Source organism: Lissotriton vulgaris, chromosome 12 (assembly GCF_964263255.1).
Source record: "Lissotriton vulgaris chromosome 12, aLisVul1.2, whole genome shotgun sequence".
In the NCBI taxonomy this organism is placed as follows: Eukaryota; Metazoa; Chordata; class Amphibia; order Caudata; family Salamandridae; genus Lissotriton; species Lissotriton vulgaris.
In genome coordinates this window covers 770198813-770487170 of record NC_141700.1, presented here as the reverse complement: position 1 = coordinate 770487170, position 288358 = coordinate 770198813, and the positions used below count along the sequence as shown (strand labels likewise).

At 47.5% G+C, this 288358-nt stretch overlaps 2 protein-coding genes across 3 annotated transcripts in view; one reads left to right on the top strand and one right to left on the bottom strand.

Moving 5' to 3' along the window:
* Positions 1–80909: 80909 nt before the first annotated feature.
* On the top strand, positions 80910–217917 carry ACADVL (acyl-CoA dehydrogenase very long chain). 2 transcript variants are annotated; one of them, XM_086946103.1, is made up of 20 exons: positions 80919–81121; positions 85288–85360; positions 116001–116075; positions 118354–118426; positions 125466–125530; positions 125980–126114; positions 136917–137061; positions 137542–137671; positions 146419–146544; positions 147872–148070; positions 188043–188147; positions 188444–188530; positions 189777–189839; positions 190241–190342; positions 196079–196176; positions 196498–196570; positions 197924–197996; positions 214416–214488; positions 214737–214812; positions 216589–217917. In XM_086946103.1, the coding sequence occupies exons 1-20, from the start codon at positions 81057–81059 to the stop codon at positions 216724–216726; spliced, it is 1974 nt and encodes a 657-aa protein (XP_086802229.1). In that variant the 5' UTR covers positions 80919–81056; the 3' UTR covers positions 216727–217917. The 2 variants fall into 2 exon arrangements, with proteins under 2 accessions (XP_086802230.1, XP_086802229.1); XM_086946104.1 differs by lacking the exon at positions 116001–116075 and having other exon boundaries at positions 80910–81121.
* Positions 217918–243645: 25728 nt separating this feature from the next.
* The window catches only part of DVL2 (dishevelled segment polarity protein 2), a 203316-nt gene continuing 158603 nt past the window's right edge, over positions 243646–288358 (bottom strand). The window contains exons 7-15 of the mRNA XM_086946102.1: positions 287709–287778; positions 287202–287341; positions 279334–279410; positions 269217–269284; positions 268901–269035; positions 266739–266870; positions 266274–266450; positions 265219–265443; positions 243646–249127 (exon numbers count right to left, since the gene is read on the bottom strand). Coding sequence (XP_086802228.1) covers positions 248676–249127; positions 265219–265443; positions 266274–266450; positions 266739–266870; positions 268901–269035; positions 269217–269284; positions 279334–279410; positions 287202–287341; positions 287709–287778 — 1476 coding nt within the window. The 3' untranslated portion in view covers positions 243646–248675. The remainder of the gene's footprint in view (positions 249128–265218; positions 265444–266273; positions 266451–266738; positions 266871–268900; positions 269036–269216; positions 269285–279333; positions 279411–287201; positions 287342–287708; positions 287779–288358) is intronic.

Here is a 288358-nt window from a genome sequence, read left to right as displayed (position 1 = left end):
GTCCATGGGTGTCGGCTGGTGATGCTAGCTTGCAGTTGTTGTTGCAGCCTGGGTTGAGTGCGTGGAGTGCTGCTGGGTCGTAGTGTTGGCGGGCGGAGGTCCAGGGTTCCTGGTGCTGGTCACGGACGGGTCGCGGACGGGCGCAGACGTGCTTGCCTTTGACGCGCCTTCGGTGCACCAGCGGCGCGCCCGCAGCCCACGGCCGCGTAGGGTTCGGGGAGGGGTGGACAGCTGGGAGGCGGGAGCGGGGAGAGGGGCTGGATTGGGCCGGTCGCGCTGGGGGTGGAGGGGCCGCGGTAGCAGCAGCGGCGGGGAAAGGTAAAGGGAGGAAAGAAGGGATAAAGAAAAAAGGGAAAATAAGCAGAAATAAGGCACAAAAGAGCAGAGATGCAGAAAAGGGCAGAAAGGTGAAAGATGGAAAGGGTAGAAAACTAGTGAAGGAGCAGAGTGAGAGAAAGGAGACAGAGGTCCACTGGACCACCAGGGATGAGGAGCAGGGAAACCTGCGGGTGGAGGAGGGCCTCAATCATTAACACTCAAGAGTGCAGGGGCAGGGGCACCTCACTTAATGGTGGAGCTGCGAGGGTGGGAGAGCAATTTCACTGACAATGAGTCAGTGGTCTTGCTCGCCTGTCCCCGCAGTGGCCGTCATTAAGTAGGAGTCGGGGAGGGCTGGAAAGCTGGGAGGCGGGAGCAGGGAGAGGAGCTGGATTGGGCCGGTCGCGCTGGGGGGGGGGGGAAGGGGCCGCAGGGGCAGCAGCGGCAGGGAAAGGTAAAGGGAGGAAAGAAGGGATAAAGAAAAAAGGGAAAATAAGAAGAAATAAGACACAAAAGAGCAGAGATGCAGAAAAGGGCAGAAAGGTGAAAGATGGAAAGGGTAGAAAAACGAGTGAAAACGAGTGAAGGAGCAGAGGGAGAGAAAGGGAAAATGGGCAGAAATAAGGCACAAAAGAGCAGAGATGCAGAAAGGTGCAGAAGGGTGAAAGATAGAAAGGGTAGAAAAACGAGTGAAGGAGCAGAGTGAGAGAAAGGAGACAGAGGTCCACTGGACCACCAGGGATGAGGCGCAGGGAAACCTGCGGGTGGAGGAGGGCCTCGATCACTAACACTCAAGAGCGCAGGGGCAGGGGCACCTCACTTAATGGTGGAGCTGCGAGGGTGGGAGAGCAATTTCACTGACAATGAGTCAGTGGTCTTGCTTTTATGACTACCAAATAGCTGGTTCTGCACCTGCAAGCCATTCACAAAAGGTGACAGTGCATGCGTAAATCCACATGCTGCAGTGCAGTATTATCCTACTGTTGCATGACATGATGCATTAACATATCCCAAACAAGCAGTGGGGATTGGACTGCCCACCAGACACCTCCTGAAGGGTGTATGGTGGGCCTCATAGCTGCACTTGAGGTGGACATAGTTGTGTGGTGTCACAGCTGCTCAGACGGGGAGCATGAACCAGAAACTCACCATCCACAGTAAGGCGGACAAAATCAATGACCATAAGGAGTCCTGCCGCACAGCCATGGAAGAGATCACGGTGCTGGAGGGCTCCCCCAAGATTCTACCGACCCTGCCTCCACTGCCTCCTCGGCCTGCTCCACAAACGATAAATTCAATTTGACACTGGTAGAGAACTGCAAGTCCCATTCCACACTGGAGAAAAAAATTAACACCCTGGCCCTCGATTTGGGGGTCCTTAGAGAATATCAAAGCAAGCTACGGGAGAAGCTCCTCCAACATACTTCTCACCTACAGGTTATCACCCCGGGCAAGGAGGCTGAGGGTTGGGCCTGGAGTATTAACATCCGGTTGGTGGGGTTTCCAAAGAGAGTGGAAGGCTCAGATGCTACGATCTATGTCAAACCTTGGCTCCGGACCTGGTTGACTGAGCCAGCCTATCGGCAATGTATACAGTAGAACTAGTCTACAGGATACCAACCTGGCAAATACCACACTGCACCCTCCCTGATGAGAAGACATGCCTGGCAGATATACAACACCTCAGACATTGACCTACAGGCTCCTGACATGGAATGTTAAGGGCATGGGTACTACAACCAATAGGTATAACCTCTACTCTCAAATTAGAGGCACAGGGGCTCACATAGTATTCCAGAAGGAAATCACTTGGATAGGACCGAAGAGCAAACAACTGCATCAAAATTGACATGGTCAACTTTTCTGCACCAGTAGTCCTCTTACTCTAGAGGTGCAGAGATCTGGATCAGCCCTGGAGTCCACCTGCGGGTCTCAGACTTTTGTCATTGACAAAGACACCAAATTCAGGGCCCCCTTAATGGATAGCCATTGATCTTGGGAAGCCTCTACGCCCCAAATCCCAACCAACCCCAATGTTTTCCAAAGTGTAACCAATTTAATTTGTTCGTATCTCTTGAAATGCAGTATCCAGGTCTCTCCGTTTCACGTTTCAACGTCTCACGCCGCTCGCGTCGTCCACCGAGTACGGCAATGGAAAGACCTGGATACTGCATTTGGATACTGCATTTCAAGAGATACGAACAAAGTAAATTGGTTACACCTTTGACACGCCGCTCAGACCAGAAACCCATTGTGGTCCGGAATTATCACCAAAATTCAAAGATTGACTATTTGGAAGATCTAGCCTTGATGAAGTCGCGGGACAACACCCCATACGCGACAAAACACGTGTTGGCTGTTGAGAGCTGATGTGAAAGCCTACAAGAATAAAACTTGAAAAAGAAAAGACGAAACGTTTACAATTCATACTGTGTGATTACATTATTATTTGTTTGGTTTTGTTACAATAGGGAAACCATATTGAAAGTTGACGTGTGCTGGGGAGTGAATTGTATTTTGTGTGAAGCTGAGGCTTTGATTTGTGGAGTTTGTCGGTTCTCCATACTATGCAGCACCGTCTGAACAAATAGACAGATCCTAAATTAGCTGTGTGATTCTACCCAGTGGCACCATACACCTATACTTAATACCACGTTTCAGAGAATTCAACCCCAGTGTTTCATTTACCTCTCCCCACACCTGGTGACCTGAGTAGACTCTACCTGCCTCCTGGGTAGAGACTTTAACTGTGTGATGAACACTGCCCTCAGCCGCTCGCATCTCCCCTCCTGGGCATAGTACACACTCAATAGTGATTATTCATTTTTCTCCCCACCCTCCCGCCTACGTGCCCACCTCAACTATTTACTCTGCTCCACGGACCTTGCCACACACACCGAAAACATGACATACCTCGGTAAGACTGCCTCAGACCATAATTTGCTCTACGTGGACGTGTGCTGGAGGAGAGTGCCTAGCCCTATCCCCATGTAGAGGCTGTAACCCCAATAGTTAGATCTGACACTCAAATACACCATTTATGATACCATCACCTCCTATTTCACACACGATGAGGGCTCGGCCTCCTCCCCCTCATGGAGTGGGAGGCCTTCAAAGCTGTACTACAAAGGGCATGCATTAGGATCATAGAGGAGGCCTGTTGGACACTGGACCACCAACTGGCGGACAAAGAGGGAAACCTGAACCCCCTGTGAATGAAAGGTGAGAATGGACCCAGCACATGCGGAGGGAGCTGGCCAAGGTGAGAAAGGCACATGCCGTCCTGCTAGAGCGCCTCCGATGTCTAGACTGTCCAGACTACACAGCCCACACCCATGCGGAGGCGGACCACCATGGCAGACCCCAGCCCGCTTGGCAGCGCCTGTCCCCCAGAGACCCCAATATACAGGATATGCAAACCTACAGCCACAATGCAAAACCCTGAGGAGGGGATCAGTGTGGCTTTCTGTGCATACTACTCCTCCCTCTAAAGCTCAAATACTGCTCTGGCGCCGGTCTGTGGTATAATGAAAGTTTAGGGGGCCCCCTGCAAGGTACAAAGAGGGACCCCCACTCCTGATTTAATCTGGCGCTCTCATTCCTGAGTACTTGCTGGGGAAGCCCCTTGCAGCTCAGCCCCCCCGCACTGCGGGGGCTGCAGCAGCCTGTGTTACGCCCCTGCCGGCAGATTCCTGAGCACTGGCAGACTTCCCACTGCCACAAATCTCCAGAGACCTCCGAGAAACCCTTGAGGGCCCATCACATAACAAGAGATCAAGGAATCGATCAGAGCCCTTCCTAGGGGCCGATCGCCATGCCCTGATGGCCTACCCCTCAAATTCTATGCAACATATGCGGCCTCCTTGCCACAGTGACTAATGTGGATGTTTAGGGTGGCGAGGGAAACGGGCAACCTTCCCCCCTCTCTAAGAGCGGCACAAGTTGTGGCGATACCAAAACCAGGCGTGGAACCTTCACCCACTTCCTCCTCATATAGACCGATCTACCTCCGCTCATCAGACTATAAGATCCTCAGCAATATTCTGGGGACCCTCATCCTCCTCCTCTTCCCTGACTTGGTGTACAGGGACCAGAACAGCTTCATCCCCCGGCGCAACATTTTGCTGAACATCCAACGCCTTTATGCTAAAATGGGAAGTGCCTCACTGAAAGGCCCAATTCAGCATGTCTATCTTCAGATCTGGAACAAGGCTTCAATATGCTGAGATGGAAATACATGGTCTGGGTCTGTTAAGAAAACCGACACCACAAAGGTTTCTTAACTAGTTTATTCAAGCCAACACGCATGCTCCATACACATGGAGCGAAGCTGCAGTCAGCTTGGCGATCAGCTGGTAACTGTCAACTGTGACAGTTGCCAGCTGGTGACCTCACTGCTGGAACGGTGTCCTCGCAGGGACACTGGGGAGCACACTGAGTAAGGTGTCCTGTGAGGGACACAAGTATAGTAAACACAACACATCCTCCTCCTTTGGGGATAATGGAACCAATGGAACTGGGGGGGGGGGCGCGAGACTGCACTACCCACATACGTAGTCCTTAAGCTTAGCCGGTGGTCTCAACAGTCTGCCAGCCCTGCTAATGTCCACAGGTCGCATCAGGTCACAGGTTGGTATGACGGGTAGTCCGCGCCTTGCACCTGCAAGTCTGGATGGAGGGAAAGTACTGTCCGCAGGTTGGGTGTCTTCATGTATACCTTCATCGCTTCTGACCCCAGGGGTTGCGGGAAACTCAATGTCAGATTCAGTGTCAGAAAAATAAAGTCTTGCAGCACTTCCATTCTGCGTCCTGGATTGTCCCGCAGTGGCATCTAAAGATGTGTTGTCCACTCTATCGTTTCCAGAATGTTTGTGGGCTGACAGTGCAGAAAAGTGCCAGACTTTACCATCACTCAGGCGTGCAGAATTGCAGTACACTTCACGAACGGTAAGAGGTTTGGTGTATCTCTCTTGACCATTGCCGACATGTCCACTCCACCTTACCTTCACCACATCTCCCGCCTTGATCTGCACCTCCTTGCACCCATGTTTTCTGTCATAGTAGTTCTTACTCCTGGTTTGTGCTTGAACCAGTTTTTCTTTAACCATCTCTGAAGACCAGTGTACTCTGCGGGCAGCCTTAATCCAACCCACATTGTCCTTTGTAAATGGGGTCCGTCCGCGCATAAGTTCAAATGGGCTGTGGCCAGTAGACTCACATGGTGTTATTCTGTAGGCCCAAACTGTTTTCATTATCTCTTTCTTCCAGTCCAGCTGGTTTGTGGTTGCAATCTGTATGATACCTTTAAGTACCCTGTTAAATCTCTCTACGGCACCATTTCCTGCTGGGTGGTATATAGATGTAGTCTTGTGTTCTATGTGGTGCCTTTCCATGTAGTCCTTGAACAGGTCTGAGGTGAATTGTGCACCATTGTCACTTACTACTTTCTTCGGTAAACCTTCACGCGTGAAAGTGTCTTCCAAGAATTGGACCAAGTGCTGAGAGTCTGCCTTCCTAGTAATTCTCACTTCAGGCCATTTTGTGTAGTGGTCAATTATTACAATTATGTATAGCAGTTCATTTTCATCAGACACCGGTCCCATAATGTCTACTCCAATTCTTTCCCATGGCATGGTTGGGCTCTGTATTGGCTGCAGGGGAGGCCTGTAAGTCACTTGAGTTTTGTCAGCCTCAACGCATAACTTACAGTTCCTTACGTATCTTTCAACGTCTCGGCTGACACCCGGCCACCAATACATGCTTTTTGCCCTGTTCTTACTTTTCGCGATGCCCAGATGTCCTTCATGGCACACTTCCAGTATTTTCTCCTGGATACTCATCGGCGGTACATATCTTCCGCTTCTCATGAGCAGTTCATCTTCTATGGACAGTTCATCCTTCACTTCCCAGAAGGGTTTCATTTCATCTTTCAGTTTATTCTTGCTGGTCCAACCTTCCTTGACCATCTGGATAACCATGCCCGTGTCTTTGTCCTTCATTTGTCCCTCCAGCCATTCTTTCTTCGTTATCCCGCTGGGATATTCCCATACATTAGCTATGCATGAGTCTTCTATTTTGTTTGTTCCTGTCACTTCGTTGGTCTTGATTGGCATTCTACTAAGAAAATCAGCAACCACATTCCTTACGCCGTGGACATATTGTACGTCGTACATGTAATCAAACAGTCGCACGGAGATTCTTGCTAGGCGTGGTGAGGCTGTTTGTAGGCCTTTTGTAGTAAGCACCTTTGTCAGGGGTTTGTGGTCTGTGCACAGGTGTACTTTTCTTCCCCACAAATACTGTCTAAAATGTTCAAGGGCCCAAACACAGGCCAGTGCTTCTCATTCTATACCCGAATATTTGTCTTCGGCTGGAGTAAGGGAGCGTGAAGCAAACGCGATTGTAAACTCTTTTCCTTTGGCATCCTTCTGTGTCAGGACTGCTCGAATGCCCTTGTTGCTTGCGTCGGTTGTCACATAGTTGTCCAGGGTAGGATCAAATCCCTGCAAAGGTAACGCTTTGCACATATTGCATTTCAAGTCTAGGAATGCTTGTTCACACTCATCCGTCCACTCAAATTTGTTCCTCATTTTTAGCTGTTGCCTTAAGGCGTATGTTTTCGTTGAGAAGTTCTTGATAAACTTTGAGTAATATTCTACTAGTCCGAGGAACGACCTCACCTCATCCCTGTTGGTGGGTACAGGTGCCTCTTTAATTGCTTGGATTAGTTCATTTTTAGGACTGATGCCTTCGCCAGTTATCTGATGTCCCAGATAGTTGACAGCTTTGCGCGCAAACTTGCATTTGGAATGCTCAGCCGTTAGACCCTTTTTGTTCAGTTAGTCCAGTACTTGCTCTACTCTACTGTCGTGTTCCTCCCTTGTCTTGCCCATGACCAGTATGTCATCCTGGAATAACAGTATCCCAGCAACGCCCCCAAAAATGTTAGTCATCAGTCTTTGAAACATTGCGGCGGCTGAAGCTAACCCAAAGGGAACGCGAGTGAACCTGAAACAACCGAATGGTGTGACAAAGGTAGTTAAAGATTTGCTGTCCCGGTGTAGCTGGACCTGATGGTGGGCGGATTTTAGGTCGATGGTGGTAAACCACTTTACTCCCTTGGTGGTGGACAGCATCTCGTTTATTTTGGGGAGTGGGTACTGCTCTACGATGATGTTTTGAGTTTGCCCTGCAGATTCTTGGGTGGATCCACCTCTTATATACAAATCGTACCACCAGAACCAGAACGGGCCGTCATATCTCCGATTCGGACTCCCTCCAAATGGGCACCCAACAGTGCCATCCTTCGTCCTCCCGTTAGAGCTGCTGGCAGCGCAACTACGAGACAGAGGTAATGGCTGGGGTATCCCTTTTGGTGTCCACACACGTTGTCTCCCTCTATGCCGGCGATATGAACTTTTATCTCCAAGATGCCTACAGTGACCTGACGGTCCTATCTGCTATCTTGATCTCCTTCCGAGAGCTCTCGGGCCTAAAAAATCAGTTATACTAAATCTCTTGTGTTCCCTCTTTCAGAGCACCTTCCTGAGAGACCGGTCTTTGTTGGCTCGGGTGCCTGGCGTGGTCCCCGCAAACCTTTAAATATCGGGGTACTTTTCTTTTCACTGCACTTGTTGTAAAGAACTGCGTGGTCAAATGATTTTTTTTTTTTTTTTGAAACCTTTATTAAGCTCTTCGTACAATACAAATACGGGCCCACAACCATCCGGCCGGCCACAACACTTCTGGAGCTTGATAGCAAAGTATACGCCCACTCGGTGGCACGACAGCACAGAACAGCATACGATCCACTTTACATCAAATCTACGTGCACCGAGTGGCAGGAGACATTAAGGTTAATTTTTAAAAATAATTTTGTATGTAAGGAGAAATAAAAGCAATACGGATCAGTGTACAGTACAGACGATCATATGACATATGGGTAACAGCCAACAGGAGAGTCAATTAACAAGAAACACATCTAAAATGGCGGCACGATACTGTAACATCAGGATATAAATACGCAGCGAGATGTGCCTCCCATCCACTACCCTTCTAATACCAGTCCCCACCACTGACCCTGGAAAAGATAGAAGGAAAGGACGAAGAAAGAAAAAGAAGGCCCATAGAAAGAAAAACTTACTGAAGAAGACCCCCCACCCTACACGCATGCCGAGGCTATGGCCTACCCCCCCCCTAGCTACGTGTCTGTCGCCCCAGAAGAACCCGAAATGTAGGAGTAAGAAAAAGGAAGGAAAAAGGACCATAAGATCACGATTGAACCCAGGGAGAAAGAAGAGTACACTACCCTACTACTCCCAGGAAAAGGAAAGGGGAAAAGGGAAAAGCGGGGAGGAGCCCACCCAACAATCGAACTCCCGGACTCCCATGCCGCCCATACATCCTGCGCCAAGCACAATACAGCAACAAGTGACCCCCGTGGACCCGGTGATTCCGAGTCAATACCACCCAACACCTCAGCTCTGCACAGATCCTCGACCCAACAGGAATAGGAAACAGGAGAGGAGATCAGTAACATGTAGTAAAACCCAGGATATCAAAACACTACTCAGCCAATATTGCAAAACGTATGCCAGTCCAATTCTCCGCCAGCCAGTCCAATCACAGCGACACCGGTCATGTCATCACCCCTGTCCGGACCGGCAGATGCGATGCAGGTCCGTCCATCGCTGCGAGCCTCCTCCAGCCAGGACAAAGAGGCAAGATGGCCGCTCTCGAGGGAGGGGGACAAAGAAAACGTGTCGCTCCGCGGGGCCCCAAACACAGCGGTAGCATGCCACAGAAGTTCCACCAGTGGGTACAGCCAGGGCAACGTCGGGCAAGCGGCGTGAAAAGTCAGGTCTCGACAGGTGGTGGAGAGGCAGAGGCACAGCATCCAGAACGAAGGGTGTCTCTGCAACAGTTTCCGTGTCGACAGGGTGACGCGACACAATGTAGCCAAGAGGACTCCGCACCATCATCTCTCCGCTCTGCAACAGTATTTCACCTCCAAAAGAATGCATGGGCGGCAGGGGATCCTCCAGTCGGGGACGGCCCGTTGCAGACAGTGCCTCATCGAGGCTCCGAGTCAGCACCCGGCCAGTACACTGCATCTCCGCTTTTAAGGCCACGAGGGCGGTCAACACATCTCCACAGGTCGGGTCCCGCAGCGCCAAGCTACGATCCGCACGCTCCCTCTGCTCCCTCGATACGGCAAGCAGTTCCAAGGCATAAGGGCGCGCAGGCACTGCGAAACCAGGGGCAGTCCTTGTCCCGGCAGGATGAGCCGGCGCCATTGTCATCTCCGATGCGGGCGAGTAATGGCGAGCGAAAAACCACTTGTTCCGGAGACACTAGAGTGCAGTCCCCAAAAATGTCCGTGTGCCCCTCAAAAGATGTATAGGGCGAGAGCGCCCCCCGGGTACATGGAAGCCAGCAGCGACCGCAAGGGACACCCCAAAATGGAGCCCGCTCGCTGTTCGACGGGGTGGCGGAGGAGAGTGAGCATCAGAGGACTCCAGCGTCGTCTATGCCACCGCCGGCACGGGGGTCCGGCCCGGGTGGTAGGGTGCGAAAGCAATCGTGCAGCAAGCGTGTTCACCCCCGCGATCACCCGCTGTACTTCATCCCAGCGTACCGTCCACAGTCTGCGGCATCCGGTGGCGACTATCTCCGTGGGGACAAAGGAAAGCGTCGGAGGTCGAAATAAACACCGAGTCCGCCACCAATCCAGCCGTTCAAGGTGTCAAAAGAACGCCGGTCGCTTCAGTGCCGGAAATCCACGGCGAGAGGGCGGCGCAGTACAGGAGAATCGTTCAGGATAGACAAGGAAAGCCGGACGGTCCACGGAGCCGGGAGCTCAAACGTCGGTCAAATGATTTTTGATACAAAGAAAAAAGCACAATCAGTTTTTGAAAAATTGATAAAATAAAAAGACGTGAAGTTGAAACACTTGGTGGCACATTGAGTCAGGGATGTGTCCCATTTGAAAAGAGATCAAATAGTGCACAGTATTGGCAACTTCATTGTTGTTTTGTTTAACAGGCCTGGCCGTACTGTTGAATAGGCCGTACCTTCTGCTGCTAGTTGGTGACAGTGGGAGAGCGGCCCATTGTCATTCTGCCTCTGACGATAGGCCGCTGGCCTGACTTCATGTGCATGGGGTCATATTAGTTAACCGCTTCACCGTGGCGCAAATTGCACCGCGGTGCGGTGAATTTGACACGTGCGCATATCGGACGGCCCCCAGCCCTCCGATGCACACGCCCACCAGGGGCGTAACACAGGCCCCTGCAGCCCCCGCGGCGAGGGGGGCCCTAGCTCCAGGGGGCGCCCTCGGCACTGCACTCTGGCCGGAGAGCTCTTGATTGAGCCCGGAGGGGGCCTCTCTAGTACCGTGCAGGGAGGCCCCCTCATTTTTCGTAACGCCAGTGACACCCACAGTTGCATCAGGCGGCCAGGGGCCGTCCGACACATCGAAGAGATTAAGGCTGTAACAAAAACCTTTCACGCCACCAGGGTGGAGTCCTTAATGGAAAAAAAACAGCCCACCAACTGGCCTGCACAAGAGGCCCATTGTGGAGTTTCCAGGGGTTGGAGATCGTTGTTGTTTTTGCTTTTTCTTTGTGTTCAGTTCATTTTTGATTCTCTAAAAAAAACACGCTGCAGTGGACACCGAGCTATCCAGATGTGCGGCGCGTACACGGCTCACCTTTACCCCAAAGTTGTGCGAATTTGCCCTTCTGCCTACTGTCTGCATGCATAACTCTGATTACTGTTGTATCATGTCTGCTTGTCATTAAAAATTGGTTAAAATAAAAAAACGAGTCAGAAATCATTTGATTTCTGTATTTAGGAAATGTATAGAACTAGCTCTCAGGGTTATAATCCAGATGTTTGAACATTATGTACGCTGATATCCTGATTGCGAAATTAGTAATCCAAATGTGTGAAACTTTAAATTTCCAAAAAAGGATTCCTCATTGGTTGCAAACTGACCTATCTTATGAACAATAATGAGGTAAGTCGCAGTTTGTGACCCAAAAGGACTCGCCGCCATCACAGGGATCGTGGGCTGCCGGGGTCTGCAGCCCACCGTGTATGCCTTTATTTTTTAAACCTATGTTTATAGCAACACTGCACAGAGATCACATTCATATTCTCCATATATGGTGCAATGTATCATTGGCAGGCTATTATTAACATGTTGTATCATAGCAATCTATTAGTGCGCACTGTGTCTCACTCAGTTGTTTCATTGCTGGACATATAATGGCTATTTCAGTGTTTAAAGTCCTTCCCACACAGGAGTAATGCGTGCAACAATACTTATCAGAACTATTAAAAAGGAAAAATAATAAAAAGAAGAGAACCTTGGCAGAGACTAGTGGCAGAACCCAGTCCTGTGAGTAAAATATATTTATAGATCATTTCGAGCAGGGCTATCGGGAATCCAATATTATTTTTGCAGGGCGGAGAGGGGGTACCGTCATCTGCCCTCCGATAAAGACTACTGTTACAAGTGGGACTATGGATTTTCTGCATACTCTAGGTTTGGGGTGGTATGATTTGACTTTTGTGTTGAGCCCTCCTCCCTTTCATTCTGGTCTGCTGTTGACTGCAATCCCTCCAGTATGTGCCACCATGGGGAACATCCTTTACAACGGAACCGTTACAACACTGTACCGTTACAACGCAGGATTTACAACGAAAGTCGTTACAACAACTTTCGCTGGAGGGCGCTCTAGGATAGGGAATAGTTTAATTTACTATCCAACACCTTCCCTACTATCCACGGGGACTGGAGTTGGAATAGTAAATTAAACTGTTCACTATCCAGTGCCGCCTAACGCAAGTCGTTGTAAGAACTTGCGTTGTAAAACCTGCGTCGTAACGGTACACGTTGTAACGGTATGCGTTGTACCGTCATACATCCGCCACCATTCATGCATTCTCGTCCCTACGCACCGCTCTCAGGTGGCAGTCCTCAGCCACACCCCACTCTCGCACATCTGCGCTCCGTGTATCTAATCTAGGGGGATAGCATGAACCCAATGTATTGAAATACGACATTTAGCCAGAACTAGGCCTAAGAGTGTTAATTTGTATCTTCTGCGGGTCCCCTTTTTTGGCATCTGTTTGATGGGTGCCTCTACTCGCACTGCCGTAGCTGTAGGGAGTACCTGGATCACTTATTGCCAATATGTTTGTAGGTGGACACAGTTCCAGGTCATATGAATAAATGTGGCGGGGTCCGTGCCACATCTGGGTCATGCCCAGGAGTGCCCAGAAGGGAAGCATGCCAATCTCTGAGGCTTCAGGTATGTGCAGTGTAGGGAGAACTGAGTGAGTTGAACCTTGCATTGCCGGCTACCTCGCGGACCCGTGCAATCGCCATTGCCCATTCAACCATCGGTGAGCGAAGATGGTATGCCCGCTGTCCATCTGTCTTTTACCATGGATATCTCAACCGTGCAAACTTCTTTCAGAGCTTTATATATGCGTGAAATTAGCCCTCAATGCTTATGTGTGGGACTCTTTCCGCTCGTCTGGAAACGAGGTCCATATTTCGTGAACTGTGCGTGATATTTTCGCATATTGTAAGAAGTGACCGTCCGGCACTTGGACCCCTCTCTTGCCTCGTCGAAGGTTAAGAAGGTCCTGTTCATATACATGTCCCCAGCCGTTCTGCATCCCCCTCATACCACTTCATAATATCAATGACTGGCTGGATTTGGTGGAAACCCTGTAGCCACTGAAATGGGAGTGAGTTAGCGTATGTAGCCCTGCTGATAACCAGAGTAACTACTTGCTCCCAGGCCTCTAATACCTGTTGGATTAGATGCCGGCATTCCCCAGGGGTTCGAGGGCCCATCATGAGATATCTTGGCAGTTTTGTCCTGTTGCCCCAGTCCACCAGTAAGGCTTTATCTACATTGCGGCCCTGTGATTTTCTCATCAATAAAGAACTTACTTTTTTGACTAACAGGTGCTCAGAATTATTTGTGAATACCAGAGAGAGGCTGCTAAGGGACTCAAGGCCAAGTCTTTCAATTGCTGGACACCACTAAGAAAACAAGGGGTGGGAAGGAGGTGATGAGCTTAAGTAATGATGAGAAGATAGCACATGCCAGACAGAATGTGTAAGTATTCTCCCTCCACAAACAGGCAGGTACAGCAACATGCAGGCTGTCTCATCCTGTGATGACACAGACAACCTGAAATGTACCCACCCATTGTATGCAACATTTACCCCTCACTGTTTACCCCACCCATGGCCTTCTAGCCACACAACACATGTGGAACTACATTCCATGAGCACAGAGTACAAATACACACACTGGGAAATACTTTCAACCCGTTACGAAGGAGTGAATAGATTTTAGCAGAGGTGGTAAACTCTTCTTCCTAGCTGAAAAACAGGTAAAATGGCCTTTGCCCCCAAATCTAGAACCAGTTGCACCAACCATCAGTCTACCCATAGCTTGGTTTGAGGGGGTATAGCCACCTGTAGGAAATTGTTTTTTTGTTGCAGTAGCCCCCACCCCACTTTTTGTCTGGTATTTGATGCAACTTTGACTGAAGTGTACTGGGTTCCTGCTAGCCAGGTCCCCAGTGCCAGTGTTCTTTCCCTAAAAACTTTAAAATTGTTCCCCCAATTGGCGAAACCTTTAGCACCCTCTGTAAGTCACTAGTAAATGGTACCTCTGGTACCTAGGCCCTGAGGTACTAAAGAGGGTCCCTAAGGGCTGCAGCACGAATGGTGCCATCCTAAGGGACCCCTCACCAAGCACATGCACAATTGGCATTGCAGGCTACACGTCTTGGTGCAAACAAAAGTGAAAACACAGCATGTCACAACCCCCTTTGGCCATCTCCCTAACACTGCAGGTTATATTTGTAAGTTACCCGTACAGCAGGCTTGACAGCCCTAAGACAGGAAGCTGAATACTACATGTGATCGCATACTTGCATGAGCAGATATGCCCCTTTGCTGGTCAGTCCTATTATTGCCAGTACAAGTGACCGGGGAAGCCATTTAAAAACATGTGCTGGGCACTGGTGAAACATGTTTCCCAGCTACATGATGGCTTCACTGAAAACAGGGCATAATTACCTACGACCAGAGGGTGCTAGGAGGCCGTTCAGAAGTTGGTGCCACAAGAAGAATTAATTAACTTGAAGAGTGGCTTGTTCTATACCTCAAGGTAAGTGTATTTGTTCCTGCACATGCTTCGTGTATAGAAGGGTACTAGTGAGTTTTTTCGCCTTCATTTATTATCCGTTGTGGAATAGACGAGAAAGAAGATTGACTAAATCGGAGGAGCCAGATCGCCGCGCACAATAAACTTTTCGTAGTACGACATCACCTTTGTGATGTAGTGTTGGGAGAGATCATATCATTAAGCCTAAAGAAGGTGGGCGGATCAGCTCATACCACCGAAACGCCTCGCTACTCATAAGCACCAAAATCGTATTGGTTCTCATTCGCAAAACAATAACTTATTTTGATGTATTGAACCTGTAAGGATTGTTGGTTTGGTGCTCATTGTGTGTTTTTAATATGTTTTATGTGATTTTTAATTGTATTCTGTTTTGAATGCCGTATTTCACACATGTGAACTATTGATTATTGTGACAATTACTGATTTATTGCTTAAATTGCATTTTTTAATGGTTTTATATTGAACAAAGGATCCATTTAATAAAACATGCATATATTAGCTCTTGGTTTCCGTGACACTGATTGGTGATATTGGATTAATATGTATGGCTTTATTGTGTCATACACTATAAAGTTATACATATCCATCAATATCCATCAAAGATGGCATGCTCTTACAACCCAAAGGGAATTTATTTTTGCCTGTCTGTCATGTTTAACCAACACTGATGCCAGTGTTGGATTTACCAATAGATGAACTGAAAATCTACCAGCCTCTGGTGTTCTTGCTAACTGGTTTTGACAACCTGTCACCCGACACGCTGTTCTGACCTCCTAGGGTGAGAGCCTTTGCTCTCAGGAGACCCAGAACAAAGGCCTGTCCGGGAAGAAGGTGTAACACCCCCTCCAGCAGGATGCCCTGGTGATTAGCCTTCCTTGGGTGGCAAGACCCAAAGAACTGCTGCCTTTGAATTGCAAATCTGGCTCCCCCTCACAAGAGAGGAAGCCAACTCCTTTGTCCAGGACCCCCTTGGCACGTGGACAGGCAGGAAAATTAGCTAGTCACGTAAGAGTGTCACTTCCAGGTTAGTACCACCCCTAAGGTGGGCAACTGTGAGGGGGACACAATATCTCAGAAGTAGCCATCTTTATGATGGCATACTTAGGAATTGTGGGACAGGGCTATGCTCACGTCCCACTGGATTTGGTCATAGAGGGGTATAGTGACCCCAAGGGTCGGTAGCCCATTGGCTAATACCCTACACTCCCCTAACACCCTTAAATTGAAAATTTAGGGGAGCCCCTGGCACCAGAAGAGCAGATCCTGACAACCGAAGAAGAGAGAGAACACCTAAGACCCACAAAATCAAAGAGGAGTGAAGAAGCAGCTGACCCGGTACCAACCCTGCTGGCCTGATTGCAACCCTCGTCGAAAATCGCGCCAAAGTCGACTCGCCATGCGGCTGTTGACTCCAGAATCCTGGGAGGATTGCCTGCCCTTGAAAAGACTCAAGACCTCCCATGAACAGGAGACCTGTTCCGAAGAAACTCAAAAAAGAGAAGACACTGAGGCCTCCGGAACAGCCAACACCCAAAGTCACCACTGCACCCATCCCTTTCGGCCCGAGTTGAAGTGACCACCATTGTCAACTCGGTCCCCAAGCCCTCCAGAGCTCGAGTCCATCGTGGTTTCACCTCTCCTGAACTCCTCGACGTCGCCTGCAGCCTCTGTACAAAGGCTCCTTCAACCGTGACTGCTCCAGTAAGGCAAAACCCGACCCCTAAGGACACCCCTGAACCCGTCACCACTGGGCCTTAGAGAAGAGGACCAGAGGTGTCCCTGCATTCCAGAGCATGGCAAAGCCTAAGCCCTTTTCTGGTTGTGCCCGAGTGGCCTGCTGGCCAGAGCCTGCAGCTGTTTTTCGCAGTGGCGGATTTCCAAGGAAATACTTTGGGCTCTGGATGTTGTTTTGCACACAGATGTCCCTGTGCCGCTAGTGGTGCTGCCTTGGACCTTGCCTACCACTCACCTTAAATCCTGGAGACTGGCCTTGTAAGTCGTTGTACCAAACCTGTTTGCAGAACTTGTTCTTCCTTCGATAGGATAACATTGCAAAACTCAGAAATTGCAATGTCTACTTTTTAAAGTGAAAATAATTTATATTCTCAAACGTACTTACCTGAACGATTTTTCTCAGATGCCTAAACATATATAAAGATACCTGTTATTTTTATAAATTGGTGTTGATGTCCTTCTTGAGACATGTGTGTCCTTTATTGATCATTGTGTGTATTTGAAAATGTCTTACACTCGTCTGTGTTAAGCCTAAGGCTGCTCCACCACACTACCCCATAATAGAGCACTTTGGGATTGCAAAGCAAGCCCCTGTCCACTAAGGGGACCCCTAGACTCCTTACACAGTAGGTCAGATTTTTGATATATCACACTACCTTTGATTGTGGATGGGGGTTGGGTGTGCTTTTAATGCAAACCATAGACAGCAAGGCCTTATGCTATGCTTGGGAATGTCAGTAAAAATTAAACATCTTGTGTATCTCATGTAGAAGCACAGGGCATGGCAGAAAGAGTCAACTGTGTTGGGGGGCACATATTTCCTTGTTCTACTTACCATGCATGGCTGTTGTCCTTAGAACCTATGAGCAGTCACAGGTCTACAAACTGTGCAGCCAGAGCCGGAGAGCTATTAACAGACTGCCACTGCATGCTGAGTCACAGGGAATCCTCTTTTAGGTTTGGCATTAAAGATTCTAATCAGAACTATTCGTATGATGTATGGATGACTATAGTACCAGTGTGAGCCGTCAGCTGTTGAAGGCTTCCTCCGTTGTTTCCAAGGGAACCCAAGTCACTGTTGCTAAGTGCTGGCTCTCTGTGTCTCAGCACATCTGCTGTAGCTTTGCAGAGTGCAAGGGAAGAAAGACTTCATCTGGAAACACTACAAGCCCTACAGCCTTGGTCTAATTTTCTCTTTTACCTGCAAGCACCACTGCCACTAGGATTGCCCCTCTCTACGTCAAAAACACCACAACAAAAAACTACTGGTGCACTACAACTGAAACACTGCACCACATCAACTGCCTATCTACAAGGCAACAAGTAGGCCCCATCCCTCAACCAAAACTGCTACAACACTAGAGCTCGAAGCTATAATAATACAACACAACACCACACTGAGAATTTACAACAGCACAAATCAAAAAGTTACCTCAACAACATACCAGTAGTGTGGAAAAACCTGCCACTACAATTGCAACACAAACACTGTAACTGCAACAGTCCAGCTACACCCACAACACAGCATTGCAACTGTAATATGGCTGTCTTATTAAGAGTATGTCTTTTGGGTACAGAATACGTAATACCTGTTTACACAGATTCTAGATGCGCCTGTGAAGTTGTCACTGATTCTGGACATTAGGGGGCTGACAGAGGTCACATCATTGGGACTCATGTTGGAAGTGGAATGTAGGCGTCACACCTGCTCACTGCCCTTCATTTGCCATGGATGTTGACTGTGCTCTTCAAATGGTTGTCAGAGGAGGGATATTTTGTTCACATGTACCAGAAAGGCCAACATAAACAAGCATTTACAATGCAATGGTCTCGGCATCATTAAAGGAAGAGCTATTGGCATTGCTCATGACATTTCTTTTTTTTCTTTAAATCATAAACAAATGACATTGTCATTTACATTGCCAATACACAGCACTCTGCACTCAACAGCACACAGCACTCTGCACTCAACAGCACACAGCACTCTGCACTCAACAGCACACACCGCTCTGCACCTGAACTTACTGCTCTGCACACTCACTCTGCATTCTGCACTCACTACTCTGCACACTCACTCTGCATTCTGCACTCACTACTCTGCACTCACAACTCTGCATTCTGCACTCACTACTCTGCACTCACATCTCTGCATTCTGCACTCACTACTCTGCACTCACTACTCTGCACTCACTACTCTGCACTCACTACTCTGCACTCACTACCCTGCACTCACTACCCTGCACTCACTACCCTGCACTCACTACCCTGCACTCACTACCCTGCACTCTGCACTCACTACTCTGCACTCACTTCTCTGCACTCTGCACTCACTACTCTGCACTCTGCACTCACTACTCTGCACTCACTACTCTGCACTCACTACTCTGCACTCTCTGCCCTCACTACTATGCACTCACTACTCTGCACTCACTACCCTGCACTCACTACCCTGCACTCTGCACTCACTACTCTGCACTCACTTCTCTGCACTCTGCACTCACTACTCTGCACTCTGCACTCACTACTCTGCACTCACTACCCTGCACTCACTACCCTGCACTCACTACCCTGCACTCACTACTCTGCACTCACTACCCTGCACTCACTACCCTGCACTCACTACTCTGCACTCACTACTCTGCACTCACTACTCTGCACTCACTACTCTGCACTCTGCACTCACTACTCTGCACTCTGCACTCACTACTCTGCACTCACTACTCTGCACTCTGCACTCACTACTCTGCACTCTCTGCACTCACTACTCACTACTCTGCACTCACTACTCTGCACTCACTACTCTGCACTCTGCACTCACTACTCTGCACTCTCTGCACTCACTACTCACTACTCTGCACTCACTACTCTGCACTCTGCACTCACTACTCTGCACTCTCGGCACTCACTACTCACTACTCTGCACTCACTACTCTGCACTCACTACTCTGCACTCTGCACTCACTACTCTGCACTCACTACCCTGCACTCACTACTCTGCACTCACTACCCTGCACTCACTACCCTGCACTCACTACTCTGCACTCACTACTCTGCACTCACTACTCTGCACTCACTACTCTGCACTCTGCACTCACTACTCTGCACTCTGCACTCACTACTCTGCACTCACTACTCTGCACTCTGCACTCACTACTCTGCACTCTGCACTCACTACTCTGCACTCTGCACTCACTACTCTGCACTCACTACTCTGCACTCTGCACTCACTACTCTGCACTCTCTGCACTCACTACTCACTACTCTGCACTCACTACTCTGCACTCTGCACTCACTACTCTGCACTCTCGGCACTCACTACTCACTACTCTGCACTCACTACTCTGCACTCACTACTCTGCACTCTGCACTCACTACCCTGCACTCACTACCCTGCACTCACTACCCTGCACTCACTACCCTGCACTCACTACCCTGCACTCACTACTCTGCACTCACTACTCTGCACTCTGCACTCACTACTCTGCACTCTGCACTCACTACTCTGCACTCACTACTCTGCACTCACTACTCTGCACTCACTACTCTGCACTCTGCACTCACTACTCTGAACTCTCTGCACTCACTACTCACTACTCTGCACTCACTACTCTGCACTCACTACTCACTACTCTGCACTCACTACTCTGCACTCACTACTCACTACTCTGCACTCTGCACTCACTACTCTGCACTCACTACTCTGCACTCGCTACTCTGCACTCGCTACTCTGCACTCACTACTCTGCACTCTGCACTCACTACTCTGCACTTTGCACTCACTACTCTGCACTCTCTGCACTCACTACTCTGCACTCACTACCCTGCACTCACTACCCTGCACTCTGCACTCACTACTCTGCACTCACTTCTCTGCACTCTGCACTCACTACTCTGCACTCACTACTCACTACTCTGCACTCACCACTCACTACTCTGCACTCACCACTCACTACTCTGCACTCACTACTCTGCACTCTGCACTCACTACTCTGCACTCTCGGCACTCACTACTCACTACTCTGCACTCACTACTCTGCACTCACTACTCACTACTCTGCACTCACTACTCTGCACTCTCTGCACTCACTACCCTGCACTCACTACCCTGCACTCACTACCCTGCACTCTGCACTCACTACTCTGCACTCACTACTCTGCACTCACTACCCTGCACTAACTACCCTGCACTCTGCACTCACTACTCTGCACTCACTTCTCTGCACTCTGCACTCACTACTCTGCACTCTGCACTCACTACTCTGCACTCACTACTCTGCACTCACTACTCTGCACTCACTACTCACTACTCTGCACTCACTACTCACTACTCTGCACTCACTACTCACTACTCTGCACTCTCTGCACTCACTACTCTGCACTCACTACTCTGCACTCACTACTCTGCACTCACTACTCTGCACTCACTACTCACTACTCTGCACTCACTACTCACTACTCTGCACTCACTACTTTGCACTCACTACTCTGCACTCACTACTCTGCACTCACTACTCTGCACTCACTACTCTGCACTCACTACTCTGCACTCTCTGCACTCACTACTCTGCACTCTCTGCACTCTCTGTACTCACTACTCTGCACTCACTACTCTGCACTTACTACTCTCTGCACTCACTACTCTGCACTCACTACTCTCTGCACTCACTACTCTGCACTCACTACCCTGCACTCACTACCCTGCACTCACTACCCTGCACTCACTACCCTGCACTCACTACCCTGCACTCTGCACTCACTACTCTGCACTCACTTCTCTGCACTCTGCACTCACTACTCTGCACTCTGCACTCACTACTCTGCACTCTGCACTCACTACTCTGCACTCACTACTCTGCACTCACTACTCTGCACTCACTACTCTGCACTCACTACTCTGCACTCACTACCCTGCACTCACTACCCTGCACTCACTACCCTGCACTCACTACCCTGCACTCTGCACTCACTACTCTGCACTCACTACTCTGCACTCTGCACTCACTACTCTGCACTCTGCACTCACTACTCTGCACTCTGCACTCACTACTCTGCACTCACTACTCTGCACTCACTACTCTGCACTCACTACTCTGCACTCACTACCCTGCACTCACTACCCTGCACTCACTACCCTGCACTCACTACCCTGCACTCACTACCCTGCACTCTGCACTCACTACTCTGCACTCTGCACTCACTACTCTGCACTCTGCACTCACTACTCTGCACTCTGCACTCACTACTCTGCACTCACTACTCTGCACTCACTACTCTGCACTCACTACCCTGCACTCTGCACTCTGCACTCACTACTCTGCACTCACTTCTCTGCACTCTGCACTCACTACTCTGCACTCTGCACTCACTACTCTGCACTCTGCACTCACTACTCTGCACTCACTACTCTGCACTCACTACTCTGCACTCACTACTCTGCACTCACTACCCTGCACTCACTACCCTGCACTCACTACCCTGCACTCACTACCCTGCACTCACTACCCTGCACTCTGCACTCACTACTCTGCACTCTGCACTCACTACTCTGCACTCTGCACTCACTACTCTGCACTCTGCACTCACTACTCTGCACTCACTACTCTGCACTCACTACTCTGCACTCACTACCCTGCACTCTGCACTCTGCACTCACTACTCTGCACTCTGCACTCACTACTCTGCACTCTGCACTCACTACTCTGCACTCACTACTCTGCACTCTCTGCACTCACTACTCTGCACTCACTACTCTGCACTCACTACCCTGCACTCACTACCCTGCACTCTGCACTCACTACTCTGCACTCACTTCTCTGCACTCTGCACTCACTACTCTGCACTCTGCACTCACTACTCTGCACTCACTACCCTGCACTCACTACCCTGCACTCACTACCCTGCACTCACTACTCTGCACTCACTACCCTGCACTCACTACCCTGCACTCACTACTCTGCACTCACTACTCTGCACTCACTACTCTGCACTCACTACTCTGCACTCTGCACTCACTACTCTGCACTCTGCACTCACTACTCTGCACTCACTACTCTGCACTCTGCACTCACTACTCTGCACTCTCTGCACTCACTACTCACTACTCTGCACTCACTACTCTGCACTCTGCACTCACTACTCTGCACTCTCTGCACTCACTACTCACTACTCTGCACTCACTACTCTGCACTCACTACTCTGCCCTCTGCACTCACTACCCTGCACTCACTACCCTGCACTCACTACCCTGCACTCACTACCCTGCACTCACTACCCTGCACTCACTACCCTGCACTCACTACCCTGCACTCTGCACTCACTACTCTGCACTCTGCACTCACTACTCTGCACTCACTACTCTGCACTCACTACTCTGCACTCACTACTCTGCACTCTGCACTCACTACTCTGAACTCTCTGCACTCACTACTCACTACTCTGCACTCACTACTCTGCACTCTGCACTCACTACTCTGCACTCTCTGCACTCACTACTCACTACTCTGCACTCTGCACTCACTACTCTGCACTCACTACTCTGCACTCACTACTCTGCACTCGCTACTCTGCACTCACTACTCTGCACTCTGCACTCACTACTCTGCACTCTCTGCACTCACTACTCTGCACTCTCTGCACTCACTACTCTGCACTCACTACCCTGCACTCACTACCCTGCACTCTGCACTCACTACTCTGCACTCACTACTCTGCACTCTGCACTCACTACTCTGCACTCACTACTCACTACTCTGCACTCACCACTCACTACTCTGCACTCACCACTCACTACTCTGCACTCACTACTCTGCACTCTGCACTCACTACTCTGCACTCTCGGCACTCACTACTCACTACTCTGCACTCACTACTCTGCACTCACTACTCACTACTCTGCACTCACTACTCTGCACTCTCTGCACTCACTACCCTGCACTCACTACCCTGCACTCTGCACTCACTACTCTGCACTCACTACTCTGCACTCACTACCCTGCACTAACTACCCTGCACTCTGCACTCACTACTCTGCACTCACTTCTCTGCACTCTGCACTCACTACTCTGCACTCTGCACTCACTACTCTGCACTCACTACTCTGCACTCACTACTCTGCACTCACTACTCACTACTCTGCACTCACTACTCACTACTCTGCACTCACTACTCACTACTCTGCACTCTCTGCACTCACTACTCTGCACTCACTACTCTGCACTCACTACTCTGCACTCACTACTCTGCACTCACTACTCACTACTCTGCACTCACTACTCACTACTCTGCACTCACTACTTTGCACTCACTACTCTGCACTCACTACTCTGCACTCACTACTCTGCACTCACTACTCTGCACTCACTACTTTGCACTCACTACTCTGCACTCACTACTCTGCACTCACTACTCTGCACTCACTACTCTGCACTCACTACTCTGCACTCTCTGCACTCACTACTCTGCACTCTCTGCACTCCCTGTACTCACTACTCTGCACTCACTACTCTGCACTTACTACTCTCTGCACTCACTACTCTGCACTCACTACTCTCTGCACTCACTACTCTGCACTCACTACTCTCTGCACTCACTATTCTCTGCACTCACTACTCTCTTCACTCACTACTCTCTGCACTCACTACTCTCTGCACTCACTACTCTCTGCACTCACTACTCTCTGCACTCACTACTCTCTGCACTCACTACTCTGCAGTCACTACTCTGCACTCGCTACCCTGCACTCACTACCCTGCACTCACTATTCTGCACTCACTACTCTGCACTCCCTACTCTGCACTCACTACTCTGCACTCACTACTCTACACACTCTGCACTCACTAGTCTGCACACTCAGTAGCCTGCACACTCACTACTCTGCACACTCACTACACTGCACTCACTACTCTGCACACACTACTCTGCACTCACTACTCTGCACTCACTACTCTGCACACTCACTACTCTGCACACTCACTACTCTGCACACTCACTACTCTGCACACTCACTACTCTGCACACTCACTACTCTGCACTCACTACTCTGCACTCACTACTCTGCACTCACTACTCTGCACTCTGCACACTCACTCAGCACACTCACTCTGCACTCACTACTTCGCACTCTGCGCACTCTGCACTCACAATCACCTTCTGCCTCACAGAGGGATGAAGTGAGCGCCGTTCTACTGGGCAGACCTGGGGTAGGGCGGGAGGGTCACCAGGGGCGCGCACGGCTTATAGAGCTATACCGATCAACACAATATTCTCCGGAGTGCCATCCATCTACCGCAGTAGCAGAAATTAGTTTGAAAGCATTGTCGAAGAATGCCAAAAAGCGCCTCATTTAGAAGCGATGAACAGAATTCAATTTTTAGAGCTCCCATGATGTGAAAACAATTTACAATGTACTGTGAACAAACTATTTACGAAGATAAAATATTCGTGAGATGGGTAGTAATCCTTATGCATATTGCCAGATAAGCAGGTGCACCAATGGTCCTCTACACTGGAAAGTCATTTTGAGGATGTAAACATTTCTCAGAAGACAATCTCCTTGACTACAGCGGACCTGCAACAGTGTGCAAAATGTCATGACATTTTGTGTTTATGTACTCTGCTGTATAGATATTTATTGCCCTAATTTCTTTTCAGTATTAGAGGATATCTTTGAAAATACAAGCCTATTATGGAAGTGGATAGAAATGATTATGATCATCGTGGCTAACACAAAGGTGCAGTGAGGAAAGTGAGTGGCAGATATCGCCACCTCATGGTAACTGAGTATAGTGGGTCCAGTGGTAGCTTGCACAGCCACGTTCTTTCACTCCGTGTCCAGACTTTGACACTGTGGAATGGGGTTCAAGTCCCAGCGTCGGCTCTCCCAGAGATTACAAAAAAACATGCTGATCGAAAGAAATAAAATTAAACAATACCGATTGGCGTGACGAGGATAAATCCATGTGCAGTGCACTGCCCCCTTGCCTTGTAGACACCGCAGCCCAAGAAAACATGATTGACGGAGCAAAACGGTGGTCTAATTGTCCATAGCCAAAGTATATAACAAGCTGAGGATCAACGGGCGCGAAAACAGCGTGGTGGGCGCGCACGTGACACAGCGTGGGCGTGCACATCAGCTGAAGGATCGCCGGAGAAGACACCGAGTCTGCCTGCTGCCATGACTGACCCACTGCGGAGGGAAAGAGCCCGGTGAGTGGGGGTAGAGGGGGGGCGGCAGAGAGGGAGTGGGCAGAGAGGGAGGGGGTGTGTGTGCGTGTGTCTGTTTCTGTGTGTGTCTGTGTGTGCACGGTGTATGCCTGCCTGCCTGTGTGTGTGCGCGTTCACAGACCCTGGTCGGCGCGTTCACAGCTCTATCTCCCTTCAGAGCGAACTCCATGACAATAGGTCTCGATGCCGAGACCTAAAAAAGGGGATAATGCTAAGTTTTCAGCCATGTTGCTGTTGTTTCTGTCTCAACTGCCAAGCATACAATGTCGGAAAAACAGTTATAGCAAAACAGGGAGCACAACCTTTAGCCATGTTAACTTTATGCACACTTTTTATTTATTTTCCTCAGGGTAGAGACAGCAAAACATGTTTTTAAAAGAGTTCATCCTTGCTCAGGATCCTTTTGTGGGGCGCGCCAATTGGAAGCATCCTTTGGTAATGGTTGGGTGCGTCCATGGGACGCGCCTGCCAAGACACCAGCAGTGCGCATTTTCCTTCGCGTCTCACCTCCTTTCTCTCTGCGGCGCGTTGTTGGGGTAACACTGAACCAGGGATGCAGTGGGTATCTGGGGCCCACATGTGCTCCTCCTAAGTAGAAGGGGAGCCAAGAAAAAGGAAAAGATATTGCCAAGATGCGGCATAACTTCCTTGTCATCAACCTAATTCATCATGGCTGCCGGCTCATAAGTTATAAAGGAGTTAGCCCAATCCAACATGAAGGATCTACTTCCTGAGGGTCTCAATACTCTCAGGTATTTGTCCGCTTTCTCTCCTGTGCCCGTAGCTTCTTATCCCTAACCCTTGTCTTTTTCTTAATATTTGTATGCTGTAGATGTTGACAAGTTTATGGAGGTTTTGTCTGTCACTGGGTTTTCTTCGATAGTTTCCTTAAAGGGCACATTCCAGCTCTGTGTTCCTATCACTGCCTGGCAAGGTGGCTTCCAGAGGTGATCGCCCTACCTTCAAATCGAGGAGCTTCAGACACAAACAGTTTCCTTGCACCCAGACCTTGCAGGCAGGTCGCTTCACACGCCGCGCAGCTCCACCTTACTGCGCCCGTGCCTCTAGCCCAGCTGCCGCTGCCAGCTCTGCGCCAGTCCGCGCCTGGACCGTGCCCAGCACCAGAACCCCTGAACACAGCGAAAGCCATGAAACCAGACTCGGCTACCACACCAGCACCCTCAATGCACTCAACTCTAGCCGAGACCACCGCTGCTTCCAGGCCGCCCCGAAACACACCCAAGGTCCTTTCTCCTGCCGCACCTGCAGCTTCACTTGCGACAGAGTCACCAGACCAGCAAGGACCGGACCCAAACACCTCCACTGCATACTCCTTAACACACGCTCCGCACGCTAACACGCCGTTGAGAGCTCTGGGACCTGCTCGACACCATCGCCCCAGACGTTGCCTTCCTAACCGAGACCTGGTGGAACGACTCCTCAGCACCCAACATCGCCATAGCCGTCCCGGACAGCTACAAGATCACCCACAGGGACCGCACTAACGGAATCGGAGGAGGAATAGCCATTGTCCACAAGTCCACGCTCAAGGTCTCCACTCACTCAGACAACACCCTCAACTCTGCCGAACACCTGCACTTCCGGATCCACACCAACCCCAACACCACCCTCAGAGGAACACTCGTCTACAGGCCCCCCGGACCTTGGGCACAGTTCAGCGACTCCATCGCCAACCTCATCAGCACGCACGCCCTCGCCTCCACGGACTACATCCTCTTCGGGGCCCAAAACTTCCACCTTGAGAACAACAACACCAACTCCGCCATCCTGATCGACAACCTCGCCAACCTCGGCCTCAAACAACTAGTCACCGCTTCCACCCACGTTGCCGGCCACACGCTCGACCCCATCTTCTCCACAAGCCCCCACGTCTCCTTCAGCCACACCACCGAACTCCACTGGACCGACCACCACTGCATCCATCTCACCTACGATAAACCCACCACGCACCACCACACCCAACTACCCCGCCACTGCTGGAGCAAAGTCACCGAAGATCAGCTGACCACCACCATTGCCCAGAACCCTCCCACCGACCCAGACGCCGCCCCCGCAACCTCAGACAGTGGATCAACGACTGCACCATCACCCTCGCCCCGCTCAAGAAACCCGCCAACAGCCGCACCAGCAGGAAAGTCACCTGGTTCACCGAAGACCTCCAGACCGCCAAACGACTGTGCCGGAAACTGGAGAAGAAATGGCTCCATGAATGAACACCGGACAGGCACGCAGCCCACAAGGACGCCACCCGCAGACATCACCACCTCATCAGACTAGCCAAGAGATCCTCCTTCAAAGCCCGCCTGGACAACAACGCACACAACAGCAAAGAGCTCTTCAGCATCGTGAAGGAACTCTCCAACCCCAGCGCCAACGCCAACGACATCCCGCCCTCACAAGAACTGTGCGACTCGCTGGCCACCTTCTTCCGCCGCAAGATCGCTGACATCCACGACAGCTTCACCACAACGACCACCCGACAACGCCAGACCCCACCTACCTTAAGAACACCACCCGCATCAACGGCCTGACCGCCTGGACCAACATCAACGATGACGAGACAACCAAGGCCATGAACTCCATCCACTCAGGATCACCGTCAGACCCCTGCCCTCACCACATATTCAACAAAGCAGATGCAACCATCGCACCACAACTAAGGAAGGTTATCAACATCTCCTTCGAGACAGCCACATTCCCGGAAAGCTGGAAACAAGCATAGATCAATGCCCTTCTCAAGAAACCCAAGGAGGACCCCAAGAACCTCAAGAATTTCCGGCCCATCTCCCTGCTCCTGTTCCCGGCGAAGGTCACAGAGAAAATCGTCAACACGCAACTGACCCGCTACCTCGAGGACAACATCCTAGACCCGTCCCAGTTCGTATTCCGAAGGAACCACAGCACCGAGACAGCCCTCATCGCCGCCACTGACGACATCAGGCTCCAACTAGACAGCGGCAAAACATCAGCCCTTATCCTCCTGGACCTATCAGCCGCCTTCGACACGGTCTGCCACTGCACACTAAAATCTCGCCTTCAAGAAGCTGGAATCCAAGAGAAGGCCCTGGACTGGACCTCATCCTTCCTCTCCGGCAGAACGCAGAGCGTCCGCCTCCCACCCTTCCGTTCCGAAGCCAACATCATCTGCGGCGTACCCCCTCATCCCTCAGCCCGACGCTGTTCAATGTCTACATGGCCCCCCTCGCACACATCGCCCGCCAGCACAACCTCAACATCATCTCCTACGCTGACGACTCCCATCTCATCCTCTCCCTCACCAAGGACCCCCACACCGCCAAAACCAACGTCCACCAGGGAATGAAGGCCGTCGCAGAATAGATGAGGAGCAGCCGACTGAAGCTGAACTCGGACAAGACGAGGGTCCTCATCCTCGGTCCCACCCCCTCAGCCTGGGACAACTCCTGGTGGCCGACCACGCTGGGAACAGCATTGACACCCACCGACCACGCATGCAACCTAGGAATCATCCTCGACTCCTTCCTCTCCATGTCGAAACAGGTCAGCGCCGTTTCCTCCTCCTGCTACAACACCCTCCGCAGGATCTACAAGTGGATCCCTACCGACACAAGAAGAACAGTGACACAGGCCTTTGTCAGCAGCAGGCTGGACTATGGCAACGCACTCTATGCAGGAATCCCGGCCAAACACCTGCGACGACTGCAAAGCATCCAAAACGCCTCCGCTCAACTGATCCTCAACGTCCCTCGCCGCAACCACATCACCACCTACCTGAGAGATCTAAACTGCCTCCCCGTCGACAAGAGGATCACCTTCAAGCTACTCACTCACATACACAAAGCACTCCACAACACCGGACCAGCCTACCTCAACAGCAGACTCAGCTTCTACACTCCCACCCGCCAGCCTCGCCCTCGCCACTGTCCCCGCATCCAACGAACAACCTCCGGTGGCAGATCCTTCTCCTTCCTCGCCACCAAAACCTGGAACACCCTCCCTACCCACCTACGGCAGTCCCAAGACCTGCTCGTTTTCAGAAAACTCCTCAAGACCTTCCTCTTTGAGCAGTAGCGGCACTCCCCTTCAGCGCCATGAGACCCTCGACGTGTGCACTTTATAAGTAAATTGATTGATTGATTGATTGATTGATTGATTGATTAAAGATTACGATGTCAATGTCACTCATTGGAAATGAGTCCAACTCAAGCTTTATAGGATTCCATTCAGCAGTGGTCCTCAGAGTTTGAGACCCTGTGCAATGGAATTGTGATCTTGTGCCAAGCCTTGTCAGCCAGGGTGTCCTCTAAAATACCACGGGTCCCTGCAGAGGTCAACATTTGGTGGGGACCCAAGTAAACTCAGAGAATTTGTTTTACTCTTTGACAGATCATTTTACCTTCTGCCCAACCCAGCTCTCTCAAGATAGGCCCAAGGTGAGGTATCTTCCTTGCTGTCCTGACACAGCACCTCTTTCCTCTGCCATGTTTGTTGCCACTGCTAAGGCTTGTTAGTGCTCCCGCTCGACACCAACCCCCTTGGCTCTTGACATCTGATGTGGGACAGCTCATGAATGGCTCCTGGCCTCCCACAACATTGCCTGGTTCCCACAGATGCAGCAGCAAGGTCACCGCCAACTCTACTGCATCTTCCGACATCGCTCGGCATTCGTCTTCCGTGCTTCCTGGTCACTCCTAAGTGGCATAGCCTCTGTCCCCTCCGCTTGCAGGTACCTCTCTTCATGAATCCACCCTTGGGTTCCACCGGACTCTTTCACCTTCTTCACCAGCCGCATATTTTAAGAAGTCCTCCATTGTGGTCTATGGCAGTTCCCGAAGTCATTGTGCACCTATGCACCCAGCTTGCCTAGTGTAGGTATCCTGGTTCCCGGGGTATCCACTGGTGGGGTGACTCTCCAACCTTCCATCTTCCACTGGGTTTCTACAGTGTTCTCTATTAAGGGTTCTTATTCTTAAAAACTGCACCCGTGACTTCCCTGTTGAATTGTATTGAGTACGCATCTGTGTATTCACTCTGCCCACAGGCTCTGTGGGGTTCCTGGGTGCTCTCTGTGGGTGGTTCCTTGGGTCCCCAGTGCTTCTAAGTCTTCTGGGTTCAGTCCTGACTTTGGTCACAGTTCGCATTTTATTAGTGCATGGTTTGGTCTGGTGGCCACAGTGTATTTGTGCTACTTATCTGTTCTCGTATTGAAATATTGTGTGTATTGGATTTATATCTCCGGACAGGAGATATTCCAATGTTTTAGTTAGAGTGTATTATAAATAACATTATTTTTTATAACTCCACTGTGTGGTTCTTTTTGTTAAACCTATGCTATATGATTAGTACTGCTAAAACAAGCTACTTCACACTCCTTCTGAACTAAGCCCGAAGGCTGCTCTCCACAGCTACCACTTAGGGAGCTTTCTGAGGTTGTCTAAGACCACTTAAATCACCATAGAGGTTGCCTGGATTAGTGCAAGGTGCTCCAATAAATTAATAAGTATGCACTATATACTAAGCAAGCCTCCTACATTGGTGTGCAGCGGTTGGGATTCAAGCCTGCACTGTTTTATCAGCTATTCTAGGTGTGGATTAAATGAAAACCATCACTAGCATTAGGCACATATAAAATATTTTCATAGACAAGTCAGAGAAGTAAGGCGTGAGCTGATGCTCGAGAGAGAGAACAGACACGCAACTAAGAGTTGGAGCAAGAACAGAGGACAGCGCACTCTTTTTATGAGGGAAGTGTGACCAGGCACAGGGCGCAGTGCTGGGAAGAAGCAGAGGTAGATGAAAGGCTACTAGCAGGGCTCAGAGCCACACCGTCTGGTCCACAAAAGAGAGGGGCTGACCAAGAAATAAGGGACCATGGCATCCTGGTACTTACCCACCCGTGATACGGGAAAAACAAAAAAGCACCTGTGCGTGCACATGAGGGGAGCAGCAACGTGGATATGCACTACTCTGCCCGTGTGCACAACAAAGATAAACAAGGGAGGTAATAGCCAGGAAGGAAGGCAAGACTTTTGTGTACTTGTTTTGCGACCTGTTAACAGATTGGATTGAGGAGAGGGACCTATGTGACAGGTCTTGGTCGAAGGAAGGATCATTTTAGCCAAAGGACATGGCAGAAGCAGATAATTGCATCAAGCATGCAGGAGGAATCTCCAGTTGGGACTTTCTCTACATGCAACAATGCCTCGTAAGATGAGAACGCTAGGTTGGGAGAAATCCACAGAATCACCAAGAGTGAGAATCTACAGGTTACTACAGAAGGGTGCAACGGGGATTATATACGTGTCATTGGCTCGGATGGACAAAGAGGGGTTAACAACTGAGTTTCCGTCATTGCTGGATGGGGCAGGGAAATGGATTACATGCTGCAAGAAAAACACCGCAGGTATCAGCCTAGTGATAGGTGACATTAAGAGCCTGCTAAGCAGCCTACTTGGGGAGTAGACAAATATGGTGTTCATCCAAGCCCGCATCCCAGCAATTACGGTAACAAATTACCAGCATGACTGGCCACGTTCAATATGTACAGGCACCGGATATGGACCACCCTGAGAGAGATAGTCCCTGACCGCCCAGATGTTGGAGGGCTAATGGCAGAGGTCATGAAGCCAGAGTAAAGCATAAAGAATTTCCTAAATAGAATAGGGGAAAGATGGGGACAGAAACCCAGACATCCGTGGGCTAACAAGTTACATTTTTCTATAATATTTTGAGGAAAGGGTTACTTATCGAGATACAGAATGGGCTGGACTGAGTAGTTGGTTTAGATACCAACCCTAGCGGAAAATACAATCTCATATACTCTACTACAATAAGAAAAAGCAAGAATAGGATAGAGAGACGCAGGAGCAGACCCAAAGAGACAGGCCAAAATGAGTGCAGCATAAGCTGAAAAAGACTGCCCTTGAGGGAGGAGTGATGGCCGCAGCCGTACAGATGGGTCCGGTCACAATGGGGTCTACATCGCAAAATCTTAGAGGGTTTCAAACTGCCATGGCAGTAGGGGGCAGTAAGGCTGGCTGCAACCAGACATTATAACAGTGCTTCTATTGCCATAGCCGGGGTCATCTAGCAGAGGCAGGCCAGCTAAAGGCATACCATGAGCAGCAAGCAAAAACAGCAGGTTACAGAATAACGTTCCTCCTCAGTACCAAGCAAAGGGTAATCAGAACATAGCCTATATTCAGTCTCAGGGAGGGCCGCTGTTCGCCACACAACCATAGAAGGGATCAAGCAATTAGGCAAGCATGTGGAAGCAGCAACCACAGATAGGGAACCTATCATAACAGGTACCGGGGCCAAAACCCTGGCAAGAAGTGGTGACAGTGTGGGGAGGCAGCCCCTTCACGCAACCACAAAGCCAAAGTTCGCAGTAAAATAGACCTCCCAGTAAATAAAAACAGGTAATACTCCCAGAGACTTAACCCTCAGAAGTCCACCTCCAATGATAAAGACAACCAGCATCCACCTACTTCTCCCCTTAACCCCTCCCATGCTCGTGACGGAACCGTTCCATCACGAGCCTCGGGTGGGCTGTGCTGGTGACGGAACGGTTCCGTCACGGCCCGCTCGCCGCGCCTGCGCGGCGCAGATTCCGCGCCTGCGCTGATGTTCTAAAGAGCAGGCGGCCCGTGACTGAACCGTTCCGTCACAAGCACAGCTCACCCGCGGGCCGTGACAGAGCGGTTCCGTCACGAGCACGGGAGCGCCGCGCGGCCCCGCCTCCCCCTTAGCGCTGCGGTGGAATAGCTGCTGCATCGAAGGGGTTAAAAACTGTATCAGATTAAAAATGACCAAGAGTCAGCAGTAGGGGTCCACAAATGATTACTTGCTTCTAGGTGTTCAGGGCTGCTCTGAGCTGTGTCAATCATGTGTCCACACTAAGTTCTGCATCAATGGTGATCCCACAGCAGCAAAGAATAAACAGGCCACACTCTGCTGCTGATCCCCCACGGCCTGATTACCTCAACAGCAGACTCAGCTTCTACACTCCCACCCGCCAGCTCCGCTCCGCCAGCCTCGCACTCGCCACTTTCCCCCGCATCCAACGAACGACCTCCGGTGGCAGATCCTTCTCCTTCCTCGCCACCAAAACCTGGAACACCCTCCCTACCCACCTACGGCAGTCCCAAGACCTGCTCATCTTCAGAAAACTCTTCAAGACCTGGCTCTTTGAGCAGTAGCGGCACCCCCCCTCAGCACCATGAGACCCTCGACGTGTGCACTTTACAAGTAAATTGATTGATTGATTGATTAAAGATTACGATGTCAATGTCACTCATTGGAAATGAGTCCAACTCAAGCTTTATAGGATTCCATTCAGCAGTGGTCCTCAGAGTTTGAGACCCTGTGCAATGGAATTGTGATCTTGTGCCAAGCCTTGTCAGCCAAGGTGTCCTCTAAGTTACCACGGGTCCCTGCAGAGGTCAACATTTGGTGGGGACCCAAGTAAACTCAGAGAATTTGTTTAACTCTTTGACAGGCCATTTTACCTTCTGCCCAACCCAGCTCTCTCAATATAGGCCCAAGGTGAGGTATCTACTCAGTTGTCTGTCAGGGGCAGCCCTGGCATAGACTACACCTCCGTTGTCCCAAGCGGGAATGATTATTCCGCACTCCTGTTAGCCTTATGGTTTGAAAGGCCAGATTTGGAGAGTTCCGCAGAGGAAGCCCTTTGCAAGATTCAACAAGAGCCACAGAACGCGCTGTCCTATGTAACACGCATCAAACGTTTGGCAACGGAAACAACTTGGGTGGAGCAAACGTTACAGAGTTTGTAAAAAAGCTTAAGGAACAGATCGAAGCTGAGCTAATCCACATTTCTCGTCCCACACCTTTAAATGAAAAATGTAGGTGAGCACCTCTTATCGAAGAAAAAGAAAGAAAGAAAGTAAGGAAAGGCATTCAGCCTCAATCATTTGCCATTGGGTGCCTTCGCCTCAAAGAGCCAAAGGTTCTGCTCCTGGTTCAGTTCCTGAAGAACCAATAAAGATAGGAATTACTTTAGGTCTTTCACCAGAAGAAGAGAGGCGAAGTTAGAAATTAAAGAGGCTCTCTTTGTACAGTGGGGAAAGTGGTCACTTACTTCGTCAATGCCCCATTAGGTCCATTAAGGAAGCGGGAAGTGTAGAAGTCTATCCATTGAAATGAAGGAAGAGGTGGGTAAAACATTACTTCGTCACGTCATGATCTCTATGCCTAGAAGTCTAGAGAATCTCTATTTGTTTTTGTTTCCGATTGCCATTGGGTGTACTCCTGTCTCAGTATTAGCATTATTAGACTGTGGAGCCACTGTTATGTTTATGGCCAAGGAGTGGGCCTAGAAGAACAACTTCCCCACTCACAGGACAGTGATGGCAGGTTTTATACAGATGGTGGATGGTACTCCTCTAGTCTCGGACAGAGTACCGGACCATTGCAGGGGGTGTTGTTTAATCATTATTAAATCTTTGAATTTGACTTGACAACCTCATCTAATCATCCGGTGATCCTTGGAACACGCTGCTCGGTCCTTCATAACTCATATATTCAATGACCTGGCAGGGTTCTGTCTCTTAGTTTTGAATAGTGTTTCTAAAACTGTGTAAGTTCTAAGCAGAGTGAAGATCAAGGGAAGTTGAGTTCTTCCAGAAAGTCTGTGACAGTTGTTGCCAATCATTCTTCGGTTCCCGCACACTTACATGACTTTTGGGATGTGTTTGAGAAAAGCAAGATTAAGTTGTTGTCACAATATCAAATTTGTGACTGCGCCATTAAGCTGATATCTACAACTGAAATACCTTATGGCTGAATGTATTGCACCATGATCTAGATGAAAACCTTGAGATTTTTTTGTATATAAAAAGTAAAATTAATTAAGACCTTGCATTGACTATAGAGCCATGAACAAAGTTACAATAAAAGATTGCTATCCCGACCCTTACCAGTTAACAGTGATATTGTGGAGTTGTTGAGAGGTACCCAGGTGTAATCCAAGTCGGGGTGGGACTAACTCACATAATTTGCTGGAGCCTAATTATGAGAAATTACAACAAAAGTACACAAGAATATGCAGGATTACTCGAGGAACGTAACCCTGCATTTAGTGCTATTTTCTTAGAGCAAAATGCACCCTTGCATCCAAAATGAACTCGAGGATGCATGCATAAAAGTGTGGTAAATAGAGTTAAAAAGGAAAAGTAGTAGCCAGCAGCCACTCACACTCTGTTTTTGTGCTATTGGTTAGGCATTTTCTGTCCCTAAATTACACAAACAGGCGTAATCGAGTAATTTTCGGTAATTTCAGTCACAAGCGTAACATGAAACAGCCTACACTACTCTATTACTCCAACGTGATTAAATTTCACTGACGCTTAATTCCAAGCTCGATCTTTGGGGGGCATACCATTTGTTGAAGTAAAAGCTGGAAATTAATGAAAAACAGACTTTCAAACTCTACGTGGTCTTTTCAAATATCATGTAATGCCTTTTAGTTTGAGCACTGCCCCCGCAGTTTTCCAACCATGCAGATTTTCAGACCTAATAATTAGTATGTAATAATTTACTTAGACGACATCCTGAAGTGCTTGTTCAGAAATCTAAATTTGAATACCCTGGATATATAATATCACCCAGGGGTCTTGCGATGGATCCAAGAAAGGTTCAAGCAGTGTTCAGCTGGCGTTCTTCCTCTTCTGTTAAAGAAACCCAAAGCTTTCTGGGATTAGCCAATTTTTATAGGCAATTTATTGATAACTTCTCTGATTATTCCTGTAGTATCTCCTGACTGCTAAAGAAGAAACACAAACTCAGGATTTCACTGGGATGATTGGGCTGAAGTGACTGACTTTTCAAGCTTTCAAGAAACCCTTGACTATGGCCCCGGAACATAGGCAGCCAGATCAAATAAAGAAAATTATGGTGGAGACTGATGCCTCCAAAAGAGCTCTTCGGGTGGTACTACTGCAACAGCAAGAGGGTGCTGCTTTAGAACATCCTATATTTTTTTTTTACTATTGAAGAATCTTGTCACCCTGTACACAGAACTATTTTGTGATAGAAAGGAAACTAATAGCAGTGAGAGAAGCATGCATGGAGTAAGGGCTTCTCCGTAAAGGTGGAGGTATCTACTTCAAGGCTCGCATCATCTATTCAAGGTCAGAAGAGATCGTTGAAATCTTCAGGTATTGCAAAAATATCAATGTTGGGACAGTTGATGAGCCAGTTGGGTAAATTTTTTTCTCAGTTAATTTTTGGTGTTGCCTATATTCCTGGGTCCACTTGTGTTCTGGTGGATGACTGACTCACTGAGTGGACTCACTGAGATTCCTCCTATTTAGAGGTTCAGCCACAAACCTTGTTGACTCCAAATATATAATTTCCCACTTTTTTGTGGGGGATAAAGTCAAACTACCGTACCTTTCTATGGGTCTAAGAAAAACTAAATAATTGTGTGAAAACTTCAAAATCAGAGAACAAAATTAATTATACTTATTCAAGTTTGTTTCCACATCCAATTTACAAAGGTCAGTCTTAAACTTGTGCCATGACTCATTGAGTGCAAGTCACCAGGGCAGGAAGAATAGTTTGGGCCTAATTCTTCAGTCTTTTTGCTGACCCATGGTGACAAAAGATGTGGAGCAATATGTGTCTTTCTGCACCACATATGCCCAATTTAAGTCTTCTCACCCTAGATCTAATGGCCTTCCATGTCCAATACCTGTTCCTCCTAAACCATGGGAACGCCCTCTCAACAGATTTTATAGTGAATCTGCCTAACTTGGAAGGTTTTACTGCAATTATGGTGACGGACAACACATTTTTTTAAATGGCCCATTTTTCAACCATTAAGAAAGTTCATACAGCACACGACTTGGCACGACGATTCCTTAAAGATATCTTTTCTCCGCATGGGCTTCCGCCTGTATTTGTGTCAGACAAAGGACTACAATGCATCTCAAACGTTTGGAAGCTATTGGCTCAGCTCTTGCAATTTATAGAGCATTGTCTTCAGCATTTTATCCCCAGACCAATGGACTTACTGAGCGCACCAACCAGACCCTGGGACAGTTTAACAGGTTTTATGGTGTTTTTGCAATGACTCATACAATAACTGGCTTCCTTGTAGCCTTATGTTAAGTTTGCCTACAACAATAGTGAAAGGGAAGTAGCATCTGCTTTAATTTTACATCCACGTTTTGCTGGTGCCATTCTGTTTTCTGACGAGTCTGACTGAGATCCTGCTAATCCAGACCCCAGTCTCTGTGCTTCCTCCCTAAACTGGACCATGGTGAGTACTTCAGAAACCCTCCCCCCACAGAATGCCTACTAGTGTACACTTGTAAGTCCCTAGTATATGGTACAAAGATACCCAGGGCATAGGTACACCAGAGGTCCCCCAGGGGTTGAAGTATGTAGTATGCCACCCATGAGAGACCACTCAAATTGTGAATACAGGCCTGCCATTGCAGCCTGAGTAAGCCAGTGCTAGCACCACTTAGGACAGATATATGTTTTCTTATATCTGAGGTCACTACACTTGAAGCCTATAAGTCACCCCTAAGGCAAGCCTTTCAATACTGAAGGCTGGGTGCTTGGTTATAACTAGTGTGAGGGTGCACCTGCATGAGCAGGACACCCCTACAAACCCCTGAGTCCATTTACCAGGCATTGTACGTGCGTCAGCCATTACGATACATATTGTAGCCATGCGTCATTATGCAATGGCTAACTACAAACTGTCTGTAATGAATCCTGGCATGTTTGGTATCAAACTTGTTGAATCCATACCTCAACACCATAAATGGTGTTGTAGGTATGATTCCATGCACTGTGGGGCTCCTCCGGGAAGCCCCGTGCTCCCAGTACCAGTTTTCCAGAGTCTGTCTGCAAGCTATTGCTGCTGCCGACCCCAGACACAGTTCTGCCCTCCTGCTGCTGAGCCAAGCTCAAGCAGGGGAAGGTAGAACAATAGGTTTGCTGTCACAGGGAGGAGTGAACACATCCTAGACAGGACTTAGTGTATTGGGCTGGGCTGGGGGTGTTTGCCTGGGCCACTAGACTGCTTTGAAGGGCACATTTGGTGCCCTCCGTGCACACTCGGCTGGAACCAGTTAAGGGAGCCATTGGCTCCGGCTCTGGTGCGAAACTGTACAAAGGACGTGGGAGTATCCTCCCCACTGTCCAGCCCTTCCTCTGGGAGAGGCCCCTGAATCGTCCCAACCCTTTCCTTAGGGTACTTAAGGGCTTTCCTATGGGTGGCTCTTCAGATTCGTCGCGGGACAAGATTCAGATCTGAAACTACTTCATTCAACCGTCTGGGCACTGTGGACTTCGTTGGACTCCGCTTAGGGAACCTCGCCTGCAACTGGCAGAATCTTGCTGCTCCTTGTCTCATCGAATTGCCAGTCTTCTGGGCCGTATGTGCCTGTGATCCATCCAGGTTCTTCTGTGGGCATCAAAGACACCAACATTAATCTCCCTTTGAATAAAGGAGTCACCTGCAGGCACCGTAACTGAGCTGACTGGTCTTCTGCTCCTGATGTTCTCCGGACTTTCCACGGTCCAGCAACAAAGGAGGTGGGTTTTCAACCCCCTTCCCGCCCCACCCCCCTCCCCCAAAGCCTGAGCTGTCCTCTTGCAGAGTTTGAAGCCAGTATACCTCGTAGGAACCGCTGTAGCAGCACCCTTGTGCGCTGCGTTGACTTGGTGTTACGAAGGCTTGTTGACTCACTTCACCCGAGATCTTTGGGCATTAAAAAGTTCCAGCCTCCAACATCTTTGGCTACCAAGATCTTCATCCCCACCACATCCTCTGCACCATGGGCCTGCATCATGAGTGAGCTGCTCGAGGTCCTCTTGCGATTCATGTGGCTTTGGCCTGTGGGTTCTCTGGAGGGTCTTCTTTGTCTTCCATGGGCTCCCTGCTTGACCAGGGCCTACTCTGACTTACCTGCTCCTGGTGAGTCCATTGGGCATTGTTGTCCTGGCACAGCACCTCTTTCATCTGCCATGTTTGTTGCCACTGCCAAGGCTTGTTGGTGCTCCCGCTCGACACCGAGCCCCTTGGCTCTTGCCATCTGACGTGGGACAGCTCATGAATGGCTCCTGGCCTCCCACAACATTGCCTGGTTCCCACAGATGCAGCAGCAAGGTCACCGCCAACTCTCCTGCATCTTCCGACATCGCTCGGAATTCGTCTTCCGTGCTTCCTGGTCACTCCTAAGTGGCATAGCCTCTGTCCCCTCTACTTGCAGGTACCTCTCTTCATGAATCCACCCTTGGATTCCACCGGACTCTTTCACCTTCTTCACCAGCCGCATCTTTTCTGAAGTCCTCCATTGTGATCTATGGCAGTTCCCGAAGTCACTGTGCACCTATGCACCCAGCTTGCCTAGTGTAGGTACCCTGGTTCCCGGGGTATCCACCGGTGGGGTGACTCTCCAACCTTCCATCTTCCATTAAGTTTCTTCAGTGTTCTCTATGAAGGGTCCTTCTTCTTAAAAACTGCACCCGTGACTTCCCTGTTGAATTGTATTGAGTATGCGTCTGTTTATTCACTCTGCCCATGGGCTCTGTGGGGTTCCTGTGTACTCTCTGTGGGTGGTTCCTTGGGTCCCCAGTGCTTCTACGTCTTCTGGGTTCAGTCTTGACTTTGGTCACAGTTCGCATTCCATTTTATTAGTGCATGGTATGGTCTGGTGGCCACAGTGTATTTGTGCTACTTACTTGTTCTCGTATTGAAATATTGTGTGTATTGGGTTTATATCTCCGGACAGGAGATATACCAATGTTTTAGTGAGTGTGTATTATAAATAACTTTATTTTTTATAACTACACTGTGTGGTTCTTTTTGTTAAACATATGCTATATGATTAGTACTGCTAAAACAAGCTACTTCACACTCCTTCTGAACTAAGCCCGAAGGCTGCTCTCCACAGCTACCACTTACGGAGCTTTCTGAGGTTGTCTAAGACCACTTAAATCACCATAAGGGCTGTCTGGATTAGTGCAAGGTGCTCCAATAAATTAATAAGTGTGCACTATATACTAAGCAAGCCTCCTACATTGGTCTGCAGCGGTTGGGATTCAAGCCTGCACTGTTTTATCAGCTATTCTAAGTGTGGATTAAATGAAAACCATCACTAGCATTAGGCACATATTAAATATTTTTATAGACAAGTCAGAGAAGTAAGGCGTGAGCTGATGCTTGGGAGAGAACAGACACGCAACTAGGAGTTGGAGCAAGAACACAGGACAGCGCACTCTTTTTATGAGGGAAGTGTGACCAGGCACAGGGCGCAGTGATGGGAAGAAGCAGAGGTAGATGAAAGGCTACTAGCAGGGCTCAGAGCCACACCGTCTGGTCCACAAAAGAGAGGGGCTGACCCAGAAATAAGGGACCAAGGCATCCTGGTACTTACCCACCCGTGATACGGGAAAAACTTTTTTCTACACATTAGAGCGGGCCTCAATTTCCCGAGCGGTCGCCGGGTAAGGTGAGGCTATTACCCACACAAGGCTGGGTAAGTATCACTGAGAGGAAATGCCTCCTTGTGATATAGCTAATATGCTTATCTAGATACAGCTAATATGCTTATCTACAAATGCAGGACGCAAATTGTTCATGCAAGTGGTGGTGATTGTCTCTATTGTGTGTGTGGAGTTATGTGGTTGACTGTGTGGTAATATGGATCTGTTATCTTCTACTTATCCGACAGGTAGAACATCCCTTTCCTGTCTGCAGAGGACACAGAGTCTCCAAGTCTGGGTGATACGTCTCCATTTATACAGTATTTTGATGCAGTCTGTGCTTCCTTATACTTGTACACCCTTCAGTTAATCTGGCAGTAGCGCACTTAATTTGAGGTCCTGATGAAAGCTGGAGCACTACTCTTAACAGCTGAAACTAGTTGACCATTCCACACAACGCCATCATGTAGCTCTACTCTCTCGCTACTAGGCGTGTTTTTAATCATGACACCTATACTTTTGCTGTCAGGCTATCCCCGCAGTCTAGGTAGTCATTTTTAAGTATCACCTTTTCACAGCACTGCTTTTCTTTAATACACATTTCATTTTGGGCACAATGTTGGCAGAACATGGTTGATTTTCTTGCCCGCACTGTTACATTGGCGGTGCAGGAATTACTGCCATCCCCCAAATGATGAAATACCGCCTAGAGGGTGGTCTGATGGGACTTCTCTAGCCCATTGAAATATAGCATCTCCAGCCACATGGTTTTCCGTGTGATTCCTACACACCATTAGGGACAGCACACCACACTTTGACCTGGTCTTCTTTCTTCTGTGTTAGACGTATATTTGGGGCATAAGTTGACAGGTCATTAAATCATATCCCCTTAGACCCTCCCCACTTTTGTTTTTCAGCATTTAGAGCAACTTCCTAGTTGCGGGTCTTTTTCTGAGATGCAAACGGACTTGCTGTTTGCATTATTTAAGCTCACCTAAATTGTACTGTGGGTGACCCCTCTGCCCCCCTTTTCTTGCTACCACACCTGTCTTATTTGAACCCTCCAGTTTAGGCACTTGGAACAGTATCCAGAGCCATGATCCCTAAATTTATCAGTGGTTGTACATTAACAACCTCCTCAGTTAGACCTCGTTTCATGTACAACCATGGTATGCAACACTACTCCCAGCTGCCTGGAATGCTGGTACAGTACACCAACCTTTCTGCCCCTTTTTTTGATACCAGCGATGTCTTTTCCGTGGGACACTTATAAATATAAATGTCCTAAGGTTCTATGACTATTGGCCCACTAAATCCCTATTTCTCAGCATAAACGATGTTTACTGCCGATCTGTGTCGACTGCTATAATACATCTGCCGTGGGGTACCAGCTCAGGTCCACGCATGCGCACTATCATATGGCCACTTTACCCTCTGCGCATGCGCGGCTGGAATAGTGCCGGATACACTAGATCTAGGTCGCTTCCCGACTAACGCGGGAGAGTCTTTCCTTCGGCACCAATTATATCTTGAATTTGGCCCTCACCTCGGCTGGCATTGGCTGATACAACAGGCAGCCTTATTATTTAAACTTAATCAGGCACCTCCTTCGGTCCCTTCACTTCCGCTCGTTTTCGAGCCGAGGCACCGACGGATAGGTGAGTTTTCACAGAGCTGACTAGACAGTTAAGCGGTCAGTGGTGTAGGTATAGTTTTTTACAAGTACTACAGGCAGTGGCTTCCCTGGGAGTGGTTGGGCATACCAATGATTGTTGTGACGGCTACCTTGATATTAGACTTAGACTCAGGGGATGCACTTTAGTTTTTGACACTTCTTGATTTGGCAGCATTCCCTTGCAGCAACTTCATAGAGCTATGCAGAACATCACTCACAGTGCGCTATATGGTCACCATTGGCACTATCTCCAGCCCACCTTGTGTAGGGTCAATGTCTTATGCACCAATGAACTATGGGTGTGGGCAGAACTGACAGAGTTTATTGAGGTCTGGACAGTAAGGGGTTTTCTACATGCTTTTTAGGTTTGTGTATAGAGCTAGTGGGTTGGACACTTTTGAACTGTTGCTTATTGTGTCCTTCCCTCTTTCCTCTTTTTTCTACACATTAGAGCGGGGCCTCAATTTCCCGAGCGGTCGCCGGGTAAGGTGAGGCTATTACCCACACAAGGCTGGGTAAGTATCACTGAGAGGAAATGCCTCCTTGTGATATAGCTAATATGCTTATCTAGATACAGCTAATATGCTTATCTACAAATGCAGGACGCAAATTGTTCATGCAAGTGGTGGTGATTGTCTCTATTGTGTGTGTGGAGTTATGTGGTTGACTGTGTGGTAATATGGATCTGTTATCTTCTACTTATCCGACAGGTAGAACATCCCTTTCCTGTCTGCAGAGGACACAGAGTCTCCAAGTCTGGGTGATACGTCTCCATTTATACAGTACTAGCAGCCCGCCCCAGCGTTGCCTGGGGCAGAAGGGGTCTGGGGGCAGCATTGTAAGCCTCTGTGCACCGCAATCTCCCCCCCCCACCTCCCCCCAACATTGCCCAGTCCGCATCCCTCCCGCATCCCGCCTTCCGCCCCGACATTGGCTGTACCGCCTCCCGCCTCCCGCTTTGAGCCCGCCGCCCCCGCCCCGACATTGAGCATAGCGCCTACCGCCTCCCGCCTCGCGCCTCCCACCTCCCGCCTCGCGTCTCACGCCCGCCTCCCGCCTCCTGCCCCGGCTTTGTAAACCCCCCCCCCCCAGGTCCCGAATTACCTCCCCGCCAGTGCTTAATTTGTAAAATATTAAGTGCAGGTGCTAAACTTTTCGTAGGAGGCCACACCCACTGCCACAGCTTCACCCACTTCTTACACTGGCTCCACCCACTTACTATATTGGCTCCACATTCGTCCTCAACTGGTACCTCTGAAGACATGCGAGGCAGACAGGCATGCATCTGAACAGAAGGAGGCGGTGGAAGGGACAGTAGATATATTATTTGGGCATTCACAAGGAATATACATTCAATAGCCCTGGCCTTGTCAAGTAAGTGCTGATGCTTAGCACTGGAAACCACCTGCACAAATAAGGCCCTGCTCAAAAATGCTGAAAGCCCTGAAGTCTTTCTTTTTTCTCTAAGTATACAGCTTGCACTCTCTATAAAGCGCTGACCTGTAATCTCTTAATTCATAATGCAGTCATGTTATTCACACCCTTCCCTTTCCCTGCTAGGAGCTCTGAAACAGGTGCAAGTACGATATAAAAATATCCAAAGGCAATTAAATTAATAATAATGGCTGCTAGCAGGCGCTGCAACCTCCTTTACCCAGTAAAGCAATGGCTGCCTGGTGTTCATCGTCGTTGGTGTTGCTCGGTCATTTGGTATCGCGATTATGTGGGATGGTTGAACAATGAGAGAAAGCGTTTTGCTTTCAGGTCTGGTTGACTTGATGCTTAAAGTAGACATTTGTAAGACAAAGAACTGTCCTTTGTCCTTGTGCGGGTCCTGCCAGGCAGGCACTGTTGAAACCAGTGGTCTGGCGTTCTCCTGGACCATGTTCCTGATTTTCTTGATTTGAGGTGATATAAAACAGGTCTGTTTTATAATGCAACACCTCGATCAAAACCCAAAAGGGTTTCATTGTGTACTTGGAATTGTAAACACACATGTTTAAACTCCAGCTAAAAACTGCATGGAAAAATTGGTGTAAAAACACCTAGGAACCATCCATTCACATTTTCCCCTCAGTTCTATGTCCACAACTCTATTCTGAACTCTCTCATACGTCCACCTGTCCTCACCATGCATTTCCATACCCCTCCTCGCTGCCATCCCTCATCTCCTTCCTCTATGAGCCAACCCTCCCTCTGTAGCTCCCCTTTGCCTCCAGTGACAACTTCCGTTTCCGCACCCGATGTGAAACCCCTGTGCCCTATATGAAGGGATCCGGAGCCCGGCATGCTCAGACTCACTCAGCAGCATGCGCACACCCTCATGCCCAGTCTCGCCTCGACGCCGGCTGTGGCGAGCCCTGATGCCAGCTGAGCGCACTGTGCACCGACCCCCGCACCTGGCCGCCCTTTAGTACCTGTTGAGATGGCCTTTTTATTGCCAGCAGTATTTATGAATCAGTGAATCTGCGAGACACACGGGGGTGGCGCTAACCTGGAACTCATCACAATCCCCTGCTTTTGTAAATACCAAATTCCATCATGCAGAAAAAGATTGTGGGGAAGTATGATGTTAGCCATTTACAACAAATCTGAGAATTTCCAAATAATTATCGCTCTGTTAGTACAAAAATTGTAATAGAGCTTCCATACCAGACTCAAGTGCTATACATGTATTCAGCCTGGTGAGATTCCATACCAAAGTCTGCAAATACATATTTACATATTGTGCCAAGTCCTCAATGGCTGATCCATTATCCTAAATAATGGACCTACCAGGTGGGGAAGAACCCATCAAGTGCATTTTGGGAACTGTATAAATACATAGGAAACATAATGGGGACAATGAGTATTCATAATCTGATGTTAAACCACATTCCTTCCACTAAGTGAGTTTATTAATTAATGGATGTGGTAATAGATGGCATAGTGTTACCATTCAGTTTTTTTTAACAGCATCCCTCATGTAACTGCCTTGGGATTTCACCCATAAAGTCTGACTTGTTCATAATGACAATAATTCCATCTTTGTCCGTATCACCTATGACATTGTTATCATTCTCCTGCAACTACATCTCTTGTATAGATATTCTATTTATGGTGGCATTTACTCCCCTTAGACTGAGAAATTAGGGGTGGGGGAAAGTCACGGGATTTTACTTTGCTGAATTCAACAGTTACATCATGGGAGTGGGGTCAGGGCCTCACTCCTCAGCTCTCCTCGTCAACTCGGCAATGCGCGAAAGGGAGATAGCTAGGGCTTCCTGGCGCCTGGCAGCTGTGACTGCTATCTACCAGCAGATCTTGTCTTTAAGGCCTCAACCCAAGTTAGTGACAACGTTCACATCTCCTTTTAAAGTGTTTTCACCCCTAATGAGTCACTGAAGTGTCAATACCTCCCCTGTGAGCCCCTCATCCCAGGTCTGTTGTGCAAGCAAGATGTATGTCAGTCTGAGCGAAACTGCAGCGCCCAACTCCCCCCCCCCCACCCCCTGCCCCCTTGCCCCCTCGCCCCCTCCCACACACACACACACACGGCCGCACTGTCAGTCAGGAGGTGCGAAAGGGCAGCCTGAGGCCAAGAAACCAAAGGGAAAGGAAACAAAAAACACACGCACTGGCAAAAACCAATAGGTTTCACCTAACTTAAAAGTGCTTAAATTCTAATCCTACCGTTACTCTTGGCGGGCCTGGGGATACAGTCGACACACACTGCCAGCTGAATTGAATACTGCCTTGTGTCTTTGCTTTCTAAGTACGTACGGTACCGCAATAGATTAGGCTGCGGAGGAGGACTGGAGGTGCTGGCCTGCAGTGATTATGCTTGCTCGTGGCAACTGGTGGAGGCAAAGTGAAAGAAATGTTCGCGCGCTCCCGCGCGCACAGCCCCTACCCCATCAGAACCTCCAGCCCGGCCCCTACTCTCCGCCCAAGGCACCCAAATACCTAGTGCGTCTCGGGCCGATTCCGAACTTCCGCTGCAGGCTGCCTGCTGGCTGCTGCATGCTAAGTCAAGTGACACTCTGCAGTATATCTGTAAAACACACTGCGTGGCTGCGCCGAGTACAACAAAAAGGTACATTTTAGAAAACATCAACATGGGCGTGCACAGCAGATGCGTAGACCTGGCCGTCATAATTAAGTGCCGGCGCTACTCCCCTCACGCATACGTCCCGGCCGGCGCTACTTGCAAGGGACTACTTTATTTTTATTTGTAAATATTTTAAACAACGTTTATTTTTTACTTTTATGTAGCCTATGTCCTTCTGCTTGCCCTGAGGTTTTCTAAGATGGCTTGGGTGTTCAGATTGGTGGTGTAGTTTTCGAGTTTACCTTGCCTAAAGGTGCAAGTTCTCTCTTTATAATAGTAGTATAGATTTTGATGCAGTCTGTGCTTCCTTATACTTGTACACCCTTCAGTTAATCTGGCAGTAGCGCACTTAATTTGAGGTCCTGATGAAAGCTGGAGCACTACTCTTAACAGCTGAAACTAGTTGACCATTCCACACAACGCCACCATGTAGCTCTACTCTCTCGCTACTAGGCGTGTTTTTAATCATGACACCTATACTTTTGCTGTCAGGCTATCCCCGCAGTCTAGGTAGTCATTTTTAAGTATCACCTTTTCACAGCACTGCTTTTCTTTAATACACATTTCATTTTGGGCACAATGTTGGCAGAACATGGTTGATTTTCTTGCCCGCACTGTTACATTGGCGGTGCAGGAATTACTGCCATCCCCCAAATGATGAAATACCGCCTAGAGGGTGGTCTGATGGGACTTCTCTAGCCCATTGAAATATAGCATCTCCAGCCACATGGTTTTCCGTGTGATTCCTACACACCATTAGGGACAGCACACCACACTTTGACCTGGTCTTCTTTCTTCTGTGTTAGAAAAACAAAAAAGCACCTGTGCGTGCACATGAGGCGAGCAGCAACGTGGATATGCACTACTCTGCCCGTGTGCACAACAAAGATAAACTAACCCCAAGGGAGATAATAGCCAGGACAGAAAGCAAGACTTTTGTGTATGTGTTTTGTGACATGTTAATAGATTGGATTGAGGAGAGGGACCTATGTGACAGGTCTTGGTCGAAGGAAGGATCATTTTAGCCAGAGGACATGGCAGTAGCAGATAATTGCATCAAGCATGCAGGAGGAATCTCCAGTTGGGACTTTCTCTACATGCAACAATGCCTCGTAAGATGAGAACGCTAGGTTGGGAGAAATCCACAGAATCACCAAGAGTGAGAATCTACCGGTTACTACAGAAGGGTGCAACGGGGATTATATACGTGTCATTGGCTCGGATGGACAAAGAGGGGTTAACAACTGAGTTTCCGTCATTGCTGGATGGGGCAGGGAAATGGATTTCATGCTTCAAGAAAAAAACCGCAGGTATCAGCCTAGTGATAGGTGACATTAAGAGCCTGCTAAGCAGCCTACTTGGGGAGTAGACAAATATGGTGTTCACCCAAGCCCGCATCCCAGCAATTATGGTAACAAATTACCAGCATGACTGGCCACGTTCAATACGTACAGGCACCGGATATGGACCACCCTGAGAGAGATAGTCCCCGACCGCCCAGATGTTGGAGGGCTAATGGCAGAGGTCATGAAGCCAGAGTAAAGCATAAACAATTTCCTAAATAGAATAGGGGAAAGATGGGGACAGGAACCCAGACATCCGTGGGCTAACAAGTTACATTTTTCTATAATATTTTGAGGAAAGGGTTACTTATCGAGATACAGAATGGGCTGGACTGAGTAGTTGGTTTAGATACCAAACCCTAGCGGAAAATACAACCTCATATACTCCACTACAATAAGAAAAAGCAAGAATAGGATAGAGAAACGCAGGAGCAGACCCAAAGAGACAGGCCAAAATGAGTGCAGCATAAGCTGAAAAAGACTGCCCTTGAGGGAGGAGTCAACCCCTGTGACCCTGCTCCAGATAAAACACAGGATACCTGGTGCCTCCCTGTCAGGCTCAGTTCTATTCCAAGCATAGTCGACTCAAGTTGCTCCAACCTTGGAGGCCCAATTTTGAAAAAGCAGTATTCCCTGACTTTGGACACCAGAGGGGAGAGGGGCCACAGAGCAGCATCTGACCCTCTCCATGCAGAGCAAGGCAAACAGTAGATTATGAGAGAGAAGAAAATGCCCAAATCTAATGGAAAAAATGCCCAAAATTACCACAATAAAATTCCAGATACAAGGCAGGTTCGAGATCAGCCAAAGCCAAGTATCCGATGCCACAAGGAAGGATCACGTAGCATACCATGTGCTGGGAACAGGGTGATGCACAAACATAAAAACGTGAGCCCGGGGCATTTTGCAAGCAACAGCCACACCTAACAGCGGCACACTCCCTCTTCCCACATTTACGCACACATGTAGACTGAAAAACACAACTCACAGCAAGCAAGGTAATATCGAAACAGGTGGACCCCAGCACAAAAATAGTATCGGGAAGGTGCTGCTTAGCAACCGTGCTCTTATGTACCAACCAGGTGAGGCAATTTTCTAAACTAGTCATGCCCATAAAACCCCTGCTAAAGCCACACTCCAATTACCTTCCTGAGCTCATGGGACCACTCCACGACATACCTAACACTAATCTGACCCTTCAGAGCCAAAATCTCGGAATAGGTACAAAGATATTCTAGTAGAAGAGGGCTCAAAAACTTATAAAAAAACAAGGTCTGTCTTTTTAATAAATGCTTATAGTAATTACCTTTACTTCCCTAATCAATAAAAGACTACCCAACAGGGATCACCTTCTGATGCCGCAACAGATCGCGACTTGAAGGTTGCTGGGATCACACCCCAGTGGTAAAAAAATGGGTTCTCGAAAACAAGTGAGAAGGTGGTATGTGTAATAAAATTAAATTAACAGTCAACAAAGTTCTTTCAAAACAGATAGCCGCAAGGACAACTAAGTGCACCAACGCCGACTGTCATCAATGCCCATGACTTCAGGAAAAAGGAGATTTTTGAACTTGCCTCAATGGAAGAAGGAAAAACCCATGGGGCCTCTGCGAGGGGGTCTGCCTTACACCTACAGCCCTCAGAGTGGAGGGAAAATGTATGATAGCGACATTCCAATGTGCGGTCAAGCCCTTCCATTGTGACATCACTCTAGGACTAAAAACTGTGAATTCTACAAACTGGTCAAAACTAACACAGCCACGGGGCGTTGCCAGTAATCGGAGAACATGGCCGCACACTAACGAGGCTCCGGCTTCCTCTGTCGTTTTCCCCCTAAAATGCGGCACTAATTTGCTCAAACTGGACACGCCCTTGATTGTAGGGGCAATGAGTGTGGCGTACTATCGCATCGGCAGACATGAACAACTTTCGGAACCGCCAGAAGCCCACGAAATTTGAGTCCTGATAGACCAGTGAAGCCGCGGAGTGACATTGACTTGGGCCAAACCCGGTGAAGGCAGACCCGGTCACACCACTGAAGCGCCCTCGAAAGCACCGATGCGGGGGGCGACCACAGCTCACCACCACACATGCGAAGAGAACCGGTCCTTGAGGTCGGCAGTGGGATAGCGGTAACGGACCGAAGGCAGATCCTAGCAGGACGAGGCCTGAGACCAGCAAGATCGGGGCTCCATCTAAAATACTGGTGAGGAGTGCGCTGGGACCCCGGGCAGGCGGTGGTGATTTGCATCCATAACTGGAGGCGCTGCAGACCCTAAGAGCAGAGAGACAAGGCATAAACTGGGCACACTGCGGCAAACAGGGGCAGCCCAATCCACTTGCGGCCAGTGTGATCGCTGAAAGGTTCCGGAACACTGCAGCTCCAAACCTTACCTCCCAGCGACAACTCTATTGCGCGAACAAGCAGCACAGGCAAGAGAACCCAGCAGGAAGTGGCCAGGGCCCAGCCAGATTGGGCTCCATCTAAAAGACCAGTGAGGAGTGCTCAGGGAATCCGGGGCAGACGGTGGTGATTTGCATCCATAACGGAAGGCGCTGGAGAGCCGGGAAGCAGAGAGACAAGGCATGAACTGGGAGAATAGCAGCAAACACAGGCAGCCCGATTCAATTGCAGCCGGGGTGATGGCTGAAAAGTCCCAGAACACTGCAGCACTAAAATCTACCTCTCAGCCACAAATTTACTGCATGAGCAAGCAGCACAGGCATGCACTATAGGGGTGTGAGAGATCGTAGGGGAAAGCCGACAGGCCATGTGGGAAATCTCCTGGCAGAAGGCGGTGATTACTCTACAAATACTCAAGTTATGCCATCATCTGCATTACTTCGGGCGCAATAATGTGGGGCAGTAGAGGCCAGCACGGCTTGGATCAACACAAGCTTGAGAGATTTTCATGGCAGAAAGCAGAAGATGGGGCAGCGGTGCAGCCTGATTCCGAACAAGAGACACTGCAGAAACAGGCTGAACAGGGCTCCCCCACGTTGCAGGATATAATGGCGGCCATCACCAGCATGCGTACCTTCTTAGAGGGGTGCTTCGACTCAGTATCTACAGCCATCTCCCTACTACGGGCAGACTTGAGGAAAATGGACTCACGCATCAAAGAAGTGGAATATGTAACCCATGGTCTGGTAGCAGACTCAAAGACTTTGAGAAACAAGTCTCGGATCTGCAAGCCACCAGTAAAATCCCAGCAGCGCAACTGGATGATTAGGAGGGCAGATCTAGGAGAAACAACGTTAGAATACTAGGGGTGCCAGAAAGGGTCGAGGGACCAGCTACAGAACTCTTTGTGGAGGACCTGGTCAAGAAACATCTGCGGCCTCGGAATCTCTCAAACTATTTCTCTATTGAGCAGGCACATTGTGTACCTGGAGGCAGACCCAAACCCGGCGCACCACCCCCCACCCAGGCCTATCCTGGTGCAAGTGTTCAACTACAGAGACTGAGACATTATTCTCTAAGCTGCTCATAGTGCACCGCCTCTTAACCCCTTAAGTGCGGGGAACGTTCAGCGGTCGTCGCGTGCACTACCTCGCTAGTGCTGCGCACGTCCGCTGAACGTTCCATTCCCGTTAGCGCAATCGAACGTCCGCACTGGGGCGGAATTTTCGGCGCGCTAAACGGGTTAAGTTAGAAAATAGTACAATAACATTTTTTCCAGACTTCTCCATAAAGGTGCAAAGACAGAGGCGCAGCTTCCTGGAGGTTAAAAATGCCCTCAGAGAGAAAGAGTTGAAGTATGCAATGCTGTTTCCAGCCAAGCTGAGGATCAAGGCAGAGGGTAAAAGCTGTTTTTTTCACGAGCCGGAGAATGCCTGGGGGTGGCTGGGGGGATGGCAGAGAGTAGGCGAACCAGATAACCCAGATAGAGGAGGGCGGCAACTGGGGAAGACGCAGAAACAACCAGGTCCTAGTCAAGAAGAGAGAAACGCCGCCAATAATAAAGACTAGCTCACCAGCCAACTTAGCAAGATCTGGATTTCGTGGTTCGACTCTATATGGGCCCAAGAGACACTGTGATGTCTTCAAAGGCAAATGAAACATAGTTACCGGGAAAACTTGGGTTGCCTCAGAGATATAAGTTGAACTGTAAATGTGGCATGGTGTTTAAAATCTCGACAAGGACTGGGATAGCTGCCGACATACCACAGAAGAAGAGACGGATGAGTATCTCAATAACTGCCCTCACATACTCATTGTAGTAAACTGTCCAGTAAAGGTTGGGGGGCAGGCGGGGGGGAGGTTTGCCACATGGCTTCTCCGTTACAGGGAATGGTGAGCGACGGGCACTCTGCAAAGTTGGGGAGGCGGGAAGTTCTGAAACTGTCATGCAGGGAGGCGAGGGTATTTTTCTAGGGGGGGTGTTTGTTGTAATTTATGTTACATTGTTCAGTTGCAATAGCATTATAGTTCACTAATGACACTTCAGGGACCACACCTTTTACCACAGATACAAATATTGCATATGCAGCTCATGACACAAGTTAACTGAGTCTACATAGTGGGCGGATTCACATATCGCCTCTCGAGTAGGGATCGCACGAACAGCCACTGACAATACACAGGTGACAGACATGCCCGTGTTGGAGGGGAAGGCTGAAACGTAATTTCAAATACACTCTTGAAACGTTAATGGCCTACGGGACAAACTCAAAAGAGCTATAGTGCTTCAATACATTAAAAGACAGGCTTCAGACGTGATCCTGCTTAAGGAAACCCACCTGGTCGGGAATATCTGTGAGGTACTTAACAGATGGGGTTACAAATTCATTGTCCACTCAGGTTTTACCTCAGGTTCCAGGGGGGCAGGGATAAGGATGTGTAAACAATTCCCTTTCACAGTGTCAGCAGGGCAGGACCGGCTGTAGCGGGCACCAGGCGTTTCCCTGGTGGGCAGCCAAGTCGAGGGCTGGTTTTAGGCCACTGGGGTGCTGTTTTTGTTACCAGGGTCGGCAATATTGGCCCCCTTGTAACAAAATCGGCTGAAACCGGCCCTAGAAAACAATTCGGCCGCACCCCCTCCCCCTGGAGAGGTGCAGGCTGAGCAGTTTGCCAGGGCCAGTTTCAGTTGCGAGTCCAGCCCTGAGTGTCAGGCATTCACAAGGATAAATAGGGTAGATTTGCAGGAGTGACCGGATCTTAGAAGGGTCAGTATCATGTCGGCCTATATATCCCCTGCATTACACAACATGGCACAACCCGACATGAGTAAAATGATCCTCGATTTCCCTGAAGGGACACTAGTGATAATAGGAGATCTAAATATGACCCTCAGTGATCAGCTGGATAGATTCCCGACACGAGCCACTCTACGCACCCGAAATACTACGTCTGAATTCATGACCGCCCTCGGCCTAGTAGAGGTGCGGCGTGAGGCTCACTCTGAAACAAAGCAATTCACATTCCACTCGGCGGCACACAATAGCCTGTCTTGAATTGACCACATCCTTACTGTAGCAGAGGACAAAGAATACTTCACGGATATCAAACATTTGGCCAGGGGGACTTCGGACCACGCACCACTATGGGCAAAATACAGTCTGGGTATGAAATCCATGCATAGATCCAAATCGATCAGTCCATGGTACCTCACAATTCCGCATATCAAAGCCAGTATTGTTAAATCCACTGAAGGTTATTTTAAGGATAATGTGGAGTCAGTTCAGTCTCCCCGGACTATCTGGGAAGCCTACAAAGCAATCTTGATGGGGCAGGCACTCTCATGGTGGGGCATAGGAAAGAGGGCCCTTCCACACACCCCCCAGTGGCCATGAAAATAGATTTGGCAAAATTAGATTTGTATTGTTCCCAAATGTTGCACACAATAGCAAGCACATACCGAATACTCACTATGAAGATTGGGTTCTTGCGGGGTTTTGCCTAATTAGCGGCGCGAGGAGAAGTACTATTTTATGTACGTATCTAAATAAAAAAATGTGTATGCATATTAAATGTTTTCTTTTTCTAGGGTCTTCAGACTGAAATATCATTCTAAAGGTTTAGATTGTAAAGGGGATGCACTAAAATGCATTTTGATGCAGTCATTCGCCAGGGACTACAACGGATGGATAATATGTAATCATTTTATATTTATATATTGCGGTTTAGTAATGAGTATATGACTATTCCGAAGGATAGTGTGCATTGAATAACTGCTTCGCTTTATAATGTTTTAGGATAAAATGTGTACAGATGTAAAATGTCATTTAGTATATAGGTGCAGTCTTTAGAGGTGATTGCAAATATTTTTCCAGGTATAAGGGATTGGCACAGTTCGACAGCTATGAGTATTTTGATTCCCAAAGGTGTTACTGTGACTGAGATTTTCATCTGTGTTTGCTGTTGGGACACGCTATAGTACATTTTTTAATTCTTCTTTTGCTTTTGGAGATTATGATTATTTTGAAGTCTTGTACATGGACGACAATATCATTTTAAGGTTCTTTCCTTCGTCTCTTCACACTGTGTACCAGGCTTCTTGTTTGCGAAATGTTTGCATGCATGTGCTCAATGGTAACGTATCCACCCTCTCATGTCTGATTAGGACGGATGTATGACATTACAACGCATGCTTTTACCACGCATGCTGTTACAACGCAGTTTTTACAACGCATGCTGTTACAACGCATAGCGCTTTGGGGTGCTGGATAGTGAATAGTTTAATTTACTATTCCAACTCCAGTCCCCGTGGATAGTAGGGATGGTGTTGGATAGTGAATTAAAACTATTCCCTATCCTAGAGCGCCCCCCAGTGCAATGCGTTGTAATGGTTTTCGTTGTAAAACCTGCGTTGTAAAAGCACTGCGTTGTAAAAGTTTCGTTGTATAGGATGTTTCCCGGTTAGGACTTTCCACTGGTGCAAATGTGTTTTATATTTATGAAACTTTTGCCCACGCAATTACGCCACTACTGATTCCACACCTAGCAACAGGTCATGGATATGGAGTGTTTGGTGAGGAGTAGACGACATATTTTGTATGACGTGTGGATCAGGTGTGCACACAAGGGAGGAGTCATGTAACTGATTTCTTCTTGATTCCTCTCATACGATGAGGGGTTGCTTTATCAAGAACTGTCATTGTCACTTTCGGCCCAGAGAGACTTATCACCCTGTGGTTTGGATTCGTTCATCTTTCTGAAGCTCTTGCAATGAACCAGAGACATATTTTTTGCATGCCAGTGCTAAGGTCAGCAGCAGTACATGATGCAACGCAGAATCAAAGACAACTGTGAGAGAACTACAAGTGCCCCCGCTGCATGCCTGTGCCTCTCCACAGCCACAAAACAGTGCCAGGGAGTGTGGAAGTGCAGTCAAAATAACTGCAGAGCAGTATGTCTACAAACTCCTGGCAGACAAAGAAGGTACGATAAGAGGCCACTAGTTTTGTTGTCCATCAGAAGCACTAATGGCTGAGCCTTCACCATCTGGTGCTGCAACCTGTTCTTGTCAAGGCCCCTACCCCAGCCCCAGCCCACTACCTGTCCAGCTGTCGAGTGTGAGGGAATGATCTCATGGACCAAGGGCTCTCACACCAGGAAAAGCCTCAGGACCGAAAAGGTGAACGCCAAGCATCAACAGCAGCTCCAGGGGGCCACTGCAAGTACAACTCTCACTTCACAAAGCAGCAAGCTAGAGCTGAAGAGGGCTGGACCTGCTGCACACCATCATAGAATCAGAAAAGTGCAAGTGGGCCTGGCCTCCGGATACCTGCCTTTCAAGCATCTTCATGTTTTCTTCAAGTGCTTAGTGCGCGTGGTGACCTCTGACGCTACGCAAGGGGGCCCTCTACTGAGATAGAAGGCGACAAGAGGGGCTGATTAGGATGGCGGACGGACTTTGCCCGTCCGCCATCCCTGTGCAAACGGGACTGTCCGCGACGTGAGCGGCGTTCCCACCATGGCAATTATGATGCGCCCGCCACACCGGCGGGCGCATCATGCCGAAATGTTAAAAATGCAGGCATGCATTTGCATACACAAAGCGACAGGCACAGCGCGGTGCCTGCCGCTTTGTGTATGCAAATGCAGGGGGGTTCCACAGGTACCCCCCATGTCCACCCCCCCTCTTGCCTTCACCATGGGGGTCCCCAGGGGGCCCCCAAAGTAAAGACTGCATGCCTTTCCATGGCAAAGGCATCTGCAGGAGGACATCCTAATATGGCTGGCGGTGTCTGGAAGACACCGCCAGCCATATGAACCCTTTTCCGCCCCGGCCAAAAGGCGACCGGGGCGGAAAAGCAGCGGACGGTGTTTCCGTCCGCCGCGGTCCCCCCCGCCATTGTAATATGGCGGGGGAGGGGAAATAGGTGGTGGACAGTAACAGATGGAGGACGGATAGCCACCGCCTTTTATGGCGGTGGCGATCCGTCCGCCATCCTAATCGGCCCCAGAGTGTCTTTTAATATGAGCAGAGACACAGCATAAATAAAGTTAAATAGCTAGTGGTTATTGAACTCAGTTTTAACCTTTTGGGGTGGTTCCAAAGGTATTAGACCCCACTCCATTAGTTTAGGGGTCAGGCACAGGGAGCACTAGGGAGACACATCCTAGCATTCGCATCACTATTATTTTTCACCTTTACTTTATCATTATCACATAACTTTTGTTACAGTATGGGTGTGCTGATGACGAGAGCCTGAGCTCACAGGTGAGAACCAACCAGTGGGCTCCCATGGTGTTACTTCCGTGAGGCACTCCATACCACATTTCACATTTTTTCTATATTTTTCTTTGATATTTCTTCTTCACCCTCTTTTTTATAAACATTGGGTTACATCAAACTTGGTGGTGGTACACTAGGGGAACCTATTTTTACAAAAATAGAACAGGGATTCGTGGTAACAGTACAGAATATAAATAACTGTTAGCATAGCACACAATTGTATAAGCTGAGGACACTCAGAAATCCTGTTCAGAACAGGATCAGGTCATATGGCGGTTGCTACACAAGGAAGGGGGCCCCAACGTTTTTTTAACACAATTACTGGCGCCTGTCTCAATAGGAGTGTAGGTCTTGCTAGGCAGTTGCAAGTACTGATCACCTTCATCACCTAGGGTTCTGGCTGACAGATTCTGCTGGAACGACTTCACCTTCATTTTTACTTTCACTTTCATTTTAGATTACCGATTGCTAAAGTACTGGTAACGGCTCATGCACAATAAAAGATACAGGATTGACCCACTTAGCGGTTTCTTTACAATTCTTCGAGGCACAAGTGACCGCCACCTCTGCTAGAGACCAAACAGTTATTTGTGCTACTGAAACACTCATGGTGCCTGGAGATTCCTCTATAGACCTTTAACTAGGAACATTAAATGACATTGAGACTTTGAACTATTTACCACTGATTTGAAAATGCAACGGAGAATAGAATGTATAGCATGCACTGTGGGAAAGAGACCATATTGGATGAGTAGAAGGAAGTGGTGAAAAGTTACATGTATTGTGGTATCAAGTATTTGTGATAAAGAACTTACAAAGTCCCGGAATTCAGTTATTTGAAAGGACCTCTTGTATACACCCCTCGTAACTCAAGCAACTACCCACACTATAAAACAATATACAATATCAACATACAATAAAACATAGAATACAAACGACAATGTTTTTGTTAAAAAGTTTAGACAATTTATTACAAATCATTATTTCAAATATTTGATAACAGTAGTATAAAATCATACATTAAAAAGATATCAAAATGTGCCAATATACATAAAGAGCATTTTAAAATTACAAAGTTCAAAGTTGTCGCAAAGTTATCGACGCAGCGTTTCGGTTTATTACGATATCACCTTCATCAGGACAAGATTCTATTAAAAAAAAACATACAATTAGAAACAAGCATTTACTCTATCTTTGTAAGTTCTTTATCTCCGTCCTCCTTGTCCCAAATTGGATAATCTAGGAGACCTCCCTTTTCTTTTGATATCAAGTATTTGTGCACACCTGCTCCAACAGCGCCTAGTGGAAAATTGATATAGAGTCCTTGGGTACATCACATTTTGCCATCAACATCAATAGATACACCTACTTGGAAGTTCCATTTCCCAGGTCACAGCATTTAGATATAGCATTAGGAAAGATTCGGGAAAATCCACACCACAAATATAACTAAGAAATGACTACGTTTAATAGGACACAAGATCCAAAGAATACGATTGAAAGAGAACCTATTGCAAAAGAGCACCAAGGATAGCAGTCCACTGCGGTGGCAATAGTTACCCGGAGGTTCGCAAAGTTCAGAGTAGTGGGTTTCAGGAGAATACCACTGACTGGGCACAATACAACTGTACTAGTTACAACACCCTGCTTACTAAGGAGAAATTTAGAGGTACCAACATGATGCTGGGGAGGCCCTGCGAGTAGGATGTAGTGATGCCTCCTTTATAATGTGATACCAAATATCTTCTAAAAAAGGCCTGTAGAACATTGACACAAAAGAATTAATTGAATGTTTCTGAAGCTGCTGAAAGTAAAGATGCTTCTGAATTATAAGGCTTGCTCAAGAACCACATTCAGACAGACGGTACATGATGCTGGCTTAGCCGCAAGCGCTTGGGCACATCATATGTGGAAATAGCACAGTCCACATGCACTTCACTAAACCAGATGTTGCAAAGTCACTTCTGTAGAAATTACCGATACTGGTAAATTGCCTTAGAATAGACAGTCCCAAAATGTCATGAACACAGATCACGTGGGCGTATCATGCAGTGTTGGCCTCTTCTGATTAGGCTGGTAACTTGCTGATGGGCAGAAGCCGCCCCTTTGCTAAATTTCTTGAGAAGTGTAATAATCCTGTACTTTTACTGAAAATATTTGCATGGACAGTGACAATTTTCCTCCTGTGCTTTGTATCAATAAAAGCTGTCAGAAACGTACCCTCTCCGGACACTGAGTGGCTATGTGACTGTCTCCGTGTTGCACGTATTTGCATTATCTTGTCTTCTATAATAAATTTTCTTTTTCATATGTTCTGACTGAGAAATGCTATTATTTTGATTAGGCTTCTACACTATCTGGTTGCGTAAGACATATAAAAGACTACTGCACCGTGTTTTGTTTTTAGGGTTACTTCTAATTAAGAAAAAAACATTTATTTTTTCACTTCTTAATATACTAGGACAGTCAAAAGTTTTTAAAAAACAGACCTGGAATTCAACCCAGTTCAGTACCTCTTTTCCGCTAAAATCTTTGTATTTTCATGGAAAACGTATTTCATCATTATCACTTTGGGATTCTTTCATAATGACAGCATACCGGTTGAATTGCCCATCAGGTCAAGGAAGGGCATGGGAAAAACATTTCTGAGCACAACAGACAGGGGGAACAGCCTTTACAATGCGGGTATTACCAAGCGCTACCATTACAACGCTGCTATTACAACGCAAGTCGTTACAACGACTTGCGGAGGGCGCTGTTGGATAGGGAATAGTTTAATTTTCTATTCCAACACCTTCCCTACTGTAACGTGGGCTGGAGTTGGAATAGAAAATTAAACTATTCCGCTATCCAGCGCTTACAGCGCAAGTCGTTGTACCGACTTGCGTTGTAAAAAAGCGTTGTAATGGCACGCGTGGTAAAAGCCTGCATTGTAATGCCATACAACCAACAGACAGATGAAAAAGTAATGGTATCTCTTTTATTTCAGTTGAGTAAAGTATTATGGTTGCGAAGTCAAGGAGTTCTAAATACCATACCAAACACAGGAGTGTCAATGAGGTCAAACTTTATTGTTACTACATGCCCATTATCTAAAGCCGTTCATAGCCACAGTGTTTCTGTTAGAGATGAAACTAAATGTGAAGAAGTTACACTACCACAGACATTAAGTGAGAAGTGTGGCTCAATGGTTAGGGCGGCAGTCCCTGATGCAGAGGTCTAGCCCAGGACCAGGGTTCAATTCCCGCCTCGGCGGGTCTTGGGCTCATTTTCCGCGGACCTGATAATTCTCGCCTCAGTGCCAATTCTAATCATGGGTCCCACTCTGCAACTCTGGGCAATAGCTTGCTTAATCTCCACAACGGCCCGAACAACGCTAGGATGCCTGGCTTCACCTTGGGGGTGCCCAGGAGTGGGCACTTCACAGGGAAAAGCCAGGAAGGGTTCCACAGCGGTATGCGTACAAGCGCCTGAGATACCCCTTCGGGGGTCGATTCGGTGCGCTATACAAATGCTACTACATTTACATTTACATTAGCAGAGAGTGTCACAGAGTTATACTTGGTGAAGTAGCAGTGCAGGCCTAAAATCTACAATGATGCAAGACAGGTGAAGAGTTCACTAGGAAATAGAATGCATGATCAGCAAGGTCTTAGTTAAAGGAAAACCCCTGTGTTTACAGGCCTAAAGGAATTGATGGTCACAGCAACAAGTGTGTAATCTGTGTTTTTAGTAAATTAAAAATGTAACTAGAAGAATACGAGCAAGAGGTAGAGTTAGCCGGGGTACACAGAATCAGATAAGAAGTCTTGGGAGTGGAGCAATAAAACATACATGCATGAAAAAGATGCAAATAAATGGTTTGTTAAGCATTGTTAGAATTACAATAAAGAATGTGTAGAGAAAAGGTCAGGAGTTTGAAGACATAGGTGATGTGATGTTTTTGTAACAAATATGTAATTACTGAATAACCAATTATTTTACCTGCTGTAAGACATACTGTGTGACTATTTAAGTGGCCGCCTGCGGGCAGGAATCTGAAACCAGCAGTGTGCCTGTGTGGAGATAGCTACTCTCCCTGCCACAAAAGTAAACCTGTTTTTGCCTTTTTTATTAGTTTCCCCACAACATTTCCTAAGAAAAGCAGTTTACCATCCATACCCATAATAGCAGGTGTTTTCTTGGGTGGTTTATGCAGATAATGATGGTTATGAAACATTTGGTCCATAAAACAACCTGACACCCCACAATCCGAGTTAATATGGTTAAGGGTGCTTGAGACTTTGTATGTTGTAGAGCATAGCTGGAAATATTCCTTTCTATATTCTTCGACAATTGGGACGGACCTCTGAACTTTAAGGGGACTCAAATGGGATTCATGCTTCATGGCAGAGACTTGGAGTTTCCCATCAACTGTGGACAATCTCTTACAAAATGTCCTGCCTTTTCGCAATAAAGGGACACACCACTCCTTTGTCTCCTACCTTTTTCCGCAGTGGATAAAGATTTCCTGACATTTCCTAGCTGCATAGTTCCTACAGTGGTGTTTTCAAGGTATTCAATGTCTCGCCAATTGCTTCGGTTGGCCCTCTCAATAAAGCTCTTTTAGGATAACACTGCTCTTCTTGATGCCTTTGTTGTGGGTGTAGATCTGTAGTTTGAGATCGATAACTCCTGTAGATGTGGTGAGTCTGTTAAAGACTAATAAGAGAGGCTAATGAGAGAGCATGAGGCGGAGGGCACGTCAGCTGGGAGGCGGGAAAGCGTCGCTGGAGTGGGGCGGACCGCGAGGTCCGGGCAGGGGCAGGGACAAAGAGAGGAAATGGTGCAAAAAGTGACAAAAGTGAAAGAAAGTGACAAAAGCAGAAAATATGAAAAGAAGGTAAAGAAGCGATCGGAGGAAAAAAGAAGCAGACGGCAGAGTGACTGAGGGCAGAGCAGCAGTGCTCCCCACTGGACGACCAGGGAGGGCCTTGAACTCATGGACCTGCAAGGGTCAGGGGCAGCAGCTACCAGGCAGAGCTGTGCCGGAAGGGAAAAAGTTCCAGGAAACATGTTTTATAGTACTACTTTAATTGGTGGCACAGTGAGTGTTGCAGCCCACTAGTAGGTTTTCATTTAAATGTGTCAATTAGGAATATGCCAATCTTACTGTGTTTAAAGCGAGAGGACAGGCACTTTACCACTGTTTAGCAGGACTAATATGTGAAGACTCCTATGGCCAACAAAACAATCTGAAGGAACACTACGCCAAATATGGTCTTTTCTCACAGTAATTCTAGTGCTTTCTCATATCTAACACTAAAACCCAGTATGGGCAGCCACTGTTCCCACAATAAACCCAGAGACAGATATTTGGTAGAACAAAGGTAGTGATTTCCTGCAATCAGACAGTGGATATACAATAATTGTCCTGGCTCCTGTTCTCTGCCTTTCAAGTGTGTCCCAAAGTGGTGCATATAAGTCCTGCAGACCCTTCAATCAGGTTGTAACACTCCATGTCAAAAAGGATGCTCCCAGCCCCACTATGCATACTGTGGGAGGTTCAGGGGACTCACCTCAGCCCCTTTAGGTCAGCGTATTGTTTGTTCAGGGTTGGGCCTTTCACACTTTTTTAACACCTGTTTAAATGTTGATCAGTGGCTGGGAGAGGTTAAATAGCAAATTCAGATTAGCATCCAGAAAATATGTGCAGAAAAATGTAGCTTTCTAAAAGCTACTTTTCCTTAATCTTCATTACAAATCTGACTCCACCACTGAACTGGATATTTAATAGCTACCAAAAACAGTTTTTTAATTATGTTTCTAGTTAGTCTCATTTCCAAGATACAGTATTGGTATTTTTATTAATCTGTATTGTGGTTTTGGATAAAGGACATCTAGGCCTGCCATAGTGAAACATAGCTTGTGGGTGCCAGTCACTTTAAGGACTTGTTTACATTCAATTTCTACATGTCCTACTTTTAAATATCATGCACCCTACATGGTGAACTACAAAGCCTAGAGGAGGTGACTTATTAATATTTAAAAGCGAGGTTTAGACCTGTCAAAAGGGTTTATTTTGACAGGTCGGATTGCAGTGTTTAAACTGCCACAGTCAGGCTACAATGGTAGGCCTGCAGCCGTGTTTTGCACTGTCACTGTAGTTCTTTTCCAACTGTATTGGATTTCACAATATGTGCTGCATTCCATTAGTGACATTTAACTTACAGGCCTTGGGTAAAATTGGTACCATATACTAGGGACTTATAAGTAATATAAATATACTAAAAACGAATTTGCAGATCAACCACGTTTAAAGGGAGAGCCAAGCACTTTACCCCCTGGCTAGCAGGGTTAAAGTGCACAGAGATCTAAAGCCAGCAAAAATATTGGGTCCAGCAAAGGGTGAAAAATATGGAATGACCACACAGAAAGGGCAGATTCGCTACAATCGGGCGTAATAGAAACGTTTTGGGAGACAGCGTCTATTTTTTGTTAGTTATTAATCATAGCTTCACAACTCATGTATTTCCTAAACTTACAGCTTTTGATTAGAGATGAAGATTAATGCTGAAGTGATTAGCACACCCCAGGCTACCTGACATCAAGCAAGAGAAAAGAGACAGGCATTATATCCAGAAGTAGAAGTAAGTAGAAGTTCCAACTGTCAGAAGTAAAAACACCAGGGACAATGAAATTAGGTGTACTATAAGTAGGGCTCCTGGTTTCATGGTATTTCTTTTTTTAGCATTTCCGTCTGTATTTATCCATATTTATTTTTTGGCCAACTTACAGGTATTTATCCATATTTATTTTGTGTTTTGAGAATAAATGGAGTCATAAAATGGTATATTTTCACATTTATTTAACTGATAAACATGCAGTCATACTTTGCTACCTGTTCCATTTTAGCCAATTAAGCAGCCAAATATAGCGAAACATTACACGCACAGGTAAATATCAGCATTATAATACAATATATATGTTAACATATGCCTGTATTTAGGGAAATCTGAACCCGTTTTTTAACTTCCCATGCCGTCTATCTGCTCAGCTGTTGTCCTGGAAAGCACGAAAGTAGCATGGAGAGTCACCCACAAAAAGCATAATTTATTGCATTTTCCACTTTTAAAAATAAATACAGACAGAAAATACATTTTTTCTGTCTGTATTTATCTGTAAAAATGGGAAACTGGGAGATATAAGGTGTGGTTGTGAGATCTCACCGTGTAATACACTACCAGCCCTTCTAGGACCACTAAGGTTTCTTTGTCAAACCTTAGCTTAACACAGGGTAGCTGTGGCTTCGAGCAGTCAGGCTTCAACAAAGGAACATGTGTAAAGCATTTAAACAGCACCTAGACAATTGAAGAAGCAAGAAACTTGATAATCAAGAAATCCAACACAAATTTATAAAAATAACATATTATGAATTTTTGGACACCAAAATGAAAAAGATCCACCAGAATGGTCCGGGGATATGGATTTTACAAGTACAGCACCTGAGAATGTGGATAATTTTCATTACTGCTAGTATTAGATAATCATAGTTTGAAAATAATTATTTTAAATAGAAATGAATCATCTGTGATTTTGTTGTACACCAAGTGACTCATCTAGGGTTGCCACCTGGCCGGTTTTATAACCACATGACTGGTATTTCAATGTTCCTGCCGGTACAACAATTAGAACAAGCATTTGCAATGCAATCAATTTCACATTTATGAAAGTTAGAGCTATTAGCACTGTAAATGCTATTGTTTTTAGGTCTCGCCTGGTGTTAGCAGCGCACAAGCGCTACCCTCGCCATGCGAGGGCCTTTTGGAATCAAAACGGATTCCAGATGTGCACGCAGACGGACAGGACAGAAGATGTGCATGCGGGGAATGGATGATTTACTCGCGGCGGGAGACACGGACGCACTATATTTTTCACACTGTTGACGTCACAGGCCCGCTTTCCTGCCAGTTCCCTGCTCCTCCAGTATCCCGGCAGCAGCGCTAGTTTCTTTCTGCCTTGGCAATGAGGACAGCTTGTGTTAAAGTGCGCATACGGCGGCCGTGCAACTTTATCATCCAAAATGCTATTGTTTTAAAATATATATGTTTTTTATAAAGTGCAGCACGCCTAGCATTGTATTCATGGGGGCCGCACACTTATCTCCCGCTTCATGCACTCCCTGTATGGAAAGGACTCCTGGCACTAAACTCGCCTCGTACAAACCACCACTGCCAAAGCCTTTGTGTGATATACATTAATTCCGCCCCTCATTTAGCAGAACTCCGATGAACGAGGCCTGCTTGCATGGGAGACCCTTGACTGACATGCTTTAGGTTCTAAACAGTAACAAGTCTGTACGGTGGATAGGGGCAGGAGGGTGGTTGGTCGGAAGCATTTGCAGTATCGACAGGACTGCTGCAGCCCTGCAGCATTCCCCAGTCGATTGAATGTCTCAGCAGGAAACACGGTTCTGGCTTGCATTTCTTGGAAGCATTGCGTAGTTTTGTGTATTCCTTTACTGCCAGATCGCCGTCATGGCTGTAGAGCCAGCACCGGCTGAGGATTCCTTCACGAGCGGTTTGTGACAGTGCCGGAGCTAGTGCTTGTTTGTCGAAGAGCTCGGAACTGTCTCCCCTCGTGCACTGCACGGGGCCGTTGGAGAGGGTCAGGAACCCTGCTTGCCATATTTCTGTGCTAATAAAATGGATTACGTCTGTCATTGGAAGTATTACCGGAATGTGGTAAGGAAATGTGCTGTTCTGTATAAATCGCCTACTTCGTGCAGTAACTCATCAAAGGAAGTCTCCATGACACACCGGCATCTCCTCAAAATGTTTTAGCGCATTGCAAAATAAGGGGAAGCTAAAGTTCATCGTCATCTCTGCCCGCCTCTTGACCTCTAGTTTGCCCACTTGCCAGTCTGTCTTTGACTCACATTTACAGGGTCTACAGCTTTACATGTGAAACCCCTCTCTGAACTTTGGCCCGCAGAGAGATGCTTTATTCGTTTTTTGATAACAGAACACAGCCTTTGCTCTGTTTTACACATCCTGAAAATAGATAATTGTGTATTTTATCAACCAACATTTTTAGTACTCTCCATAAGAAGTGGCATTTGGGGCCAGTGGTCTTTATCATGGTATTTTTTGTAGGTTTCGATACACATTTATTTTGCCTTTCAGAGCTGTAATTAAGAAACCCAATCTGCTAGTGGGATCTAGAACACCCGCTACTGTAGTAGTACATATTTACTTATTCTAACAAATGGAAATGAAGAAAACAAGCTTTTTTATGGATTCACACTCGAAACATAAAGTGGTTACAATGGAGGGAAATGTCAAACGCCACGCATCATAAAATATTACCTGACATTCCTACAGATTTGTTTTACTAGTCTTGGAACCAGTGTAGCAACTCCTGTGCCCCCTCCCCACCTGCCATGCAGCACTGGTGATCCTCCTTCATGCTTGCCTTTGTAAAGCCGACAGTACAATGGTGATTGTCAGGTACCCTGCCTTTCTCTACCCATTAGGGCAGTGGTTCCCAAACTTTTTTGACCTGTGGCTCCCTTGACCTAATTGGCCCAAATTTTTTACCGGTGGACGGGTGGATGGGGATGTAAGCCCGACCTCAGGAGTACTTCCTGTTGCACTCTGACTGCCCCCCTCTGTCCATGCCTGCCCCCGCGCCCTCAGACTGCCTCTTCTGTGCATGCCTCCTTTCTTCGTGACCTCCGACTACCCCTTCTGTCCATGCCATCTCCATACGTGCCTTCTGGCTCCCCCTTCTATCCATGCCTGCTCCCTTTGTACCCTGAGACTGCCCCTTCCCTCCATGCCTTCTCCCTTTGTGCCCTGAGGCTGCCCCTTTCCTCCATGCCTTCTCCCTTTGTGCCCTGAGACTGCCCCTTTCCTCCATTCCTGCTCCCTTCGTGTCCTGAGACTGCCCCTTTCCTCTATGCCTTCTCCCTTCGTGACCTGAGACTGCCCCTTTCCTCCATGCCTGCTCCCTTCATGCCCTGAGACTGCCCCTTTCCACCATGCCTTCTCCATTCGTGCCCTGAGACTGCCCCTTTCCTCCATGCCTGCTCCCTTCGTGCCCTGAGACTGCCCCTTCCCTCCATGCCTTCTCCCTTTGTGCCCTGAGGCTGCCCCTTTCCTCCATGCCTTCTCCCTTTGTGCCCTGAGACTGCCCCTTTCCTCCATTCCTGCTCCCTTCGTGTCCTGAGACTGCCCCTTTCCTCTATGCCTTCTCCCTTCGTGACCTGAGACTGCCCCTTTCCTCCATGCCTGCTCCCTTCGTGCCCTGAGATTGCCCCTTCCCTCGATGCCTGCTCCCTTCGTGCCCTGAGACTGCCCCTTTCCTCCATGCCTTCTCCTTTCGTGACCCGAGACTGCCACTTTCCTCCAAGCCTGCTCCCTTCGTGCCCTGAGATTGCCCCTTCCCTCGATGCCTGCTCCCTTCGTGCCCGGAGACTGCCCGTTTCCTCCATGCCTTCTCCCTTCGTGACCTGAGACTGCCCCTTCCCTCGAAGCCTGCTCCCTTCGTGCCCGGAAACTGCCCCTTTCCTCCATGCCTTCTCCTTTCGGGACCTGAGACTGCCCCTTACCTCTATGCCTGCTCCCTTCGTGCCGAGATTGCCCCTTCCTTCCATGCCTGCTCCCTTCGTGCTCTAAGTCTGCCCCTTTTCTCAATGTCTGCTCCCTTCTTGCCCTCTATCCATTATCTCCATGCCTGTTCTCTTTGTGCCCTCAGACTCAGGCGCGCAACACCCATTGGACTCAAAACCCCCCCAGTCGTGTGTGGCAGCCTGGGGATAAGACCTCCTAGGCACACACGCAGCCGCACCCGAGCACTTCACAGGTCTTTAAAAGACCATTTGCATGTTAATGAGGCCCTGCTGTTGTTTCACCCCTTCCAAGAGCCCCTGCAGCTCCACTCTGCATGTTGCTTAAAGATCAGACTACCCTTTCCTTCCATTCCTGTTTCCTTAAAGCGGCGGATTTTACACGATTATGCAGTGGCATTTCTAAATTTCTAGCGCTGTCACTGCAAATTTCCCACATCGTGCCGCGGCGCCCCTGGCAACTCATAACGGTGCACCGGGGTGCCGCGGCGCACAGTTTGGGAACCACAGCATTAGGACCTCCCTCGAACTGCACCCCGTTTTGTCGGTGGACTCTTAGCTAGCTAGCAGTCTTTACCAATGGCCCACAGCTTCTCCCACTTCGTCCGACCTCTTTGCAGAGCGCTATAACAAAAGATATTAAAGGAATACATGTGTACTAATAAACAGATTTATTCTGTTATCACTACAGTGCAAATGTGTTATCGCCACCGTTTTGAGAAAATCCTGATTTACGCCTCACGGATTCTATTCCGTAATTGTTTTGCTGAAGCAAGCTTTGACTGTGCTTAGTTATTTTGAATTTATCTCTGCTTGGGTTTTTTTTTTTTGGGGTTCAAATCTGCTTTATTGGAGTAAACAGAGTATGGTACACAGCTCGGATCGCCTACAACCCGGAGGCCGGCAGCAGGAGAAGATGAACAATACACAGCCTAAAAGCCGGCATCCCGGGGGCCCGGCGGCACATTACAGACATATATGACGCTGGTTCCGCATCCGGTGCTGTAGGACAAGTAAGGATGAGCAGCAGTCAAACAGATTTTTTTGAGCGAGAGGAGATTCTCACTTTTTTTTTTGTAGTTTGTAGAACAGGAACCAGAACATCCCAACGAGGTAACAACAAAGAGGCAGTGCATGACCATGTAGTAGTGATGAGTGATAGTGGTGTACTGTGGTAGTCCGGGCAGGTAGAGGCATGTGGGGGAAATTGTGTCCAGAGCTTCCATCCTAGTGCTGTAGAAGTCAGTAGAGTTCCAGCCTAGGAAAGCGCAGGGTGTCTTGGGATGTCGCTCGCCATAGGTGTGAAATCGTGTCGTGATTGCGAGAGAGGATGTACATGCTCAGAGAGGAGGAGGGGGCAGATCAATCGAGGCAGGGCAGCCCACATCACCAGGGAGTCCGCGGGGGTAGGAGGGCATATATAGAGAGGGAGGGCTGAAAGCCACATCAGGAGCTATAGGTTAAGTTCTGGGGGAGAGCTCAGGGTGTTGAGGAGTGACAGGTAAGTCGCCCGATTGCGCGTCATCGTTGGAGCGCCTGAGCAGGTAGTGCACCAGAGGATCCCAAATATCCCTGGGCCGACACGAGAGAGGTAGCAGCTCAGCAAAGGTGGCATGCTGATCCTGACAATATGTCAAATCCGTAAACCAATCCTTGAACTTGGGCGCTCTTCCCCTGCTCCAGCGGCACGCAACACGCCGCTTGGCCAAGAGCCAAGCTGTGTCAACGAATTTTCTGCAATCTCTAGGCAATTGCATGGTGTATCCGAGGATGGCTATCAGAGGGTCCGCAGGGATCTCCTCCCCCACCATCTCCGCAATGGCCTCCATCACCTGTCGCCAGTAGCGAGCAATCTGGGGGCAAGCCCATGCCAGGTGAAGAAAATCAGCATGGTCGGTGCGACAACGCTCACAACGGTCATTATCAGCCAACCCGAATCTATACCTCCGGACCGGCGTGTAATATATCCTCTGAAGGAATTTGTAATGAATAATTTTCAATCTGCAGCTGGCAGAGATGCGGGAGGTCAGTGTACAGCAGTGTTTCCACTGGTCATCTGAGATATCGATGGCAAGTTCAGCGGACCAGTGTAGCCGGGCAGCGGAGACCTGCTCTGGAGCAGCCATGCGGATCTGGCGGTAGAGCCCAGAGACCAAGTGGGTCCCGTCTTGCGATCCCAAGAGGAAGTGCAGCGGTGGCAGGATCTCTGGCTCATCAGGGTAGTTGGGCAGGATGTCACGCATCCCCGCACGTAGCCGAATATAGTAAAAGAGTTCAAGGGGAGTATGCTCGTGCGTTTTAAAAAATAGGTCAGCGAACTTGAAATGATGCTCGTGAAAAAGATCACACCAGCAGGTGACAAGTAGTTATCTCTGCTTGGGTTTTACCCGTTGTGCTCTGGCTATGGTTAAACATGTTTTTGTAACTACAACCAATGAAGAAAAAAGTGGCATAACCCATATATATGTATGTATCTGCTGATGGCAACATGCACTTTTTGCCTTTAATTGGCTAGGGGGGCATCAGGGCTTATTGAAGGATTTACCTTGTGAATCACGCCAACCATGCTCTTTATTACCCCCTGCTCGTCTTCATGTTTACTGTGTATCAGCTTGGGGATATAATGTTCACTTTCTTTGCTTCACTCTCTTTGCATATTAAATGTCTTTTTGCCTTAAGGGAACATTCCTGTTTTATGACCGATACATGTATGCAAGTGGCACAGTACTTAATGTGTCAACATCCTGCAGTCAAATAGACAATGAGGCAGAAGTCAGAAAGGTATGGCACAAGAATGTCATTTTTTTTTGAAGAGGGAGAAGTGTTTCTCCAGCAAACTGAACAACTGACAAACTGGACATGACAATAAACAATTAGCTAGCATTCGCACCAAGAATTTTCAATTCTATTAAAGACACGGAGGTGAGGATTATGCTTCTCCTTCTTTTATTTGCTACTCACCGCAGCCAATAAAAATCGTTTTGTATTACATTTCCCATGATGCTCGTCCATACATCACATCCTGTACAGCCCTATAAGAGCCACAGTATTCTGTTTCTCCTCCTCTTTCTTTGCTCCAACCTTAGCAATCAATAACTTTAATAATTTCAGTCCAAAAAACAAGGAATATGAGTCCCAACAATCAACCTCCAATGTGGAAGAACCATATCCAAACTTGAAAGTTTACGTCTTCTAAACCAGAAGTACACCTGCTCCGTCTTCTTTCCCAGAACCTGAAAGGAATTAGACAGGGAAAACCCGTAACTTCTGCTTATACAGAATATCATGTACATGCAGTGGGTAATAATTACCAATATTGTAATAAAACCGGGTGGGATAACCCTTGCCTCCGTATCCTTCATAGAATTGAAAATTCTTGGCGCGAATGCTAGCTAATTTTTTATTCTATTACAGGACCGGAGGCTTCAGATTATGGTAGTTTAACGCTTATCCAATACAATTACAGTCATATCACCCACCGATTTATAATAAACTGTTTAAATATAGACTGAGAAAATCAGTCAGTAGATTTTGAAACGTCCTGAACAATGGAAATCATTAAACAATATTGAGAAATATGGTCCCTCGAACCAACTGTGTCTCAAACATTTGGTTATGAATAGCGTACCCTGGCATATTTGCCATCAATCACCGGCTATAATAGCCGCAGACACATATGTAAAAGGTGTCTGTAATGTAATCAACAGTTATATCAAAACCTCAGGTAGTAACTGAGGACCACCCTTGTAAGCCGTAAGGTATGGAAACACACATAAAGTGCATTATTTTGAAACTTAATGTGAACAGACCTTGACCATATGTAGTCCTGACATTACGTATAATGAAAACTTCCTGGAGTAGATACTGTACCTGTAAAATCGAGGTCTTGTCACACCGTAGGAACACCAAGAGGTGGAAAGGTCTCGTAACAACCTGGCGGTAGTCAATTCCTTGTCGACACAATATTATTATTTGGCCACTTTTCAAATAAGGAAAGCGAGAGAACCTCCCACAGAGAGGATTATTCGGTATACAACCGTTTCAACGCAACTTTTACAACGGACTACTTTTACAACGCAACTACTACAACGCAGGATCCTTTACAACGAATGCCTTTACAACGCATGACATTACATAGCAGATGCTATTACAACGCATGCCATTACAACGTAAGTATAGGTAAGTATATCATTTTATTTAAACATTTATTTAATTTCAAAAAATTATTTCATTAATTTAATAAGTATTAAAAATAAATGTAATAAATTAAAGTAATTTTAAAAAGTAAGTATGAGTATAGGAGTATATGTTTTGGGGTACTGAGGTATATGTTTTGGGGTGTTTGGGTATTTTAAGGGTTCAGATATAGTTTTGGGTTATGGGGTACAGGGGTAGTTTTAGGGTTTAGGGATAGGTATGGGTTTTGGGGTACAGGGGTATTTTTAGGGTTCAGGGCTAGGTTTGGGTTATGGGGTACAGGGGTATTTTTAGGGTTCAGGGCTAGGTATGGGTTTTGGGGTACAGGGGTATTTTTAGGGTTCAGGGCTAGGTTTGGGTTTTGAGGTACAGGGGTATTTTTAGGGTTCAGGGCTAGGTTTGGGTTATGGGGTACAGGGGTATTTTTAGGGTTCAGGGCTAGGTATGGGTTTTGGGGTACAGGGGTATTTTTAGGGTTCAGGGCTAGGTTTGGGTTTTGGGGTACAGGGGTATTTTTAGGGTTCAGGGCTAGGTATGGGTTTTGGGGTACAGGGGTATTTTTAGGGTTCAGGGCTAGGTTTGGGTTTTGGGGTACAAGGGTATTTTTAGGGTTCATGGCTAGGTTTGGGTTATGGGGTACAGGGGTATTTTTAGGGTTCAGGGCTAGGTATGGGTTTTGGGGTACAGGGGTATTTTTAGGGTTCAGGGCTAGGTTGGGGTTATGGGGTACAGGGGTATTTTTAGGGTTCAGGGCTAGGTTTGGGTTTTGGGGTACAGGGGTATTTTTAGGGTTTAGGGCTAGGTTTGGGTTATGGGGTACAGGGGTATTTTTAGGGTTCAGGGCTAGGTATGGGTTTTGGGGTACAGGGGTATTTTTAGGGTTCAGGGCTAGGTTTGGGTTTTGGGGTACAGGGGTATTTTTAGGGTTCAGGGCTAGGTTTGGGTTATGGGGTACAGGGGTATTTTTAGGGTTCAGGGCTAGGTATGGGTTTTGGGGTACAGGGGTATTTTTAGGGTTCAGGGCTAGGTTTGGGTTATGGGGTACAGGTAACTCCCCCTGGAGTTAGAATATAATTTTAAAACACCTACACTATTTTTACACTAACTGGAGTTAGAATATTATTTTAAAACACCTACACTATTTAAAAAATATATATATATATATATTTACAAATATATTAATAAAAAATGTATTTAATAAATAAAATTAAGTAAATATTTATTAATTACATTTTTAAAAAATTATATACTTACCTAGACTTACGTTGTAATGGCATGCGTTGTAATAGCATCTGCTATGTAATGTCATGCGTTGTAAAGGCATTCGTTGTAAAGGCATTCGTTGTAAAGGATCCTGCGTTGTAATGGTGTGCGTTGTTAAAGTATGCGTTGTAACGTCATACATCCGGATTATTCTGGTCTGGGGTTTTACGCTACCTATTACCTTCCAAAAAGTACCCCAAAAAAAAAAAACAGCGCCAGCCCAACAACTTGCCTCAATCTGTGTGTGACCGGCAGAAAAAACGGCTAAAATGGCCACTGTGAAGTGAACGTTACTCAAATCCAAAGCACCTTATCTGATAAAATATTCAAAAGCAGGAAAAATCAGCCCTCACAGAGATGACGCATGGTGTACGTACCAACAAATGAGACCTTCTGATGTCGAAAAAACATATTGTGCGCGAGTGGAAGGACCCAGGGTTGTGAAATAAACGCCAGCAGCATGTCCGAAAAACCCAGCAAGTTGCAAATGAGCCCCGAAAAAATCATAACAAAAAATAATGTTTGAAAATATACCACCTGGGGAAAACTGTATTTACCGCATTGACATGTTTTGAACCCTGACCAAGTGCTACCTAAAGGCACAAGACTAACCTGTGAGCAGTAGCTCCTTGGTATATTATAAAGGACTGCTGCCCCAATTTACCTGAGCCCTTCTGCATGAGAACCCTGGAATATTGTAAAGGGTCACGGAGGACTCTGAGCAAGACGCCACTGTGTCAAGGAGTACTGGAAATTCAACAATGGAGACTTCCATGCGAGAATTGCAAAGATCGCTTCCGCTAATCCACGCAGAATTTCCGTCCCCTTCTCCGAAAATTGGATGGAACGGAAGGAAACATAATTCAGTCTCACCAACAGTCGTGAGACAAGGCCTACATCCTTTTCCCAATGGATCTGACCTCCAGCTGGAACATCTATAACTGACAAATGAGTCCTTCCACTAAAAGGGTCTGTGGAACAAGAACCCGAAAAAAGCTTACAACTATTGAATGTCCTTCGGGTGAAATTGCCACCCATTGCCATCTGGAGATACCAGAAGTACCAGTTCGTCACTGCCCTCTTTTGCTATGAATTGCATTTTGCTATGACCTAAATCTGAAAATTCCGGCAGAATGCCAAAGGTCCCTGACCGACTCCACTAGGAAGATGACCTCGTACTCTTTAACTTGTCGATAGCTCTCATAGCCGAGATATTGCGCATGGTGAGTAGTATGTGTCATGAGACCTGTGTGGGGAAAAACCCGAATGACTGAAGGGCATGAAAAAATAGTTTGATTGACGATGCTAAGCGCACCACAACTTTGGCAACCGCCGAAATGGAACCCTCTGCATGGATAACATCGGAAAGGGCTCCTTTGGAGCTCCCTAATTTGGAGCGTGTAAGACATAGCTGAGATGAGTAGGAATGAGATAACCCTGGAAAAGTCTAATCCAAGAGACACAAGTATATCGCAGTTATGGCTGGAATAGGCCAGTATATATTGGAACCCTGAGTGCAATTGGAAGCCAAAGAGCGAATTTGGCATCGGGAAAGGAGTGAGGCATAGATAAAACTAGTAGGAATCCCTAAACAGTACAGTCTGCAAAACACCGGCATTGTGAAAGACCCTCATAATTCCAGAGGGTGTGAGCAAAAGCAAAATTTGTCTACATTTTATAGATGCGACCAATAACGAAGCTGTCCCAGAGGGGATCCGTCGCCAAGGGCCAGCGCAGTCAGGACGTGAAAGTTGTCCATCCTTATGAAAGGAGTTGCGAATCTCTGAAGAGCTGTCTAGGATGGCGTCATACAAACGCCTGTCACTATCTGTGGCTGGCTATGACTAGGATTTTGTCCTGGCATCCTGTCAGGTCAGGGTAAAGCTTTTCTGTTACAACTAGTAAGAACAGAAGGGAACTGGCGTTGACGTCGGGCAATCCTTCAACCGTAACAAGCATATCTGGCCACAGTGCCTCTAACTGTAAACTAGTGAGCTCTTGTCTAGGTCCCGTCGACCGCGCGCGGATGCCCCAATATCCGTTGTGTTAATGAGGTAGGGAAAAAAATCATGCCCAAGGATTTGTGACTTAAAATGAGGATGGGCATCAATCAAGCCTTGCTACCCTGAGCTAGGGACTGTCATATCTGGGGCCCGGTTGACCTGCTCAAGGGCGTGGAGAACTTGAGCGTCAACAGAGTTATTTTAGGAGACTTGTGCGCTCCTTTGAATAGGTGACATCCTCCTTATATATCCCACCTATGCATTATCAAGGGATATCCGTATGCAATATTGTAGTGCAAAGCACAGTGTAATGGAGGAGTAGAGGGGGAGCCAACCCTGTGCACACGAAAATTGAAAATTAATACTGAATCGGCTCCTCAGCAAAGCTGTAGTCAAATTATTCCAGCCCTAAGGGCGTTAGAGTCATAGTGAAATACCAGGAGCGTGTGCGCACTCAAAGGGCCAGCCTATTATTACAGCCGGGAAGGCGTACCAGGAAAAAAGTGCTCCATGTGAAGCACGAGGCACTATGAATCTCACAACAAACAGGGGACGCGTGCGACGTGCGTAGGCCAAAACAGCCCAAATGTAGCCAAATTGGGCTACGCACACCGGAGCGTTATGACTCCATAACCGCAATCGGCTACTAGGGAAAACCTGTGGCGGGGAAGCGCGAGACCGCGCAGTTAGAGAACAACCCTATGGAAGTGACAGGAATAATGTTAATGCAGAAAACCATAATCATTGAAACACCATTATTTGGACACCTAACCCTTTTGAGTAATAATCTAGACCTCAACCACTGTCCCACAGTGATTCTACTAATGCTGCAAACAACAGCGCGGTATGTCCGCTCTTGAGGGAGTGCTTTGATTCTGTGTTTGGCCGTGCCAAGTCTTCCCCATGAAGATCTAGCGCAGGCCCAATCAGATATGCAGCAGGCAATTAACATCGCGACCTCTCCGCTCCGGTGGGAGCAACCTTATTCTGGGCTCAGGCATGTCTAACCAAAATCGCTATTGCGCGCACACAAGCCAGTGCAGTATTAATATTGGCAACATTCATCCGAAAACATCAAGCCTGAATTGTAATATGAACTCAAACTTTAAATATAAAGTTACATTGAAATATAATTTTGTAACTGGAAAAAAAACACAATGAGGAGAGCCAGGATTCGAACCCTGAACCTATGGAGTAGGGGGGAAAAGACATTGCCCTAGGCCACATTGACTCGCCATAAACTATTAAGCACATAAACGTGAGGGGAGCCTGTGGCGAAAAACTGTCAATGTAGGCTGCCGAGGGCAGCGCTGTACTTTTGAGGTTAGCGGGATGCAAAATTAAGCCTGATCGGGCCACCCGCGTTAAAGAAATTCACCGCTCCCAGCGGGGAGTGCATCGACAATACTAAACTGATCCCAGCAGGAGCCTTTCACCACCGGAGGCTCGATAATTACAGCGTCAGACAAGCTCTAACGTCAGAGCACTCCGCAACCCAGTGCAAAGCACGCGGGGCACACAGCACGATATCGCGCACAAATATGTAAAAGTAAACAATAAAGCAACAGTAAAACCCAGGGCGACACACGTGCGCGCACTACCTGCAATAAAGACTACAAACCAACTAAACAGTCAATATAGATAATAATCATAATGTAAATTTTGAGCACATATAAACGTGCAGGCACTACCTGCAATAATGACTACAAGTCAATTAAACAGTCAATATTAGACAGTAATTATAGTGTAACTTTCGAGCACTTAACTCTCTGTGTGAGCAGCAAAGAGGAGGAGAAACAGGATACTGTGGCTCTTATAGGGCTGTACAGGATGTGATGTATGGACGAGCATCATGGGAAATGTAGTTTTATTTGCATACAAAACGATTTTCATTGGCTGCTGTGAGTAGCAAATAAAAGAAAGAGAAGCATAATCCGAAGCCTCCGCTCCTGTAATAGAATCAGTACGATCAGACAACTTGTACTCAAGTCAAACCTAAGCAGGTTTGCTTTGACTACATTGCACACGTGTGGGCATAGCACACACCTATCACCAATAAAACAGCATTTGTTTCAGATTTAAATGTGATACACTTGTATTTTGTAGTCGGCTTACTTACTGAGTTACCTTTAGACAATTTGAAACGTTTTTTCTACAAACCTTTTATAGAACTGCAATCATGTTAAACACGGTTTTGTCAAAAGAGAACTGCTAGTTCCTCAGTTGCCAGAATGTCTATCTGCTCATTATGCATCCTCCAACAAGGACTTCCACGGCCTGTGTTCTGCCCAAGGCACGAAGCAGTAACATTACACTGAAAATAGAAAAGGGCAGGTAAAGGCAAGGTGCAGCTGTTGGTACTCCAGGATCTGAGCACAGCCAACATGAAGCCACTGTATCTTCCTACTTTACTATTGTAAGGAATGAGTCCCACACAACCCTCCAAGGCTTTTGTATTTTTTCGTCCTGTTAACTATTTCCATCGTTGGGGCCTAATTTGTCAGCTTTAATTCCAAAGTATATGTACCCACCTCCGTGCCTTTCTGAAAATCATGAGTGTCTAAAATCAGATTTAGCTCCTCTATTTCAGCAGCATCCTCATCTACCTATGCTTTACTAACCACTAAATGCAATGCCTAACATTAGAAGCCTTCCTCGTTGATATGAACTCCCTTCTCTGGCGAGCAATTTTTGTAAAACAAATTCCTTCATGGACTAGACTTCTACCTTACTCTGACTCTACAGTTAAAGCACGGACAGTGTCGCTAATACTCCAGAGTAACACGTTTTTGCAATGTAATAGGTCTCGCATTTTAGAAACTTTGACCTATTGGTAATGTAAATGACAATTCATTTTATTAATCCTGTTTTTTTAAACCCAAATAAAAGGCAGTGTCATTTACAATGCCAATAGCTCAAATTCTTGCAATTGCGAGACCTAGTGTATTGCGAATGCTTGTTTACTTATGTTTTTTCTTGTAGTGGAGTCGAAGTATGTGGTTTGAATTAGAATCATTAGTTGTGGAATTGTGTGGAGTGGAGTGTATTTGTGTTTTGGAAATATGTAGTATGGTGTATAGATAGGGGTGAGAGCTGTATAGAATAGATAGAAAGGAAGATTGAGAGTGATAGGTAGTTTGTATATGAAGTGGTGAATGAACACTAGACAGAGTAGTAGAAAGATTGCATGATGCAACAGGGCAAATCGAGTGCTCGGATGTGAGGCGCCGTGCTTCCTGTTTCTGAATGAAGAGGTAATGATACACCTCACAGCCCAATTTTCAAGACATCAAGCAAACACCTCACTGTGCTGCAGTACCAATTAAATGCCCATTTGATCTGAAATGATTTCAGCCATTGTTGACCTCTTAGCCAGGGCCTCTTCCCATACTAAGATTACTGAGACGGTACTTGCAATGTTAATGGTAAATTACAGAAAGCTTTGTGCCAGGGCTGGCAGAAGGTGTCAATTATAACAAGAGGCATTTTGGAAGCTGTGCGCTTCTGCAATGTCAATTTCACACATTTCTTGTGAGTGAGTCCTTCTGATTTATACAAAAGAAAAACAAAAAAGTGTCCTGTGACAGTTTTTAGAGTCAATATAACAACATTACAATCACTGATTAGGGTTTATCGCTTTGTGTAATAATTACCTTTGTAAAAGGTCATCCATATGTGTCTTACTTGTAAGAGTCAAGGCAGCTGTTAACAGGAATGATGAGGGAAATGAAAGCTTTAAATGGCGCTAATAGGTTCATGCATAAAGGACTGCTTGTTAGAATTATCAGGCCAGTCATGCTGACACATTGCAGCAAGGATCATGGCACATAAGGTGTCATGCAATATGTACAGTTTACTGTAGTCCACGAGATAGCTTGCTTATCTGGGCTGCACAGATTCTGAGATATAATCTCATTCTGACGAAGTGATCCCCTGCAAGGCCTTCGGAGGCTTTCAGTGACACTGCAAAGAATGTCATGACGTTAGGATGCCTCCCTTCACATGTACTTTCAGTTTACTTTTGCACATGAATACCGAGCGCTTTGAAGACCTCTTTATTTGATTGTATTCATTTGTAGAACAAAAGGGTACACCTATGATTTTAATCTTGCAAGGTGGTTTATGCATGACACAGCAGAGTGACTATAAGTGTTCATTATTTACTTGGTCTGAAAACAACACAAATAATAATTAAACCTGAGACTGTCTATATTTACACCAAACTGCTTAAGAATAAAGTAACAGAAATTTACATTTTGCAATATTTATAATTTCTGAATGTTTAAAGATCCTTGTCCATCATACAGTGTGCTTTAAAAAAACTGCCTGAGGCACGAAAGCGAGGTGTGCCTCTGGAGTCGCAGTTTGTGTTTCTCCTTTCACTGCAGCTACAGTATCGCTCTGTAAATTGTTCACATTTAAGAGCTACAACGATGCATTCTGCTGTATTTTATTGCATTAGTGCAGTGCTTGCCTAATACTATCGAAGCTTCAAGGCGTTTGCTGCACAGTCAACAAAGCAGGTACTTGGTTTTGTACAGCAGTTAAAACTCATGCTGAGAAACTTTTTGTCTTTGAATACCAACCGTAAATTATTCTTCAGAAAGCCAAACAAGAATTCAGTGGTCGGAGGCAGTTTCACTCTTACAGCAAGTGGAGGGGGATCAGCTATGTCAAGTAGGCTTCAGGTGAGAAAAGAGCTCAACAAGGAGGAGGGAGGATGAGGCAGCTGCAGCCCGGAGAGAAAGCAAAGATCAGCTGTTCAGAATAAAAAAAATGCATGTGGCTTGAAAGCAAGGTGTGCCACTCCATCCTCATAGTGTGTATTTCTCCTTTCACAGCAGCTACAGTATCTCTCTGTAAATAAGTCACATTTAGGAGATGCAACAATGTATTCTCCTGTATTTTATGGCATTAGTGCAGCATTTGCATAACACTACTGAAGCTACAGAAGAAAAAAGCTCAACAAGCAGGAGAGAGGAGACAGCTGCAGCCCAGGGATGGAGCGAAGAGCAGCTGTCCAGAATAAAAACAAGCTGCAAGGGGAGGGAGATGTTGTGGGAACGGCACAGGACATTTTGTGTACCGGGAATAGCAGCGAGGAGAGAGCAAAAGACAAAGTATTGCACTGAAATAAACCATAAGGCCCATAGTCAAAGGATCCATTAACAGGGGCGTGCCTCAGATCGGAACAAAACAGCCCAAAGGCGGGACAAATGTATGCAGTTGACCAATGATAACAAAGGAATTTGTAAAGGCCGACGAAAGAACGAATGGAAAGTGCTGGGCGTGTTTAAACCCCATAGACTGAATACCACATGTCTCTAAGACAGTGCATATGCTGCCTAGACAAGACCCAAAAATTACCTAAAGATGGTATATTTTTTTCCCTCACTGGTGCATACTTTAAATAGTAAATGTTAGAAGAAAACACTTTCAAATGTGTTCTACAGCTGCCCATGTGACCCCTGTCAGACAGTTAAAGTAAACAAAGACATGACGTCTATGTTAAAAAGAAATACAGACGAGTTCATGCAAAGTTCTACTTAAGAAGCATGTCCTTACCGTTGCAGAATCTTAAAATGTGTACACATACATGCCAATAGACCCGATTCAGGCGGGAGACTGATGATTTTCAAGCCAAAAATGGCTTTATTTTAGCTGTCTCCCGCCTGAAATAGCATTTTCTATAATAGAAGTCAATGGGGAATTTTCATTCTCACGATTTTTTATTTTAAATCTCCCACCTCCCTGTCCTAAAACGTTGGCATGTATGACATAAGCCCGTACTTTCGCTAAGAAAGGTGACAAACTCACACACCTAGCCTTAAGCAGGCTTTAACGTCGCCTCTTTTCGCACCTCACCACCACCCAACAATGTTTTCTTCTCAATTCACTTTGGAGGTTTAAAATAGACTTTCCTCCTCTGGCCTGCGGACGCCATCTCTTCTCTGCCAAGTTGGTGAAGACTACATCTCCCGGCGTGCCGTGCGGCGGATCTTGCCTCGCACGACTAGGCGAAGACTACACTGCCCAGCGTGCCTGGCGGCGGGGTGCACTGGCGCTTCCGGTGACCTTGCTTTGTGTGACAGCGCTGTTGCCATGTGACCGTGGAGGAGGGCGGGGCAAGGAGGAGAGGCCGGGTGGCCGGGCAGGAAGCGAGGCACTCAGGGAGAGCTGCCCTTCCTTCCTTCCAGCAGGCCCACCGGTACACACGGCTCCAGGATGCAGAGTGCGAGGCTGGCCCCGGCCCTCTGTCAGAGGGCGCTGTGGATCACCGGGGCGCAGGGGTGAGTCTCCGAACTCCTCTGGGGAAGGGGTGGGTGCAGGTGTGAGACCCCCACAGCAGGAGCAAGGGGAGGGGAGAGTCAGGCACACAGCACTGCTTCATAACACCCTCTCTGGGGTTATAAACACAGAAATAACAGCCCCTCTCTGGGGCTATAAACACAGAAAAACAGCCCCTCTCTGGGGTTATAAACACAGAAAAACACCCTCTCTCTGGGGCTATAAACACAGAAAAACACTCCCTCTCTGGGGCTATAAACACAGAAAAACACCCTCTCTCTGGGGCTATAAACACAGAAAAACAGCCCCTCTCTGGGGTTATAAACACAGAAAGAGGGGTGGACAAGAGAGGGGCTTACAATAGACCTGCCTAGTGCCATATATCCACTGATGGCGCTATGAAAATACATGTAACCTCTGTATTAGGCATGATTGTAAATTGTGTAATAGCTTACAAAACGATGGAGTGCTATGTGACACTTTCAGACACATTCTAGCACTTTGTAGTTTTGTTTTTCCATTGCAGGAATTGGCTTTTAAACACATGTTCTACTGGGTTAAAGAAAACAGGACTATCTGCATGTGTCTTATCTGTCAGGGATCACTTTGCATCAATACAGAAAAAGGCATGAAGCAGCAGAGCGAAAGACTACAAAATAAGCTTGGATAGTGGGGAAGAAAGCAATGCAAAGAAGTGAGAATAACAAAAGGGGAGAAAGGGAAGAGAGAGTTAGAGGTATAGTGAGAGATAGGCAAAAAGAGAACTTGAGAATAAGAATGAGGATCCAGGGACAGGAGCAAAGCAGAGAAGTAAAGGGAGGTACACGGGAGAATGAAGCGAGGAAAATAAAGAGCTAGAATGGCGCTAGAGAGACATCACATAATGAAGCAAGGGTTAACTCTAGATGGAAGAGAGAGAAACCGGCGAGTGATTAGGATGAATGGGCAGTTATGTAGAGGAGACCGAAACCGAGAAGGGAGAGGCCCACATAGATAGGAGAAACCAAGAGGGAAGGAAAACGGAGAGAGAGAAGCTGTGAGAGATGCAGGCTCGTTGATTTGGGAGGCAGAGTGCAGGGGAAGGGAGCAGAGCCAGCACAGAAAGATGATGAAAGGCAAGCACCCTGTAAGACGAGACTTTGCACCTTGACCAATAGGTAGGGTTGCATACCGGTATGCAGAGCTTTAATGGGGGGGGGGGGAAGATAAGTGCAGGTACTCCCCAAATTGAGCCAGGGACTGAGGGTGGAGATTGGGGTGGAGCTAGGGGCGGGCTAAGTGGAAAGCATTCATTAACAAGATTAAGATTTTCTCATGCACTATTGTGCAGGAGGATACAGAAACATTTCTGCCATCTGTGTTCTTAATATTTTTGCATATGCAAAAGGATACTTAGCATTGTTTTTCAAATTTCATATGCGTGTAAATTGCTTATAGCGTATGAACAACATTTGAATTTTGATGTATCCACATTAATGGACGCTGTGTGCAGTTGGAGAAAGAAACCTAGAGAAGGACATACCATTATCCCGCTGTTGTCAGATTTCGCCTCTCCTTAGCTATATTGTTCTTGTTTATTCAACGACGGTGCTTCCTTTAAAGCACCTTTTAATAATCCTCTTGAATTGAGTGTTCATTTTTATTCACCTAACATGGTAGCAGTCAGTTTAAAAGTTACAAAATAATGAAGTACATTCATGTAAAGTATTTGAATAAACAAAAACGAACATTGTGGAAGTCCATGCGATGACTAACAAAATATACATTGATGGTTTATTTATTTATCCTGTGTTGTTGCACACCACCCGACTTCATGGCAATGTTGACATTGTATTCATAGTTCCTCTTGTGTGTTTGTATTTAAAGAGCTCAAGGGCCTCTTTAAATATTTAGCATGAATATTCACAGTTATGGTTTCACGTTTACTTCATTTCAGCATATACATTTATAGGAGGAAAAGTAGTATTTCAGTGAATTTTGGAGTGAAGCTACTTCAGGAAAGTGGAACCCCCCTTCAAGTGATGCATTTTAAATTAATTTTCAAATCAAAAACTGCACTTTACGCATCTCCCTGATACGTCCTGTTGCTCTCAAATGCTTTCCATCAGTCCCTTCCGTCCTTCTTTCTCTAACCACATCTCTGTGACTCCCTCTCTTTTACATATTGCTCGTCTTCCCCCTCCCTCTTTCTTCTATCACTCTCTCATCTTTGTCAACTTCTCTTTCTGTGCACCTTTCCTCTTTCTCCAACTTTTATCCTGATCTTATTCCCATTTTTATTTTCCAGCCTATCTCCAGATTCTCACTTCTCCTTTCTTTCTCAATTTCCTTTCGAATAGTCTGGATGTGCAGATGCAAAGCTCATGATTGGATAACACCACCAGTCTATCATTGTTACCCTCCCTGACATTCATGCAGATCATATTCCAGAAAGAGCTATCTGAGAGATAATCAGTGGCAAACAGGATTAACCTCGTCACAGCATTCACACACCTGGAACAAGCATTTCAGGGCACTGGTTTACAACCCTATATTCAGGGCTGCTGTAATTATGTGATCCTGCAGCATTTATTTCGCATAATAATGGAATTGCCGCATTTGCCACATAAACCATCATCTGCTGCATAATCAGCAGGTTTTGCCCCCAAAAAAATTGTTTCCAGCTTAAACTGACCAAGTTACTGAAAATATGGTGTCGAATGTTCCTGTGCAGGGGAAGGTCCTTCGCAAAGGTATTCAACTGATACCATTAAGATGAAATCTTTTCCAAGGCAGTGTTACTAGATGTAAAAATGACAACAAAATAAAGTAAAACTGTCATAAAAAGTGCTGCATTAAGCATCATAATTTGCCCTTTCTTGCTGCATAATTTAGTCAACGCTGCAACATAATTTGGTCCTCCCTGCCGCATAATTCCAGAGACCCTGCCTATATTGACACAGAATGAAATGCCAATGCTGCAGTAGAACCAGTTTAAATCATGAGTGTGGCTTACTTTGGGCGCAAGTGCATCACATTTATAAGGTTCGAAAAAGCTGAAAATAAAAAATAAGTGGTGCTGGAAAGGGGCTAAGTTGATATTTCACAGAGAGTTATTGTTTGATTGAATCATGCCTTATTAAGTGTTCACAAATAACTATGGAATCAGTCCCTTTTAGTGATATCTGTCGTTTGCTTGATCCCTGTCTTCACTCCTCTTTTTATTTCTCTTTCTCCTCTCACATATTCCTCTCCCCCTTATATGGGGCACTGAGGAAAACTAAATGTAGCTTAATGATTTGCCCTTGTAAAATTGCGTCCACACAGAACTCAAATCTTTTTATGTTGTCTTTTGACTTCCAAACTCTTCTGCAGCACGAAACCACTCAGATCTGCAAACAAAACAACTACACAACTTGGATTTAATTTCCAGTTTCCCTGCATCGCATACCTACAATGGGGTTGACTGGGCAGTGCCAATGAACCCTGCACTGTGAATCACCGTAGGATGCCAGCTGTGCAAACCCCGAGAAGCCCTGATGCAGCAATGGAGCTGCTGAGGATTTATCAGCCGTTAAGTTTAGAGCAGCACTGATGAGTCGCACTCATTCCACTGATCCTGCTGTGCTGTTCCTCCGAGTAGCAATAGTCTCCCTGGTGAAGAAGTTGTTTCAGTACTCACAGGGTGAGAATTGAAAAGTGCTGGTACTTAGTACCAGTGAGTACCAGCCCATTTAAAGCACTGCTGGTATGACAAGCTCCACCACCCTGGAGATGGGCCAGGCCCTTTTGGGAACAGTCATAGATGTTGAAATAACAATGATAGTCTGAATTCAACAGTGTTCCTGGGGAGTTAGGGTGTTGACATTCAAAGTCGGGAGCTAAACAGTAACTATTGTGGGCTGAGCCCTTTAATAGAGGGGGCAAAGTAGCCAGGAAACTTCTCCAGATCACCAAGTTAGGGTGCCTGGCCACAGCTCCACTACACGCAGTAAATCCGTTCTTTTCGACTGACCGCAAGTGAGTTGATATGGATAGACCCATAGTAGAAAATTCTGTACAATTAAAACGAAGTCTATCACTGTAGAACAAGAGCAACAAGCAAACGGGGCTGCTTGGTGGCAGGAAAGTATGGGTGCACCATCGCCACAAGGTAACACTTCGCATCTCTTTGTTCGCTCCTCTCTAGCGTTTGCCGGACCCCAGCGATTGCTGCTCTCAGAACGCTGGGACCACGATGCTACTCTGCCCATACAGCTGAGGTAAGAGGTTGCAACCTCAAATGATTATTTTCTGTTATTTTTGGTGTGTGGAACGCAGTTGCATACCTGCTGGATGAGCTGTTGTCTTCAGGCTGAGGCCTGTCTGGTCTGTATGTTATTTGCCTGACTGTGGTGTGAACTTCTATTTAGAGCATGCATCTGGATTATCTCTGTTGCTCGTGTAATAGCAAGCCGTCTTACATCTTAACTTGTAAAGCCAATGTGATGGACAGTAGTTGTCGTCATCAGTAGCTATCACCCAATACAGGCGAATTGTAATTCCAGGTGAGTAACTTTTTTCTTTCCATTATTGAATCTTTCATGTATTCCCATGGTTTGAATTCCGGCTAGCGAGTAGTAATAATACATGGATTGGAATGGTAAAACACATCTTGCTTTAGAGAAGCAGCATCTCCCAATAGAACATTTTAGGCACCTTTTCACATCCAGGGAGTATAAGGATTTGTCTTCAAAGAGAAGAATCTTGAAAAATGTGGGGTGATTGAATTAAGATCTAATTCGAAATGAGTTTCAAAGTAAACTTGGTAGAGATTGGTTTGTAGAACTTCGTCTTTGAAGGAAGTGATATAGGAATACTGATGGGAAAAGTTATTGATTTATCCACCTCCCCTTGCAGATATATTGGGCAATAGAAGTCTTAGCTTCCATGCCTCATTTTTGTGTACAAGACCAAAGGAATAACTCAGTAAAGTACCACTTTAAGATCCCAGGTACTCACTGATTTGATTGCTGGAGCAAAGGAACAGAAAAGGCCTTGCATAAATTCCTTAATGGTCGGCGTTGAGGACCGAGCTGCAGACCTTGATTCTCTTATGCTTTTTAGTATCGAAGGCACTTATTCTTGGGTCGCGAATACATTAGGTGTGATTGTGCCCAAAGCAGGAGAGGAGACTACCATAAATCGAGCCAAAAATACCTCCAGTGCAACCAATTGCTGTTACAGAATATCTCCTGTTTCTGTGCTAGATGTTAGTCGCGAAACCTAAACGTTTTCAGTAGTTCGGGGGAATGAGTTCATGCAAATGGACCGCAGTAGGACAATGGAGACTCGTCTTCAAGAAAGGGGGACAGGGGGCATCCAGAAGTGTCGCCATCCTGAAGGATTGCTTTTTCAAATACTTGTTCAGGAGAGACCGGGCTGGAATGGGTTTCGAGCCCTTGATTTTCATTTTGATTTGACAAGGAACTGCCTGAGCGTAGCACATTGAAGCGTTGATTTTGCTGAATCTTTACTGTTGGTCATTGCATGAGCACAGGGAGAATGTCCTTCTCCAAAGACTTTAGTGGCCTCTTGCCTTCACTTTGCAATACCTTTCTTGGGCCGTCTTGCTAAACTCGAAAGAGGGACCTCATTGGGTAGTATCCGTTAGCAAGCTGTCCTTAGTGATCGATTTTCCCCACCTCCAAGTGCTGAAAACTCCTGTCCTCTACTTACTTGGGGGAAGCGTGGAGAACATATAAAATGGGGTCTTTTTATGTGTTTTGGGGTCCTGCTTTGGCTTGATCTATATGCCTGTTTTTAGGCCTGGCAGGCTGGCATCGTTGCTGGTATGAGTTGGCCGATTGGTAACATATTTACGAAACGAATGGTGGGAGTTAAAGAGATACAATCCTCTACAGGTTCTGTTCTTCCTCCCTCTGTTAAAGGAATAGCCCCTCTGAGCTTGGAGTGAGGCCATCGACCTGGCTGTTAGTCTCAGTATTTGAATTGATGAATTGTAACGCTTCATCAGTTTGTTCTTCATCATGGACGGGCATTTCTAGTATTTTAGTTGCATTTCTGAGGTGGATCAGGTTCTGCTCATCTAACCTTGTCATCTCAAACTGCACCATTGTCCCACTTTTTAATTCGATGAATCGTTGTCTCAAGTGATCAGTGATGACGCTGCTGTGCTCCTGTGTGGATTGGTTTTGCTTTGGCTTTTCATCTTGAGGTGTTGGAATGGAATTCCACATCTAGGGATTCTGCTTGCCGAGGGAAGGTAGGATATGTAAAGCCTTGACTGCAGTTCCTGCAGTGGATAGTCATTTCTTGCCAGAAGTATTGACATGTCTCCCCTCCGGAATCGCTGAGCTTGGTGTGATCATGTTCTTTGAATGCCTATGTGTAGCTGCAGTAATCTCCGAATCAGGTTATGCTTGGCTTCTGAAGCGGGGTAGAGGCAAATGCTGAACATGGCGTTTATTTTTCAGTCTGACAGTGACCACAGAAATTGAAGCAAGGGCCTTCATAGCTAGTAATCTCCTCCCCTTTGTTCTTCATGAAATGGTCTGGGCCTCATCAACATGCAGGCCTTTTCTTTAAAATAACAGTGAATACCTTAACTCTTTGATGCTCACCGCAGCTCAAACATAATCACTGCCTTTCCATTTGTGAATGAAACTTTGAAATGTCGTCTGGGGGCAAGTCAGTGGTTTTCACTATCTTCATGAGTCTGCAGTTTTGTTTTCGTGCCCTCCCCACCACATCTCATTCACTCGGATGCCGGTGCAGCGAGTCTTCCATTGATTCCTCATGGGGTAAGTTGTTTAGGGCAAGGGTACGGGAGCCGGTGAGCCCTGGGACGTCCACGGCTACTGTTGAAGAGGAAGCTTCATAGATGTTTCAGAGAATGGATTGAGGTCTAGATGTCATTCGAGGTGGTTCTCTTATTGGCATTGCTTAAGGCAGATTTTGCAGAAACTGTTCCTAGAATCATTTTTCAGGCTGATCAGTTATTGTGGGCAGTGCTGGTGATGCCATAAATAATCAGCAGCTTGGACTGGGAGAGCTTGAGTATTTGATTGAGGATCTCAGTGGTGGGAGGTGGGTGTGAAACAGTCTCTACTTCCCCAGGCATCATCCTCCTACAAATCATCGGGAATGCAAACAAATTTACAACTAAATCTCGTGCGAGCATACCTCCCTGTTCTGCTGCGCTCTTCCAGCGCTGGCCAGGGTGGCTCAGACGACCTCTTCATAGGGTAATCTTGTGACGCTAACAGTATCCCGCATGGTACAGGACATAAACCTGTGGCAGATCATGCTTTGATGTGGTCGCCGACGAGGATGGTTTTGTAAACCCTAAGCAGACCAGCCTTGCGCACACCACAAATCATTCCATTGTATGTCGGTTGAGGCTCTCGCACTCCCAGTATCCATCATTGATGGGTTTATGCTTCTTCCCAAGGGGTGGCTGTTGAGCATCAAAGAGGAAGAAGGCGCAGACAATGCTTGTTCATCTTTAGGAGAGGCGTTTGTCAACAAGACGTAATCAACCAAGATGTCTTTATTGATGCAATGCTTGTCCGTAAAATGGAAACATTTCTTGCCCGTAATTGGACTTCCAATCATTTGTATTTTTATTGTTGATAATCCGCTATGTCTGAGAAATGTGTGCTCTCTCAGGGAGATTTAATAGAGCTGAAATCTTATGTTGGGGACCCGGAGAATCCACAAAACCCCAAGGCATGAGAAGGTTGTTGATGCCTTTTACCCTTCTGGAATCAATTCAAGCCTCTGCTTCGGGGCGTTGGGCAGACAGTTCACCCCATCACCAAAGAAACGCAGTGTTTCAAAAATTGACAAGACAACCACAACTTTGAACCTTGGGGTTGAAATCAGACTGGAGCAGATATGACTTGGACTGTGAAGAGGATGAGAGTGGAGTTCTGGGATACCCTCTCCTCGAAATCAGAGGAGCAGTGGTGCCAAAAAGAATACAAATGGTGCTAAAAGTTTATTCTTAAGGGGTTGAGGTAATAGTTTCCAATTTCCACATAGATCAATGTTTCTGTAATTATATAGATAATTCTGATTAGAGGAACCAGCTTATGTAAATAAAATTTAAAAAAAAACACTTCTTTACCCAGTCGTCAATCTGGAACTGCCGCCAGCCGTAGCCATTCTAGAATGTACGTGTGTTTGGGTTTTGAGATGTATCGTGGCATCGTTTGAGGGGTGGCCCCTTTAATTCCGTTTTACATGCCTACTTGTCAGCTAGGCAGATGGATCACTGTGCTACATACATCTCGACGGGGCCTGGTTTTGCATACGATGACCAGCATCAGAAAGTCTGACATGATACACAGCCCTTTACATGCATACTTGTATGTCGCCCAACCCCAGACATGTACGAGGCATGTGTGTTATGTTGAACTGACGACGAGCACAGCGCGTTCTAATGTGAATCCACACATACAGTATTAGATGATCCATCGTTTCACACACAAAATAGTAATATGTTCCAGAGCTTCTGACATGCACACTTGTGTGTTCACAATAAGTCAGGACATGAGATGTTTTAGTATGTAATACAATGCCAGGTGTGTACTCTGGTGTGCAGGATGGAACTTCCAATGTATGCTAGACCTATACACACATATTTTTATGCAGAGATGGCCACTTGGGGAGCGCTTCCCATGTGTGACCTGCCTTCTCTGCACACTGCCCTGGTACAGGGCTCTGCGCTGGGGTCCTGGGGCTACTGGAAAATACCTAAAAGTGTCAGAAAAGGTAAAGTGGCTTAAGGGAAGGGGTGACCAACGTAGGTCCAGAAGTGCCCACAACAGCCAGCTGTCCAGGATACGCCTGGACCATGTTAATGAGGGCCATGGGTTTGGCTGTGCGCGTACTATGCAGATATCACAACAATGTAGCAGGGATCCGACCGCCTGGTCCAGCAGTTATTTATTTATTTAAGGTTCTATATAGCGCTGGCTAAACCCAGAGGTATCAGAGCGCTTTACAGGATATACCTCTGTTATTCAGGGAGTGGGCGGGGGATACCTTTTCATACTGAATTTCCTCTCCCATAGAATCATCACCAGTAGCTTCGCCCTCCCTGACAAGGAAACATGCACTGTCCGTCTGCCAGTTTTAGAATACTTCATAAGATGTTAATCTGGAAGTCTTTGTTTCTCCATCTTAGAATCGGCCTCAGTGCTCTGTGTATTGGGCAGGTAGGGTAGGCGGGAGGCGAGGACTCCTTCCCATCTCTTGCTGTTCTCCTGTGAATCCAATCTGGTCCTTGATCTTTGTTTAATCCGACATCACCCCTGGGGGGATGAAGAGGTAATCCAGTTATATGTGAAAGGCTGAGCACAGCATCTCTGAGAGCAGCAGAGGAGCGACTCGCAAGCAGCCGGGGCCTCCTGTCTGCAGGGAGAGCACATGAGAGCACAGGGTGAGGCAGCAAGGGTCTCCTGTATGATGAAAGAGTATAGGGTGAGAGCACAGGATGAGAGCACAGGATGAGAGCACAGGGTGAGGTAGCAAGGGTCTCCTGTATGAAGGGAGAGTATAGGGTGAGAGCACAGGGTGAGGTCACAAGGGTCTCCTGTATGAATGGAGAGTACAGGGTGAGAGCACAGGGTGAGGTCACAAGGGTCTCCTGTATGAAGGGAGAGTATAGGGTGAGAGCACAGGGTGAGGTCACAAGGGTCTCCTGTATGAATGGAGAGTACAGGGTGAGAGCACAGGGGGAGGCAGCAAGGGTCTCCTGTATGAAGGGAGAGTACAGGGTGAGAGCACAGGGTGAGGCAGCAAGGGTCTCCTGTATGAAGGGAGAGTACAGGGTGAGAGCACAGGGTGAGGCAGCAAGGGTCTCCTGCATGAAGGGAGAGTATAGGGTGAGAGCACAGGGTGAGGTAGCAAGGGTCTCCTGTATGAAGGGAGAGTATAGGGTGAGAGCGCAGAGTGAGGTCATAAGGGTCTCCTGTATGAAGAGAGAGTACAGGGTGAGAGCACAGGGTGAGGCAGCAAGGGTCTCCTGTATGAAGGGAGAGTATAGGGTGAGAGCACAGGGTGAGGTCACAAGGGTCTCCTGTATGAAGGGAGAGTATAGGGTGAGAGCACAGGTTGAGGTCATAAGGGTCTCCTGTATGAAGGGAGAGTACAGGGTGAGAGCACAAGGTGAGGTCACAAGGGTCTCCTGTATGAAGGGAGAGTATAGGGTGAGAGCACAGGGTGAGGTCACAAGGGTCTCCTGTATGAAGGGAGAGTACAGGGTGAGAGTACAGGGTGAGAGCACAAGGTGAGGTCACAAGGGTCTCCTGTATGAAGGGAGAGTACAGGGTGAGAGCACAAGGTGAGGTCACAAGGGTCTCCTGTATGAAGGGAGAGTATAGGGTGAGAGCACAGGGTGAGGTCACAAGGGTCTCCTGTATGAAGGGAGAGTATAGGGTGAGAGCACAGGGTGAGGTCACAAGGGTCTCCTGTATGAAGGGAGAGTATCGGGTGAGAGCACAGGGTGAGGTCACAAGGGTCTCCTGTATGAAGGGAGAGTATAGGGTGAGAGCACAGGTTGAGGTCATAAGGGTCTCCTGTATGATGGGAGAGTATAGGGTGAGAGCACAGGGTGAGGTCACAAGGGTCTCCTGTATGAAGGGAGAGTATCGGGTGAGAGCACAGGGTGAGGTCACAAGGGTCTCCTGTATGAAGGGAGAGTATAGGGTGAGAGCACAGGGTGAGGTCACAAGGGTCTCCTGTATGATGGGAGAGTATAGGGTGAGAGCACAGGGTGAGGTCACAAGGGTCTCCTGTATGAAGGGAGAGTATAGGGTGAGAGCACAGGGTGAGGTCACAAGGGCCTCCTGTATGAAGGGAGAGTATCGGGTGAGAGCACAGGGTGAGGTCACAAGGGTCTCCTGTATGAAGGGAGAGTATCGGGTGAGAGCACAGGGTGAGGTCACAAGGGTCTCCTGTATGAAGGGAGAGTACAGGGTGAGAGCGCAGGGTGAGGTCACAAGGGTCTCCTGTATGATGGGAGAGTATAGGGTGAGAGCGCAGGGCGAGGTCACAAGGGTCTCCTGTATGAAGGGAGAGTATCGGGTGAGAGCACAGGGTGAGGTCACAAGGGTCTCCTGTATGAAGGGAGAGTATAGGGTGAGAGCACAGGGTGAGGTCACAAGGGTCTCCTGTATGATGGGAGAGTAGGGTGAGAGCACAGGGTGAGGTCACAAGGGTCTCCTGTATGAAGGGAGAGTATAGGGTGAGAGCACAGGGTGAGGTCACAAGGGTCTCCTGTATGAAGGGAGAGTATAGGGTGAGAGCACAGGGTGAGGTCACAAGGGTCTCCTGTATGAAGGGAGAGTACAGGGTGAGAGCACAGGGTGAGGTTGCAAGGGTCTCCTATATGCAGGGAGAGTACAGGGTGAGGTCACAAGGGTCTCCTGTATGAAGGGAGAGTATCGGGTGAGAGCACAGGGTGAGGTCACAAGGGTCTCCTGTATGATGGGAGAGTATAGGGTGAGAGCACAGGGTGAGGTCACAAGGGTCTCCTGTATGATGGGAGAGTATAGGGTGAGAGCACAGGGTGAGGTCACAAGGGTCTCCTGTATGATGGGAGAGTATAGGGTGAGAGCACAGGGTGAGGTCACAAGGGTCTCCTGTATGATGGGAGAGTATAGGGTGAGAGCACAGAGTGAGGTCACAAGGGTCTCCTGTATGAAGGGAGAGTACAGGGTGAGAGCACAGGGTGAGGCAGCAAGGGTCTCCTGTATGAAGGGAGAGTACAGGGTGAGAGCACAGGGTGAGGCAGCAAGGGTCTCCTGTATGAAGGGAGAGTATAGGGTGAGAGCACAGGTTGAGGTCACAAGGGTCTCCTGTATGAAGGGAGAGTATAGGGTGAGAGCACAAGGTGAGGTCACAAGGGTCTCCTGTATGATGGGAGAGTATAGGGTGAGAGCACAGGGTGAGGTCACAAGGGTCTCCTGTATGAAGGGAGAGTATAGGGTGAGAGCACAGGGTGAGGTCACAAGGGTCTCCTGTATGAAGGGAGAGTATAGGGTGAGAGCACAGGGTGAGGTCACAAGGGTCTCCTGTATGAAGGGAGAGTATCGGGTGAGAGCACAGGGTGAGGTCACAAGGGTCTCCTGTATGAAGGGAGAGTATAGGGTGAGAGCACAGGTTGAGGTCATAAGGGTCTCCTGTATGATGGGAGAGTATAGGGTGAGAGCACAGGGTGAGGTCACAAGGGTCTCCTGTATGATGGGAGAGTATAGGGTGAGAGCACAGGGTGAGGTCACAAGGGTCTCCTGTATGAAGGGAGAGTATAGGGTGAGAGCACAGAGTGAGGTCACAAGGGTCTCCTGTATGAAGGGAGAGTACAGGGTGAGAGCACAGGGTGAGGCAGCAAGGGTCTCCTGTATGAAGGGAGAGTACAGGGTGAGAGCACAGGGTGAGGCAGCAAGGGTCTCCTGTATGAAGGGAGAGTATAGGGTGAGAGCACAGGTTGAGGTCACAAGGGTCTCCTGTATGAGGGGAGAGTACAGGGTGAGGTCACAGGGTCTCCTGTATGAAGGGAGAGTACAGGGTGAGAGCGCAGGGTGAGGTCACAGGGTCTCCTGTATGAAGGGAGAGTACAGGGTGAGAGCGCAGGGTGAGGTCACAAGGGTCTCCTGTATGATGGGAGAGTATAGGGTGAGAGCGCAGGGTGAGGTCACAAGGGTCTCCTGTATGAAGGGAGAGTATCGGGTGAGAGCACAGGGTGAGGTCACAAGGGTCTCCTGTATGAAGGGAGAGTATAGGGTGAGAGCACAGGGTGAGGCTGCAAGGGTCTCCTGTATGAAGGGAGAGTATAGGGTGAGAGCACAGGGTGAGGTCACAAGGGTCTCCTGTATGAAGGGAGAGTATAGGGTGAGAGCACAAGGTGAGGTCACAAGGGTCTCCTGTATGAAGGGAGAGTACAGGGTGAGAGCACAGGGTGAGGTAGCAAGGGTCTCCTGTATGATGGGTATAGGGTGAGAGCACAGGGTGAGGTAGCAAGGGTCTCCTGTATGATGGGAGAGTATAGGGTGAGAGCACAGGGTGAGGTAGCAAGGGTCTCCTGTTTGAATGGAGAGTATAGGGTGAGAGCACAGGGTGAGGTAGCAAGGGTCTCCTGTATGAGGGGAGAGTATAGGGTGAGAGCACAGGGTGAGGCTGCAAGGGTCTCCTGCATGAAGGGAGAGTACAGGTGAGAGAACAGGGTGAGGCTGCAAGGGTCTCCTGTATGAAGGGAGAGTATAGGGTGAGAGCACAGGGTGAGGTCACAAGGGTCTCCTGTATGAAGGGAGAGTATAGGGTGAGAGCACAAGGTGAGGTCACAAGGGTCTCCTGTATGAAGGGAGAGTACAGGGTGAGAGCACAAGGTGAGGTCACAAGGGTCTCCTGTATGAAGGGAGAGTACAGGGTGAGAGCACAGGGTGAGGTCACAAGGGTCTCCTGTATGAAGGGAGAGTACAAGGTGAGAGCGCAGGGTGAGGTAACAAGGGTCTCCTGTATGATGGGAGAGTATAGGGTGAGCGCGCAGGGTGAGGTCACAAGGGTCTCCTGTATGAAGGGAGAGTACAGGGTGAGAGCACAGGGTGAGGTTGCAAGGGTCTCCTATATGCAGGGAGAGCACAGGTTAAGTTTACATATGCCTCCTGTATGCAGGTAGAGCTCTGTGTGACATCACAGGTGTCTCCTGTATGAAGGACTGGCATAGTTTGAGATGACATGTGTCTCTTGAATGCAAGGATAATACAGGGTGAGTTAGCAAGTGTATACAAAATGCAGCAGCCAGAATGGTTCTAGACATACCTAAGTTTGAGCCAATCAGACACAAACTAAAAACTTTGCATTGGCTACCAATTGCAAAGAAGGTGAAATTCAAATCACTCTGCTTGACCTATAAGGCACTTCAGAGAAAAGGATCACAATTTTTGTGGTATCATCTGAAACAATATGAACCCACAAGACATCTGAGATCCGGCCAAATGAAACTAATTACCGTTCCCAGATTTAAACGAGCTAACTGGGGAGGTAGAAGCTTCCTTGTACATGCAGCACGCACATGGAATCAACTGCCTTTTGACATAAAAACCTGCCCATCTTTGGAATCCTTTAGAAAGGAAGTAAAAACATGGCTATTCTCTGAATAAACTTTAGACACCGTTCCAGAGATGGAAAGGATTTATCTTAGCGCCAAGACGCCTGCGGGCAATCGCGCGCTTTACAAATTGATAAATCAAATCAGGGTGAATTCACGGTGACTCCTGTTTGCAAGGAGTGCATAGCATGAGTTAACAGGTGTCTACTGTATGAAAGGAGAGCACAGGTCTCCCCTGCGTGCAGAGAGAGCACAGGGTAAGTTCACAGGTGCCTCCCGTATGCAAGAAGAGCATAGGGTGAGGTCACAGGTGCCCCTGTATGTAGGGAGAGCACATGATGGGAGCACAGAGTGAGTTCACAGCTGTGTCCTCATGCAGGGAGAGCACAGGATGAGTTGACAGGTGCCTCCCGCATGCAGAGAGAGCAGAGGGGGAGTTGACAGGTGCCTCCTGCATGCAGAGAGAACACATGGTGAGAGAACAGGCGCCTCCTGTAAACAGGGAGAGCACAGGATGAGTTGACAGGTGCCTCCTGCATGCAGAGAGAACACATGGTGAGAGAACAGGCGCCTCCTGTAAACAGGGAGAGCACAGGATGAGTTGACAGGTGCCTCCTGCATGCAGAGAGAACACATGGTGAGAGAACAGGCGCCTCCTGTAAACAGGGAGAGCACAGGATGAGTTGACAGGTGCCTCCTGCATGCAGAGAGAACACATGGTGAGAGAACAGGCGCCTCCTGTAAACAGGGAGAGCACAGGATGAGTTGACAGGTGCCTCCTGCATGCAGAGAGAACACATGGTGAGAGAACAGGCGCCTCCTGTAAACAGGGAGAGCACAGGATGAGTTGACAGGTGCCTCCTGCATGCAGAGAGAACACATGGTGAGAGAACAGGCGCCTCCTGTAAACAGGGAGAGCACAGGATGAGTTGACAGGTGCCTCCTGCATGCAGAGAGAACACCTGGTGAGAGAACAGGCGCCTCCTGTAAACAGGGAGAGCACAGGATGAGTTGACAGGTGCCTCCTGCATGCAGAGAGAACACATGGTGAGAGAACAGGCGCCTCCTGTAAACAGGGAGAGCACAGGATGAGTTGACAGGTGCCTCCTGCATGCAGAGAGAACACATGGTGAGAGAACAGGCGCCTCCTGTAAACAGGGAGAGCACAGGATGAGTTGACAGGTGCCTCCTGCATGCAGAGAGAACACATGGTGAGAGAACAGGCGCCTCCTGTAAACAGGGAGAGCACAGGATGAGTTGACAGGTGCCTCCTGCATGCAGAGAGAGCAGAGGGGGAGTTGACAGGTGCCTCCTGTAAACAGGGAGAGCACAGGATGAGTTGACAGGTGCCTCCTGCATGCAGAGAGAACACATGGTGAGAGAACAGGCGCCTCCTGTAAACAGGGAGAGCACAGGATGAGTTGACAGGTGCCTCCTGCATGCAGAGAGAACACATGGTGAGAGAACAGGCGCCTCCTGTAAACAGGGAGAGCACAGGATGAGTTGACAGGTGCCTCCTGCATGCAGAGAGAACACATGGTGAGAGAACAGGCGCCTCCTGTAAACAGGGAGAGCACAGGATGAGTTGACAGGTGCCTCCTGCATGCAGAGAGAACACATGGTGAGAGAACAGGCGCCTCCTGTAAACAGGGAGAGCACAGGATGAGTTGACAGGTGCCTCCTGCATGCAGAGAGCCAAGGGGGAGTTGACAGGTGCCTCCTGTAAACAGGGAGAGCACAGGATGAGTTGACAGGTGCCTCCTGCATGCAGAGAGAACACATGGTGAGAGAACAGGCGCCTCCTGTAAACAGGGAGAGCACAGGATGAGTTGACAGGTGCCTCCTGCATGCAGAGAGAACACATGGTGAGAGAACAGGCGCCTCCTGTAAACAGGGAGAGCACAGGATGAGTTGACAGGTGCCTCCTGCATGCAGAGAGAACACATGGTGAGAGAACAGGCGCCTCCTGTAAACAGGGAGAGCACAGGATGAGTTGACAGGTGCCTCCTGCATGCAGAGAGAACACATGGTGAGAGAACAGGCGCCTCCTGTAAACAGGGAGAGCACAGGATGAGTTGACAGGTGCCTCCTGCATGCAGAGAGAACACATGGTGAGAGAACAGGCGCCTCCTGTAAACAGGGAGAGCACAGGATGAGTTGACAGGTGCCTCCTGCATGCAGAGAGAACACATGGTGAGAGAACAGGCGCCTCCTGTAAACAGGGAGAGCACAGGATGAGTTGACAGGTGCCTCCTGCATGCAGAGAGAGCAGAGGGGGAGTTGACAGGTGCCTCCTGTAAACAGGGAGAGCACAGGATGAGTTGACAGGTGCCTCCTGCATGCAGAGAGAGCAGAGGGGGAGTTGACAGGTGCCTCCTGCATGCAGAGAGAACACATGATGCGAGCACAGGATACATTCACAGATGCCCCCTGCATGCAGGGAGAGAGCAGTCTGTTTCAGGTGTGTCTGGTGTGCAGGGAGTGTAGTCTGCTTTATTAGGGGTTCTGTATTGATGAAAGGACTGTTCACACTTTAACCCACATTTTCGCAGCGATGTCAGGCGAACTTCAGCACTACTTCTAAGAAGTAGACCGGAGAGTCGTAAAGTAGACGTTTACACAATAAGCATTTCCATACTGTCTGTTGAGTGCATTCAGATATAAATTGGGCCCCTGTGAAATCCACATATCTCAAGAGCCTGTGAGCTCTGACAGCTTATTTGGGCCATAATCTCTCTATTCCGCACTCTGAAAAGCATCGACAAAGCAAAAGTACTTAACATTTAAACTATAAGAATAACTTGAATGGTTGATTTAAAAATGCAAATCCGTAGCACTAGTTGTCTCTGGTTTAAAGAACCTGGGCACAGAAGTTTGTTGCTAAGCTGAGAGCAAGCACGGAGCACTGGCTCCAACCGGTGTTTTATGCAGGTGTAAAAGTGGCCAGCATATCCTTTTCCTGCGTGTGGCCTGTTCGTCTTCCTCAATCTCCTTGATGCAGCAGTGAAGAAGAGAACATTCGCTCCTTCATGTCCCACATTCTTTCCACCTGTAAATCTGTTCCCTACAGGTGTGAAAGTGACGGCATGTTCCATTTTACTGACTCCTGTACAGGTGACACTGTGCTCTCCTCACGCCCGTGTTCCTGACTCCTGTGACAGCTATTGAGGAATACCTTCTTGGAGGTTATTCCCTGGTGGTTGTTCTGAGCAGCACTTCGAGTCCTCCTGGGCCAGTGCTCTGGCTGCCCAGTGGATCAGACCTGCACCGACTCGGGCGGTCATAGGTCGCGCAGTGAAAATCTTTAAACTAGAAACACTGAGAGAAACTTCAAAACGCCGCAAGTACTTCATTCGAGGCGAGTCTGAATGTCTAGCATTCCAAATGTCCGAGTCGTGGCCTTAAACAGTGCGTGCTGGGAATGTTGTCAGTCTCCAGGGAGGGAAGTCCTAGGGCAGTGATACTCAAAGTGCGGCCCTCTCGACCTTTACATCCGTCCCCTCGGGCAACAGCAGTGCTGGGGCTGCTGCTTACTCGACTCCGCACTAACATTAAAACAAACATTGGCATAGCCAATAGGTCTTGCCTTTTGGACCTTATAAGTATTTAATCATGCAGCACAATATCCTTGGTGCAACATCAACTGTTGCATGGCTAAACACTTATAATGTCCCAAAGGTGAGACCTATTGGCTATGCCAATGCTTGTTCATCTTCCTCTGGTATTTACAAGTGAGTTCAGCAATACACCTAGAAAGATGAGGCAGTCGCAGGTTCTTCGCATTGCGTTTTGAATTCCTATTCAGCCCAATGCTAAATCATCTTTGCATATACAAATACACATAATGTGCATTTACGCATACATAAATTTAAGGCAGTAGTGCAAATACATTTCAACACTTGTTTGCCAAGGAACACCCACTCCCCAAACACACCCATGCATTTGTGGGTGGTCCCGAACTTTCCACCATTGGTTGGTCTCTGAAGTCATCCTAACATAATTATAGCTGCAAAGACCATGGTAAAGTTCTTGAATACCGACAACCCCATGTTCTAAGAGTTCCCGCTCTAGAACAACCATTTCCCAGTTAGAGGATACACTTTACTCACATGGACAAGTAGGTGTGAGTGAATCTCTCCGATTTATATCCACATTTTTGGATTCTCAAATGTACATTTACACTTGCGCCCTACGTTGTACCTCGGTACACATATTACACAAATGGTTTTGGGGATTCGGGTCCAGTATAAGTTATATTGCCCCAGTGCACGCTCTGTTCCAATGTTGCCAAAGTCATGGCATTGAGCAGGGAGCCGCAGGAGTGCTCGAGTTGAGAGCCGTGCAGTAATTTTGACGCCGGATGCTGCAAACCACGCCATGTGGCCCTGTCATGCGCTGTACACAGTTCATGGCACTACTTGACCAGTAGAAATTGACCCTCCTTTGATATCATCACGATGCAGCGAAGAGGGTTCCTTGTTCTATTTCTTTAAAATATTGCACAGAGGCCTGCCAGTGGAATTACTCCACAGATTCAAATTCTGATTGGGCACTGCAGCAGTGATTACACAATCAAGAAAACTATTGCTGCTTAGGAAAGTGTGTATGACTGTACAGAGTTTGCTTGACTCACAGGTGAGGGCGCCGCCAAGTCTGTAGAATTAATAAGATGTAAATACAGACATTCCACAACCCAAGTGTGCAAAAAACTTCTAGAGCGTCAGCGCTGAGTTCATACAGTACACATGTCAATAAGGTAACTCAGTGAGTTGAGCGACCACTACAGAGATTTGTGTCTAGTGTGCAGGTCAAGGGTTCATAACCTTTTGGTTCTGAGCAGCCTTTCATCTTTCTGAGGTCGATAAGACGAATACAATTCAGATGGGAAATAACGACGTGTTATTTCTAGTGTAACTTAGTGTTGTTACATTTCTTTAAGGCCAAGTCTGCCTTTCTCAGAGCAGGCAGTGTGACTGGCCGTGCGCGGGCCAGGGGATGCTGGTCTATTGATTGAAGGCGTGGGGGATCTGATCTCTAGGGATTCCCCTGTTATTTTGAAATTGTCGAAGCAAAAGTTAGGGGAGAGTTCCAGACTGCATGGAGCCTGCAACATACCAGCTGGACCTTAGGATTAAGCGGTGGATAGAGGTAAGGGGGTGGGGCAGACCAGGAGAGGGGCCAAAGAAGGTGGGGTGGGGAGAGCTAGGCTCGTTGCCATCAGAAGCTGAATGCAGTTTGGCGAAGGGTGTAAAAGGGGCGAGTATTCAGCTGGGAAAGGCAAATGACCCAAACTTCCAGTCTTGAATTTACCCATCACAACCGTCACTGTCTCACAAAATGATGACATGCTCTACACCTTTGCCAGGGAAGATGATTGGACCATTCAGGTACTTCTATAACCAAAGTCTATTTCCATTAAAACAAGCCTTGACAAAGGGAATAGATCTGGCATTGGCAAGCTTTGGCATGGTTTGCTGCACACAAATGTCGCAGAAAATAAAGAAGAAAAAAAAGAAAACATTTATACAAAGAAAATGGTAACTTCGTGTTCTGTTTGTACTGGTATTTTATAGTTACATAAAGAGGAAACAAGTCAATTGATCATCACAGAGTTATTTCATTCAACATCTGTACATTGTTTTGGAAGAACAGTACATCAATAATTTTACACTACTTCATACAAAGAAAGCAGAACAAATAATCACATGCTTACATCATATCAATTTCATTGGTCGTGAAAAAAGTGTTTCCCGTCACCAGTACTCAAACTACTGAGACACATGGGCTGATTCTGCCTTTATCGCCCATGTTTCATGCATCCTACTGGCAGCTTGTATCACCACTGTGTTGGGGATAATAACGAGAATGAGGCAAAGATTAGCCACAGCAATATGTAAGGGACAGACACACACCCACAACATGTCAAGAATGTGGCCATCGATGCACAGAATGTTACCACTTATGTAGGTGATATGTCGAGGACGCACCAGCATTATGCCAGAGATCGCAAGAATGTTGTCAAGAGCCCTCTTCAATTTCACTTAAAGGGCACAGCTGGCCTCAGGCAGCTGCTACTGAAAGCATGAGCCTGGGCAAAGAAAAATATCCCATCGATAATAAACAAACGGCGTCGCCGGTTGCCGGGCTCATTCGGAGGTAGCAGCGTTTAGTCCCAAGGAAGCGCCTGGTCCCTTCTAACGACCGGGGCTTCCCTACGCCTGCAAAGAAGATCACAGTGCGCCCATGACAGGAGAGCGCTGCCAGAAAGGAAGCTGCTTCGCTGAAGGAGCAGCCCAGACTACCAAGCCCTCTCTCTCAGGTAAAGTAAAGATGGCGTCGGGCTGTCCACATGCACATGCACGTGCATTTGCAGCTGCATGTGGACAGCCCGACGCCATCTTTGTCCCTCCGTAGGCGTGCACATGGTGAATTGATTACAAAAAGCCCTCGCATGGCCAGAGCAGCACTGTCCATATGCGCGTGCATCAGCGCTATGCGCTGCTATCTCCAGGCGAGACCTAAAAAAGTAAAAAAAACAGAAAGCACTTATTTAAAGGTTCATTGTAGTTAAGTAAAGAAAGAAACGCATCCCTTAACTTTAGCAACACCTTCACTTTTGAAGACCGCAAACATGTAAAAAGATGGGACCCTTTTTAGGTCTCGCCAGGCGACGCAGCACGAAAGCGCTGTCGCCAGCGAGATGTTTTGTTACTGACGTGCTTCGGAAGGGAGATAGAAGATGTGCACACGCAGGACAGACTGGAATTGTGAATGCACCCGTGAACACGCACGTACAGACACGCGATGTGCACATCTCCTGTACCTCTTCTGTCCTCAGCAGCCTCATGCATTTTTTTTTATGTGCGCGCGCGCTCCAAGCGCGGCGCGCATTACACGCAAGCATGCCCCACTTACCGGCTCTTGTTGGGACTCTGCGCTGCTCCTCGGCTGGTCTTGCCTCTTCAGCCGGTCACTGCAGCAACATGCGGGGCTCCGTCTTGCTCACAGGAGCCCCGCCTGAAATCCTGCTTTGGCCGCACCATGCTGCGTTCACGAAGGCGGGGTGGGCTCCCGCCGGACTTCCTCTACTGCTTTTTTTTTTTTGCCTTGGGCGTTTTGGCGACCCCTCCCTAGGCCGCACGAGCCGCGCAGCACTCAAAGTATGGCAACGTTTGGAGTCTGCATGCGCCGCCACTGGGCACGAGCCGTAGAACGCGCGAAAGTTCCAGGTACCGCGCATGCGCTGGCAGCCCTCGCCCTCCCAGGTCTCCTCCCCGGCCCGGATGTGGAGCTGCTTTCTGTTTTGCTTGTTTTCAATGAGCCGGCACGCACAACGCGCTTTCAGTTTCCTATTTTTTTTTTCATTTGAGCAATGGCATGGCGACAGCGATGTTCGGTCTTCAAACAGGACTGTAATGCTCATCTATATTAAACAGTCTGAGCTCAGGAATCCGGCCAGATAATCTCCTTTTCCTGCTGCTCAGGAAGGAGGAGAGCTACCGGGAGGGTTTATTTTTAACGAGGACCCCCTCTGCCCAACAGCATCAGAGCAACATTTCGGATGGGAGGCGGCCTAGGGAGCAGGGAGACATCCAACCTGTAGCAAGGAACGGAGCAAACTTCAGGGCTGTGAGCTCTGGATGAACATGTCGCCTTCGAGGTAAGCCAGCCTGGGCTGTTTCCTCTGTCTCTCTCGCCTCTCCCCCGCATAACTGACCTGCAGGAGTAGATCTCTCTCCTTCACCAACTCTCTGTAGCTGCGGTACTTTTCGCTGTAGAGATGTTAATGTTTTTATACTTTTTGTACCACTTTGCTTTCGCCTGGCGTAAGAAAACCAGAGTGCTCCTATTTTAAAAAAAAAAAAACTTTTTATTTTATCCCCACTCGTCTTTTTTTGTCAGTTAAGCTCGCAGTATCCTTCCTTGTGTGTGTTTTGTACGTTTGCACTTTGAGACTAGGTAGGGTGGGGGAAGAGGTGACACATGATCCCCTTGTAGCCAACATCACTTTTTCGTAGGCTTGTACAGCACAGCCCTCTTAGAAAGGGGGTATTACGGGGGGAGGGTGGGGGGTGGGTATGTTTTTTCACCACATAGATTTGCTTCTAACTACAAAACTCTTATACCAAAAAGGCATGTACTTTGATACATTTTTCCCCTGGAAAAAAGAGGGAGGACACAGTGGTGATGGTGTTGCGTGTGTTCATTTAGGGATTCCTACATTATGTCCCATGTCCATCTATTCCCTGTCGAACGTGTTCTCTTCGGCATCCTTGATGGTGCCTCATTTGCACTTCCTTGAGAAGATGTGGGGGGAGGTGGTGATGGTGTGTTGAAGACGTTGACTTTTACACTCTTCCTCTTGTTTCTTGCATTATTTTGTGGTGTGCTTCTAAACTTTTGCAAGCCACGAAAAGTTGAACTAGGACAATCAACGAGAAAGAAAAGTTCGTTTCAGAAGCCGTAGTATTTTTCTGCCCTCCCTCGTGCATTGCAAGTGTGGGCTTCCTCAAAGGGTTCACTTGGTGTGGGCCCTTCACAAATATGCAGCAGCCTTGGTAGCGCGTGCAGCACCCACGAGCCAGCGCTGCGTGTTATTACTTTTTTGTAGTGGCCAATGGAGGCAATAATGTAGCAAGTCCGGTTACCGGCCGTACTGCAAGCAAAGTCCCAGTTTCCAAAGTACTGCCTTGATTAGCATAAGATTGCCATGATTGGGGCGCAGTGATCCCGCGGCTCTCTGCAGTGTTTACCCTGCGCATCAGCTCATCTCCCACCCCTTGACTAATGTCTGTGCCGGGCAATTTTTTTTCCATAGCTACCAGGACGACGTTTCAGTAAGCGAGATGAAAAAAAAATGCTGTTTCCACTTTTTAATTACAATTGTCATGGAGTGGGATTGTGATGCAGAATACAGTGTCCGGATATTTCCCTGTATGGAAGGAAAGCGCATGGTTCATATATGCGAACTACTCGCCCCTTCACCTTCTTTCGACTCCTCACAATGTTTGTATCGCACCCCATTAAAGAGGACAAGTAGGATGGGGAGCTAAGTTTAGGGTAAGTCAAAAGGAAATCCCTAGGGAGCACTCGATACTCTTTCATAACATTCTAGATCAACACACACCCCTGAATGGAGAAAGCTAGTTTATCACACTATAGGGAATATACGTTAATTTCCACAACCAAATTGGATCGTTTACAGTCTAATTTTTATTAAAAAACATACACATGAAAAACAAAAGCGCTTGAATATCACAATTAAAATTTCAAAGAATATCTTTGAAAGCATAAGTTAAAAAGCAATTAATCACAATATTACATCACAATGTACAATTTAAATTTTGTAAAAAATGTAGAAACAGTGGAAAACACAAATAGGACATTTCAGACAATCATACATAAAAGCGGAAAACAATAACCTATGAAAGAACAACCCCTATTTTGTAGTGTGGCTACTTGATTTGTTTTGCCACTATTCAGTCTCTGGATCCAAAGGCCTACAATTTTTTCTAACAATATAAACAACGGTAACAACAGTACATGTACATCAGTTGTTTATTGGGCCCTGATTGGATTCTCTCTGTATGGAAATTGCGTCGACGCGTTTCGGTGCTAGGCAAATGATGTTGTGGCACCTTCTTCAGGACTTCGTTTAGCGGGGTTTCTCGCTTGAATAAGTGGTGACTTGCACCCTCTCCTTTCTATTTGGAGGAGGGTCCAGATTAGTGCATCTATGGTGTTCGTTAAATTTCTCACGAATTACTTGTCCGAGTCCTATCTCTTTCTATTAGATAAGGATGGACTCTTTGCATTGGGTACACTTCAGTTCTTATTTCCAATCTTTCAAGTTGGTAGATTGAGCGTCTTTCTTTTTTCGAATGCACTCTTTGCCTTAGGTTCGTTTCCCCTGTGATTCTGGTCTTTTAAGTAGAAGTGCTGAATATCTTAAAATTTTATAAAACTATCCATGAACGGGCATAGGATTTGCGGTCTCCTTGTAAGGACTGGATATGTTCTTACAGATCTTGGTAGTGCGATTCTGCCTCGTTCTTCCGCTCTCTCCTAAGTTTAGGGTAGCCCCAGGCGCTATCTGAGAAAAGACCAGCTCTGATCACCACACACCATCATGCAACGGTACATACCTGGGAAGAACATTTAATAGGCCTCTAACACAGTTCAAAACTGACACTAGTATAAATGCAATGCAATAGATTTTGCAGTTAAAACAAATTTAGCTATTGCCATTTTGCATTAAACCATTCGATTAATGCTTCACGAACGGAAAAAAACCAATTACATTTACAATGCCAATAGCTCAAAATAATGTAATTGCGAGACTTATTGCATTGTAAATGCTTGTTAAATTTTGAAATGACTTTCATTAACCTATAGAATCGGTTCGCCTTAGTAAAGCGGGGTGTATATTGCAGTGCTTTCAGAAGAATTCTTTTTATTTTAAATGATAGTTTCAAACTTGAATTTTAAAACATCCATGCACCCTCTCTCAACCTGACTAACAACAATGCAATTAGTGATTAAATCCAACCACAAGAGAAGGTTTTGCACAGCATGCACCTGAAGTCATGTATTTCGAGATCCCCTTATCTGTGATATTGAAGAATAGAGAGTGAAATTGAAATAAGAGAATTGCCCAGGATCACACAATTTGGTCAAGTGGGGAAGCCGGGATTCACCCCAGGTTTTCTGGTCCCGCACTGTGCAGTTTTGTGCAGCAACAAGATGTTCATGCTGTGCTTCCCCTCCACCCACCTTACACCCCCTCCCGGCCGCTGGCATTACTGCGGCCCTCGGTAAAACCAAAGACCAAACCTTTCGGCCCCCAGGAAAAGGTTTGCGAGCCCCCTGCTCTAGCGGGAGACATGGGGGGCTGGGGCTGCACTGCTGCTGGCGCTGCATTCATGCAATACACGCCTCATGAGAATACTGCAGGCTCCGCATCTTAACACTGTTCCATGGGTGTGAAGGTGCAGAGCGTCCCTCCCCCAGGGGGCGCACCGCCCGTGAGTGTGATGGTCACAGAGCACCACCCGCGCCCTTCAGCACAGCGTCCTTGCATGTCCCAGGCCTGCATTCCACAGACCACCCCGCCACGTGCGCCTTATTATTATCACTGGGTGAAAGGTCTCTGGTGACGTCGCATGTCGGGCCTGGCAATGTAGGTGAAGGGGCACTGCAGAGACAGCTGCTACAGGGCCTGCTCTATGAGACAGCACTGCAGAGACAGCTGCTCAAGAGCCCGGTCTGAGAGACAGCACTGCAGAGACTGCACCACAGCTGCTCCAGGGCCTGCTGTCTGAGAGACTGCACCACAGGTGCTCCAGGGCCTGCTGTCTGAGAGACTGCACCACAGCTGCTCCAGGGCCTGCTGTCTGAGAGACTGCACCACAGCTGCTCCAGGGCCTGCTGAGAGACCGCACAGCAGAGACTGCATCACATCTGCTCCAGGGCCGGCTGTCTGAGAGACTCCACCATAGCAACAGCTGAGCCACGGCCTGCTCTTCTGAGAGACAGCACTGTAGACTGCCCCACAGCAACAGCTGCACCAGGGCCTGCTCTGTGAGAGACCGCACTGGAGAGACGGCCCCACAGGACAGCTGCTCCAAGGCCTGCTCTCTGAAAGACCGCACAGCAGAGACTGCACCACAGCAATAGCTGAGCCAGGGCCGGCTCTGTGAGAGAGTGCTGCAAACACTGCCTACAGCAACAGCTGAGGTAGGACCCAGTCTGTGAGAGACAGCATGGCAGAGACTGCACCAGAGCGACAGCTGCTCCAGGTCCCAGTCTGTGATGAGAGACAGCACTGGAGAGCCTACACCACAGCGACCACGGCGCCAGGGCCTGTTCTGTGAGAGACCGCTCTTCAGAGACTGTACCATAGCAACAGTTGAGCCAGGACCTGCTCTGTGAGAGACCGCACTGCAGAGACTGTACCACAGCGACAGCTGAGCCAGGGCCTGCTCTGTGAGAGATTGTACCACAGCGACAGCTGTGCCAGGACCTGCCCTGTGAGAGATTGTACCACAGCGACAGCTGCTCCAGGACCCAGTCTGTGAGAGACAGCACTGCAGAGCCTACACCACAGCAGCGCCAGGGTCTGGTCTGTGAGAGACCGCGCTGCTGAGACTGCACCACAACGCCAGCTGCGCCAGGACCTCCTCACTTAGAGACCGCGCTACATAGACTGTAGTACAGCGACAGTTAAGCCAGGACCTACTCTGTGAGAGACAGCACGGCAGAGACTGCACAACTGAGCTAGGGCTTGCTCTGTGAGAGAGAGCGCTGCCAAAACTGTACCATGACAGCTGAGCCAGGGCCCGCTCTGTTTTATTTATTTAAGTTTTTTTTAGCGCTGGCTAGACCCAGAGGTATCAGAGCGCTTTACATAAGGGAAACAGCGAGTTAAAATTTGCACAAACATTCACATTAATTATAGAATGATTACGCATTTAATACAGGAGCTATTAGCAAACATGAAAATCATGATCCAAAAGGCTAGGGAGGGCTGGGGAGGCGACAGCAGCGGGGAAAGAGACCAGACATGTGTCCAAAGTCCAGCTGGGTAGGTGACGGCCGTAGCGGTGTGCCAGAGCCAGTCTCCCCTATAGCTGTCGGAGCAGCTCCACTGGGAGTCGGTCCTGCGGTTCGGACTCCGCCGGATAGGAGTGAGGATCAGTAAGAGACCGAAGGTCTTGAGTCCAGTGACTGGCGAGTGAAGATGGAAAGAGTGGCAGGATAGGCAAGGGTGTGTAGATTGGCTGCCATCTTATAGTCAGGCAAGTCAAGTCTATTGATCTTCATGGCTCTGTAGCTGGGATTGTCTCTAGTTCATTGGTTTGAATACTCAGCTGAGCCAATTTTCCTAGTAGAAAGTTGGGACCCCCTTGTCTAATGGGACTTCTTCCCTTTCTGGTAGGACTACCTTTGAGGGCGCCATTTTGGAGTCAGGCGCATCTATTTTCGATTTAACAGTATTTGCTGAGTTTTAAAAGGGATTAGTTTAGGCGCCAGCAGGTCCTCTGAAGCCACATTGGGGTCGCATGTGGCAGTTTACCACTCCCCCACTCAACGCCTTTGAAGCAGTGTGTGGGTCTCCAGGAGCAACTGCAGGTCATGCTTGTGTGCCCCTCCCTCTCGATCGGCAACCATATCTTGTAAGAAGAGCTATATGGCACAAAGCAGCGGAATAACCCCAGTGGAGTCAGCAGGCACAATCTAGGTGAGGACCGAGAGAGGAGGCGAAGATGGCTGGTTGGAACGGAGGTCGGTGGCATCACAGCACACTTCAATCCGCATCAGGCGCTTGCTCAAAACTCCTCGGGCACCATCTTGGCTGATTCAGTGGGAGGGAGGTCACTGCAAATATATCTGCTGAGATCGCTTGGAGAAAGGCAGATTTAGTCTCAGTGTGAGCCGCCTACATTCTGGTTTCGGAAACAGTAGCGGGTGGTGACGAAACGCCGGTCTGGGGGCTGTAGGAGGGTTTGCAATGGAGCAGTAGCTCCGAGCGGCCATGATGGGATATGGCTCCTACTCTCTGTGAGAGACAGCGCTGCAGAAACTGCACCACAGCAACAGCTGCGCCGGGGCCTGCTCTGTGAGAGACCGTATTGCATATACTGCACCACAGCGACAGCTATGCCAGGACCTGCTCTCTGAGAGACTGCACTATAGAGACTGGTGCACCAGGGCCTGCTCTGTAAGCGACACTACTGCAGTGACTGCACTGCAGGGACAGCTGCACAAGGGCCTGCTTTCTGAGAAACTGCACTAAAACAGACTGCTTCACCAGCGCCTGCCTGAAAGAGATGCTGCTGCGAGACCTGCTCTGAGACTGCACTGCAGAGATTTCACTACAGTGACAACTGCGCCAGGGCTTATGCTTTGAGAGACAGCACTGCCAAAACAGCTGCAACCAGGGCCTGCTCAAAGACTGCAGGGCATGGACAACTAGAACGGTAACCTCATCTTGAAATTGCTCGCCCACTCGAGTCCACGTCTGTAGGAAGTTGGTTCTCCACATAGTGCACCAAAACGAGGTTCACTCTGTAGAGAGTCCAGGCGGTCCTTGCTGGTTTACAGAGGCAAAAATGATAACAGTAAATGCTATCTTTTGTGGTAGTGTGGGAGAGCAGTTTAGGCTTATCAGAGGGTAGTACTAAGCATTTGTTGTGCTCCTAGAGGCAATAAATGAGGACACAATCCAAGAATAAATCCAAGAGCAAGAAGAATAACTCCTATTTTTATTTACATTTTGATACCATAACTTCGGAATCAGGTAAGTACTTTTTCGAGAGAAACTTTTTTACAGGTAAGTAAATTGTTATTCAATGCGTCAATACACGCAATGCTTTCCGATGCGAGAAAAAGACATGCACAAGCATACAGGTGCTTGTAGTAGGATTTGGGAGTCCTCTTTAGGACTTAAGGAGGCAGGGGGAAAGGTCCAAAGTACCACCAGCAGTTAGGGTTTACTTGACCTGGTGCAGAGGTGCTGGTCTGGTTGGTAGCCTTGTGTGCTACTCTGAAAGAAAGGGGGGCGTCTCGAAACAGGCTGCAGTTGGGAAGTTGTGGACAAGTCCTGAAGCTCCCAAAGGGTTGGTGGGGGCTCAATGCACAAGGGACTGGAGGGCAAAAAGCACAGCCAGTTCTCGAAAACCCTGGCCGGGGCGCTTGGGTAGAGAGTGAATAGTTCAGCTGGGCTGATGTGTCGCAGGTCCTTGCGCTTGTCCTTCTTGCCAGTTGAGGGTACACAAATCAGGGCAGCTGGGCCACTCTGGAAGTGGGTCTCTGCGGTCCCGATGTCACTTCACGGCTTCTCTGTATTGTTTGAGTCCGGATTGGACTCAAACCAGGCTTTGGCTGCTGCAAGGGGTCTGGTGCCCTGGGTAATGGTGCCGGGCAGCTCCGGTTGTTTCTGGCATCTTCTCACTTGGTGGGGAGACTGATCTGATTTTCTGAAGTGCAGTGATCTCTTCCTGGGCAGCTGCTGCATCGGGCAACTGGAAAGCAGCAGCACATAAACTGGACTCTGCTGTTTTGCTGCCTGTGGACTGCAAGGGAGTAGCTCCTCTACTCCAAGGGAGATTGCTGGTAATTTGCGAAGGGCTGATAGTTTGCCGGGGTTCTGGCAGATGCTCAGCTGCGGACGAGTTGGTTTCTTCATGATTGTCAAGACTGGTGCAGGCAAGCACGGTTTGGTGCCAAAAAGTCCATAGCAAGTCTGCCGTTCTCGTTTTCGCAGCTCTGCTTTGTCCTCTTCTGGGTCTGTCAAATCACAGTATCTGGCATCAGGGGTGCCGTCTAAATACTCAATTTACAAGCGTTAGCGGGAGAGACAGGCAGCAGCCAAAAGGCTGCTTACCTTTAGGGTGACTACACCCCCTATATGACCACTTCCTGGGGGGAAGTGGGCATAACTCTGACCCAGTGAACCTAATTCCACCAAAACACAAGATGGTGGAATTCCAGCTTTTGTGTTTACATCAGGTAGCCCACATTAGGGGTGAAACTGACCTTGTAGTGAACACGTCTCCTGGCTAGCTAATTTTCCTGCCCGTCCTGGTGCCAAAAGGGCCTTGTCAGGGGGTGGCCTTTCCCCCGTCTGGGGGAAGCTGGGGTTTCCCGCCCTGATATGCTGTTTATTTTAACCATGCTGCTTGGGGGAGGTGGCAAAACCTCTGGCCAGAGCAGGCATTGTTTCTGCCCTCAAGAGCGTGGGCTCTCACCTGCAGGTGGTCAGAAACCAATCTGTGATAGCAGGCTCATCTGCACCAGTCAGCCAGCACACTAGAGGTTGGTAGGTTTTCAGGGGGCCCCTATAAGGTGTCTCTGGGTTTGCGTCCATATAAATCCACTACTTGCATCAGTTGACATTTATTAAGACAAGGTGTTTGATACCAAACACCCTAGGGTTCAGAAAAGCCATCATGTAGCTGGGGAACTCTCAATAACCAGTGCCTAGTACAAATACTCAAGATGCTTCCCTGTCCACTTGTTCTATCTAGCAATGGAACCAGACAGCACAAGGCCATATTTGCTTATGCAGATATGTCCTCTCATGCAATATAATGCCCCCTTTCTTAAGGCTGTAAGGCCTGCTGTTGGGGTAGCTTACATATATTGTATACAGTGTTTGGGAGCATGGCACATAGGGGGTGTGCCATGTTGTGTTTTCACTTTTGTCTGCATCGTTTCACGCATCTGGCAATGGCAGTGTGTCTGAACTCACGTGGTGGTAGGTCCCTTAGGTTGGGACAATACAAGCTGTCGTCCTTGGGGACCATCTTTAGCACTCCTGCCCTAGGTACCCAAGTTACCATTTACTAGGGACTTATAGGGGTGCTAAAAGCCTTGCCAATTGGAGAACAATTGAGCAGTTACCTTGTTTTTGGGAAAGAACCCTGGTTAGCAGAAACCCAGTGCACTTCAGTCAAAGTTGCATCAAATAGGAGGCAAAAAATGGAGGTGACCATTGCAAAAAGGTCTGAGTCTGATGCGCCAGCACAGATATACATGCACCAGCATACAGACTATTAGTGCCAGGACTCTGTCCATTCTGCCTTTTTAAGTGCCTCCTACATCTGTGTTGTGTTTTTATTTATTTCCCAAGCTTGGCAAGAGCACAACGAGCCTAGGGAATAAAATAATAGCAGCCTCGCAACCCTTGTGAATGCGGTAACAGGGCACAGATAGAGAAGCTTCAGAAAAAGACAGGTTGCACAGATTCACATCCATTTACCCCTGACACTCTGTGTCACCAGTGCGCTCCTGCATTTACGCACTTACACTAATTCATGCATCAGTGACCCTTACACCTGCACTCCGTGTCCCCAAATACCCACTCATACCAAACCCTCAATTATTCATGCATTCACTTGTTTAAACAAAGTATACACAGCATGCAGCGTCTCCATTGCATGCTGCTGTGCCAAGGTAAACACTGCTCTTTGCTGCAGAATACCCGGCCTGTAAGCTTCCTGATCCAGGCTTGGCCACTGCAGCTGCTACTTCTGCACCAGGATACCTCCCCCCCCCCCCCCCCCAACAGGTGAGTTGTATGGTATACACATTCACATTACACAACACACCATAGCCCTACCACTCCCTGGCTATCAGTCTCTGATGTCCTAAACAGCGTCGATACTGCTCTGGGGCACAACTTTTGTTAAAACAACCTTAGGCGCCAGTGACACCAGTGATAAATTGGGGCTAGGGCTGGCCAGAATGCGCAACAAACTGCCTCAAGGAGCAGACTGTCCAATTCCCCTACCCCCCCACCACAAACCTATTGATTCAAGCAACCATCACAGAGGACCCACTGCAAACAGAGGATGTTGGGGGAGGAATTCATCAACCTCTTGCAAGCAGCAGGAGAAGCAGCTGCAAAGCATTGGGTGCTGAAGCTCCTACTATGTGCAGTGGAGGAGGAATGGAAGCAACTATAAGCATTGGCACAGAGAACTTGGAGACAATCCGATGTGGAACATGCAAATGGAGGATTTCAGTAGCAGAAGAGAGAGACCGAGGAATGCAAGCAATAATAAAGAATCGGAGAGAGAAGGAATGGACTTAGTGCCTTCAACCAAAAAGATAGGGATCGAGGAGTGCAAAGATGAAAATAACCCAACGTCTGTAGCCAACATTGCGGCAGCGAGATTCGGAAGAATGGGCACCAACACCTGTGATTGTGCAAGAGGGCCTTACATCTTTTGGACTATGCAGGGAAGGGGCATGCGGTGCAAATACACGATGAGTTGTCTGTGGGATTCACCAAATGCGTAGCACAGGAACAGAACCAGTCACAGCTGCAGACATATGGGCACCTTAGGCAGTGGCTGATGCAGAGATTCTGCCACCAGAGTATAAATTGGGTGGCCGCCGGGGAAACCAATTCCCCCTCCACCCCCGCTTATTTCATGCCCTAATAGCATTGAGCCCTGGGGTGACATTGGTACCTATTGTTCAGCAAATAACTCAAGTAGTCTAACAGGCCTGGGGGTTTTCACACATATAATTAGCTTACCGCAGAGCAACAGACGCCAACCAGCTTGCACATGCAGAAAACCCTGGCGGAACTCGCACAGAAAAACACATTTGACCCATTAGGAGTGTGGTTAGGCCCAATGGGCCACAGTGGGGTGGTGGCCAATCCAGCATTCGCAAACCGGCCAACTAACGTATGCAAAAACCGCCGCAGTAAAGCCTCTCCCGTGGTGGCGAACTCAACAATTTTAGCTAGCCTCATCCCCTAGGCGGAGAAAGAAAGGGTTTGGAGGATATAATTCATTGATCTATTTTCCTTGCCGGGGATCCAACTTGAGGACTTCTGACTAATGTCTATATGAGGCTAGAATACACGAGGCACGTTTGCAAGTTCTATCAGGGCGCAGGCTGAAGATACATACACGGCCTAGTATGGAATGGGACCATGAAGGTGTGTCCGGCTCTATTCACAAACTATGGCAGCCAATAACCTGGGGAGCCAACAAGAATAGTCCTCTCTCTAGTTAGTATTTACAGCAAGGCACGAGAAGCCCACATTCTTGAGCAGAGCCATGTATTACTCAGGGTGAAAGAGCAAGCTGAGTGGCAGGGGCACCCCTGCCATATGTTGGAAGTTTAAATAGGTTGAATGTTTCTGGGATCCAACATGCTAATTTAGACACCTATGTTGCGCATGTGGGGGTGGGGAGACTTACATTGGAGTGCGAGAAAAGAGAGCGCTGGGCCAATACTGGCTGATTTGTCAGTGAAGGACAAAATCGACACATGTGTAGTCGCTTCCGTATATAGTGGCATTTACTGTTGAGAGCGAAAGGGAAGAGAGTCTAAATGGCCAAAGTAGACATTGAGGTAGCATTTCGATTAGACTTAAGTCAAGTATTGGAGTGGTCTCAAGTGCAACCTATTCCCCGTCGATGGCCTTTCGTGCTCTTTTTCTGCACTCCGACCCCTTCTACCAGTGCTTTGAAGCAATCTTTGCAGTGAATCAGCATATTCGCACAATAATAGAAATTGAATAAAGTGCTGTATTCATTCTATGAAAGGCACCCGATGATGAAGAGTGTACATCGGGGATCATAAGCTCGAGTTATTGCTCACTTCTCCCTCAACAAGAGCAACTCGCCCTAGTTGTCTTGCAATCGCCTTGATTATGATATGGACCGCAAATCTTACTGACACTAAAACTATATTTGCAAATATCTTGATGGAATGCAGGAATAAAAACACATTTTTGATTTTCAACTTTATCAACCTATTTAAAATCAGAATTTTTAAAGAACTTCTTTCTTGAAAAAACATCCTATGCAGAATGTGCAAAACGTCGGCAGAGAATAAAATCTGAGAATTTCAATTGCTTGCAAAATCTTCACAATGCAGCATATTTCAGTTTAGATTTACAGGAGTATGGGAGCACACCTCGTGCTATTGTGGCGGGTTCAAGGTGTGTTAAAATTGTGCAGACTAAGCCGCTAAGAAACAAGGGAAAGATGAAACCTAATGTATGGAGCTACAGTTACATTTGCCTGAGAATCTGGAACGCCTGATGTGCTTCTAAAAGGCTCATGATTGTCGCACACACCTGAAGGGCCAACAAGCATCTCACAGAGGAACCGTGGCATTCTGACCATGGGGAATAAAAGAATCGTAGCCATACACTTCTCGCTTGCGGCATGGTGCTGCTGCCCAGTATGGTCCACTCAACACACCACCGTCACCCAACCGCAGGTTCTTCAGAGTTTGCTCTTAAAGTGATCTGACATACACTCACTTTGAATTTGAGATTTTCACACAGAGCCAAGGCTTCCTCTTTTAACCTGAGAACGAACCCTTCACCCTTCTTGCTGTGCAGCCACCAAGTTATTCCTTCCAGAGTTATGAAGTTGTACCATGAATCGGATGAAATGTTCTAAAATGTGATGAGTTCTGAAACTCCGTGTCGAGAGTGTCCAGCCTTGCTGAGGGCCATTCATGAATAGCTATCCGTGCTCCCCGTCTGCAGTCAGTGTCCACAGTCAGTCCTTGCATTGTCAGATCTCTATCGAGAAGGCTGTGTAACTGCTGCGTACGCCCATCTTCTCCCTGATCTCAGAAAAGTCTTCGGCAAGAATTAGAACTCTGCCAAGAAAATCTTGCAAGAACAATCCTACCCCACTGTTGCGAAGTGACTCATATGTGCACAGCTTGTTCTGTGACTGTGGGCAGGAGTCCCAGCATCTGGGATCTATTCGTTCATAGTGCACCAGTTCTACCTTCCTTGACACAAGACGAGTGGGCATCTGGAGAAGAGAGGGGAAACCTTCCGTCTCCCCAGGGACATAGCCACAGAAAGAAGCGAACATTTGTGTATCTAGAGCGTCAGTGCGTTTTTGTTGGCCTTTGGTTTTGGGATAGGAGGTTTCAGGCTGTATCTTCTTGTGTGGGACAATAATGGTGATGCTGGTACCATGGAAGTAGTACACGTGATGACCGCAGTGGATTCGCTCTGCAACAGTGCTGTTCTGCTCTCACAGAAGAGGACTTCAGACATAGAATGAAACAAAAAGAGCCTTCTCTTTGTTTTGTACCCTATCTGACATTGTCTCATAAAGGTGCCGAACTTTCAAAATCAGAAATTTGTTATTGAAGATGTGACCGAAGGGTGTCGTAGTGTGAACAGAAACGGTTGTTGAGTAAAGGGGTGTTTAACCAGCCAGACCCTGTATCATTTGATTGTGATTTCTTGTGGGCAGAACGGTACATTTTTCTTTTTGTTTGAACAGGCCGCGATTGACAAAGATGGCATCGGCGTCGCAACAGCTTCCCAAACTACTTCAGAGAAGCAGGCACATGCCGCGGTAGGTATTACCATCCGGGACTACGCTGGGGGTGGCAGGGCCATATTTGAGGTGGGAGTAGATTGAGAGAGGGGACACTCAACAGTAGAAATGATGATCAGACATTGGTGAGGACATAAAGGGGGCTTAAGCATAGGCTACAGCTGGACCAGGGCTTGGAGAAGCAGACGAAAACGTGGTCTTTTGTCGGGGTGGAGGTAGCGGGCCAAAGGATTTAAGAAAAGATGGCTGTTTTTGGTGTGTGGGTAAGGATGAGAGTCACTAGAAGATGTCCTTATTTTCTTTTTCTTGTCTTCCTTTTCATCACATGAAGTTGGAGTCTAAAGAAAAGGTTTGTGGTGTCCCCTAAAAAGTTATTCCCAACTTGCATCAATAAAAATTATTTTCCAATAACTTGTTATAATGTTTATAGTGTACTGGAATCAAATAATAATGGCTACAGTATGTACAGTATGTAAAGAGGACTTTATGATGTCAAACTAGTATATTTAAATAACACTTCAACTATTAAACTTACACTGTTTTCCGGTTAGGAAACCCAAGTAGTGTAAACATCTTTATAGCACATGTTCTGTTGGGGGGGCTGCAGGTTCCAGATGCTTGAGCCACTCTAGAGATGGCTGTCTTCATTGAATGGAGGTCTTAGTTGTAGGAATTGCCTGCGATATGGGATTTAGGAATTCTGTAGAGATGATTGGTAAATGCCTATCAGGCAAGTTTGGAGCTAGGTCTGTTTGCAAATATTTTGCAGAAATTCACAGCCAGTTTCGTTTGCATAGAGCCAAAGGCTGCAGGGCGAGCACGGTATTGCTCTCTAGCCTTTGGACATGGTTCTGTGTTTGCTTGAGGTTGCTTTGGGGTATTTTCTTTTGTCTAGACTTTGCAGTTGGTTTTATAACATTCTTTGACCAACTGAGATGCGCTACACAGATATGACAGTTACTTACATTCAGTGTAATACAGACCGAGCAGTTGTTGGCATTGTGACAAAAGAGTAAAAATAAGAGCACATTTTAAAAACATATTTCATTATTCGAAGACGTTTTGCAGGCTTTTCGTACATTTTGGGTGTGAGGTGCTCAATGCAGATAGCTTCCCATTTTTATTATGTTGCGCAGAGTTTGTGTTCAAACGACTCTGCTAGCAGTGAACCACTGGTTAGACCTGCCCGGCTGGTCATGTTCACGTCCACTGAAAAGGAGCCAATCTAGTAGCAGGCGTCTGGCACCTAGGTGACCAGGTTATGTAAGGGCTGGTGACGTGACGTGACATGACATGACGTGGCTTGGCTTTCCGAAGTAACTGTAGGCACCCTGTGGGACATCACGAGCTAGATTCTTGCAAGCTAGCCCTCCTCTGCAAGGGTCATCCTCTTGCTAGCTGTATAACACAAGTTTCTATTACTGGACACACTGAGCAGGCAACAAGTGAAGGATTGTGAACAAGTCTTCAAATTGAAAACATTTGAGAATAAAACTTAGATACCTTACAAATTAAATGAAACCTCACTGCAGGTGTGCTTTTTATGTCTTTGGCAAAGTACAGCCAAGTCACATTGTAAGGCCTGTTGGCTTGGCAGTGTCAAACTTCTTTTCTACTCACTGTTTTTCTGAAAGTCTGCATGTTCATTTTGAAACTTGTACCTTTATAGGAAGGTCATGGACCGCCCAGCAATAAACTTTCTGTGAGTATTGGGTGCCTTGGAGCTGCGCTGGACGGAAAGCCCGGGTACGCCTCGGACACTGCTCGATCTACAGGACTTCAACTAGGTCTCTTAAAATCAGAACCTTGTTTGCATAGCCAATGTCTGTCTTTTTGTGGCTGAATGCATCCGACAAACCACTTGGAGATACAACCTTCCAGTCCCACGTATGAACCTTGGAAGCCCTCCCCTTTGTTGCTTTTGAGGTTCAACCCGCTGTGACGTCACCGGAGGGCAGAGAGCAAAAGAGGAGGAGAGTGACAGGATGTGTGAGTTGATGGAGTACAATGAGCAGTGACTGTGGAGTGTAGGAGGCCGGAAACTAAGTGATGGTAGAGAGCAAAGAAAGACGTGTAGTAGAAGCATGAGGGATTATTCAACAAAAAGGGGTGCTGTGAGCCCATGGACGATGGACATGAGGGTATGACGAAGAAGCATCCGATGAAGCGCAGAGACCGACTAAGGGAAGGTGGGGAGGAGAGAGAATGGAATGTTCTGTCCTGCTGAGAAGGGGAAGCTGCAGGTCATTTTGGTGCTTCCTGTGATATTTTGCTTTTTCTCCTCTTTACATTTTAGGAGTCCAAGTCTTTCGCTGTTAGCATGTTCAAAGGTCAGATGTGCACGGAGCAAGTTTTTCCCTATCCTTCAGGTAACACTGGGTGGGGTGCGGAAGGGTATATCTCTTTTTACATCTTTATGCAAGCAGAAACTCCTTTCCCTTTTTAAGTAAAAAAAAAAGAAAGAAAAGTTGTTCATGGAATGATAGAAAAGCCACATGTGTCCGGAGGATAGACTGCGCCACGATTCCTAAGTTAAACAATGTAAATGTTTTTTAAATTTATTGTTTTTTACCATGAGTAAGTAATGTTCAACTGCTTATTGGGGAAGAGGCCTAACGGCCCCTATCCATGGTAACCTCTGGGTTAATGCAGCAGCAGGATCCTCTTAATCGGGTAACAATTTACCCTATCCAGGGGATGATCACTCTCGTCATTGTGCATTGTATGTGGGCTCCTGCTATGCAATTACTAGATTCCCAACCCAATGTGGAGCACAAATTCATATCCGTAAAGTACCCATTCCCCAATTTACGAATCCGAGGTTCCTCTATTTATGGGGTAACATGTGTCTCTGTCCATGGGATTACAGCTTTCATCATTATGGATGGATGGATGGATGGATAGAGACCGCATCATGAGGCTTTTATCCATGGGAAAGGGATTACCTCAATCATGGGTTAATATGTTGTACTGTTTTTGTGGCACAGCCTTGTATCTATTGGAGGGGGGGAGAACAGGGTAGGGGGTTCACTCCTTCTTGAGTCTATAGGATCAAACCTTTCCTTATTGTTTAGTCACTCCCACAATCCATGAGGTAATGAATCACGATGTACATGTGGTTATTGCTCCTCCATCTGCAGCGTAATTGGTTAAAATATCCATGGGTGGGTGGTGGGGGGGTCACACCTTAGTTAACCATCAGATCGCACCTTGCCTTACCCACAAGGTGACACATTGCTTTACACACTGGATATCACCTTCCTTTTTCAATTGCTATTCTCTTTCCCATAGGTGTCGCCCCTTCTCTGTTCCATAGGTGTCGCCCCCTTCTCTGTTCCATAGGTGTCGCCCCCTTCTCTGTTCCATAGGTGTCGCCCCCTTCTCTGTTCCATGGGTGTCGCCCCCTTCTCTGTTCCATATGTGTCGCCCCCTTCTCTGTTCCATAGGTGTCGCCCCCTTCTCTGTTCCATAGGTGTCTCCCCCTTCTCTGTTCCATAGGTGTCTCCCCCTTCTCTGTTCCATAGGTGTCTCCCCCTTCTCTGTTCCATAGGTGTCTCCCCCTTCTCTGTTCCATAGGTGTCGCCCCCTTCTCTGTTCCATAGGTGTCGCCCCCTTCTCTGTTCCATAGGTGTCGCCCCCTTCTCTGTTCCATAGGTGTCGCCCCCTTCTCTGTTCCATAGGTGTCGCCCCCTTCTCTTTCCCATAGGTGTCGCCGCTTCTCTTTCCAAAGGTGTCACCGCTTCTCTTTCCCATAGGTGTCGCCCCTTCTATTTCCCGTAGGTGTCACCCCTTCTCTTTCCCGTAGGTGTCACCCCTTCTCTTTCCCGTAGGTGTCACCCCTTCTCTTTCCCGTAGGTGTCGCCCCTTCTCTTTCCCGTAGGTGTCGCCCCTTCTCTTTCCCATAGGTGTCGCCCCTTCTCTTTCCCATAGGTGTCGCCCCTTCTCTTTCCCATAGGTGTCGCCCCTTCTCTTTCCCATAGGTGTCGCCCCTTCTCTTTCCCATAGGTGTCGCCCCTTCTGTTTCCCATAGGTTTCGCCCCTTCTCTTTCCCATAGGTGTCGCCCCTTCTCTTTCCCATAGGTGTCGCCCCTTCTCTTTCCCATAGGTGTCGCCCCTTCTCTTTCCCATAGGTGTCGCCCCTTCTCTGTTCCATAGGTGTCACCCCTTCTCTTTCCCATAGGTGTCACCCCTTCTCTTTCCCATAGGTGTCGCAGCTTCTCTTTCCCATAGGTGTCGCAGCTTCTCTTTCCCATAGGTGTCGCCCCTTCTCTTCCCCATAGGTGTCGCCCCTTCTCTTCCCCATAGGTGTCTCCCCTTCTTTTTCCCGCAAGTGTTGCCCCTTCTCTTTCCCGTAGGTGTCACCCCTTCTCTTTCCCGTAGGTGTCACCCCTTCTCTTTCCCAATAGGTGTCGCCGCTTCTCTTTCCCATAGGTGTCGCCGCTTCTCTTTCCCATAGGTGTCGCCGCTTCTCTTTCCCATAGGTGTCGCCGCTTCTCTTTCCCATAGGTGTCGCCGCTTCTCTTTCCCAATTGCTATTCTCTTTCCCATAGATGTTGCCCCTTCTCTTTCCCTTCTCTTTCCCATAGGTGTCGCCCCTTCTCTGTTCCATGGGTGTCGCCCCTTCTCTGTTCCATGGGTGTCGCCCCTTCTCTGTTCCATGGGTGTCGCCCCTTCTCTGTTCCATGGGTGTCGCCCCTTCTCTGTTCCATGGGTGTCGCCCCTTCTCTGTTCCATGGGTGTCGCCCCTTCTCTGTTCCATGGGTGTCGCCCCTTCTCTTTCCCATATGTGTCGCCCCTTCTCTGTTCCATAGGTGTCGCCCCTTCTCTGTTCCATAGGTGTCGCCCCTTCTCTGTTCCATAGGTGTCGCCCCTTCTCTGTTCCACGGGTGTCGCCCCTTCTCTGTTCCACGGGTGTCGCCCCTTCTCTGTTCCATGGATGTCGCCCCTTCTCTGTTCCATGGGTGTCGCCCCTTCTCTGTTCCATGGGTGTCGCCCCTTCTCTGTTCCATGGGTGTCGCCCCTTCTCTGTTCCATGGGTGTCGCCCCTTCTCTGTTCCATGGGTGTCGCCCCTTCTCTGTTCCATGGGTGTCGCCCCTTCTCTGTTCCAATAGGTGTCGCCCCTTCTCTTTCCCATAGGTGTCGCCCCTTCTCTTGCCCATAGGTGTCGCCCCTTCTCTTGCCCATAGGTGTCGCCCCTTCTCTTTCCCATAGGTGTCGCGCCTTCTCTTTCCCATAGGTGTCACCCCTTCTCTTTCCCATAGGTGTCACCCCTTCTCTTTCCCATAGGTGTCACCCCTTCTCTTTCCCAATAGGTGTCGCCGCTTCTCTTTCCCATAGGTGTCGCCGCTTCTCTTTCCCATAGGTGTCGCCCCTTCTCTGTTCCATGGGTGTCGCCCCTTCTCTGTTCCATGGGTGTCGCCCCTTCTCTGTTCCATGGGTGTCGCCCCTTCTCTGTTCCATGGGTGTCGCCCCTTCTCTGTTCCATGGGTGTCGCCCCTTCTCTGTTCCATGGGTGTCGCCCCTTCTCTTTCCCATAGGTGTCGCCCCTTCTCTTTCCCATAGGTGTCGCCCCTTCTCTGTTCCATAGGTGTCGCCCCTTCTCTGTTCCACGGGTGTCGCCCCTTCTCTGTTCCACGGGTGTCGCCCCTTCTCTGTTCCACGGGTGTCGCCCCTTCTCTGTTCCACGGGTGTCGCCCCTTCTCTGTTCCATGGGTGTCGCCCCTTCTCTGTTCCATGGGTGTCGCCCCTTCTCTGTTCCATGGGTGTCGCCCCTTCTCTGTTCCATGGGTGTCGCCCCTTCTCTGTTCCATGGGTGTCGCCCCTTCTCTTTCCCATGGGTGTCGCCCCTTCTCTTTCCCATAGGTGTCGCCCCTTCTCTTTCCCATAGGTGTCGCCCCCTTCTCTTTCCCATAGGTGTCGCCCCTTCTCTTTCCCATAGGTGTCGCCCCTTCTCTTTCCCATAGGTGTCGCCCCTTCTCTTTCCCATAGGTGTCGCCCCTTCTCTTTCCCATAGGTGTCGCCCCTTCTCTTTCCCATAGGTGTCGCCCCTTCTCTTTCCCATCCTTCTCTTTCCCATAGGTGTCGCCCCTTCTCTTTCCCATAGGTGTCGCCCCTTCTCTTTCCCATAGGTGTCGCCCCTTCTCTTTCCCATAGGTGTCGCCCCTTCTCTTTCCCATAGGTGTCGCCCCTTCTCTTTCCCATAGGTGTCGCCCCTTCTCTTTCCCATAGGTGTCGCCCCTTCTCTTTCCCATAGGTGTCGCCCCTTCTAGGTGTCGCCCCTTCTCTTTCCCGTAGGCGTCGCCCCTTCTCTTTCCCGTAGGCGTCGCCCCTTCTCTTTCCCGTAGGCGTCGCCCCTTCTCTTTCCCGTAGGCGTCGCCCCTTCTCTTTCCCGTAGGCGTCGCCCCTTCTCTTTCCCGTAGGCGTCGCCCCTTCTCTTTCCCGTAGGCGTCGCCCCTTCTCTTTCCCGTAGGCGTCGCCCCTTCTCTTTCCCGTAGGCGTCGCCCCTTCTCTTTCCCGTAGGCGTCGCCCCTTCTCTTTCCCGTAGGCGTCGCCCCTTCTCTTTCCCGTAGGCGTCGCCCCTTCTCTTTTCCAAAGGCGTCGCCCCTTCTCTTTTCCAAAGGCGTCGCCCCTTCTCTTTTCCAAAGGCGTCGCCCCTTCTCTTTTCCAAAGGCGTCGCCCCTTCTCTTTTCCAAAGGCGTCGCCCCTTCTCTTTTCCAAAGGCGTCGCCCCTTCTCTTCTCCAAAGGCGTCGCCCCTTCTCTTTTCCAAAGGCGTCGCCCCTTCTCTTTTCCAAAGGCGTCGCCCCTTCTCTTTTCCAAAGGCGTCGCCCCTTCTCTTTTCCAAAGGCGTCGCCCCTTCTCTTTTCCAAAGGCGTCGCCCCTTCTCTTTTCCAAAGGCGTCGCCCCTTCTCTTTTCAAAAGGCTTCCCTCCTTCTCTTTTCCATAGGCTTCCCCCCTTCTCTTTCCCGTAGGCGTCACCCCAACCCTTCTCTTTTCCGTAGGCGTTACCCAACCCCTTCTATTTTCCTCAGGCTTCCCTCCTTCTCTTTTCTATAGGTGTCACCCCTTCTCTTTTCTATAGGCTTCCCCCCCTTCTCTTTTCTATAGGCTTCCCCCCCTTCTCTTTTCTATAGGCTTCCCCCCTTCTCTTTCCCATAGGCCAGAGGTATTCAAACTTTTTGATGCCAAGACCCCCCTGTCAAAAAATGTTAGGCGTAAGGACCCCCTCTGACAAAAAATTCTAGAACTTGGTACTCATCATCGTAGACAACCAAAAGCCCTGCCAATTACCACCGAAAATCATTTCACTGTGGGGAAATAGTATTAAACAGTCTTTAGCAAATCATAGTTTGTGGATGACTGTGGTTCTGTGTCAGAGGGTTAGTACACTGCTCAATACAAAATCTCCAAAACGAATTACCCAAAAATGCACAACTGGTACTGTACTTTATTTTTCACAGACAAACAAAACATAATTTGACTCAATTGGATAATAACATCTTTCTGATTCAGTGTGACGGGTGTGCCTGTTTTTCTCCAGAGAAACGGTCAATCTGCGGATGTATCTTAGCTACTGCCGACCTCAGGTTGTGCTCCACTTCAAGTCTTGAACTGTACTTTGTCTTTAATACTGCCAGTGCTGAGAACCCAATCTCACATAAATATGATGAGCTAAAAGGCTGAAGTGTCTTGACTGCACTTTTCGACAGGCCGTGTGAGCCATTACCAAGGTTCTCATTGTCCTGAACGCACACATATTGATGGCAATAAGTAACACAGGTGGATGACATGCACCTGCTAATGAGCAGAAACCTCTTTGCATTCCATCTTTCTTCGGTCAGTATATTGAGGACTATGAAATTGGATAAGAGTAAACTTGGTTATTTGCCATGCAGATCACAGAATTGTATTTTATATAGCTAGCTCAGTGGGTTACTGTTTTTGTCACAGAGATCTGTTTGTTACTAAGTTAAAATCCTAATGTAGCACAGTGAGCTATGAAGTGACAACAAACCGCTGCATGCAAGACATAGGTTAAAGATTTATAGTTTTTCCCTGTCTTTCATTATCTTACGGTTGCTAAAAAAGGTGTGTTTGGCTGCAAATACATTATTGTTAGTGAAGCCAACCCCAACCACTGGGTAATATTTTAAATTGCGAGTTGCAACTTCTCCTGATCAAGCACTCTTAAAATATAATGTCTACCAGAATGGATGACACGTGACTCCTACACCTGGTAGTCCTTATTTTATTATGGAATATTTCCTGTACATGGGAATGTAAAGTCCTCTAACATCTGACATTGGTATGAGCAGGGCTGATTGCAGATGAAAGAGATGTGGAGGGTAGAATGGGAATTATTACAGATTTGTGTGATATTGAATAAAAATCATGGCTAACAAACATTGTTTTGTGTTGCTGTGGTGTATCTAGATCCGCTAACAGAAAACTCTGATAGCTGCACAAGCACAGGCTTCAAAGTCATCTTTTTTTGGCTACACGCATAAGCACACAGGGCACACTTTTTGTAAAGGATTCCTAGCTAACCTTTTTGGCCAGATTCTTTTTAGAGACCCCATTTTTCTCGCCTCACCTGAGTACTTCCAATAAGGGTTTTGCAATTTGTTTTTGGGGGAGACTGGGAGGGTCTGCTCGGGCAGTGGATGGTTGTAAGCCAGATTCCCTCTAAAAGCAGAGTAGGTTAAAGTCCAATCAGATATGCAATATGGTCTCTCATTTGCCATCCATTCATTATTAGTGCCCTTATGTGTTTATGTGCAGAGAAGAATGCTTCAGATTTATTTGGCTGGGGGCACAAGGTCATGTAAATATCTGCTGCTTGAAAAATACTATGACATGTCTGGAGCAAGCTCTACTTAATTAAGGAATTCAGAAGTTTTTTTTTCCATTTACTATGTGCAGATAATTTATGGATGCTGTGACAGGAGCCATCAGAATGTACAGTTGAGGAAGTATTTTTTGGCTTACACAGTGCCAACCCCTAAACAATATGAACTGCCACTGGTGAAGAGACCGTCTAACCCACTAGGGAAACCCACCAAAAAACTCTAATAGGCTGATGTCTCCTCTTTCCTTGAGGTAACGGGTGTCCTTCTTGTGTGCTGATAGGAGAAGAGGGAACCCTTCCCAAAGTAATACAGTTCAGTATTCCCATAGCAGAGTGGAAAATGAACAAGATGTGCGGGCGATGCTGCCAGATACACCATCCACCGTTGCTACTTCCAGACTGCAGGTCTGCACATTCGATCCCTAGGTATCTCTGATGCTCTTGGTATCACGGGATATTTAACCAATTTGAAAGAAAACTCGCAGAGGAAAAGTATGTAGTATATTTGCCTATTAAACGTTATAGCCAAGTTTCATACTTGCTGTTGTCTTCCCATTGCAGTGCTAAACGAGGAACAGATCCAATTCCTGTCTGAGCTTGTGGGACCCGTCTCCCGGTTCTTTGAGGTAAGAGCTCAGTGTCTTTATGGGGTTGATTAAACACAGGTGTGTGCAAAATGAGCTTCAGAAGAGGTCACTGGTCATGCCAGCGCTCAAGAAGGCTGTGCAGGCGCTGTGCTGACCAGTCTTATCTGTTCTGCCAGGGACTCCAAAGTTAACTACTCCCTCTACCTCCTTGTTGGCCATTCTAACCATTCTAACCTGTGCCAGGTTTCTGAGTGATGTGCAAAGATTGCAGTCTCCTGCCAGCATTTTTTCATTGACTCCCAGATCAGTAATGTGTGTCCACAGAACCAGGGTATGAAAAATATTCTCTTGCCTGCAAAAGGACGGGGAATGATTCAGGCATGTGAATCTATGAAAGATACCCCAATACTGGATAACTTGTGCTTTGTGCTCATCTGTAACCAGTCTTCTCTTTCCTGCTCCCTATCCCTTTTCATCCACAATCCCAGACGGTGAATAACCCATCCAAGAATGACGCGCTGGAAAAGGTCGAAGATAGCACGATGCAAGGCCTGAAGGAGCTGGGGGCCTTTGGACTCCAAGTCCCCACTGATCTAGGAGGGCTGGGCCTATGCAACACCCAGGTGAGTTGAAGCTCACATTTGCATCTTATATGTACGTACAACACATGCTTTTCAGAAACCTTACGTATCACGATCACTGAAATGTTAATTTACAACCTAATCAATGCCTATTAAAATCTCAGAGAGATGATACAAAAATAATTTACCACAATCCTAGGAAGGAATGCATAAATATGACCCAATTTGTGCACTTTTTTGCTATCTTCTTATGTTTTTGCTCTTATAAATGCTAATAAAATTGATTATAAAAAAAAGAATATGACCCATTTGAAAAATCATAACCATTTCCAAATGGGATTGTGGAGAAAAAAAACTTGACGGCCAGAGACAAAGGGCAAGAAACACTTCAACAGCCATGCAAACAGGTACTTGTAGAAGAAAGACACCTAGCATCAACAGGACTGCATTGTCAACCTTTCAGACTATGCCCCAACCCTGACAGAATTGTAAGGACTCTGCCACTATGGTTGCCGGGGTTACCCTGCGGTTCTCCTCCTGAAGGAAGCGATGAATCGGATAGAGTCCTGTCATTTCAATGGAACAGAGCCTAATACCCTCAGGAATCTAAGCAGCCTTCTAGCCTACGGGGTCTCAGCATCTTGTGCAGGAGACAATTCCAGTGCTTCCAGGTCAATTAGCATGGCCTCCCACTCCAGCGCGGTGGGCTGCTTCCTCAGCCCTCTCTCCTCCTCCCTTCGGAGAGCAGCACCCTCTGCTTCCTGGACATACACATGACAGTGATATCATCTGACATAAATTAAGAGGAGGGTTATTGAGTCACTCTACAACCACTACAGTATCATAGTTCAACGCCTGGCGAGAAAGTAGCAGTCGTTGTATTGAACACTGCCGCATATGCCCAGAAATCGCACTGTCTTCTTTAGGATAGAAGGCCTTATGCAAAAACTGCATGGAGAAGCAATTAAATAAACAAGCATTGGAAATGCAATAGGTCTCGCATTAGGAAAGTGTGAGCGATTGGTATTGTAAATGACACTTTTTTTTATTTATGTGTTGGTTTTGAAAATATCAAATTTAATAGCTTCGTCAGTTACAATGTCAATAGTTTTAACTTTCGCAAATGTGACACCTATAGCATTTGTAATGCAATGTGTGTTGTATTTACGTGACTTACATGTATTGATATTACAAATAACAATGGCTTTTAATTTTGTAAATAATTAATACTTAAATTTAAAAAATTGTAATTTATAATGGCAATAGCTTAAATGTTTGTCAATAAATTTTGTGAAGATTATGTTCAGTGTATTTTATTGTGACGAAAATCCTAGAAGATTGCATTTGCACCTACACACACACAGAGCCACACACACACACATATATGTGGTGGTGGTGGATCTGGGGGATGTGGTGGTGGTGGATCTGGGGGATATGGTGGTGGTGGATGTGGTGGTGGTGGTGATGGTGGATGTGGTGGTGGTGGATGTGGGGGTGGATGTGGTGGTGGTGGTGGTGGTGGATGTGGTGGATGTGGTGGATGTGGTGGATGTGGTGATGGTGGTGGATGAGGTGGTGGATGAGGTGGTGGATGTGGTGGTGGATGTGGTGGAAGATGTGGTGGTGGTGGATGTGGTGGTGGATGAAAAGGTGGCGCATAATTTGTTTCATTCACAATGTACAATATAATTTGCTTTTCAAAGCCACATAATAGCGCTGTCGGATAATTCGGCCAGGAGTTGCAGCATTTTGTCAGTCTCCTCCCCACCCTGCGGGTCATCAATGACATCGTTCAGTACCGGGATCTGGCCGAAAACAACTGACAGTGATTGAGGGGAGACGGGGGCGGCATGTGGCCAATTTGTTCAAAAGAGAAGAAAGGGTAAGCTAGAGCAGTGCAGGGTGCGCAGAGTATACGTGCTGGAGAGAGACTCAGTGCTCAAGGTGCTGGTCGGGGTGAGGGGGGCTGGAGATGTGGTGACAGAGGGGAAGGGTGGGTGAAGGAGCGCGAGCTAGTGCTGGAGAGAGTGGCTGGAGGGGGAATAGAGGTGTTGGAGATGTGGAAGAGAGAAAAAACAGCAAGCTACTCCTGGATGGCGAGCGTGGGAGGGGGGTGATGCTGGAGGATGGGGGGAGGTAATCGAAGAACAGAGCGACAGAAAAAAAAACAAAGTAAGTGCAAAAAAATTGAGAGGAGAAAATACCATTACCGGAGAAAGGAAAGGCTACAGTCTGAACCCGTGCTCAAGGGGGGAGGGGAGGGGGTCAGTGGTGAAGGGGAAAGGGAGATTGGAGTCGGTGCCGGGGAGGATGAAAGATAGGCGGGAGCAAGGATCCATGCATACTGAAATATAGGTGGCATGAACGAAGAAAAAAATTAACAACAATCTATCTTTTATTAAATTAAGCTGCTCGGAATGTTAAACCCTATTATCCACTACCACAAAGGCTGTACCGCTCCCTCCAGCTCCTGAGAAACATTTGAACACCAAAGATCCAGCATGCAGGCCAGCCACGCCCTTTACCCACCACAAGAGCAAAGAGAACTAGTACAATTGCACAACTCCACATCTTCAGAAGTGGGGGAGCGGAGAGAACAGGAGCACCTTTTTCGGAATTTACCTCGTGTTTTTATTTGTCCATTGTAGTTGCTCTGTGCGGCAAGAGCTACTTAATTTAAAAACAAACATTCCAATTATAGAAATATAAATGCCCCTTTTGGTTGCAACGCTAGCATTGCGACATAAGTATAGTTTTGGGTAGAGATTTAAAAGTATGTATGCAGCGATGAAAAAGTTCCACATAAAGCAGGGCGGTATCACAGAGCACATGAGCGCTTGTCAGCATTTCCTGCAAAATCACAGCTGTTTTGGAGAGTGCTGGTTCAAAATGTTAAAGAAAATAGAAGAGCCTTTCCTCGTCCTTCCTGGCCAACACAGGACAAACAACAGTTATATGCCTCTTGCTCCACCCAACGCATGTTCCACTTTTAAGCCCCTGTAGTGAAATTTCAAACATGAAGTCGATTGAATTAAATCCCCACCTTCAATGAAGGAGAAATGCGAGTCGGGGGGGGGAGGGGAGGAGAAATGCGACACGGTGGGCAGGGGAGGGGCGGAGGGGGAAAAAAAAAAACAAGACGGAGGGAAGGCAGAGAAGGGGAGGGGGAGGAGAAATGCGACACGGCGGGCAGGGGAGGGGGCGGAGCGGGGAGAGGGTGTGAAAGCAGCAGGGGCCTGGAGTGCGGCTGAGGGAAGGGGCGGAGCGGGGAGAGGGTGTGAAAGCAGCAGGGGCCTGGAGTGCGGCTGAGGGAACTGAAGAAATGCGACACTGCAGGCAGGGGAGGGGGCGGAGCGGGGGTGTGGGAGGAGTGCGCCTGAGGGAAAATACATGCAACGCAGGCGGCTGGGGGCATGTGCACGCGCTTTTAAGCTCAATGCGCATGCGCATTGAGCTTGAATTTCACGGGCACTGCAAGGAATCGCCACGATTCCTTGCAAGTTGGTTAAAGTCTGTTTAAGCCCCCATAGTCTCGCAAGCTCGATGCGCATGCGCATCGACAGGCAAGACCTAAAAAGGAAACTCCATAGCACACTCTGGGCCAGGTACCAGGAAACATAGCACACATGTGGTTCTTCATGGCCCCAAAGCTGCAAAAGGTAAACAACAAAGAGTGCGTTATTACCGATGCTAAAGGGGGGGGGGGGGGGGGGGGGAACAGCAGTGGCTGAATGAAACAGATGCCGAAACAATTCAGATGAAGGACCCCCAATTAAATTCTGGACTCCATTGATTTATTAAACGATCCGAATTCTACTGTCTCTCAACCACAAAGAACACTGCATGTAACCATAGCTGTGTATCACTGTTCGGCTCTTATACAAGAATGCGGCTAAAGACTTAGTAACGCCATTGGAGGACAGAACCCTCTTACCGACACTGTAGTCAAGTGCATGTCGTTCATTTTCGCTCCCAACTATTTTCATTTGGAAAGGACACATACCTTCAAAATATCCCTACTACAATGCAAACATAAGTGCCACTGCAGTTTAAGAACCTAACCATGACTCTGCTGAAGAGCACCTGTCTTCTTGTCCACGACAGCAGACCTTTGCAGTACCTCCACTGTAATGATTTGGAGTGCAGGGAAATTAGACCTCCTACAGCTCTAAGGTTTTGAGGTATTTCACCTAATCATCCACCTCAACTCTTCAAAAAGATTATATTACTCTGATACCTTCATCATAAAGAAGGCACACTGACTCAGACCACTATTTAGAGCAAACCAGCAGTTTGAGGCAGCTCTCTGAAGAGTGACCGTTTACACAGAAGTGCGCCACATTTAGAAGTCAAGCCATCATGCAACTTGGTAGGTTAATTTACAACCTAATCAACGCCCGTCACAGAGACAAAGTGAGGATTTTTTTTAGATCTGACTTAATAAACTATGAGTGCAACCACAACCACTGACAACCAAATTCAGAGAGCAACCAGGATCCCTCTGGGGAATCTCTTGGTATAGAAAGTAAAAGACTCAAAACAGAGTCTATAATGTCTTGTAGGACACTCCACAGTTGGATACCATTCCTGGGATTGGCAAAGATGTGCTACCAGTTCTTCAGCAAGATGAACAACTGTGAGAGGTCTGCACAAGTACAAACCTTCTTACTTTACCGATAACTACTCCGACTCAAAACATTTTTTGTTAGAAACAAATTACTGTGGAGAATGGAACTTGTCTTAAAAGAAGCGGTATCTGATAGAGACTATTAGCTGCCTTAACGTAGAATTACCCCCAGGCGTGAGACTGGATTTAGATTTTTTTTTTGCCACAGCATCCCTGCGCGCCGGGGGGGACGGCATCATGCGTACGTGACGTCAACGAGGTCACATAAGTCCCACCCCAGCGCGCCTACGTCAGTTTTTTTCTTTTCCGCCTGCAACGCGGATCCGGTTCATGCTCTGGGCATGTTTAGGCCTTTCCCTATTGCGTGTGCCCTCTCATTTTTTATAGTAATTCACAGCATTTAAGATTGTAGTATTGTCGTACTGGCAGGTAACTTTAAGATATATATATATCATAAAGACGTCCTGCAGCGGTCTGGCAGCAAAAGAAGACGAGGCAAACTTAGGTATAGTGATTTTATTTGCTCACAACCACTCCACCACGACGCGTTTCGGTGCCCGAAGCACCTTGATCACATGACACTGTTACATGGCGGGTGTGCTCAATTTAAAGGGCTCTTAGCCAATTATTGCATGCCAGATGTAAAGAAAATAGAAAACATACTAACAAGTTCAACTAACTGCATAAATGCATAAAAATTAATGATGACAATTCATGAGCAGGAATGTGCATTTGAAAGTATGGTCCTTGATGACCCATTTGAGAGAACCATAATATACAATAAATATAGATACATAAATACATTGGTATATATACTCATTTAAAATTCATCTATATACAACAAAGCAGCAATAGGTAAAATAAAAACCACTGTGCAAAGCTTTGCGATGTTAAAAAGATATATAAAGTGCAATAGGGTACGCTCTCAATAAATACTCATAAAATTGCATATAGTATTGCATATAAACATATAAATATGTGCATGTAAGTATAAATTGGTGTCATCAAGTTTTGATATTAATATGTCACTGAATACATAGTCATCATTAAGTTTGACTAGTTCAGTGTGGACACCCCTTGTGCCCGTAAAGAATTGTTAACATTCCTGCAAAAAAGATCAGATTGTCCATTGTGTAAAGCACTCAATGAGCTATATACTTGCCATATGGACAAAAGACTCAACTGTAAGCTGATCAACAAGTGGCTAAGAGCAATATAAGTGCAACCCAGTGATAGTAAAATCTGTAAAAATTACAAATTTAAAATGTGAGGTTTAAAATGTGATATTTGGCAGAGGCGACAGGCTATGTTAATGTTATTATATATATATATTATATTATATTAATCCAGCCAAAACAAAGTCGCTTCGGATCCCTGCCGCTTCCAGTGGCGGGCCTCGGGCTCTCGTGATAAAGCAGGTTTCACCTGCGAAACACGTCGAGGAAAAGCCGTTTTTGAAATAAACACGCTTTGCAAACTCGAAGTGGCCCGGATATCTTTCTTACAGGGAGAGTGTTGGGCTGGAATATATATATATATCCAACACACTGAGAGACCTTGTGGACAGACACCACATCTTAAAGAAACCCTGTTCTCAATGATTAATTAGTTCTCACCATTCCGTTAACACGGAGATGACAAGTGTGTAATATTTTAGTTTGGCTGCTCTCGTCTTACACTCTGAGATACTTGACATTTAATTGACTTTCCTCCTGCTGCCCCTGCTTACAGACATATTGCTATCCCTTGACATGCTATGTGACTAACTCCACCCTAGCCCTGTGGACTTCACATGAAACTGACAGTTCCATAGCAAACCGGACACATTAGCTAGGCTTGTAAGTAATTCTCCATTGTACTGCCTCTAAAGTGCCACAGATTTTGGCTTCAATCAATCAATCAGAGTACTTGTAAAGCGCGCTGCTTACCCGTGAGGGTCCCAAGGCGCTGAGGGGAGAGGGGGGTGCTGCTACTGCTCGAAGAGCCAGGTCTTGAGGAGTCTTCTGAAGGTGAGTAGGTCTTGGGTCTGCCGTAGGTGGGTAGGGAGGGTGTTCCAGGTCTTGTCAGCGAGGTAGGAGAAGGATCTGCCGCCGAAGGTCGTTCGGTGGATGCGGGGGACAGCGGCGAGGGCGATGCTGGCGGAGCAGAGCTGGCGGGTGGGGGTGTGGAAGCTGAGTCTGCAGTTCAGGTAGGCTGGTCCGGTGTTGTGGAGTGCTTTGTGTGCGTGGGTGAGGAGCTTGAAGGTGATCCTCTTGTCAACGGGGAGCCAGTGTAGGTCTCTCAGGTGGGGGGGGATGTGGCTGTGGCGAGGGACATTGACGGTCAGTCGGACGGAGGCATTTTGGATGCGTTGGCTTCATACAGGACTTTACTCCACCTCAACATCACTAACGTAAATAAACAGATGGTACCCAAACCTGCTGCTCTCTTAGAGGTATCAGTTTAATTGTCCTAGCTTTGAGCCTGCCTACCTTCATTCATTATTTACAACAAGGGGTGGTGAGGGACAGAGTCTCTGAATTAAGCAGAAAGCTCTCACCCAGTCAAGAGATCAGGGCTAGATCCAACACCGTTTTTTAGCTCACTGCACCATCCCAGTTTCAGAACCTGGCTGTATGCAAATTAGTCTGTTCCTGTCCCAGTGCATGATGGGAACAGGGCAAACCAAACTACAAAAGCCAATTCTTACACTGGGAAGGAAACAAGCTCCCGGGGACCGGTTTCTGGCATTACAGCCGTCTTCGGCCCGGTTTGCTTGAATCCTGATGGTGCAATGAGCAAGGGTCTCACATCTGAGAATACCCTTCCACGCTTAGGGTGGACAAAAATATTTACAACAAGGGGTGGTGAGGGACAGAGTCTCTGAATTAAGCAGAAAGCTCTCACCCAGTCAAGCGATCAGGGCTAGATCCAACACCGTTTTTTAGCTCACTGCACCATCCCAGTTTCAGAACCTGGCTGTATGCAAATTAGTCTGTTCCTGTCCCAGTGCATGATGGGAACAGGGCAAACCAAACTACAAAAGCCAATTCTTACACTGGGAAGGAAACAAGCTCCCGGGGACCGGTTTCTGGCATTACAGCCGTCTTCGGCCCGGTTTGCTTGAATCCTGATGGTGCAATGAGCAAGGGTCTCACATCTGAGAATACCCTTCCACGCTTAGGGTGGACAAAAATATTTACAACAAGGGGTGGTGAGGGACAGAGTCTCTGAATTAAGCAGAAAGCTCTCACCCAGTCAAGAGATCAGGGCTAGATCCAACACCGTTTTTTAGCTCACTGCACCATCCCAGTTTCAGAACCTGGCTGTATGCAAATTAGTCTGTTCCTGTCCCAGTGCATGATGGGAACAGGGCAAACCAAACTACAAAAGCCAATTGTTACACTGGGAAGGAAACAAGCTCCCGGGGACCGGTTTCTGGCATACTGGTATACTCGGACATGAGTCCCTTTCTCACTGCTCCATCAGGATTCAAGCAAGCCGGGCCGAAGACGGCTGAAATGCCAGAAACCGGTCCCCGGTAGCTTGTCTCCTTTCTGGTGAAGAATTGGCTTGGTAGTTTAGTCTGCCCTGTTCCCATGATGCACTGGGCCAGGGACAGACTGATTTGCATATAGCCAGGTTCTGAGCTGGGATGGGGCAGTGAGATAAATAACGGTGATGGATCAAGCCCTGATATTTGGACTGGGTAAGAGTGGTCTGCTTAATTCAGACACTCTGTTCATCACCACCTCCTTTTCTAAATCGTTTTTGGCCACTATAGGCGTGGCAGGGTATACTCAGACATGAGTCCCTTTCTCACTGCTCCATCAGGATTCAAGCAAGCCGGGCCGAAGACGGCTGAAATGCCAGAAACCGGTCCCCGGTAGCTTGTCTCCTTTCTGGTGAAGAATTGGCTTGGTAGTTTAGTCTGCCCTGTTCCCATGATGCACTGGGCCAGGGACAGACTGATTTGCATATAGCCAGGTTCTGAGCTGGGATGGGGCAGTGAGATAAATAACGGTGATGGATCAAGCCCTGATATTTGGACTGGGTAAGAGTGGTCTGCTTAATTCAGACACTCTGTTCATCACCACCTCCTTTTCTAAATCGTACCTTCATTCATTGACACTAGCTGGAATTGTGACTGTCTACATTGCAGACCTTCCATCAGAGGCACAGGCTCACCATGTGAATAACTGTTGGCCCCCGCCCCCCACCCCACCTTGCAACTCAGAAGTATGCGCCTAACGTGACTGATTCTGCCCACGCCCCTCTGGCCTTCCAGTGACACTGACTTAATATGGGATTGACTGTGTCCCAGCGCCCTCTGATATCAAATAGCCCCAGCCTAATGTAAGATTAACTGTGCCAATATGAGAGGGAGTGAGTGAGTGAGACACAGACAGACAGACAAGGCGTTTCAGCCTTCTGTTGGACCATAGAGCCCTTTTCGATTAGCCCTTCTATTTAAACTCATGTGATCGGCCTTTTACAGTGTTTATTCCTTAAATAAACAACTAGAGCAGACACGCTCATAGACCGTTTTCAACACCCAATACTTTGCCATATTGCATATCTTTCTTCTCCTCAGTAGTATTGTATAGTAAAGTACTTGAAATTCTATTTGCATAACTGCAAGGTATTCGTGAAGAAATCTTATACATATTTGAAAAACCTTTTTTGTTTTACTTTTTTCCTTTCTTTTTTTCCATGTTATAATTTTTCAGCATTTCAAAACCAGTTCCTTACTTATATTGAATAAACCTCTCTTGTTTATTATATTGTAAATATACAGGTCCTTGTTTCTTAATTTCATGTCATGAAAGTAGTTTTTTCTTTTTTATTGATATGGATAAAGAAATGCCATAGTTCCATAAAACTGTACCATATTTCAGGTCATTTTCTTCTCTTACTGTAAAGTACCACCATATCTTTCTCCTGTAGTTTTCATCGTTTAGCTACGTACTCATTATTCCCATTGATCCAATAATAGATATTTTCTAAATTGCGAGTGAAAATACATTTCTTGACTTTAAAAGGCCATTAACCAAATGTGTGGAAATTTCTGTAAAGTACTGTAATTATCACTCTATTAGAAATTTGACCTTTCAAAGACTGCTTAACTTGAATCCGAGAGTGCTTAAATGTTTTGAATAGATGAGCCTATTGCACATTGTTCTATAAAGTGCACATGCCATAATTTAACTCATCTATCCTTTTAAAACCAGGATAAAACGATATGGTATTTCAGATATACAAAATACACCACCTTTATCTATTGCACTAATCCTACTAAGGTGCTGTATTATAAAGGTGAGCATGCTTAAAGTGCTCATACATACAGTACCATGATTCTAATTTTTTTTTTTTTTTACAAAAGACAGTACAAAAGTTCTTAATCTTTCCTATCTGAAGTTCAGGTGCATTTAGCTACCTTTTTAGTTGGTTCAACTGTAGTAATATATATGTAAAACAAATCCCATCATAAAAATCTGGCATAAATATGGTAGAAAATATTCCAATCATGCCTACCTACTATGGTGGTAAAAGCAAGATGGATGCAAGATGCATGAAGAAATTGATTTAAGAAAACAGAATTGAAAAGTTGTCAAAAAAAACATGTTGACTAATCTAGGGATTACATTTTTATAAATGAACGTGTAGTTCAGCGACCATTCTGTCCAAAAGCGGCCTCTGTTCCCATTAGTATTAATCTTTATTTCATTCTTCTTAAGTTAAATTGTTAACCCCTCGTTCTCCAATTTTTGTTTTATCCCAAAATAAGTTAGTATTCTGGCTTTATGCTTTTCTACAAAGTGTTCGGCAATCTGATAGGTATGATCTTGATTTTTGATTCCTTGTAAGTGTTGTAATATTCTCAATTATACTCTGTTTCTGGTACATCCAACATAAGATTTTACACATGTGAGTTAGATAACATAAACCACAAAGCTTGTTTGTAATTAGCAAAAATTATCAGACAGAGTGGGGGTGACCATATAAAAAGGGCACTTTCCTACACCGCTCCCTACTGTAACCTTTATCAGCACGTGACCTGCTGCTCTCTGTCTCGGGGATACTCCAAACACAAACCTTGGATCAACCCTAGTTGGTTAATATCCTGCTTCTCCCAGACACATTGGGAAAGCTTGCTAGGATAGTGAATGTGTCTGTTTCCCTATATTTGTAAATTTGAAAGTACTCAACTTTTTCCTGTCTCTCGTGTTTTTTGCAGTACGCCCGACTGGTGGAGATAGTGGGCATGCATGACCTTGGTGTGGGCATTACCCTGGGGGCCCATCAGTCTATTGGCTTCAAGGGGATTCTTCTCTTTGGGAACAAGGAGCAGAAGGAGAAATACCTTCCCAAGCTGGCCACAGGTAAGGAGGGTTTCCCAGTGGATGATGGTAGAAAAATGGGAAAAGGTGGCAAGTCTTCAGAAGAATGACTGCAGCGTGTGCGGGTCAATAGAAGGATAGAGATTTGAATATGCTCTGACAAGGGTGATCCTGAAGAGACCACAAGCACGGTATTCACAAGGGGAGAGTGATCTAGAACAAAAGGAGGGAGGGAAATAGGAACAAGTGAATGGGAACAGCCTGCTCCGATTAGGAGGGGAAAGCCTGCTATAGCGAGGAAGGAGGGCCTGGTTTGGGTAGGGACGGAAGATCCTGCTCTAGGCAGAAGAGATGTCCAGTGGTGGGTGGAAGAGGCAGAGATCCTACTGTGGGTAGGGATGGATTTCCTGCATGTAGCAGTGTCTGAGGATTCAGCACAGAGATCGATGAGCGAGACGAGCAAAGGACACATCTGAATCGCTGAGATTTGTTGTTTGTGACTCTCTTGCTCTGTTTCCACAGGAGAGACAATCGCTGCATTCTGTCTGACGGAACCTGCTAGTGGCTCCGATGCCGCCTCCATCAAAACCACAGCAGTAAAGAGCGACTGTGGCAAGTACTACACCATGAATGGAGGGAAGATCTGGATCAGGTGAGAGACCACCAGGTCCAGTGATCTGACACTTCTACAGAGCCAATGTGATTGCAGGCTTCAATATTTCACAACTTTAAAACCACGACCATATGAGACAGAAAATATTTCACAATCACCTGGCTTGTGAACTTAGGATTGAACAGAGGTGTATCATTAAATGTGGTGCTATTGTGAGCTCATGGTACACGTTTCACATGGACTAGCTAAGCTGTGTTGGGTTTGAATTCAATGTTCCGTCTCGTGTATTCTGTTAGATGTTGCATGCACCTTTTGCTTCAGCTCATCTCGACATTTGTGTGCAACCTTGTCCAATGTACACAGTTATGAGTGTTGTTTAATGTCGTGCTAGCTGATAGCCAGCTGTAAGGAACATCTGACCTGTTTTGTTTTTTACAATTATTATTTTGATTGAAGTTTGGACTTGCAACAATAACAGTTACAGCAAAACATGTTCACATATTAACAGTTTCCATCATTGTACATTCAAGACATAAGCCTATCGCACATTTACTATACAATGTTTTTTTTTTTTAATAAACTTAATTTTTGCCATTTTTTTTAAGACAATAAACAAACAACAAGATCCCCCCCCATCAGCATCAAAACATCATATATGCACATTGACAGACTCATTAAGGCACGGCTGGTTGACCAGAGGTCACACTGAGATACATAGTTACTGCCATCTAGCTTAGCCCTGAGGAGCAAATACCTGCCCTGAATATCTGCCTCCACATACTGGGGTGCAAACGGTACCCCGGGCGCCACCCATATCCGCACCCCCCTAGCGTATGAGGAATAAGAGGAATGGAACACCTGACCCCGCCATTTCCTCCCAACTTCTGTGCCCCTTCCTGTGTAAGATGAGTCTCCTGCAGACATGCAATTGACACCTTTATGTCTTCGAAGCCAAGATAATACTCTGTATTGTTTTGTGCAAGTACCAAGCCCTCTCACATTCCATCTCACAAACTTGTAACTCATTGTCTACTATGTGTCCCACCTCCCCCCCCGTACTACACTCTCAATGTTTCCCCAGTCCCATGCCCAATGTGTCATACATGCGATGCCTACAACTACCTCTAACAACCAACCCCACCCACGAGCAATATACTAGCAACAACCTCAACTGCTGATATTCCCTTCCCACGCTGGTGCCAGGTCGTACACAGCTTCCCCATCAGTCTCCCTTACTAACCTACGCACAAAACCAAAAAGGAAAAAAGGGAAGACAACTACCCCCCCCCCCGCCCCCCCCCCCCCCCCCCCCCCACTCTCGACTCCCCACCAGGCCGCCCATCAGGACCTAATACTAAACCCCCCACCCGGCTCTTACAATAAAGGAGAACGCCATTCACACAGCCCCTTGAGCCCCACTCTCTCCCCCCTCCCCCAAGCTTCAGCAACTGAGAGCGCCCCTTCCCATCAGCCATAACCCCCTTACTGTCCAGCAAGTGTCCAGGACTATACAATGTTACTGGTGAGCAACCGCAAAGGTGCACCACAAAATTCTTCAAACAACAATATTATGACTATAATGAATCGCGAAAGATGATGTTTTATTGTCTTTCAAAGTTATTTATTTTCAATAATTAACACCATACAGCCTATACAATGTTACGGTCATAGAGAACAGTCAAGTTTTGTTACTGTGAGAAAGTGGCTCTATATATCCTGGACCAGAATAAGGTACAGTGTGTATAGAGTCCACAAACCCCAGAGGTATAACAGAGGTTAAAGTCAGGTCTGACCTTACTCTCAAAAGTGGTAGCTTGGTCGCGCAGTAAGGCAGTACCAGAGGACAGTGTAAAGTATTTGTTGTACACACTCAGTCAGCAAAAGGTTTCACACCCTCAAGAACTGAACTCCAGGCCAATTGTTTTTATATCAACAGAAGTAGTTGTTTTATTTTTAGAACCAACAGGTATAAAAATATACTTTTCTCGAGACGAGTACTCTCATGTAATTACTTTGCAAAAGAGGCAATAACTTTGTGAATACAATAGATACAGGGGTTGCAGTAGGCAACACAAGTCTAAACACACTTTAGAATTGAGCTCAATGGGTTTTCATCATATAAGTACAGTTGATTACTTTGTAGATTACTTTTGTAATTCCAGGACTGGCTCCTAGATTCAGTCCTGGGGTCTAAGCTGAAAACACTTTCAGGTATTGCATTGATTTTTCAGGAATAAAAAGCTATTTTAAAAGTTCGCACTGAAACTTTTCAACAGAAATCTGGCAATGTTATCCAATGGGAGAAAATTCAGGTTGCTGGTAAAGTACGTTCTCGTTACTTTTGTAATCCAGTACTGGGCTCCTGGGGCATCAACTTAAAACAGATAAGTAATTATGTTTCAGTATTTTGTATGATTGTTAAAGAATATTTCTAGTTTTCAAAAGTAGACAGAAGAAATTCCATAGAAAAGCATACAATGGATTCCTATGGAGAAAATACAGGTTACTAGTAAACCCGCTAGGTATTACTTTTGCGGTTCAGCACTGGGCTACAATGTACAGTACTGGCTCCTCTCCTGGTCACAGGTGAGTATTTCGGAATTCGGATTTCGGATGATTTTATAGTAATATTTCAAGTTTTCAAAAGTAGACACTTAGAAGATTTTTCGAGTCAAACCAGTCAATGTTATTCAATGGCAGGTAAGTGAGTTACCGGTCTCCTGGTGAATACTCGACTTGTGAAGTTGTGGTTCCGGGCATAGACTTAAGGGTCTCCAAGGGTCAGGTAGGTACAGTTGGTTCACCCTCAGCGGCCGGGTGCAGAGGTAGTTAGGCACAATGTTATCCAATGGGTGATAGGGGGCCTCCGGTTACTGGCTAGCAGGCCACGTGTGGGAGCTGGGCTCCTGGTCACTTGTTTAGGACAAAGGGGGAAGCAGGATAGGACAAAGGTGGCACAGCCAGCGGCACTCGGGCGGCTGGGTGCAGGGTGCTTTTGAGCCGTCGGGCACTCAATGTTATTCAATGAGAAAGGTAAAAGGCAGACAAAGGCTGCAGGCTTGGGGACAGAGACTCTTCAGGGGCGACCACCACTTCGAGAGGTAAGTTGGGATCTTGGAGCACAGGTAGGTACCCCAAAGGAAGGCGCAGGGGGTTGCAGGGGTGTCTTTCGGTGTCGGAAAAGCTTACCCTCGGCTGGTCGCGGTTGGGGGGGCACCTGGTTCTGAGTCTGCAGGCGTCGTCTGGGTCGTCGAGGGTCTTTGGGCACTGGACCTCGGGTCCCAGTTGCCAGGGGGACGTCCTTGTGGTCTTGGATCACTTGGGCAGGGGCCGGGCTCGGCGGGTGCAGAGTGGGCTGGTCCAGAGCTTCCTGCTTGGCACCAGAGGTGTGGTTGCAGCAGAGCCTCTGCTGATTGGAGTCACAATCTTCGAGAGGGTCAAGGCAGGCAGGTCCTCTGGGTGTCCCAAGGTTGCTGTCGCCAGGATTAGGCAGGAGCAGGTTCCAGGGTCGACAGGCAGGTAGGGCTGGGGCCAAGTCAGTTGTTGTCGTCCTGTTGTTAGCAGCTGCACGGCGGGTCTTCTTCTTCTTGATCTTCTTTCTTCTTTTCTTATCGGGATCTGAGGAAGGAAGGTTCAGGGAGCCCCTAAATACTGAATTTAGGGGCGTTACAGGTAGGGCAAGGGCAGGGACCAATAGGTCCCTGTCCTGGGGTCGGTACACCCCCCTAGCCTGCTCCTCTCCTGTAGGAGAGGGGCAGGAGCCTAGCTGGGATTGGGCGGATCCCCATCTTCAAGATGGCCGGAGCCCGGGGTCGTGCTTCGCCTCAGGACTGGTGGGGCCAGTTGCTGGGTACAGCAAATGGTCTGGAGAAGCTCACAGAGGCAGCATGCCTTTGAAGCTTCCCCCTGCCCAGCCTGGGGGAGGAGACCTAGCACCTCGCCCAGGATGTGCATTGTTGCAGGTCCAGGAGAGTGGGGGGCTCTCCACCCAGGGGTGCAGCAACAGGTCTGCTGTTTGGCAGACTCTGCAGCCACTCAGCCAGATATGGATTGTAGGTTAGGTTTTCATGGGGCATCTTTAAGATGCCCTCTGGTGCATTTTACATTAAATCCCACACTGGCATCAGTGCGGGTTTAATGTACTGAGTAGTTTGGTACCAAACTTGTCAGTCTCCAGTGTAGCCATTATGGTGCTGTGGAGTTTTTAATGACAACCTCCCAGCACCATATACTCTTAATGGCATCGCTGCACTTACAGTGCCCTGGAATGGCCTTGGGTACTGTAGGGGAACAGGGCTCCTGCACCTGTGCCCACACCTCTGGCATAGGGCACCCAGCTAGAGGGGTGACTGAAATATGCCAGGGCAGTGGGTTCTCTGGGCATGGCACACAGGGATGTGTGCCATGTCAACTCTTTGTCAACTCTTTGTTTAGTTCTGTTTAGTTCTGTACTTAGGCACTCAGCCTGCAAACGCAGTGTGTGGGTGCCAGGGTACAGGGCCCCTAAGGGTTGCACAATAAATGCTGCAGCCCTTAGGGGTCTTCTCTGGTAAACATGACCTGGGTACCATTTACTAGGGGCTGATAGGTGGCCAGAGATGCCAATTGAGTTTGTTTTAACACCGTTTTAGGGAAGGAACACAAGCCCTGGGTACCTGGTTGGCAGGAACCCAGGGCACACTCAGTCAAAGCACACCAGCAGTTCAGAAAAAAAGTGGGGGCATACCAATACAAGAAAGATGGCACTTTCTCACAGTTACACATCATCTTCCATCTAACCTGTGTTGAACGGATGTACATGGTATTGCCTAATGTGTTGTGAGTTTGTGTACTGGTGTTTGGAAGGGATTGCTGGTTGTAATGACATGCAACTATGAGATGTACCTGAATTGCTTTGGATGCATGCTTAGTGTTCTGTCCAACATGTCCTGCTAGATGCAGAGTCTATATGTGAAGATGTTCTGTGTACAGATGCACTGGGTGCAGGGTTGGTTCTTGGAAGAAGACCATCTGAAACATAATGCAAGCCACACACTCCCAGGTCCATTAGAATTCACCCAGCTAGGCTAAGTTAGGGTCTCCAACCTTTTCTGTTGTGAGAGCTACTTCTGATCCATGATAAATATCGTGAGCTACTGAAGGCGAAGCAGCTCACGCATTGTTACCAGACACCCTCAAGCCGAGCTTTATTGACTTTAAGCCTAATGTCCATAGAACCAGAGGCTAGGGTTTGAACAAAATACTTTACATGGGGCACTGACAGTGGGAGCAAGATGCCTTCTGTGTAAAAAAGTTACACTTTGAAATGGGAGTAAGTTAAAATGCAGATTTAACTTAATCATTAGGATAACGTTTCATTTTAATTTTCTACCATAAAAAGCTTTCAGAAACATCGTTTTGTTTTGTTCTCACACTCCAATATTGAATTGACAAGGACGTATTTTAAGAGTTAAATACCTCACTGCATCAGTTCTTCCCCTCTGAGCCCCAGGTCATGAATCTCACTACAGCACTGCTCATTACCAGGCCCTGCTATCTGAAGCCTAGAGATAATACTATAAAATAAACGCAGCCTTCCCTTACTTTCAAGAGAAAAATGTCACTCTGTGCTATTTTAAAAATGCACTTAAGACTGTGAGCTACTCTGAAGGGGTCAACGAGCTACTGGTAGCTCGCGATTGACCGTTTGGAGACACCCAAGCTAGGACAAAATAGTCAACCTTCAAAGCTTGGCTATAATCCTACCCACCAAAACACGCGAGCATGGCACATTCAGACAAAAGAAACCCAGCATGCGGGACCAACTGGACTTCTGACAGCTGCTCTATGCCCATTACCTTCGGTCAAAATATTGTTTTAGTCTAGTCAGAGTGGCCTCCGTTAAACAGATAATGTAAGAGTAAGTAGTCATTTAATATCCATCCAGTTGGCAAATGGTCACTGGGTACCCCATGATAACTGTGTCCGCTCAATATTTTACACCCATCTGCTCAGGAGCACCTAACAACTTTCAGTCTGCCTTTAATAGACTTATTAGTCCTCCCAATTTTGGACACTTTTTCTGAGCCCCTAAAGTATCTAGGCCAAACTAATTTTTCATAGTTGTCCTCTGCTCTCCGTAGGATTCTGTGCGTCACATTATCAATAGGGTACCCCTGTTCAATTTTCTTTCCTCATCGTCCACTATCTTATGTGATTACAAGGGGAACGAGCTGAAACGGGCAAGGGAATTTGACTATCTGTGTAACCTGATGGGTGCCATTGACCTCTGAGGCATGCGTCTCTCATATATGTATAACCTGGGGTAGCTCTGCAGTCTAAAGCCAGACAGTAGATATTCTGAAATATCAGAACCACCTGGTTTCTAAGCTTTGAGAACAGTTAGTGAGGGCTAGCTCTGCTGTTTGAGACAGAAGCTTGAAAGATTCTTGTAAAATGAGAGATAGCTGTGCTGTCTTAACAATAAACTTGTAATGTCTGTGTTCTTGAGAGAGAGCTCTACTCTCTGAATCTGGAACTTTTTGATCTAAGGCCAGAACATTTTTGTAACCTTAGCAGTAGCTCTGCAGTGTCCTGCGCTTCTAAAATCAGAAGAAAGGCTCTCCTGCCAAAGGACTGAGCTTTAACTATCTGATAGCTCTGCTGTCTAAATGTGACTGAGAAAATGTGATCACTTCCATCCTGGTAGAGTAGAGTCACATTAACAGACATGAGTGTCTTGGGCACATTTTCTGTGTGGGCCCCTGGTTCCAGTGTGCGTAGCTATCGATGGAAGACCTTGTGGGGAGGCTTTCTGTGGAAGTACTTTGGTAACTTTTTAGGTGGGATGCCTGCAGTCCCCTCAAAAGTCTGCAGTGGAGGAAGGAAACTGGTGCAGCAGTGAATTCTTGAATTCACATGCAGTTCTTATCTCAACCACATAAGGCCACTGCAGTGTCCATGGCTGCAGGAAATGGAGCATTAATCAAAAAGCCTTGATTGCTGCAAGCCAAACTGTTTATTTTATTTGTAGACTTTTGTATAGTATAAACTTGGCCTGAAGGTCATCCGAGCGCTTCAGTGTTTGCATAGTAGGAGTTATATGGTTTACATATTATATATGAGGGTAAACATGAGGCAAAATATCTGTACGTAAACAAAACCTAAGAAGACATTAGGATCAGTAGCTGATACATGTTTGAGGTAGAAGCAGCTTATACATATGTTTTACCATTGCACAGTAGCAGTACACATTTTGTTGGGCATAAAGACATAACGGCAGTAAGTAAACAAAATATATGAAGGCATTTTAGAGGGAGAAAAAGCTTATAAATATAGATGTTTTAATGGCGCATATTAGCAGTACACATTTGGGAAGGCATATAGACATAATGGCAGTACGTAAGTGAAATATATGAAGGCATTAGGAGCAGTAGCTAATCAAACTAATTACGTTTTTGAGGCAGAAACCTCATACACGTATAAAATAATGTTTTAACCGTGCCTAGGTAGATTTACACGAGGTTACACTGGGAATAAGTAAACATACATAGAATCAAGTGGGCTGTGGCGGGCCACAGATTGGGTGGGAGAAAAGTTCAGGGGGATCTGGGAATGGGCCTCTTGGGGTCACGGGATTGGGGGCATAAGAGTTTTCAAATAGATCTAGGTGATGAGGCTTAGTCTTGAATTTTGTGGGCGTTAGCATGGATCATCCAGAAGCTTTAGGAGGGTGGGTTCAAATATTGGTTGAGGGAGGAGTTTCAATGTTGTCTTGAAGTGAGGGGAACATTGATTGTCGTGTAAGTCTTGAGGTAGTGCGTTTTCGGCTCCAGGTCTATTCCCAGGGAGACTGAGCAGGAGCAATGTTTCTTTTTCTTGAATTTAGGCAGAATCGCAAGAAGGTTGTTTGAGCTTTGTAGAGGTCTCTTTTGTTCAGCTTTTGATAGTTTGAGTGGTAAGTTGGTGTGTTCATATGGAGAGCTTTGTGAGTGATGCATGCAGTTTTGAATATAGCTCTCGCCTCTACTGAAAGCCAGTTGAGCTGCTTGGGAGTGCGAGTGATGTAGTCATGTCGCCTCTCTCCTGCTAGTAACGTAGCCACAGCATGGAGTGTTGCTTTCAAATGGGCTAGGTATGTTTTTGGGGTGCCCGTAATCGCTGCGTTACCGTAGTCCAGCTTGGGGAGGACGGGGCTTGCACCATTCTCTTTAGGTCATCACTGTGTATGAAGGGTTTGAATTTTTTGAGGTGTTTCAGCAGGTAAAGGGCACTTTTTGCAGAGGCGTTAATATGCTCCTTCATGCTAAGATGACTGTTGAGTGTGATTCTCAGGAATTTTTCACAGAGTTGGACAGTTTGCAGTTTAGTGCAGTAATGCTGATGAGCCAGCTAGCTGCGGGAAATTATTTTTACATGGAGTGGATGAGATGGTATGTGTAGGGTATAGCAGAGGTAGTGTTGAGTAGAGTATTGCCCTTAGAGATGACCCAACTGGAAGGTGTCATGCAAGTTGTATTTTTCAGTGTGAGTTATGCAAGCACACGTTTTTCGATGGTTTTGGCAAGGAAAGGGAGGTTTGTTATGGGTCTGTAGGTATGTTCATTGAGGGCGGTGTCCGTTTTTCTGATATGGGGAGTTACGTGGCCGAGTTTGGGGGGAGCTGGCATGGATAATGGTGATATTCACTGCGGCTGTTGTTGTGCCACCTGTACACTTTAGTGCATGTAAACGAAGGAGAGCAAGAAATGTGCGAACAACGTTTAAATAAGATCATGCCTTACATATTGTTTTGGTTTTCTATTCAGCAATGGAAGCTTGGCTGAAATATTTACTGTGTTTGCCAAGACACCAGTGAAGGACGAGACCACAGGGGAGATTAAGGACAAGATTACTGCCTTCATCGTAGAGCGCAGCTTTGGAGGAGTCACAAGGTGAGTGTTGTGCTGCTTCCCCCTCTTCCTGCCTGTCACCATTCCTTCCTGTGACGATGGACTAACCAGTGGATTTCTGCATTATCCATATCAATTTCTTTCATGTTTGCAAAACCTTTTTTCCCTCCTGTGCTGCTTTTGACTATCTTCTCTCTTCTTGGTAGGGTGGACCAACTAGTAGGGCTCGATACGACTCATCTGTATTCCTCTGTGCAACAAGTAGTGCTTATTAGAGTGCAGCCTGATAAACACCAATGTCCTGTGACTTTGGTCCTTGTGAACATTACAAACAAGGCGTAATTTAAAGCTGTGCACGCCGATCTTCACTTCAGAAAACCTGAGATTCTGTCTCATGCCTGACACTTGTAGTAGCTTTTTGCATTTGCAGAAGACCCCTTGCTGACTTGCTCTCTGAATTAGGTCCTTCATAGTTTGTTAACCATTTTATCCTTTAAAAGAAGCTGCCTCACTCGCGCCATTGCTACCTTACACCACAGCTTGCTTGACATTTTGGAGTGTATACTGGTTTGTGCATCTGAGATACAATCTCTTGCCCTGGGAGCTCAATGCTGAGGCTGCCCCTACTGCTTTGTGCCTGCTTCCCTGACAGCCTTCAGTGAGGAGAGGGTGAACACTGTCTTGAACACAGACACCTCTCAGACGGCTCTGTTGGGGAGGTGAAACAGCTCTGATGTAGAGACTCTAAGGTTGTTTGTGAACTGATGGTGAGTGCACATATTGCCAGCTCAAAGAACTAGTTTGAATTGCAGCTCATAGGAATTTAGCTGGAATTATCTGTTTGTAACAGGGCAAGTGCCCTTCTGGGTCCGAGAATACAAGTATCTGTGTTACTCCCTGAATATGACTAGCCCATTTTTGCTGTGTAATGGATCCTAGTACAGGCGAGTGACTCTATGGCTAGCAGGCTAAGGGCAATAGTAGGGTCCTATAACTAGGCTGCTCTCTTTTTATGGTAGCTAGTCTGTTGTGCTCCATCCGGATACCACTGGGATTATTCACACAGGCTTTAAAACCTGAAAAATACAACATTACTTGTAAGGAATTAATGTCCGGTAAGCTGAGCTGCTGAGCTTTTCACAAAATGATGGATTGAAGTAGTTCTAACTGTGGGTAGGACGTTCAGAGTTTAAATGGCTATCTAGAAGCACAGGAAGGCCAGGGGTATAAAAGCGCGCAGAGGATGTAACCAGGCATCTTCTCTACATTTGCTTGAGCCATATTTCTTAAGCCATGAACTGTTCCCTAACCCTTGATTCCTTTCTTTTCCCTTGACTCCATCCCTTTTCGTGCCTTTGCCATGTCCCAGCGGCCCCCCAGAGAAGAAGATGGGCATCAAGGCCTCCAACACAGCTGAGGTTCACTTTGACAACGTCCGCGTCCCAGCAGAGAACGTGCTGGGACAAGTGGGTGGCGGCTTCAAGGTGGCCATGAACATCCTGAACAATGGTCGCTTCGGCATGGCAGCAGCGCTTGCCGGCACTATGAAGGCGGCCATTGGCACAGCGGTGAGTCTGAGAAGAGGTGAGGGTGGGCACTGATTCTGGAAATGTACAGTGTCAGAATGGTGTGCTTCTCACTTGTCTTTTTAACAGGTCGCTTGGTACCTGGTCCAGTCAGTGACTAGATCTAATCAATCTCCTTCCTGCACAAAATACATTGCATGTAACACAATTATCAGATTTGCACTGAACCCAAATATGTTTTTCTTAAGGCATTTCTATAGTTGCATACCCTCTGCCTTACAAACACTTATTAATTCTTTGTTGTCCAAAAATGTTTTTTCCTCTGGCTGTAATATGTCTTCTCCTGGCGAGAGGATTTGTACAGACAGAGAAAGGTTTTGATTAAGACTGCTCAGCATCTGGCTTAGATGGGTCTAGGGTGCTGGGTACATGTTGGTCATTGCAAAGAGCTGCTGGAAGTGGCCAGCAGCCATTCCTTAGTCACTGGACCTCAGTTTCAGCCTCGTTATAGGCTTGATAGAAGGGTTTGGCTTTCAGAAGAGTATAGAGTTGAGGCCAGCTGTTCGGGATGTGCTGGGCATTGAGAACCTAGGGTTCTAAGAACTTTTTTGGTTATTAGAGAAGGTTTTAAATGTGGGCATGTGTGTTACTGCGGTGTTAGTACAAAGAGCAGATGGTTCGTGGCTACTAGCCTGGAGCCTGGAAGGACATTGATTATCTATCCAAACTTTAACAGAAGTGTAACGTTAGTCCAGAACTTGTTGCTGTAGAAGTAGGGGAGTAGAGTGAAATGCCATAGTAAAAAAAACACTTGTATACAGTAATTAGTACATCACTATGAAAGTCGGGAGTGGGGACAAAAAAAGTGAAAGAAAATGGTTTTGTAGAAGGGATTGGCTATAGATGATTTACTGATCTGTGTAAAAGTGGTAAGTAAGTATTTTGTTCAGAGTGGACTGGTCTGTCCAAATGCCATCGATTTTGTTCTGCCGCACAGTTTGCTTTATGGTCAGAGATCTGATGATCAGAAGTGGGCGCTACTTCCTGGGCAATCACACTATGGTTATGCTTGTGTGTTGAAGTGCGGGCCACAGTCGACCTTCACAACTAGAATTCTGACTGTGTTCGGTTGTCCTGGTGGACAATATCATTGGCCATTGCAATGGGATTCATCTGTCCTTCGATCCTCCAATGACCGTGATTTACATTTTGGAACCATTCAGATATGAGAAGTGTTCCCTCAGCCAGCGGAAGAGATAGATTAGGCAGTTTGTAATGTTATTTTTGTCTGGCTTGGGGGTAACTGCTCCGCTTATGGTTTTAACTGGTATTGTTTGATGGGCAGCATTAGGGGTTTTATGTAAATGTCCGTTTTTTTTAAAGAGCTCGCTAATATTCATAGGTTTTGGCAGTGTCTAGACTCACAAGCATACAGCCTGGGGTTCATCCATAGTAGTCTGTATCATTGGCAGGGCCACTAAAATTATGCGATTGTGCGTCTGCAGCAATTTTTGCATAATTATACATTTGCCACGTTTCCGTCCGTCACTTGCTGCATAATCTACAAATAAAAAAAAATTAAAAATTCTAGCTCAAACAGTTCAATGTTACTAAAAACGCAGTGCCATGTGTGGTAGCGCAGTGTAAGGCCCTTTTGCAAAGGTTCACTGGTCACCTTTATGTAGCTTATTGCTATGTTTGGATGTTGGAACTAATGAGTTGCAACTAATGCCTATACAGTGTTTGCAAGTTTGAAAATGACAAAATAAAGAAGTACTAGTATCCCAAAATGTGCTGCACAGTGCTGTATAATTTGCCTGTTCTTGCCGTATAATTTTCTCAACCCTGCCGCATAATTCCAGTGACCCTGATCATAGGATTAAGCAAATGAAAGTCTTTTTATTGCATCTATAGCTGGACGGTTGGGAGCAAGAATGAGATGAGTGCAAAACTTATTTGTAATTTAAAAAAAAAAAAGCAAACAAACCAATGCCCTAAGGGGACTCGCCTTCTCCTGCCTTGCTTAAATAATGGAACTGTACACCACCATTCTACCCATCCCATAAGCCGCTTTCAAACTTTAGAGCTATTTGAAAGGTATGACACAATCCAACTCACTCAAACATCAGTCCTTTCAGCTTCACTCAAGCTAGATCATCCTGTTAAAGGACTGATTCCAATTTTGCGATGACTGTAACCTAACACAATGAGTATTCACAGAGCCCTAGCACTAGCTAGTAGCTTTGGAAGGGATCCAATCATTCTTCTGTGCTCAAGATCCACATTCGTACTGTACAGGTCTGATTTGCTAATCATTTTTAGGAGGAGTAGATGTGCGTTTTCTGAATACAAATTCACAAATAAGATGCACCGCTCACAGAAAACTATTTGCAAATCAGACCTGCTGTCTTCTTGCCACCACACTGCGGATAGATCAGTAAGGATCTAGGCTGTCTCCTAGTCTTCATATAAGGAAGAGGTCCTCTCTGGCCTCCAGTGGAGTCTGACACATTGTTTCACATTTGTGTCCAAGCGTGTCCACACTCGTGTGATAACCGGTTATGATGCCAAAAGAGCCCTCAGAAAGCATCTCTACCCTGCTCTTGCAAACACAAATTTGCTAGTGATGGTCCCACCCATAGAAGATTTCATCATGAGTGGAAATGGTACAAACTCCTGTTTATTCCCATACCCAGATACCTTACAGCCTCTTTTGCAGTAACTGTTCTCTTCCCCATTTACCCATTTCCAGGCACTGATCTTTTCTTTTGTCTCGCAGTTGATGTCCATGCTCTCTTCCCCTCCTCAGTCACTGCTCTTTTCTTTTGTCTTGCAGTCAATGTCCCTGCTCTCTATCCCTCCTCAGTCGCTGCTCTTTTCTTTTCTCTTGCAGTCAGTCCCTGCTCTCTTCCCCTCCCCACTCACTGTTCTTTTCTTTTGTCGCTCAGTCGATGTCCCTGCTCTCTTCCCCTCCTCAGTCGCTGCTCTTTTCTTTTGTCACCTAGTTGATGTCCCTGCACTCTTACCTTCCACAGTCGCTGCTCTTTTTTTTGTTCTCTTGCAGTTGATGTCCCTGCTCTCTTCCCCTCCTTAGTCGCTGCTCTTTTCTTTTGTCTGTCGACGTCCATGCTCTCTACTCGTCCTCAGTCGCTGCTCTTTTCTTTTGTCTCGCAGTCTGTCCTTGCTCTCTTCCCCCTCCTCAGTCGCTGTATTTTCTTTTGTCAGTCGATGTCCCTGCTCTTTTTCCCTCCTCAGTCGCTGCTCTTTTCTTTTGTCTCGTATTCGATGTCCCTACTCTCTTCTCCCTCCTTAGTCGATGCTCTTTTCTTTTGTCTTGCATTCAATGTCCCTGCTCTCTTCCCTTCCTCAGTCGCTGCTCTTTTCTTTTGTCACTCAGTTGATGTCCCTGCACTCTTACCTTCCACAGTCGCTGCTCTTTTTTTGTTCTCTTGCAGTTGATGTCCCTGCTCTCTTCCCCTCCTTAGTCGCCGCTCTTTTCTTTTGTCTGTCGACGTCCTTGCTCTCTACTCGTCCTCAGTCGCTGCTCTTTTCTTTTGTCTCGCAGTCGATGTCCCTGCTCTCTTCCCCTCCTCAGTCGCTGCTCTTTTCTTTTGTCACGCAGTCTGTCCTTGCTCTCTTCCCCCCTCCTCAGTCGCTGTATTTTCTTTTGTCAGTCGATGTCCCTGCTCTTTTTCCCTCCTCAGTTGCTGCTCTTTTCTTTTGTCTCCTATTCGATGTCCCTACTCTCTTCCTCCTCCTTAGTCGCTGCTCTTTTCATTTGTCTCGCATTCAATGTCCCTGCTCTCTTCCCCTCCTCAGTCGCTCCTCTTTTCTTTTGTCACTCAGTTGATGTCCCTGCACTCCTACCCTCCACAATCGCTGCTCTTTTTTTTTCTCTTGCAGTCGAGGTCCCTGCTCTCTTCCCTCCCTTAGTCGCTGCTCTTTTCTTTTGTCTGTCGATGTCTCTGCTCTCTACCCATCCTCAGTCGCTGCTCTTTTCTTTTGTCTGTCGATGTCTCTGCTCTCTACCCATCCTCAGTCGCTGTTCTTTTCTTTTGTCTGTCGATGTCCCTGCTCTCTACCCATCCTCAGTCGCTGCTCTTTTCTTTTGTCTCGCAGTCGATGTCCCTGCTCTCTTCCCCCTCCTCAGTCGCTGTATTTTCTTTTGTCAGTCGATGTCTCTGCTCTCTATCCCTCTTCAGTCGCTGCTCTTTTCTTTTGTCAGTCGATGTCCTTGCTCTCTATCCCTCTTCAGTCACTGCTCTTTTCTTTTGTCAGTCGATGTCCCTGCTCTCTATCCCTCTTCAGTCGCTGTATTTTCTTTTGTCAGTCGATGTCCCTGCTCTCTTCCCCTCCTCAGTCGCTGCTCTTAAGTCTGTTGATGTCCCTGCTCTCTTCCCCTCCTCAGTCGCTCCTCTTTTCTTTTGTCTCGCAGTCAATGTCCCTGCTCTCTTCCCCTCTCTTTGCTCTGCAGTGCTTGCCTTCTTCCCCTCTTGACCTTGCCTTTATTCCCTCAGTAGTTCCTACTCTTTTCCTATAGAATGGGCCGTTAAGCACACATAAACCTGTAAGGGTTTCATTGCTCTTGAAAGCAAATGAACACGAATCTGAATTTGATCAACAAAAAACTAGAACTGCCCCTGTGAGTACAAGCGTGTGCCGAGGGTTTGAACATTGATGTGGATCAAGGATAAGCCTTTCGTCATAAGGCTTCTACTCTATCCCAGCACTCTTCTCTTACCACTCCACTGCAGCTCTTGCCCTCTTGATTAGTTCCTACTTTGTTTTCCTCCCCTTTCCTTCTCATCAGTCCCTGCTCTATTTCTTCCCCAGTAGCTTCAGTCTTTTCTGCTCCTTGCCAGTCTCTGCTCTTTTCTTCCCTCTACTTAGTTCTGCCATCTGGTCATCAGTTTTTTCTTTGCCTTGCACCCCCACCCCTATCTCTTTCCCAGCATCACTCTCCACTCTTGTTGCATTGACATCTTAATTTTACTTGCTCGTTTGCAATCCCAAGACAGAAGGCACAGCACAAATTAATTATTTCAACATCTCGATTAAGGAATATCACTGTGTCATCTCCCATCAAAGATGCGTCCGTAATTAAATCATCTTCATAACTTTTCATGTTATCCTGAGCAGCCGGTTAATTACAGGACCAAATGAGATTACTTGCACGTCTGAAAGCCCAGTTGATTATAAAGGGCCTGTCCGCACCCCTGATGCCTTGCCTTCGGTAATACTCCAAGATACCCCTCAGTAGCGCGCCATACTTGTAAACGAACATGAATGAGATTGTAACTATTTGCACTAAGCTTTGTGGAGCAGCTGGCAGCTTCCAAGGGTGTACCCAGCCTTGGAGGGGATGCAGCCAGCACTCACCTGAATCTTAATTGAATGATCCTTGTTGGAAAAACTTCAACATCTGACTCTCTTCTGCTCTCGGGACAATCCAAGCAGGAATAAGTCTCATAACAGAATGAGGAGCGACTGTTTGTTGCATAGCTATCTTACGTTAATATAACTTTTTAAGCACACAAATATCCCCGAGGTGTCTAGGAGCTAAACCTGAACGTAAGCCCTGAGGAATGAAAGGGGAGAAACATTAATTTAAGACTAACCAAGTTTTCAGGTCTTTTCTGAATGAGGCAAGAGAATTGGCAGTGGGAAATGATTCAGGAACCGGATTCATTTTCCACAAACAAAACTGACGACCTTATGCTTTGCCAATGCCCATGAACTCCGTTCACGACCAGGACCGGCATTGTCTGAGTGGTTTCAAATTCTGCAGAAAGTGATCAGGATCCTAATGCCGTCTCTAGATTGCTACCATTTTTGTGAAAGAGGTGCAGTATTTTCAATACAAAAATACCCAGGATTTGCAGGGGAAAGGTTGAAGGGTGAGGGGGGGTGGGGGGGGGGGGGGGGGGGAGTTGTTGAGAGATGAGAAGCTAGTGTGGTCCAGAATGTGTAAGCCAAGTTTGCATTGTGTCTCTTGCTTCGCACCAAGAATCTTTAAGTCCCTCCTAACACAGAGCACGTTCCCTTCAATACTTTATGAAGAAGCTGACGACCTTTCCTTCAAGTAGCCCTTCTTCCAGAGGTAACTACTTTGATAGATTACCCCACATGGATTGCAGCAAAGAGAGCGCTCCCATTCTTAAGCACAGCTTACTTGTCCTCACTTTGTACTATCCTGACTTCCACGCTCTCCCACTCCAGGCAAATGGATCAATGAATAGTCTTTCCCGTACACCAGCTACCATGTGTCCATTAGGAAACACCTCAGCTCTTGCTTGTTCTCTTCCTAAACATTCTGCATAGCTATATTTCATTTGGATTTCTCAGCACCAAGAGGCTGTATTTTTACCTATGAGCTTTTTGTAAATCATTAGTAACTTATTGGCAAAATATGTATATACCTGTAGGGTTAGTCACAGCTAAAGCTGCAATGAGAGTATTTATTTTAAGATGAGAGTAACCAGCAATAGATGATCACTAATGAGTATAAAATAAGTAAGGTTTACTAGTGGTTCGCATCATGAAAAACATGATGACAAGCGTGGTTCCAAAAAAATAAACCTGTGTTTTCTTTAATGTCTTAAACTCTACAGGGAGTTTATAACTTTGCCGTCTTCCACTTCTGGCTTCTTCTTCCTCTAGGGTCATCTCCATGTAGACTTTTTCCTCTAGACTCTTTCTTCTCTAAGTTGTTCCTCATCTAATCTCCTCTGTTGCTCTTCCTTGTCTAAGGTTTTTGTCCTTCATTTATAGGGTAGCCCGCCAGATTAGTGAAGGCAATGCCCTCTTCTCCCTTTGCAGAGGACCGCCAGCCAGATGTAGAGATTACTGCATGCCTTCGGAGCAATCACCTATGAAGTCGTTGCTCTGGAGGGCTTAAGATTTTTCTCAGTGGGCTCGATGATTGTTGGGCATAATGGCAAATATTTTGGTTTTTCAAGAATAAACTGCCAAAATATTTTTTTTCCTGGAAAAAATAAAAATTCAATGGCCCTGATGCGCAAGGAGATTTCTTACTGCACGTGGAGGCCAGCAAAAGATTTTCTTGGCTAGGGCCTGCCATGCCTAGTGGGCCTGGGGATATACTATGACCTTGAGGCCCAGTGGCAGATGGACCACTAGGTCAAGGGCTTTCACTGCTGGAGACAGTCAAGGCTCCTCTGGTGGGAACTCTATGGTTCCACTCCCCTAAATAGGGCTGGGGTAGCACGTATTTGGCAGAGCCAATTATGGGTTCACCTGCTCTGCCAAACTCTATCACTTTCATCTGCTGCTTTTGTCTTTTAGGCTGTTCTTTAGCTGGGCTCTTCCTATGGTTTTCGCCCCGAGTCAGTTAGTTAGTTGATGTTTGAGAGTGTCGAATTTGTGGCGGCTGGAACCATATTTGGCCTTTGTTTCTAGAAAATGCAAAGGCGCCGTTGAGTTATAGGAAGTCTCAGGACAAGAAGCGTGAAACAAAAGAACACCCAAAAGAGTGGCGGGCCATTCTGCCTTAACGCCTGATCTTCCCAAGAGCGTTTTTTGAACTTTAGCTGAATTTGAGAGCCGGGCAGCGGTGGAAATGTGTTCACAGTGGTGCTATGATGCTTCGTGGTCGAAATAACTATAAAAATGTTAGCCTGTCTGCAGCCATATTGGCTCAGCTATTCCAGATGTGGTAATGCCACTGCAAGGCACAAACATTCTTTCACAGAATGTTAACATTTTTCTGCATGAAATCAATTTCATTCTTTATTTTTCAAATATATCACTCGAGTTTTCTGCCAAACGGCTCCAAAGAGAACAGTTCACCTTTTCCATGGAAAATGTGCTAGGCCTTCTTTTTCCTCTACAGTGACAACTTGCATCCCATCCCCGTCTGTTGTGGCTCTTTAAGCCCAAAGCCAGCTTCACCGCATACTTTGCCATGGATGCTGGTATCAGCGGTCCCCCTTTAAAAGGTACATTCCCACAGCCCCTTCACTGGCACCCCTCTTTCTTGTTATTGCATGCCCAACGCTGCCCACAGTGCGCAAACCTTTCCCAGTTATGAACGAGTCTTGAAATGGGATGTCTAGGACTTGAATGCATAGTTACCTAGTTAGGTTTCTGTGGGTTTCAACCTCAAACTAAAATTAGCTAACCAAATGATTCCTCCTTCTTCTCCCATGACTGGGGAGAAAGAACTTTCATGGTTTAGCAAACACCTTAGGATTTGGTCAGATATCTGTATCCGAGGCAATTGTGAAATGTTTTAGATTTCCTAACCATGCTTTTTCGGATATTTGATGTTCACCAAAAGGGTTTAACAAGGGGACATTAACTTCCATAAGCTATCCACTGGGAGAGGAACAGCCATTTGACATTTAGTGCCTTTGAAAAGTTTGCTGTTCTGTCTGCTTAGCCGGCTTCTGTAGTGAAGGGTGCCCCGCTGCCACACTAGCCATGCACAGCTACATTTTTGTTCACCGGGGTTGCAGGACCTTTTTTTCTACTGTGACACCATCTGTCAACCTTGAGTTGTAAAATGTCCTGGTGGCTCCAGTTCCTCCTGATCCCTTCCTATGATCTACTCCCACCAACATGTATTGGCCTCTCTGGCTCGGCCGCTTTGTGCAAACTGCATCTGATAGGCTGACCTAAATCAAGAGGTGGTTTGTGTGGGAAAGTGGCTCTATATATACTGGACCAAAGTAAGGTACAGGGTGTATAGAGTCCACAACCCCCAGAGGTATAACAGAGGTTGAAGTCAGGTCTGACCTTACTCTCCAAAGTGGTAGCTTGGTCGAGCAGTAAGGCAGTACCAGAGGACAGTGAAAAGCATTTGTTGTACACACCTGGTCAGCAAAAGGTTTCACACACTCAAGGACTGAACTCTAGGCCAATTGTTTTTATATCCATGGATATAGTTTTATTTTTAGAACCAACAGGTATCAAGATATACTTTTCTCGATAGGAGTACTCTTATGTAATTACTTTGCAAAGAGGCAATACACTTTGTAAACACAATAGGTACAATGGTTGCACTAGGCAACACAATTCAAAACATAATTTAACATTGAGCTCAATGGGTTTTTCTACATAAATGCAGCTGATTACTTTATCGATTACTTTTACTTTTGTAACTCCAGGACTGGATCCTAGATTCAGTCCTGGGATCTAAGCTGAAAACAGTTTAGTAAAAACGTTGTAGTTATTGCAATGATTTTTAAAGAATAAAAAGGTATTTTAAAAGTTCACACTTAGAAACTTTTCAGTGAAAATCTAGCAATGCTATCCAATGGGAGAAATTTCAGGTTACAGGTACTGTACGTTCTCGTTATTTTTGTAATCCAGGACTGGGCTCCTAGGTCCAGCACTGGGGTCTCTACTTAAAACAGGTAAGCAGTTACGTTTCAGTAGTAAGTACGATTTTTAAGAAATATATCAAGTTTTCAAAAGTATACACTTCGAAGAAATTTCATAGAAAAGCAGACAATGGATTCCTATGGAGAAAATTCAGGTTACTAGTAAACCCGGTTAGGATTACTTTTGCGGTTCAGTACTGGGCTACAAGGTACAGTACTGGCTTCTTTCCTGATCACAGGTGAGTACTTCGGAATTAGTTATTCTGCTGATTTTAGATGAATATGTTAAAGTTTCAAAACTTCACACTTAGAAGATTTTTCGAGTCAAACCAGTCAGTTATCCTATGGCAGGAAAGTGAGTCATCGGTTTTCTGGGCATAGACTCAGGGGTCCCCCAGGTAGGTACAGTTGGTACACCCTCAGCGGCACAGGGGAAGCCGGATGCTGAGGTAGTTAGGTCCAATGTTATCCAATGAGAGGCCGGGGTTTAGCAGGAGCAGGTTCAAGGGTCGACAGGCCGGTAGGGCTGGGGCCAAATCAGTTGGTGTCTTCTTCTTCTCAGCAGCTGCACGGCAGGTCTTCTTGTTTCTTGTTCTTCTTTCTGGTTTCGGTATCTGGATCTCTAGAAATAGGTTCAAGGTGCCCCTAAATACTAAATTTAGGGGTGTTACAGGTAGGGCAAGGGCAGGGACCAATGGGTCCCTGTCCTGGGGTGGGTACACCCCCTAGTGTGCTCCTCTCCTGTGGGAGGGGGAGGAGCCTAGCTGTGATTGGGCAGGGCTCCCCATCTTCAAGATGGCCGGAGCCCGGGGTAGTGCATCACCTCGCCTCTCCCACCTGAGGGGTGGAGTTGGCACAGGCTGGCACACCCCCCTGTCTGACGTAGGGTTTCCCGCCAGTCTTCCTGCCAGAGTGGGGGGTCAGAACTTGTGGGGGCCAGTTAATGAGTACAGCAAGTGGTCTGGAGAAGCTCACAAAGGCGGAATGCCTTTTAAGCTTCCCCTGCCCATCTTGGGGGAGGAGGCTTGGCACCTCGTCCCAGGATGTGCATTGTTGCAGGCCCAGGAGAGCGGGAGCTTTCCACCCAGGGGTCCAGCAACATGTCTGCTGTGTGGCAGCCTCTGCAGCCACTCAGACAAGACGTGGATTGTAGGTTAGGTTTCATGGGGCATCTCTAAGATGCCCTCTGTAGTGCATTTTACATTAAATCCCACACTAGCATCAGTGTGGGTTTAATGTGCTGAGTAGTTTGATATCAAACTTGTCAGTCTTCAGTGTAGCCAATATGGTGCTGTGGAGTTCGTAATGACAACCTCCCAGCACCATATACTCTTAATGGCATCACTGCACTTACAGTGCCCAGGAATGGCCCTGCGTACTATAGGGGCACAGGGCTCATGCACCTGTGCCCCCACCACTGGCATAGGGCACCCAGCTAGAGGGGTGGTTGATGTATGCCAGGGCAGTGGGTTTGTGGGCCTGGCACACAAGGTTGTGTGCTATGTCGACTCTTTGTTTAGTTCTGCACCAGGACACTCAGCCTGCAAAGGCAGTGTGTGTGTGTCAGGGTACAGGGCCCCTAAGGGTGGCACAATAAGTGCTGCAGCCCTTTGGGGTTTTCTCTGGTCACAATGCCCTGGGTACCTAGGGTACCATTTACTAGGGGCAGACATGTGGGCAGAGATGACAATTGGGTTTAGGCTTTAGTACAGTTTTTAGGGAAGGAAAACAGGCCTTGGGTACCTGATTGGCAGGGGCCCAGGGCACACCAAGGAAAAGTGCATCAGTTATCAGGCAAAAATTGGGGGGGGGGGGGTACTGCAACAGAAACTCACTTTCTCACAGTCTGATGCAATTAATTAGAGTCATGGGTGCGAAGTGGATGTTCCAGAGCCAGGGGTAAGGCCCTTACCATCGGGATTGTCACCTCCCTCCTGCCCTTAAATGAGTTGGAGAGAACAAAGAGGGAGGCATACAGACCAAATACCATTTTTATGATGGCTGACCCCTTTCTGATGGCTCATAAATGAGGACTGTAGGTTTTACAAAATCATGTTGAAATGTATTGTTCCTCTAAACTTCAGTGATTCAGGCTGTTGTCTGTACCTTTGTCTCTATCGATGATGTTTCTACATTCCTCGAAATAATGTCCTTTTAGCAGGCTGGTCCCTTCCCGAATGCAATGAGTGGGGTACATGCAGGTGTGCTAAAAGGCCTTGTTAAAGGCAGCAGCTGTTAATAGTGTCTGATGTTGCAATGTCATTGTTGCTGAATGTGTTTAAACCTTGACCCGCGCAGGCATTGTCCATAACACGAACATCCAGACTGTTTTGTCTCGCTCACTTTACATCTTTGTTTACTATTGTTTTGAGTAATTGCAAATCTTTTAGTATTTCCTAAGCAGTTCCTATATTTATTTCCTAATTCTAGTTTTAATATATTTAGTCCAGTAAGATCTTAGGTTTTAGTTATAATATTTGCTGTCTTCGGTCTTAACGTCTTTTGTTATCAGATCAGTATGAGTTTTGTCTGAAGTTAAATCCTCCCTGTTTTCCAGAATCATCAGGTCTGAAGCACTGACTAATTAGTAAAGTTGCTTTTTGTCTGTAGGCTGCAGAAGCAATGATGTTTTCCTACTCTTTGGAATTATTGCATGCATCTTTATGACATTTAAGGTACTACGTACAGTTCACCACTCGATCTAAGATATTTATCGACAAACTGATTCAAAAAGACACCCCCTAAAGTTGTATGCTCAACTCAACTTTAAAAGTTCCTTGATTCAGCAGAACTAGACAAGGTGTCTAAAGCTTCTCAATGTGCCCTGCCTAATATTAGAACACTTTATCAAACAAACTGCGGGCCACTGGTAATCTCAGCCTTTTTAGACTCTTGCTGAAGGCGTAACTCTTCATTCAAGCCTTCTCAGATATTATCTGCTTTGTTTCCAAATAGCTGATACCTTAGCACTAAGAGACATCTAGTGATGGTTTGCTTTCAAGATAGGCATGACCTAACATGTTATTGTAGCAATACAATACCTTCTTACCATACACAAGGTTGCCAGTCTTACTGTAACCTATATATTTACTTTCACATCTACACCACATGCAGTAGTCTCACCAGGACAGCTTTATCTTGCTCTGCTGATTACTAATATAGCAATGTGTTTTAAGGCAATATTTCTGATATTACATTTCTTGGGATTTGTTTCTCTGCATCACGTAATCAGTGATGGCTTACTTTGAATTCATTCAAATGTTACGAGCCCTGCCAGGTCAGCCAGAGGTGACCAGAAATTCCTTCATACTTATTTCTCCATCAGTAACATGGGCTTGTGCTTTCACAAAGATGTGCTGATAAAATTAATCTACCTGGCTTTTGCTTTGTCTTTAGGATGTCTCTGCAAGCTGTACATAATTGCATACATGATAGGTGGGGGGGATGGGGGCTGGGAGAGGGCTTTCAATAAACCCAGCTAAGTAATTCCACACTCTGTTTGGACAGATACTACCAGAGAATTATTTTATATAACAATCTAGTGATTAGCTCTTCAATTTAATGCCAGAGGCTTATATCTTGTTTACAGCTATACATTATTTCTTATCCTTAACAAAATGTGAGTTTTTAAGTCGGAGAATATATTTTTGATCCTTCCTCAATCATGGGAATTCTCCAAGCTCTACAATTTGGCACTGTTTATCTAACTAGATTATCTAGATTTTAGTCCCTGATTAGCTTGTGTTGCCCCTTTTCCGAAGAGCTAATACTTTGTCATTCTTCATCCTGTTCACCACACCAGAACAAAACTACCTTCTTAATATGGCAGTGTTAGTCCTGTCCCACTCCTTCCTTTCCTTTGATTGGCATTTTGCAAAGCCTATTTGTTCCAATAATCCTTCAATAGTTTGAAGGTAACAAATGAATCAACTCCTTGTTCTATTAAAAAAAAAAGTGACTCTCGTATTTAAATTAAGGCCTTCTTACTTCAAGCATCTACAGAGTGCTTCCATTATATGATGTAGAAGCTATGCCTGGGGTTCACGTTTCTGTCCTAGTAACCATACTTTGAAATACTTGACACTACATGTTCATGTTATGTCCTTTAAATGTACCTCACATTGCACTAGTTCCTTTGAAGTTGGATACCGTGCTAACCTGCAACAAGACTGCGAAGCAGTTTTGAATAAAAGTGTTTCATTTAAAAAGTACCATAATCACAATCCCAAAACCATTAGACAAGAGTGATTGATGTTGGGCCAAATCATAAATACCTGATGAATCGAAGACCGCTCTCTGAATGGAAGTGTCACAAAGAAAGACGCACAATGATTTAGGTATCACTTCAAAGGGTTGTTTAACAGTCCCCGCAACTTCAGTCCTGCTTAAAATATTCCTGCTGTTGTTGTCCTGCCTTTTGGTTATTTCTGGGGGCAACCCCTAGCCTCGTAGGTCGGCCATCCTAGAAAGAGGCATCTGTTGATACCCTAAGCAAACCAGTAAGTGGGGGCACGTTGCCAGCCTGCCAGTGTTGCACAGTTCCCTTTTTCGCCATCACCAACCCTGGTTCCACCAGTGCTTTCAAGTATTGATTTGTGTACAGTTCTCCCATGATATGAGGAGCAGCGGTTCTGGAGGAGAGCTTGGCTAGGTTAAATCAAAGAGGACACTGTTCCATGATAATGGGCGCATGAATGTCACCCATCATAGAGGGGGAGAAAAGAGGAGAGAGAAAGGCAGAGGTGAGAGAAGAGGCAGATGTATATCCCCAATTTCAAGGAAACCAATCCCAAAGGGGAAGACCAAGTCTTGCCTCTTACTTGCCCTCATACACCCCGAAGGATGTCATGCTTCATCATCATCGGGCTTTTAGTGCTTTTCGTCAGACCGGCGCTGCAATGTCTGACGGACCCCCGAAGTGTCTCTTTAGCGGAGATCTTTTAAAAGAGAAACAGCCGTATGGTGTGTGCGGGTGTGGGGGCGGGGCAGGTATGGGAAAGGATCCCATGAAGGGTAGTGAATAAGTGCGTGCGGGAAAAGTTAAAACTACCTAAGGCCATCCACTGTAGTTTATTCTTGTGGTGTCCTTGGTAGACTAAAAAACATAAAGGTTAGTGAGTTACATGGGGCTCAATGTGCCAGCGTAACTAGTCACAAGGTCGACATGTTAAACGCTTAAACGTCCTAGTGATCAGTCGCGTTCCTTCAGGACCTAAAAATGAGGGGTTAGGAAAGGTGTACATTAGTGAAGGGAAGGGGAAGTAGGTTACGCAGTGGTAACCCTGTAAGGCTCGTGGTGTACTCTGGTGAGAAGTCCTAGGGTAAACTAATGATCACTATAAGTTGATCCGTCCACGTGGTGCCCTCGCAGTGTAGGTACTCAATCCTTGAGGCTATGCTGCGCTGGTTTGTGCACGCATCAGGGGCAGTGTTAGACGGACCGGGAGGGTCGGCCGAGATTACGGGGAGAGGTCTCCAGGGAGAGCCGTCTCCAACGACTGTACAGGTAAGTAACTTCCCCCCCACAGACGGACACCACACAAGATTGAAGGTTAACGAGACTTTATATGCAATTCTTAGGTTACGTCGCTATGATACAAGGAGGTCTGGACTCAGGGGTCCCCTCGGTTCTGATCTCTGGTTGAGGAGAAAGGGTAGCGGGACAGTCTTAGTTACCAATGAGTTAAATAGCTCTCAATCCTCGAGCTCGGCGTGGTTGCTGATCGGGCCGTGGAGGAGCCAAGCAGGTCCCGAGATGGATGAAGGATGGTCGACGGGCCGTGGAGAAGCCAAGCAGGTCCCGATGAAGATGATGGTTACAACGGTCCGCGGCCTCGCCAGCAGATCCGGACGACGGTGAAGAATGAAGGTTACGACGGCTGTGGCAGCGCCAACAGGCAGGACGATGGTGCACAGGACAGAGCTACGGCAGCGCCAGTAGTCCGTCCAGGATGAGTTCCTCTTACGTCTCTCGACTCCAAGATACAACTGACTTCCTGCTCTGGAGCTGTCCCAGTTATAGGGCTGGCGTGCTTTGATGTCCGGACCCTCGCACTTGGAGGTCGGGAGGTCCGGGATGAGGGAGTCCAGACACCCAGCAGGGGGGTGGAGCCAGCGCCCGGGGAGGCGATGGGCGAGCGGCACTAGGCGGGGGGAGAGCCATCGGCACCTCTCTCTCCCATTGACTTGCCAAGTAGCCCGCTCACCTCCTGGGTGGAGGGTGGTGCCGGATTGTCTGAGGCTGGGCTAGGCCCAGGGTTGAGGTCGATCGGGGGCCAGGCGGCCTCGTGGCGAGGCGTCCAAGATGGCGGCCCGGGCTGGGTGCATGGGCCGGCAGTGGATCGGACCCACGAGGTTATCATGTTCGAGGGCAGGGGTCCCTGAGGGGACGTAGGGCGTGCAATGGTGGTGTGTGGTGCTTGCGTGACTGGGCTCGGGCCTGGTCGAGCCGGGGGAGAGCGGCCCGTCATGTGGCCTGTCCAACATGCGTCCCCCCCAGCTGAAGGCGGGGAGAGTTACCCATCCTCTTGGGGACTCTCTTCGTCGAGGCGGAAAAACCGGGACAGGCCATCGGCGTTGGCGTGGTCGGACCCAGGCCGGTGTTCGACTGTGAAGTCCATACCTTGTAAGGAGATGGACCAGCGTAGCAATTTTGGGTTTTCCCCCCGCATATGCATCAACCACTGCAGGGGTCGGTGGTCAGTCTGCACCCGAAAGTGGGTGCCAAAAAGGTAGGGCCGGAGCTTCTTGAGGGCCCATACCACAGCGAAGGCTTCCCTCTCTATGGTGCTCCAGCGTTGTTCCCGGGGTAGGAGTCTCCGGCTGATGAAGGCCACCGGTTGATCGAGGCCTTCGGTGTTCACTTGGGACAGGACCGCCCCAATGCCCTGGTCGGAGGCGTCCGTCTGGACGACGAACTCCCGGCTGTAGTCTGGGGCCTGGAGCACAGGAGCGGAACACATGGCGGCCTTTAACTGTTCGAATGCCGCTTGACACTCTGGGGTCCAGTTCACCTTCTTGGGCTGATTTTTTGACGTGAGTTCGGTGAGAGGCCCCACGATGGTACCATAATCTTTCACGAACCTTCGGTAGTAGCCCGTGAGGCCCAGGAAGGCTCGCACCTCAGTTTGAGTGATAGGGGGTTGCCAGTTCTGGATGGCGGCAATTTTCAGCTGTAGGGGGGCCACTAGGCCGCTTCCCACCTGGTGTCCGAGGTAGGTCACCGACCCTTGTCCAATTTGGCATTTGCTGGCCTTGATCGTGAGGCCAGCTCGCTGAAGGGCTTGCAGCACTGCTTGGAGGTGGTGGAGGTGCTCGGTCCAATGGTGGCTGTACACAGCGATGTCGTCCAGGTAGGCGGCGCTGAACTCTTCGAGCCCCGCCAGGACCTGATTGACGAGCCGTTGGAACGTCGCTGGGGCGTTCTTCATGCCGAAGGGCATGACCGTAAAGTGATAGTGGCCATCGGGGGTGGAGAAGGCAGAGCGTTCTTGTGCTCGGGGTGTGAGGCCGATCTGCCAATAACCTGCCGTCAGGTCGAAGATGCTGAGGTAGCGGGCAGCGCCCATTCGGTCGACCAGTTCATCTGCCCGGGGGATGGGGTGTGCGTCCGTTCTGGTGACTTCATTCAGACCCCGGTAGTCGACACAGAACCGGAGTTCTGGTGTGGTCCCGGGGGCGGCTGCTTTGGGGACCAGTACGACCGGGCTGGCCCATGGACTGTCTGAGGGCTCGATGACCCCGAGCGTGAGCATCTTAGCTACTTCCGCCTGGATGCAGGCCCGTACCCGATCAGGTACGCGGTAGGCCCGGTGGCGGATAGGAGGGCTGTCTCCGGTGTCCACATCGTGCACACACCAGGAAGTGACACCCGGGGTGAGGGAGAACAGACTGGCGAACCGTGATAGGAGGGCTTGGCACTCTTGCCGTTGTTCTCTGGTGAGGGTCTCCGAGAGTCGGACCCCATCCACGGAGCCGTCTTGCTCCTGGGTCCGCAAGAGGTCAGGGAGAGGCTCGGAGTCGTCTTCAACCCCATTGTCTGTGGCCATCAAGAGGCTGAGTTCTGTTCGTGCAAAGTGGGGTTTCAGTCTGTTGGTGTGGAGGACTCGGAGCGGATTCCGGGCGGACTCCATATCGATCAGATAGGTGGCAGGACCCTTGCGCTCGATTACCTTGAAGGGTCCCGTCCATTTGTCTTGGAGAGCGCACGGTTCGGTGGGGGACATTACCCAGACCTGTTGCCCCGGCTCGAATTCAATGGATGAGGCGTTCTGGTCATACCATTTCTTCATGTCCTCTTGACTGGCCTCTAGGTTGGCTTTTGCTAGGTCTCTGAACCGCCGGGACTGGTTGCGGAGGGTGAGGAGGTACCGGAAGACATCTGGAGGACTCTTGGCCGGAGGCATCTCCCAGCCTTCTTTGATCAGGCTGAGTGGCCCCCGTACTGGGTGCCCATAGAGCAGCTCGAAGGGGCTGAAGCCTAGGGACTTCTGTGGGACCTCCCGGTAGGCGAAGAGGAGGCACGGCAGCAGCACGTCCCACTGGCGACGGAGGGGCTCTTCCAATCCCCCGATCATCCCTTTTAGCGTGCGATTGAACCGCTCAACAAGTCCGTTTCCTTGGGGGTGATAGGGGGTCGTGAAGCGGTAGGTGACCCCACACTGTTGCCAGAGGGACTTCATATATTTAGAAATGAAGTTCGTGCCTCTGTCACTGACGACTTCTCGGGGGAACCCCACACGGGAGAAGATCCCCATCAGGGCCCGGCCGACCACTGGGGCTGTCACGGTCCGGAGAGGAATAGCCTCAGGGTAGCGGGTGGCGTGGTCCACTAGTACCAGGATGAAGCGATGGCCTTGTCTTGTACGCGGGTCCAGGGGTCCCACAATGTCTATCCCGACCCTCTCAAATGGGGTTGTGACTACTGGAAAGGGTTGCAGGGGAGCCTTTAATTTGCGGCCGCTCTTCCCACTGGCTTGGCACGTGGGGCAAGATCGGCAATGCTGGTGCACATCGTTTCTCATTTTGGGCCAGAAGAAGTGGGTCACTAGGCGGCTGAAGGTTTTATCCTGTCCCAGGTGCCCTGCCAGGGGGGCATCGTGGGCCAGGTTTAGCAGGAAGTCTCTAAAGCGGAGGGGCACCACTAGTACTCGGTTGGCCCCCAGCTCGGCGATTCGTTGCTCGCTGTACAATAGATCATTGTCCCAGTAGACCCAATGAGTTCCGGAGGTATCCCCGGCGCTTTGGGCGAGCGCTTGTTGTCGGAGTCCCTCAAGGGAGGGACAGGTCTTCTGTTCCTGACGAAATTGTTCTTGTGTGGGTCCCCCTTCTTGAGCCCACTGATCAAGATTAGCGAGGTCGGAAGGTTGAGCAAGTTCGAGGGGGATGCCATGGTCGGGGGTCTCGGCGGGGGCGACCGGAGGCGGTGGCGCCGGCCATTCTGGTTCTTCCGGGTGATGGTTGGCACGGGCGGCCATGGACCGGGTGGTGACGCACGCCCAGTCTGGGACGCCCAACATCCCCAAGTGTTCTTTTCGCTCCACGGCTGCCCACGGGGAGCTTTCCAGGTCATTTCCGAGGAGGCAGTCCACGGGGGCGTCGTCTCGGACCGTTACCTTCAACATGCCGGAGACCCCTCCCCACTCAAAGGGGACGCAGGCCATCCGACACAGACTTTCCGAGTTGTCGGCTGATCGCACAGGGCAGAGAACGTTCGGTAGATATTGTTCTGGGGTCACCAGATGACAGCGGACGGCTGTCACACTGGCCCCGGTGTCTCGAAGGGCTTCGGCCCGTTGTCCATTGATGCTCACCCATTGGCTGTACTTCTGGGTGTTAGCGGGTAGGGGGACCCGCGGGACCATGTCTCTTCCCCCTAAGCACGCGAGAGTCATGGCGGCTGGCTCCCACTCTTGATACTCTTGCTCGCCTGTTTCTTGTTCCTCGGAGATCTGTTCTTCCCCTAGTGCCGCGGCGGCCACCTGGCGGGGTCTTGGACTCTGATACTGCGGGCAGCTTGGGTCGTTTGCATAGTGGCCGACTCGTTGGCATCGGTGACATGTAACATTGGCTCTGTATCCCGGTCGCGCCGGGGTGCTGCCCCGGTTGGCCGGGGGGGTGGTGCTGGTAGCGGGGGCGGCCGGAGTATTGTCTCTTCCTCGTCCTTGGCCCCCTCCTCCTCCTCTGGGTCGGTAGTGACCATTGTTGTTCCTGTTCTGCTCGTAGGACCCATTCCGGCCCACTCTGGTGATCTCCCACCGGTCAGCCTCGGCTGCGAGCTGCCGGGGATCGGTTAACTTGCTGTCGAGGAGGTGTTGGCGTAGTTCAATGAAGCAATTGTTGGACAGATGCTCCCATACCATCAGATTGAACAGCTGCTCGTAGGTCGTGACGTTGTTCCCTCTGATCCAGCCTTCGAAGGCTCGGCTAAAGTACGTTACATAGTCCACCCAAGTTGTACCTGGAATGCGTGTGCAGTCTCGGAACCTCTGACGGTACATCTCGGGCGTGAGGCCATAGCGGGTGAGGAGGGCCGCTTTCATATGGTCGTAGGAGGTCATCTGGTGGTCTGGGAGCTGTAACAGAGTATCGCGGCCCTCATTGAGGAATTTGCCCCATAGGCCGGCTCCCCAGTCGGTTCTATCGATCCGGTGCGCAGTCATCGCGATTTCATAGGCCTTAAACCATTGCTGGATGTCGTCTTCTCGAAAATATTCTCGGACCACATCCTTGGGGATGTGCACTTTTTTCTCCGCGGTCCCTGGGGTGGACGGTCTGTCGGGCACCCCTAACTCTTTATTTTGTTTGCGCAGGTTGATCTCGGCTAGGTTCCGTTCGTGCTCGTACGTTAGTCTTTTTTCCTCGAGCTCCCTTTGCCTCTGTTTCTCCTCTCTTTCTTCTCGGAGGCGAAGGTGCTCTAAGTTTATTTTTTGCTCGGCCAATTTGAGTTCTATGTCCATCTTGAGTCGGGCCATTTCGAGTTCGTGTAGTCGGGCTTTTTCTCTTTCTTGGATCTCGTCTTGCGAGAGACTGGTTCTTTGCCCCTCAGGGGCCGTGTTGGTATTTTTCGCGGTGCTTTGCTCAGGGGTTTCGACATCCCCGGTCTCTGCCCAAGATTCTAGGGCATGCTTAAAATCGTCCTTGGTACTTAGTCCGGTGGTAGCGATACCTAGTTCGATGCAGAACTGCTTTAGTTCACGATGGCTGTATTCCTCTAGTTTTTCCATTTGGAACTTCTCAGTTGATCCGCTCTCTTTAGTCGACATTGTTGTTCGTTGTGGGGTGAGCTACTCTCTGTGCGTTATGCGGTGATTCGGATCGCGCCGCTGGCCACCAATGTTAGACGGACCGGGAGGGTCGGCCGAGATTACGGGGAGAGGTCTCCAGGGAGAGCCGTCTCCAACGACTGTACAGGTAAGTAACTTCCCCCCCACAGACGGACACCACACAAGATTGAAGGTTAACGAGACTTTATATGCAATTCTTAGGTTACGTCGCTATGATACAAGGAGGTCTGGACTCAGGGGTCCCCTCGGTTCTGATCTCTGGTTGAGGAGAAAGGGTAGCGGGACAGTCTTAGTTACCAATGAGTTAAATAGCTCTCAATCCTCGAGCTCGGCGTGGTTGCTGATCGGGCCGTGGAGGAGCCAAGCAGGTCCCGAGATGGATGAAGGATGGTCGACGGGCCGTGGAGAAGCCAAGCAGGTCCCGATGAAGATGATGGTTACAACGGTCCGCGGCCTCGCCAGCAGATCCGGACGACGGTGAAGAATGAAGGTTACGACGGCTGTGGCAGCGCCAACAGGCAGGACGATGGTGCACAGGACAGAGCTACGGCAGCGCCAGTAGTCCGTCCAGGATGAGTTCCTCTTACGTCTCTCGACTCCAAGATACAACTGACTTCCTGCTCTGGAGCTGTCCCAGTTATAGGGCTGGCGTGCTTTGATGTCCGGACCCTCGCACTTGGAGGTCGGGAGGTCCGGGATGAGGGAGTCCAGACACCCAGCAGGGGGGTGGAGCCAGCGCCCGGGGAGGCGATGGGCGAGCGGCACTAGGCGGGGGGAGAGCCATCGGCACCTCTCTCTCCCATTGACTTGCCAAGTAGCCCGCTCACCTCCTGGGTGGAGGGTGGTGCCGGATTGTCTGAGGCTGGGCTAGGCCCAGGGTTGAGGTCGATCGGGGGCCAGGCGGCCTCGTGGCGAGGCGTCCAAGATGGCGGCCCGGGCTGGGTGCATGGGCCGGCAGTGGATCGGACCCACGAGGTTATCATGTTCGAGGGCAGGGGTCCCTGAGGGGACGTAGGGCGTGCAATGGTGGTGTGTGGTGCTTGCGTGACTGGGCTCGGGCCTGGTCGAGCCGGGGGAGAGCGGCCCGTCATGTGGCCTGTCCAACAGGCAGGTTGTTGATGGGTGCATGAACCTCTGCACCTACCCTCGCCAGCGGCTGCCTCGGTGTGGGGACAGAGCCCGATTCTGTTTAAGGACCGAAGAGAGCTTGACTAGCCAGACTAATAACTCTGCTTAAAAACTAAAAAGACCTCTCCCTATGTTGCTGAATGTTAGGACAACTCCAGATTATATTGAAACTGGTGCAACTTGTGACATGGCATCATAGGCTGAGTCGGGAGGGCTCTCAACCTACATTCCACAGAGTTCCCTTATAAATATTTCAAGTGGATCAGTCGATACTGGGCTCATTTAGCTCCTATTCTTTGAGCAATATGGATATCCCCCTGCTCTACTCTGTTAGGTGGCAGCATCAGCCTCCCATGCTTGTCGCTGGGTCAGGAAACAATATGAATTATCAACGGCTAGTCATTTGTAAAGCTTAGTAATGTTTTTGGGCCCAAGGGCTCCCATAGTAAGTTTAGCTTCATGGGGTGGGTCTAAAATCAGATCAGCTATTTTACCACAAAGTAGGGGTTCAAGGCGTGCTCCGCTGCAGATGGCAATCACATTGAGATTTGTAGAGATCATAGTCTAGCTGAGAGCATGAGTGAACAAGCATTTACAATGCAATGGTCTCGGCATCATTAAAAGTAGAGCTATTGACATTGCTCATGACATTTCTTTTTTTGTCCTTAAATCATAAATAACAGCACCCTGCACTCAACAGCACACACCACTCTGCACCTGCACTCACTGCTCTGCACACTCACTCTGCACTCACTACTCTGCATTCTGCACTCACTACTCTGGACTCACTACTCTGCATTCTGCACTCACTACTCTGCACTCACTACTCTGCACTCACTACTCTGCACTCACTAGTCTGCACACTCTCTACTCTGCACTCTCTACTCTGCACTCACTACTTTGCAGTCTGCACACTCACTACTCTGCACACTCACTACTCTGCACACTCACTACTCTGCACACTCACTACTCTGCACACTCACTACTCTGCACACTCACTACTCTGCACACTCACTACTCTGCACACTCACTACTCTGCACTCACTACTCTGCACTCACTACTCTGCACTCACTACTCTGCACTCACTACTCTGCACTCACTACTCTGCACTCACTACTCTGCACTCACTACTCTGCACACTCACTACTCTGCACTCACTACTCTGCACTCACTACTCTGCACTCACTACTTTGCAGTCTGCACACTCACTACTCTGCACTCACTACTCTGCACTCACTACTCTGCACTCACTACTCTGCACTCACTACTCTGCACTCACTACTCTGCACTCACTACTCTGCACTCTGCACTCACTACTTTGCACTCACTACTCTGCACTCACTACTCTGCACTCTGCACTCACTACTCTGCACTCACTACTCTGCACTCACTACTCTGCACTCACTACTCTGCACTCACTACTCTGCACTCACTACTCTGCACTCACTACTCTGCACTCACTACTTTGCACTCTGCACTCACTACTCTGCACTCACTACTCTGCACTCTGCACTCACTACTCTGCACTCACTACTCTGCACTCACTACTTTGCAGTCTGCACGCTCACTACTCTGCACTCACTACTTTGCAGTCTGCACACTCACTACTCTGCACTCACTACTCTGCACTCACTACTTTGCAGTCTGCACACTCACTACTCTGCACTCACTACTCTGCACTCACTACTCTGCACTCACTACTCTGCACTCACTATTCTGCACTCACTATTCTGCACTCACTACTCTGCACACTCACTACTCTGCACACTCACTACTCTGCACACTCACTACTCTGCACTCACTACTCTGCACTCACTACTCTGCACTCACTACTTTGCAGTCTGCACACTCACTACTCTGCACTCACTACTCTGCACTCACTACTCTGCACTCACTACTCTGCACTCACTACTCTGCACTCACTACTCTGCACTCACTACTCTGCACTCACTACTCTGCACTCACTACTCTGCACTCACTACTCTGCACTCACTACTTTGCACTCTGCACTCACTACTCTGCACTCACTACTCTGCACTCACTACTTTGCAGTCTGCACGCTCACTACTCTGCACTCACTACTTTGCAGTCTGCACACTCACTACTCTGCACTCACTACTCTGCACTCACTACTCTGCACTCACTACTTTGCACTCTGCACTCACTACTCTGCACTCACTACTTTGCACTCTGCACTCACTACTCTGCACTCATTACTTTGCAGTCTGCACACTCACTACTCTGCACTCACTACTCTGCACTCACTACTCTGCACTCACTACTTTGCAGTCTGCACACTCACTACTCTGCACTCACTACTTTGCACTCTGCACTCACTACTCTGCACTCTGCACTCACTACTCTGCACTCACTACTCTGCACTCACTACTCTGCACTCACTACTTTGCAGTCTGCACACTCACTACTCTGCACTCACTACTTTGCACTCTGCACTCACTACTCTGCACTTACTACTCTGCACTCACTACTCTGCACTCACTACTCTGCACTCACTACTTTGCAGTCTGCACACTCACTACTCTGCACTCACTACTCTGCACTCACTAACCTGCACATGGAACAGCAGAGGCCTCCCGCTGGATGATAATCCGCACTCAGCTCCATTGCAGAGGCCGCTGGACACCGGGATATACACTGCACTTAAATTCTAAGCACTTGGCGGCTGTGGTCTCACACCCTGTAATATGTAATGAACTGGGAACCAGGGGGCAGATTTACAAGCCACTTGCGCCTCTTTTGCGTCACTTTTCCCATGTTAAAAATGACGGAAAAGTGGTGCAAGTGCCTTGTAAATAAGCCCCCAGGCGTTTAGCTCAGTCGCGCGTGCGCTGCACCACAGGGGGTATATTGCACGCGGCCCCCTTGGAGATTGTAACCCATTGAGTGCGCCAGTCAGGCTGATTCCCAAAGGGTACACCAATGTAAGCTCATCTTGGTGTAGCGGAGACTTTATCTCGGAGCACCAACACATAATGATGGTAAATACCGGGAGACACTCTGCTTTCAGCTGCGAGGCACGTGCAATCTGCTTCTTAATCTTGGGACATGTACTGCATAGCTGCCAAGTTTCCCAGGGCCAGGCGTGAGATGCCGGCGCGGAACAGTTTTTTATTTGTGTTTTGGATTCTGAAATGTACTTGTAGTCCCGTTTTATAACAGAAAGAATGAATATGACTACGGGTCCCAGAGTTCAAAGAAAAAAAAAAATGGACTGTAGCAGCATCACACATGGACCTGGGGGCCTTGTTAGCCGGGCTGGCATTGCACTTTTGTAGCCTACTCTGTGAGCTCAAAGTGCACTAAAGGCCCGGTGGGCATGCGCACACTGCACCCATGCTGCCTGTTCGGAAATGTAGGCACTCGAACGCACGGCACGTGGTACAGAAAGTAGAGTCTGGTTCTAAAGGCGCAAATACATTCGGCTTCACGTGGCACAGCGGTGCCTTACCCTGTGGGACTCAGTGCACTGTCGAAGCAGCTTCCTGGCAGACAAACCGCACTCAGGAGCAGCACACCAAGCGCAGTGTATGTGCGCCCTGAGCTGGCGCACGCACTCCACGTGAGACGCTGCTCCCTTACCAACTCGGTACCACCCCTACCATAGCGGACTCTGCTCTCTGTAGGACAGTGAACTCCCTTACTGACAAACACGCTGCACTCCGCTCCATTACTGCCAGCTCGGCGGGCGCCGGCCCCCTGCAGCCGCACGGCATTCGGCACCTGCCCACATGACGCAGGAGACGCTGCTCTCCCGCAGAGCTATTTTGCCTGACCGCAGCACCCCTACCCCAGCGGGCGCTGCTTGTGACTGGTGCAGTGCACTGTGTGTCTGTACCCCTAGCGCAGTGAACAGTGCTTCCTGACAGCCTCAATGCGCTCGCTTCCTCCTACACTTTCGGCGCAGTGGCACCGGCTCCAAGCAGACACACTGCATAAGCCAGGCTGCTCCACGACGGGTTCACTGCACTCTTTTTCTGTGCAGTGGTACCGGCTCCCAGCAGACACACCATACTCTGCTCCTGCACAATAATTCACCGGGCCACAATTAATTTATTTTGTCAGATCAGGGCACACCTCGAGCATGCTGCATGCGTGCGTGCCATGGGGACAGACGCCTGCTGCTAGGCGCTTTGGAACCTTACTCACGAGCTAGCTGCCCCTCGAGCGCGAGGAACTCAGGAGGCCTGTGTGACGTTGGCGCGTTAGGAGTGCGGAGAGTGGCGGCTTGTCACTAATTCATTACGGCCAGTGTTCTTGGGGTGAATATTGCCACGGGAGACGAGTTACTTTATACGTCCACTTTCTGTGTCACAGCCGTGAACGCATATTTCGGTAAACAAGAGGACACAAAATAAGTCCACAAAATATAATATATATATACGCACACATAGAAAGAGGTCTGTCTGTGTGTCTTTGTGTACACAGTTTGTGCGTTCCTGGTGCAGAGCGCAACAGTTGATTGCCGAATTTCCAAATCAGTGGGTAGCATGGTCGGGTGGAATCCCGCCGCGGCCGCCCCGGAAGTCAGGCACGGTCGCCTGTGACGGGGGCGGGGCCACGTCCAGACCGGAAGAGGAGGCAGGCGGAGTCGATGCGTCTCGCGGCCCGGGGCTCCTGTGAGCGGTGTGGAGCCCCGGGGCCGCGCCAGCAGGAGGTTGGGCACTGCGTGCTGAGAGAAGAGTCCCCGACATTGCCCAGGTAAGTTTCAAAAGGCTGGGGGGGCTTGGTGCACTTGTGTGTGTGTGCGTGTATGCTCGTGTGTGTATGCGACGGTGACGGCGGGCGCGGGGGAGGGGGGCCTCCGTGCACTTGTGTGTGTGTGTGTGTATGTATGTATGTGTGCGACGGTGACGGCGGGGGAGGGAAGGAGGGCCTCGGTGCACTTGTGTGTGTGCGTGTGTGTGTGTGTATGTGTCAGGGGGGGGTGTCTCTATGTATGTATGTGTGCGTGTGCATGGGCGCTTGTGTGTGTGTATGCGCATGCGTGTGTGGTGCTTGAGCTTCCCAGGAGACAGCGCCTGGCCACAGCGCGCGTTCCAGTTACAAATCGCCTCGAAGGATGCGCGTGGCCGAAACTGTCTCCTGGGAAGCATAGTCGCTAACAAAAGATCTCGGCGGAGACGCGCTTCCGCGCGTTGAGCCGAGACCTAAAAAGTACATTGGTAACCACTCAGCTGCTAATCCTTCCGCCATCCATCACCCCACCCTCCCTCCGTTGTGCTAAGCCCTTTTTTGGATGTTGGGGGTAGCTGCAGCCCGAACCTTCATATTTTTATTTTCTCCACAAAAGGTATCCTCCACCAAATTGGTCTTCTTTCTCCCAACATCTTGGGAATTCCGAAGGTACCCAGGTGCAATATTTTTGTCACCACACCAATCTTTTATTCACCCCTCACCAATCTTCTCATTGTTGCAGGCGTCTTTTAACACACCGCTGGGTTACATTCTTACACCTTTTGTTAGTTATAAAAAGATCTCTGGCTAAGAGCTCCCTGGAGGGGCCCGTTGGACATTACAGCACCTGCCCAGCGAGGAGCACTGCCCAGTGATGAAGCATGCTACCTTTGGCTGGGTTAGGGCCTGTGCTCTAATGAGCTCACGCTCCTAGTGACCTTACTGGATCCGGGTATTTAATATACTGCCTAGGACCATTATTGGAACGGTATACTCTATTGATATATGTCGGGAGAACGTATACTGGACCGGAATTTCTCCCAGGTCTCCGCACTTTGAGACATTGTTTTCAGCAATTTCTAGATTTAGTAGACAAACATTGAGCTCAATGGGTTTTTCTACATAAATGCAGCTGATTACTTTATCGATTACTTTTACTTTTGTAACTCCAGGACTGGATCCTAGATTCAGTCCTGGGATCTAAGCTGAAAACAGTTTAGTAAAAACGTTGTAGTTATTGCAATGATTTTTAAAGAATAAAAAGGTATTTTAAAAGTTCACACTTAGAAACTTTTCAGTGAAAATCTAGCAATGCTATCCAATGGGAGAAATTTCAGGTTACAGGTACTGTACGTTCTCGTTATTTTTGTAATCCAGGACTGGGCTCCTAGGTCCAGCACTGGGGTCTCTACTTAAAACAGGTAAGCAGTTACGTTTCAGTAGTAAGTACGATTTTTAAGAAATATATCAAGTTTTCAAAAGTATACACTTCGAAGAAATTTCATAGAAAAGCAGACAATGGATTCCTATGGAGAAAATTCAGGTTACTAGTAAACCCGGTTAGGATTACTTTTGCGGTTCAGTACTGGGCTACAAGGTACAGTACTGGCTTCTTTCCTGATCACAGGTGAGTACTTCGGAATTAGTTATTCTGCTGATTTTAGATGAATATGTTAAAGTTTCAAAACTTCACACTTAGAAGATTTTTCGAGTCAAACCAGTCAGTTATCCTATGGCAGGAAAGTGAGTCATCGGTTTTCTGGGCATAGACTCAGGGGTCCCCCAGGTAGGTACAGTTGGTACACCCTCAGCGGCACAGGGGAAGCCGGATGCTGAGGTAGTTAGGTCCAATGTTATCCAATGAGAGGCCGGGGTTTAGCAGGAGCAGGTTCAAGGGTCGACAGGCCGGTAGGGCTGGGGCCAAATCAGTTGGTGTCTTCTTCTTCTCAGCAGCTGCACGGCAGGTCTTCTTGTTTCTTGTTCTTCTTTCTGGTTTCGGTATCTGGATCTCTAGAAATAGGTTCAAGGTGCCCCTAAATACTAAATTTAGGGGTGTTACAGGTAGGGCAAGGGCAGGGACCAATGGGTCCCTGTCCTGGGGTGGGTACACCCCCTAGTGTGCTCCTCTCCTGTGGGAGGGGGAGGAGCCTAGCTGTGATTGGGCAGGGCTCCCCATCTTCAAGATGGCCGGAGCCCGGGGTAGTGCATCACCTCGCCTCTCCCACCTGAGGGGTGGAGTTGGCACAGGCTGGCACACCCCCCTGTCTGACGTAGGGTTTCCCGCCAGTCTTCCTGCCAGAGTGGGGGGTCAGAACTTGTGGGGGCCAGTTAATGAGTACAGCAAGTGGTCTGGAGAAGCTCACAAAGGCGGAATGCCTTTTAAGCTTCCCCTGCCCATCTTGGGGGAGGAGGCTTGGCACCTCGTCCCAGGATGTGCATTGTTGCAGGCCCAGGAGAGCGGGAGCTTTCCACCCAGGGGTCCAGCAACATGTCTGCTGTGTGGCAGCCTCTGCAGCCACTCAGACAAGACGTGGATTGTAGGTTAGGTTTCATGGGGCATCTCTAAGATGCCCTCTGTAGTGCATTTTACATTAAATCCCACACTAGCATCAGTGTGGGTTTAATGTGCTGAGTAGTTTGATATCAAACTTGTCAGTCTTCAGTGTAGCCAATATGGTGCTGTGGAGTTCGTAATGACAACCTCCCAGCACCATATACTCTTAATGGCATCACTGCACTTACAGTGCCCAGGAATGGCCCTGCGTACTATAGGGGCACAGGGCTCATGCACCTGTGCCCCCACCACTGGCATAGGGCACCCAGCTAGAGGGGTGGTTGATGTATGCCAGGGCAGTGGGTTTGTGGGCCTGGCACACAAGGTTGTGTGCTATGTCGACTCTTTGTTTAGTTCTGCACCAGGACACTCAGCCTGCAAAGGCAGTGTGTGTGTGTCAGGGTACAGGGCCCCTAAGGGTGGCACAATAAGTGCTGCAGCCCTTTGGGGTTTTCTCTGGTCACAATGCCCTGGGTACCTAGGGTACCATTTACTAGGGGCAGACATGTGGGCAGAGATGACAATTGGGTTTAGGCTTTAGTACAGTTTTTAGGGAAGGAAAACAGGCCTTGGGTACCTGATTGGCAGGGGCCCAGGGCACACCAAGGAAAAGTGCATCAGTTATCAGGCAAAAATTGGGGGGGGGGGGGGTACTGCAACAGAAACTCACTTTCTCACAGTCTGATGCAATTAATTAGAGTCATGGGTGCGAAGTGGATGTTCCAGAGCCAGGGGTAAGGCCCTTACCATCGGGATTGTCACCTCCCTCCTGCCCTTAAATGAGTTGGAGAGAACAAAGAGGGAGGCATACAGACCAAATACCATTTTTATGATGGCTGACCCCTTTCTGATGGCTCATAAATGAGGACTGTAGGTTTTACAAAATCATGTTGAAATGTATTGTTCCTCTAAACTTCAGTGATTCAGGCTGTTGTCTGTACCTTTGTCTCTATCGATGATGTTTCTACATTCCTCGAAATAATGTCCTTTTAGCAGGCTGGTCCCTTCCCGAATGCAATGAGTGGGGTACATGCAGGTGTGCTAAAAGGCCTTGTTAAAGGCAGCAGCTGTTAATAGTGTCTGATGTTGCAATGTCATTGTTGCTGAATGTGTTTAAACCTTGACCCGCGCAGGCATTGTCCATAACACGAACATCCAGACTGTTTTGTCTCGCTCACTTTACATCTTTGTTTACTATTGTTTTGAGTAATTGCAAATCTTTTAGTATTTCCTAAGCAGTTCCTATATTTATTTCCTAATTCTAGTTTTAATATATTTAGTCCAGTAAGATCTTAGGTTTTAGTTATAATATTTGCTGTCTTCGGTCTTAACGTCTTTTGTTATCAGATCAGTATGAGTTTTGTCTGAAGTTAAATCCTCCCTGTTTTCCAGAATCATCAGGTCTGAAGCACTGACTAATTAGTAAAGTTGCTTTTTGTCTGTAGGCTGCAGAAGCAATGATGTTTTCCTACTCTTTGGAATTATTGCATGCATCTTTATGACATTTAAGGTACTACGTACAGTTCACCACTCGATCTAAGATATTTATCGACAAACTGATTCAAAAAGACACCCCCTAAAGTTGTATGCTCAACTCAACTTTAAAAGTTCCTTGATTCAGCAGAACTAGACAAGGTGTCTAAAGCTTCTCAATGTGCCCTGCCTAATATTAGAACACTTTATCAAACAAACTGCGGGCCACTGGTAATCTCAGCCTTTTTAGACTCTTGCTGAAGGCGTAACTCTTCATTCAAGCCTTCTCAGATATTATCTGCTTTGTTTCCAAATAGCTGATACCTTAGCACTAAGAGACATCTAGTGATGGTTTGCTTTCAAGATAGGCATGACCTAACATGTTATTGTAGCAATACAATACCTTCTTACCATACACAAGGTTGCCAGTCTTACTGTAACCTATATATTTACTTTCACATCTACACCACATGCAGTAGTCTCACCAGGACAGCTTTATCTTGCTCTGCTGATTACTAATATAGCAATGTGTTTTAAGGCAATATTTCTGATATTACATTTCTTGGGATTTGTTTCTCTGCATCACGTAATCAGTGATGGCTTACTTTGAATTCATTCAAATGTTACGAGCCCTGCCAGGTCAGCCAGAGGTGACCAGAAATTCCTTCATACTTATTTCTCCATCAGTAACATGGGCTTGTGCTTTCACAAAGATGTGCTGATAAAATTAATCTACCTGGCTTTTGCTTTGTCTTTAGGATGTCTCTGCAAGCTGTACATAATTGCATACATGATAGGTGGGGGGGATGGGGGCTGGGAGAGGGCTTTCAATAAACCCAGCTAAGTAATTCCACACTCTGTTTGGACAGATACTACCAGAGAATTATTTTATATAACAATCTAGTGATTAGCTCTTCAATTTAATGCCAGAGGCTTATATCTTGTTTACAGCTATACATTATTTCTTATCCTTAACAAAATGTGAGTTTTTAAGTCGGAGAATATATTTTTGATCCTTCCTCAATCATGGGAATTCTCCAAGCTCTACAATTTGGCACTGTTTATCTAACTAGATTATCTAGATTTTAGTCCCTGATTAGCTTGTGTTGCCCCTTTTCCGAAGAGCTAATACTTTGTCATTCTTCATCCTGTTCACCACACCAGAACAAAACTACCTTCTTAATATGGCAGTGTTAGTCCTGTCCCACTCCTTCCTTTCCTTTGATTGGCATTTTGCAAAGCCTATTTGTTCCAATAATCCTTCAATAGTTTGAAGGTAACAAATGAATCAACTCCTTGTTCTATTAAAAAAAAAAGTGACTCTCGTATTTAAATTAAGGCCTTCTTACTTCAAGCATCTACAGAGTGCTTCCATTATATGATGTAGAAGCTATGCCTGGGGTTCACGTTTCTGTCCTAGTAACCATACTTTGAAATACTTGACACTACATGTTCATGTTATGTCCTTTAAATGTACCTCACATTGCACTAGTTCCTTTGAAGTTGGATACCGTGCTAACCTGCAACAAGACTGCGAAGCAGTTTTGAATAAAAGTGTTTCATTTAAAAAGTACCATAATCACAATCCCAAAACCATTAGACAAGAGTGATTGATGTTGGGCCAAATCATAAATACCTGATGAATCGAAGACCGCTCTCTGAATGGAAGTGTCACAAAGAAAGACGCACAATGATTTAGGTATCACTTCAAAGGGTTGTTTAACAGTCCCCGCAACTTCAGTCCTGCTTAAAATATTCCTGCTGTTGTTGTCCTGCCTTTTGGTTATTTCTGGGGGCAACCCCTAGCCTCGTAGGTCGGCCATCCTAGAAAGAGGCATCTGTTGATACCCTAAGCAAACCAGTAAGTGGGGGCACGTTGCCAGCCTGCCAGTGTTGCACAGTTCCCTTTTTCGCCATCACCAACCCTGGTTCCACCAGTGCTTTCAAGTATTGATTTGTGTACAGTTCTCCCATGATATGAGGAGCAGCGGTTCTGGAGGAGAGCTTGGCTAGGTTAAATCAAAGAGGACACTGTTCCATGATAATGGGCGCATGAATGTCACCCATCATAGAGGGGGAGAAAAGAGGAGAGAGAAAGGCAGAGGTGAGAGAAGAGGCAGATGTATATCCCCAATTTCAAGGAAACCAATCCCAAAGGGGAAGACCAAGTCTTGCCTCTTACTTGCCCTCATACACCCCGAAGGATGTCATGCTTCATCATCATCGGGCTTTTAGTGCTTTTCGTCAGACCGGCGCTGCAATGTCTGACGGACCCCCGAAGTGTCTCTTTAGCGGAGATCTTTTAAAAGAGAAACAGCCGTATGGTGTGTGCGGGTGTGGGGGCGGGGCAGGTATGGGAAAGGATCCCATGAAGGGTAGTGAATAAGTGCGTGCGGGAAAAGTTAAAACTACCTAAGGCCATCCACTGTAGTTTATTCTTGTGGTGTCCTTGGTAGACTAAAAAACATAAAGGTTAGTGAGTTACATGGGGCTCAATGTGCCAGCGTAACTAGTCACAAGGTCGACATGTTAAACGCTTAAACGTCCTAGTGATCAGTCGCGTTCCTTCAGGACCTAAAAATGAGGGGTTAGGAAAGGTGTACATTAGTGAAGGGAAGGGGAAGTAGGTTACGCAGTGGTAACCCTGTAAGGCTCGTGGTGTACTCTGGTGAGAAGTCCTAGGGTAAACTAATGATCACTATAAGTTGATCCGTCCACGTGGTGCCCTCGCAGTGTAGGTACTCAATCCTTGAGGCTATGCTGCGCTGGTTTGTGCACGCATCAGGGGCAGGTTGTTGATGGGTGCATGAACCTCTGCACCTACCCTCGCCAGCGGCTGCCTCGGTGTGGGGACAGAGCCCGATTCTGTTTAAGGACCGAAGAGAGCTTGACTAGCCAGACTAATAACTCTGCTTAAAAACTAAAAAGACCTCTCCCTATGTTGCTGAATGTTAGGACAACTCCAGATTATATTGAAACTGGTGCAACTTGTGACATGGCATCATAGGCTGAGTCGGGAGGGCTCTCAACCTACATTCCACAGAGTTCCCTTATAAATATTTCAAGTGGATCAGTCGATACTGGGCTCATTTAGCTCCTATTCTTTGAGCAATATGGATATCCCCCTGCTCTACTCTGTTAGGTGGCAGCATCAGCCTCCCATGCTTGTCGCTGGGTCAGGAAACAATATGAATTATCAACGGCTAGTCATTTGTAAAGCTTAGTAATGTTTTTGGGCCCAAGGGCTCCCATAGTAAGTTTAGCTTCATGGGGTGGGTCTAAAATCAGATCAGCTATTTTACCACAAAGTAGGGGTTCAAGGCGTGCTCCGCTGCAGATGGCAATCACATTGAGATTTGTAGAGATCATAGTCTAGCTGAGAGCATGAGTGAACAAGCATTTACAATGCAATGGTCTCGGCATCATTAAAAGTAGAGCTATTGACATTGCTCATGACATTTCTTTTTTTGTCCTTAAATCATAAATAACAGCACCCTGCACTCAACAGCACACACCACTCTGCACCTGCACTCACTGCTCTGCACACTCACTCTGCACTCACTACTCTGCATTCTGCACTCACTACTCTGGACTCACTACTCTGCATTCTGCACTCACTACTCTGCACTCACTACTCTGCACTCACTACTCTGCACTCACTAGTCTGCACACTCTCTACTCTGCACTCTCTACTCTGCACTCACTACTTTGCAGTCTGCACACTCACTACTCTGCACACTCACTACTCTGCACACTCACTACTCTGCACACTCACTACTCTGCACACTCACTACTCTGCACACTCACTACTCTGCACACTCACTACTCTGCACACTCACTACTCTGCACTCACTACTCTGCACTCACTACTCTGCACTCACTACTCTGCACTCACTACTCTGCACTCACTACTCTGCACTCACTACTCTGCACTCACTACTCTGCACACTCACTACTCTGCACTCACTACTCTGCACTCACTACTCTGCACTCACTACTTTGCAGTCTGCACACTCACTACTCTGCACTCACTACTCTGCACTCACTACTCTGCACTCACTACTCTGCACTCACTACTCTGCACTCACTACTCTGCACTCTGCACTCACTACTTTGCACTCACTACTCTGCACTCACTACTCTGCACTCTGCACTCACTACTCTGCACTCACTACTCTGCACTCACTACTCTGCACTCACTACTCTGCACTCACTACTCTGCACTCACTACTCTGCACTCACTACTCTGCACTCACTACTTTGCACTCTGCACTCACTACTCTGCACTCACTACTCTGCACTCTGCACTCACTACTCTGCACTCACTACTCTGCACTCACTACTTTGCAGTCTGCACGCTCACTACTCTGCACTCACTACTTTGCAGTCTGCACACTCACTACTCTGCACTCACTACTCTGCACTCACTACTTTGCAGTCTGCACACTCACTACTCTGCACTCACTACTCTGCACTCACTACTCTGCACTCACTACTCTGCACTCACTATTCTGCACTCACTATTCTGCACTCACTACTCTGCACACTCACTACTCTGCACACTCACTACTCTGCACACTCACTACTCTGCACTCACTACTCTGCACTCACTACTCTGCACTCACTACTTTGCAGTCTGCACACTCACTACTCTGCACTCACTACTCTGCACTCACTACTCTGCACTCACTACTCTGCACTCACTACTCTGCACTCACTACTCTGCACTCACTACTCTGCACTCACTACTCTGCACTCACTACTCTGCACTCACTACTCTGCACTCACTACTTTGCACTCTGCACTCACTACTCTGCACTCACTACTCTGCACTCACTACTTTGCAGTCTGCACGCTCACTACTCTGCACTCACTACTTTGCAGTCTGCACACTCACTACTCTGCACTCACTACTCTGCACTCACTACTCTGCACTCACTACTTTGCACTCTGCACTCACTACTCTGCACTCACTACTTTGCACTCTGCACTCACTACTCTGCACTCATTACTTTGCAGTCTGCACACTCACTACTCTGCACTCACTACTCTGCACTCACTACTCTGCACTCACTACTTTGCAGTCTGCACACTCACTACTCTGCACTCACTACTTTGCACTCTGCACTCACTACTCTGCACTCTGCACTCACTACTCTGCACTCACTACTCTGCACTCACTACTCTGCACTCACTACTTTGCAGTCTGCACACTCACTACTCTGCACTCACTACTTTGCACTCTGCACTCACTACTCTGCACTTACTACTCTGCACTCACTACTCTGCACTCACTACTCTGCACTCACTACTTTGCAGTCTGCACACTCACTACTCTGCACTCACTACTCTGCACTCACTAACCTGCACATGGAACAGCAGAGGCCTCCCGCTGGATGATAATCCGCACTCAGCTCCATTGCAGAGGCCGCTGGACACCGGGATATACACTGCACTTAAATTCTAAGCACTTGGCGGCTGTGGTCTCACACCCTGTAATATGTAATGAACTGGGAACCAGGGGGCAGATTTACAAGCCACTTGCGCCTCTTTTGCGTCACTTTTCCCATGTTAAAAATGACGGAAAAGTGGTGCAAGTGCCTTGTAAATAAGCCCCCAGGCGTTTAGCTCAGTCGCGCGTGCGCTGCACCACAGGGGGTATATTGCACGCGGCCCCCTTGGAGATTGTAACCCATTGAGTGCGCCAGTCAGGCTGATTCCCAAAGGGTACACCAATGTAAGCTCATCTTGGTGTAGCGGAGACTTTATCTCGGAGCACCAACACATAATGATGGTAAATACCGGGAGACACTCTGCTTTCAGCTGCGAGGCACGTGCAATCTGCTTCTTAATCTTGGGACATGTACTGCATAGCTGCCAAGTTTCCCAGGGCCAGGCGTGAGATGCCGGCGCGGAACAGTTTTTTATTTGTGTTTTGGATTCTGAAATGTACTTGTAGTCCCGTTTTATAACAGAAAGAATGAATATGACTACGGGTCCCAGAGTTCAAAGAAAAAAAAAAATGGACTGTAGCAGCATCACACATGGACCTGGGGGCCTTGTTAGCCGGGCTGGCATTGCACTTTTGTAGCCTACTCTGTGAGCTCAAAGTGCACTAAAGGCCCGGTGGGCATGCGCACACTGCACCCATGCTGCCTGTTCGGAAATGTAGGCACTCGAACGCACGGCACGTGGTACAGAAAGTAGAGTCTGGTTCTAAAGGCGCAAATACATTCGGCTTCACGTGGCACAGCGGTGCCTTACCCTGTGGGACTCAGTGCACTGTCGAAGCAGCTTCCTGGCAGACAAACCGCACTCAGGAGCAGCACACCAAGCGCAGTGTATGTGCGCCCTGAGCTGGCGCACGCACTCCACGTGAGACGCTGCTCCCTTACCAACTCGGTACCACCCCTACCATAGCGGACTCTGCTCTCTGTAGGACAGTGAACTCCCTTACTGACAAACACGCTGCACTCCGCTCCATTACTGCCAGCTCGGCGGGCGCCGGCCCCCTGCAGCCGCACGGCATTCGGCACCTGCCCACATGACGCAGGAGACGCTGCTCTCCCGCAGAGCTATTTTGCCTGACCGCAGCACCCCTACCCCAGCGGGCGCTGCTTGTGACTGGTGCAGTGCACTGTGTGTCTGTACCCCTAGCGCAGTGAACAGTGCTTCCTGACAGCCTCAATGCGCTCGCTTCCTCCTACACTTTCGGCGCAGTGGCACCGGCTCCAAGCAGACACACTGCATAAGCCAGGCTGCTCCACGACGGGTTCACTGCACTCTTTTTCTGTGCAGTGGTACCGGCTCCCAGCAGACACACCATACTCTGCTCCTGCACAATAATTCACCGGGCCACAATTAATTTATTTTGTCAGATCAGGGCACACCTCGAGCATGCTGCATGCGTGCGTGCCATGGGGACAGACGCCTGCTGCTAGGCGCTTTGGAACCTTACTCACGAGCTAGCTGCCCCTCGAGCGCGAGGAACTCAGGAGGCCTGTGTGACGTTGGCGCGTTAGGAGTGCGGAGAGTGGCGGCTTGTCACTAATTCATTACGGCCAGTGTTCTTGGGGTGAATATTGCCACGGGAGACGAGTTACTTTATACGTCCACTTTCTGTGTCACAGCCGTGAACGCATATTTCGGTAAACAAGAGGACACAAAATAAGTCCACAAAATATAATATATATATACGCACACATAGAAAGAGGTCTGTCTGTGTGTCTTTGTGTACACAGTTTGTGCGTTCCTGGTGCAGAGCGCAACAGTTGATTGCCGAATTTCCAAATCAGTGGGTAGCATGGTCGGGTGGAATCCCGCCGCGGCCGCCCCGGAAGTCAGGCACGGTCGCCTGTGACGGGGGCGGGGCCACGTCCAGACCGGAAGAGGAGGCAGGCGGAGTCGATGCGTCTCGCGGCCCGGGGCTCCTGTGAGCGGTGTGGAGCCCCGGGGCCGCGCCAGCAGGAGGTTGGGCACTGCGTGCTGAGAGAAGAGTCCCCGACATTGCCCAGGTAAGTTTCAAAAGGCTGGGGGGGCTTGGTGCACTTGTGTGTGTGTGCGTGTATGCTCGTGTGTGTATGCGACGGTGACGGCGGGCGCGGGGGAGGGGGGCCTCCGTGCACTTGTGTGTGTGTGTGTGTATGTATGTATGTGTGCGACGGTGACGGCGGGGGAGGGAAGGAGGGCCTCGGTGCACTTGTGTGTGTGCGTGTGTGTGTGTGTATGTGTCAGGGGGGGGTGTCTCTATGTATGTATGTGTGCGTGTGCATGGGCGCTTGTGTGTGTGTATGCGCATGCGTGTGTGGTGCTTGAGCTTCCCAGGAGACAGCGCCTGGCCACAGCGCGCGTTCCAGTTACAAATCGCCTCGAAGGATGCGCGTGGCCGAAACTGTCTCCTGGGAAGCATAGTCGCTAACAAAAGATCTCGGCGGAGACGCGCTTCCGCGCGTTGAGCCGAGACCTAAAAAGTACATTGGTAACCACTCAGCTGCTAATCCTTCCGCCATCCATCACCCCACCCTCCCTCCGTTGTGCTAAGCCCTTTTTTGGATGTTGGGGGTAGCTGCAGCCCGAACCTTCATATTTTTATTTTCTCCACAAAAGGTATCCTCCACCAAATTGGTCTTCTTTCTCCCAACATCTTGGGAATTCCGAAGGTACCCAGGTGCAATATTTTTGTCACCACACCAATCTTTTATTCACCCCTCACCAATCTTCTCATTGTTGCAGGCGTCTTTTAACACACCGCTGGGTTACATTCTTACACCTTTTGTTAGTTATAAAAAGATCTCTGGCTAAGAGCTCCCTGGAGGGGCCCGTTGGACATTACAGCACCTGCCCAGCGAGGAGCACTGCCCAGTGATGAAGCATGCTACCTTTGGCTGGGTTAGGGCCTGTGCTCTAATGAGCTCACGCTCCTAGTGACCTTACTGGATCCGGGTATTTAATATACTGCCTAGGACCATTATTGGAACGGTATACTCTATTGATATATGTCGGGAGAACGTATACTGGACCGGAATTTCTCCCAGGTCTCCGCACTTTGAGACATTGTTTTCAGCAATTTCTAGATTTAGTAGGTTTACTTGAAGGCAATCCACAACTCAAGTATAGACTCCTACCAGTTGGTTACAGCATCACCAGTAGTGCTAGGGTCAAACAGTGAATACTAATAGCAGTATCAAACTATTAAACCCATGACTACTGGTGGTTAGCAAATAAGCCTCGCCAAAGGCACCAACCACTTTATGGTCCAGTCACCCGCCTTTCACGTGCCACACACAATGCCATTCCTACCGCTAGCTCAACGCAACACAGCAGGCTCCCCTCATGACCGCACACCCCTCCCATGCTGCTTAGTGGAGCGAGAGTGCACCTTTGGTCAGATGTCACAGTTTGAAGGTAAGATAAGGCCTATTTGTTAAGGATGGTAGAGAATTGCTGGTTTCATATTCATCCACATCTCAAACAGACCCTGATCCCTGCATCCTCATGTTTGATTAATTGTTAATGTGCATTTAATGTGGCTGACAGCGCTTCCCCCTCAGCAGTCCCTGGTTTTTGAACTCTCGCTCCACAGTGCACTCCTACACTCTCCAAGGCACTCCTCCTAGTAGACCTTGTTACTTGATCTCTGCCGCATTCCCCTGTCTGCGCCTACTCTGCCAACCCACTCACTCTGAAGTCTCTGCTGCTCCTCAGACCTGCAGCAGTTATTGTTTTCCTGTGCTGTTAACCATCTATTTCTTTTGTCCTCCTGTCCTTCAAACCACTCTAAGGGAATGCTTGTTGCTCTACCAATCGCCCTTCTCCTGTTGCACTCTGCCCTCCGTATCACGAGGGCCCTCTCCTCCACCATTGCCTGACTGCTATTGCTTCTCTTGCCTACAAGTCTGATGCTTTCTGTGCCGCAAGATTCTCGCCCTTCTTTCATCCACAGTTTTAAGAAGATCTTTCTGTTGCTCTGTTATTCTCCTTCTTTCAGTCCAATAATCTCAAACTGAGAGTGGCTCTTATGTTTTCTGACTATAGGCGGACCACGCTGCCAACCGCACTCAGTTCGGGAGCAAAATTCACACCTTTGGGGTAATCCAGGAGAAACTTGCACGCATGGCCATGCTGCATTATGTTACTGAGGTAAGGACAAAGATACCAAAGCCATATAATGCTTATGTGATAGGAGAGAGGGACATTTACTAGAAAACAAAAGAAGCTGGTGTGGGGGTGGAGGGAGACAAAGAGTGGAAGTACAGCTGATGGGAAGGAAAGTGGAAAGACTAAGCCTAAATGTTTTATATGCAGATGTGAGCGAGGGTATGTGATGTGCAGCGGGGCCTGAGATGCAAAATAATGGTCTAGCTTCATCTAAAGGAGACATTAGTTGTCTCTTGTGTTCCAATTTTTAATTAGAGGTTCTTTGTTTTCTCCTCCAGTCCATGGCATACATGGTCAGTGGAAACATGGACACGGGTGCTAAGGACTTTCAGATCGAAGCTGCCATCAGCAAGATATTTGGCTCTGTGAGTATCTCTCTGTAAAAGCGCATCAAGACAGAGGGGGGGGGGGCTCCAAAGCTGCCTCACAATGTTCATGAAGAATTGTTCGCTGCAGCACTGGCCCCATGAATCAGGGGCCGCGATTGATAGTCTTAATTAGATTTAAAAAGCGAGGTTACTCTGCCACACAAAGCATCACCCAGCATTCTTTGAATCACTACAGCCATAGCCACCACCGCTATAGCCCTTTGAAGCAAACAGTGCAACAACCACAGCTCTTTTCAAACAAAAGTGTGCCAGTGCTTCTGTTCTGGCCACAAGAAGCATGACAGCGGGGCTAGCCAAACCCAACAGAGATAAGTACTGTTGCAGCTCAGGTCCCAGCAAGTAGGTGGCATGACAGCCACAGCTGTAGTCAAACACAACAAAGGCTGCAATTCCTTGAACTCAGGCCCCATCAAGCAAGCCACACGACAACCACAGCTCTCAGCAAACACAAATAAATCTGCCACTGCTGCACTTCTGGTCCCATCCAGCAAGAGGCATAGCAACTGCAGTTCAGTCAAATTGAGAAAGCGATACATTTGCCCCTCCCACCCTGCAGATGAGGTGTCCTTGCTACAGACCTGTGTTGCCTAAATAAGAAACTTTATAGCCCCAAGAGCTGCTAAGCAAGGAATGCACGTGCCACAGCACCGGTTTTATTAAATGAGGAAATCCACTACTCACTTTGCTCCTCTGCTACTGCCCGAGTTCATTTAGTGAGTGTGACTTTAGCCCCTTTAAAAAAGACATTGAGGCTCATTGAACAAGTTACCCACTGCTACATCCCAACCCTCTTTGAACAATAAATGTAACTGCTACCTCTCCCCCTCACATAACGGACCCCTCCTTACACCCTTATCTTCTTTATACATGGGAGCCCAGCCTCTGGACTCCAGTCTCATGAAACAAGGGATGCCACTCATACACCACTACCCTCTATGAACAAGAAATATACAAATGCTACTCCTCCCCTCAACCCATGTGTATGGGACTCCTCCTTACATCCATAGACTTGTTATACACTGGATCCCATCTTGGGACCCAGTTTCTTGAAACAAGGGGCATCACTTATGCAGCACTACCCTCTGCGAACGAAGATATTGCTACCATCCCTCTTACATGAGCGACCACCTCCTTTCATCAATAGCCTTTCCGTACATGGGACACCACCATCGGTAACCAATAATGAATTGTCTCTGAACTCCTGTCTATCTTCTCCCATTAGGAGGCGGCCTGGACTGTGACAGACGAGTGTATCCAGATCATGGGTGGAATGGGTTTCATGAAGGTGAGTAGAGCCCCAAAAAGCCTCATCAAGAGCCTATACGATCACATTTCATAATTGTATAGAGAGTTGAGGGTTACAGAGCTGCAGCCAGATAAGTGAATCTATATAACCACAAATTGCCTCCTAACCTGGAGTCTGGAGTGGTCAGGTAGCAGAAAGAGACTCTGAGATCCACCCCAGACTCCTCGGGCCATGCTCTTGTGGCTAGTCTGGGAGTCTAAAGAAAAGGGACACGCATGAGTCAGCAGGTATTAGCATGTTCCTGAAGCCCAGGATGTGGTGTAAAGTTGTAGTCCGGATTTTGGATTTGAGTAGTGGTCGCCACCCATTGCACAGTTCCCCTTCCATTCTACATCCTAAAGATGCATTCAGACCCCTGAAGTAATGTTTTCCCTTTTCAGGAAGCCGGTGTTGAAAGAGTTATGAGAGACCTGCGAATATTCCGAATTTTTGAAGGCACCAATGACATCCTAAGACTGTTTGTGGCCCTGAACGGTTTCCAGGTGAGCAAGATGGCTGTATGCCTTTCTGTCTCCCTCTTTTCTTAGCAGTCCTTCTCTCCCTCTCTCTTGGTTATCATCTACTAACGTACTTCATTGTCCAGGCCGTCCGAAGATCATGCCGTTTAGGGTGTCTCAGAAAAGGAAAGGGCAATCGAGTGGGTGAATTGCAAGTCCTTGTAGCAGCCACACTCCTTTGTTAAGGGCAGCCCTCAGAATAGGGGTGTCACTAGCTCATACTGAGCAGCTGGCTCCACTGAGCTATGATCTGCTAGCCCCGGCACAGGTGTCCGATGGCCCCAAAGTTTGCAAAGTACGTACTGCAGGACCTGCAGGTCTGCATTTTGATATTGGAGCCAAAGAAGTTGTGATTCCAAATTCAAAGTTGTTTGAGGGTGTTTCAAGTATAAGGACCGTTTCAAGGACCACATATTTTTTTCGGGTCACTGCATTGGGGGAGCGTTTTATCCTCTATGCATGTATGCTACATCTGTGAGCTTAGCAGAATAGTTGAAGATATGTCTTAACATCTGGTAATAAACCAAAGTTCTCAATAGAGGGAAGGAGGACAGGAATAATTTGAGTCTCCCAAGAGGGGCAATATATCAGGTTTTAACAGATGACAGATCAGTGGTTTGTTTTGTTGCTTGTTTTGAATTTACCCCTTTACACTGAGCAGCAGCTCTTTTCGGGCTATCCTCCCTGTGTCTCTGAATGATGGGCTGTCACGGGACGGCAGTCAACCTCATTAGCTTTAAAAATGCTGGCAGTCGACATCTACATTGCAGAGACGTGGCGAAGGTCATTTTGCCTCTACCCGGCTGGTACAGGGGACTAGCAATGCTTTTAGCGGTTTAGATATCATTATTTTGTCATCCATAAACAATGCTTTGTGCTTTGCATCCCTTCCCCAGTAGTACAGTATGTTTACAGTTCCTAACAGTATTGCAATTAATGCCCAACCTAATGCATCCTCTTATGGCCATTGTCTCCATTGACCATTGCATTTGACTAGAATGAGATCTGACCCCAGTTACCCCACCTCTGATCCAGATAGTGAACTCAATCTCACATGTGGGTTGGAGACTGGCTGGCATCACCTAAATGTATATTATCTGCTGGAGGGAAACAATTTCACCTGTTAATATCAAAGCCATGGCTCTTGGAACCCTTAATCACACTTACCTTAGATCTGTTCCAAATGTGTTGAAGGCGTGGTAGTTTCATTATCTTTAAATATATTGATACTAAACAGTTGTGGAGCCTATCCAGAGTTTTGATTGTTAGTAAAGTATTTCAAAGTTAACCTTTTCTCCAACTAGCACTTGCACTTTTACATCTACTGGCCCTTCTGCTGGGCGATACTACTACTTCGGTCAGGGTGCGGGGGATGTCATGGCAGACATGGCTATCCAATACTCTCATCTATCCATTTTTGTATTCTAAATATTTGAGCAGATCAGGCAGTCCCTTGCCAAAAACGTTGTTGGTAGTCTGAAAGTGTTTTACATGTTACATTCATTTGATCCTTAGAAGGCAACACATTGTTCTGCAGTTCTGTTCTCTCTAACTATAGCATCAAAAATCTAAATTTGAACCCATAAAGAGATCGGCATCCAGACACTTTTCCGACCCAGAAAACATGCAGAATATTTTTGCCACTATTAACCTGACCCCTAAATCTGTCAGATCTAAAAACAGATTAGAACACCAAGTGTTCCTTCTCCAGCATTGGATCTTTCATAGGTTCGCCTGCTTGAATTCTGTTGTCACGCTCAAAACCTCCTGTAGTCATTGTTAACAAGGAAGCGTATCTTTACAATCTAGAACATTGAACTATCCAAAGACGACATACATCGTACCCACATCTTTATATTGGATAGAGGCTTCTAGCCGCAGATTCCTTACCATAGAATTATACCCAGGCATCAGACTAGATCCGGAAATATTTTCGAGCAATATCCCTGAGTGCCAGTAGGCCGCGTCGTTCGGCTCCACATGGCATCTGCCAAGCCGGAAGTGATGTACGCTGTGCCTATATAGGCCCCACCCCAGCGCGCTGACGTCAGAACTTATCTTTCCGTGCCAGTCAGCACAGATCCTGGGGAAGAGACCCCCAGTGATTTTTGACTGTCCTTTTTCGACTTTGACACATTTTTTTGAGACCTTTCTCCTGGTGTGGCAGGGATGTCCACTAGGAAAGCTGGTTTCAAGCCCTGCAGCACCTGTCACATGACCGATGTCAGTGACAAACCTGCATCTTCTTTGCCTCTGGTTCCTTGAGTGCGACCACAAAGCAAAGACCTGCCTCGACTCCTGTGCCATGTTCCCCAACACATTGAGGGAGCGGTCTCTCAAGCTCCTGCCCGCTTGAATTGCTATGCCATGATGGTGTCAATGCCAGTTGAGAGAAAATCCCAGGATCAGTTGGAGAGTCATTGATCTTCGTTGCAGTCCAAGTCCTCCGGGTGTTCGACTAAGTCTCATAAGAAGAAAGATTAAGAAGTCGAAGAGGTCTTTGACCTTACCCCTGTGCATCAACGTTTGCAGACAAGACGAGGGAGCATAGTCATTCAAGGCCTGGCTCTGGGGTTGAGCCTGCTCCGCACCTTTGTAGGTTTCTGGGAGCCGGAGCGACCCCCGACCAAATTTGCGAATTTTATGATGCTATCACCTCATATTTGGGAAGCCCTGTTCCCACTTGCATGGGTTCCGTAGGGGCTCCTAATGGTTCCCTGCCTGAGTGTCTGTCCCCTGCATAAGTCTGGCCCCTTGGATCCACGGATGGATCTGGACTGACGCCCGTCTTACCACCTTGACCTTCCCCGACACCAGTCCAGATGTCAACACCACCAGTGCCCTCCGGCTACGCCATCCTCATTCACATCATATACTCCAAACACTGAGCCAGAGGGTCGACTATGGGGCTTACTGCCGCCTTGCCCTCCAGGCCACAGCCTGAGCCCTATTCCTACTGGCTACAACTTAGAAAGGATTGGGATGGTCCACTAGACCCTGAGGAATATGTTCTGCTAGACCCCAACATGGACTGATGTGAGAACTTGGCAGATGCCAGTGGACTGGACACTCCATTTATGTAGCCACACAGTACAGGTCGTGGAATCTGCAAACACCTTGCACAGCCCCTACAGACAAGGAAAGGCATAAATGGGACTCTATGGGGAAGCAGGTGAATATTCTGGCAATGGATGCTGTAAAATGTACTAATGGTTCTAAAATAGTGGCTATATTCGACCACCAGCACTGAAGCAATATATCATTTTTACTGAAAAGCTGCTACAGGAGAACATGGTGAAGGCTAAAGTCATCATAAGGGATCAAGAACAAGCCTGTACTGTGTTCATAGATCCTACTATGAATCCTCTTTGTGTGCAATTTGTCAAATAGGAAATGCCAGAGACGTGAGACCAGATGTTCAATCAGAAACCATGAATATACACTTCAATGGACAAATGTTTTGGGCAAGAAATTGATATGGTCCTTTAATTCATTAAAACAGTTACTTGAATGACAAGCTCACTAGTTGTGCCTGCAGACCGTACGCCTTTATAGAGCTGTTAGACTATAAAATGAAAGATCCTTTCACTCCAGTTCCTTTTTTTGACAGAACTGGCAGTTGTGGACAGCAATCTGCATATTCGAGACCGCAAAGGCAACAGTGCGGGCAGTTGACCGAGCAAGATCAGCGTTGAAGAGGCAACTAGTCATTAAAGTTTGACATCAAGGAAAGTCGAGCCTAACTTTCCCAGGTCTACCTCCTCCCTCTTGACTTTGACGATGGGAGGCTGGATGGGTTAATCCTTAAAGGATTGGCAGAAAACCTTAACAGTCAAGGTAGTGTTGGACACTATCAGACATGCTCAGTCCCTGTCCTTCTTTGATAATGTCTTTCTCCAAGAATAGAGAAAGACAAATATCTAAAAGAATTGTGTTTGAAGATTGCCAGGCTACTCCAGAAAGGAGCCAGAAAAGTGCCAACCTCAGAAAAGAGTCTAGGATTTTGTTTTGAGATTCTTTCTTATACTAAAAAAAACCTGATGAATGGCTACTACTATTGGACCTAAGGAACCTCCGCAAATACATCAAACATCCCAGGAAATCCTATTGTTTCTCCAGAAAGGAGGATTGTTAATTAATGTATTTAGATTGAGGACACTTATTTCAATATCTCGATTCATGCAAAGCACACGAAGTTCTTAGTTTCGTGATTGCAGGTCAGCATTACCAGTCAAGGGGCTAAAGTCCGCTCCATATATCTTTACAAAGTAGCAACTCTTCTAAGTCAGTCGTCTAAATAAGGGTATAACCCCTAGCCTTTTTTTCTGATAAGGGCAGAAACAAAGCAGGAGGCACTGGATAGGACCAGAAAGTTAATTGTAATGCTTTCAAACCTAGCAATGGCTATTACCATGAAACATCAGTTCCATGTCCAGCAACAAATTTTGTTTTTCTAGGGGCCAAGCTTTACATGAGAGGATGCTGTTCCCATTGCTATAAAAATGCACAAGATTAATGCTCCAGGCATCTTTCCTGATAACAGAGTAGAAGCCTGTGGTAAGAACGGTTGAAGTGATTCTTGAAACTGTCTCCTTGTATCCCGTTGTTGCCTCGAGTCCTCTCCACATGAGCGTAATGAAAGAGCAGCTAAGCTTACAGTGGCAACATGTAAACGGAGACTGGGACGATCTTCTAATCATGATCTCTCCGATTAAACCATCTTTGCAGTGGTGTTTGAAGAAGGAAAATGACCTCTGAAGTCCATCTCTATTGCTTCCCAAACCTTCGGTATATGTAACATAAGGCGCTTCCCTGTTACAAGGTTATTAGACTTAACAAGCCAGAAAATCTGGCTCTTGGAAGCTTCTGTCCGGGAAAGGGCTTAGGGTTGATGGTTGTTTGGAGTTTGGGTTAAACATACAAATTTGTAAAGGATGTATGTAGTTTGTGGCTAGTTCTGTGCTACTGAGTGTAATGGTTCTTACTATGTTGTTATTGATTACCAGGGTTTCCGATCACGACAATGAGAACTTATTGAAGCTTGTGAACCAATGAAAGATACTGATGCTGGAGAACCGTAGTTAACTAACCTTTTACTTATTTAACCCCTGCTCACATCTGTCCTGGATAAATTATATGGTCAGTCACTTTCAGATCCGTTGTCTATCACTGACCTGGATTTTATGCTCAACTGGCTGATATGAAATTACAAAAAAATTACCTGGAGCACAAATGACAAAAAGATTATGGCATCGGAGACAAAATGGCATATTGCTACTCTGTGTGAGATAACTGGACTGTGTCACTCCTAAAGAGAGAGACAGTTGCACCACGCATGTCTAACAGGCCCATGTTGAGGTTCTGCTAGGGCAGGTAGTGCCAAGAGGCCAGATTATGATGACAGTATACTGTGTAAATGGGCACCATTTGCCACAACAAGATCAAGCTTATGGTGCCACTGGTCTATATTGTTAGGAACACATTCTACATGGTCTGTTTTTGTAAGATGTGAAACTCATTGTGGCTGTCCAGTTGTGAGGTTGTCTGGGAGGGGGTCAGACTTGCCTCATTTTGAAAATTGGAAAGAATGGCCTTCAGAAAGTCTTTCCAACACCAGCATTTTTATAGATTGCCTATCTGCTTCTCTGTCACTCTCTTCTTTCCACTGCTGGCTCTTTGCCTGATAAATCAAAATATAAATATGATGTTTTCCTTTAATAGAGTGCAGGGAACCAGCTGAAGGGGCTGCAGAAAGCATTAAAAAATCCGCTGGGGAACGCAGGATTCCTTATGAATGAAGTCAGCATGCGGGTCAAGAGGTAAGGATGGTTTCTGGAGGCTGAGGAACGAGCACCAGTTGTAGTCCTGATAGATAAAAAGTGGTGGTGAAATTGATGGGTGTTGGGAAAGAGCTTCTGGTAGTAAGTACTTGATGGCAGGATAGAACTTGAAGTCTAATATGGCAGGCACTGCAATAATGAAATCAATATTTATCTTGGCAAAGCTTTGGAGGCCACTTGATTAACAGAGTGGCCTACATAGATTTCTTGCTTGTTGAGTTTCTGGTTGAAGTGTTGTACAAGTGGAGCACTTGGAAATGCACTTTTGTGAATACTGATGACTTACAACTCTCTCCACAGGAAAGCAGGATTTGGCACAGGCTTGAGCTTAAAGGGGACAGTGCATCCTGAGCTGGAGAAGAGCGGAGAATTGGTGAGAACTGCATTCTTTTTAATCTGTTGTTTATTCAAGGACATGCAGGGCCATGAAGATTTGGGCCAGAAAGCAGTCCAATAAGGATCTCCTTCTCAAGAGCCCATGCCCAATGATGTTGCGGTTTGCTATAGAGTCCACAGCAAGCTTAAAAAGATGTACCTCTTTTCCGATGCCATTGCTCTTTCTCTTCAGACTGTTCCCCCAGGGAGCAAGGTGCTGCTGAGGGATGTCCTTATGATGCATCAGTGATATCTTTTTTCCTGGTGTTTGTCTACTCATTCAGAACGACCTACGCTCCTTCCTATGGGACCTGTTGAGTGTTCACAGATATCCCCTACTACCAATCAGGCTTCTGAAGACAGTGCTAGAAAAAGAAATCTGGAAATGGGTTCTGACGTGTTTGGCATTGTCGGTTTATATCCCAATTCATCATGAGTCATTCTAGTCGTGCCTCTTGTTGACACCCACAGTTGGCTGGCTTTCCCCATGTCAACAACATGGTATTTGAAACATAACCACCACATGACAGGATTTATGTACAATTTGAGAATTCCCAACAGAGAATCCACAAAAGAAACACAAATATGGTTAATTGTTAGTAATATTTTGTATGGAGTATCATGCCAGCAGCCTGTATTAGTCAAACTGAATGCCCCACACCACCTTTTCCAGTGCCATTCTCTGGTTGACCAGAGAGAGAGGCGCATCGTGTGGAATCCATGCATGCCTTTGAATAATAACGGTGCCCCTCTCCAGCACCCCCTTTCATGCTTTCCTCCTTACAACTAGAAAGAACCTCTGTCATCTAGTGCAGTGACCTCTTTGGGCCACCATGTAACCAGAAGAGAAGAACACCGCTACATCCTGAATTTAAGCTGTAACAGTCGGCCAACAACAAGCCAGGAAGATATCTTAACTGTCTCTAGTGCAAGCCTGTGCAACAGATTTGACCCCCTGTAGAGGTGTATTAAAGTTTAAAAACTGAGATGGTTGTCTTTGTGGGATTGCGGTCAACTCCACACAGAGGCTGCGCCTATGTTGACTTCCACCCACATGCCAAGAAACGTTTCAGGAAAACAGAGTCCTACAAACCCAACCACTAGATGGTGAACTGTGCAAAGCATGTGAATCTAGACGAGTTTCAAGCCGCCCAAACCATAATTACAGGTAATTAACTGGATTACGTGACCCTCCTCCCTAAACCCTCACTAGAGGTGTACTCCTTCCTTCCTTTAAGGTTAAAAAACTTAGTATATATCTTTAGTCAATGCAGTCAGTGCTAACTAAGGCACTGAGAATTAATCTGATGAATGCACAGACTGACCCCCTGCCCCCTCTTCTTCCATGCAGACCGTCCAGGCGATCGAGCAGTTTGGAGGAGCTGTGGAGACGATGCTTATGAAGCATGGGAAGAAGATTATTGGTATGCAAACTCACCAGTTGACTCTACACTGTCTCTCATACAGACACGTGCCCTTCCAGCACTTTCCTGTCCATGAAAGGGCATAGTTAGCTCTTTTGTCAATACACCATCAGATTGATGGTAGATGTTTTGTGGCGTTGAAGGGAGCCTTATTGGTGTGTAAAGGTTGGACCTATGAAACAGGTTGTTATGGTGACTGTAAAGTCTGATACCAGCACCCTATTAGTTCTAGTTGGTTAGAACTGTGGTAGCAGTATTTTCCCTCTTTTAAAATGAGTATTGGTGGTGGGATAGCTATCATCCTAAAGAATGTTTAGTCCTGCTTTTCTTCAGCTGACACTAATTGTTGACACAGAAGTATCGGAATTTTGCCTCTCAATAAATGTTCAACATGTTGTAGGGTCTGCTTTTTATTTACAGACCGACGGGGACCCTTCTGAATTCATTTATTAAAGTAGTCTTGCAGGCTTCTTTACCTTATATCCATTACATTATTCTTGGGGGGTTTAATATTCATTGGGATCTTGCACCTGACAGAGACCCCTCCACCTTAAGTGACAGTATGTTTCCCTTGGAATTTTCTCAATGGGTTGCGATGCCCAATCACAGTGGAGGACATATAATAGACTTAGTGTTATTTAACTTTTATTTGTCGTTGCCAGACCCCATCATTCCTTTAGTCTTGACAGATAACTATTTGTTCTAGTTTAATTGGTCTTCTTTCCATCCGGACCAACGGGATGATGTTATGATGCCCTAATTCGTACTTTTTATAAAATCACTGCGGGCTGCCTTGGAAAATACTATGTTTGAGGCATATGAGCTGCAGATCGTACACTTTTGCAATAGATCGCCACCTGGTGTTGGGCTCGGATGAAAGTTTTCCGCTCCGGCTAGAAAAGACTTTTTCAGCAACTTCGAAGCGTGAAACTTTATACAAACATTTTCGACATCGAATAGACTTTTCGACATCACCAGCTACATTCCGGTGTGTCGACGCGGGCCGTTGGGCCTATAGGCGCCGTACGGCCTACGCCTCATGGACAGAACTCCATTCAAGAGATGCCCGGTATGTCGAGCAAAATTCCCTCATAGCGACCATCACGAGGTCTGCAACCTCTGTCTATCGTCGGAACACGATGAGTCGACCTACACAGCTTGTGCATCCTTCCGATCGAAGAAGACCATTCAGGATCGGAGGGCACGTCGACACGAGATGAGGAGATCAGACCCAGCACCAGAGGCCATCTTCGAGGAGGAGATCGTCGAAGAGGACGTCTCCAAGGACGAGGATCCGCTCGTCGCCGAGGAAGACTCGCCTGATCTCCAGATCATATTGGGGGCAGAGGACTCAGGCGACTCTATTCTATCTCGGCAACCCGTGAGTACTCTTGCCCCTGTACAACATACACTACCCAAGCCAAAGGCAACAATCAGCACTCAGCCCATGGGGCCCAGTCGAGACCGAAATATCCCCGCAGACGCCCGCCTTCGGGCTCGGCTCCGCCTTCTGGTGCCTCGGCACCGACAAAACCACATGTGCCAATTCCACCTCCTCCATTGGCACCGAAGCACATACATCTTTCGACACCGAAGGACTCTTCGACACGGAAGCCAAAAAGCCCTTCGGTGCCCAAAGACAAAGATCCTTCGGCACCCAAACCAAAAGATGCATCGGTGCTGAAGCCGAAGACCGTACTGGATCCAAAAGCTTCTACTCCGAAACTTTCCGGTTCCAAAAATAAAGTTGAAAAGCTAGAGTCCAGCGCCGCAGGGCCAAAGAGACCTGTCTCCACTCCAAAATCTCCAGCTTCTGTACCAAAGACTCCAAGGCCTGATGCAGAGACACCTAAACCCTCTAACAAGCCTACCAAGCCGAAACCACCGTCGGCACCGAAAAATTTGCCACAGGACTGGATAACGCCTCCTAAAGCACAAAACACAAAACAACCCCTATCGGCACCGAAAAAATCGACGCCGAAGAAGATTGTAGAGGAGGAAGAACTGTTTAGACCAGATCCTAAACAAAGAAAAGTCCATATCAATCCAAAAACTGGACATGTGGAATCAATTCCTTACAAGAAGAGACCAGCAGACACACCACTTCTACCTGTGGTTCCTGCCAAAAAGGATTGTGCAATTTCTCCAATGCACCCTTCCTCTCCTTCACCTTCTTCCTCTCCTATCCCTCCTTACATTGAACCTATAGCTTCTCCTGTTCAATCTCCTGCATCATCACACCACACTGACGAGGAGTATGATCTAGGTGGGGGGAATGACGTACCAGAGCCACATGCATACCCTTTAGATGAAGATGTCAATCCTGAATATCCTAAAGATGACGATATATATGGTTTCCCACCACACAATGTGCCCGATATTCCTGATCCTCAGTACTTCCCAACAAAACCTTCCCCTCCAGAAGATAGTATTGGGTTTAATCATCTCTTAAATAGAGCTGCCCTTTACCACGGGGTTTCAATGCACTCTGATGCCGTTGATGAGGATTTTTTACTGGATACATTTGAGCAGTCACAAAGGTCTACGCAAATACTACCCATGATCAAAGGAGTCATTAAAAATTCTCCAGAAATATTTAAAGACCCGGTACGATGTAGGGTATTACATCCAAGAATAGAAAAGCAGTATAGACCAGCACCATCTGATCCAGTCTATATTAAGGGACATCTGCCACTAGACTCTTTAGTAGTGTCTAATGCACGGAAAAGAGCCAATTCCCAGACTTCTGGTGACACGCCCCCGCCTGACCAAGAATCTAAAGTTATTGATGCGTCAGGGAAACGTATTGCTGCGCAGGCAACAAACATATGGCGCATAGCAAATACACAAGCCCTACTCTCATGTTATGACAGGGCTCACTACGACCAATTAGGAAAACTAATGGAGCACCTCCCAGATCAATACAAAGATCAGGCAGCAGAGCTCATACAAGAAGGCAAATTAATATCCAATGCCTCAATTAAATGTGCACTAGATGTAGCTGACACAGCATCCAGAGCAGTCAATACTATTGTTATACTCAGACGACATGCGTGGTTACGCATTTCAGGTTTTAAACCAGAGGTACAGACTATCATCTTGAACCAGCCCTTCAATCAAAACCAATTGTTCGGGCCAGAAGTAGACAACACACTAGAAAAAATGAAACAAGACACAGCTAAGTCTATGGGTGCATTACAATCCACACAGACTAGAAGTTCTTTTTGACGCTCCTTTTATAGAGGAGGCTCTAAGCAAACCGGCACAGATACAACATCATCTTTTAAAATGCACACACAGACCTCCTCTAACAAAGGCTACTTTAGAGGAGGATACAGAGGCAATAATAACAAGGGAAGAGGTAGAGGTAATAACAATAACCGCTCCTCTTCCACTCCCAAACAGTGACTTCCCTCTGCTTCCCCTACAGCATTCTCTCCTTTGGGGGGCAGATTATCACAGTTCCTACCTGTCTGGAATTCCATCACAACAGACAGGTGGGTAAGACAGATTATCCAACATGGCTACTGCCTAGAACTCACAGCAACCCCCCCAAACATAGCACCCAGGCAGCGTCCAATGTCCACAAAACATATGACTCTGCTTCAACAGGAAGTTCTAGCACTTCTACAAAAAGATGCTATTCAAGTAGTTCCTTTAGAGGAATGGGGAACAGGAGTTTACTCCCTGTACTTCCTAATTCCCAAGAAGGACGGGACACAAAGACCAATTTTCGACCTCAGGCCCCTCAACCATTACATACAATCAGATCATTTTCACATGATCACTCTACAACAAGTACTCCCACTACTACAACAGGGAGATTTTCTTTCAACACTAAAGGATGCCTACTTTCATGTTCCTTATACATCCTGCTCACAGGAAGTATCTAAGGTTTGTCATACAAGGACAGCACTATCAGTTCAAAGTCCTTCCATTCGGGGTCACAACAGCACCACGAGTGTTCACAAAGTGCTTAGCAGTAGTAGCAGCACATCTCAGAAGACAACAGATACATGTCTTACCTTACCTCGACGATTGGCTCATAAAAGCAAAATCGTTCAACCAGTGTGTCCAACACACAAAACAAACAATTCGGACATTGCACGACTTAGGGTTTACAATAAACTACACCAAGTCGCACCTAGAGCCTTTGCACGTTTATCAGTATCTAGGAGCTACCATAGACACATCTACAGCTCTAGCGTATCCCAGTCCAGCCAGGATACAAAGTATTCAGACCTTAGTCTCCATTTTTCAACACCAGCAGTCTCTCCAAGCCAGAGTGTTCATGAGACTGATAGGCATGATGGCGTCTTGCATCTTCATAGTTCCACACGCAAGACTGCAAATGCGCCCATTACAAGAATGTCTAGCACAGCAGTGGAATCTGGCTCAAGGTCAGCTCACAGACCTGGTGTTGGTAGACAGCCGTACATATCGCTCTCTGCAATGGTGGAACACCAAAAACTTGACAAAGGGACGGCCGTTCCTAGAACCTGTTCCACAGATAGTGCTCATGACAGACACATCCCTCACAGGATGGGTAGCCCATCTCTTACACTATACCACACAAGGTCAATGGAACAACCAACAAAAACAGTTCCATATCAACCATCTAGAGCTGCTAGCAATTTTCCTAGCACTCAACACGTATCAAGTACAAGTACAAAACAAAGCTGTCTTAATCCGGACAGACAATATGACAGCCCTGTATTATATACAAACACAGGGGGGGATCACACTCTCTGCAACTGTCCCAGCTTGCACAGACCATTTGGAGATGGGCCATTCCTCAAAACATACACCTGACAGTAGAACACCTTCCAGGAATTCACAATCAGATAGCAGATCTGTTGAGTCGACAGTCACAACAGATTCACGAATGGGAGATACATCCACAAGTTCTTCAACCATTCTTCCAAATGTGGGGGCATCCACAGATAGATCTGTTTGCCACCCACGAAAATGCAAAATGCCCAACCTTCGCCGCCAGGTTTCCACGCCCACGGTCGGAGGGGAATGCGATATGGATGAACTGGTCAGGCAGATTTGCGTACGCTTTTCCGCCTCTCCCACTCATTCCACTAGTAGTGCGCAAACTCAGACAACACTCTCTCAAACTAATACTAGTAGCTCCCACACAGGCATGTCAGCCTTGGTTCACCACACTACTAGATCTCTCACTGGTTCCATATCAAAAATTACGGCTCACGCCATCCCTGTTAACACAGAACCATGGAGAAATAAGACACCCAGAACCAAGCCAACTGAATTTGGCGATCTGGCTCCTGAAGTCTTAGTTTGGTTACTTAAACCTACCACCAGACTGTATGAACCTAATTAAAGAAGCTAGAAGACCCACTACCAGAGCATGTTATGCCGCTTAGTGGAAAAGATTTGCAATATATTGTAACAATAATCACGTTGATCCACTGGATGTTTCCATCCAAAATATTATTTGCTACCTTCTACACCTACAAAGGTCCAATTTAGCTTATTCTTCCATACGCCTGCATCTGGCAGCAATTGCAGCCTATTTACAGAATAGACAACATCTATCTCTTTTCAGAGTACCTGCAATCAAATGTTATGTTATGTTAATAAATGTTTTCTATAGCGCTCAGCTACTCAGAAGAGTGTCCCAGCGCTAAAAAACCCAAGAAGGAGCGTAGCAGAGAAGGAGACCAAGCTTACTGAACAAACAGCCACGACTTGAGGTCTTTCCTAAAGGCTAAGAGATTGACATTCAGCCTTAACGACAATGGCAGGGCATTCCACAGTTGCGGCGCCAGGCGTTTGAAGGAGCGGCCTCCACTGCGAGCACGTCTGATTGTCGAGACAGAGGCCAAGGCCCGAGAAGATGACCTGAGCGGCCTCGATGGCTGATGGAAGTCTAAACGCTTCCTAATATAGAAGGCCCCCGAACCATGAAGTGCCTTAAAGGCCAGATTAAGAGCCTTGAAAATAATGCGCTTCCTGATTGGAAGCCAATGCAGGGCATTTAAAAGGTCTTTAGCACTGGATCTACGATGCAGGCCAAACACAGCTCGTGCAGCAGAGTTCTGCACAATTTGCAGTCGTGTTAACAGGAATTCGGGAAGGCCGAGGTATAAAACATTGGCGTAGTCCAGTCGTGATCCTATCAGTGCCTGGACAGTTATTTTTCTGTGGGCAAAAGAGAGTAGAGGCAGGAACTTCCTGAGCATTTTTAGAAGCCCGAAACATTTGCCCACTAGGCCTAGAATCTGTGGCTTTAGGGTAAGACCGTCGTCTATCTTCACTCCAAGATTCTTGGCGTCGGATGAGGCAACAGAGGGTGGAAACATGGCTACTGGCCACCAGGACTTCCATCTCAGGTCAGAGGGGCAGCCGAAGAACAACACCTCAGACTTATCCGAGTTGCACTTAAGGTTGTTGAGTTGAAACCAATCAAAGTCAGCCCCCAGACAGCCTCTAATGCTCTCACCATCAAAGTCTGAGTTCCTATCACAGGAAAAAGGGAGCTGGGTGTCATCTGCGTACGAGACGATCCGGGCCCCATAGGACTCCGCCAGCGCCGCCAGAGGGGCCAAAAAGATGTTAAAGAGGGTAGGGCTCAAAATTGAGCCCTGCGGAACTCCTACCTCCAATGGCGGCACTACGGCTGAGTACGGAGGGGCCCAGACCGTCTGTTGGCGGTCGGCCAAAAAGGACTCAAACCAGCTGTACACCGGCCCCCGCAGACCAATCTCCCAGAGTTGTAAAAGGAAACGGCTGTGGGGGATGGCGTCGAAAGCCGCCGACAGATCTAGCATCACCAGCATCACCTTTCCCCCAGAAACCAGAACCTCCTTAATTACCTCCGTTATTTCCAGCAGAGCAGTTTCTGTGCTCATATTTGCACGAAAACTCGACTGAGTGTGGTGCAAGATGTTATTAGTCTCCAAGAAATTGGTGAGAGACGAGTGAACGTGCTTCTCCACTACCTTGGCAAAAGCTGGAAGGAGAAAGATAGGTCGGTAATTGGCATGGGCTATAGGATCGAGATTAGGCTTCTTCAGAAGTGGTAAAATAAGGGCTTTCTTCCAGGCCAGAGGGACCGCTTCTGTGCTAAGCGATCAATTAAGCACAGGGTTGATGAGAGGGTTGATCCCTTGCGCTCTTTTGGCAAGGAATTTGTCCGGGCAGGGGTTCAGAGGGGAGCCTGACTTTAGTTTTGCGAGAAGGTCAGAGGAGGCCGCGGGAGAGAGGGGAGGAAAGCTCGAGAGAGTAGGATCCTTCGCAGCCCCAGGAGGAGAGAGAAGAGAAGCGCAGGGAACAGTGGTGACACCAGAAATCTGAAAAGAAGCCTGGATGTTTTTAATTTTGCTGGCAAAGAAATCGGCCAGTTGGGCAACCCATAACTCCGTGTGAGAGCCCTTGGGAGTACTCGAGGTAGGCGAAGTAAATTCCCTTACTACTGAAAAAATGTCTTTGCTAGCGTTGGTAGCTGCCTCAATTCTTTTAGCAAAGTAGGACTTCTTTTCAAGAGTGATGTCTCGTGATACGTCTTGACAGATTTTCTATACACCTCCCTGGACAACAGATCATAGTGGCGGCGCCATACTCTTTCCTCTTTCTTGAATTGCCGTCGTTTCTCGGCCAATGCAGGTGTAAACCAAGGAGCTGATGCCCGAGAATAATTTTTACGGGCGGCCAGGGGGGGGGGGGAGCTAATTCATCAAGGCGCTGAGTAAACCATGTTTGCAAAAGGTCAAGATCGGCCTCAAGATTGCCCAACAGCTGGCACAATGCATTTATGGAAGGATTAAAACGAATAATCCCACCTCGGTTACCACCTGCTCCAGTATGGAACCTAAACGTGGTCCTTACAAGACTTATGGGACCCCCTTTCGAGCCTTTACACAAGTGTGAATTGCAATTCCTAACATGGAAAACTGCTTTCCTTGTTGCCATCACCTCTCTTAGAAGAGTTAGTGAAATACAAACATTCACAATACAAGAACCATTTTTTCAGATACATCCTAACAAAGTGGCTCTTAGGCCTAATCCTAAATTCCTGCCAAAAGTTATTACTCCTTTTCACTTTAACCAATCAGTAGAGCTACCTGTGTTTTTTCAAAACCCGGGCTTTACACACCTTAGATGTTAGAAGAGCTCTGTTATACTACACAGGCAGGACTAAATCCTTCAGAAAGACAAAACAACTATTTGTATCTTTCTCTCCCCCACACAAAGGCAACCCCATCTCTAAGGGAGGAATTGCCAGATGGATTGTAAAGTGTATACAAATATGGTATCAAAAAGCTAAACGTACACTAACGGTTCCTCCTAGAGCGCTCTCCACTCGCGAACTAGGAGTCTCTATGGCTTTCTTAGGAAATATACCACTAGAGGACATATGCAAGGCAGAAACATGGTCTACAATACACACCTTCACTAAACACTGTTGTGTTGATGTGCAAGCCAAGCAGCAAGCTGTGGTAGGCCAAGCTGTCCTTAGAACACTGTTTCAGACTACTGCAATGGATACAGGCGACCACCGCTAGGGGAGACACTGCTGCACAATCGTTGCAAAAGTGTACGATCTGCAGCTCATATGCCTCGAACGGAAAATGCTACTTACCAGTATGCATCTGTTCTTGGCATGTAGAGCTGCAGATTCGTACACGCCCTCCCGCCTCCCTGGGACTTTTATCCGTTCCAGTACTCATCTTACTTAGATGCACACGCATGGACATCCTTTCTCTTTACTTCTACTAACTCCATCATTTCCCATCATGGCGAAAAACAATCTGAGGATGGATTCGATGACCATGCGCAGTATTGTCTAAGGGAGGAGTCACCTATCTTGTGACTACAAAGACTTCTTCCAAGAAGACAACAACCTGCAATCATCCGAACCCAACATCAGGTGGCGATCTATTGCAAAAGTGTACGAATCTGCAGCTCTTTATGCCAAGAACAGATGCATACTGGTAAGTAGTATTTTCCTTCACCTCTATTAGGTTTCATTGATTCCACCATGAGGAAATACGATCATTGGTTGCGTACTGCGGTGTAGAAACCAGCCTCTTTCCCAACTCACGCCTCCAGTAGTAAAAAGATCGCTAATCCCGGATTTTCTGATACTCTTATACAAGAGAAAAAGCTTTGTAAATAGTTAAAACAGGCATGGGGAAAGAATTATAGCCTCAAAAATATTATACAAAATGTGGCCCTGATAATTCTCACAAAGATAGAATATTAGGAGGGGTGTATAGAAACAGCAGCAAACAAACCCAGGGACATTTTTACGATTGTGAATGGTTTTACTGAATCTGTGGCTAGCCACAAAAGTAAGGTTCCATTGGTGTGAGGAATTAATACTAATCTTTTACAATTAAGTTCAAGTAATACAGAACAGTCTCCCCTCAACTTTTATCCTGGATTTGACTTTTGGCTGTACTGGTCAGTTGGCTATTCCGATGTCCTGTGGGCTCTCTGAGTCTAATACTATCTCCCTGGAAGACTCTAGGACAGCGATTTTAAACCTTAAATCGAGCTCTCCTAATGATCCTTGTCTTCCTACAATTTTGGTTTTAGTTGTGGGCATTATTAACCCCATTGTGAACGCGGTGCTGAATAAGTCCCTTGTTACTGCCATGGTGCCTTCATGTTGAAAGAAAGCAAAAATCGTTCCTTTACTAAAAATCCTAGCGCAGATCCAGATGTTCCAGGCAATTGTAGGCCAATTTCCCTTTTTCCAGCGCCTCCTAAAATAGAATAAAAATATGTCAATTGACTGCTCTATCTAGAGGCCATTGGGTTTCTTCATCTGTGCCAGTCTGGTTTTAGACATAGGCATAATACTGAGACTGCCTTCAAGCTAGCCTGGCTGATGAGGGCTTTTAGCCCGAAACCAGTCCCAGGATGCTCGTTTCCGATCCAGGGAAGACATGGCTTGGCAGTGTGGGCTGGACTGTTCCCATGAGGCACAGGGTAAAGACTGATTTGCATAAAGCTGCGTATGAACTGGAGTGGCGAAGTGAATTAAAGAACGAGGATGGATTCAACCCATATCTGTGACTGGGGGTGAGTGTCTGAATAGTTTCAGCGCTTCGTCCATCATCTTGTATTTGCTCTGCCTTGATGGAGGTCACGGATTGTATAAGATATACCATTGATGTGGACGGCAGGGCAGTCCTTGTACTGTTGACTTGTCAGCAGCATTCAACAGTGTCCCACTTGACACGCTGCTCACATGCTTTGTCATTAGAAATAATGCCTGGAACTGGCTTAAGTGGAAAGGTGGCAGTCGGAGTCCCTCAGGGCTCTCCATTTAGTCCCACTATGTTTATCATCTTCTTGTCCCCCTTAGCTAAGGTGGTGGAATCATTTGGGGCTACAATTATTTCCTATGCTGATGACACCCTTATCCTTTTTACCTTCAGTAAGGGGGCTTACACCGATTTAGATGTCATTCGGCCCGGTCTCTCACCTATATTTCGATGGCTGACACTAACCATTTGAAATGCAACTCAGAGAAACAGAGGTTCTTAGTTTTGACCATAACTTTGTCTTAAACTTCGACGTTCACTTGCCTACAGGGGTAGATTATGTTAATGTTATTTTAATGAAATTTGTTGAGCGCTCCTCTCAGCTCGGCTGGAAGTGTGTTCCACAGCTTTGTGGTTCGAGTCTCCGACTGCCCCAACCCGAAGTGCATATTCTAGGTACCTTCATCTTGATCAGCCACCCAAGCTGCAGCTGTTAAAAATCTGGGGATCAAATTTGACAATAAAATGTCATTTCATAATCAAATTATCTCAGTGGTAGATATCGGTTTTGGTATCTTGTGGATTGCAAAACAAATTCAAATGTGTATCTTTTTCACCGAATATTACTGTGGTTTTGGCACTGGTGATGTCCATATTTGACTACGCCAGGGCATTCTATGCAGGGTTACCAAAATATCTCCTGAATAGACTTCGGGTCGTTCAAAATGCAGCAGCGCGACTGGTTCTGGGCCTACCGGGACGAGAACATATTTCTTGTCATTTGCGCAATTTGCACTGGCTTCCCTTTGGAAACTGATTCTTTTTAAATGAATGCTGTTAATGCATAGGGCTCTCCGTCATTCGGACCTGACTATCATTCAGCTAGGATTGTTTTCTCTATCTCTGTGAGAGTCTTACGCTCATCTGGTAATCATCTGTCCAAGATCCATGAGGTTCATTTTTCCACTGCAGGAGGTAGTTCCTTTTCCTTCCTGGGCTCTGTATGGTGGAACAAGCTCCCTTTTGAGCTGCGTCAAACAAAAACTGAAGCCGATTTTTAAAAAAAGCTTAAGACCTGGCTTTTTCTCATTAATTACCTTCTGTATGTGCCTCTTTTCACTGACCATATAGTGCCGGGACACTCTTGAGTAGCCGTGCTCTCTATAAATCTCTTCACGTTCGTGGTCTTCACGGATGGGGATTTATTGGAGTTTAAGAACAAGGCATTAGACAGAACACAGTTGAGTGGCCTACGAACTCTGGGATGTTGCTATTTCTGTGGAGATGTTCCCATAATTGACAAATAGCTATTTGGTATTATCGAGAAGAGATTATTGTGCACTAGAGCGTAGAACTGACAGTGCAAACTCTGGATTCCTCGGGGTGAATATCTGATTGGGGTGGCACTGAGAAAATGTAAAGGCTACAGAATTTGCCAAACAAATTTGCATGTGGTGTAACAAGAGCTGCAAAGGATTTTGGGGAGGCAGTGAACAAGGGTTTGACATACAGCTTTCCTACTGATAACAAAGGTGACTTTCGTCCTCTGGAATCTACTGAACAGCCCTGGACATTGCAGACTCAGAGGCAGCTCTACATGAATGACCGGAAGTTCTCACTGCTTGCTTTCCAGTGACTAGAGTTTGTTGTCCAATGTAATATTCAGACGGGTGATTCCATCAGTGATGTTGTAGGAATGAAAAAGTAGAATCTCCATTTAGACTCAGAAATTGTGTCCTTTCTGGGAATGGGAATGTTGCATATCCTCTGTGTAGTTACTGATATGTATCCCTTGGAAATGTATCCTGAATTTGAGTACATCTCATTCTAACTCCATCGTTCTTAACCTGTGGTCGAGGGTCTCCGCAGCATATTCGGGAGGTCCACGACTGCTTAGAAAATTGATACAATATTTATTAACAGATCAGAAAAGTGTGTGTAAATTGAAAAGCAAAATTGAAAATGTAAAACTTTTCTGTAAATGTGAAGGAATCCTAAATTGAAAGTGAAAAATTATTTTGGCATCCTCAGCTTGATTCGTTGAACCGTGCAAATGCATCAAACAGAATATATTGGGGGCGATAGGTTGGCTTTATTAAATTCAATAAAGCTTCAGCCTTCCCATTAAAATTACTATTGTGATTTTAAAAAAAATAGATAGATAGATATAGATATATATATATATATATTGTTTAACAAAGGTTCTGCAATAGGAAATCACTCGACAGCAGTAAGGTAAACATCCCTCTTTTAATATCATTGCGGTGATGATCACACAGCCGTCATTTTTCTTGTCGGCCGACACGTTTCTGAGCTGTCTGCTCCTTCCTCATGGGCACTCTGGTACTGCGGGCGGTATTGCAAGGCTCGAACAGTCCCATTCCTTAACTGCCTATTGCAGAAAGAGCCTCAGGTGTTTTAGCTTAGAATCCGAAAACTAGTATTGAATGCTGGGACTTGTAGTTATACACATATTTGTTTGTGAATTAAATTAAATATAATTTGTGTGTTGTTTTGTCGTTCAAATCATCAAAATTGTATTAGGCTGCAGTCCCCGGCTTCCAGTAATGACTCATCATTGGTCCCCGGATTCCAATACTTATTCAGTGGTGTTCCCCAGATTCCAGTAATGACTAAGTGAGGTTCCTGAAGTCAAAAGGTTAAAAACCACAGTTTTAAATGATTCCTGTGGTTCTTGAGAGGGAGCAAGTGGTGTCTTTGTTGTTAAATTTTTATATGAAGAAAGGGTGATGACCCACTCAGTGTTGACATCAGGAGACTTTTAAATTGTGCTTGCTTGTAAGTTTCCCTTGAATGCAAGAGGTTGACAAGGAAGGGTTGAGAGCAGTCTTGATGACAGTCGGCGGGCTTGGGATTATTTTACATCATACCCCCTTGAGGCAGACCAGTAACCACAGGAATGCCACGATCAGTGTTCTTGTCTTCCTTTTTTCGAACCGTCTTGGGGAGTACAAGTTTGAGCGTCAAAGTTGTGCTCAGGCGGAGCAACAGCTCTGATAGGGTGCCCTCTGTGTGCAGGTATTAAAAAATTCATCCCTGGAATCAGTGTGGCTTTATTAATAAGAGAACTTTGATACTAAACATCCCTATTTTCAGTGAGACCATCATGTAGCCGGGGAACCAGTTTTCAGCAGTGTCCAGTTTTAAAATGGCTTCCCTGATCACTTGTACTGGCAGCAATGGAACTGACCAGAACAGGGGCATATCTGCTCATGCAGGTATGTCCTCACATGTAATATAAGGCACCCTGCCTTAGGGCTGTAAAGCCAGCTGTGGGGGTGGCTTTGAAATATCACATGCAGTGTTGGAGTACATGGCACACAGGGATGTGTCTCATGTTGTGTTTTCACTTTTGGGTCTGCAACAAAACACGCAGCCTGCAATGGCAGTCTTGAATGAGTTGGGTGAGGGGTCCCTTAGGGTGGCACAAACTGTGCTGCAGCCCTTAGGGAACTCTCGTAAGTACCCTTTGCCCTAGGTACTAGGGGTAACATTTAGTAGGGACCTACACAGGGTAGTAACTGTATTGCCAGTTGGGGTACAATTGCTCAGTTTTGGGGAAAGAGCACTGGCACTGGGACCTGGTTAGCAGGAACCCAGTGCACTTCAGTGAAAGTTACATCAAATACCATGCAAAAAGTGGGGGGATAACCTCAATAAAAACCCTAGTCTCCTACACCCACTTTGACATTTTATGGTAAATTGAAGACTCCTGAGGAATGGCTGTTGGACATGGACACAAGGATATACATGTTATATAAATACTCACTTTTGTTTATAGCCAGGTGAGGGTTACTTCACAAGTATAAATGTCACAATGGTTCTGTAATGGAAAATGAAAAAAATGCATGTGTTGCAAGAGAAGCACAGTCCAAAACTGCCCACACCAAAAGATTTGGAAATCAATATTTTCTGACTGAGGTTAGGTTGAACTAGGAGATTGGCAGAACTCCGTGATGAGGGATCCCAGCCGCATAAAGAAGAAAAATGAACTACCAGAGTATTGTCCCCTGGGATCGGAAGGTCATACTGGCTTCCTGAAAGGGACAGTGGAGTTTTTCCTCCCTTTAAAACTGCGCTGTGCATCTGCTTCTTTTTAAAATAAAAAGACTTCAATTTAAGAAAGAATTCTACCAAAAGCTTTAGGCTGTTTCCAAAGTATTATTGTAAGTCTCATTGACATTAAAAAAAGAGGCAATTGCTTAAAAATAATATATGAATGAAAGCAAGTGTGTGTTTTAGGATCCAGCACTGAGGCGCTGCTAGTCACTGTTCATGGATATGAGCGTAGATCGCATAATATGCAATTCTTGCCACCAGTAGCCCTGCAAAGCAATGATAGAGACCTTGTCAAAGTGAATAGCTCTTAAATATTCTCCTACCTGGGTTATGGGAAAGTATGTGGTTACCTAGTGGAGCCTATTTCTATCAAAACCGGTCATTTTCTAATCTACCCAGTCCAGTGTTGGACAAAGTGCGGTGTCGCCCAAGCCTGAGGTCCTCGTCTTTTGTGCACCGTGGAAGTGGTCATTTTAGATTCTGTCCTAGTTCATGCTATGGCTGCAGTTCCATATTTATGCAAATATTCATCATGCTCTAGGTAACATGAGTATTTGAAACAACAGTGGTCCCATGCACACAACATTCAAAGAACAATGAATATAGACACAATGGATCTATATTAATTTGACATGTCCAGCCGGACAGAGGTCTCAATCTTTACTTAATCCAGAATGAGAGACAAACAATTTCCTTCAACCATTCAACGTAGTGGGGCACAAGCCTGTACCCAAGCACATACAGATTAGCACAGTGTGGAAACAGGGAACAGAACACAGCTTTTAGGCAAAAGCTGCGGATTTCTGTAGTTTACAATGAGACAGAAAATTCAGAATGCACCTTCACATATACATGACACATGGTATACGTTCTGTATAGGGTGAACATAAAGGTCGACGGCGTTTCGATCCCACTAGGTGATCATGGGGATCATCATCAGGACATTGAGTATCGCCTAATAAATGTAAGCCTCTATTGCCATGGGGAGGGAACCCTGGCGCGCTCGTAGGGACGAGCTGAGGGGGAGTTGGTAGGACAGGATGCCCGGAGTCAGGAGCCTGGAGGGGACGCGTCAGAATTGGATCGCGTGGTAGTAGGGAAGGAAAACCGGGTCAGTCGGTGTGTATTCCTTTCTGACGATGCAGAAACACACAAGGTAACATGAGCAGCATTGATACGCTGTGCGGGTGCCTACTCCGAAAGAAGTCTTTGGTTGGTACAGTACATATAATGATATCATAGGAAATTAGAGAGCAGGTACAGGGTTGTCGCTCTGTGTAGAAGGGCTACTTGTGTGGAGTTAGCGCTAGTTTGAAGAAGCCCATTTTCTTTTATATTGGGAAAGTGAACAAACTGATCATGCTTCTGGCGTGAAGGTAAAGAATGCTGGCTGCCACTGAATTAAGTGTTTATGGATCTGATCATTCTGTGTTATTCTTCAGTTAGTGTCACGAATGGCCAGGCAGCAGGTGGTCCCGCCGGCTTAGTTTGCTTGATGCTGAGACAGTGAAGTATGGAACTGTAAACTTGCCATTTGTCTTGCAGCTGCGTTTTCTGCAGTAACAAAAGTACATTCCAACTGCAGTACTTTGACACGCTCCAGCATTTCCCAATACCTGTAGCTCCATATATGCCATTGCATTCTCCGACCTGTAGCCTGTTATAGCAAAAGTGCAGTATGAATACTATCACAATCCAGTGCATCCTAGGATCAACTTAATATCACGGCAACTCGTTCTGATTCTTTGTCACGCCCTAACAATCTCGGTACCATGAAGAGTGACCTCGATGTTGACACAGCATAGCTCTATCTAGCAGAGATGAGTACGAAGCTCTTTAGTAATCTTTGTACGATTGAGGCAAGTACTCTGCTCCTACATATCATACTAGTTTATCCAACAGTGCTTTATAGAACCTGCCGTTCTCCAGTCTGCAGCGTGCGGTCTGTGATCTATGGTTCTGTTATTGATGCAGTGCTCCTGTCTTATGCAGTTTTTATAATCCAGGTGTATCATGTGACCAGAGGTTCTTTGTGCCATGAAGCCTTTACTCTTCATTGGTCCAGAGCTGCCTTAACATTGCTTTGTCCCATTTACAGATGAGCAGTTTGTGCTGAAGCGAGTGGCGGACAGCGCTATTGATCTCTATGGCATGGTGGTCGTTCTCTCCAGGTAAGTCCATGCACTGCAGCGTAGCGGTGATGTCTGTAGGGAAAGTGGGTGGTTGGATGAGCACTTGAAGAATAGGCAAGGACAGAAGATGATTCTGTGGTGCTTGAGGGTTGATCTTGGGTTGCATGAAGTCCAGATTGAAGTCTGACTGGGGGGTGGCTCTCGAACGTTGATTGATTGGCAGGATCATGTGTGATTACCTCTTCGGGTGCCTACATAACATTTGACACTATCCTTTGATTCTGCAGGGCTTCCCGCTCCCTCAGCCAGGGGCATCCAACTGCTGAGCATGAGAAAATGCTGTGCGACACCTGGTGCATAGAGGTGAGGTCTGGGTGTTAGTTGGCGGTGCTGGAGGGTGAACAGTTCGGGGGGCTATATGTCAGGGTCTTGCATAGACGATCCAGTGTTTGCCTGCTGTGTCCTGCTCCTAGACCACACCTGGCCCATTAGCTCTGCCATGATTATTCTTTATCATCAGATTATGTCTCTCAGCAGCAAGAAAAAAACTTTTTTAATAAGCAGCTTCTCAGAAGGACTTCTCTTATCCATTACAGCCTGTACATTTCTCTGACTAAGCTTCATTGAAAAAATATTTGAGTTATTAGGAATGCTTCAAACCAGGAATTAGTAACAGCCACTGCTGGATTAGAACTCTGATGCTGCTTTGAAAACTTCTTGCAGTCCCAGCCCTCTCCAGAAGGTGGCACTGCGGATAACCCACTATAACCATGGAATTACTCAGCTGCTACCCAACAAAGCCTCTCCCTGATTTTTATTTTTTTGGGTTTGAAGGCAGACCGGTTAAAGGATCCCAAAAAAATCAATTGTTATGAACTTGCATATGCCATTTGAGATCAGAATTGTGCTTTCTTTCACAATAACTACTCACTCCTAGCCCCAGTTTCCCAGAAATGCTTTGAGCAACCTTGTGCAGGCCACCATCAATGGTAATCGTTTACGAAAAGGAGTAGGTCTTTTGGATTCTAGGCAGACGGGTGGTTTGCTTTCCACTGGAAGACACTGTCTTGCTTTGTTATTGATGTATATTTTTATGCATGCTGTATTTGTATTGTGCAAACATAACTGAAAGACAGCAGAGCAGTTTACAGGTATAGAAACCGATGATAAAAGTCTTGATGCTCCTTAGTCAGCATTCTCGCCTTTCCCTGGAAACAATGCTGTGTCAATACCCAGACTACACACCACCAGTCATGCCTTGCCCAACCAGCCTGGCTGATGCTTACAGACTGATCTCTCATTCCCCTAGTACTACCCTAAACCTCTCAAAAACACAGGGCGTAATAAACCTGTGCATTACTAGTTAGAATTCAGATACTGACAATTGATACTAGATTAACATTCTATTTAGCCAAAGCCAGAGAGGAAATGTATGAAATGAATGAATTATTCAGACTGCACTGTTACAGGCGGGTCCTGCACCTGACAGGGTAGTCATTTGTCAATGAGTGAAGCAAACCTCGACTTCCTCTCATTTGTAGAAAAAGAGAAGAGGATCAAAGACAGTGGCTTCAAGGAGCTGGTTACTCTTTGCCACCTTTGGTTGCGAAGAGACCTTAGTTAAGGTTGGGAATGCTAGTCTTCTTCGCACCTTTCTTTCCCTTAATCCATGGCTCTATCTGGCCACCTAAACTCCCCCCTTCCAAACTATGGGCATTCTCCTTGTTTGCAGTAAGCTGCCCTAGTTGTACCAACTGTGAGGGCACTTCCTGTTTTGCTCTTGTTCCTGTGGATAATTCCTGCCAGATGCAGCAGTGCTAATCGGGGAGAGAGAGACAGACTTTAGAGTCTTGGAGAAAAGAGAACTATGCTTCTGATCGAGCTCTGAATGCAGCCTTTGCAGGAACAGCGTACTTGTAGGCTGTATGCGAATACCTACAACACAGCTGGTTGTGCAGCTTCTCACTGACCCCACTGTAGTGTATCTGTATAATAACACTGCTTCAACTTGATAATTAGTCCTGAAATGCTTGCCCAAATGCCAAGGCGGACAGGTGCACAAGAGTCGAGAAGGTAGGCTTGTATTGTATGATCTTCACAGCAATGAACCAATTTTTTTCTCCATTCCTTCCTGTTCAGGCTCATGGCCGTATCCGGGAAAACCTGCAATCGCTGAATACAGACACCACCAACCAAGTCTTCAAAAACATGCGCATGATATCAAAGGCATTGGTGGAGAATGGAGGGGTGGTTTCCCCCAACCCACTGGGATTCTAGGTGTTGCGACACGCTTTCCACTCTGTGCCTGAGCCGCTGCTGGGTGCGCACAACTACTGCTGGGACTATTAAGATTGTATCTGCTCTCAAGCAGCAACGTTTTCTAATTGCTGGGGCATGCAAGAAATGGACATCAGGTGGGAGGGAACCAGAGTGCCGTGTTCAAAAGCTGAATTGCCTTAGAGTTCCTCCTTTTAGCCTTAAATGATCATAACTTACAAAAACACTTCTTATCTGTTGCGGTGTTACCTTTCATTCTCTCTGACTAGACCGGCATGAAGTGTTCAGCGTATTAAACCATCGCCTTATTTTCCACACGCATGGAATGATTTCCTCGTCTCATGGGACATTGATTCAGAGGACATTTTATAATTAATATTTGGATTGAATCACTAACCAGGGCATTCATGAGGTGAGCAGTTCCCTCAACAGACCAAAAAGGTTCATTGCTCCCCTCTGGCTGCAGGGTGTAAGCTTCAGACATGATGAACATATGGATCCAGCAACTAAAGAGCAGTGGTCTTTTAGACTTCGTGTGATGAGAAACCACTTGCTGGCAGTGTAGAACAGTGTTGGGTTTGGTTCTTGGGCTCTAAAGAGCCACATTTTACTGAGAAGAAAGACTGGTGCGGTGGCTCAAGTGACCCCTGCTCATCAACCTGCCCATAAGTCTTTTTATTGCATGGTACAGATGTGCTTTAGTACAAGCAACATACAAGGGTTGGCACCAGGTCAGTGTAGGAACTGAAATTTACATTAATCAGGTACTATTAATGGGCAAACAGGCTTTACTTTAAGGCACTTGTTTAGGCGTTCAGCCTACTGGGAATAAGAACTAATGCAATGGAAAAGCTTGTCTCTAGGTGGGTCAACAACACGTTTTCTAAACTCATAACCCATTTCCAGATGTGAGAAGACTTACTCTCAGGTAGTCCAAGAAATCTGCAAAGACAGAAAGGTATGTGTTTAACTATAAAAATGAGATATTCAGAGTATTGCCAAAAACCAGTAGAGGTGTATGCAGGAATCAACCACTGAAGCGGTGAGAAAGGGCTATAATGTCATGGCTGAGACATGCCCTCAGCGTTCTGGGAGAGGTGGATTGAATAGACTGTTAAATGTCACTGCCACTATGTTTACCTAACTGTTGTGCTAGGGCTTGATGGCCTTCTAATAAATATCTTGATTTGTCTTCTGCTTATGCTCTCCTTAAACTGAATCATCAACTGTAAAGCATCACAAAAGAAGCATTGCACGCTCACACACCACAACCATTGGCAGAATGAAGCATGTTAGCACAACCATTCCTGTAACACCAGTACCAGAGCACTGCCAATAACCCCAGCATGAGGCAATATGAGAAGACATTCACACTGAACCCGTCCACTGAATCGGTTACTTTAACATCAGCACAAAGCGATTCTGCAAAGCAAATGCCAGACTTGACTCCCACCAAGTGTACAGCAGCACCAATACAAGACTACACCATGACAGCCACTGAGAGAACAACACCCAGTATTTTTACTGTAGCACCAACGTTGGGCTTTTATTTACTCTGTTAGCCTTTGGATGACTGAACCGTATCACACTAAGCTTTTAACACAAGGCTACACTAACACAGCCATGGAAAGGCAAACCCATTCATCAAGTCATGCAACCACAACACCAATATGATACCATATAGGCAAGACATTGACAGACTACATTGCACCAACCAATCCAAAGGCAGCAAAACGAAGAAAATGCCTTATTGGGACATAAGATTCCCCATGTGCTAAACCAAGTAGAACAAGATCGGGATGTACTGTGACCGCCACTGATCAGTTGAACCCCATTCAACACCTAATAGCCTGCATACTTGCTGTGCCTATGGGCATCTGTCATTTTCTACTGCTGTTTGAGTAGGATTTCTGTTTGCAGTTTTTGCCTGCTCAGTGTTTCTTTGATCAGAGTGCTTACTTCTCCCTCTGAAGTTTACATTTAGGGCCAGTTCAAAGCAATGCAGCTTGCACCAGACTTAATAGTCCTACACTGCCCTATGATTGTGGTGACTGGCGTGTCGGGCTTTTGTACATCACTTTATGCTCACCCAGGGAAGATTCGGAGTGTTTTAGGATAACATAAAATTGAGGAAGTGCATTGAGGCAGAGAGTAATTGTATATGATGTTGGTCTCTTTAACGTTCCTTAAGGCACCTAGGATCTACATCAGATCATTGTGGTGGAGTCTTGAAAAAGTTTTATATGTTAACCAGAAACATTACACATAAGGCTTATCGGGCCTCCAGTCAGTGTATCCTAACTTTTCTGAGGTGTACTTCCAACCTCAGATTCCTCACCTTGTGAAAAATTACCAGAAAGTGAAAAACACCCTTTCCTTTTCGAAGTTGAGAGAACGCAATCCTGTGCCTCTCGAGGTCTTTCCCACATCAGGTAATCTTTAAACACCAGAACTTCGGGTAAAGTCAAAGAAGAAGCATAAGAAGTTGAAGCAGGGCTCTCCCGTGTCTCGCCACTCATCGTGAGAAGTATTGTGAATGCCAAGGTACCACTCTGTCTTGGTCGTCGACGCCTATTGAGGACTGGTCCAAATGTGTCCTAAATTCCCTGGGCCATCTTTGCTGCAGCAACAGGTGAAAGCCTTTAATGAGGCCGTATTGCATATTTTGGCACCCTTCCAGTTCCCTCTGGTGCACCCTTGGGGCTCATGAATCCACAGAGGCCTCCATTTGGATCGTTGCCAGCGGATCTGTCCCCGTCACCACCTGTGCCTCTTGACCCTTAAAAGGGGTCTGGCCCGATTCCACGGCCGATGCCCATTCTGACTCCAGCGCTGCAATCCAAAGCCAGACCTGCCTGTGTTGATATCCGCCCCAACATCTGACACCGGAGGAAGAACCTCCTGTGCTTTCTGATTCAGAACAAAACACGACCTCGACTAAAGTTGCGTCTTCCTCTAATTTATCCTCAACCGATACAGCCACTTTCTGATTGACAGAATTCTGCCATTGCCTCAAACCAGGTATTCACTTCACAACGTCTTTGAGTCAGACTCAGAACATATCCAACATGGCCTGGATGATAGCCAATGTGAATACAATCTTTATATGGACTTAGGGGAGGCCAGTGGGCTGGATACTTAACCAGACAATGGATTGATTAACAAACAATCCTCGCCTCTTACTTTCCAATCCCCGTTCTGCGGTTTACAGTGGACCATGAGCATTTCCAGTTTTCCACACTCCCCTTCAGCTTTGCCAGTGCCCCTCATGTGTTCACAAAAGTGATGGCGGTGTTCACAACACATCTTCAGAACCTTGGAATACCAGTCTTTCCTTGATGACTGGCTGCTGATGGTGGACTCACTGCAGTTGGTCATAGTCCATCTACAGACGATGACAAAACTTTTTAATGCTTGGGGTTTTCCAAGAATGTGCCGAAGTTACACCAGACTCCTTCCAAGAGGCTCCTGTTCATCGGAGCGGTTCTGAATATTGTGTTTTTTCAAAGCTCCACACCTAGAAAACCTGTCGGATTTCTCCCAGGTTTTGGAGGAGACTGCGAACAATCGCAGTGGGTGGCTGCTCAACCGCAGTTGGACCAGCAGCAGACCTTTCTCCCTAGCCCCCTAGCAGGGGACTGTCATTATGGACACATCGTTGCTGGTAGAGATCAGAGGACCTTGTCTCTGGCAAAGAATTGGCTCCAGTTCAATCTATTGGTGCTGCGGGTGATCAGATTGGCACTGAAGGCTTTACTTCATCCATCAGGGGGAGGCTGTTTCGGGTTGTCTCAAACAACACCACTGCAAAAACAAGGACATAGTGGGGTCCTGTGATGGGAGGCTCTGGAGCTAGTAGAGTCGCTATGGTATCTCTAGCTATGAAGAACAAGTTACTTACCTTCGGTAACGATATATCTGTAAGAAACAGTAGTTAGTATTACATTCCTTACCTTAGAATATCCCCAGGCGTCAGACTGGATCTGGAAATTTTTGCGTAGCAATACCCATGCGGGTCGTTAGGCGTCGTCTCTGGCTCCGCGTCCGTCGTCGGCGTCGGAATGACGTTGTCGGAGTACTTAGACGCCGCCCATGCGCGCTGACGTCAGTTCTTAGACACAGCTTTTCTGCGCCAGATACGCAGAGCCATGCTAGAACCAACACTGGTGCTAAGGAACTAGGGCCCTGAAAGGGGATGACCTTAACCCTAGGTATCAGTTTGCAGAATGGGGAGGATGGGTGGGGCGGTAAAGAATCTAATACCAACTACTGTTTCTTACAGATATATCGTTACCGAAGGTAAGCAACTTGTTCATCTGAAAGAAACAGGTTAGTATTAGATTCCTTACCTTAGAATAGATACCCCAGCAATACCAACCCCGGTGGTGGGTCTGCGAACCAATACTTACACCAGAAAGTCCTGGAGGACGGAACGGCCAAAGAAGCCATCCCTCCGGACTTGACTGTCCAGGCAGTAGTGCCTCGCAAAGGTGTGCAGTGAGGCCTACGTAGCCGCCTGGCAAATGTCGTGCAGGGGGACTCCCCGACCCAGGGCAGTAGTAGCCGCCGTGGCCCGAGTGGAATGGGCCCTCAGCCCAACTGGAGGCTGCTTTCTAGCCAAGGAGTAGCACGCCTTGATGCATAAGATGACCCACCGAGAGATGGTCCGCTTATGCACCGCCCGTCCCTTCTTCGCACCTACGTAACCAACAAAGAGTTGGTCATCCACCCGGAACTGGCGTGTGCGATCCACATAGAATGAAAGCGCACGTTTTGGGTCCAGACGATTGCACCGCTCTTCATCCTTTGAAGGATGCGGAGTCGGGAAGAAGGAGGGCAAGGTGATGGACTGCCCGATGTGGAAAGCAGAGACTACCTTGGGCAGGAAAGAGGGTCTTGTACGCAACACCACTTTGTCCGGATGTACAGACAGGAAAGGGGGTTTGCAAGATAGAGCCTGGAGCTCACTCACTCTCCTGGCAGAGGTGATGGCAACCAGGAAAGCTGTCTTCAAAGTGAGAAGACAGAGAGGACAAGAATGAAGTGGCTCAAAGGGAGCGCACATCAGGAAAGTAAGAACCAGGTTCAAGTCCCACTGAGGCATCACAAAGGAAACAGGTGGAAACATGTGTGTGATGCCCTTCAGAAAACAAGTTACTATAGGGGACTTGAACGAAGAAGGTTGATCAGGCAGCCTTAGGAAGGCCAAAAGGGCAGAAAGGTAGCCCTTGATAGTGCCCAAAGCAGAGCCCTGCTGGGCAAGAGAAAGAAGGAAGAGAAGAACCTCAGAAAGAGGATCCACAGCCTTTGCTGTGCACCATGCCACAAATCTGTTCCACCGGCAGGCGTATACCGACTTTGTGGAGGGACGCCTGGCTGCCAGAATAACATTATAGACTTCAGGAGGCAAGTCAAATGGCCTCAACTGTCGCCGCTCAATCTCCAAGCATGGAGGTGGAGAGTGGACAGGTTCGGGTGGAGGACCGTCCCCTGCTGCTGCGACAGAAGGTCCTCCTGAAGAGGCAGACGGATCGGGGGACCGACTGATATATTGAGTAGCTCGGGATACCAGTACCTTCGAGCCCAGTCCGGAGCCACAAGGATGACGTGGGCCCGGTCGCGCCTGATTTTCTTCAGCACTCTGGGCAGAAGTGGTATAGGCGGAAAGGCGTATAACAGACCGCAACTCCACTCGCGACGAAATGCGTCGCCGAGCGAGTGCCGCCTTGGAAATTTCAACGCGCAGAACTGATGACATTGCGCGTTCTCTTCGGTGGCAAATAGATCTAACCAAGGCTCTCCCCACTGCAGAAAGATGCCTTGCGCCACGTCAGAGTTCAGACGCCATTCGTGATCCATCGAGCACCGTCGGCTGAGTTCGTCCGCCCTGGCGTTCAGAGAACCAGCCAGGGGGTGAACCACCAGGGTCACGCCCTAATGTTCCATTCACTGCCAGAGGCGCAGAGCCTCTTGACAGAGGTTCCAGGACCCCACACCGCCCTGTTTGTTGCAGTACCACATGGCGGTGGTGTTGTCCGTGAACACCTGCACTGCACTCCCTCGGACTGAGGGGAGGAATGCCTTCAGTGCCAGACGAATCGCCCGCAGCTCCAGAAGGTTGCTATGGAGCTGGGACTCCGCCGGAGACCAGAGGCCTCTGATCTCCGCCTCTCCCATGTGGCCTTCCCAGCCCTGGAGGGACGCGTCCGTCACAACTACGTGCTCCGGTTGGGGAAGGGAGAGGGATCTGCCGCTGACCCAATCGCGGTCCGTGAGCCACCACTGCAGCTGTCTCGCAGTGCCCTTCGAGATCAGGACATGGTCGGACAGGTTGCCCTGATGCTGGGCCCACTGAAACTTCAGGTCCCAGTGCAGAGCCCACATCCGCCACCGGGCGTGATGCACCAGAAGGATGCAGGAAGCCATCAGCCCCAGAAGCCGCAGCGTCAACCTGACCGAAACCTGGGATAAAGGCCTAAAGATCGTAATCAGAGCCTGAATATCCCGGGCTCGCTGCTCGGGAGGATAAACCCGAAACTGCGCCGAGTCCAGAACAGCTCCGATGAAGAGGAGCTTTTGGGAGGGACACAGGTGTGATTTCGGCACGTTGATGGAAAACCCCAGCAGGTGCAGGAGATCCGCCGTAATCTGGAGGTGGTGGACGACTGTCTGTGGCGAGCCCGCCTTCAACAACCAGTCGTCGAGGTAGGAGAAGACTGAAACCCCTAACCTGCGCAGATGAGCTGCGACCACCGCCATCACTTTCGTGAACACCTGTGGGGCGCTGGTAAGGCCAAAGGGGAGCACGGTGAACTGAAAGTGCTCGAGACCTACCGTGAACCGCAGGTAACGCCGGTGGGCCGGCAGGACGGGGATGGGAAAGTAAGCGTCCTGCAAGTCCAACACCACCATCCAGTCTTGCGGGTCTAGGGCAGCGACCACCTCCATCACTTTCGTGAACACCTGTGGGGCGCTGGTAAGGCCAAAGGGGAGCACAGTGAACTGAAAGTGCTCGAGGCCTACCGTGAACCGCAGGTAACGCCGGTGGGCCGGCAGGACGGGGATGTGAAAGTGAGTGTCCTGCAAGTCCAACGCCACCATCCAGTCTTGCGGGTCTAGGGCAGCCAAGACCTGAGCCAAAGTCAACATCTTGAACTTCTCCTTCCGGAGGAAGCCGTTGACGTTCCGTAGGTCCAAGATAGGGTGTAGGCCCCCTTTGCCCTTCTTGGGAACCAGAAAGTAATGGGAGTAACAACCTTACCCTACTTCTGGCCCAGGAACCGCTCGATGGCCCCCTTGGCCAAGAGGGCCGTAACTTCCTCCTTCAGAAGTCGCAAGTGGTCCCCCGACACGCGGTGGTACTGCGGTGGCACTGCGGTGGCATGGCTGGAGGGGTCGCCTCGAAGGGGAGGGAGTAGCCCCTTCGGACGATTTGCAGCACCCACCTGTCCAATGTGACGGTGCGCCAGTGGGAGAGGTGATGGCGAACCCTGCCCCCACTGGCGTCACATGGGCCTGAAAACTCAGACTAGAAAGGTTTTGAGGCGGATGCTGCGGGAGCAGGTGTGGACTGGCCTCGCCGTTGTCCCCGACCGCCTCCCAGGCGGTTTCCACTGTTGCCACCACGCTGAAGATTCTGTTGAGGCGGTGTGTGGCATGCGGCACGTGTGGGGGCGCCCCTTCCTTGGCCACGAAAGGACCGAAAGGCACCCGACTGCTGGCGCGGGGCCGAGAGGCCCAAGGACTTGGCCGTAGCCCTGGAGTCCTTAAAGCGCTCAAGCGCATGGTCTGCCTGGTCGCCAAACAGGCGACGGCCATCAAACGGCATGTCCAGAAGAGTATCCTGGACATCGGCTGAAAAATTGGCGCACCGCAACCAGGCGTGGTGTCGAACCGCCAGTCGTAGCCATCGCTCTGCCCAGTGGTATCCAGTCCGCACCGGATAGAGTACCGTGCCACATCTCGACCCTCCACTAGGGCTTGGGCGAGTTTAGCCCTGACCTCCTCAGGGCATTGTGGCAGCACGTCCGCAACCGTGTCCCACAGGGTGTGGGTGTAGCGGCCCAAGAGGCATGCGTTATTGACTGACCGCAGTCCCAGACTAAGGGACGAGAACAGTTCTTGCCAAACTGTTCAAACCTCTTGGATTCCCTGTCGGGAGGAGCCGACGGGAGCGTGGTCTGGGAGTTAGAGGCCTGGATTACCAGGCTTTTGGGGGTGGGGTGGGTCGACAGGAAGATAGGGTCACCCGGAGCCGGACGGTAGCGTCTGACCATGTTCCTGTCCACAGGCTGTCCTGAGGCAGGCTTGGACCAAGTGCCCAACAGAACGTCACATAAGGCCTCATTGAACGGCAGCAGAGGCTCGACTGAGCTTGACTGCGGTTTGAGGACCTCGGTGAGGAGATTAGTCCTCACGGCCGCTGAGGGGAGCGTAAGGTTTAAGGCCTTAGCCGCCTGCATCAACATTATGCTATAGGCTGGCCCCTCCTCCGTAGCCACGGTAGGAGGGGAGACAAAACCAGTGTCTGGAGAGAGGTCCAGGCCACTGGCATCCCCAAGCTCCACTGTCCAGTCCGCTTGGTCCTGACACTCCCGTGTCAGAGGGTCCTCAGACCCATCCCAGTCCTCTTCGTCACCCAATTCCTGGTAGCCAGGATCAACAATCGGAGCCTGTTCGTTAAAGTGGAATGTACCTATCGCTGTCTCATACTGCTCCCAACGGGGCCGTGTCGACGGCTGAACGGGAGCGACAGAAGGACTGGGGCCGGCGTTGAACGAAGTCGGCGCCGGTGGTGACACCCTCGGGTACGGCGCCGGTGAGGTCGTAAGGTCGACCAGCATCGACCCGGATCCGGTCGGGGCCTGCGGCGCCGGGACCGAAGTCTCCGGGGCCGAAGCCGCCAACGGCGTCGGAGCACCCAACCCGCTAGGCCCCGGAGCCGGGCCCACTGGGCCCAAAGGCGCAGTGGGGCCAGGCGGAGAAGAGAGCGACCTCATGGCCATGAGGTACTGCTCGATCTCCTCCCGCGTCGCATCTTGCTCAGGGACCCAAAGATATGGGGCAGGATGCGGCGCCTGTGACTTCGGCGGAGCTGCGTGGGTGGTGCCACCCAAAACCCCGGCCGCGTCGGGCGAGTGTCGGGGGCGGTCGGAGGAGCGATGACGCTGCTCCGACCGCTCATGCCTCTTACCTGAGGAGGAACCAGAAGACCAATGCCCACTTCCGGAGCTGCGAGGGCTCTGACCCCGCGACCGGTCCCTCGACCTCCCGTGGGACTGGGACCTCGAATGGCGCGGGGCCTACTGCCAGAGCTCGAGCCGCTTTCGGGACCGCTCCCGCCTAGCCTTCAATGTCAGGGCTCGACAGTCGGAACAGGATCGGTCGTCGTGGTCGAGGCCTAGGCACTGCAGACACCGGCGATGGGGGTCGGTATTCGACATCAGTCGACTACACTTCGAGCAGGGTTTGAACCCGGGCATCCCTACCGGCACCTGAAGAGTCGAGAACGACTAGAAAAGGATCAAAAATTATCAAAAAGTTTTAGTCAAAATGTGACTAAGGGATAGAGCTTCTCCGGATCTGAGCTAGCTGGCGCGGAAAAAAGAAGAACTGACGTCAGCGCGCCTGGGCGGCGTCTAAGTACTCCGACGTCATTCCGGCGCAGACGACGCCGACGACGGACGCGGAGCCAGAGACGACGCCTAACAACGCGCAGGGGTATTGCTACGCAAAAATTTCCGGATCCAGTCTGACGACTGGGGATATTCTAAGGTAAGGAATCTAATCCAAACCTGTTTCTTTCAGATCCACTTGGCAGGATCTAAAAACATCAGGACGTACAAGCTCAGCCAGCTTTGCCTAGCGGATCATGAATGGCAATCACACTCCGAGGTGGCACAGGGCATCTTCCAGCAATTGGAAAAAGCCTGGCTTAATCTCGTCGCCAACGGCGAGAACACCCAGTGTCCAGACTTTGGCAGATTGGAGTTCCCGAGGCGATTTCCCCCTGAGACGCCTTCCACCTATAGTGGATCTTGGGGCTCCTCTATGCTTTTCTGCCCAGAGTTCTCAAGATGATCAGGAATGACTAGCGTCAAGTCATCCAAGTTGCTCTGTATTGGGCGAGAACGGTGCGCTGCCTAGAAATTCTGGACATGAGACTCTGTCCACCAATCAGACTGCGACTTTCGGAGTGTCTGTTGTCCCTGCAGTGGGGGGATATGGGAGGTGGGTATGGGGGAGGGTTCTTCACCAAGGCCTGCACAATCTACACCTCCATGCATGGAGTTGAGGAGCGACATCGGATTGCATTCGACCTCTCTCCTGTGGTAGTGGATGTCATCTTGATATCTGGACATCCATCCACAAAAACCATCTATGCTGGACGGTATACACCTGTTACAACGCATTTCTTACAACGCAATACTGTTACAACGCATACCATTACAACGCATACCATTACAACGCATTGCGCTGGGGGGCGCTCTAGGATAGGGAATAAGTATAATTTACTATCCAACACCTTCCCTAGGGTCCACGGGGACTGGCGTTAGAATAGTAAATTATACTTACCACTATCCAGCACCTCAAAGCGCTATGCGTTGTAATGGTATGCGTTGTAATGGTCGCGTTGTAACGGTAGGTAGTTGTAATGGTATGCGTTGTAACATGGTACATCCATGCTGGACACTGGCTTTATCTATATCTCATCAGGTAGAATCATTGCATGCCAAATCATCAGATGTACTGCTTTTTGTATCATCTTTAGCCCAGCAAGGACTTGCTTTGGCCACTGTTAAAGGCTAGTTGTTGACATTTGACATTTTTACGTTTACCAGATCAGCTTTTGGTTGTTCAAATCACCTATTTTGATGCATTTTCTGAAAAAGTTAACCCACATGTTTCCACCCACATCATTTGTGATGTCACAGTGGGCTCTTAACCTGGTTTTCGCATACTTAATGTGTACCCCATTTCAACCAATGCACAGCTGTTCCGTGTCTTCTGACTCCGAAGACAGTCTTTCTAATAGCAATACCATCAGCTTGTTGCTTGACTTGTATGTAAGAGCTGTCTGTCCAGCAACCATACACCTACTTTGTTCTCCAGACAAACTGGTGCTACTGTCTAGGGCGGCATTCCTGCTTAATTTGATGGGTTTATTACTTAAATGAGCTACAAAGTTAAACGCTGTCCCCAAATAAATTGCAGACTCCTTGTCTAAAGAAGTTGATAGCAACGTTTGATACTTCCAAAAGGAATTCAAAAGTTGGAAACGGTAAGACCATCTCTAAAACAGTACCCTTGCGATTGTACTGGTTTTTGTATTGATATGTTCTGTAGTTATTGAAATATAGGTTTTGAAAAAATTGGTTGTTAAAAATGTATGTCCTATATAAAGGAGACATAGCCATCAATTAGTTCCTTTGTCGATTCTCAGTTGGTCAAAGAAGAACGACATCTTCCACGTATAATAATACTGAAAAAGCACTATAGCCCACCCTTGATGAGTAGGTTCATGTTTCATCAAGGTAACCTCAAGATTGCACATAATGTAAATAGAAGAGGAGCAAGGACACAGCCTTGTCGGACACCTTCATGTAAACAAAGCAATCAGAGCATACACCGCACTCTCCATTCCCTACCTTGGCAGTCTGCATGTAACCTTTTAAAAAAGATCTGTAATCGCTGTCTCCAGCCTCCTGTCTTGTAATGTTGTTCAGAGCCTGATACATAGGTGTGATTTATGACTGTTCAGAAATCTACTGCATCATTTTGGGCAATGGCTGTGATCAAATACTCCCATTTTCTTTAATTCCTCATGGCTTCCTTGCACTCAATAGTTGATTTTTTTTTAGCTGCACAACATTTTATGGCAGTTTCGGGATCTCTTGGCAACTGGTCAAACTGCAGTGCTGATCAAGCCACTTCACCCAGTCTCTGCTTGAGAGGTACAAGAAGGACTTAGCAAATGTTCGAAGATTAATACTCAATGTGCAGTCAGAACTTTGAAGGGGTTGGCCTGATTATATAAACTATAGAAATGTAACCAAGTGTGAAGAATCACTTGCTGAATTTTAATGCCGGACCTTCCTTCTTCAAGCGCAATCTCTTGCCCTGCTTCACTGTGATTACCTTTTGAACGAAGGGCTATAAGGCTATTAGAACATTCTGCCACTAGAGTGCAGAATGTTCTAACAAATAAAACAAAGTCTTCAGGGAGCGCAAGGGGATTGAAATCCCCCCAGGATCCCTGAAGCCTTTGTTCACAGCCACAAGGAAGAACTGGAATATTGGAGCTCCGGGTTTATACCAGCCATTATAAGCCCAGAGCACTCCATTGTTTTCAATGGAGCTCCCAACATTCCAATGGTCTAAGGGTATGGCCATAACAAAGCACAATCCCATCAGAACAGTATTAGATGTTTGAGCTATACTAAGGGCCATATTACAGATGGTGCCCCGGGGGCGCAACAGGCATTTGCGCCCGCTTTACGTGCCCCCAGGCATTTTGGTATTATAGAAGAGGGCACAGACGCTTTTGAGTCCCCTTCGATAATATCGATAGCGCTGGCCTACTTAAAGCACCAGTGCTATCAACAGAGGATGTTTCCTCATTTACATTGGGGTGTGCCCTATGCAAATGCGGAAATTCCTTTACTCTGCGTCCGCACCATATTACAGACGAGGGCGCAAGGTCAAAGAAGCCCGCAGGAGGCGCATTGACTGTGCGCCATTTAAAAGGTGGCGCACTGTCAGCCCCCTGATGGCAGCCCTTTGGAAAGGGTGAAGGGGCCCATGGACCGCCCCAGATATCCCCTTGCAGGCGGGTACAGCCACTGACTGCACCTGCCTGCAAGGGGATCTCTAATCCCCTTTGTAAGTGCAGGCGGCTGCTCTGTTTTCACATGGGTGCGCTGTCCTGAGGGCAGTGCATACACCATAATGGGGCGCATTATCACGGTTTCCGCCTGGTGCACCTTTTGGAAAGTGCGCTGGGTGCAAACAGTGATAATGTGTATTAGAACATTGGAATGTGGAGTACTCCATTGAATGCAATGCAGTGCTCCGGGCTTCTACAGGCGGTAGGAACCCGCAGAGCAACATTCCAACGTTGTTTTTGTTCACAGCTTCTGCTGTGAACAAAGGCCACTTAAAGCCTTAGGGGATTTAAACCTTTTTGGGCTCAGAGAGGCCTTTGTTTTTAGCAATTTGAACATTCTGCCCTCTAGAGCAGAATGTTCTTATAGCCTTGGAGCTCTCAAAGTGGGCTCTACCGGCCATTAAAGGCCCGCTCTCTTGTTAAAGGCCCTCGCCTTCAGAGCAGGCACTTATCGCTGGAGTGGGACTTTAATGGCTGGGAGAGCCCGCTAGGTCAGGCTATAAGGCCATAGGCTAACCTGCCCAAAAACAAAACAATTTATAACAGCAGATTTGTCTCATGCCAATAAAGTCCGGATGATAAGATCAAAGGTGCAACGTTAGGATTGGTGTTCTCTACGCTCCATCTATGCACCATCTCCCCTAAAAGTTATTACGGAAAGGGTAGAACCTTAAAGTTTCTTCCCTGACAGATCCGCTACTATGATCTTGAAATAGTACTAAAACACCTAAATTTAAAAATAAAATCTTTATAAGTGATGTTTGTAAACATTTTAACCAACAGAAATACGTTTAGCACATCACGAAAGAAAAGACATAGTCCTTGTAGCACAATGCATGAGCTTGGACATCTGGGACACATATGCAACACACAGGATCGCCCGGGTCAGAGCCACCCCACCCCACCCCTCCCCCTCTCAAACATCATCCCTCCCCCTTCTTGCTTGCCCCCCTTTGTCTCCTCTCCCCTGCTAGTCCCAGCATTATAATGAGCATGCAAGTATGTGCTCACGGGCCATGTTGCCCACTGTGGTCTGTATGCATAAGATCTGTGTGTAGTTCTTCCCCCCCCCCCCCCCCCCCCCCCCCCTGTACTATCATCTCCAGCATCCAAGCCCATATCTTCTTACACCCGGTCATCCTCTCTCACCTCACATATTCGGCATTCCTCCCCAAGTGCCCATTTTTCAATATCCCTCCCCCATTGCTGCCACGTTGGGTCCTGCACTTGGCAAGGGCCAACCCCAACAGTGTCCTTTACTGCATAGCCTCTTCTGAGTACAGGTAAAAAGATTCAACAGACAGTGTCTTATACTGCACTCAAGTGCAATTTCTGTGGCTTTTGGAAGCATGTTCACCCAGAATGTACCCAAACGCAGACAATGCCAAATCATGTGTATGGAATCTACCTCACCATGAGCATCTGGCCGATGTATCTGGGTATATCCTCCTTAGTTATGTTATAGATATTCCTAAAGCGCAGTGGTTACCCAAGCGTGTCCTGGCGCTAGTTACTGTCCTGTGAGCAAGAAAAGTTGTGGACAAGTTAACATGTCAAAGAGCATGGTTTTTAATCCCTTCCTGACTGTCAAGAGATTGGTGGCATTCCTCAGGTGCAAAAGACGTTCCAGGTCTTTGCAGTGCAGGCAACAAAGCTTCTCCCACCCCACGTTGCTTTTTTAGTGGGTGGTACTGTCCTCAATTTGGCTCCAAGCGAGCAGAGTTCTTTTGGGTATACCATTGAAACTGTAGTTTCAGATGGTCAGGTCCTGTTCCTTGAAGTTCCTTGCAGAGGGACTTAAAAGGCACCCGATTCCTAACCGGTAACCAGTACAGTCTTCATTTCTCTGGAAATTGATGCAAATTTGGAAGTGTTAGTAAGCAGTCTAGCAGCCGCATTTTGCAACATTTGGAGTTTATTCAGAGAACGATCTTGAATGTTTAGGTAGATACTGTTACAGTAATCCAGCCTTGACAGGACAAGTGCTGTAGCCAGTGTTCGACGGCTATCAGGCGGCAGAAACTGCAGTATTTTCTTAATCGTTCTGAGAGCGTACGCAATGGCTGATGCCACTGCATTGACATGGTCACCAAAATTAAGCCTTTCTGGTGTGAGTAGGAAGAGTGCTCAGTGTACGGCCACTAGTTTGGGATCCAGAAATTGGCATAATTTCCAAATAGGATGGCCTCCGTTTTGCCTGAATATAGCTTCAGGCAGTTTTGCAACATCCACCTCCCGCCTGCTTCCATACAGTCTTGGAACCGTTTGCCTATTCCCCCGTCCTGTCCTGCTAGCAGAGACACCACAATTTGTGTGTTATCTGCATACGAGGTGAGCCCAAAGGAGCTGATCAGGGGAGCCAACGACGAAACATACACATTAAAAAGTGTAGGGCTCAGAGAGTTAAGCTCTGTGTAGTACATAAAACACACCAGCTTAAAGTGGGCATTACTAGAAACACCCTTAACCAGTGTTCATGCTTCCGCCAATTCAGGGCCGGACTGGGAACCAAAACCAGCCCTGGCAGAGTGCTCGGCCGCACCCACCTCCCTCCTGGGAGGAGCACCAAATCAGCACCTGGCAGGATAAAGGGGGTTTACGCAACACTACCGTGATTGTTTGCTCCCACACGTACCATGTGTGGGCTCAATTTATCGACTTGTGGACCTGCCATTAAGCTCACCGGCAAGCCTTCCGTCCCGGGGACTCCCGCCAGCAGTCTCTTTTCCCATTTGTCTCACTCTGTGCACCAGGCGGCTGCATGCTGTAACTGCGCTGCAAGGTAATAGAGCTTCGAGGGCTGGGAGTCCCAGCCAACTCAAGTCTAAATCTCTCTTCAAAACATGAAGCCCCACTCTACTTCTTTTTCCCCGCCAATGCCAACGTTATCAAGTTATTATTGAGTTGTTTGAAAGCGCTACTCAGTATCTCACACCGTGCAGGTTCTGCCGGTTGTACAAACACCGAGGGGCCACAACCATTTTGGCAAGAGCTATGAGACCAGCCACAGACAGTGGGAGTTTATTCCAGAACACCAGTGACTCACGCAAGCCCATAATAATCTGCCCCATTTTATACGCATATTGTTTGTGTGGTCTGCAGGCTACTTGTATTCCCATATAGCGGAATCTGTCCACTTCCCACCTCAACTCCAATGCCACAAGAAATTTCCATAGCCTGCCCACCCGCCCAGCCAGCAGAAAGGCCAATGACTTGTCTGGGCTAACTTTCAGGCCAGAAACCCTCTCAAATCTCCTCAACTCCTGCATCAATAACGGCATTGCCATTTTAGGCCTCAAGAGATACATAAGCACTTATAGCAAAACTGTATGCACGTGAGCATACAAAACCCCCTATATACTAGTGTGACACGTAGTTGCTCCACCATAAACTCCATGGCCAGTGCAAACACGAGAGGTTAGAGGGGGCAGCCCCAGCGAGTACCCTGCTCAATGCTCCATTTCTCAGAGCTATAGCCTCCCGAGTGGACCGAGCCATCGGCTACATGTCGAACAGTTTGACCCACCCTAAAAACTTGGGGCCAAAGCCCAGTTTAACGAGTGCTGCTCACATATAATCCCAGCACACTGTATTTAATGCCTTTTCGATGTCTAATGCTACCTCTGGAACCGTTTCCTGCACAGAATGCATAATATGCATAAGCCATCTAATATTCATGAGGGTGCCTCTGGCAGGAATAAACCCACACGGATCTTCATAGATCAAAGAGCCTATCGCCCCTCTCAACCTATTCGCTAAGAGTTTAGCCAGCACTTTCAAGTCTGTGTTCATCATAGAGGTCAATAAGCCTCTAGCTGTGTTGGATTCCTATCTGGCATTGCTATGACCGTCTCACATATAGTCGGCAGGGGTTCCCTCCTCTAAATGCCTTCAGCAGCCAGGGTCCCCAATAAACATAATGGAATTCACAAGGCAGCCGATCTGAACCTGGTGTTTTGTCCCTGGACATATCTTTTATAACCGCAAGTAACTCCTCCCTCGTCAGATCTTTTTCCAGTTCTGCCAGCTGTTCCCCTGAGACTCTGGGCAGTTGCAGCATCTTTAAAAACTATTTTAGTCTCCTTGGCGGAGACCTATCTCCCTTTCTGGTCAAAGTATTCTAGTAATGCCGAAACGTAGTATTGATTTCGGCCTGAGTCACCACTCTCTCCCCCTCTCTCCATCCTCCAGCATCATAATAGTACCAGAAGGACGTTCCAGATGCAACACCCAGGCTAGCAACTTCAACTTGCCTGCTTTATTGGCGACTGAGTTAATCTTTCCTGGCATTGAAAGATCCTGCTAGGTGGTTCACGAGGAAAATTCCTTGATGGTCCAGCCATTTCCAGAGATCAAGCACCTCCTAGCACAGGGTCCATGACTTCACCCAGTTTGTTGCAATACCACATAGCTGTAGTGTTCGTGAGCACTTGCACTAGCCTCCCTTTGATGAACAGAAGGAAGGCGTTCAATGCCAAGCGGATAGCCCTTAGCTTCAGAAGGCTGATACGAAGCCAGGACTCCCCTGGAGACTAAAGGCCTCTGATCTCCACCCCTCCCAGGTGGCTGCCACAACCCAGAAGTGACTCATCAGTCACCACCGACACGTCTTCCTACCCCACCCAAAGCGAACTCAATTGTGGTCCAGCAAGCACTAATGCAGATCTTTTGCAGTCTCTCCTAAAATCTAGACATGGTCAGATAGGTCCCCTTGATGTTGGGCCCAGTGAGACTTCAGATCCTACTACAGAGCCCGCACATTCCACCTGGCATATTTGACCTACAGAATGTAAGGGGCGCAAGTCCCAGTAGCCCTAGAGCTGACCTCACCTAAATCCAGGACACAGGCTGAAAGACCAAGATCATCCCCTGAATGTCCCGGGCTCTCTATTCCAGGGAAAAATCCCAAAACAGAACTGTTTTGAGTATGGCATCTGAGGTGGAGTCAGGTGTGACTTTGTCACATTGATAGTAAATCCCTGAGATGAAAGGAGGTTTGCTGTAATCTGGAGATGGTTGACGACTGCCTGAGGTCAGCCTACCTTCAACAGTCAGTCATTAAGGATTGGGACTCTTGACCTCTGAAGGTGTACAGCTACCACCGCCATCACTTTCGTGAATACCCGGGGGTACTGATGAGACCAAAGGGGAGCACAGCAACCCACTATGAACTGCAAGGAGCGCCAAGTGGCAGGCAGGACTGGTATATGGAAATAAGTGTAGATCCAACACCACCATCCAGTCTTAAGGATTGAGAGCAGGCGAGACCTAGGCCAGGATGAGCATCTTGGATTAGTCTTTTCAGAGGTAGGCGTTCAGAGGGTGCATGTCGAAAAATAAGATGAAGGCCTCCATCCTTGTATGGCACCAGAATGTGGCAGAAAAAAACACTGTGGTCCAATTCTGGTGCAGGACCATCTCTATTGCACCTTTGGCTAAAAGGGCTCCCTTAGTCCTTCCAGGGCAGGCAGAAGGTGTGGCAAAGTGATGATGCAGGATAAGGCATATCATCTGGATAATTTGCAGGACCCAACTCTGGTGTTATCGGTTGCCAACCTGGTAAGAATCACTCGATCCGGTCTTCAACGGGGTGGCTGTGCTCTATAAGGGCATGCTAAAAGGTTTGGCAGGTGGGGCTGTGGGGTGCAGTTGGGCACCAGACTTACTGGCACCCTGTCTCTGACCCCAGTGCCTGTGGTTGCCACAACCTCGGCTGTTAAACTGCTGAGCACCTTTCTGAGGTTAAAGTGGCTGGGGGGATGGGGTACCTCTGCTGAAACTGCAAAAGCAACAGTGAGGTGGATGTGGTTAGTGAGGTGGAGTAGATAAGCCCTGGGAGTGTGCTGTGGCCCTGCTCTCTTTAAAGCACCCCAAAAAGAAATCTGCCTTGCCCCCAAAAAGGTGAGTCCCGTCAAAGGGTCCTTGAGGAACAAAAAGGACATCACCTGAAAAACCTGTTGACTGCAGCCAGACATGGTAATGGATGCTGTGAGAAAGTGCCTCTTTAGCATGGTTAGCTCCAGGGCCGGAGAGCACCATTTGAGGGTCAGCGAGGTTCAGTCAAGGCCGCTGGTACCTTGCGGGCAGTGTCATTGCTGGTTGCCTGCTGGTCTGCCTATCCCTGTCACTGTACCTGGTTAGCTCGTGGAGGTGGGTGGATTTAGGTGTACGGCAAAGGGGATGGTGTGGCAGCTACAGTGGTGCCAAGTGCCACAAGAATTCTCAGATAAAACTCCAGTTTGCTTCTCAAACTTTCTTCAAGCCATCATGCTATCATTGATTTGAGCTGTGTGGCTGGAGGCAGCGGGTCTAGTTAGACCAGGGAGGTAAGTCAATCATCACCATTCTTGGTTGTGCTGTACATCTGCAATTGCTAGCCACTTCTCATCTCTATTGTTCAGATTTTCTATTTCCCTGCATTATTTGTTGCTGGATTGTCAGACGGAGGTGCTTTGTGGGATCACTGCCTGGGGATTTACCACCCTAACTTCGCCCTCATTCACATACGAATACGGGAAAGCGCAAAATGGACAGGAAATAGGATAACACTCATGTTCCACCCAAAAGTAACACCACCTTGGGCGCTTTCCTGATATGAGCTGGGAATGTTGTTGCGAGGGAGATAGATTTCGTAGAGAGGCGTCTATCATTGGAAAAGGAAACAGGGCAAAGTTTACCTCTTCTGAGAGGGCCTCCCTCGTTGTGAACCAGTACGATAATCCCTGTGAGGGACAAGCCCAAGCAAAATCGTCCAGATTCTGTCCATTAGGGTGAAGTGGTGGTTAAGGAAAAAAAGGAAAATAAAGGAAGTGGCTAACTGATGTTATCAGAGGGGTAGGAACAGTAGAAAGAGCCAGGAGGCCGCTATTGACGTTTAGCATTGTCTCTGCCCTGGCGACCTTGACGGCTTTTCCCTTGCTGTCGAGAGAAAGAAGCAGATTGACTGAGTATACTGTGGTCTGTAGGACTGTGACGACTGGGAATATGAGGAATAACGTTGTTGGTATCCTCCTCTGTTGGTTTAACTCTTCCCCTTTGCTGCTCGGAATGGCACTTTAAGATATTGAAGAGTGCCTAAGGACTTGGCCGTTTCAGTGTCCTTTTTTTATATCCTGTAAGGCCTCATCGATATGTTTTCCGAAAAGCATATCACCGTCAAAGGGCATATCCAATATCTTGTTCTGTACTTCAGGTCGAAAGCAGGTCATCCGAAGCCAGCCTCGTCTCCTAAGGACAGCCGAACCTGCTAGGGCTCTAAACGCCGTTGTAGCTATATCCATGGCACAGTCAATTATTTCTGCAGAAGACCGCTCACCTTCTTCCAAGACTTTCGTTGCATCAACCTTAGCACTCTCCGGTAACTGGTTTACAAACTGAGCCATATCGCAGAACATTTGGCAATCGTATCGGCCTAAAATCACCAGTGTGTTGGATGCACGAACTAGGAGACTCGACATAGATGAAAGCCTCTTCCCCACATTTTCCAGGTGTTTACCCTCTTTGTCTGGTGGGGAGGCCAGAGGAGCTGCCGGGTTCTTAGACTTCCTTTGGGCCACCTGGGAGATCACAGAGTCTGGCCTTGGCTGGCAAACCAGACACGCAGGACTACCATCCAGTGCCCTGTACTTTTTCCTCTAGTCGCGGTAAGACTGGAATGACGGTTGCCGGTGATTGCATAGCTTTCACCCCCTCGGACCATACATGCTCCATGATGGGTATAGAGCGGATGGATCTTTTGTATGGTTTCTTGAAATCATAAAGGAAACAGTCTGTTTGAACTGTAGAAACTGGCAGACCAAATCGTTTTGAAACCCGCTCCATGAGGTTATGGAAACCACATATGTCAGCAGGTGGCGAATCCACTGGATCTAGTGAAGGAGGAGGAGGAGGATCTGGAATTATGTAACCGTCCCATTCTCTATCCGGATTAGGGACCTCAGTTACATTCCCACCATCATCCGATGAATCATCATCTTGAACTGTATGCACTTGACCCGATGGCTGACGAACCTCATCAGGTTCTTGAGTCCGTGGCCGAACCTCTACTGTAGTGGAAGGTGGTAAAGGTGGAGGAGGCATTTGAATGATTTCAGGAGTTTGTAAAGGAAACCTTTTCCTGTAGTCCATCAGCATCATCTGCAGGTCTGTTATGAGTGAAGAAGGCATTGCAACCATACCCTGCTGAGATTGCTTTTGAATCCTCTCTCTGGGAGGAGATTGACGCACCTCTACATAGTATCCATCAGAATCCTGATATTTCACTTGAGCTGCAACGGACTGTAAGCAGCTCCATATGGACCATCATCCTCCTCATGCTCTGAATTATCCTCATCCAACAGTAAAGCAGGAGGGAAGGGTGTCACCCTTCGCGGGGACGTCATATCCAGCATCTTTTTATTGAAATTCGTACTTTTTCCACCGTCGACGAGAGCACCGTCGACTGAGAACTGACCATCGACGACGAAGGTGTTAGCGTCGACGGCACCGTCTAGGAGCTCGTCGTCAGAATTAAAGCTGTCGTCATCGTCGTCTTCGTCGACACCACCGTCGGTGTCATCCTCGTCAAGGATATCACTCTCGTCGACGAGGAAGATAGTCCAATTGTCGACTTTGAGACTGCAATCGTCGACGGGACCGTCGACGAGGCAGAACTGGCAGTATAATGGATTTTTGCCGTCGTACCTGCGGATGTCACCGTCGACGAGTGGGTTTTCTTCACAGATTTTGGATCCTGAGGCAGAGAAGCAGGTTTTTTTAAAACCTTTTGGTTTCTCTGAAGGTGGAGAGGTAACAAAAGGCGGCGCTTGGGAACTTTTCTGAGTAGAAATCACCTCAGCACTCAATCCAACTTTCTCCTTTACACCTCGGTGAGGAGATTTTAGGGGATCAGAACCACCAGACCTATCAGATCTTTTGAGTAGACTTAGAAGGAGGCTCAGCAGAGGTTGAAGGGGATGACCTACCCCCTTTTTGTTGATCTCCTTGAAGAGGAAGCCGAAGAAGATTCCTCACTGTCGCTGAAAACGACCTCCTTTCTAGACTTCATCTTTTGGAGCCAGGTCAGAAGTCTTCCTTCTCTGTCTCTCAATGTTTTTGTAGAGAAGGTCCTGCAGATTTTACATTCTGTAGCTTTGTGGTCTGGGTACAAGCAATAAATGCAATCTGTATGCTTGTCCTCTAAATATAGACGCTTTTTAGAGCAAGTAGCACAAGCTTTGAACAAGGCCTTTTCCTTATCAGACATTTGAAAGAAAAAAGCAAAGCCCAGTGGAGACTCCCTTAGCACAACGTGCAGTAGAAAATCTGAGGCTCTCTCAGGAGGGTTCTATGGGGTGAGGCTCTTCTGATTTGTTGTTGCAGAAAGTTTGGTCTCTTACAAAAAGAGGTGGATAAGCTACAAAATGAGAGGAGGCCTAGGCCTAGTTTTCTCTTTTGTACCTATAGCTATGGTATTTTTTTTATTTACAGAGGCTCCCTTTCCGACGACGGGGAATGATACAAAGCATGGGAATCTATGAAGGTTCCAATACTGGGGAAATTCACAAGTCTGTAGGTGTAGTAGGTAGCAGACAATATCCTGAATGCCAGCTGCTAAAGGGTCAATGTGTTTTGAGATGCAGTAATGGACACACCTTTTCCATTTGGCAGTGTAGCAGGCGTGAGCAGTAGGCCTGTGTGCTTTCTTCAGAATGTTCATGCATTCAGGAGGTAGGTTGAGATAACCAAACTCAAACCTCAGGAGCCAGATTGCAAGGTTGAGGCCCCTGGGGGCAGGTTGCAGGATTTCTCCCTGGTTCTCTGTTAAAGGTCCGGCCTTCTGAAAAGCCTCTCATCCTGAACTGAGAGCTGAAGGAGAATTGTGAACCAAGGCTGTTTGGGCCAAGTGGGAGCCACTAGGATGAGGGTGAGAGGTTTGCCAAAGTCTCCGAACCAAACAGGAGAGGTGGAAAAGCATAGGCAAATATCCCCGATCAGTTCATCCATAGTGCATTGCCATAGACAGGATGGGGAAATCTGGAGGTCACGTTTGACCGTTTTGCGTTTTCTGCCCAGGCGAAGATATGTACGTCAGGAAACTCCCTCCACTGGACGTACGGGAGGACGACGTACAGGAGGACTCACAAGTAGAGTTCCCACTCATGGACTTGTTGCTGCATCCTGCAGAGGTTTGCTAAGTCGTTGTCCACCCGAGAAGGTACACCAGCAGCTGGATCCTGTGGTCAAGAGCCCACTGCCAAATAGTCTGGGCTAGTTGTGAGACCTGGGGAGATTGAGTGCCTTCCTGTTTCTGTAGATACATGATAGTCATGTACGTCCGGATGAAGACTACCTTGCCCTTAACGTGGCGAAGGAAGGTCTTAAACGTTAGGTGGACTGCTAAAAGCTGTGGATCGTTGATATGGAGACTACGGTGTCTGGGTTCCCACTGGCCCTGAACAGTCAAGTCCTGTAAATGCTCATCCCACCCCATGAGAGAGAAATCGGTTGTAATGGTAATCAGCAGAACCAGGTTGAGAAAAAGCTGCCCCTTCAACAAATTGTTGGTATTCCACCACTGCAGAGAGTGATGGGTGCGGCGGCCTATCAACACTAGATCGTCTCAATGACCCTCAACTTGATAGAATTGATGTTTTAAGCATTCTTGCAGTAGTATAGCAATGCAGAGGCCATCATGCCAAGGAGGCACATGAACGCCCAGAATGTGACATGGATCTGGCTGAAAAAGTCAGAGAAACGCAAGGAAGGACTGCACCTTTGTAGGGCTGGGATATCCCTTGCCTACTTCGGAATTGAGGACTGCCCATAGATAGGGTGGGTTCTGAAGGGGTTGGAGTTGGGACTTGGCATTGATGGTAAACCACAGGTCATGCAAGAGGTTTATCATGGCCTGGGTGCGCATGCAACACTGATGCTGATTTGCACTCTGTACGAGCCAATCGATTGATTAGGTTAATACATGGATGGCCTGTCTTCATAGGTGCGTGGCTTTCACTGCGAGGCTTTTTGTAAACACTCTGGGTTTGGCGGTGATCCAAAAGGCAGAACCTTGAACTGCCATTTACTACAAACTGGAATTAGTGGCGATGCGCTGGATGAATAGGGAAGTGGAAGTAGGCACCATTGAGGTTGAGCGCATCCAAAAACCAGCCTTGCTGTAGCAGTGAAATGACATCCTGAAGAGTGACCGTTTGGAAATGCTCTGACAGGACGCATTTGTTGAGAGACCAGAGGTCCAGGACAGGCCTGAGGGACTCCTCCTTGGGAATGAGAAAGGAAATACACCCCTGTGCCCTGTAAGTGTTGTGGCACAGGTTCTATTGTCCCTTTGAGAAGGAGTGCTTGGACCTCTTCCCGAAGCATGTGCTGGGGCTCTGGGGAGAGAGTGAGCATCTGTGTTGGATGATGTCTAATACCCACTGGTCTGAGGGGACGTGATGCCAGGAGGGGGAAGAATCTTTTAAGTCGACCCCAACATGTGTGTTGTCAGGGGGAGGGGCGGGCAGGTCACTGCTTAGCCGAGCAATTCTTGGGGGGGGGGGGCATTGGCTTTATCCTTTCAGCTGTTGCCCATTGTGCTCCTTGGAAGTAGCCCCTTGTGGAGGATTGCTGAGCCTGCTGACGCTGGAAGGAAGTTGCGTTGTCAGTGGAAGTGGCTTTGGAGCCGCCACGTAGGCTGATCTGCAAAAGGGCCCACAAGGGGTGTGCATCTGTAGGGCGCCTATTTCTTTGTGGTGTCTGCAAGGTTTAAAAAAAATATTTTCCAGCATCTTTTCAACCTGGGGCAAGAGGTGTTTCCCCATCAAAGGGTAGATTAAGAGGTGCTGTCGAACGTCTGGCTTGAAGCTGGAGACATGGGGCTGAGTGGAGGTCACTGAAACTGATGCACAAGCAGCAGTGTCAGCAGCACACCGACTGTGGTGTTTGAAATGAGCTTCCCTTAAGAGACCAGCAGGAGCGCTCTTGCAGTACTCCTCTAGGAGATGTTGAGGATGAAGCAGTGTCCTTAAAACTACTTTCCTTGTTTGGTGGTGACATGTCGCTGATACCCAGTAGGTTGGTTCGTTTGCAGGCCGAAAGCAGCACCAAGGAGTCAGGAGGGAGTTGACACTAGACGTAGAGTGAGTAAGAAGTGGAGGCCTCGTATTTTTTGTTTAGGGGTGAATACACTAGTTTTAACAGGCTCCCTTTAAGATGTACATGGCCTGTTTAAGCATGCTCTTCAGCACAGGGAGGTACTGCATGGAACGTTGTGAGGAGTTGTTTCCAATGAGAAATTCTCCTTGATGCCATCCCTAGGTGGCTGAGGCTATGGAAGAGGGCTGGTAGCTTTGTTGTGCCGCTTCTGCTACCTGGGTGGTGAGGGAAGCTTGAGAGAATACTCGAAGCTGAGATGCCTCTGATGTCTGCATGGAGGATTACAGTGGCTGGGCAAGGAACCGCCCCGTGAGGATGTATCATAATGTGCTGCTGGCGGGTGTTCGTGATCGCCCTGAAGCTTTTGGAGGACCGGTTCCGCGGAGAAGGTCGGCGCTGCTTACGGCGCAGAGGAATCAGCACCAACAAGGTCTTTGCAGTCATAGGCTTACGATCGGAAGGGCGTTTCGATGTCTAGGTGGAGGCACTGAGTGCGTCTGCTTCAGAATCTTCAGACCGAGCCATGACTGGGTGGGGTGTCTGAAGCAGATGGTCAGTGCAGACCATGGCCAGATAGCATTGGAGGCCCAGAAGCAAATCTGTGCATCGAGAGCAGTTGTCTGGACCTTGGGTGGCCTACTCTTAGGTGGGAGCATTGTCAAGGGGGTAGGGGGGGGGGGGGGGGACCATGGACCCGGCGGGAGGACTTCAATCTCCAAGTCAGAGCAAGAACTGGCATTGGGCAAGTAGGCCTCCTCAGCAGCTAATGGCTCTGGGTGATGTTCTCCTCTAAAGGCCTGGGTGCCAAAGAGGTCTGGGGTGTCATACCCTCTTCTGTGGAATATTTCTAAGCAATTAGCCCGGTGGTCTTGAGTCTTGAATAAAAAGGAGCAGCATGCGTCACAGGAGGCCTTGCCATGCTTGGGCGAAAGGTAGCGGTTGCAGACCTGATGGAAATCGGCACAGGGATATTTAGCGTGACATCGAGAACAGTAGCGAAAGGGTGTCCGCTCCATCACAGGCAAGGCCCAATCATCACGGAGCAAACAGATGGAGGAGGCCCTTAAGGGAGAGACTCCTCCAGGGGGATTGAAGTCGGCGCAGTTGCCACCCCATACGAAACTGCATGTGTCAAGACAGTAAGAGAAAGGGGACCGTGATAGCGAAGAATACCAACCAAAGGAGGAGGAAGCAAGGGGAATCCAAGAAAACACTTATGTTGATCTGGAGCTCAGTAACATGTCCAAACCTGATGGCGGAAAGAAAACAATATCCCGATGGAGTCGATGATCATGCGTATTACCAATAAGAGATGTAGTCAGAGCACAAGTGACTTGAGAATGCTTCTTTGAAGAAAAACAAATGGCATACATCCGGGCCCAACACTAGATGGCAGGAGTATGCACACCATGTGTATCTGCAGCCACCCATGCCTCGAACAGAGTTTTGCTGGCACTCTAAAGTCTCATTACATGAAAATCATTCAGTACTTTGAAAAAAGCTCAATTCACGTGGTACAGTGATTAACATAGATCACTGCTGGAAAACTTATTAGAACCCATTCTTCGCTTTAGCTTCATGTCTCACAAATGACAATTTAAACTGTAGACAGCAAAACAAGTGCTGGTGCAATAGACAAACTGCAGGGTCAGTGCAATGGCCCATTTCTCCCAACGAAAGCGTGCCAGCCTCAGCCCAGAGCTAAAACGTGTAGCCTAGAGTATGCAGTACTACACAGTGACTGTCTCACAGACTGTCTACCTTGGGCCAATTTGTTCACCAGGTCCCCAAATCATTGTTTAATGTCTGGTCAAGTGTAAAAGGCACGGCAAAACCCTTCAGGGAAAAAAGAAACAAAAAAAGGAGGGCTACAAAACAGGACAAGCAATATGACAATATTTTTCAAGCTATTTCTTTATTTATAGTTTGCTTTTGTACACAATGGGCTAAAATAAATACACTTAAAATAAATCTGTAACTTGAGAAAGTTTGGAGCAAAAGGGAAAGAAGAAAAGAATAAGAAACAGGATGGTGCAACTATCCAACACGATTCAACATATGTACTCTGGGGCTTGTTCTTTGGAGTAAAGCATGCTTTGTGGCTGGTGTTCATCTCCCTTGAAGCTAGCATTCTTCATGACACTGGAGCTGGCATCATCCACCACTTCCCTGTGTGCCAGTTATTGAGTCCTTATCTCATGTATGTGATGGTTCGTTCTAACCCTTAAGTATACGCATAACTAGTGCCTTCCATTGGCTGCATATGCACTAGAGCTGCAAGCCAGAGACAGTAACTCCAGATAGTCGTATGCTATTCTTTAGACAAAACATCACCACTCACACTACAAGAATCTCTCAAACATTACATACTCCAGAACTACCTCGCATACTCCAGAGAAAGATTCACTCTACTTCTGTCACACTCCAAAACGAGCATCTCTCGTCCATGATACTCCAAATGAAGCATTGCCACACATACACTAGAGATCTCAGCCACATAATTCAAAGATACCTCCTAATCCTGCGCATAAACCAGAACAAGTGTCCCATCCTGTAGACAAGCTAGAGCTGCATCTCATGCACCTATACAAGAACATCTCGTCCCAAGCACACAGTAGAGATAGCGTCTTGCCCCAGACACAAGAGGGAGCTAGTGCCTCATTGCGAACAACTAAATAGCAGCCAGTATTCTACTCCACTCATATACGTCTCACCCTGAAACCTTTTATCTTAGTTATTCAAGTCATCATCTCATTCACCACATATGTATGCCGACCCCATTCTCATTTAGACGGCTTGAAAAATCTGGCTCTGGCATTCGACGTTTGTCACCCTACTACAGAGCAACTCCCCCACACAATCTAGAGAAAGCATCTCACCCCTCACAGTTATCTTAACCTACTCCAGAATACTGAATATCACACACACTCTAGAGCTAGCAACTTAACAGCAAGTATCTCATTGCTCACACATTGCAACAAACTACGCAGAGCAAATGCCTCACTTGCTCCAGAACTTGTACGATCACTTGCATGTATTCAAGCTAGTGTCACCACACTCACTATGGCTATTACCACATAATTCACGATTAAGACAGATTAACATCTCATGTGTTCCAGAAGTAGTGTCTCACGTACCCTAAAGTTAGAGTTTTACCCCCACATGTACTCCAAAGAGTCCTTAAAAATGTGCACTTAAAACACAGGGTTGAGATCAAACGTGTAAATATCTAGCCTCACACAATTCAACTACATCCCAGAGTTACCCTCTGGCACCAACACTTTCTTCAGAACTCACATTTAACCAAGTTAGCATCTCACCCTCAGCACATGTAGTAGCTCACTTCTCACCCCTACAGCACTTGAGCATGAGACCCACAGAGGTAGTCCCTGACCAAAGGCATCCAACAACTAGTATCCTATCAACTGTATTTACTCCAAAGTTAACATCTCAAACCTGACACATACCCTATACACACACACCTTTAACTGAAAGCCAGCAGATTACTTCCACACATACTCCAGACTGTACTGCACACCACATATTCCTGAGCAGACATCAACGCTTACATCTGTTAACTAACCTCTCACACATACTCTGGTCGAACATCTCACCCATCAGAAAGTTTAGTTATCCACTTACACCCCTTCAAGGGCTAGTGCCTCACTCCGTATGAAATATTGTAGTTAGGTTCTCATGGATAAGCAGCTAATATAATATACATTGTAGATCTAGCATTTTCACTGTCACAAGTACAAATACACTTCAAACTACCAAATACTAATCACACATACAAACACCCAGTCTCACACAATCTCTCACCCACTCATAGATACTATGAGCAAGTCACTTATCAGAAGTACCCCAGGCCTACCATTGCAGCCCTCACATTTAACTAAGAGCACACGTCATATTAGAGCAAGAACTTAACCCCACATACTGCAAAGCTGGAATCACCCCCTTCACTCAAATTGATGCTTTTTAACCCTCGCAGGTATTTAAGAAACAATCTTTCGTTTCTCCCAAGTAGTGCAAGTTTGATATTTAACAGCCATCACACAAAAGCTTACATCTTCTGCCCCAGATTGGTACTTTATAGCACCTGAGATATATAGATCAGGGTTACATTGATCCTTCACAAAATCTATGTTTCAAAACACTTCCACTATATGAACGCTCCTAGGGTAAAGTCCCCTTCTGCACTTGCCACAGTTCAAGTCTCTTTGCCTAGTAACCAAAACCCCACACCAGAGTATCATCTCTCACTATCTCTGAACAACAAGAGCTTCCCTCTATCATGTGTGCCAGGGGTTGGTTTTGCACCATCTCCAACAAACTCTTGCCTATACTTTTAAAGTCCAAACTCTCTCTTGTATATTTGGCAGCCAGAGGCAACTTTTTGCACACTCCACAGACAAGGCTTTCCTCTTGCATGCATTGAAATTAACAACCCTCCTCATTCATGCAAGTTTAGCTTAGCACAAAACTTAGTTCATTACCACACTTTTCTCCTCATGGATCCAATACACTCCATAATGCAATACACCCCCTGGCACACCAGGCTACTGTTTTCGGGTCTTACTTTCTGGTTAGTGTATGCTTCCCCTTCTTAGCCCTTCTCTCCAAGTTAAGAAACATTACTGAGGTTAATACTGCAGTGAAAAGGAAAACAGAAAAATTAGCAAAGGAAAGCAAACTATTACTGAAAAGAAAGAATCAGGGTTCAACAGAAATTACTCATCATGGAAAGAAACAGACTTTGGATGAAATGGGTCATCAGTCTTGTTGAACCCAGGAAATGGCTGTTCATATTTTCACGGTAATTACTCACTATTGGCCTGAAGCACTAGAAACGTAATTAAGAAGAATGATGTACCGTAGTCAGTAGACCTTGTTTGTAGTACCTTTAAATCCTTATAGTGTAATGAAATTAAGGTGATGGGGTGCAACTCCTATCTTGAAGATATCCTCCTTGGGATGGGTATGGTGTACTTAGGACTATGGGGGATCACTACTGTATTGTCATCTGCAAGATCTGTGTCTTGGCAATGGAAAACTGGAGATTCTGGGGATGCATTTCTTATTGCCTTTTCCACAAGAAATTTTGCTGGTGAGCAGCAAAAATAGGACTCTGGGTTTCCTTCCCTCTCCCCATGAATCCAAAAGTGCCAGTTGCATAATTCACTTGAGGCTCAGAGGAGGCATCCCTCTTCCAGCCCCTTCTGGTGACAAGCAGCATGAAGTACTACCAAAGACCCTAGCTGTCTTATGCCCTCACAAACACAAGAAGTACCTTAGGTGGGGATCAAGTTTTATACCTTCAGCTGCGGGTATTCCCAAATCCCTCACAAAAATATTATTTAGGGCATTGGATGCATTTCAATACCACAAAACAGGAATGTCATACAGAACAGATTTTAAGGGAAGGCTCTCACCCTACTGCATTTAGCATTATGAAATGAACACAACATTTATTGCAAATTCCAGCCAAAGGGCTGTGACAGACCGTGGTGTACCAAAGGCTGAAGGCTGGGAATGCATCTCCCAGCCTCCTCTCCAGAAAACATCTCTTTTTAATCCAGGCAGTTTGGTAAACTCACAAATCGGAAAGTTCCTTGCAGCATAAAATGACTTTGGCAAGTATTATAAAGTCTGTTTGAGGGGTGTGTGCAGAACCTCGCCATCCTCAAGCATAATAAGGCTGGTTCCCTTCCAAAGGAACAGTGATATGAGATGCAAGAGGGCTCATCCAAGCCAAATACTGTGGCAACTCAGTGAAGGCTGGAGCCAGCAACTCTTCAATCCAACACAATGCAGGATGGGAAATGGGGGTCATTCAGTATTAATAGAAGGCACCAATGGGGTTGGATGTCAGATGCATAGGACTGGATACCTGCTGGAGACAATGCAAGGCCTGTCCAAAGTAACAGTCTTTGTAGTATCTCCTACTCTCCAGCATCAAATTCGAGGTAAGAGGAAAAAGGCAGCAAGAACAACCCTCACCCAAAAAGTTCATAATTGGGAGAAAGGTGAATGTCCATCTGACATCAAATCAGTCTATTCAGGAAGGTCGAAGTCCGCTGTATATCCACCAGAAAGCGATCTTAAACATTTGGGCCAGAGAGGCAGCAAAAACGCCCTGGCCAACAACACGATTCACATTGTTCGTCTGGTAGTGTTTTCAGTATGGTTTGTCAACATGGTTTGGATGGATCATACAGCTGTGCAGGGACAGGTGGTTTCCCCGGCTTTTAAACTAGGGTTAAAAGGGTTAAGGCAAAAGGCTTCAACATAGCTACAACTAGACTGAAGATCTGTGGCAAGCCATGAAAAAGTTCTTCACTTATTCAAAACAAACAAAAAAATGAAGTAATTGCAATATACCCCCACTGTTTTGCTGCAAATATAACAAGGGGGAAGACTTCTTTATTAACAATGCTGGATTTTGTCCTGTAAGACAAAAGAGTGCGAAAAGTTACAGGAAGAATCCAAAAAACGTCCTTCAACACCCTCTTGTAGGCAACAGTTGCACTGTAAACTGGGCAGCTGGAGCCGTTTTTTGAGGGCAGGGAAAATAACTAAAGCACCAGGCTCTACTTTAAACTAAGAGGAGCCACATAGTATGAATCAATTTCAAACTTAGTTCACGTACAGAACTAAAGGCAGAATTATTGTTTTCTTTTTAAAACTGAAAACGTCTATAAAAAGTTATCTGGATATTAAAACAAATTAGTACAATAAAAAAGCTATAAAAATTAGGGTTTTCCTTTAAAAAAAAAAAAAAAAAGACGTGAGGCAGTCGCTCCATCTTCAACAGCGAGAGGCCTCAGGGAATGGGGCAGGTACCAAAAATTACAATTGTCACAAAAAAACCCACAAAAAGTGTCTGAAGAAGTGTAGTGTCATTTTCCTTCGAAGCGGCTCAGAGTCACATTACATCCACAAAGAATTCACTCGGGTTTCCCATAGCCATGTGGAAAGACTGGCGGCTGGCAGTCAGTTCTGGGGGGACCGATGCTAGGTCACGGACAGGAGGAGCACCAGGTGGCACAGACGCAGCAGCTGCTGCTGCAGCTGCCGCAGAGGGGGGAGGCATCATCATCACCATCATAGGGTTATATGGCAAAGGCATCCCAGGAGGTCCATAGGAGTGGAGGGAGTGGTGGGAGCGGATACTGCTGACAAGGCTGTGATGGCTCCGTGGAGGACCCTCACTTGCAGGAACAGATCGCTCGCTGGACCCATGCTCCCGCCGCACACTACTCCGCGTGGAGAACTCAGACTCGCTACCACTGCCAGACTTGGAGTCTCCAGTTTTGTCGTCCTTGGTTTTGCTCGGACGTCCACCATCACTGCGGTTAGAACCACTGCTACGGCTCCCTAGGGTAGATGGAAAGAAGTAAAGAAGGCACATCAGAGCAGATGAAGAAAAAGAACAGGCTTATCTACAAAGAGTCTAACCAAAACATGGTGCACAATATTGCTACACTTGGCTCAGCTACGTTGTTAGGATTAGTAGGAGTGACAAAGGCGTTCGTATGAAGAGAAAATTTAAATAAGCATGTATTATATCTACACGCCTTCAAAGAAAAATCCTATAAAGCATATATAAAAAGGCTTCGGAGAAGACACATGCCTGAAAGATGTCCATTATAAGTGTCAGTGATAATGCTAGTGTGCCCGTGGGAAAGCCAATACACAACTACTTAGTTGATTTTTTCATACTGCATGTGCGAGAAAGTGCCTCTTGACATGGTTAGTCTCCACTCTTTCCCTGGTATGGATATAGTTTCTATTGTAGTGCACAAGGTCCCTGCCAACCAGGTCACCCGTGCCAATGCTTCTTCCCTAAAGCATATCCCAAATTGGTACTACTGCCTCCCTGTAAGTCCGTAGTAAGTGGTATCCTGGGTACATAGGGCCTGAAGACTGAAGAGGGTTCCCTGGGACTCCCTCACTAGGACCATGTCACTGCCCTTGCAGCTTGCATGGCCTTGTGAGGTGAAAAACAACAAAGTCGATATGACACCCTACCTGGTTGCAATGCCAGTCAGCACAGCCTATATGTATACGTACTTCACCCCTTTAGTAGAACTTAAAGCCCTAAGGCAGGGTGCATTATACCACAGGTGAGGGCATATCTGCCTGAGTACATATGCCCCTACAATATGCAAGGAAATCCTTAAATATTGCAAGTGCCAGGGAAGCCATAAGCAGTACATGGGCTGGAAACTCAACAACTCTAGTTCCCAGTCACCATGAACTGTTCACTGAAACAAGGAGTGTTTAGTACCAAACAACTCCTTGTAATAAATCTCCACTGATGCCAGTGAGAGATTAAAACATGTACACAGAGCACACCTCAGAGGTGCCCCCTAAATACCTACAGACCCTGATGTGGTCACTGACTGGCTTTAGGCAGCCTGCCACACACCCGTTTCTGGACCCCTGGGTGGTAAGCCTCTGCTCTCTGGGACCAGAAACAATACACATCCTGAGCAGAGGTGTCACACCTCTTTGACCAAGATGGGCCCAGTGCTCGAAGGGGAAGATTTAAGGCCTGCCGCCTTTGTAATGCGAATCTCAGCTTCTGCTGGTAGCAGGAGATGGCAGCCCCGGTTTACACCCCTCACTTTGGGTGGGAAAACTTGGAAAGGCTAGGAGGTGTGCCCACCTTTGCCAACTTCACCTCTCAGGCGGAGGAGGAGAAGTTAAGCACACTTTTCAGATCCTTCCATCTTGAATATGAGGGGACTACTCCAATCAGGGCTAGGCCTATGCCTCCTTCCCAAAGGAGGGTGGCATAATAGCGGTCTAGTCACACCAGGTAAGGTGCCCACTGGCCCTACCTGCTACTCCCCTAAAAAGCCCCATAAATGTATTTAAGCGGCTCCCCAGACGAGGAAGGAAAATGCTACTTACCAGTATGCATCTGTTCTTGGCATGTAGAGCTGCAGAGTTACACACTATGCATAGATGGCCACCTAGTGTTGGGCCTGGATGTTTGCAGTTTGTTTTGTTGTAGAAAAGTTTTTTGGAAGCCACGGGATTGGTGACTCCTCCTTTGGATGATACTGCGCATGGGCATCGGCTCCATCCACAGATTGTTTTTCGCCATTAGGGAAGTGATGGAGCTGTACAAGAGGTAGTGATGTCCATGTGATATGTATCTAAGATAATACTGGAACAGATAAAGGTAGGCGTGTGTAACTCTGCAGCTCTACATGCCAAGAAGAGATGCAAACTGGTAAGTAGCATTTTCCGTTCGAGGCATATGAGCTGCAGATTACACACTATGCATAGATTGTATAGCAGTACACACACCTAGCGGCGACCACCGGTATCTGTTGCAGTTGTTTGAAACAGTGTTTTTAGTCCAGCCTGGCCCACAGTGGCTTGTTGTTTAGTTTGCACATCTACACAGTGATGCTTTGTGAATGTGTGTGTTGTAAGCCATGTAGCTGCTTTGCATATATCATCTAGGGGAATGTTCCCTAAGAATGCCATTGAAGCCCATATTTTCCTTGTAGAATGGGCTTTTGGAGGAATTGTTAATGTAAGATTAGCTTTGTGGTAACATATTTGTATGCTTTTACCAATCCACCTAGCGATCCCTGATTTTGATATGGGGTTGCCTTTATGTGGCGGTGAAAAAGACACAAAAAGTTGTTTTGTTTTACGAAAAGTTTGTGTCCTTTCAAATTATTCTTTTGAGTCCTTCCATGAAAGCTTTTATAGCTGGTACTCTAAAAAGAGATAGATGTTGTCTATTTGCAAGTATGCTGCAAAGGCAGCGAGGTGTAGTCTGATAGATGTATAGGCTTTTGAAGGTGTAATAGATATCCTATGATGTGTTGAATAGACACGTCTAAAGGATTTATTTGGTTGTTTTGAAAGTATATGACAAACAGTTTCCACTTAGCAGCATAACATGCTCTGGTAGTGGGACGTCTAGCTTCTTTGACAACGTTCATACATTCTGGAGGAAGGTTGAGGTAACCAAACTATGACCTCAGGAGCCAGATCGCTAGGTTGAGCTGAGATGCGTTTGATCTCTCCATGGTTCTGTTCTGTGTTAATAGGCGTGGAGATAGGTTTAGTTTTTGGTGTGGTACTACAGACATCTGCAACAGCTTGGGTTACCACAGTTGTCTGGCCCAAGTTGGAGCGAGTAGAATGAGCATCAGGGAATGTTGTTGTTTGCGTACCACTAACGGAAGTAGTGGGAGAAGAGGAAAAGCGATCGCAAATAGTTTTGACCAGTTCATCCATATCGCATTGCCTTTGGACAATGGGTGTAGTTATCTGGCGGCAAAGTTTGGGCATTTTGCATTTTCGTGGGTGGCAAAGAGGTCTATCTGAGGTTGTCCCCACATTTGAAAGAACAGGTGAAGAACTTGCGGATGAAGTTCCCACTCGTGGATCTGCTGTGTTTGTCGACTTATCAGATCTGCCATAGTGTTTTGTACTCCTGGGACGTGTTGGACTAAGAGGAAGATCTTTAGTTGTAAAAGCCCATCTCCATATCTTCTGTGCTAACTGAGAGCTGCAGAGAGTGTGTCCCCCCCTTGTTTATATAGTACATAGCTGTCATATTGTCTGTGCGGACTAAGACAGCTTTGCCGGACATTTGAATTTGAAATGCTTTTAGGGCTAGAAACACAGCTAGCAACTCCAAATGGTTGATGTGGAGTAACTTTTGTTGCGGTGTCCACCTGCCTTGAATGGTGTGATGCAGTAGGTGATCTCCCCAGCCGAAGAGCGATGCGTCTGCTGTCATGACTATTTGAGGAACTGGCTCTAGAAACGTCGCCCTTTGGAAAGGTTTTTGGTGTTCCACCATTGCAGAGAACGAGGAGTCCGACCGTCTACCAACACTAGGTCTGTTAGTTGACCTTGAGCCTGGTTCCATTGGCGTGCTAGGCACTCTTGAAGTGGACGCATTTGCAGTCTTGCGTGAGGTACTACAACTATGCAAGATGCCATCATTCCTATGAGCTGCATGAACACTCGAGCTGGTAGCGAGTGTTGCGGTTTGAATTTTGTTAGGAGAGTTTGTACACTTGTTATCCTGGCTGGAAAGGGATAAGCTAGTATTAGTTGGGTGTTTATTGTAGCGCTGAGATACTGTTGTATGTACGAGTGTTGCAGATGCGATTTGGTGTGATTTACAGTGAATCCCAATTCGTGAAGCAGTTGAATAGTAGCGCGAGTGTTGTACACACTGGCTGTATGAGCTGGCCTTTATGAGCCAGTCGTCTAGATATGGGAAGACATGAATATGTTGTCTTAAGTGTGCTGCTACTACTGCTAAGCATTTTGTAAACACCCTTGGCGCTGTTGTGACTCCGAATGGGAGCACTTTGAACTGGTAGTGCTGCCCGTCTAGCACAAATCTGACATTTTCTGTGCACTGTGTAGATGGGAATATGGAAGTAGGCGTCCTTGAGATCTAAAGTGACAAGGAAGTCGTTTAGTACCAGAAGTGGAAGGACTTGTTGGAGTGTCACCATATGAAAATGATCCGACTAAGTAAATGTTTAGAGGTCTGACCTCTAGGATGGGTCTTAGAGATCCATCCTTCTTTGGTATTAGGAAATATAGGGAGTATACTCTTGTTTTTCTGATGCTCTGGAACTATTTCTTTTGCATTTTTCTGCAGGAGTGATATTACCTCCTGTCTGAGCAGTGTTAAATGTTCTTGTGACATTGGACGCTGCTTGGGGGGTATGTTTGGGGGGTTGGATGTTAGTTCTAGACAGTAACCTGATTGAATTATTTGGAGCACCCACCTGTCTGATGTGATGTTCCAGGCTGGCAGGTATTGTTGAAGTCTTCCCCTGACAGGAGTGGAATGGGACAGGGGGAGAGAGTCATTGGGCAGGGGTAGAGGCAGAGCAGGAGTTGTTATTTTTACCTCTGCCCTGGTTATTGTTACCCCTGTAACCACCCCTTTGGAAGCCCTTGCTGTAAGTGGACTGTGTAGGGGCTTTGTATGAGGTAGAAGGTGTGTCTGAAGAGTATCCCCTGGTGGCACCTCGATAGGATGAGCGTAGAAATTAACGTCTGGGAGCCTGCGACTGCAGGGCTCCAATAGAGTTGGCGGTATCTGTATCCTTTTTCATTTTTTCAAGTAATACATCTACGTTGGGTCCGAATAGGTGGTGCTCATCAAAGGGTTGATTAAGGAGGGCACTTTGTACTTCAGGTTTGAACCCTGATATGCGTAGCCAGGCATGTCTACGTAATAAAATGCTGGTGTTAACTGCCCTAGAGGCAGTATCTGCTGCATCACGTGCACATCGAATAGAGGTGTTTGTAATAGGTTTCCCCTCTTAGATAAGCTCATTTGCTCTATCCTTGTACTTATCAGGGCTGTGCCTCATTAATGATTCTAATTAGTCATAATGTGCCCGGTCATATCTGGCTAATAATGCCTGTGTATTGGCGATCGTCACATGTTTGCTGCTTGAGACGCCGTTCTTTTCCCTGATGTGTCAAGTAGCTTAGACTTTATCTGGTGGTGGAGCTTCACCTGATGTTTGTGAGTTTGCTCTCTTGTGTGCATTGGAAACTACAAGTGAGTCTAATGGTACTGGGCCATTATTTTAATGTATGCTGGGTCTGCGGGGGCAGCTTTATATCTTCTCTCTATACGAGGGTTAATGACCCAAGTTCTGACTGGGTCCTTGAAGACTTCAGGAGCATGCTTAATCACTCCTTTAGAAAAGGGGGTGGTGATGAACAGAGTGTCTGAATTAAGCAGACCACTCTTACCCAGTCCAAAGATCAGGGCTTGATCCATCACCGTTTTTTAGCTCACTGCACCATACCAGCTCAGAACCTGGCTATATGCAAATTAGTCTGACCCTGGCCCAGTGCATCATGGGAACAGGGCAGACCAAACTACCAAGCCAATTCTTATACTGGGAAGGAAACAAGCTTCCGGGGACCGGTTTCTGGCATTTCAGCCGTCTTCGGCCCGGCTTGCTTGAATCCTGATGGTGCAATGAGCAAGGGACTCACATCTGAGTATACCCTTCCACGCTTATAGTGGACAAAAACGATTCAGAAAAGGGGGTGGTGACACTCTGTTCATCACCACCCCCTTTTCTGTATCGTTTTTGGCCACTACAGGTGTGGCAGGGTATACTCAGATGTGAGTCCCTTGCTTCGAAACTTAATTTCTGTAAGTTGGTGAGGATTGCGTGCCGAAGGAAATCGGTTCCAACACGGAGCACTGGATACACACCCGAGCTCGGTGGCGGAAAAAAAACAATCTTGGGATGGAGCCGATGCCCATGTGCAGTATCATCCAAAGGAGGAGTTACCTATCCCTTGACTTCCAAAGACTTTTCTACAACAAAAACTGCAAACATCGGGCCCAACACTAGGTGACCATCTATGCATAGTGTGTAATCTGCAGCTCATATGCCCAAAATGCAAATGCTACTTACCAGTATGCATCTGTTCTTGGCATGTAGGGCTGCTGACATTCATATCTGTGCATAGATCGCCGCCTAGTGTTGGGTCCGGATGATTGCACATTGTTGTCCTGGAAGAGTCTTCGAAGTATCACGAGATAGGTGGCTCCTCCCCTGGACTACAGTGCGCATGGGCATCGGCTCCATCCCCAGATTGTTTTTAGCCATTGGCAGAGATGGAGTGAAGAATGTGAGTGATGACCAGGCTATGAGCATATATATATATATATGAAGACTGCAGCTGCTACAGGCGCCGGGGAGGAGGGTGGGCGATATGAATGTCAGCAGCCCTACATGCCAAGAACAGATGCATACTGGTAAGTAGCATTTGCAGTTTGAGGCATGTGGGCTGCTGAATTCATATCTGTGCATAGAATACATAGCAGTCCCTCCATTAGCGGCGGCCGCCTGTGCCAGCTGCAGCAGTCTGAAAAAGCGTCTTGAGAACAGCCTGACCAACAGCTGCCTGCTGTTTGGACTGCACTTCTACACAGTAATGTTTAGTGAAAGTATGTGTGGTAGACCATGTGGCTGCTCTACAAATATCTTCTAAGGGAATGTTACCTAGGAAAGCCATAGAGGCCCCCAACTTCCTGGTGGAGTGGGCTCTCGGTGGGATAGTGAGAGTGCGTTAAGCTTTAGCGTAACAGATCTGAATGCATTTCACAATCCACCTAGCGATCCCAGCTTTGGAGATAGCGTTTCCCTTGTGGTGTGAGGCAAAAGCAACGAAAAGCTGCTTGGTTTTGCGGAAATCTTTTGTCCTGTCCACATAGTACATCAAGGCTCTTTTAACGTCAAGGGTGTGGAGCATCCGCTCCGCCAGTGTCTCTGGGTTTTGGAAAAACACCGGCAACTCAATTGTCTGGTTCATATGGAATTGAGACACAACCTTGGGTAAGAATTTAGGGTTAGTGCGGAGCACAACCCTGTTAGCATGTACTTGGAAGAAAGGTCCCTGGATGGTGAGCGCCTGCAACTCGCTAACCCTCCGTAGCGATGTAATTGCTACTAAGAAAGCAACCTTCCAAGTCAGAAACTGAAGCTCACAAGAGTGCAGTGGCTCAAAGGGAGGACCCATCAGTCTTGTAAGAACCACATTGAGGTTCCATTCTGGAGCTGGTGGGGTCCTTGGTGGAATGACTCTCTTGAGTCCTTCCAGAAAAGCCTTGATAGCAGGGACCTTAAAAAGTGACAGGTGTTGCCTATTCTGGAGGTATGCTGCCATAGCAGAAAGGTGAATGCGGATGGAAGAGTACGCCAAATTGCATTGATACAAGTGGAACAGGTAACCAATGATGTTTTGAATGGAAGCATCTAGCGGGTCAATATCGTGGTTAACACAGTAAATGACAAACCTTTTCCATTTAGCCGCATAACAAGCTCTAGTAGTGGGCTTTCTTGCCTCCCGAATGATGTTCATGCAATCGGGAGGAAGATTGAGGTAGCCAAACTCTAGGACTTCAGGAGCCAGATCGCCAGGTTGAGCTGTTGCGGATCTGGGTGCTGAATGTCGCCATGGCTCTGCGTCAGAAGGCTGGGAGTGAGATGAAGCCTTTGATGCGGTACCACGGAGAGTTCCAGAAACGTGGTGTACCACGGTTGGCGAGCCCACGTTGGAGCAACCAGGATGAGAGTCATCGAGTGCTGCCTGAGCTTGCGTGCCACCAGCGGTATCAGAGGTGCTGGGGGAAAAGCGTACGCAAATCTGCCTGACCAGTTCATCCACATCGCATTGCCCTGTGATTGCGGGTGTGGGAACCTGGCGGCGAAGCTTTGGCATTTTGCGTTCTCCTTTGTGGCGAACAGGTCTATCTCTGGATGACCCCACCTTTGGAAGTACGGTTGGAGTACGGATGGATGTATCTCCCACTCGTGCATTTGATGGCTGTGCCTGCTGAGCAGGTCCGCCATCTGGTTGTCCTTGCCCGGGAGATGCTCCGCCATGAGGAAGATGTTCCTCTGAATGGCCCACTTCCACATGCTCTGAGCCAGATGAGACAGCTGCGGAGAGTGTGTGCCTCCCTGCTTCTGAATGTAGTACATGGCTGTCATGTTGTCCGTCCGGATCAACACGACCTTGTTGCACAGATGTACTTTAAACGCCTTTAAGGCCATGAAGATTGCCATCAGTTCCAACACATTGATGTGCATCTTCCTTTGCTGTAGTGTCCATAGTCCCTGCACCGTGTAGTGGAGTACATGCGCTCCCCATCCCTGGAGAGAAGCGTCCGTTGTCAGGATAATCTGCGGCACAGGCTCTTGGAATGGTCGGCCCTTGCAAAGGTTTTGTGGATTCCACCAATGCAGAGAGTTGTATGCCCGACCGCTCACCAACACTAGGTCTGTCAGTTGCCCATGAGCCTGAGTCCACTGACGTGCCAGGCACTCCTGAAGCGGACGCATATGTAGCCTCGCGTGCGGGACAATGGAGATGCAGGAGGCCATCATGCCTATCAACTGCATGAACACCTTCGCTGGAAGCGAGTGTTGAGGTCTGAATCGTTGGATCAGCGTTTGGATACTGGCGATTCTCACTGAATTTGGCTGCGCAGTGGCCGCCAGAGTGTCTATAGTCGCGCCCAGATACTGTCGTACATGGGCGGGCTGGAGATGGGATTTCGGGTAGTTCAGAGAGAATCCCAGATCGTGCAGGAGATGAATGGTGCGGGACACGTGGTCGGCGCACTGTTCTGTTTTTGCTTGAATGAGCCAGTCGTCCAGGTAAGGATAGACGTGGACGTTCTGGCGTCGCAGATGCGCCGCCACAGTCGCCAGGCACTTCGTAAAGACCCTTGGCGCTGTGGTGACCCCGAACGGCAGAACCCTGAACTGGTAGTGCTGGTTTTGGATCGTGAATCTGAGATACTTCCTGTGGGAAGGATGCAGGGGGATATGAAAGTATGCGTCTTTTAGATCCAACGTAGCCAGGAAGTCCCCCTGTTGAAGCAGAGGGAGTACCTGCTGTAACGTGAGCATATGGAAGTGCTCCGAGAGAATATACCAGTTGAGGGGCCTGAGGTCCAGGATGGGCCTGAGGGATCCGTCCTTTTTGGGGATTAGAAAGTACAGAGAGTAAACTCCTGTACCCCTTTCCTGCAGTGGGACGAGCTCTATAGCGCCTTTTTGCAGCATGACCTGAACTTCCTGCTGCAACAAGAGCAAGTGCTCGCCGGACATAGGACGGCTTCTTGGAGGTATGTTCGGTGGAGTGGAGGTAAGTTCCAGACAGTAACCGTACTGGACAAGAGACTTGACCCACCTGTCCGTGGTGATGGATTTCCACGCGGGCAGGAACTGCTGGAGTCTCCCCCCGACCGGTGTTGTGTGGTCGGGGGGCAGTGACAAGGCGTCACTGCTTGTTGGCGGCGGTGGACCTGGAGCTGTTGTTTCCACGTCCCCTGCCTTTGATGTTGTTGCCTCTGTAGCCACCTCTACCCTTGTTGGTGTACGAGGTTTGGGTATTGCCTTTGTAGTACTGGGTGGATTGCGATGCCTGACCCCTTGAGGTGCCTCTGGTATTGGAGCGGCGAAAGGAGCCACCCCGAAACTGCTGAGACTGAAGGGCCCCCATAGACTTAGCAGTGTCTATCTTTTTTCATTTTCTCAAGCGTCGCATCCACCTCAGGGCCGAACAAATGGTCAGGATTAACCGTCTGGTTCAGGATGGTTGTTTGTATATCAGGTTTAAACCCTGAAATCCTAAGCCATGCATGCCTTCTGAGCAACACACTAGTGTTGATTGCCCTGGATGCCGTATCAGCCACATCTAGCGCACATTTTATGGAAGCGTTTGTGATGAGCTTTCCCTCTTGAATTAACATCTCCCCTGCCTCCTTGTACTGGTCAGGCAAGTGCTGCAGTAATGCTTCTAGGGTGTCATAATGAGCCCTATCGTAGCGTGCAAGTAGGGCCTGCGTGTTAGAGATGCGCCAAATGTTAGCTGCCTGTGCAGCAATCCGTTTCCCTGAGGCCTCAAATATTTTCGACTCTTTGTCTGGGGGAGGAGCGTCACCAGTTGTCTGTGAGTTCGCCCTCTTGCGAGCGTTGGAAACAACCAAAGAGTCTAGTGGCAAGTGTCCCTTGATATATGTTGGATCCGAGGGCGCTGCCTTATATTTTTTATCAATGCGTGGATTGATGACACGTGCCCGAGTGGGCTCCTTGAAGACCTCCTGTGCGTGCTTGAGCACTCCCTTGAGCATTGGCAAAGTTTTGATTGACTTTTCGGCCACAGAGAAAGTGTCAAACAAAAAGTCCACATCCACAGGATCGGAGTGCAGCTCGACATCGTGGTTAGCCGCAGCTCTCTCGATTAGCGCGTTGAAGGCAGCAGAGTCCTCCGTTGGCGAAGTTTTAGCCGCAAAGAGATGCGGTTCCTGACCCGACTGCGGGTCCTCAGGGTCGCCTCCGGCAGACCAAGGTCATGTTCCTCCTCCGGATCCGAGTACGCCGGATAGTTGTACTCGACCTCCTCCTCGTCGTCGTCCCCCGCAGTAGAGCGAGTTGGGGAACGCGGCAGGTCACTTGGGGACGCCGGCGTCAGAGGCGCTGAAGTACCCGCAGAGTCCTTTTTGTTTTTTAGAGGAATGCGAAAGTGTTCCAGCACCGGCTCCGTGGTGATTTTTCTCTTGAGGAGGGACAGTTTCCCAGTATTGGCGTCGATGATGACTTCACGACGTTCTTCCTCCGCGAGTGGTTGGAGCCGAGGTTTAGACACCACCAGAGACGCTTTGGGCGTCGACACCTCTTTCGAGGGCACCCCAGCCCCCTGCTTCGAAGTGAAGGTCTTAGGCGTCGACTTCGGCGGTAGGGTGAAGCGGATAGGCGCTTGTGCCTTGGACGGCTTCTGCGCGGGCTTCGACACCCCAGCTTCAGGGTCGGGAAGCACCGCGGCCTTTCGAATCCGTTGCAGGGACTCCTGGACCTTCTTCGAAAGGGCTGGAGAGGGAGTGACCGCCTCGCTTGATTTCCCTGATTTGGGAGTTGTGTCGGCGAGAGGCACCGTCTTCGGAGTCGACGCGGCACCGTCCTTGGCTCCGACGGCCGGGGCCGGGGAAGCCAGAGTATTGGGATCGCCTTGACGCTTCTTCGAAGCCTTCTTCGGGTCGTCGACCGCGACCATCTTCGGCGCCGACACAGCCGCGTCGGACGACTTTGCCTTCGGCACCGACCCCGATGCCTTCGGGTCGGCCATCTTGGCGGGACTGTCCATGTCGGCCATTTTGGATTTTTTAGGTTTTGACGCCTCCAGAGCCTTCTGTACGGCTTTCACTTTCGGTTTCGAAGCCGGAGCTGTTGAACCCGAAGGCTTCACTTTCGTTTTTTGAAATGTGAGTGGCACCTCCAAAATGTCCGTGGCCGGGCTCGTAGGCGGGGCTGCTGGACTAATAACATGGTCTTGGGTAAGGCCCGAAGGCGATCCCTCGACCTGGGCCGCAGGAAGGGGGTCGACCCCTGAGTCAGTCCGGGGGTGCTCCTCCTCAGAGCTATCCCCCACGGTGGCAATGGCCGTATCGTCGTCCCCTACCTCGTCGTCGGCTTCGTCAAACTCCTCGTCCCCTGCGTCGTAGGCCTCCCCCTCGGACGCAGGGCTAGAGTCCGAAACCTGCTGGACATCGTCGTCTCCGACGTCTTCCTCGAAGATGTTGTCCGGCGGGGGCGCAGACAGTTTGGCCTGGAGTCTCGCAGCCCGACGAATCTTGAGGGTCTTCTTGCACCGGAACTTCGAGCAGGCCATGCACCTGGCCTCGTCGTGGTCCGGCGACAGACAAGTGTTGCACACTGGGTGCACGTCGAGGTGCGAGTATTTCGCGTTGCAAACCGGGCACCGTTTAAACGGAGTCCGTTCCATGTCTGGAGCGTCGTGTAGGCCCGTCCGTGCCGACAGCACGCGGAAGGGCAGCGAGAGTTCGGAGCTGGAGAAAACAGTAAACCCGAACGAAAACGATACCGGCGCCAAGCCTAAAGACCTTTTGGTCTCTAGTTAAGAGAGTTATCAACTATCGGTTCCGACAGAGGGAACCGACACACATCCGAACCCAATGGCGGAAAAAAACTATCTGGGGATGGAGCCGATGCCCATGCGCACTGTAGTCCAGGGGAGGAGCCACCTATCTCGTGATACTTCGAACACTCTTCCAGGACAACAATGTGCAATCATCCGGACCCAACACTAGGCGGCGATCTATGCACAGATATGAATTCAGCAGCCCACATGCCTCGAACCACTAGATTCCTGCAACCTATGAAGAAGGAAGACAAAGAAGACACTGTGCAGCAAAGCCTGATGATTACTATTGACTTGGCCCCAGCCCTACTGGCCTGCCTTCAGCTTTAAAGACTCTGCAAAGACGACAACGGCTGTCCTGTGGCCAGAGGAAGACTGCCTGCTCTTCAACAAAGACCAGATCTCCTGAGGACAGCTGCACTGTCCAGAAGAAACTAGCTACAAGGACTCCAGATCCAGCTGGAACCGAGACTCCTACCCACTCTGCACCCGATGCTCACAGCCATAGTGGCTCACCTGTCCAGTTAAGTCTCCCCACCGATCCTAACCTCAAGTCCAGCATTGGCAGACCCCCTCCTGGACTTCACAATGACAACTGCAGCTTGAATTCAGAGGCTCCCCCTGACCGCGACAGGCTCTGGTAAGAAGACGGACGTCTAAAGGCACCCTTGCACAGGAAGTCCCTGCACCTTGGTGCGCTGAATTGACAGTGCCCCTACACCTCCCAATATCTCTACTTACCTCTGCTGTCATGGATATGCCTTCTGCAACCTCCAGTGCGAAGCCTGCAGCCTGTTTGTCAAAAGCAGAATCCTCATAGAAGAGCATTGGGTGCCCAAAGCTGAAATTGCACCCTGCACCAGGCGGCCCCTGCGCTGCTGCTGGTGGTGTATGTCTGGTGCTGCTTTGTGCCCCCTCAGTCCCCCCCCCCCCACCCCCACGCTGGTCCTAATCCTTAAAGCTTGGCTCTTGCATTAGATTTACTTACCTGCAAGCGGTGTGGCTTCAAGCACCCCCAGTCTCCATTGGCCTGAACTCAGATTTTGACCTCTGCACCCGGCTGCCCCTGTGCCGTTGGTGATGCAGTTTGGTACTCACTTGACACTTGTCCCTTGCTGACCTTTGGTCCAGAAGACTGGCATTGTAAGTGTTGTCCTTACATGTTAAATCACATTACTGTTTTACTCCATATGATAAAACTGAATTTCAAAAATTTCAAGTGAAAAGTATTTTTATCTAAAAACGTACTTACCTTATTGCGAAGATCTTGGTCATAAAATAAAATACAAACAAAGCTTATTTTTATCAAGTTGCTGTGGATCTCCTTATCGAGTTGTGGATCCATAACTGGTCAATGTTGTGCAATAAAGGTCTTACACTCCTCTGTGTTAGGCCTAAGGCTGCTCGCTCACACTAGCACTAATAGAGCACTTTGGGATTTACATTGAGCCCTGTAACTTTTGGGGAACACATGGACTCGGTGCACGGAATAACCAACTAGTGGAATATCATATACAGAGCCAGCTACCTAAATAGGGTCAGAGGGAGAAGACAAACTTTGTCCACCCTAAACATGACTACTTGCACCTTGACTGGCTCCATGAAGATATCAGGGCTGGTTTGAGCAACCCTTGAGCACTGGGAGATACCTCAGACCTCGAGTCTCCAAAAGGAAATCATCCTCCTCAGGCTGCTTGAGCAGCTGCCCTTTGCAGCACCTCATGGTACACAGTAGTGTCGTCCTGAGGGGAAGGCTTAGCTGGATATAGATCCAGATCAGTGTCACCAGGGGTGTCCACCTTATAATCATTCCATGGGTCATCGTGGCGTTCTGGATCATAAGGTATGTCAAAAGGTGACTTAGAACTGTCCCCCACAAGCCCTGAAATAGGGAACCCTGAGACAACTCTGGTAAAGGGCCCACTGGTAGTGGCTGAGAGGGTTGGTGCAGTGGAGAAGGCGGCAATAGGAAGAGTGCAAAGTTTCTGGCGGAAGCAGGCGTAGCGCAGGAGGTGTGTGTGGGGGGAGGGGGGATGTGCTCTTATAGTGGTGCCAAGGCTTTTTAGGCATCGACTGAGGATAGAGTCATGGCCTCCTCAAAAGTCAATATCTTCTTTGGAGGGACAGAGTATTTTGATTAGCCAGAATTTGTCCAGTCCCAGGCTGAATGTAAATCCGTTGTTGCCAGATATTGAGCTCCTCTAGGAGGCACTGGAGGATGGGTTGATCCTGCTCTTCAGAACCAACTGAGGATGCTGAACTGGATGTTGGCTTTCTGGACACAGAGGGAGGTCGTTGGCCTGCCAGCACTGAACCCGACTTTGGCTCCGTAGATTTCAATACAGAGGTAGGATTTGCCGGTTTCTTCGATGGCGGAGGCAAAGAGACACCCGAAGTCAAAGAGTATGCCAACGAAGTGGGCTTAGATGCCGAACCATGTACCTACGTCGGCTCAGACTAGGTGTCTCAGTGCCGACCATGACCTTGCAGCAGTGGTGGACCAGAGACCTCATGACTGACATGTGACGTTGACACTCTCGAAGGTGATGCTCTGCTTCAGAGTGGTGTTGAGGGCTGGGTTGCAGGGTATAGTACACACGGCGCCCGCTTTTGTAGATGGACGCTGTGCGGGTTCATCGCCGTCAGAGTCCTATTCTCCTACAACTCCAATATCCTCCTTCAACTCCAATAACAGCCTCTGTGACTGAAGCCTACTGCTCTGTTGGGCGTCAAAGTATTCGACCACGGAACCAAAGCAGAAACACTGTTTATTCAACCGACGAGGTTGAGGGAACCTAACGGGCCCAGCAAAAACAACACGGCATCAAACTGGAGCTCGAATGAACACGTCAACCTGATGGCAGAGAAAAAACTAATGGAGCTGATGCACCTGCGCATTATCAATCATGAGTGGACTCATACCTTGTAACTCAAAAGGCTTCTTTTTTGGAAAATCAACTTGCACAGGTCTGAGCCCAACACTAGAAAGCAGGTGTATGCACAGCATGTAGAGCTAGAACTACACATGCAAAGAACATTTGAAAAATATTGAGGTTAAATGTCTCAGAAACGAGAGGGAGTGCCAGACCCATGTCTGTGGCGCAGAAATAAAGGAACTAATGTCAGTGCACTAAAGAGGCACCTATATAGTCCCTGCACATCATTTCTAGAGCGTGGATCCGCAAGGCACCACCTTCTGGCGAGTAGAGGTAGTGTTAAAAATTGTATGGATCAGGTCTATCGCCTGAAAATGTGAGCAATCTGCTGCTAGAAGTCTCAATCAGAAAGACTGTCACTTAAGTCACTAAACCTCTATAAAACCTTGCCGCCGAGACATACTTTTTACACATTCTCTCTTGATATTAACTGATCTTGCAGGCTTTGGAAAACATTCTCCCATAATAGTCTGACTTTGGCAGCCATTTGAATGTACAAACAGTGGGATTATGTTCCCTAGCTGTAGGTCCAAGGTGAGTTTGTACTTTGAATTTTCCAGTTAAGGAGAAAGATGGTGGTGCTTTTACTAGAGTTGACTAGTCAAAAAGAATCAATACTCCTTGGTTTTAAGAAAGACATTCCCCTACCTCCTTTGTGATGTTTTCTGCTACTAACTGCTGCACACACATCACAGGCTGACCAATATTAACCATCTTGGCTTAATGGCCCTATCAAGCTATTGCTGTTCTGTCAAACACACTACAAACCAGGTTGAAGGTACTCCTAGACTGCACAAGTTTGGGGGAAAAAAAGCAGAGTTTTATCACCAGCGGACATGCATGCACATTATAAAACAACCTCTACAATACTGTAATGGAGCCAATAGGATTTACACATTTTTTTGCAAGTCAGGCATCAGCAAGCATTTGATGAAACGTCTATGGGCTTGCCCTCATTTTTATACCGGTGTTTGTTGGACTCAAATTAATAACAATGGAATTACTCTGAAGACTTGAAACAGTAGGGCTAGTCGTTTTTACCTTCACTGTGTTGGCTGCCTGCACTGCCCACACCGTAGCTGTAAGATGAGAGTTCATGGTAGGCTGGAGGCTGTGTGCTGTATGGATGTGGTGCCGGGTACTGGTACGAGAAAGTGGGTAGCAATGGCCAAGGTGTTGCCCCAGGCAGAGGAAGAGGAGCCAGTGTATCCTGGTCTGATGCCCCACTGGAGCCGTCATTATCATTTAGTGAGAGGTTCACCATGTCTGAAAAGAGAAGAGGGAGACTACGATGAAACAAAGCAGAAGGGCATAGAGGCAAGTGAACTGGGAAAACCGGAGTGAGCTGGCTGACCACTGAACAACAAAAACATGAAAACCAGGAAACCCAGGGGCTCAGTGAATGCTGTATGCAACCTTCATTTGGACTAGATAGTTGCATACTCAGCAGGACTGCTTACATTTGAGACCTTTGAAAGACTAAGGATACGTTTAATTTTATATGCAGCTAGGACACTATGAAAATTATAAGCTCTGTAATCTGCTTCATACAACAATCAATTAGAAAAAGAAAAGATTATGCACTTTTGGACGCTCTACTGTATGAAAAAGATGATGAGTAATACTATTCCTTAATCGCATTCTTTTGCACTGATCGCACTTGCACTTTATTGTATGAGTTAGTGGCAGATTGTATTTTATGGATTTTTGAAAAATGGATTTGTTATTTTATTGTGTTATTTTCCCCATGAAGTCTAAATTTGCACATATTTTATAATAATTAATCTTCCCTCCTGAAATACAGTGAGAATGTATTCTCTTTTAGATACACATGTGTTAGTTTACTTTTACGGTGTTTGCCTTGTTGTCACCGAATAAAGCCGTTTTGATTTGATTTGAAAGAGACATGCTTGTAGCTATATTTCCTGCATGAACCAGAGTTAGCCTTAGATTTTTCAAGACATGTCAGTGGCAGCAAGCAATATATAATTAGCAAACCATTATGGTTGGAGCAAAAGCGAAATATGTTCCTCCCCCCAAAATGTGCCCAACACAGAAGGTGGCAGAGAAGGGAGAAGTAGTGGGGGTATCCTTACAGTTTTCACAGCCGCTGAAATCCCCAAAGATATAGTAACACTGCTCAGAAAAGGTGATCTTGTTGACTGTGTGCCGTATAAAGCCTGCCTTTAGAAGATTGCTGGCATATTTTCGAGCCTCTCGTCTGTCCTGGAAGCCTTCAACATGGTGGTAGAGCCAGTCTACCACATCTGAACCTGTAGTGGGACATAGGTATGGTTACACATGGTCAGAAAAGTGAGGAAGGACTGGGGAATTGGAGTTAACACACCAACAATGTTTCTGTGCTAAGGTTTACCAAAAAGCAAAATAAAAAACCTTAACCAAAGTGCCACAACCAACATGCTGCCACAGATATGTGGAGCTGTGATAAGAACATTACCATGTTTATGCGTTTCATGAGAAACACTGTGCCCCATGCCAGGTTGGTCCTCTGCCCCCCACATGCCAAAAACTATCCCACGATTCTGAAGGGCTGACATTACCTAAGAAGGCATTTGGTATTGTGATCTTCAGCCACATTCTGTCCCGCACTTCGAGACCAGACTCCGGCGAGGCCATTGCCTTGGCCACAGAAACCATGTCAGTGTGGATGGATAGATTGAAGTCATCAAAACCTGTCAAGAATGTACATAAAGGAGGAGTCAGAGGTCAGACGAACGAAGCGCAATCTCAGAACAGCATCAATGAGGTAAGTGTTCTAGTCCAGTCAGATCTCAAGGAAAATGTCCCAAACTAACTATCATTGCTGGAGAGCTTCCCTTGTGGATATCAACCACTTACCACCCCTTCACCTCAACCTGATCCCTTTCCTCCCTTCTTCTGAAGGATAGTTGCCCATCACCATCCTCTGGCAACATCGTTCATGTGAAATTCTTTTTGTGCAGTGCTGCATATTTTGTAGCAAATAAAAGCACTACTTGATGTGCCAAACACTGTAAACATCAAGCTACACATCACCAAACCTAACATTTTCAAATGCAGCACACATCCAGGTCTATAATCACAAAAACCTCATTCAGACATGGTCACTTGCCTCCATGCCATTTGAAATATAGATGACCCGTTACCACGATTGTGAAAAGCCTGACTGGAGAAGTGACTAAACCAGAAAAGTTTCATGCTACTGAAAAATACACCCACAACCTAGCCAGGCAACCAAATAGCACACAAATACAATCCCCTCTCCAAAAGTTGAATGACGTAGTCTGTTGTCACTCGAATATAAAGTTAAATTACTGTTCACTCCCTTGATCACCCCAAGGAGGCAGTATTAAGACAGCACTGAAGCAGAAATGATCAAAGGTGTTTTCAATGCATGTTTATGTCTCGTAAATGGGACCTCTGCTTCCTGGTCTTATTAAACTCCTAATAGCGTTCTAACCATCAACAACAAGATTCTTTGAAAGATCCTATTAACTTGCTTGAGAATAATGTTTACAGGGTCTCCTCCTTACCTACAATGAACATCAGCACTTTTAAGATTGAGATTGCCATACAGATCATAACAGTTCAGGCTGTGCAGAGTATACCTTAAGAAGCTATTCCCTCAGTTCAACTATATAGGGCCGTTCCACCCAATAATTGGCTCAAATCCCATCAGTATATTGCAACATCCAACTCCATCTAAAAGTCCCCAGGAATGCAGAGTAACTTTTTATTTTTGCAGTTTTATATGGTGCTCACTAGTCCTGAAGGTATCGTAATGCTTTACATAGCACCAGTTGTGTTACAGACTGACACATTCATTTTTTGTTAGGCACGGTGAGATTAAGTGATTTGCCCAGAATCACAGGATGTTTGTTGACCGTCCCTGCCAAGACTAGAACCTGCTTCCTGCCTTAGAGGTCAGTCGCCCTAGCCATTAGGCCACATCCTCTCCCAACAATTCAAGGCCTTCTGCTTGTGCATCTAGTCTTAGATGTGGTGAGCAAAGCTCACAGCAACATCACCATGACCATGCTTATTCTCACCACCATTAACGTCAAATAAGGCCAAATGCAGAAGTTACTGACTTCACAATTACTGTCCAAACACTGGGCTTCTAGCTCCTGGAGCCAGCCAACTGTCTACCCTCTAGCACTTCTGTCAATAACCCAGTATCAATGATTACTCTGAGAGCAGCAGCCCAATTAAACCTTGAAGAAATTCACTCACATTAACACAACCATGTAGGTATTTCACGAGTTAGTACCAAAGCCTACCATTGCAGTCACCATCAATACTACTACTTAGCTAAGAAACATCAAGTGGCAGATGCACAGCGCACATAAGAGGTAGCAAGCCTTCTAAAGCTACAGATCAAGTTAATAAAACATCAGGGAAGCAACTCATCCACCTTTGCTAAAAACAACCTCCTCCTTGCCAAGACGAAACAAGAGTAAAATTATCCTTCTGTACGCGAGCAAATTGCAAACTCTGGTGCTTGCTAGCTCGGTTTGCATTACATAAATCCCAACACCTACAACTGCAAGAGGATATCTGCATAGGAACAGACCTTTCTTTGATTTGAGGCGTATCGGAGAATGCCATTCTACAGTAAATAGATAATGCACAGTAGCACAAAGGCTGCAGTTTACTGTGCAAGGGTGCGGGGATCTGAAAGGCCCATGAGTTACCTCCTCGCCTCACCAGCTGCAAAACTTACGTTCGGTCTCCGTGACAGAGCTGCTGGAAGTGATTGTACTCATGGAGGAGCTGCCTGGATAGATTGGGAAGGCACCAGTGAGTGCAGCAGAATGAGACACCCATGCTGCTGGGTCAATTGGCTGGATTGGTTCATCTGCAAAAGAAAGGGAAGCAGAGTAGATGTGACATGGGTGAACAAATAGACTGACTATAAGGCAGAAAAAAATGCAGCAGTGATACTTCGGACCAAAAGGGAATACAAATAAGAAATCACACAAGGTTGGATTATTATTAAAAGTAGGAAAATCTAGTCCGTGAGAGACTCCGGCACTTACTACGAGGAAGGGTGAAGTATCCCTGTGGGGAAGGATCCCAACACTTCGCAACGGTCAGCACAATGGGTCTAGAAGACAAAGAGAACATCCTCTGAAACTAACCACCTCCTTCAAAATTACTCCTTAGCTTAATAATTTGTGGTCCACAGTAGTGTTTTTTTGTTTTTGTTTTTTTTAATGGGTGCAACTGAATACAAGAACACATTTTTAAGTCTCTGATCAAGTTTAAACTTTTTAACGAAACGAGTAATGCTTAGCCAAACATTATCATTCCACACAGTCAACTTAAGTCCTATCCATGTACAACAGCAAATTCATCTCACTGACAGACATTTCTGACCTTCTGTAACGCCTTATCTGGTAAAGATGAGATCTAGCTGCAGATTCCTTATTTTAGAATCCTCCCCAGGTGCCACACTGGATCCGGAATTTTTTTCAGCAGTGCATCGGCATAGGGCATCAAGCGACTCTGCAGCGAGGTCTCCCAAATGTGAAGTCAATGGTGTCCATATAAGCCCTCCCCCAATGCGCTGGAGCCACTTAGAGAAGCCACTTAGAGAATCAGTCTCAGGAAACAGTGTGCCAAAAAGGGAAAAACCATGTATCAACAAGTACAGATTGAAAGAACTGCAGTAGAAAGGAAAGAGGGGAGCGAGGACAGCACAGGGCCCTCAGTTCACAGAATGGGGAGGATGGGTGGGTTGATACGTAATCTGCCGTTAGATCATGTCTCTACCAGATAAGGCATTACCGAAAGTAAGTAACTTCTCCATCTGATAGACATCTAACCGCAGATACCTTATCTTAGAATCAGATACTTAAGCAATACCATCCTTGGAGGAGGGGCTGTAAACTGACCTCACCAAAGATCCCAAAATAGGAGAAGCCGACCAAAATGATAGAAAAGGACCAGACTAACCGAAAAATGATAGGCGAAGCAAGATAATCATCGAAGGACTGATCTCCAAGGAGGACTATGGGAAGCCTGTAGGGAGTAGAAAGCTACAAGATCCTGAGAAACCCAGTATAGGCTCAGTAAGAGAGGCAGCCCCAAAAAAGAAAGCCACCTACGATTGGGAATGCAAAGGAGCAAGGACAAAAGTCCAGAGTGCAGCCTCAACACCAATAGAAGGAGCATAAACTGCATGCTCAGCCGCAGTGAACGTATACAACAAATAAAGAGCACCCACCGGTCATCAAGGAATCTATCCAGAGAAAAAGATTTCGAAAAGGGCACCTACAATCATAGATTGATGGAGAAAGAAAAACAATGAATGCTCAAGAGCATCGCTTGAAAAACAAGAACGGTGAAAGAAAACCGGTCTTATCCTCAGAGATATATATATATATATATATATATATATATATATATATATATATATATATATATATATATATATATATAGATATATATATATATATATAGATATATACACACACACACACACACTCACTCACTGAAGGAAGTAAACTGATCAGCACTGATCAGCACAATCAAAAAGGTTGAGCCAGGGCACCAAGGGAGGTGTAGGTAAAATGCGGCGACGTACACCATACAGAAGGCCAGAGACCATATGTGCAAAACACACACACATATATGTACCTTAAGTAAAAGACACCTACAAGAGATCCATTCAACAGATAGGTATGTACATGCAGAAACAAAGGTTAATGTATAAAAGGAAGAACATGCATATAAATAACATAGATAGTCCACATGACACACAGGTTATACAGGGTACAGCAAAAGTATATCCACTCTTCCGAAGGTAACTCGTGTCCACTGCCAGAGAGCGGGTAGGACAAGTGGAGGAACGAGGGATACTCCAAGAACAGAAGTAACCAAGGAAGGGCAGAGATAAAACATCAAACAGTGATTAAAGAGGTTACAACAGTAACTGAGGTGGAGACAGAAAGACTTAGCTGGAAAACTGCAACACAATGTCACATAAGAGGAGGAAGTGCAAAGCATCACTCACAGGAAAACAATGGCAACCGTCAAAGAATCAACATCACCGGCTGAGGAAGGATGCCAGAAGGCAGTAGCAGGAGAAGCAAGAATAAATAGCATGTGGAAAGTCCACCACGAAAGAAGAAAAGGACCGCCAGAGGAAATAAAAGGCTGGCGGAAACTGAGGGCAACAGATAAGTTGATTAGGAAAATCAAACATCTCCCAACTTATGGAAGATGGGGAAACAGGTAAGAAACGGACCAACGCCACATGGAAACTTGAGGAAAGATAGGTTATTCCCCAAGAAAAAGTAATGAAATACCTTTACAAAAAAAAAGGGGGGGGGGGTGTTGGGAAGGAGGCGGGTGAAACCTCTCCCATGGAAAAAGGGACACCACAAAAACATGAGTGGAGGGAGAGATATAGGAAAGAAAGGGAAACCCAGCCTATTACAAACTAAGGATACTAGATAAGGATCCAAACAATCAAGGAGACAGGTGTCCCAGGTGAAGAGAACTGTAGGAAGAACAGCAGACACAACAGGTACCCCACAGGTGCGGTGGCCAGTATATATTAAAAAAAAAAACAGCAGGAGGCAACGGCAGCGGTCGTATCCAGAGTAGGTGGTAGAACACCAAAAGAGTAACAACACTTACATGAACACCAGACTGCTGAAGACAACAGAATCAGGAGCACGAAAAAGTAGAAAAGGGCCAAAACAAGAAAGCAGTACCCAGAGCAATTAAATCAGATACGCCAAAAAGATGCAGATACCAGAAGGAGATTAGGGAAGGGGAGTTGTGGAACTCAGGCCGAAACCAAGGAGAACACAATTAGGAGTAGGGGAAAATCCATGTGCCCATCAGAGTCGAATAAGAAAGAGAAGTTCCACACAGAAGAGGATCACAGACCGTAACTAAAGTTAAGCAGGCCAAAGACTGTGCCTGACTTTGGTACCAGTGTCACCCATATGGACATAAGGGGCACAGTAAAGATGAAGCTGTAGTCCTTATAAGGGATACTAAGTGCATAGATAGCTAACCAAATGCCCCGAAGGCATACAAAATAAGGTCTCAGAAACAGAACACCTGCCACAGAATTAAGTACTTGGGTAGGAAAAACCAAGCGCCAAAAAGAAGCTGTAAGAAAAGACTCCTACGAGACCACAATGCAAGATATATGTTCTAGATGGCTGCAAACGAAACCGGTCACCGACAGCATAAATAAGAAGAAAAGTACATGCAGAAAGCAGGAACACAACACCAGGTGTAACCCTGGAAGGGAGAAAAGTACTTTGCCCTATGAAGGTGGCTAAGAGCCAAAACAAGAGGACACAAATGGTCCCCGACAACTCCAGTACAACAAGAGTTAAGACTCCGCACCACCATTACTATCTCTGAACCATCAAACAGAGTCAACATGCACACCAAAGTGGGAGGAGGCATGTCAAATTAAGTAGTCTGCACAGCCTCCAAAAATCTAGAAAGTATGCAACCATGCACACTGATGTGGCGCTATGGAAGAGGCCATAGCCCGACCAACAGAATCGGTGGTATCCATACCACAGCGAATGCCATGAGTGGCAGCTTGTTGCCCATCTCCTACCAGGGGACAAAAACATTTCTGGCTTTTTCTGGAAGGGAGGGCAAAAGGTTTTGCACGGAGTTCCACAAGGCGCGGGAGGAGTACATGAGGGCACTAGTAGTGCTATGAGAGCAGGGCAGAGCTAGAAGGAGAAAACACCTAAAACTAGCATCTAATTCCCGGTCCTCCATTTCCGGAAGAAAAAAAATCAATGTTTTGAGTGGCTAAAGCAGCCGGAAACACAAAGCTCCGAGGAGAGGGGTGTCGAAAGAGACAGGAGAGATCCCCGGGGGCCAGGGGACGCCGTTTCCGGTTTAGCCCAAGCACCCAACAGTATATCGAAAATACAGTCACTACAAGAAAGTACAGGCTCAACGTTAGACAGGATAGGATATAGAACGCAAATTAAATGGCCCACTTTCATTTCCACAAAAGGAAGTTGTAGATCTAGGACTACCGAAACTCGATTGAGTATGTATACAGAGCGGAACTCGCCTCTGTAGCCAAACCAGGAGGGGACAGGAGGCTGGAGAAGATCTGAAACCACTGATTTCACCCAGGTCAAGTAACAATCTAGACTGCATAGGAGGTGGAACTGTGTCTAAAATGGGAGGGGAACGCACTATATCGTCCATAGTACTTCCAGGGCCATGGTCCACAGAAGGAAAATCCAGTCTCAGACAGTTGGCTCCATCAGATGCCATAACCGAAGCCGGTCGACGCCTTGACGTCAGAAGGAGCTTCGAACAGCACTACCACCTCTATGGGAGCCGGCAGACAAGAGGCCACTGCCGACATTGGAGTCAGCAGACTAGAAGCAGGAGCTGAAGACGGGAGCCTCCACGGGCTGTTCACCAATGTTGCGAAGGTGAAGGATCCACCCGAAGCCAGGGGGGAGAACCCACAGGCAGTCCGAGGCACAACCTTGTGCATTTACGTGGGGCCCGAGGGAGCTCCAGAGGGAGGTGATGACAAGAACAGAAGGAAAAGATGGATAATATTGTCTCATCTGGGACAAAGACGCCCTGGCCCCAGGATAGGTGGGGAGATGCAGGGCAGACCGTTGTCCCAACACTTCAACAGAAGAGCGTGGACCAGTGGTAGGTGACGAAAGCGGGTGGCACTGCAACTTTGACTTCAAAAGCTACAAAATGAGATGAGGCCTAGGCCTATTTTTTCATTTTGTGCTTACTACTAAGGTATTTTCTATTTACCGAGGCTCCCATTCCGACGACGGGGAATGATACAAAGCATGGGAATCTATGAAAGTTCCAATACTGGGGCAACTTTGAATATGCTGAAAAACGGGCGAACTACTGCAGTGCGGATCTGCTTTGCTAGCGCAAGAAGGAACTGACGTCAGCGCATCAGAGAAGGGCATATATGGACTACATTGACGTCACATTCGGGAGAGGACGTCGCTCGACACCCTTTATCAAACCACAGAGACACTGCTGGTGAGAAAATGCCTCTTGACACGTGACCCCCTCACCACTGCCAGGCCAACTGCCACTGCAGCCTGCATGCATTGGTGAAGAGAAAAACAACAAAGTCGACATGGACATTCCCGGTTTGCCATGCCAAGCAGCCCTCCGTAAGGTATAGTTAAGTCACCCCTCTAGCAGGCCTTACATGCCCTAAGGTAGGTTGCACTTTATCTCAGGTGTGGGCATATCTGTATGAGTAGATGAGGCCCTACAATATTGGTCTATTCTTAATATTGTAGGTAGCAGTGAAGCCATAGAGTGTAAATGGGCTGTAAACTGGACAACTCTAGTTCGCCAGCACCATGATGGCTGCACTGAACATAGGAGTGTTTTGTACCAAACTCCTCCTCTCAAACACCGATGCCAGTGTGGGATTTACTGAAATATGTACCCAGAGGGTACCTCAGAGGTGCCCCTGAAAACCTTCCAATCCTGATGTGGTCTCCGACTGGCTATAGGTGCCGGCCACCACCACCAGAGCCCCTGCTCTCTGAGGCCAGAAACAAAGCACATCCTGGGAAGAGGAGTCACATCTCCTCCCCCAGGATGAGCAGAGAGCTCGAGAGGGAAGATTAAAATGCCTTGCCACCTTTGTACTGCAACCCCAGCATCTGCTGCTAACAGCAGATAGCAGCCCCAGATTTAAACCCTTGCTCTTGGTGGATGAACTGGCCAGAAAACGAAGTAAGAGTAGTAGTTGTGCCCCCCATTGCCAAATCCACCCCTTTGATGCAGAAGGCAAAGTGAAGCACATTTTTTCAGTGCCCACCATCTTGAAGATGGTGGTAATGATGTAATCCAGGCTAGGGCAATGCCCTCCTACCACAGGAGGGTGGCATAATAGTGGGTGTAGACACCCCATGTAAACGACCCATTGGCCCCTGTCACTCCCGTGTAACACCCCTAACGCTAGTATTTAGGTGGCACCACAAACCCTTTAATCAGATTTCAATAGCCGAAGAAGAAGAGCTGTGCAGCAGCGAAGACTGTAGAGAACAAATGTAAATGTAAATGTGTGTGTCTTGTAAAGTGCACTGCTACCCGGAGGCGTCCTGGCGCTATAGACCGCTGGGGAACCCGTCCTGGCTTTCCCTGTGAGATGTTCCCTCCTGGGTATCTCCAAGGTGAAACCAGGCATCCCTGGCGTTTGTGGGGGGCCGTTGTGGAGATGAGGCAAGCTAATGCCGACTGCAGCCTCAACTTGAAGACTTCCCTGACCACGACCTGCCTGGTAGAGTTTTCTGATGCCTAAGAACACCCAAGCACCCACTGCCCCTGAGCCTTGGGGACCTCAACCTTCGGTGTCCCTATGTCCCCTAGCATCTCTACTTGACTGGGCAGCTGTAGGTTTTCTTTGCTCGGCCTTGCTCTTTGCTCGGCCTCCTGGCTCGAGCCTGCAGCCTTTCTTAAAGACCAATCTCCCCCACTGGTTTAACACTGGGCAACCGATGCGGTGTTGGCACTCGTACTTGCCTTAACCACAGGAGATCGATCCCAGACATTGCTTTACTCACCTGTCAGCAGTCCGAGTACTCCCAGTCTCCTTTGGTTAACAATGGGCGCCTGCCCTCGAATTAGACCTCTGCACCGGGCCGCCCCTGTGCCGCTGTTGGTACACTCTTAAAATGGATTTGAACCCTGTCTGGAGTGGACCAAATACCCTGAAGACTGAATCTGTATGCAAAGTACATACCTATAAAAACTGCATTCTTATTTTCCTGAACCATAGGTTAAAATTGAAAAGCTTAAAAATTGCAGGGTCCACTTTTGAAAGTATTTTTCTAGAAAAAAGTACTTAACTTTTTTTTGTAAAGCTCTTGGTCTTACAAAAAATCTTGAAAAGAAGCTTATTTTTCTAAAATTGGTGTGGATCTTCCTTTGAGTCGTGTCATTTATTAGTCATTGTGTGCATAACAAATGTCTTACACTGCTTTATGTTAGGCCTAAGGTTGCTCGCCCACACTACCACAAATGGAGCACTTTAGGTTCACATTGAGCTTTGTACACTTCTGGGGAAATCTCTGGATTCTGTGCAGGATATACCCAGTCAGTGGCATACCATATACCGAGAGCTTCCTACATCATCCTTATCACCACAGCAAACAAAGAGGATTCCTCTGTGGAGGGGCCAGGAGGTGAGGTCAACTCAATGTCTGGGGGAGGTGTCTAACCAACTGGTGTCTTGAAGGTCGACAAACAAATGTTCTTCATCATAACAGTGGAATGCTTCATACCCGTCATCTCCATCATGGTGACTGGGCAAAAGGAATATTGAGTGTTCTAGGCAAAGGGAGGGTTCCAAGCGAAGTCAGACTAGGGTTAAATTGGTTATGCCTAAGGTTATAGATGGCGCCACTTCAGTCGAGGTCGTGTCGGACCCACTTCTGAATCTAATAAAACCATAGGTTCTTCCTTCGCCTCAGAGGTGTCAATGTGCAGGGAACCAGGGCAAATCGTACCAGCAGGATCGAAGTCGGGTTGGGCATCGGCTCCAGAATCGGGGCAGACCCTCCAACAGGGTAGAGGCACAGACTGCATCGAGGACAGATCAGTCAATGGTAATCCGACTGGAAGACTCCTTGAGGCTGCATGCAGAGGGACCTCAAAGGGTGCGAAAGATTCACAACATGGCCTCTTTGAAGGCTTAGAGTTATTGCAGCACTGCCAATGGACTTCCAAATACAGAATGGAGTGGCATAAGCTATGGGGTCGGTTTGGCGATAGGAGAGCGAGACATTGACGATCATGCAACTGTACCTGATGAGAGTGCCAGGAAGAGGGATAGTAATGTTTCAACTTCTATTTCATTTTCGATTTTGACTTTCCTGACAGCTTGGATTGGGTCGAGGACCTTTCGTAGGGACAGCCATGAGAATGGGAACTGGCCGCAGTCTTTGATTGAGAACAGCTCTTAAGTGTCTTCAAATGGTGTTCGGAAAGAGGGAGGTTAGCTTTGTGGTGCGGGATCACCCTGAGACTCATACTAGCACAGTTGTTGTAAGCCTTGGAGTTGTGCGAAGAGCCTAAGCACCAGAGGCAAACCTGAGGTCCGCCTCAGACATACGTTTGAGACAGTCCTTGCAAGGTTTACACGCTGTAGTCTTTGAAAGGGATATGGCCCCTGCAGCCTGTAGAGAAAATGTTGACAAAAAACGTGTCAGAATTACATGAAAAAGTTGAGGGAGCGAGAGCCAGATCTGTGCCATAAGGCATGAAAATAAAGGAACCAACATCAGCATGCAAGAGTGGTGCATATATGTGCTTCAGCATCACTTCCACACTAGGATGAAGCGGTTATGGAGCCACAGGATGCCACCAATTGGTGTACAGGAGCAGCGCTAAGAAAAATCTTGAGATCTGGTCCACAAGGTGAGCATTCTGCAGTTAGAGGTCTCTATCCAAAAGAGCAATTTTTTGTTCATAAAAAAAATATTCCATGGTCACGGACAAGTGCAGACATTCTATGTATAAGAAAATTAATGCAGATCTCATGAAGGATAATGTAATATTCCTAAGAGCATAGAAGACAACTGCAGTGTTTACAGAGAACTCAAAGTGCCCAAATTAGATAAAGTGAGTACTCCAGAGAAATGAATACCTTACTGAGACTATGGTGTGCAGCGAGCAACGGCGCACCGCAATAGCCCCACCTCCCTGCTGTACTCCTCTTGTGGTTATCTGAAAGTGATAAGAGTTGGTGTGCACATGCAACTCCTGCACCTGCCGTTGTTGGGTGCCAACTGCCAAGCAGAATAGAAACAGAACAAACTGAGTGGTGCACTCGCAAAACGTCTTTTCAATAAGTCTGACTTGTATCTTTATGTCAAATAATCCTTTATTCTGAATGTGCAGCGCTTCAGGATTACGGTTCTAGGCCCTTATCAAGGAGGCCCAGCATGCTGCATTAAATTGCACCTGATGCACACACATATTTTGAGATGACCACAAAGCCCATTATTAGCACACGCTCTTCATCACACTATTTGCAACCCTTGGGGAACTAAGAACCACGGCTTCCCAGCTATTGTTCAATCAACATTGCCCTTAAGAAGTACATTTCTTAATGAACGAAATGCGTTGGCTGGAGCTCATGTTGTCGGATGACGTTTAAAATAAAGCATTATTTGACATAAAGCTACAAGTCAGCCTAACTTATAGAAAAGACTTTTTGGGAGTGCACCACTCCAAGTTTGTTCACCTTACTGACACTAAGTTGTAATGCACGAAAACAGCCAGGTAACTGAAGAGTTAGAGAGTGACTTGCAAGTGCATTCTTCAAGTTAGGCTTTGTAACATGGACAGTTATGGAGAGTTTACGCAGGCTACAGACATGCATTACTTTGAAGAGAATTCGTAGTGATTCAAGAACAAGCTGGCAGCCTCTAGATCAGTCACTCAAAACCTAACACTAAGAAATTATAAAACTCCAGATTCATGTTCAAATTAAATAGCTACAAAACTGTGCATAATGCATTTTCATTTGATGGTAAATCTATTTTCAGCAAAAGACACAGGTTTTTGTATCAGACCCAAGCTTCATGATCAGCTGCTCAATTTGTTGCACTAGATAACAAAAGGCACACCGGGGTAAGTGATGTGGTTACAGGCAGTGGTGAGTTTCCTTTGCACAAGCTTTTAGCTCCCCGACAGTCCTAATGGCAACCCTCTATGAGGTAAAGTTCACCATGTTGCAGCACATTTTCAGGTGAGCAGAGTTATACAGTGTGCAGGGTAGCATGTTTCAAAAGTCCAAGAAGCAAGTTTGGACACCAATCGTTACAAAAGGAATGAATAACATTTAGAAGTGCTCCTTCCCAGTTCTTGCCACAGACCTCTTCAGCTTTGTACATTTCAGGTAGAATTATGCTCTGATCCCTCCACATCTCTGCCCAAAGCTTTAACTCCCATCTCCATGCACCCAACACCCACACCCTTAATCCAATCTGTTTAGATAGCTAGTCAGTCAGTTCCATGCGTATGAATCACTTCATCCGCCTCCAATCCTTCTCATATCCAGTTGGTCTTGCACAGGTTTGTAATGTAATTATCAGTTGCGTGTACAAACCTCAGCATTAAATCTAGACTTTCGCTTACCCAGGTTTATGGACAATCTCCCTCAGGACACGGACCGCATCATCATTACTCATGTTTTCAAAGTTTATATCATTCACCTACAAAGAAATAACAATCAAATGATGAATGTGTTTAAGGAGGAAATCATGTCAAAGAGAAACACAAAAGGAGCAGAAGATCTGAATCACCTCAGAAAAACAGCAGATTAACTTTCCAAGCAGTGACTATGGAACACGGGGAAGCCTTTGGAAATACCTCAGATCACCAGGAGGTGCAAGAGGGTAACTAGAAGAAAACAAGTTACTTACATGTAACTTTGGCTCCCCAGTATTGGTAACTTTCATAGATTCCCATGCTTTGTATCATTCCCAGTCGTCGGAATGGGAGTCTCGGTAACAAAAATACCATAGCTGTAGGTACAAAAGAGAAAGGAAAAGGCCTAGGCCTCATTCCCTTTTGTAGCATATCACCCTCTTTTTGTAAAAGAGACCAAACTTAGGCATCAGCCAATCAGAAGTGCCTCACCCCTTAGAACCCTCCTGAAGGAACCTCAAAGCCTCAGATTTTCGTAGCCGTTGTGTACCAGACACCATATCTGTTGTAGGCTGAGCTTTCCTCGGGGAGGTGGGTGGGCGCATGGGAATCTTTGAAAGTTACCAATACTGGGGAACCAAAGTTACAGGTAAGTAACTTGTTTTCTTGCCTCAGTATTGGAACTTTCATAGATTCCTATGCTTTTGTATCAGAGTAGCCAGCAGTTAGTAATAAAACCACATTTTGTGTCATAAAAATATTGCAATAGCCAACATGACAAAGATACAAAATGTGTAATACGGAAGGTGGGATAGAAAGGAAAGCTCACCAATTATTGGAAGAGGTTCCTCAGGACAGCCTGTCCTACTGCCGCATCATCTTGTTGTAAGGACTCCAAGCAGTAATGCTTGGTAAAGGTGTGAATGCTGCTCCAGGTAGCAGCTCTGCAAATGTCTTTAATCTGTACCCCTGCAAAGAGGGCCGTTGGAAGATGCACAGATCTTGTGGAATGTGCCCGAATCCTACCAGTCAGAGGTTTTCCTGCTGCAGTGTGGCAATGCAGAATGGCACTTGTGATCCATCTTGAAATACCCTGTTTGGATAGCGGAAGGCCCTTGCTTGGACCCCCAAAGGCAACAAATAACTGTGGGGATTTCCACAATCCCTTAGTACGTTCCAAATAGAATTTCAAGCATCGTTGTAATCTAACGAATGCAATGTTCTTTCTGCTGGTGTAGCCGGTTGAGGGAACACCACCTTCAGAATAACCGACTCATTCAAGCGGAAGTCCGAGGGTACCTTAGGCATAAACCTAGGGTTAGTTCTCATGATTACAGTGTTTCTTTTGAATTGCAGGAAAGGTTCTTGGATAGTCAAGGCCTGCAATTCTCCAACAGGCCTAGCCGACGTGAGAGCGAGAAGGAGAGCCAATTTCCATGAAAGGTACTTCATATCAGAACGATGGATTGGTTCAAATGGGGCTTTCATGAGCTGAGAAAGGACTAGATTTAAATGCCAAGTAGGAGGCAGCGGCGGCTTCACTGGTGGATAGACTCTGAACAAGCCCTTAAACTGCTTGACATTCCTGGAAGACCACAAGGAAGGCCCAGACCCAGGCCTTCTGAATCTCGAAATGGCCGCCAAATGGACCTTAATCGACGAATGGGCTAGTCCCGACTTAGCCAAGGACAGCAGATAAGGTAGGAGCTGATGAGGCTTAGATGCAAAGGGATCAATCTTTTCTCTCCTACACCAGCAAATAAAACCTTTTCCATTTAAGACGGTAAGTCCTGTTCGTTGAAGGAGCCCTTGCCTGGGAAAGGACCTCCTTAATTTTGCTTGATATGGGGAGATTTATAAACTGTCGCTGCTCAGGAGCCATGCTGTCAGGTGTAAGGACTGTGGATCTGGGTGCCAAACTTGTCCTTCGGACATTGTGAGGAGATCTGGTATAACCCTCAAAGGAAGAGGAGGAGCTAGCGACAACAGATGGTGTTCCGTGTACCAGAACTGTCTCGGCCAAGCAAGGGCTATCAGGATCATCCTGCACGGCTCCACCTTGATCTTCCTGATGAGCCGCAGGATCAGAGGTATGAGGGGAAAGGCGTAGACAAATGTCCTTGACCAGGCTATCGAAAGCGCCTTCCCCAGCGACCCTCGATGGTGAAATCTGCTTGCGTAAGACCGGCATTTCTTGTTGGTCGGTGTGGCAAAGAGATCCACATCCGGTCTGCCCCACTGGCTGAAGACCTCCAGAACTCGCTGGTTTAATTCCCACTCGTGGCTGACTGAGGATGACCTGCTCAGTCTGTCGGCGTTCTCGTTTAGAACCCCTGGCAAGTGTTCTGCCTTTAGCGATATTCCCTGAAGGATCCCCCATTCCCAGATCTGTTGAGCTTCTTGCGACAATGGACGAGATCTGGTTCCTCCTTCCTTGTTCACATAGTGCATGGCCGTGGTGTTGTCCGTCCTGATAAGCACTTGCGAACCTCCCAGGTGAGAAAGAAAGGCTTGCAGAGCCAGTCTTATCGCCTTTAGCTCCAAAAGGTTGATGTGGAGTCGTTGCTCCTTGGGCGACCAATGACCGCTGACATGCAGGTCTTGCATCACTGCTCCCCAACCCTCCAATGACGCATCCGTTGTTACTCCTTGAGAAGACGGGTCGTTTACGAAGGATAGACCTTGGGACAAGTTGTTTTGATCTGCCCACCATAAGGCCGCTTCCCTCATGATTGGAGTGACGGTCACCTTGTCCTCGAATGATCCGTGGACCTGCTTCCACTGGTTGTCTAGTTGCTCCTGTAGAGGACACATTCTTAGTCTGCAATGAGGAAGTAGGGGAATACATGATGAAATTACCCCCAGCAGAGATTTGTAGCGGCGTACTGAAAGACACCTTTCTTGTAAGTCCCGAGCCAAGGTCTGTAATTTTTGCCTCCTTTCGGAGTAGGGAAGGCTCTTGAGAGCTTTGAATCCAGGATGGCTCCAGGGAAACTAGCCTTTCTGGACGGGACCAGGGATCACTTTTCGTTGTTTAGATTGAGTCCCAGATTCTGAAACAAATTTGTACAAGCCTGAACAGCGTCCAGAGCTGCCTCCCTGGACGGAGCTTTCAGCAACCAGTCATCCAGGTAGGGGGAAGACCTGGAAATGGTTCCTTCGTAGAAATGCTGCTACTGGCGCCAGCACCTTTGTAAAAATCCTCGGGGCTGAGCGGAGTCCAAAGGGTAAAACCCTGAACTGAAAGTGGTTCTTGGCTACTGTGAATCGTAGAAACCTTCTGTGTGCTGGGTGAATCAGGACATGGAAATACGCATCCTCGAGATAGAGCGTGGCCATAAAATCCCCCAGGCTGATGAGCTTCAAGATGTCCTGGGGAGAGACCATCCGGAAGGACAGGGAGATGAGATAGGTGTTGAGCTCCCTGAGGTCTAAAATGGGGCACCATTTCTCTAGCGTCTTCCTTACCAGGAAGAACCTGGAATAGAATCCTTGTCCCCTTTGATTTGAGGGGACCGGCTCTATCGCTCCCTTCCGGAGCATCTGTTGGACCTCGAGCCGCAGGAGACGCTGGTGTTTCGATGGAATGGCTGCCGGGGGCTTGGGTGGAGGGACTTGCGTAAATTCCAAGGTATGCCCTTTCCGAATGATGTTGAGCACCCAATGGTTCGATGTTATTCTGGACCAGTTTTGAAGGTATTTGGCTACCCTGCCCCCAACTGATGATTTCTTGGAGGAGTGCCCAGTAGGAAGAGCCAGGAGGCCGCTATTGGCGCTTGGACGAATCTCGTCCTCGTCCAGCCTGTTTCCCCTTATTGTAAGGCCTGGAGTAGCTTGAAGATTGGCCTGGTCTCTGCTGATAAGGCTGACGGTATTGCTGGGAACCTGAGCCCGTGGAGGAATAGCGCTGCTGTTGATAGGATCCCCTGTAGTTATTTCCTCTGCCTCTGGAACCCTTAAAAGGAGACTTGTGGTATTGAAGGGTACCCAAGGACCTGGCAGTCCCTGTGTCCTTTTTTATTTCCTGAAGAGTGTCAATCAGTTTTCCGAATAATGCCTCCCCATCAAAGGGAAGATCCAGGACCATGTTTTGGATCTCAGGCCGAAACCAAGTAGCTTTTAGCCACCCCTGGCGACGGAAGACTGCCGCCCCAGCCAAGGAATGAAACGCTGTTGTTGCAATGTCCATTGCACAGTCAATGATCTCCATTGACGTCGCTTCTCCCTCCTGCAAGATCTTTTTCGCCTCCGATGTTGACTCCGGAGGTAGCTGGTCTAGGAACGGGGCAACATCACACCAAAGCTGGCGGTCGTATCTACCCAAGATTGCCAGGGCATTTGCAGCTCGCACTAGAAGACTCGCCATCGACGAGAATCTTTTCCCGCATTATCCAATCTCCGCCCTTCCTTGTCCGGAGGAGTTGTTAAGGGGGCAGAGGGGTTACGAGATTTTCTTTGCGCTGCCTGTAAGATAAAGGAGTCTGGTTTTGGATGACCCATCAAGGCCGCTGGTCCATCGTCGGGTGCCCTGTATTTCTTATACAGACGCGGTAGCACAGGGACCACCGTCGCTGGGTTCTTCATAGCCTTCAGGCCCTCCTTCCACAGATCTATAATATGAATTGACCTAGTTGTCTTTCTAAAGGGTTCATTGAAATCATATAGGAAACAATCCGTAGCCACAGCAGGCATGGCCAATTTGAACCTGCCAGCTGCTCTTTCCTTCAGCTGATGGAAACCTCCAATGTCCGCTGGAGGGGAATCAACTGGATCTGGAACCGGTGATGAGGGATCCAGAATGATATATTCATCCCATTCAGTTGTATGAACAGAGTCATGATCCGACTGTTGATCCTCATCCGAGGAATCATCATGGGCATCTGCCAGCCCGGAGGGATCCTGTGGAAAAGATGTCTGAGGCTGAGGGGATACCTGAGCAGGTAACCCTGGCATCACCGTTGAGGCAGAAATCAATGCAGGCGCAGCAGGCGCCGCCGGGCCCAAAATTGGCCTATTCGCCTTAGATTTGTGGTCCTGCAGCATCTTATGCAGGTCCTGAAGAAAAGAAGATGGCACTGTAACCATATCCTGACCAGAATGAGGATGTGACTGGGCCGCCTGATGATGACCACCATCCTCCTGGTCATATTCTCCTTCAGAGTCTGTCTCCTGGCATTTGACTAGAAGTTGAGAGGGACTATTGGCATAGCTATACGAGTCCTGGCCATCTTCATCTGACTCCCCTTCCTCAAAGAGCAAATCTGGTACCAGGGGGGTCACTCTCCTAGGAAAAGTCATCTCCGGCGTAATTCTTGTAACAGAAATTGTAATTCTCTTTTCAGAGGACAATACCGTTGACTGTTCCGTCGTCGACAGTTGTACACACGTTGACGAGATTGGAGTCGATGTCGTCGACGATGAAACTGTCGAGGATCCAGCTGTCATTGTCCAAGTCGTCCTCGATGCCCTCGTCGATGAGACCGTCGCCGTCGACATTGTTGTCGACTAAGTCGTCATTATCGTCGGTGACGTAACCCTCGTCGTAGATGCTGTGGTACTAGACGCCTTCATCGTCGGCGCCTTCGCCGACGCCTTCATCGTAGACGCCTTCATCATCGACGCCGTCGTCGGCAAACCTCCCGTCGACGCTGAAACTGCCGTCCACGCCTCCTTCGACGACTATTCCTTCGACGATGAATCCCCCGTCGAAAAACACAATTTCAATTTCGATTTCTTCATCGACGGAAACTCCGCCGTCGACGCCTACGTCGTGGAGGACTTAGAACTCCTCTCAGGAGACTGGGAAGAGGGTTTCTTGAAGGCTGAGGCAGTCTTCTCACCCTTGGAAGGCGTAGCTGGTCCTACCCTCTCCTTTTCATCTCGTGAGGAGATTTGCTGGGACCCTGGGTCTCAGACTCACTGGGGGTATTTTTTGAGGCCTTAGTAGAACGCTCCACAGAAGGAGAAGGGGAACCCCTACCCCTCTTCACTGACCTTCTTGAGGAAGACATCGATGCTGCATCCTCACTGTCACTAGAGACAGTATCCTTCCTGGATTTCAGCTTCTGGAGCCATGTCAAAAGCCTACCTTCAGGGTCCAGGAGGGTCTTGGTCGAAAAGGTGCGACAGATCTTGCAGTCTGCAGCCTTGTGGTCAGGATAGAGGCAATAGATGCAGTCTTTGTGCTTATCCTCCACAAAAAGCCTTTTCTTGCCACAGGTGGACCATGGCTTGAAAAGGGCCTTTTTCTTCTCCTTGTCAGACATCCTGGAAGGCAGCTAACAATCCTGAAGTGATTCTGAAAAGAATCTGAAGAAAAAATCCTGAAGAAATTCCTTGAAGAGTAGAAGTTGAGCAGAGCTCAAAGGAGACTCCCTAAGCACAACGTGCGGTAGAAAATCTGAGGCTCTGAGGTTCCTTCAGGAGGGTTCTAAGGGGTGAGGCACTTCTGATTGGCTGATGCCTAAGTTTGGTCTCTTTTACAAAAAGAGGGTGATATGCTACAGAAGGATGTGAGGCCTAGGCCTTTTCCTTTCTCTTTTGTACCTACAGCTATGGTATTTTTGTTACCGAGACTCCCATTCCGACGACGGGGAATGATACAAAAGTATGGGAATCCATGAAAGTTCCAATACTGGGGCAACTGGCTTTATAGCTGTGGGATGGCAACAACACGATTTCTAAGAGGGAGATATGAAGTGCTGTCTGTGTAAGTAAGAGAGTAAAAGTAGTGCATATGGGTTAACCACATGCCTACACTGGAAACTTGGAGGGTCAGGGTAGTTGAGAGGTGTAAAAGGTCATAATTGAAAGTGTTCCCCTGTTACACCATGCATTCAAGATTTAACCCCTTCCATGCTCATGACAAGGTCAGCTCGTCATGAGGTACAGTGGAGCTGTGCTTATGACGAGCTGACCTGGTCATGAACAATGGGGAAAATCACTTTTCAGCACACAGCGGGAAAACCCTTAGCAGCCAAGGTGTTAAGTAAGAATGGTCTGGAACGGGATTAGGGTCTTGACCGGAATGGGCAGCTGGATACCACCAGCAGAAGCAAGACTACAGTTCAAGGGTGTGTGGGGGCAGATTTAGCTGAAGGTGGGTGCTGAAAAGGTGTGGTCAATAACACAAGGGGCAGATCTAGTTATAGACTGCAGATGCAACTATTTACAAGAAAGTGTGAATCCGTGCCAATTGGCAATGCAATACTCTGGCAAGCGGGTTTTAATAGTTTGAATAAAGGGGAATGGTTGCTTATAGAAGGATCAGAGTGCTTTCTGGGCTAATGGGGAGGCTAACCAGTTCGTACCACTAGGAAAAGAGTACTCCATCTAGAGTAAAACTTTGCTCATTCTACTTAATGCTGGTAAGTGCGCATGAGGAGTGTTCATGCTCTAAACAGAGGTGCTGCTCATTTAAATTTTTTATGGAAAAATAGAGTTCGGCCTCAAGCCTGAGAAGGGTCTGCTGGTTCCAGTTGCGATCAGCAGGGGCAGAGCCCACACTACGGATAGAGGGATCTGTCCGTTGTAGCTCTATATTAGATCAGGGTTCTCCAAAGTCAGTCCTGGAGGGCCAGATCCATGCCAGTTTTTTAGCATATCCCCATTTAGATAAATGTAGTCATCTTAAATATCTGGCATGGATCAGGCCCTCCAGGACAGACCAGAGTTCTCGCTTTCTCCTGCAAGAGCAGAGCAAACATTTTAGACTATGGAGTCTGTGTTCTGGAAAGTCACCTGCAGGAGCAGAGATCAGGTTCTACGCTGAGAGGTCTTTGTCAGTTGTGGTTTCAACCTGTAAGATCAGAGCTCTCAGTCTAGACTGGGATGGGTTGGTTGATTCTGGCTCTCACCTGCAACAGCATGTCTCCAGGCTCAATCCTCCCATCTGCAGCCACAGCGCCTCCTTTCATGATGGAACCAATGTAGATGCCTCCATCTCCCCGCTCGTTGCTCTGTCCAACAATGGAGATGCCTAGGAAATTGTATTTCTCTGCAGAGGACAAGAAGCAACTGAGGTAAGAGGCACTGCTACCATCGTAACATGTGATGAGGTGAAGTTGCTCGAGAGGACCATGGGAATCCTTCCAGCTTCCACCTTCAAATGTTTTTCAGCTTTCCCCATTATACTAATCCAGCCAACCTCAAAGCAACAAATAAGAAAGCTACCAATCAGGTGACTGGTTAAACAGAAAACATTTTTGGGCTCAACTATTACAAGTTACCAAGTGATTACAGCACTGCCAAATTCATTTAGAATCAAAAACACAGACACTCTGTAGATCAGTACCTTTCCCCATCTTCACACCCACTACCATCACCATTAGGACAACCCCCCATGCCAAGCCCAGTTTTCTTACCCATGTTCAGAGTAACTGTGATAATGTTCAAGGACATCGTGGAGTCAGTCACACTGCTGAAGGAGGAAGTCTAAAATGGAACGCAGAGGTAAGAGTTGATGAGGCAACAAAAAAATCCTCTAGCATGAACTGCTGGTGCACAAACAGGTGTCAATATTGGAGTCTTGGGACACTGCAACAATCAAGGCACCAACAAAATAGCTGGTAACCCAAAAAAAGACAGTTTGGGCACATTCTTAACACCCATTTTCTTTCCATGAAACTTCTCTACCTACATTTAATGGGCACTATTTAGATCTTGCTTTCTCTCCACACACTTCAGGGTTGACTTAGTTGCAGATATCTTGTGATAACCCTTGTACACTGTAAATACATCCTTATCTAAGCCATTGACTAGTAAACCTTTTGGTACATTTTCAGGTGCTGTTTTAGCCCAAAATCCTAATCATTTATAATCTAACCTAAATTGGGGAGACACGATGAAACAATCACAACATGAACTGATTTGCTCACAAAGCAACACAAACCGATAAGTATACAATTCCAAAACCTAAGAGCCCAATCCCAAGAGTCAACACCTGACCCACCCATTCCACCACTAAACGAGGGACCAGTGTCTACGATGACAAAACATGTAAACATCAAACTAC

Bases quoted from the DNA above. Each gene is read 5' to 3' on its own strand.
- ACADVL (XM_086946103.1), top strand. From the start codon at position 81,057: ATGCAGAGTGCGAGGCTGGCCCCGGCCCTCTGTCAGAGGGCGCTGTGG. The intron at 148,071-188,042 runs GTGAGTCTGAGA...TTCTGACTATAG, and splicing joins AGGCGGCCATTGGCACAGCG to GCGGACCACGCTGCCAACCG. The intron at 214,813-216,588 runs GTGAGGTCTGGG...CTTCCTGTTCAG, and splicing joins GCGACACCTGGTGCATAGAG to GCTCATGGCCGTATCCGGGA.